At 43.9% G+C, this 217,784-nt stretch overlaps 97 protein-coding genes and 2 non-coding genes across 99 annotated transcripts; 56 read left to right on the plus strand and 43 right to left on the minus strand.

The window, feature by feature from the left end:
- Positions 1 to 992: 992 nt before the first annotated feature.
- On the plus strand, positions 993 to 1,812 carry K450DRAFT_248687 (uncharacterized protein). The gene is made up of 5 exons (XM_051590267.1): positions 993 to 1,041; positions 1,124 to 1,164; positions 1,238 to 1,315; positions 1,390 to 1,584; positions 1,651 to 1,812. The coding sequence occupies exons 1-5, from the start codon at positions 1,009 to 1,011 to the stop codon at positions 1,676 to 1,678; spliced, it is 375 nt and encodes a 124-aa protein (XP_051443030.1). The 5' UTR covers positions 993 to 1,008; the 3' UTR covers positions 1,679 to 1,812.
- A 154-nt stretch (positions 1,813 to 1,966) lies between these two features.
- Positions 1,967 to 2,910, plus strand: K450DRAFT_248692 (uncharacterized protein). The gene is made up of 3 exons (XM_051590268.1): positions 1,967 to 2,240; positions 2,358 to 2,425; positions 2,502 to 2,910. The coding sequence occupies exons 1-3, from the start codon at positions 2,083 to 2,085 to the stop codon at positions 2,684 to 2,686; spliced, it is 411 nt and encodes a 136-aa protein (XP_051443031.1). The 5' UTR covers positions 1,967 to 2,082; the 3' UTR covers positions 2,687 to 2,910.
- A 566-nt stretch (positions 2,911 to 3,476) lies between these two features.
- On the plus strand, positions 3,477 to 4,515 carry K450DRAFT_176897 (uncharacterized protein; the record flags this gene model as incomplete). Its single annotated transcript, XM_051584251.1, has 2 exons — positions 3,477 to 4,370; positions 4,459 to 4,515. Coding segments are annotated over 2 exons (951 nt in total), but the record flags the coding sequence as incomplete, so codon positions are not given.
- Positions 4,516 to 6,198: 1,683 nt separating this feature from the next.
- On the plus strand, positions 6,199 to 8,765 carry K450DRAFT_248695 (uncharacterized protein). The gene is made up of 9 exons (XM_051590269.1): positions 6,199 to 6,244; positions 6,312 to 6,466; positions 6,544 to 6,759; positions 6,827 to 6,911; positions 6,984 to 7,108; positions 7,169 to 7,379; positions 7,466 to 8,055; positions 8,124 to 8,160; positions 8,225 to 8,765. The coding sequence occupies exons 1-9, from the start codon at positions 6,238 to 6,240 to the stop codon at positions 8,575 to 8,577; spliced, it is 1,779 nt and encodes a 592-aa protein (XP_051443033.1). The 5' UTR covers positions 6,199 to 6,237; the 3' UTR covers positions 8,578 to 8,765.
- Positions 8,766 to 10,508: 1,743 nt separating this feature from the next.
- On the plus strand, positions 10,509 to 12,257 carry K450DRAFT_176855 (uncharacterized protein; the record flags this gene model as incomplete). The annotated part of the gene is made up of 2 exons (XM_051584249.1): positions 10,509 to 11,218; positions 11,303 to 12,257. 2 exons carry the CDS (start codon positions 10,509 to 10,511, stop codon positions 12,255 to 12,257), a joined length of 1,665 nt encoding a protein of 554 aa, XP_051443034.1.
- Positions 12,258 to 12,649: 392 nt separating this feature from the next.
- Positions 12,650 to 13,488, plus strand: K450DRAFT_248709 (uncharacterized protein). Its single transcript, XM_051590270.1, has 3 exons — positions 12,650 to 12,825; positions 12,891 to 12,956; positions 13,022 to 13,488. The coding sequence occupies exons 1-3, from the start codon at positions 12,706 to 12,708 to the stop codon at positions 13,160 to 13,162; spliced, it is 327 nt and encodes a 108-aa protein (XP_051443035.1). The 5' UTR covers positions 12,650 to 12,705; the 3' UTR covers positions 13,163 to 13,488.
- K450DRAFT_248711 (uncharacterized protein) lies at positions 13,022 to 14,123 on the minus strand. Its single transcript, XM_051590271.1, has 4 exons — positions 14,053 to 14,123; positions 13,940 to 13,993; positions 13,550 to 13,876; positions 13,022 to 13,478 (listed from the first exon to the last, which is right to left on the minus strand). The coding sequence occupies exons 1-4, from the start codon at positions 14,099 to 14,101 to the stop codon at positions 13,336 to 13,338; spliced, it is 573 nt and encodes a 190-aa protein (XP_051443036.1). The 5' UTR covers positions 14,102 to 14,123; the 3' UTR covers positions 13,022 to 13,335.
- A 79-nt stretch (positions 14,124 to 14,202) lies between these two features.
- Positions 14,203 to 16,104, plus strand: K450DRAFT_248715 (uncharacterized protein). Its single transcript, XM_051590272.1, has 7 exons — positions 14,203 to 14,487; positions 14,555 to 14,751; positions 14,817 to 14,854; positions 14,942 to 15,052; positions 15,107 to 15,179; positions 15,261 to 15,839; positions 15,911 to 16,104. Exons 1-7 carry the CDS (start codon positions 14,235 to 14,237, stop codon positions 16,031 to 16,033), a joined length of 1,374 nt encoding a protein of 457 aa, XP_051443037.1. The 5' UTR covers positions 14,203 to 14,234; the 3' UTR covers positions 16,034 to 16,104.
- Position 16,105: 1 nt separating this feature from the next.
- K450DRAFT_248721 (uncharacterized protein) lies at positions 16,106 to 17,920 on the plus strand. Its single transcript, XM_051590273.1, has 7 exons — positions 16,106 to 16,157; positions 16,228 to 16,295; positions 16,380 to 16,487; positions 16,554 to 16,744; positions 16,853 to 17,035; positions 17,106 to 17,424; positions 17,502 to 17,920. Exons 1-7 carry the CDS (start codon positions 16,150 to 16,152, stop codon positions 17,870 to 17,872), a joined length of 1,248 nt encoding a protein of 415 aa, XP_051443038.1. The 5' UTR covers positions 16,106 to 16,149; the 3' UTR covers positions 17,873 to 17,920.
- Positions 17,921 to 18,533: 613 nt separating this feature from the next.
- K450DRAFT_248728 (uncharacterized protein) lies at positions 18,534 to 20,280 on the plus strand. The gene is made up of 2 exons (XM_051590274.1): positions 18,534 to 19,316; positions 19,412 to 20,280. The coding sequence occupies exons 1-2, from the start codon at positions 18,582 to 18,584 to the stop codon at positions 20,066 to 20,068; spliced, it is 1,392 nt and encodes a 463-aa protein (XP_051443039.1). The 5' UTR covers positions 18,534 to 18,581; the 3' UTR covers positions 20,069 to 20,280.
- A 1,472-nt stretch (positions 20,281 to 21,752) lies between these two features.
- On the plus strand, positions 21,753 to 23,471 carry K450DRAFT_248729 (uncharacterized protein). The gene is made up of 4 exons (XM_051590275.1): positions 21,753 to 22,126; positions 22,200 to 22,456; positions 22,525 to 22,637; positions 22,722 to 23,471. Exons 1-4 carry the CDS (start codon positions 21,788 to 21,790, stop codon positions 23,108 to 23,110), a joined length of 1,098 nt encoding a protein of 365 aa, XP_051443040.1. The 5' UTR covers positions 21,753 to 21,787; the 3' UTR covers positions 23,111 to 23,471.
- Positions 23,472 to 25,567, minus strand: K450DRAFT_248735 (uncharacterized protein). The gene is made up of 3 exons (XM_051590276.1): positions 25,084 to 25,567; positions 24,850 to 24,981; positions 23,472 to 24,750 (listed from the first exon to the last, which is right to left on the minus strand). The coding sequence occupies exons 1-3, from the start codon at positions 25,303 to 25,305 to the stop codon at positions 23,833 to 23,835; spliced, it is 1,272 nt and encodes a 423-aa protein (XP_051443041.1). The 5' UTR covers positions 25,306 to 25,567; the 3' UTR covers positions 23,472 to 23,832.
- Positions 25,568 to 26,212: 645 nt separating this feature from the next.
- On the minus strand, positions 26,213 to 26,691 carry K450DRAFT_248739 (uncharacterized protein). Its single transcript, XM_051590277.1, has one exon. It carries the CDS (start codon positions 26,584 to 26,586, stop codon positions 26,323 to 26,325), a length of 264 nt encoding a protein of 87 aa, XP_051443042.1. The 5' UTR covers positions 26,587 to 26,691; the 3' UTR covers positions 26,213 to 26,322.
- K450DRAFT_248741 (uncharacterized protein) lies at positions 26,692 to 27,926 on the minus strand. The gene has a single exon (XM_051590278.1). The coding sequence runs from the start codon at positions 27,787 to 27,789 to the stop codon at positions 26,797 to 26,799; it is 993 nt and encodes a 330-aa protein (XP_051443043.1). The 5' UTR covers positions 27,790 to 27,926; the 3' UTR covers positions 26,692 to 26,796.
- Positions 27,927 to 30,589: 2,663 nt separating this feature from the next.
- On the minus strand, positions 30,590 to 31,461 carry K450DRAFT_282004 (uncharacterized protein). The gene is made up of 2 exons (XM_051593415.1): positions 30,771 to 31,461; positions 30,590 to 30,706 (listed from the first exon to the last, which is right to left on the minus strand). Exons 1-2 carry the CDS (start codon positions 31,311 to 31,313, stop codon positions 30,614 to 30,616), a joined length of 636 nt encoding a protein of 211 aa, XP_051443044.1. The 5' UTR covers positions 31,314 to 31,461; the 3' UTR covers positions 30,590 to 30,613.
- A 1,860-nt stretch (positions 31,462 to 33,321) lies between these two features.
- Positions 33,322 to 34,640, plus strand: K450DRAFT_248744 (uncharacterized protein). The gene is made up of 3 exons (XM_051590279.1): positions 33,322 to 33,591; positions 33,663 to 33,926; positions 33,992 to 34,640. Exons 1-3 carry the CDS (start codon positions 33,346 to 33,348, stop codon positions 34,385 to 34,387), a joined length of 906 nt encoding a protein of 301 aa, XP_051443045.1. The 5' UTR covers positions 33,322 to 33,345; the 3' UTR covers positions 34,388 to 34,640.
- Positions 34,641 to 35,389: 749 nt separating this feature from the next.
- K450DRAFT_248750 (uncharacterized protein) lies at positions 35,390 to 38,196 on the plus strand. Its single transcript, XM_051590280.1, has 11 exons — positions 35,390 to 35,420; positions 35,519 to 35,948; positions 36,015 to 36,484; positions 36,587 to 36,683; positions 36,774 to 36,829; positions 36,892 to 37,043; positions 37,135 to 37,234; positions 37,307 to 37,506; positions 37,581 to 37,596; positions 37,675 to 37,976; positions 38,047 to 38,196. The coding sequence occupies exons 2-11, from the start codon at positions 35,545 to 35,547 to the stop codon at positions 38,134 to 38,136; spliced, it is 1,887 nt and encodes a 628-aa protein (XP_051443046.1). The 5' UTR covers positions 35,390 to 35,420; positions 35,519 to 35,544; the 3' UTR covers positions 38,137 to 38,196.
- A 376-nt stretch (positions 38,197 to 38,572) lies between these two features.
- Positions 38,573 to 41,297, plus strand: K450DRAFT_190332 (uncharacterized protein). The gene is made up of 6 exons (XM_051584449.1): positions 38,573 to 38,672; positions 38,733 to 38,924; positions 38,998 to 40,288; positions 40,361 to 40,577; positions 40,647 to 40,797; positions 40,866 to 41,297. The coding sequence occupies exons 1-6, from the start codon at positions 38,645 to 38,647 to the stop codon at positions 41,069 to 41,071; spliced, it is 2,085 nt and encodes a 694-aa protein (XP_051443047.1). The 5' UTR covers positions 38,573 to 38,644; the 3' UTR covers positions 41,072 to 41,297.
- A 291-nt stretch (positions 41,298 to 41,588) lies between these two features.
- Positions 41,589 to 42,662, plus strand: K450DRAFT_248757 (uncharacterized protein). The gene is made up of 4 exons (XM_051590281.1): positions 41,589 to 41,730; positions 41,810 to 42,001; positions 42,065 to 42,202; positions 42,272 to 42,662. The coding sequence occupies exons 1-4, from the start codon at positions 41,619 to 41,621 to the stop codon at positions 42,505 to 42,507; spliced, it is 678 nt and encodes a 225-aa protein (XP_051443048.1). The 5' UTR covers positions 41,589 to 41,618; the 3' UTR covers positions 42,508 to 42,662.
- A 413-nt stretch (positions 42,663 to 43,075) lies between these two features.
- Positions 43,076 to 44,631, plus strand: K450DRAFT_248759 (uncharacterized protein). Its single transcript, XM_051590282.1, has 2 exons — positions 43,076 to 43,309; positions 43,439 to 44,631. Exons 1-2 carry the CDS (start codon positions 43,142 to 43,144, stop codon positions 44,468 to 44,470), a joined length of 1,200 nt encoding a protein of 399 aa, XP_051443049.1. The 5' UTR covers positions 43,076 to 43,141; the 3' UTR covers positions 44,471 to 44,631.
- A 31-nt stretch (positions 44,632 to 44,662) lies between these two features.
- K450DRAFT_248762 (uncharacterized protein) lies at positions 44,663 to 45,249 on the minus strand. The gene is made up of 2 exons (XM_051590283.1): positions 44,874 to 45,249; positions 44,663 to 44,799 (listed from the first exon to the last, which is right to left on the minus strand). The coding sequence occupies exons 1-2, from the start codon at positions 45,021 to 45,023 to the stop codon at positions 44,785 to 44,787; spliced, it is 165 nt and encodes a 54-aa protein (XP_051443050.1). The 5' UTR covers positions 45,024 to 45,249; the 3' UTR covers positions 44,663 to 44,784.
- A 178-nt stretch (positions 45,250 to 45,427) lies between these two features.
- K450DRAFT_248763 (uncharacterized protein) lies at positions 45,428 to 47,104 on the plus strand. The gene is made up of 2 exons (XM_051590284.1): positions 45,428 to 45,711; positions 45,824 to 47,104. The coding sequence occupies exons 1-2, from the start codon at positions 45,493 to 45,495 to the stop codon at positions 46,772 to 46,774; spliced, it is 1,170 nt and encodes a 389-aa protein (XP_051443051.1). The 5' UTR covers positions 45,428 to 45,492; the 3' UTR covers positions 46,775 to 47,104.
- K450DRAFT_248767 (uncharacterized protein) lies at positions 46,920 to 48,632 on the plus strand. Its single transcript, XM_051590285.1, has 5 exons — positions 46,920 to 47,135; positions 47,207 to 47,280; positions 47,348 to 47,368; positions 47,460 to 47,922; positions 47,987 to 48,632. Exons 1-5 carry the CDS (start codon positions 47,064 to 47,066, stop codon positions 48,227 to 48,229), a joined length of 873 nt encoding a protein of 290 aa, XP_051443052.1. The 5' UTR covers positions 46,920 to 47,063; the 3' UTR covers positions 48,230 to 48,632.
- K450DRAFT_248775 (uncharacterized protein) lies at positions 48,633 to 50,964 on the plus strand. The gene is made up of 4 exons (XM_051590286.1): positions 48,633 to 49,202; positions 49,272 to 49,489; positions 49,585 to 49,730; positions 49,801 to 50,964. The coding sequence occupies exons 1-4, from the start codon at positions 49,035 to 49,037 to the stop codon at positions 50,916 to 50,918; spliced, it is 1,650 nt and encodes a 549-aa protein (XP_051443053.1). The 5' UTR covers positions 48,633 to 49,034; the 3' UTR covers positions 50,919 to 50,964.
- K450DRAFT_248777 (uncharacterized protein) lies at positions 50,965 to 51,373 on the minus strand. The gene has a single exon (XM_051590287.1). It carries the CDS (start codon positions 51,187 to 51,189, stop codon positions 51,010 to 51,012), a length of 180 nt encoding a protein of 59 aa, XP_051443054.1. The 5' UTR covers positions 51,190 to 51,373; the 3' UTR covers positions 50,965 to 51,009.
- K450DRAFT_248784 (uncharacterized protein) lies at positions 51,101 to 52,647 on the minus strand. The gene is made up of 3 exons (XM_051590288.1): positions 52,300 to 52,647; positions 51,439 to 52,108; positions 51,101 to 51,364 (listed from the first exon to the last, which is right to left on the minus strand). Exons 1-3 carry the CDS (start codon positions 52,548 to 52,550, stop codon positions 51,284 to 51,286), a joined length of 1,002 nt encoding a protein of 333 aa, XP_051443055.1. The 5' UTR covers positions 52,551 to 52,647; the 3' UTR covers positions 51,101 to 51,283.
- Position 52,648: 1 nt separating this feature from the next.
- On the minus strand, positions 52,649 to 53,773 carry K450DRAFT_248787 (uncharacterized protein). The gene is made up of 5 exons (XM_051590289.1): positions 53,526 to 53,773; positions 53,355 to 53,450; positions 53,180 to 53,283; positions 52,973 to 53,112; positions 52,649 to 52,883 (listed from the first exon to the last, which is right to left on the minus strand). The coding sequence occupies exons 1-5, from the start codon at positions 53,631 to 53,633 to the stop codon at positions 52,762 to 52,764; spliced, it is 570 nt and encodes a 189-aa protein (XP_051443056.1). The 5' UTR covers positions 53,634 to 53,773; the 3' UTR covers positions 52,649 to 52,761.
- Positions 53,774 to 53,917: 144 nt separating this feature from the next.
- Positions 53,918 to 54,163, minus strand: K450DRAFT_273205 (uncharacterized protein; the record flags this gene model as incomplete). Its single annotated transcript, XM_051593079.1, has 2 exons — positions 53,918 to 54,030; positions 54,103 to 54,163. The coding sequence occupies 2 exons, from the start codon at positions 54,161 to 54,163 to the stop codon at positions 53,918 to 53,920; spliced, it is 174 nt and encodes a 57-aa protein (XP_051443057.1).
- A 1,116-nt stretch (positions 54,164 to 55,279) lies between these two features.
- Positions 55,280 to 57,622, plus strand: K450DRAFT_248799 (uncharacterized protein). The gene is made up of 3 exons (XM_051590290.1): positions 55,280 to 56,710; positions 56,814 to 57,009; positions 57,102 to 57,622. Exons 1-3 carry the CDS (start codon positions 55,294 to 55,296, stop codon positions 57,493 to 57,495), a joined length of 2,007 nt encoding a protein of 668 aa, XP_051443058.1. The 5' UTR covers positions 55,280 to 55,293; the 3' UTR covers positions 57,496 to 57,622.
- Positions 57,623 to 57,749: 127 nt separating this feature from the next.
- On the minus strand, positions 57,750 to 58,350 carry K450DRAFT_200614 (uncharacterized protein; the record flags this gene model as incomplete). Its single annotated transcript, XM_051584638.1, has 2 exons — positions 57,750 to 58,205; positions 58,288 to 58,350. 2 exons carry the CDS (start codon positions 58,348 to 58,350, stop codon positions 57,750 to 57,752), a joined length of 519 nt encoding a protein of 172 aa, XP_051443059.1.
- A 377-nt stretch (positions 58,351 to 58,727) lies between these two features.
- On the plus strand, positions 58,728 to 59,936 carry K450DRAFT_248804 (uncharacterized protein). Its single transcript, XM_051590291.1, has one exon. It carries the CDS (start codon positions 58,778 to 58,780, stop codon positions 59,828 to 59,830), a length of 1,053 nt encoding a protein of 350 aa, XP_051443060.1. The 5' UTR covers positions 58,728 to 58,777; the 3' UTR covers positions 59,831 to 59,936.
- Position 59,937: 1 nt separating this feature from the next.
- Positions 59,938 to 62,707, minus strand: K450DRAFT_248809 (uncharacterized protein). Its single transcript, XM_051590292.1, has 5 exons — positions 62,351 to 62,707; positions 62,142 to 62,237; positions 61,702 to 62,067; positions 61,579 to 61,642; positions 59,938 to 61,504 (listed from the first exon to the last, which is right to left on the minus strand). Exons 1-5 carry the CDS (start codon positions 62,463 to 62,465, stop codon positions 60,130 to 60,132), a joined length of 2,016 nt encoding a protein of 671 aa, XP_051443061.1. The 5' UTR covers positions 62,466 to 62,707; the 3' UTR covers positions 59,938 to 60,129.
- Positions 62,708 to 62,812: 105 nt separating this feature from the next.
- Positions 62,813 to 65,213, plus strand: K450DRAFT_248811 (uncharacterized protein). Its single transcript, XM_051590293.1, has 2 exons — positions 62,813 to 63,049; positions 63,126 to 65,213. The coding sequence occupies exons 1-2, from the start codon at positions 62,989 to 62,991 to the stop codon at positions 65,177 to 65,179; spliced, it is 2,115 nt and encodes a 704-aa protein (XP_051443062.1). The 5' UTR covers positions 62,813 to 62,988; the 3' UTR covers positions 65,180 to 65,213.
- Positions 65,214 to 65,237: 24 nt separating this feature from the next.
- On the plus strand, positions 65,238 to 69,406 carry K450DRAFT_248817 (uncharacterized protein). The gene is made up of 12 exons (XM_051590294.1): positions 65,238 to 65,905; positions 65,980 to 66,047; positions 66,152 to 66,246; positions 66,345 to 66,401; positions 66,467 to 66,558; positions 66,631 to 66,694; positions 66,764 to 66,974; positions 67,055 to 67,626; positions 67,703 to 67,779; positions 67,905 to 68,096; positions 68,186 to 68,582; positions 68,647 to 69,406. Exons 1-12 carry the CDS (start codon positions 65,660 to 65,662, stop codon positions 69,228 to 69,230), a joined length of 2,655 nt encoding a protein of 884 aa, XP_051443063.1. The 5' UTR covers positions 65,238 to 65,659; the 3' UTR covers positions 69,231 to 69,406.
- Positions 68,974 to 69,538, plus strand: K450DRAFT_248825 (uncharacterized protein). The gene has a single exon (XM_051590295.1). It carries the CDS (start codon positions 69,249 to 69,251, stop codon positions 69,492 to 69,494), a length of 246 nt encoding a protein of 81 aa, XP_051443064.1. The 5' UTR covers positions 68,974 to 69,248; the 3' UTR covers positions 69,495 to 69,538.
- A 3,214-nt stretch (positions 69,539 to 72,752) lies between these two features.
- Positions 72,753 to 74,178, minus strand: K450DRAFT_248832 (uncharacterized protein). Its single transcript, XM_051590296.1, has 5 exons — positions 74,100 to 74,178; positions 73,968 to 74,032; positions 73,515 to 73,898; positions 73,317 to 73,455; positions 72,753 to 73,222 (listed from the first exon to the last, which is right to left on the minus strand). The coding sequence occupies exons 1-5, from the start codon at positions 74,156 to 74,158 to the stop codon at positions 73,078 to 73,080; spliced, it is 792 nt and encodes a 263-aa protein (XP_051443065.1). The 5' UTR covers positions 74,159 to 74,178; the 3' UTR covers positions 72,753 to 73,077.
- A 76-nt stretch (positions 74,179 to 74,254) lies between these two features.
- K450DRAFT_248840 (uncharacterized protein) lies at positions 74,255 to 77,906 on the plus strand. Its single transcript, XM_051590297.1, has 8 exons — positions 74,255 to 74,485; positions 74,552 to 75,712; positions 75,777 to 75,905; positions 75,974 to 76,231; positions 76,308 to 76,407; positions 76,478 to 76,871; positions 76,973 to 77,068; positions 77,143 to 77,906. Exons 1-8 carry the CDS (start codon positions 74,311 to 74,313, stop codon positions 77,713 to 77,715), a joined length of 2,886 nt encoding a protein of 961 aa, XP_051443066.1. The 5' UTR covers positions 74,255 to 74,310; the 3' UTR covers positions 77,716 to 77,906.
- A 2,083-nt stretch (positions 77,907 to 79,989) lies between these two features.
- Positions 79,990 to 80,325, plus strand: K450DRAFT_176847 (uncharacterized protein; the record flags this gene model as incomplete). Its single annotated transcript, XM_051584248.1, has 1 exon — positions 79,990 to 80,325. The coding sequence occupies one exon, from the start codon at positions 79,990 to 79,992 to the stop codon at positions 80,323 to 80,325; it is 336 nt and encodes a 111-aa protein (XP_051443067.1).
- A 567-nt stretch (positions 80,326 to 80,892) lies between these two features.
- K450DRAFT_248846 (uncharacterized protein) lies at positions 80,893 to 81,810 on the plus strand. Its single transcript, XM_051590298.1, has 4 exons — positions 80,893 to 80,940; positions 81,009 to 81,165; positions 81,330 to 81,404; positions 81,474 to 81,810. The coding sequence occupies exons 2-4, from the start codon at positions 81,111 to 81,113 to the stop codon at positions 81,758 to 81,760; spliced, it is 417 nt and encodes a 138-aa protein (XP_051443068.1). The 5' UTR covers positions 80,893 to 80,940; positions 81,009 to 81,110; the 3' UTR covers positions 81,761 to 81,810.
- A 251-nt stretch (positions 81,811 to 82,061) lies between these two features.
- Positions 82,062 to 82,899, minus strand: K450DRAFT_248854 (uncharacterized protein). Its single transcript, XM_051590299.1, has 3 exons — positions 82,846 to 82,899; positions 82,402 to 82,478; positions 82,062 to 82,338 (listed from the first exon to the last, which is right to left on the minus strand). Exons 1-3 carry the CDS (start codon positions 82,857 to 82,859, stop codon positions 82,142 to 82,144), a joined length of 288 nt encoding a protein of 95 aa, XP_051443069.1. The 5' UTR covers positions 82,860 to 82,899; the 3' UTR covers positions 82,062 to 82,141.
- A 679-nt stretch (positions 82,900 to 83,578) lies between these two features.
- On the plus strand, positions 83,579 to 86,684 carry K450DRAFT_248856 (uncharacterized protein). Its single transcript, XM_051590300.1, has 5 exons — positions 83,579 to 83,883; positions 83,958 to 84,139; positions 84,209 to 85,053; positions 85,135 to 85,374; positions 85,445 to 86,684. Exons 1-5 carry the CDS (start codon positions 83,785 to 83,787, stop codon positions 86,581 to 86,583), a joined length of 2,505 nt encoding a protein of 834 aa, XP_051443070.1. The 5' UTR covers positions 83,579 to 83,784; the 3' UTR covers positions 86,584 to 86,684.
- Positions 86,640 to 87,503, minus strand: K450DRAFT_248861 (uncharacterized protein). Its single transcript, XM_051590301.1, has 4 exons — positions 87,150 to 87,503; positions 86,951 to 87,069; positions 86,803 to 86,885; positions 86,640 to 86,733 (listed from the first exon to the last, which is right to left on the minus strand). The coding sequence occupies exons 1-4, from the start codon at positions 87,268 to 87,270 to the stop codon at positions 86,697 to 86,699; spliced, it is 360 nt and encodes a 119-aa protein (XP_051443071.1). The 5' UTR covers positions 87,271 to 87,503; the 3' UTR covers positions 86,640 to 86,696.
- Positions 87,504 to 88,183: 680 nt separating this feature from the next.
- On the plus strand, positions 88,184 to 89,952 carry K450DRAFT_248867 (uncharacterized protein). The gene has a single exon (XM_051590302.1). It carries the CDS (start codon positions 88,469 to 88,471, stop codon positions 89,684 to 89,686), a length of 1,218 nt encoding a protein of 405 aa, XP_051443072.1. The 5' UTR covers positions 88,184 to 88,468; the 3' UTR covers positions 89,687 to 89,952.
- Positions 89,953 to 89,962: 10 nt separating this feature from the next.
- K450DRAFT_248869 (uncharacterized protein) lies at positions 89,963 to 91,194 on the plus strand. Its single transcript, XM_051590303.1, has 5 exons — positions 89,963 to 90,060; positions 90,121 to 90,358; positions 90,423 to 90,463; positions 90,547 to 90,679; positions 90,739 to 91,194. Exons 1-5 carry the CDS (start codon positions 90,043 to 90,045, stop codon positions 90,984 to 90,986), a joined length of 678 nt encoding a protein of 225 aa, XP_051443073.1. The 5' UTR covers positions 89,963 to 90,042; the 3' UTR covers positions 90,987 to 91,194.
- A 685-nt stretch (positions 91,195 to 91,879) lies between these two features.
- Positions 91,880 to 94,433, plus strand: K450DRAFT_248874 (uncharacterized protein). Its single transcript, XM_051590304.1, has 3 exons — positions 91,880 to 93,579; positions 93,648 to 94,058; positions 94,132 to 94,433. The coding sequence occupies exons 1-3, from the start codon at positions 91,963 to 91,965 to the stop codon at positions 94,303 to 94,305; spliced, it is 2,202 nt and encodes a 733-aa protein (XP_051443074.1). The 5' UTR covers positions 91,880 to 91,962; the 3' UTR covers positions 94,306 to 94,433.
- A 734-nt stretch (positions 94,434 to 95,167) lies between these two features.
- On the plus strand, positions 95,168 to 97,057 carry K450DRAFT_248879 (uncharacterized protein). The gene is made up of 3 exons (XM_051590305.1): positions 95,168 to 95,918; positions 95,989 to 96,278; positions 96,342 to 97,057. Exons 1-3 carry the CDS (start codon positions 95,513 to 95,515, stop codon positions 96,735 to 96,737), a joined length of 1,092 nt encoding a protein of 363 aa, XP_051443075.1. The 5' UTR covers positions 95,168 to 95,512; the 3' UTR covers positions 96,738 to 97,057.
- An 894-nt stretch (positions 97,058 to 97,951) lies between these two features.
- K450DRAFT_248883 (uncharacterized protein) lies at positions 97,952 to 99,222 on the plus strand. Its single transcript, XM_051590306.1, has 2 exons — positions 97,952 to 98,418; positions 98,612 to 99,222. Exons 1-2 carry the CDS (start codon positions 98,161 to 98,163, stop codon positions 99,053 to 99,055), a joined length of 702 nt encoding a protein of 233 aa, XP_051443076.1. The 5' UTR covers positions 97,952 to 98,160; the 3' UTR covers positions 99,056 to 99,222.
- K450DRAFT_282036 (uncharacterized protein) lies at positions 99,209 to 102,976 on the minus strand. Its single transcript, XM_051593416.1, has 5 exons — positions 102,838 to 102,976; positions 102,682 to 102,773; positions 102,328 to 102,622; positions 101,645 to 102,253; positions 99,209 to 101,546 (listed from the first exon to the last, which is right to left on the minus strand). Exons 1-5 carry the CDS (start codon positions 102,943 to 102,945, stop codon positions 99,390 to 99,392), a joined length of 3,261 nt encoding a protein of 1,086 aa, XP_051443077.1. The 5' UTR covers positions 102,946 to 102,976; the 3' UTR covers positions 99,209 to 99,389.
- A 124-nt stretch (positions 102,977 to 103,100) lies between these two features.
- Positions 103,101 to 104,737, minus strand: K450DRAFT_248890 (uncharacterized protein). Its single transcript, XM_051590307.1, has 6 exons — positions 104,586 to 104,737; positions 104,309 to 104,513; positions 103,909 to 104,024; positions 103,664 to 103,845; positions 103,453 to 103,603; positions 103,101 to 103,376 (listed from the first exon to the last, which is right to left on the minus strand). Exons 2-6 carry the CDS (start codon positions 104,360 to 104,362, stop codon positions 103,106 to 103,108), a joined length of 774 nt encoding a protein of 257 aa, XP_051443078.1. The 5' UTR covers positions 104,363 to 104,513; positions 104,586 to 104,737; the 3' UTR covers positions 103,101 to 103,105.
- Position 104,738: 1 nt separating this feature from the next.
- K450DRAFT_248897 (uncharacterized protein) lies at positions 104,739 to 107,691 on the minus strand. The gene is made up of 6 exons (XM_051590308.1): positions 107,406 to 107,691; positions 107,109 to 107,318; positions 106,877 to 107,026; positions 105,500 to 106,775; positions 105,074 to 105,428; positions 104,739 to 105,002 (listed from the first exon to the last, which is right to left on the minus strand). Exons 2-6 carry the CDS (start codon positions 107,271 to 107,273, stop codon positions 104,966 to 104,968), a joined length of 1,983 nt encoding a protein of 660 aa, XP_051443079.1. The 5' UTR covers positions 107,274 to 107,318; positions 107,406 to 107,691; the 3' UTR covers positions 104,739 to 104,965.
- Positions 107,692 to 107,740: 49 nt separating this feature from the next.
- On the minus strand, positions 107,741 to 110,317 carry K450DRAFT_248901 (uncharacterized protein). Its single transcript, XM_051590309.1, has 9 exons — positions 110,078 to 110,317; positions 109,788 to 109,979; positions 109,234 to 109,691; positions 108,976 to 109,146; positions 108,793 to 108,900; positions 108,620 to 108,718; positions 108,371 to 108,535; positions 108,047 to 108,260; positions 107,741 to 107,982 (listed from the first exon to the last, which is right to left on the minus strand). Exons 1-9 carry the CDS (start codon positions 110,277 to 110,279, stop codon positions 107,858 to 107,860), a joined length of 1,734 nt encoding a protein of 577 aa, XP_051443080.1. The 5' UTR covers positions 110,280 to 110,317; the 3' UTR covers positions 107,741 to 107,857.
- A 2,276-nt stretch (positions 110,318 to 112,593) lies between these two features.
- Positions 112,594 to 113,735, plus strand: K450DRAFT_248911 (uncharacterized protein). Its single transcript, XM_051590310.1, has 6 exons — positions 112,594 to 112,630; positions 112,742 to 112,804; positions 112,901 to 112,959; positions 113,040 to 113,198; positions 113,266 to 113,447; positions 113,522 to 113,735. The coding sequence occupies exons 2-6, from the start codon at positions 112,754 to 112,756 to the stop codon at positions 113,551 to 113,553; spliced, it is 483 nt and encodes a 160-aa protein (XP_051443081.1). The 5' UTR covers positions 112,594 to 112,630; positions 112,742 to 112,753; the 3' UTR covers positions 113,554 to 113,735.
- A 408-nt stretch (positions 113,736 to 114,143) lies between these two features.
- On the plus strand, positions 114,144 to 115,622 carry K450DRAFT_248917 (uncharacterized protein). The gene is made up of 5 exons (XM_051590311.1): positions 114,144 to 114,186; positions 114,253 to 114,337; positions 114,402 to 114,535; positions 114,611 to 114,843; positions 114,909 to 115,622. The coding sequence occupies exons 2-5, from the start codon at positions 114,315 to 114,317 to the stop codon at positions 115,350 to 115,352; spliced, it is 834 nt and encodes a 277-aa protein (XP_051443082.1). The 5' UTR covers positions 114,144 to 114,186; positions 114,253 to 114,314; the 3' UTR covers positions 115,353 to 115,622.
- Positions 115,623 to 116,554, plus strand: K450DRAFT_248922 (uncharacterized protein). The gene is made up of 4 exons (XM_051590312.1): positions 115,623 to 115,790; positions 115,863 to 116,106; positions 116,166 to 116,334; positions 116,402 to 116,554. Exons 2-4 carry the CDS (start codon positions 115,964 to 115,966, stop codon positions 116,510 to 116,512), a joined length of 423 nt encoding a protein of 140 aa, XP_051443083.1. The 5' UTR covers positions 115,623 to 115,790; positions 115,863 to 115,963; the 3' UTR covers positions 116,513 to 116,554.
- K450DRAFT_248926 (uncharacterized protein) lies at positions 116,536 to 118,126 on the minus strand. Its single transcript, XM_051590313.1, has 5 exons — positions 117,810 to 118,126; positions 117,443 to 117,742; positions 117,219 to 117,366; positions 117,051 to 117,159; positions 116,536 to 116,954 (listed from the first exon to the last, which is right to left on the minus strand). The coding sequence occupies exons 1-5, from the start codon at positions 118,077 to 118,079 to the stop codon at positions 116,930 to 116,932; spliced, it is 852 nt and encodes a 283-aa protein (XP_051443084.1). The 5' UTR covers positions 118,080 to 118,126; the 3' UTR covers positions 116,536 to 116,929.
- Positions 118,127 to 118,135: 9 nt separating this feature from the next.
- Positions 118,136 to 119,136, plus strand: K450DRAFT_248931 (uncharacterized protein). The gene is made up of 2 exons (XM_051590314.1): positions 118,136 to 118,361; positions 118,436 to 119,136. The coding sequence occupies exons 1-2, from the start codon at positions 118,239 to 118,241 to the stop codon at positions 118,835 to 118,837; spliced, it is 525 nt and encodes a 174-aa protein (XP_051443085.1). The 5' UTR covers positions 118,136 to 118,238; the 3' UTR covers positions 118,838 to 119,136.
- Positions 119,137 to 119,464: 328 nt separating this feature from the next.
- On the minus strand, positions 119,465 to 120,239 carry K450DRAFT_248933 (uncharacterized protein). The gene is made up of 2 exons (XM_051590315.1): positions 119,615 to 120,239; positions 119,465 to 119,552 (listed from the first exon to the last, which is right to left on the minus strand). Exons 1-2 carry the CDS (start codon positions 119,894 to 119,896, stop codon positions 119,505 to 119,507), a joined length of 330 nt encoding a protein of 109 aa, XP_051443086.1. The 5' UTR covers positions 119,897 to 120,239; the 3' UTR covers positions 119,465 to 119,504.
- Positions 119,566 to 121,011, plus strand: K450DRAFT_248935 (uncharacterized protein). Its single transcript, XM_051590316.1, has 5 exons — positions 119,566 to 119,901; positions 120,030 to 120,239; positions 120,299 to 120,424; positions 120,509 to 120,570; positions 120,632 to 121,011. The coding sequence occupies exons 2-5, from the start codon at positions 120,048 to 120,050 to the stop codon at positions 120,798 to 120,800; spliced, it is 549 nt and encodes a 182-aa protein (XP_051443087.1). The 5' UTR covers positions 119,566 to 119,901; positions 120,030 to 120,047; the 3' UTR covers positions 120,801 to 121,011.
- K450DRAFT_248939 (uncharacterized protein) lies at positions 120,924 to 122,468 on the minus strand. The gene is made up of 4 exons (XM_051590317.1): positions 122,071 to 122,468; positions 121,646 to 122,007; positions 121,354 to 121,590; positions 120,924 to 121,290 (listed from the first exon to the last, which is right to left on the minus strand). Exons 1-4 carry the CDS (start codon positions 122,336 to 122,338, stop codon positions 121,048 to 121,050), a joined length of 1,110 nt encoding a protein of 369 aa, XP_051443088.1. The 5' UTR covers positions 122,339 to 122,468; the 3' UTR covers positions 120,924 to 121,047.
- A 41-nt stretch (positions 122,469 to 122,509) lies between these two features.
- Positions 122,510 to 124,490, plus strand: K450DRAFT_248945 (uncharacterized protein). The gene is made up of 8 exons (XM_051590318.1): positions 122,510 to 122,793; positions 122,875 to 123,360; positions 123,433 to 123,497; positions 123,570 to 123,579; positions 123,663 to 123,728; positions 123,795 to 123,957; positions 124,046 to 124,191; positions 124,254 to 124,490. The coding sequence occupies exons 1-8, from the start codon at positions 122,578 to 122,580 to the stop codon at positions 124,452 to 124,454; spliced, it is 1,353 nt and encodes a 450-aa protein (XP_051443089.1). The 5' UTR covers positions 122,510 to 122,577; the 3' UTR covers positions 124,455 to 124,490.
- Positions 124,491 to 124,793: 303 nt separating this feature from the next.
- Positions 124,794 to 125,619, minus strand: K450DRAFT_248950 (uncharacterized protein). Its single transcript, XM_051590319.1, has one exon. It carries the CDS (start codon positions 125,576 to 125,578, stop codon positions 124,898 to 124,900), a length of 681 nt encoding a protein of 226 aa, XP_051443090.1. The 5' UTR covers positions 125,579 to 125,619; the 3' UTR covers positions 124,794 to 124,897.
- A 546-nt stretch (positions 125,620 to 126,165) lies between these two features.
- On the plus strand, positions 126,166 to 126,594 carry K450DRAFT_248953 (uncharacterized protein). Its single transcript, XM_051590320.1, has one exon. It carries the CDS (start codon positions 126,276 to 126,278, stop codon positions 126,441 to 126,443), a length of 168 nt encoding a protein of 55 aa, XP_051443091.1. The 5' UTR covers positions 126,166 to 126,275; the 3' UTR covers positions 126,444 to 126,594.
- Positions 126,595 to 127,109: 515 nt separating this feature from the next.
- Positions 127,110 to 129,124, minus strand: K450DRAFT_248957 (uncharacterized protein). Its single transcript, XM_051590321.1, has 8 exons — positions 128,820 to 129,124; positions 128,618 to 128,751; positions 128,364 to 128,549; positions 128,124 to 128,280; positions 127,987 to 128,049; positions 127,654 to 127,919; positions 127,404 to 127,578; positions 127,110 to 127,329 (listed from the first exon to the last, which is right to left on the minus strand). Exons 1-8 carry the CDS (start codon positions 128,950 to 128,952, stop codon positions 127,313 to 127,315), a joined length of 1,131 nt encoding a protein of 376 aa, XP_051443092.1. The 5' UTR covers positions 128,953 to 129,124; the 3' UTR covers positions 127,110 to 127,312.
- A 1,012-nt stretch (positions 129,125 to 130,136) lies between these two features.
- K450DRAFT_248967 (uncharacterized protein) lies at positions 130,137 to 131,213 on the minus strand. Its single transcript, XM_051590322.1, has 6 exons — positions 131,045 to 131,213; positions 130,956 to 130,965; positions 130,816 to 130,842; positions 130,593 to 130,687; positions 130,429 to 130,499; positions 130,137 to 130,349 (listed from the first exon to the last, which is right to left on the minus strand). The coding sequence occupies exons 1-6, from the start codon at positions 131,153 to 131,155 to the stop codon at positions 130,271 to 130,273; spliced, it is 393 nt and encodes a 130-aa protein (XP_051443093.1). The 5' UTR covers positions 131,156 to 131,213; the 3' UTR covers positions 130,137 to 130,270.
- Positions 131,214 to 131,336: 123 nt separating this feature from the next.
- Positions 131,337 to 133,283, plus strand: K450DRAFT_248974 (uncharacterized protein). Its single transcript, XM_051590323.1, has 3 exons — positions 131,337 to 131,965; positions 132,033 to 132,407; positions 132,494 to 133,283. Exons 1-3 carry the CDS (start codon positions 131,371 to 131,373, stop codon positions 133,174 to 133,176), a joined length of 1,653 nt encoding a protein of 550 aa, XP_051443094.1. The 5' UTR covers positions 131,337 to 131,370; the 3' UTR covers positions 133,177 to 133,283.
- Positions 133,284 to 134,992, minus strand: K450DRAFT_248976 (uncharacterized protein). The gene is made up of 2 exons (XM_051590324.1): positions 134,966 to 134,992; positions 133,284 to 134,905 (listed from the first exon to the last, which is right to left on the minus strand). Exon 2 carries the CDS (start codon positions 134,741 to 134,743, stop codon positions 133,391 to 133,393), a length of 1,353 nt encoding a protein of 450 aa, XP_051443095.1. The 5' UTR covers positions 134,744 to 134,905; positions 134,966 to 134,992; the 3' UTR covers positions 133,284 to 133,390.
- On the plus strand, positions 134,918 to 145,007 carry K450DRAFT_248978 (uncharacterized protein). The gene is made up of 7 exons (XM_051590325.1): positions 134,918 to 140,490; positions 140,577 to 141,444; positions 141,513 to 141,652; positions 141,719 to 143,986; positions 144,064 to 144,178; positions 144,252 to 144,591; positions 144,659 to 145,007. The coding sequence occupies exons 1-7, from the start codon at positions 135,013 to 135,015 to the stop codon at positions 144,849 to 144,851; spliced, it is 9,402 nt and encodes a 3,133-aa protein (XP_051443096.1). The 5' UTR covers positions 134,918 to 135,012; the 3' UTR covers positions 144,852 to 145,007.
- A 6-nt stretch (positions 145,008 to 145,013) lies between these two features.
- Positions 145,014 to 145,992, minus strand: K450DRAFT_248986 (uncharacterized protein). The gene is made up of 3 exons (XM_051590326.1): positions 145,871 to 145,992; positions 145,412 to 145,800; positions 145,014 to 145,346 (listed from the first exon to the last, which is right to left on the minus strand). The coding sequence occupies exons 2-3, from the start codon at positions 145,613 to 145,615 to the stop codon at positions 145,272 to 145,274; spliced, it is 279 nt and encodes a 92-aa protein (XP_051443097.1). The 5' UTR covers positions 145,616 to 145,800; positions 145,871 to 145,992; the 3' UTR covers positions 145,014 to 145,271.
- A 254-nt stretch (positions 145,993 to 146,246) lies between these two features.
- Positions 146,247 to 149,322, plus strand: K450DRAFT_248992 (uncharacterized protein). The gene has a single exon (XM_051590327.1). The coding sequence runs from the start codon at positions 146,417 to 146,419 to the stop codon at positions 149,285 to 149,287; it is 2,871 nt and encodes a 956-aa protein (XP_051443098.1). The 5' UTR covers positions 146,247 to 146,416; the 3' UTR covers positions 149,288 to 149,322.
- K450DRAFT_248993 (uncharacterized protein) lies at positions 149,323 to 152,659 on the minus strand. The gene is made up of 5 exons (XM_051590328.1): positions 152,202 to 152,659; positions 152,048 to 152,142; positions 151,233 to 151,975; positions 150,493 to 151,168; positions 149,323 to 150,419 (listed from the first exon to the last, which is right to left on the minus strand). Exons 1-5 carry the CDS (start codon positions 152,467 to 152,469, stop codon positions 149,358 to 149,360), a joined length of 2,844 nt encoding a protein of 947 aa, XP_051443099.1. The 5' UTR covers positions 152,470 to 152,659; the 3' UTR covers positions 149,323 to 149,357.
- Positions 152,588 to 153,719, minus strand: K450DRAFT_176895 (uncharacterized protein; the record flags this gene model as incomplete). Its single annotated transcript, XM_051584250.1, has 7 exons — positions 152,588 to 152,650; positions 152,722 to 152,970; positions 153,040 to 153,196; positions 153,259 to 153,341; positions 153,406 to 153,432; positions 153,515 to 153,568; positions 153,663 to 153,719. 7 exons carry the CDS (start codon positions 153,717 to 153,719, stop codon positions 152,588 to 152,590), a joined length of 690 nt encoding a protein of 229 aa, XP_051443100.1.
- A 447-nt stretch (positions 153,720 to 154,166) lies between these two features.
- On the plus strand, positions 154,167 to 155,158 carry K450DRAFT_249004 (uncharacterized protein). Its single transcript, XM_051590329.1, has one exon. It carries the CDS (start codon positions 154,358 to 154,360, stop codon positions 155,138 to 155,140), a length of 783 nt encoding a protein of 260 aa, XP_051443101.1. The 5' UTR covers positions 154,167 to 154,357; the 3' UTR covers positions 155,141 to 155,158.
- Positions 155,159 to 155,174: 16 nt separating this feature from the next.
- Positions 155,175 to 157,081, minus strand: K450DRAFT_211996 (uncharacterized protein; the record flags this gene model as incomplete). Its single annotated transcript, XM_051584802.1, has 4 exons — positions 155,175 to 155,667; positions 155,738 to 156,501; positions 156,581 to 156,931; positions 157,006 to 157,081. 4 exons carry the CDS (start codon positions 157,079 to 157,081, stop codon positions 155,239 to 155,241), a joined length of 1,620 nt encoding a protein of 539 aa, XP_051443102.1. The 3' UTR covers positions 155,175 to 155,238.
- A 121-nt stretch (positions 157,082 to 157,202) lies between these two features.
- On the minus strand, positions 157,203 to 159,291 carry K450DRAFT_249011 (uncharacterized protein). Its single transcript, XM_051590330.1, has 10 exons — positions 159,006 to 159,291; positions 158,904 to 158,935; positions 158,733 to 158,804; positions 158,520 to 158,650; positions 158,277 to 158,439; positions 158,139 to 158,213; positions 157,921 to 158,067; positions 157,757 to 157,843; positions 157,485 to 157,660; positions 157,203 to 157,415 (listed from the first exon to the last, which is right to left on the minus strand). Exons 1-10 carry the CDS (start codon positions 159,214 to 159,216, stop codon positions 157,397 to 157,399), a joined length of 1,113 nt encoding a protein of 370 aa, XP_051443103.1. The 5' UTR covers positions 159,217 to 159,291; the 3' UTR covers positions 157,203 to 157,396.
- A 130-nt stretch (positions 159,292 to 159,421) lies between these two features.
- Positions 159,422 to 161,637, minus strand: K450DRAFT_249020 (uncharacterized protein). Its single transcript, XM_051590331.1, has 9 exons — positions 161,547 to 161,637; positions 161,423 to 161,485; positions 161,294 to 161,330; positions 161,016 to 161,217; positions 160,858 to 160,950; positions 160,686 to 160,788; positions 160,338 to 160,621; positions 160,014 to 160,251; positions 159,422 to 159,940 (listed from the first exon to the last, which is right to left on the minus strand). Exons 2-9 carry the CDS (start codon positions 161,432 to 161,434, stop codon positions 159,515 to 159,517), a joined length of 1,395 nt encoding a protein of 464 aa, XP_051443104.1. The 5' UTR covers positions 161,435 to 161,485; positions 161,547 to 161,637; the 3' UTR covers positions 159,422 to 159,514.
- A 22-nt stretch (positions 161,638 to 161,659) lies between these two features.
- Positions 161,660 to 166,074, minus strand: K450DRAFT_249025 (uncharacterized protein). The gene is made up of 13 exons (XM_051590332.1): positions 165,859 to 166,074; positions 165,257 to 165,781; positions 164,638 to 164,922; positions 164,432 to 164,572; positions 164,002 to 164,306; positions 163,579 to 163,933; positions 163,403 to 163,481; positions 163,194 to 163,331; positions 162,977 to 163,129; positions 162,823 to 162,903; positions 162,329 to 162,748; positions 162,185 to 162,262; positions 161,660 to 161,828 (listed from the first exon to the last, which is right to left on the minus strand). The coding sequence occupies exons 2-13, from the start codon at positions 165,701 to 165,703 to the stop codon at positions 161,785 to 161,787; spliced, it is 2,526 nt and encodes an 841-aa protein (XP_051443105.1). The 5' UTR covers positions 165,704 to 165,781; positions 165,859 to 166,074; the 3' UTR covers positions 161,660 to 161,784.
- Positions 166,075 to 166,373: 299 nt separating this feature from the next.
- K450DRAFT_249044 (uncharacterized protein) lies at positions 166,374 to 167,126 on the plus strand. Its single transcript, XM_051590333.1, has 3 exons — positions 166,374 to 166,694; positions 166,774 to 166,791; positions 166,863 to 167,126. Exons 1-3 carry the CDS (start codon positions 166,597 to 166,599, stop codon positions 166,975 to 166,977), a joined length of 231 nt encoding a protein of 76 aa, XP_051443106.1. The 5' UTR covers positions 166,374 to 166,596; the 3' UTR covers positions 166,978 to 167,126.
- Positions 167,125 to 170,757, plus strand: K450DRAFT_249048 (uncharacterized protein). Its single transcript, XM_051590334.1, has 11 exons — positions 167,125 to 167,246; positions 167,356 to 167,468; positions 167,539 to 167,640; positions 167,708 to 167,884; positions 167,991 to 168,054; positions 168,129 to 168,591; positions 168,667 to 168,797; positions 168,862 to 169,272; positions 169,339 to 169,436; positions 169,499 to 169,825; positions 169,910 to 170,757. The coding sequence occupies exons 2-11, from the start codon at positions 167,359 to 167,361 to the stop codon at positions 170,739 to 170,741; spliced, it is 2,715 nt and encodes a 904-aa protein (XP_051443107.1). The 5' UTR covers positions 167,125 to 167,246; positions 167,356 to 167,358; the 3' UTR covers positions 170,742 to 170,757.
- A 540-nt stretch (positions 170,758 to 171,297) lies between these two features.
- On the minus strand, positions 171,298 to 172,263 carry K450DRAFT_249058 (uncharacterized protein). Its single transcript, XM_051590335.1, has one exon. The coding sequence runs from the start codon at positions 172,070 to 172,072 to the stop codon at positions 171,368 to 171,370; it is 705 nt and encodes a 234-aa protein (XP_051443108.1). The 5' UTR covers positions 172,073 to 172,263; the 3' UTR covers positions 171,298 to 171,367.
- A 647-nt stretch (positions 172,264 to 172,910) lies between these two features.
- K450DRAFT_249060 (uncharacterized protein) lies at positions 172,911 to 176,216 on the plus strand. Its single transcript, XM_051590336.1, has 11 exons — positions 172,911 to 173,092; positions 173,158 to 173,429; positions 173,495 to 173,677; positions 173,744 to 173,872; positions 173,935 to 174,079; positions 174,148 to 174,511; positions 174,581 to 174,769; positions 174,847 to 175,136; positions 175,226 to 175,458; positions 175,516 to 175,815; positions 175,890 to 176,216. Exons 1-11 carry the CDS (start codon positions 172,958 to 172,960, stop codon positions 176,125 to 176,127), a joined length of 2,478 nt encoding a protein of 825 aa, XP_051443109.1. The 5' UTR covers positions 172,911 to 172,957; the 3' UTR covers positions 176,128 to 176,216.
- On the plus strand, positions 176,217 to 177,993 carry K450DRAFT_249065 (uncharacterized protein). The gene is made up of 3 exons (XM_051590337.1): positions 176,217 to 176,482; positions 176,548 to 176,809; positions 176,893 to 177,993. Exons 1-3 carry the CDS (start codon positions 176,306 to 176,308, stop codon positions 177,897 to 177,899), a joined length of 1,446 nt encoding a protein of 481 aa, XP_051443110.1. The 5' UTR covers positions 176,217 to 176,305; the 3' UTR covers positions 177,900 to 177,993.
- Positions 177,994 to 178,030: 37 nt separating this feature from the next.
- Positions 178,031 to 180,274, minus strand: K450DRAFT_249070 (uncharacterized protein). The gene is made up of 8 exons (XM_051590338.1): positions 179,922 to 180,274; positions 179,762 to 179,857; positions 179,570 to 179,700; positions 179,160 to 179,505; positions 179,006 to 179,092; positions 178,855 to 178,938; positions 178,733 to 178,786; positions 178,031 to 178,657 (listed from the first exon to the last, which is right to left on the minus strand). Exons 1-8 carry the CDS (start codon positions 179,952 to 179,954, stop codon positions 178,133 to 178,135), a joined length of 1,356 nt encoding a protein of 451 aa, XP_051443111.1. The 5' UTR covers positions 179,955 to 180,274; the 3' UTR covers positions 178,031 to 178,132.
- Positions 180,275 to 180,304: 30 nt separating this feature from the next.
- K450DRAFT_249076 (uncharacterized protein) lies at positions 180,305 to 181,766 on the plus strand. Its single transcript, XM_051590339.1, has 4 exons — positions 180,305 to 180,670; positions 180,740 to 180,994; positions 181,072 to 181,237; positions 181,313 to 181,766. The coding sequence occupies exons 1-4, from the start codon at positions 180,506 to 180,508 to the stop codon at positions 181,594 to 181,596; spliced, it is 870 nt and encodes a 289-aa protein (XP_051443112.1). The 5' UTR covers positions 180,305 to 180,505; the 3' UTR covers positions 181,597 to 181,766.
- Positions 181,767 to 181,797: 31 nt separating this feature from the next.
- On the plus strand, positions 181,798 to 184,264 carry K450DRAFT_249078 (uncharacterized protein). The gene is made up of 7 exons (XM_051590340.1): positions 181,798 to 181,930; positions 182,006 to 182,236; positions 182,305 to 182,351; positions 182,439 to 182,547; positions 182,620 to 183,106; positions 183,168 to 183,262; positions 183,335 to 184,264. Exons 1-7 carry the CDS (start codon positions 181,826 to 181,828, stop codon positions 184,034 to 184,036), a joined length of 1,776 nt encoding a protein of 591 aa, XP_051443113.1. The 5' UTR covers positions 181,798 to 181,825; the 3' UTR covers positions 184,037 to 184,264.
- Position 184,265: 1 nt separating this feature from the next.
- Positions 184,266 to 188,933, minus strand: K450DRAFT_249085 (uncharacterized protein). The gene is made up of 6 exons (XM_051590341.1): positions 187,445 to 188,933; positions 187,213 to 187,368; positions 185,498 to 187,125; positions 185,287 to 185,426; positions 184,903 to 185,216; positions 184,266 to 184,820 (listed from the first exon to the last, which is right to left on the minus strand). The coding sequence occupies exons 1-6, from the start codon at positions 188,899 to 188,901 to the stop codon at positions 184,451 to 184,453; spliced, it is 4,065 nt and encodes a 1,354-aa protein (XP_051443114.1). The 5' UTR covers positions 188,902 to 188,933; the 3' UTR covers positions 184,266 to 184,450.
- Positions 188,934 to 189,400: 467 nt separating this feature from the next.
- K450DRAFT_t73 lies at positions 189,401 to 189,474 on the minus strand. Its single transcript has one exon. It is a non-coding gene; the product is annotated as a tRNA-Asn (tRNA).
- Positions 189,475 to 192,755: 3,281 nt separating this feature from the next.
- Positions 192,756 to 192,828, plus strand: K450DRAFT_t72. Its single transcript has one exon. It is a non-coding gene; the product is annotated as a tRNA-Ile (tRNA).
- A 548-nt stretch (positions 192,829 to 193,376) lies between these two features.
- Positions 193,377 to 195,094, minus strand: K450DRAFT_200661 (uncharacterized protein; the record flags this gene model as incomplete). Its single annotated transcript, XM_051584639.1, has 2 exons — positions 193,377 to 194,509; positions 194,578 to 195,094. 2 exons carry the CDS (start codon positions 195,092 to 195,094, stop codon positions 193,377 to 193,379), a joined length of 1,650 nt encoding a protein of 549 aa, XP_051443115.1.
- A 476-nt stretch (positions 195,095 to 195,570) lies between these two features.
- K450DRAFT_249098 (uncharacterized protein) lies at positions 195,571 to 197,622 on the minus strand. The gene is made up of 2 exons (XM_051590342.1): positions 197,001 to 197,622; positions 195,571 to 196,933 (listed from the first exon to the last, which is right to left on the minus strand). The coding sequence occupies exons 1-2, from the start codon at positions 197,518 to 197,520 to the stop codon at positions 195,804 to 195,806; spliced, it is 1,650 nt and encodes a 549-aa protein (XP_051443116.1). The 5' UTR covers positions 197,521 to 197,622; the 3' UTR covers positions 195,571 to 195,803.
- A 456-nt stretch (positions 197,623 to 198,078) lies between these two features.
- K450DRAFT_249099 (uncharacterized protein) lies at positions 198,079 to 199,220 on the plus strand. The gene is made up of 2 exons (XM_051590343.1): positions 198,079 to 198,648; positions 198,724 to 199,220. The coding sequence occupies exons 1-2, from the start codon at positions 198,469 to 198,471 to the stop codon at positions 199,111 to 199,113; spliced, it is 570 nt and encodes a 189-aa protein (XP_051443117.1). The 5' UTR covers positions 198,079 to 198,468; the 3' UTR covers positions 199,114 to 199,220.
- Positions 199,221 to 199,940: 720 nt separating this feature from the next.
- On the plus strand, positions 199,941 to 201,789 carry K450DRAFT_249103 (uncharacterized protein). Its single transcript, XM_051590344.1, has 2 exons — positions 199,941 to 200,305; positions 200,386 to 201,789. The coding sequence occupies exons 1-2, from the start codon at positions 199,978 to 199,980 to the stop codon at positions 201,687 to 201,689; spliced, it is 1,632 nt and encodes a 543-aa protein (XP_051443118.1). The 5' UTR covers positions 199,941 to 199,977; the 3' UTR covers positions 201,690 to 201,789.
- A 185-nt stretch (positions 201,790 to 201,974) lies between these two features.
- K450DRAFT_249106 (uncharacterized protein) lies at positions 201,975 to 203,012 on the plus strand. Its single transcript, XM_051590345.1, has 3 exons — positions 201,975 to 202,176; positions 202,248 to 202,342; positions 202,434 to 203,012. The coding sequence occupies exons 1-3, from the start codon at positions 202,003 to 202,005 to the stop codon at positions 202,651 to 202,653; spliced, it is 489 nt and encodes a 162-aa protein (XP_051443119.1). The 5' UTR covers positions 201,975 to 202,002; the 3' UTR covers positions 202,654 to 203,012.
- Positions 203,013 to 203,267: 255 nt separating this feature from the next.
- K450DRAFT_249110 (uncharacterized protein) lies at positions 203,268 to 204,733 on the plus strand. Its single transcript, XM_051590346.1, has 3 exons — positions 203,268 to 203,718; positions 203,810 to 203,944; positions 204,063 to 204,733. The coding sequence occupies exons 1-3, from the start codon at positions 203,515 to 203,517 to the stop codon at positions 204,555 to 204,557; spliced, it is 834 nt and encodes a 277-aa protein (XP_051443120.1). The 5' UTR covers positions 203,268 to 203,514; the 3' UTR covers positions 204,558 to 204,733.
- Positions 204,734 to 204,794: 61 nt separating this feature from the next.
- Positions 204,795 to 206,777, minus strand: K450DRAFT_249111 (uncharacterized protein). Its single transcript, XM_051590347.1, has 5 exons — positions 206,393 to 206,777; positions 206,117 to 206,330; positions 205,971 to 206,049; positions 205,763 to 205,898; positions 204,795 to 205,699 (listed from the first exon to the last, which is right to left on the minus strand). Exons 1-5 carry the CDS (start codon positions 206,729 to 206,731, stop codon positions 204,947 to 204,949), a joined length of 1,521 nt encoding a protein of 506 aa, XP_051443121.1. The 5' UTR covers positions 206,732 to 206,777; the 3' UTR covers positions 204,795 to 204,946.
- Positions 206,778 to 207,725: 948 nt separating this feature from the next.
- On the minus strand, positions 207,726 to 209,603 carry K450DRAFT_249124 (uncharacterized protein). Its single transcript, XM_051590348.1, has 7 exons — positions 209,228 to 209,603; positions 209,029 to 209,168; positions 208,954 to 208,966; positions 208,763 to 208,876; positions 208,328 to 208,675; positions 208,082 to 208,270; positions 207,726 to 208,025 (listed from the first exon to the last, which is right to left on the minus strand). Exons 1-7 carry the CDS (start codon positions 209,288 to 209,290, stop codon positions 207,894 to 207,896), a joined length of 999 nt encoding a protein of 332 aa, XP_051443122.1. The 5' UTR covers positions 209,291 to 209,603; the 3' UTR covers positions 207,726 to 207,893.
- A 6-nt stretch (positions 209,604 to 209,609) lies between these two features.
- K450DRAFT_249126 (uncharacterized protein) lies at positions 209,610 to 210,295 on the plus strand. The gene has a single exon (XM_051590349.1). The coding sequence runs from the start codon at positions 209,644 to 209,646 to the stop codon at positions 209,923 to 209,925; it is 282 nt and encodes a 93-aa protein (XP_051443123.1). The 5' UTR covers positions 209,610 to 209,643; the 3' UTR covers positions 209,926 to 210,295.
- On the minus strand, positions 210,249 to 211,097 carry K450DRAFT_249128 (uncharacterized protein). The gene is made up of 3 exons (XM_051590350.1): positions 210,886 to 211,097; positions 210,384 to 210,824; positions 210,249 to 210,322 (listed from the first exon to the last, which is right to left on the minus strand). Exons 1-2 carry the CDS (start codon positions 211,042 to 211,044, stop codon positions 210,633 to 210,635), a joined length of 351 nt encoding a protein of 116 aa, XP_051443124.1. The 5' UTR covers positions 211,045 to 211,097; the 3' UTR covers positions 210,249 to 210,322; positions 210,384 to 210,632.
- Positions 211,098 to 211,107: 10 nt separating this feature from the next.
- On the minus strand, positions 211,108 to 212,914 carry K450DRAFT_249132 (uncharacterized protein). The gene is made up of 6 exons (XM_051590351.1): positions 212,718 to 212,914; positions 212,403 to 212,651; positions 212,313 to 212,327; positions 211,801 to 212,245; positions 211,606 to 211,737; positions 211,108 to 211,527 (listed from the first exon to the last, which is right to left on the minus strand). The coding sequence occupies exons 1-6, from the start codon at positions 212,859 to 212,861 to the stop codon at positions 211,313 to 211,315; spliced, it is 1,200 nt and encodes a 399-aa protein (XP_051443125.1). The 5' UTR covers positions 212,862 to 212,914; the 3' UTR covers positions 211,108 to 211,312.
- A 1,406-nt stretch (positions 212,915 to 214,320) lies between these two features.
- K450DRAFT_266217 (uncharacterized protein) lies at positions 214,321 to 215,426 on the plus strand (the record flags this gene model as incomplete). Its single annotated transcript, XM_051592806.1, has 3 exons — positions 214,321 to 214,386; positions 214,492 to 215,104; positions 215,164 to 215,426. 3 exons carry the CDS (start codon positions 214,321 to 214,323, stop codon positions 215,424 to 215,426), a joined length of 942 nt encoding a protein of 313 aa, XP_051443126.1.
- Positions 215,427 to 217,784: the final 2,358 nt, after the last annotated feature.

Consider the following 217,784-nt stretch of genomic DNA (forward strand, 5'->3'; position numbering starts at 1 on the left):
GTATCTTTCATGGTTTCCGGAATGACTAAAAGTAAGTGATTTTACGTTTGAACATCAAATATGATTGCAATGCTAAAGAATAGCTGCTGTAGGCTATAAATGCGTACGTCTCAAAACAATCCGGCGTTAATTGCACAATCCGTATCCTTGCTCGTATTTTTTTTGGAGGACTGGCACTCTGATGGTGAGTACGGCATACATATATGTTTTAATTCAACGTATCTAATCATACACAATCGTAATTAACTTGACGCTCATTATCATAGCTGCAGTTCTCCCGTAATCTGTTAAAAAAAGATGGCCAACCCTTCTTTTTTTGTCATAAACCACCGCGTTTTTTTTTTTTTCCATTTTGTTTTTGTTCCGTAATGTCACCACGTAAGTTTTAACTTCCTATCAGAAGTTCAGATATTTCACAGCACTAATCCTGTTTTCTCTCAAAGGAACTTACTCGCCCCGCCCATCCGAACACGATGCGGCGGCTGGCACCCTGGTTAGGCCAGGAATACCAATGATCCTTCGGAGGAGGGTATGTGTAGTTTCTATGTTTTGCATTTCATTCATTTTCTAACGATTGCCTTTCAAAAACACCTATATCCCCCTATCTTATCTGTGAGTATATCTGTTTGAATCTGTTTATCTTGCCATGCTTAAGTTACTAATGATTTCGAGAATAAATTTTCAGGCTCTCTGCTCTGATATCATGATCTTAATTTATTTTTGTATTGGCGCAAAATAATTGTTAATAAACAGTATCCCAAAGATGAATTGAAAGATAACGACAGTCCTAACTACCAACAAAGATCGTTATATATACTTATCCAAAATCCATATGGCTTATGTGCAGGGCAGATATGACTTTTATGTATCTGCATTTTACACGTACCACTTCTATTTCAAGTAGCATATTCAATTTCAGCGCAAGTGAATGACATCAGAGACTCCAACTGCTTTTCCTCTGCAAGTCAGACTGGCCACGATCTTTGGAGATCCAGTCAATTCGCAATCATGGCATTGGCAGGCAACAACGCAAACGCAAATGTACGTACAACAATCGATATAGTGGCATATTATATAATAACCATCAACCCATTTTGTCTAACGACTTTGATCACGCCTATAGGTACGGTTACCTCCCGAAGTCAATCGAGTCCTCTTTGTCAGGTATGATCGCACAGTCGACTTGTTGAGAAGTCCCTAAGGACCCCACACACTAACATTCACAAATTGGCTGTAGAAATCTACCCTTTAAGATAACGTCAGAAGAGATGTACGATGTATTTGGAAAATATGGTGCTATTCGCCAGATTCGAATGTAAGCTTGTCGTCGGATTGACGGTTGAACGTCCACGAAACCCCACGATCACTCACCATGATTATCATTTGCAGTGGAACGGCGAACGATACTAGAGGAACAGCATTTGTGGTATATGAGGACATTTTCGATGCAAAGACAGCTTGTGACCATTTGCAAGGTTTCAACATCCTTGGTCGATACTTGATTGTACTTTACTACCAACCAAATAAGGTCACGAAGAAAGCCAACCTGCAAAAGAGAGAAGCAGAATTGCAGGAGCTCAAAAGGTTTGTTGTGATTTGATCGCGCGATATTTGTGTCCCAAGAAAACTGAACTGATCCCTCCATTACAGCAAATACGGTGTATCAGATAATGAATGATAGATCTGTGATATTTTTTTCCCCTTCCCTTCCATAATGTAGCATCGCGCGACAAGGTGCAACCTGTAACATAACAAGTTTTTTTTTTTTTTTTCAAACTCATAAATTACTCCTTGTACACGACCCCATTTACTAAATTTAAAAAGCCGTGAAGTGACATCGTTGCGGTGTCATTAGTGCGACTAGGCGTTCGCATGTCGTCGGAGGAACGGAAGTACAGACGATCGATTCCATAGACACTCACGTCAGTGGCATATCATGAACAGTGGTGATTTCCCACACAGGGCCCACAAAATGTATAAAAAAGAAACATAAGAAGTTGGGGATTTAGAGGCCAGATATCATTGTACGCTTCTTTCCTGTTAACCAGTAAATTTTTTTTCGGTGCTGCACCTTGACACAACATGGCCACTCTAAAGACCACAGCATTCATATTTATATACGTATTCAATCTATTCGCCTTCGCCACTGCCTATTTGAATGAGGCTGCTCCGCCATTTACAATCTTGACTCCCAAATCTGGCCAATCTATCAAGAGAGGCTCTAATGTTACCGTCACCTGGTCAGTTTCAAGCTTTGGCATTACCCGTGATGGCGAACGATGCTCTATACCATCTAGCAATCTGCCGACATCAACCTCTTAACAACCTCGCTAACCCAAGTTTCTTTGTGTTTTTAGGCGTATAGAACCATACACCAGGTGGCCTATATATGGGTATGCGGCGGCAAAGTCCGCAAGAACAATAGGTAATGTGCAGCTTCCTTTCACTTGGGATTTGTTTATTTACGTGAGCAGCATCCCATTAATGGTTATGATTGATAGCCGGCTTACTCGATATCAACGCTCGTGGTACCGACCCTTATGTGCGGGAGGTGGATCACAATGTCGCACTGACAGAGGGAAATTACTCATGGGTAGTAGGAGATGATGTAATGCCTGGAGAGTATCGCTTTGGACTTGGCTTTTATCGACATGAAGCCTCGCCTATATTCACTGTCGTTGACTAAGTCCATCTTTGTTAAAAGGAAAGGAAATCTAGTTGTTCTATATAGTCATGCCATGTATGGTTGTAAATAGTAGAAAAAAAAGAAAAAGGATTACAATATATTCCCCCCTCATTCTCGATATTTTGCAACGGTGTTAATTCCTGGCACAAGGGAAATTATTTTTTTGACGTTTTCATCTCTTCCTGCTGTTACCTTTATTATAGTATTTTTTTTGCGCTAAGATGAATTACAAGTCATTAATTCGCTCTTCGACTATTGAACTGTATGAATTGATCAAAGTACAGGTAGTTGACATTGCAATTGTCCAATTTTACCGCAAATAATAATTTGTATACCGGTAGGGACAGTAATTAGCAATACAGCGCAAAATATATAACATCTACCATTGTAGATTTTTTTTCATCTGGTTTGGTGCTATATTTTTCTTTACAACAACTACTATTTTCTCTTACACACTAAGCAAATGCGTTTATTCTTCTTAGCCCTCGGTATCACATCAGCGATATCACTCAGTTATGCTTCTCCTATCATAGATCATGATTATGGCTTTGGCCATCGTTTAGGACCCAGATCAAAATCACAATTTCGAAAAATAGCTCTGAAAAGGATTCAACCGGCTGTTCAAGCGCCAGGCATCTCATCATCGGACAACGTCAATCATTTCCACAAGCTTGCTGTCATTAAACAAAAACAAAAGTCGTACATGGGAGGAACTGGTAAGTGAAGCATTGCTACTGGAAGAAATACGAGTAAAGCGTATACATCATTTTTACTAAATGATATAAAAGGTTATTATGGAGAAATAACTATCGGCGAGCCTCCACAGCCATTTAATGTTGTGTTCGACACAGGAAGTTCAGATTTATGGGTAATAGCAGAGGAATGCATAACGGAAACTGCATGCCATAACCATCGTCGATTCATTAGCAGTTCGTCTAAAACCTTGGTCACCAGTGACGACTCTTTCCAAATACAATATGGAAGTGGAGCAGTTGCAGGAGAAATCGGATACGATACAGTGACACTCTCCGGAATGCAGCTACGAAATCAAACATTTGCTATGGCATCGACTGTGTCAGAACAATTTGCGATATCCCCCTTTGATGGAATATTAGGTCTAGGATTTTCTTCCATTAGTACATCAGGAGAACAAACACCGATTCAAAACATGATTGCCAATAACCTATTGGACGAACCGTTATTTGCCATCTATGCAACCGAGAAAGGTGGAGAGATCGATTTCGGGGCCATCGATCAATCTCGACTCCAAGGTGGCGAGGTGGTGTACAGCCCGGTAATAGAGAAAGGCTACTGGACTATCGAGATGGAACAATTCGGCATCAACAACGAGAGAGTTGGAGACAGCAGACGGGTGGTGGTGGATACTGGCACAAGTCTCATCGTTGCACCAGTGGTAGACGCAGAGGCCATCCATGAGTTGATCCCTGGAGCGGTTGCCATTGGTGACTCTACTTATACCATACCCTGTTCGCTTAAAACCTCGGATATCGAGGTCCAGTTTAAGATCAGCGGAAATGTTTTCAGACTAAAAGCATCAGATTTTATAATGCGTCCTATTGATACCAAGAGGGTGATGTGCCAATCCGGTATTTCTGCTCTAGACTTCAACCAAAATGTCCCAACATGGGTTTTCGGTGATGTGTTCTTCCGCAAGTATTACACGGTAAGTAGGACTAATGCGTTCGAACGCTACCAGATCTGTGAAATTAGTAACTAATTATTATTATTTTCTTTTTTTCATGACACTCTAGATATTTGATATTGGACGCTCTCGTGTAGGATTCGCACTCGGTGGGCCGGGAAAATGAGGTTTCTTTTGGTGCGCGGTGCAATATAACGTCACACTTTGAGCAGGTCATCTATTAAAACGATATTTTTGAAGGGTAATATCTTCGTAGCATCCTTCCTGTTAAACTTATCATTATAGATTTAGCATTTAAATAGAGTAGCCTATGTACGCCAGTGGCCTTCAAAAGTTTCTAGCAAATTAAACAGTTTACGCTTGAATGAGAAATCTGATCTTTTATAGGAAGAGGAGTTTGTTTGCGCGCAAATAATGACCGAGTGTCTCCTTCGACTTTAAAGTTGCGACCTGCGGACTACATAATTGACCTGAAAAATATTTGTCCAAAAAATAAGCCATTAATATTTCAACATGCGCGTAAAAATGACACTCATTTTTTTTAGCGTGGCCTATTTTTTGAACAATGCATTATATCCCATATATTTTTACTCCCAAAATTATCTTCTTATAAATAAGCCGTTCGCCATATAACTGATACCGGTACTTTAGCGCAGTACTGTCAACCGAGCGGTGGTAGAGGGATGAATTTACGCATTGTGGGATCACGTCCCCAGCTGTCCCACGTTGATGACAGTGTCTGGTTGAGAATGATGTTACTAGTGTTGGCCTGGAGTAGTCCGAGCCAACTCGGGTATTAAATATGCGGGCACCGCCAAAGTCTAGCAATAGAGCATGGAAAACCGCAAGCATTGTTCGGCAAGCAGATGGCACGTCTAAGTGGATCGCAGTTGGAACGCCACAGTGGTCGTGGAGACTACCCCTTGTTTTGCATTTTTGAGTGTCGAAAGCAAAATGCGAGCAACTGTATAGGACTACAGCAAAGATGCCTCAGATGATTTAGGTTGTTTGCTTTTGACGCCTTCATGGCAACTTAGCTTGGTCGGGAGAAGTCACCTAATGATTGCGCGTTATGGGCTTTTTTGGAGACGGCGAAGAAAAAGATCTGATATGAAGCCTATGTTACAATGTGAAGGCACTGACTGGCATGTTGCATAGTGACCGAGAATGCTACCTCTTAATCGGTATCTATCGTGGCTACTGTTACATGGCTACCCCGGTCCTACGTATGACCGAAGCGGACATCTGCCGCAGCGTGTGTAGAGAAAGCTCATGTACGGCTTGCAAAAGGCCGCAGTAATTGAGCACAAAGTACCGTCCACCCAGTCTCTACCCGTAATTCAGCCATAAAGTTTTACAGGTGAGCTACCCGCTACATAACGACCATTCTCAGGTAAACCTATCGTCAAGCTTTTGCAAGAAAGGCAATTTCGGCTGTGATTAATCCGACCAGTGCTTTTGTTGTTAACGCCGCGCTACACATATTTCGTTTTGTCGTGCCTACAAAAAACAATCTGTCAGAAAAACTAAAGCAATTTGTTAACCTGACTAAGCTCAAGTTCGCGGTTTCATTCTAAGACTTGGTGCTGGCTGGGATATATCACCCGGTACATTCAGGTACCGTGAATTGGCGGATTTCAGAAATTAAGGTAGCCGATACAATGGATCATGCTATTCCACTACATGCAGCATATCTTTCTACACGAATGAGGTACCTTTAGCGATACGACTCTGTCTCAATCAAATGGATTTGTGGTAAAATTTGTGTATGTGTTCATGTGTTGGTGAATGACGCAATGTCTCAGAACTATAAATTTCCAGCCGAAGGGATTGCCAATCTCGAAAATTCGGGAGCTCGAGCACACTTTCTTACAGTAACCTTTTAGAAATGACAGGTAAATGGCTGTCAACATTTGTCACTTCAGGCTTTTCCCAAATAACCCATATGCGACTTTCTTCTAGAACTCTACAGAGCTCACCATGGTTACGAGGCGCAAAGAGAAGACGAACTTTCCTTCACTGAAGGCGAGGAAGTTAGAATTACCAACAGTGACGACGCCGAATGGTGGGAAGTCGAAAAAGTAGACGGCGGAAGCAAAGGATGGGTTCCCAGTAACGTAAGGATTGTGCTGTGCTGTAAACTCGTACGTGGTTGTATATATTGAACCTTCAATTCACGTTCTTTCGACTTCAGTTCTTTACAAAGGCGGATACGGCGCTTAATCCCGAGCAAGGCAAAAATAACACCGGGTCATCTACCGTTTTAGCTTCCGTTTTGGAGGATTATGAAGCTGCAAGTCACGAAGAACTGTCGCTTTGGAAGGGTGGTATAGTCTCGGTTGACGACCAGTCTGACGATGAGTGGTGGCATGGGGACTTGAACGGAAAGAAGGGCCTGTTCCCGAAAAGGGTAAATACGATTATCCGTGTCAAGATCATTTGAGCGTCCGGCAAACTGAAGCAAATTTCTTTACTAGAACGTAAAGGTGATTGAATCCAAGAATGAAGAGGAGACTGCATCAGAAGGAGAATCTGAACAAGCAGCTACCAGTAAACCGAAAAGTACGCATCAATGTAAATTTGTGTAAGACTATCTTGGTAGTGGAGAGCGTTAACAATCTATTCATTCAACAGACGCATTCAGGTTGGCTGCTTACGGCGTTAAACAAGGCGGTATTGGAGCTGTGATGGCCGGAGGATTTCCCTTGCTGAAGAAAACAGGCAAACGGCCTGATTCTGCTACTGAGCAGCAACCTCCGGTATGTATATTAGCCGTGCCCAAGCAATTTATTTCAGCTCGATAACTAATCCACTTCAAGCCACTGACTAGAGGCCAGTCAATAAGTCGGCCACCGTCCACCACTAAGCCAGATGTTGCTCTGCCACATCCCCCAACAAAAAAGCCAGCCACACCCACCAGTACGCCAAGTACGCCAAATACCACAAGCAGCGTTCCCGAAGAAGCTGGCGATGCTGTCGCTCAGCCAAAAAAAGCTATCGTAATTAATAGCTATTCCGCTACAGGAGATGGTAAAGTGAATGGCGTACTGCCTCAAGTTGTAAAGATCACAAAGGACATATTGTAACACCTGAGCTGACCCTTGTTCATTGCATAGATGAAATATCTCTGATAGCGGGAGAATATGTTAGCATTTTGGACAGAAATGTCGATGCAGGCTGGTGGAGAGGTGCAAACGAACGCGATGAAACTGGATTGTTCCCTACCAATTTCGTCAAAGAAATTGATGAAGAGCCACCGTTGCGACCAAGAAGAGCTCGACCCCCAACCGTGAAAACAACCGATAGTCCTCCCTCTGAACCGCTAGCGTCGCCTTCGCTTGCCAGACCACCACCTGTTCCAGGATCTCGCCCTCAATCTCTCTTCTCAAATAGGCAGTCTGTGGGCCAAGACACACTACCCACTGTTGGAAGTCCACAGTCTCCTGTAAAGCCTGTTCTTCCATCCGTACCCCCGCCTCGAAGACCTGTGTCCACTCCAGATACTTCGCGCTCACCGACCAAACCCAGGCCGGTATCAATGAGCATGCGATCCCCTGACCTTCCTCCTCCATCGCCGCAGCATGACAGGTCGTCTTTTATGCATCCTAGTCGCCCATCGCGACCAGTACCCACGCCAAGGATGGATTCCAGTGAAACGAGAGCGGATGCGCTTGCCAAACCACCGCTGCAAAGAAGCCCTTCAAAGGTATATCGCGTGGATAGAGCTGTTTGCTCAGTTACGTTTTTTACTAATTTTCACTACTACCAATCTAGATTGAGCCGCTACAGCGTACACCCTCTGAAATTGAAGGTATGTGGGGATAAATCTGGTTGATCTTGCGATATTCAATCATCTCACCGTTCCGTATTAATAGTCGCACCATTACCGCCTTCGCGCGCTGGACGTGCATCTATGCCACCTCTCGCTCGCCCCCCTGTCCCACCAGTTCCAACGAATGGTGATGGTCCAGTGAAAGGCTTGGGAATCAAACCTCGGTCGATGACCGCTCATCAGGATCAAGAACAACAAGATGTTTCTGTTATTTTCCCAGCTGGGAAACCCTCACCTCCAGTTGATGACGGTGTCAACGATAAAATCCACCAGCTTATAGAAGATGCAGTATCCGGTATCAGAGTCGAGTTTATGGAGGCTCTAGAGCAGGAGAGATCAGAAGTGCTACGCTTGCGTGCCGAGCTGGAGGACCTACGTAAACGACTGGACGTTTGAAGCATGTCCACTAAACAACTATTTCCCCCAATTTTGACCCTTCTGTATCAATATGTTCTTTTCACATTCCTTCTAATCTCGCATAATGCGACTTTCAACGAACGAACTAACTTCTTCATCCCAGAAAAAGAGCCTGTTAGCATATATAAATAAATAATTACGTGTATTTCTGTAGTGTCCATTGATGGCGGAGAAATCCTATACGCGTTGGGGAATTTTTTGGCTCAAAAATTATACGTTTTCCTTATTCAAGACGCGAATTAACCATTAACTTGACGAACATGCTCCAATGAAAAATAATTACGCGCAGCAATTAGCATGGTTCGAAAAAGAAGAGCAGCCTCGTTTAGTGATGGAAATACAAAAGCCTTCCAGCGCTACAGTATCTCACTATGCCTCCTTCAAACCAGCCCCCGTAGTGTCGAGGACATTGTCTAAGGATCCAGACCCGCCATCACTAAGCACCTCGAAGGACACATCAGCAGTGGACAGGGAGCCATTAGATAACATTGAGAACAGGCAGCCACTTCAACGAGTTGCTGCAATGGGTATGTGCCTTCAACATGTCATAGCATACCTTAACTGCTCAGGTGAATTGAACTAACTAAGAGAAAACAGGATCAGCAAGCAATGCCTCTATGGCAGCACACGCGGAGTCTCCTTTTGGCAGCCAACCTCTTGCTCGAAAGCGTACATATGACCGTTCTGATATGGACGAAGGTGTCATTGACCTTACCACGTCCGCATTAAAGAACAAAAAGCTAAGCTTAGCCAAGAAGAAGACGTCACCTATAAAGAAACATACCTCCAGTTATCTGCCAGGAACGCATAGCGATGATGACTTTCAAAACACTACGTTTGCAAATCATAATCGAGACACATCGTCAAATACATCTTCTTACACAGTGGCTGCCGCAGTCACAACAGCTTCACCTGGTCATCACCAGCAGGGTAGCTACAGCGATGACAGCTTTGCTGATATGTTCCCAATTGAAACAGATGCAATGGTAAGTTATTCGCCGCTAAAGCATAAGAAATTGGGATTATACTTCAACGTTCCAGCCCGTAATCAATCTGATCTATGTAGAACAATATTCAAGACGACATGTTCGACGTTGGAATATTCGATGTTACTAATGATGAACTCATGATGCTTGACGAACCACCGCCATCATTCGTCCGGAAGTCGCCAAAGGCAACCTATGTAAACCGGATTGACAAGAAGGTTAGTGATGTACTGTTTATAGACGTTCTCGTTTGCCGACCCCTCGGTGCAGAATATGTAATGTCTGATATTTTTACTACTTTTAGCCGGTAAAGGATCCTAAAGTGGAATTGGAGGAATTGGAACGAGAAAAGAACTCTATCAACGAAGAACTGGTGCAATTGATGCTGCAATCAAATGATCAATTGAACAAAGATCGTATAAATAACTTGTCGGCTAGAAGGTAGTAGCTTGTCTTTCAACGGTATCAAAAAAAACACCGAATACTTATGACTGCATTGTTTTCAGAAACCAAGTACTTGGAAGGATTGAAGAGCTATCGAATCCCAGCCCAGCTAGTTCCAACCAAGGCACACTTACTGCGGTAAATTCAACCCTATCGAATGACACAGAGCGTAAGAAAGACATCGTTGAAACGAATATCGTGTCACTACCAACCACCAATACGGAAGAGAGGATTGAAATAACTGACACGCAAGAATCACATTACGAAACAGGGAGTCTCACCCTCAGAAGCGAGTGGGATACAGATGATATTGATACCGATATGTTTATTCAATCGTTGGACGAGGTGGAGAGTGCATATACCAGTTCTAAAATCCAACAGGACAACAATATTAACCATAGTAGCTACCAGACCAGTAACTACCAGCAGAATAGTATTCATCAGCAGAGCAGCTCATCATCAAGTAGCCATCGAACCCACATGTATCCCGCAAGTCAAGAGCAAGAGACATACCAGTCGCATTCACAGGAAACGTACGAGTGGTCTACCGAGGTTCGAAAGGCATTGACACAAATCTTCAAACTTCAGGAGTTCCGATCAAATCAACTTGATGCGATTAACACGACTCTAAGCGGAAATGATGTGTTTGTGCTCATGCCCACTGGTGGCGGTAAAAGTCTCTGCTATCAGCTACCTGCCGTCATAGCGAAAGGAGTGACAAAAGGTGTCACCATTGTCGTTTCACCACTGCTCTCATTGATGAAGGACCAGGTCTCCCACTTACTTCAAAAGGGTATTGCTGCCGTATGCTTCAATGGATCAATGGAACCACAGACAAGATCATGGGCTTTTTCAGAATTGGCCAAGAACCCTCCTCCAACCAAACTAGTCTACGTGACACCTGAGCTACTTAGCAAATCTGGCCAATTCCAAAATACTGTGCGATCGCTCCATAACCGAAAATTCTTGGCGAGATTTGTCATTGATGAGGCTCATTGTGTCTCCCAATGGGGGCACGATTTTCGCCCCGATTACAAGCTTCTAGGAAACCTCAAACAGACGTATGCAAACATTCCATTCATGGCACTAACCGCAACGGCCAATGACAAGGTCAAGGAAGACGTCTTACACAATTTGAATATGCGAGGATGCAAGGTAATCAAGCAGAGTTTCAACAGGGCCAACCTAAAGTAAGATTGCCAAAATCACTCCATAGATTAAATTACAAGCAACCCATGACTATAAGAGTAACCTGACATTTCAATCAATGCTAGATACGAAATCGTACCCAAGAACCCACGAAACATGGCGCAGAGTATTCATGAATTCGTTACCAATGGCTATCGAAATGCATCTGGCATTATTTATTGCACTGCACGAAAGCAATGCGAAGACCTCGCTCTGAAGCTTCGAAAAGAGTTCAATCTACGAGCGAAACACTATCATGCGGCGCTTGATCCAGTAGATCGTGATCGAGTACAACAAGAGTGGCAAGATGGATCCGTCCAAATCATTGTAGCTACCATTGCCTTCGGTATGGGTATCGACAAAGCCGATGTTCGATTCGTCATTCATTGCTCCCTACCATCCTCTTTAGAAGGGTACTACCAAGAAACAGGTCGCGCTGGTCGTGACGGTTCGGTTGCCATGTGTAGATTATATTATTCTTATAGAGATAAGATGACGATCGAATACTTTATCGACAACGGTGATGGTGACTGGCAACAGAAGGAGCGACAACGCCATAATTTACGGATGATGATTCAGTTTTGTGAAAACCTGACAGATTGCCGACGACAGCAAGTGTTGGGCTACTTTGGCGAAAAGTTTGATGCTACAATGTGTAATAAGACTTGCGACAATTGTATGGCGAACGCAACGTTGTCCTTTGAGTACCGGGATGTCACCGAGACGACAAAGACGATATTGGCCCTGGTACGAGAGCTTCAAGTGAATAAGGTGACGTTGATTCAAGTGGTCGATATCTTTCGAGGCACCGCCACCAAATTCCTGCAGAGCCGTGGAATTAGTGACCTTGTACCTGGTATTGGTGCCGGAAAAGCATTATCGAAAACCGACTGTGAAAGAATTTTTAAGCATTTGATCCTTAAAGAAGTCCTCGCTGAGCGATGCGAAACAAATGCTCAAGGCTTCGTCATGGCCTATCTTCAGGTCAGTACCAATAGAAAGGCATTGTGTATGGAAAATCTGGCTCATTTAACATGCTGATGAGACAATTCTTGAACGTAGATTGGAAAAGAAGCTCGAGGTGTCGACATGAATACTACAAGAGTAACCATTCCCTTCAGCTTTGCAAACGTAATTCATGGTAGTGGATATTGTCTTAATTACCCAAGTCATTTAGTCTAATGCCCTTTGCTATTACCAGACCTCCACTGCTCCAAAGCGCAAACCGACTGCGGGCGTACCAGGACCCAATGCCCGAGCGACTAAACAAGGGAAGACTTCCTCTATGCCTAGATTACCAAAGCGAGGTGCATCGTCTGCTTCCATGTCCTCTGCATCCACCAATGGTCAATCGGTTTTCCAAGAAAGTGTAATGAGCCCTTCTTTGTTATCCCCCATGCCTCCAACAGCAGCACCCAGTAACAGAGGACCGTCAAGAAAAGCTACAGCAAGTGCGACTACTGTGAATTTAAGTCGTTATCAGTCGGATATGGGTTGGTCGGGTGGCTCAGCCATACAAGCTGGAAGGCAGCAGCAAAGCAATGAAAGTCAGCAAATCAAAGACATCAAGGTCAAATGCCTTCAAGAAATGAAAGAAAAACGGAGACAGGTAAAGAAGACAATGCTTTTTAATGGCCTTCGTATACGTATTGACATGTTTTGGGGATTCTTTAGCTTGTGATATCTCAACGTTTAGCTCGTCCATCGACTGTGTTCACGGACACACAACTAAAAATGATGGTATGTGCTATGTTTCCCACTCGATATTCTCCTCTTATCACTGCTAACATCTCTTAATGACACAGGCACAGCGTTTACCAACCAACATGCTCCAGTTCCTTCAAATTGATCCAGACAACATTACCGACGACAAGTTTGAACGCTATGGATCCATTTTTCTTAATATTTGTAAGGATCATGCCGCCATGGTGCAATCGTTGCAGTAATAAATATTGTAATATAGAAATTCCTTCTGTGCATATCTGTCTCATACCCTTGGTTGCTTCCATTTTCCTGGATATAAATGTTTTATTTTCATCAGTTGGGTTTGAGAACAATATTACAAATACTGTTTCAAGCCTCATCGATAATACAGCCATCTCCAAAAAGAGCTTATCCTTCATTCCTGTGTGGTCTCTTGGTTACTACCTTGAGGGTTGACCTGCCGTCCCATCACCTCTAACATAATTTGGTTGCACATCTTTGCATATGGGTTCTCATTTACTGTAATTGATTTTGCGATTGGGTTTCCGAACTTAGCGCCTGGTGTCCAAGTACAAGTTAATATTCCATCCTACCAAACCACTGATTTACATCGGCCCCTTCAAACCTACCTCGCTCGAAATCAGCTTGTGCTCCTTCTAGATTGCCTTGTTGCTTCCTGATAATGGCTCTCTGGGTATATGCTTGTCTTAGTACCTTGGGCTGACCAACGCCGTGTTTCATGGCTTGCTCAAGATCAGTCACTGCGCTTTCTAAATCGTTTTTCAGTCGATACACTTGAGCTCGGTTGTTGTAGACGGATGCGTAATAATCACATATTGTGATGGCTTGTGTGAGCTTTTCCAACGCTTCGTCGAGTTTTTCTTCCTCAGCGAGCTTGACTCCTTGGGCTTCCAGTTCCTGGACTTGTGTAAGAATATCTGTGGGTATTTCTCTAGCTAATAGTCAAAGGGTTAGTCCAAAAAATCTTTCGATGTGAGCCGGTTCGTCACACTCCTTACCACCCGTTGTGTCTACGGTATCTGATACGGCTTCTAGCGGTAACCCCTGGGCCTCTGTTTAAGTCAGTTAGCTTTCCAGCAGAGGGGTTGACTGAGATCTATTTGATATATACCTGGATTGAACACTAGTTCTAAGATAGCGTCGTCTGAAATATTTGTCATAATGCAAAGGAGAACAAAGGTGGAAAGAAGGGCACACAAAGTGCGTGAGAAATTTAAGCTGGGTGCTGTTCAAAGTTTGTCCGGCCATCGGGGTTCCATTTCCCAAGAACTCTCTTAACACCCATTTCACCCAATGGGCAATTTCACCTTCAGTGAAGGAGGCAACTGGTCTCCTGAAGGTCTTGCTCTCATCTTCCTCATTGTATATGTACTCATTGGCCGTATTGCTAAATACTATGCATTCGAGTCCAATGCACATATCTTTCGGACACGGCCCGTGGTTCAGGTCGTGGTCATGGGCGACATTGGAAGGTCCCCTCGAATGCAGTATCATGCCTTATCGCTAGTCGATGCAGGCTGTCAAGTGGACTTTATAGGATACAACGGTGAGGGTCGAATGTGGCGTTTGTCTTTACTTCCCCCACTAGACTGACAATGCTTTGCTGCCAACAGAAACATCTCCAATTGCACGCGTGCTCACTAATAGAATGATCAAAATCCGGCCTTTGAGACAGGCATGGTCGGTACCTGAAGGAAAGCCCAAGATCTTGTATTTGTTATGGGCACCGTTTAAAGCCTTGTTCGTCGCACTTCAACTGCTATGGATCATGGGCGGAGTCACTCAATACCCCGATTTCATCTTTATGCAAGTAAGTATAATCTTATCTCTAGAGGGACGCAACCTGTTTGCACTAACGATAGAAACTCTTGGTAGAACCCACCCTCCATCCCAACACTTGCTATTGCACAATTCATTTCCTGGACTCGTAATGCATGGCTTATCATTGACTGGCACAACTTTGGCTACTCAATGCTAGCCATGAAGTTTGGTAAAGACCACAAAGTCGTTCAATTTGCTAAATGGTACGAGCAAAAGTTTGGCCACAAAGCCTATGCTCACCTCACTGTCACCGACAAAATGAAGGCTGAGCTGACGAGCTGGGGCGTAAAGTAAGTCGAAAAGATTGTTTCCAAATGTTTGGCTGTCTTCTAATCTTTTCACAGAGGCAAGCTCATCACGTTCAGAGATCGGCCACCGACCCACTTTTCAAGATTGACAATAGAACGCCAACATGAGGTTAGTCATTGGTTGGTTAGTATTACAGTAAAGACCCGTATCGTTCATACTGACCTCTGCCCCGATGTTTTAACTCCATAGCTGCTGACAAGACTCAAGCTGGAAGATGTCATCAGGTCTCAATCCTTAAACGCAGACGAATTCATTGGAACCATGCCCGCCCAGTCCACTTTGATAACGCAAAAGGAAGACGGAACTGTAAGATACAGAGAGGATAGAATTCAATTGATTGTATCCTCCACGTCCTGGACAGAAGATGAAGACTTCCAGATTTTACTGGACGCCATTTTGCAATATGAAACGAACGCTCTTGACCAGCCCACTTCTCTTTATCCAAGATTATTGTTCGTCATCACTGGAAAGGGACCATTGAAATCCTACTATGAAGAAAAAATCTCTAAGCTGTCACTGAAACGAACCCGCATCATCACGGCTTGGTTGGAGGCTGTCGATTACCCTCTCTTCTTAGGAACAGCGGATCTAGGAGTGTCTCTTCATAAAAGTACCAGTGGAATGGACCTGCCTATGAAAGTGGTTGATATGTACGGATCTGGATTACCAGTTTGTGCTGTATCATTTGATTGCTTGGACGAACTTGTTCATCATGGAGTGAATGGCATGGTGTTCAAGAATAGTAGCGAGCTTGCTGATGAATTCGAGGTAAGGAATGGTTGGTGTGGCAGAATGATAGCTGAGAATTCTACTGAAATCCCCTGGCCAAACCAAATTAGGAACTCTTTGTCAAGAATAGCAGCAAGTTGCAAGAGCTTGCAAAAAACGTTCAAGACGAGTATCGCAATCAAAGCTGGGAGAATCAATGGAAAGAACATCTACCACAGTTGTTTGTGGATTGACATGGATTATTTTTTAAACTGTAATAAAGCCCTCAACCGTATTTAATTGGGATCGCGTCCACAAAAGTAGGTGACTGCCAGCGTGCGCCGTGAACCTTGTTCTTTTTACATTCAACATGAGCTGGTACAACCAACTTCCATTGACCTGATCCGTACTCTTTATCCTTCACTAATCACAATGTTCAATGTTCTAGGAAGGGTATGAGCAAAGCTATCTCGCGGTTACCGCACCAGGTAATGGCGAGCAAAAGCAAAGGCGAAGGTAAACGACCAAGCCCGCATTTTGTCACAAAAAACCACCGCCAACTCTCCTTTAATGCTTGCTTTTTTATAACTCACATTGCAGTGACAAAGGACTTGGAATTTGAAGAGTACGAAAAGAGGTTTTTAACTGTTCAGAAGCAAGCGGATACTCTCTTGGCAGACGCACAGGCGTTCCGCGACGGTGTTGCAGGTCAGTTCAACTACGCAACGGAGAACCAAAGTGAGGCTCGTACTAATATGTGAGCCATGGAAACAGCTATGCTTTCACACCAAATTATATTCTCTCAGAGTTTGACTCCCTTATATCAACCTACCATGGGAGTGCCGGAACCAGAGGATGGAATCAACAGGCGAAGACAAACCCAACTGTCGCACAGCGCAACGAAAGCTGCTGAAGATTATGAGGCTTGCATGCAAGCTTGCAAGGATGAGCTTACACCAGAAATTGTAAGAATCTCCTCCTCTATCTTTCATGTCGTGGGTGAAAAAGTGTTGAACCCTGCCGGAGTAATATTTTACTAATGAAATCCACAAACGCCTCGAATGTATTCGTAGGATAATCTGGACCATACCGTCATACAGCCAGTTGTCAATCTGCGTGAGATTATGCGACAAATCGTCAAGACCATTACCAAACGACATCACAAAATGGTAGACTATGATAGATTTCGATCTAATTTGACGAAACTGCAGAGCAAGGCGGAAAAAAGCATCAGTGATGAAAAGCAAATATTCAAGGTGGGTTTGGATCAATGCTAATGTATAGAGCCTATCTCGCTTCGCTCACTAGAACTCGTTGATGCTGCAGCTGGAAAGTCAATTGGAAACAGCTACCCAGGACTTCAATTTCTTGAACGACATGTTGAAGGAACAGCTACCGTATTTCCTCCAATTGAGATCTCATTTTATCGATCCTATATTTCAAGCGTTTTACAGTCTCCAAGTCAAGATCTATTTGTCCATGTGGCAGCGTATTCACCAAGTTGTCGAAGAAAACCCCGGACATTTTGAAACCGTTCAATACAGCATTCAGGATGGATACCAGGCAAGGCAGCAAAATTTCAATGCGCGTGAGGTGCTTGAACAAACGGAGTTGCTCGAGAAAAGCGGTAAATCGTGGAGAGGAGGTATGTGATTGATCAACATGTATCGGCAAATATAGGTATCTTTTAAAATAATACTTTTGTTCATTGTAAAAAAAAAGCAACTGGAACGTCCGGCAAAATGTCGCTACAGGAACGAGCAGCAATGAAGAAGGAGGGCAATAATGCACCAAGCATTTCTCGAACGTATTCCCAAAGCTCCAACGGTTCTCTGCCGCCGCCATCTTACGCTGCATCGCCCAACTATACCACTCAAGGTCCTCCTCCACCTCTTCCTCGAAAGCCGTCGTCACCAGCGGGCAACTATGTCACGGCATTGTACGATTACCACGCGCAAGCTGATGGTGACTTGAGTTTTGCAGCCGGAGATAGGATTCTAGTCATAGACAGAAAAGGTCCAGATGAATGGTGGACTGGAACTTTCAATGGTGCTCAAGGCGTTTTTCCTGGCAACTACGTAGAAAGTGCCTAGGTGTAACATGCTATTAATAAAGTACACTATTATCAAATTACAGATGGGTTGTATTTGTAGTGTTGAGCTGTATATCTGGCTGAGGTTGTAGAGAACGGGACACATTGAAGAAATCTCGGCCGCAACAAGTCACAGCGCTGAAGCTCAAAAAAAATTTTTTTTTTCTCTTCCAGCAGTATAAATTAATGCTTGCAGCAGACTTCTTGTCCACAACAGGTTTTTTCCACAAGGTATGTTACACTCTTTTATTTTACACACGTTGATAGTAGACGACCTCTATGATGATTGAAGATTAGTCTTTCCGAAGTGGTTTTCCAAGAGAAATACCTAATTGTAGACAGATATTTCGCCCCTATCTGATCAGTTGCTCGTTCTATCAACCTGTCTTACCATTCCCCTACCATACCGTTTACTAACGTTCACATTTCCGTATAGGTTGTTATATATCATTTCTTGTTCTATACCATTTTGTGAAGGAGTACCTTGAGCTTTTTACTATCAAAATAATAAAATAATGAATGTCATCATTGATGTTTACAAAGTGAATTACTCACCCGGAATATTTATTCAGTGAAACATAAGATTGTTTTGGATTACTCGTGAGCGAGCCGTTATGACAAGGATAAAAATGCCGGTAGCTTGCAAGCTGGATCGCGAGGGTCTTTGCAAAACTTGTTGGTCTTTTTGGTTGTCAGTCTTTTTTTTTTTCATGGCGAGCAGCGTAATCGGTGAAGATATCGTTCGGTTGATATTTGAAAGCTTGGATGATATACCACCAGCCAACAGTCCGCGACCATTGACAGTAGACGTACATGATATTCGTCGACGGAACGCTTTCTTCTTCAATTGCGCACTGACAAGTCGATTGTTCAGTCAATACAGCTTCCCATTCTTATACCGAATCATCTCTGTTGATCAACTATCCAGCCAACGAAAATTGGCGATTCTCGAGCTTTTACGAGAATCATTGAAGAAACATGGACATTATGTATGGTGGTTTACCACTGGAAGTGTCGGCCTTGGTGGATTTGACGTTGTTCGCGAACTACTACCACTCTTACCCAATGTCAAGGTGCTTAATATCTGCCGAAATCTCTCGGGTCTGCAAAGCATTTTACGCTCGGCCAAATACGTTGAGCGACTAGCGTTTGGAATTGAAAGCGATGCCGACAGGGCCAGCCTTATCAACCGCATCATGCCAAGTCGACTTATTCAACCACGCGTCGTCATGTCGACGTGCACCACACTGGAATTGGATTGGACGATCATCGACGCTGAAATTTTTAAAATCCTGGATATGTTCCCTAATATGAAATACCTAACTTTTGGAAGCAGCTGTAAATTTAGAACCGAGTTTTTACCTGTCAGTGATGCTGAACTACGAGACGAACTGGTGGTTGCAGAAAGTGTATTATGCAGATTAGACCGGATAACTTTTGGCATGGTTAGTTTTTGTGTTGGTGCAAGCAACGCATACAGGCATGAATCTTTTGAGATGCTGTGTTCAATTATCCTCTAATTATACCGTCCACGTTGCAGATCTTATCGGAAAAGCTTCATATGCTTTTACCATTATGTGGCAACCTCAAGGCAATCGATATTCGGTTTGTTCGCCTCATCTCTAAAGACTCTGTTCGTCTATTGACAACGCATTGCAAAGAACTAGTAGAGTTTTCATTTTACACCAGTAGCATCGACAAAGAAGCCATTGAAGAATTAATCCTTCGACCCCCCAAGCGTCTCAAGTCACTGAGTATGAAGTACCTGTCCTACAACGTCACCGGGACACTTCTCGAGATGGTATCGGCTCAACCATCTGTAACAAGCCATAATTTGGTCAGCATCTCCCTGTTTGGAATGGTGCCACCGTCTTTGGATGCGTTATGCGCACTTTCGAATTTGTTACCCAACATCCAGCACTTGGGGTTCATTATGAAGGTTGATTATACTGCAAGAGAACTTGGTCGAGCGCTTGCTGGTTTCAAGCACTTGGAGAGCGTACACATTCGGCGACCACTGTTTTTTGAAGCGAGCGTTCATCCTGAAAGTAATGAACGACACGAGCAACTTATAAGCGAGTTGGCGGACCTATTACCTAATATTGGCCACATCAAATGCTTCGAGCTGGCGCTCACAAGATCGTGTCACGGAGACTCAAAATCTGTGACCAAGACCCTGCAGATGGAAGCAAAGTAAGATGTTTTCCGGCAATGTCTCACAACGAAAATCCATCACTCTGAAATGCTTTCGTCGTAACCTTGTGGCTGTACCTTAAAATATTTCTCTTATTATAACACACACGCTCACATGGCTCCATTCTGCAGAGCAAGCAATTGTTCAACGCTGATTTGAACCACAACTTTTTTTTTTTTTAGCACCCAGCCAGCCTTTTAAAAATTAGTTATTGTATACATCGTAGTTCCAAAGAAGTATAAAAAAAATGTATAGCTAAAAGTCTTCCGAGTGCCGTTCAAGTGGGTAGAATGACTGGTATTGAAAACGGAAACATGGTTTATTGTGAAACCTTCAATTCGTCGTATTTAATATCAACTTGCACGGAAGGGTAGGATGTCGAAGTTGGCAACCATTCGCCAAATCAGTTTTCGGCAAACTTCATGTAAAAAGGTACGCTGTGTTTCATACTCCTCATCTCCGCCCGCCGTTCTTCACATAGACATAAAAAGTTCACTTTGACGTAAGTTCACCCAGATTTGCGCACACAGAACGCCGGAAATTCCGTCGGACCTCGATCCCAATTGCTGGGTCATCTGGAGTAAGCAATTGGTTTGGTCCGTTTTAACGATAGAGTGAGCTAATAGTTGATGTGAGCGTTCAAAACGTGTATACACCAGGGCGATAGAACATTCAGATTCGACGCCAAAAGAAGCACAAGATGTGGGCTGTTATGCAAGGTAGCATGTATCAATGTCCTGGTTGTTTCGGCGCTCATCTTCCGTTCATTTCTAAAAAAAGACTTCCTTCACCTTCTTGTTCATGACCAAAAAGCTTCCGATTCCATCTACGAACAGTTGCAGCTTTATTTTCCAAGACGTGAAATTAAGCGTGGACATAAAGAAGTTCAACTTTTTCCGAAGTACCCTTGACGTCACGTAATTACTCATCGTATACGCTTACCACATCATAATGCAGGACTTGTCCCGCACGTCCGCCCGCCCTCTGGGAGAACTGTGTATGAGTAACGTCATCTTGATTGTACAGAGTAATTGATGATGATAACGGATTTTTTTACACAGCCCTGTGTTTCCATTCTCTCTCCATGGTGAAGTGTAATGGAGTTATGCTTGTAGCATTTTTTATTTTTTTTTATTTTTATATCGCGATGCTTCAGTGCAGTGCCACGCGAGCATTCTCAGCTCATTGTTAGAATCTAGCCAGCGAGAATTATAGACGGAGTCCGTTCAAGGACGGAATCCCGGCAGCCACCCACCTTTTTGTCATGCTTATAGAAAGACTGTAATTCAAATTGGTGGAAATAAGGCTGTTACAGAAAAAAAAAACCCATTTTTTACAAGCCAGATAATTTGATCGGTCATTCTAAAAATGATGACCAATTCATTATAGAGCCTATCTTTTGAGGATTTCTATACAGCTTGGTAAAATCAGTGGGGGGTGTTCATCCTAAGATGATCCATGAAGAGGTGGAATGAACAGAACAGTTCCTTAAGACTGGGATGACGAGTACAAGTACGACACGGAGAACAACGTGGATTCGGAGTGATAAAGTGCATTATTGGAGGAACAAATCAAACGGCTCCAAAATGGAAGCCAGCCCTCTTGGATTATTTTATCAATGCCGCATTTAGTTCTTGTGCAGCTGCGCAATCACTTTAGGTTTTTATTTTTTTTATTTTCTATATTTTTCTAATTACACTTTCTTTCTTTGTTGTAAACATCATGGGCAATCAAGCAAGCAAAGTCATTGAAAAAACAAAGGAAAAGAAGGAGAAGAGAAAAGTTCGAAGACGTTCAACCATCTCAGTGAGCACCCAATCGCAGGCATCTCTCCACTTCACGCCAGCCAGTCCAACGCGCGCAAATTACGATTGGCTTGAGACATCTGCACCTCCTTCCATGTCTTCATCGGTGTCGACGTCCAATGCACCCACCGTTTCCAGCACAGGTTCCCAGCAACGTCGACGGTCTGTCAGCGACTTTTTTGCAAAGAGAAAACAAAGCTTGAAAACCACCATTTCGCAGGACGAATATAAAGAAAATGATAGATTGCAGCGTTTGGTGAGTTTTTTATTTTTATTGCATGAATGAGATGGTTGTTTTCCCAAAAAAACTTATATATTCGTGATCGTAGCATTATTTGCTCAAGAGTGCTCGCAAAGGAAATTTTTCGGCTCCCATTCAAGTCGAAGGTGACTTTACAATCTTAGACCTAGGCTGTGGAGGTGGAATATGGAGTTTGGAAATGGCGGCTCAGTACCCTTCTGCACGCGTGCTTGCCGTTGATATGAAAGCACCGCAAACACTTCACTACTCTCCCAAGAATTTGGAGTGCAGAGTCATGGACATTACTGAACCATGGCAGGGCATTCCAGACAACTCCATTGATTAGTAAGTTTTTCGGTCCTATTTATCCAACACTGGGTGTCTGAACTCAAATTGTTAACCTCCTCTTGCAGTATCTTCCAAAGAAATATGGGTCAACTCATCAATACCGACAAGTGGGAGTGTATATTTAGCGAAATGTATCGTACCTTGAAACCAGGAGGATTTATCGAACTTTTTGAACCAGGTACGCGTGGGGGTGCCCATCATTTCTCGAATTATTTTTTGTATGGGTGTAATCATTAATTCATTTCATTTCATTACAACTTAGACCTGTATCACCATAATCCTGGTCCTGTTCAACAAGCATTTGATAGTTTCCTTAAGACGCAATGTGATGATGGCGGGGTTGACTTCGCTTTGGCTGAAGCTATGCCAGAAAGAATTGAAAAGGCCGGATTTACCGAACTTACTACGCGTCTGCTCGACTTGCCAGTGGGAGAGTGGCCTTCTGACCCTGAACTCAAGCAATTTGGATTCATTAATAAGGAGGTTCAGCGCGCTCTACTCAAGAACATGAAAGCATTCTATATTTCACACTGGGGTATCTCTGGTGAGGATTATGACTTGGCATCCCAGGAAGTCATGGAGGAGTTTGAAGAATATCATGGGTTTTCTCGTTTCACCTGTTGGATCGCAACTAAACCTACAACCGCATAGAACCAATATTTCTCATAATTACGCCGCCCCCCAATTTTTTTTTTTTTTTTTATATATTATTACACCTTGACCTGTAACTTAGCTCTCATAACATAGAATATCCATAGATTGAACGTAGATACCCATTAGATACACATTACTAGTCTTCCAACTTTAAACCTACTGCAAAAACCCCCTATCCGTTCCTTTAAGTTACTAAGATCCAATTAACACACATTAAAATTTTGTTATACCTATGCTCAACTAAACCAGGAGTTTTTCTAGAACTTGTGGGGGGATTTATTGTTGAAGGTCAAAAAGACCATGAGGATGACTTAGTAATGCTTAGAAAAGTTACCATAGAGATGAGAAGGGAAGGGGAGAGGGAGGTAGATGTGGAAGAGGAGAAAAAGGGAAATGATACCGCCGTAAACGGTTGAATCAAGAGCCTTGGAGCCCAACATCACACTCAGATGTAGAGAAGAAAAAAATATGCTATTTTAAATATTACTTTTCTGTATGAATTCTGCATGAAGGGGAAATAAAATAAGAAAAAAAAAATAATTGGGAGCCATATAGAGATGTCTTGGATCACTCAGTGGGTGGTTTTATGAGTTGAGTTTAGTATTGAGGCAAGACTTGGTACAAAAATTGTGACAAGTGATGTGCTGAAGCACGTTGGAGCAATTCACTTTGGACATGTGCATCGATTTCCTGTGTGGGGGGTAGAGGGGAGATGTCAGTTAGGAGAAGGAGTGGGGAGGCAACGAAACCTGTTGTGAACAACTTACATAGAGAACATCTCTTGCAGAGGGTCTGGTTCGTGGGTCTTCTTCAAGAAGCCAAGCAACCAACCCGCGCATGTACATGGTGGGATAGCTGTAGGTGAATGTAGGAGAGGGTTCACTAAGAACAACATCGAAGAGTTCTTCTTCATCCTTGATCAGATAATGAGGAGGAACTCGATCCATCATTTCAATGATGGTGATACCAAGTGACCACATGTCAATTCTCTCGTTATAATATTGCTCACGAATCACCTCAGGGGCCATCCATTTGCTTGTGCCAAGACGATCCCGATGTCGCTTATTGGTACGGGCGGAAAGACCAAAGTCAGCCAGCTTTACTTCGCCATTCCAGCCCAGTAGCAAGTTTTCACATTTGACATCACGATGAAGGAATCCCTTGTCGTGAAGGAAAGCAAGTGCTTTGAGGGTTTCAGTTGTGATATAGACAACATAGGCTTCTGGTATGCCTCGTTGGCAAAGTACGGAAAATACTGAGCAACGCATAAGATCCATAGCCATCCAGACATCGTTCTTCCACACAGATACTTCGCGAAGACGAATCAAATTTTGATGTCCAGTAGCCATAATGCGAAGTTCACGTAAGATGGCTGCACGGTATTCTCGATCAGGGTCCAGACGACAGCGCTTGATGGCCAGTTGCAGATTATTTCGCTTGCGATGTGTGGCTCGTACAACGGATCCATTGACACCAGTTCCAATTTCGCTGAAACCTTGATACAATGAACGTGGGTCGGTTGATGCTACGGCAAATTTGGGTAATGCCTTTCGAATTCTTGCTTCGAAATCATTTTTACGAACCACAGGTTCCAGGGTTGGAATGGTGGCATGAGCGCTAGGAGGGTACCATGGACGCTATAGGGTCAGATGAGAGACAAACAATGGGGGGGGGGTTTTAAGTATAATGGCCTTGTCAGCATGAATACGCCTGTTTGAAATTCTTTTTATCTATACCTTTGATACATTTTTGCTTGGATTGTACGCTCTCAATGTAGTGGCCAATTCCGATGGCATCAAGGCAGGCTTCAAGAAAGCTTTACCAAGAATATCCGGAATTTCGCAGTTACCTGGTGGTCTCCAGATTTCCTAGAAAACATCATATTGGTTAGGGACAAACAATTCGCAACACTTGGGGTAAAAGAAAAACAAGATGATCACGGAAAGCAATCAGCTGATAAAGATATTAACCTGTTTGAGATGAGATCCGGAAGAATTCGTGCTTCTAGAAAGTGAAGCTGTGTGTTTTAATGATCCAGTAGTGCATCGACGCTGTGCCTTGGCATCTACTCCGGAGAGCTGGGATGTGGTGGACGGTTCGCTTTTTGACTGCCGCATACTTTGTCGGCCATGCTGGCTAGATTGGATATTTCCAAGAGACGACTGTTTTCTTAAGTTTGTTCCAGACAACATTGGCTATGACAGAAACACGTTTCGTCAAAAGTGAAAATTATATATAAAGAGAAAAAAACAAAAGGGCGAAGAAAAGCAAAGAGCAAAGTGATACGCAGAGAGAATATAAAAAGGAAAAAAAAAGTGTTAGATAAGGTAACGCATCATCAGGAAGGGGGTAGCATCGATCCAAAAGTGACACTCACGCTGCGAAGAATTGAGACACTCTCAGGGTCAAGGTTGATCATGAGAAGGGCAACAGTAGAAAAGGAGGGGACGAAAGGAAAGGAAAAAGATGAATAAGGAGGTTAAGGATTGTCCTGTTTGAGTAAGGGCCGGATGAAATTTGGCTGAAGGATGGGAAGGGGGGAAGCGCTGTTATTTTCTGAGTAACAGCGTGGTGATGTGCAGGAGATTGTCAGCCTTCAAAGTAGATTTTAGGTGAATGAAAGGAGGGTTAAAAAAACGCTTTGAAGGCTAGGAGGAGAGGAAAGAGTGAGAGAAAGAGAGAGAAAGGAAAAGAGAGAAAAATACTCACCTAAGCGCTTAAGCTGAGGACTTTTTTTTGGGCTGCTTCAAAAGTGGTATTTGCCCACCCTCCATTTTACCCATTTCAACCACTTTTGCTACGCTGACCCCTTCCATCCCGACCGATGATTTGTTCTCTCGGCTTGTTTTTCCAAGAGTCATAAATATTAATTGAAGTGCTCCCAGCCTTTTTGATTGTCTGGCCAATAAGTACCTGCAGTTCATATATCAAATACATGGATGCCTAACTTTCGGTAATTTGGTACCGCCTACCTTGTGCGCAGCGTCGACGTCATCAAAGTGATCGAGCTTCAGGATGGGCTTCACCCTGCAGCCCCCGCATACTGTGGAATTTTTATAAATGGTAATGCGATAGACAATATCGTCTTTTATTTTCATCGTATTTTTTAACGAAACAGATTGAGAGTCCATCAAAGGCAATATGCTTAGCTACTCTTCTGTGCCATTTGACGAAGTCTTTGATTAGAGGACATAAAAAAAAAAAGAAATCTAGTTATAGTTTTCTATCCTACGCGAGCGTGGCCGCTTGCATGACGTTATTGACATGCACACTTGGTGGATGGGGAACGGAAGCATTGAAAGGAGGATCTGGGCGATCCACTTGGTAGACCAATTGATACCCAAAAAAGCCATGTTCCTCGTAGCGTTGACATCTCGGTTCCAGATTATACGACAAATATTATTGGTACATCTGCGTACAAAATGGTGGACTCCAACGATGGCAGCTTCTTGCTGGGTTGCCACACCACACATCTTGATAGGAGCGTGACATTGGGAGCACACCTGGCTGGTGTTAAACTCCCCAATTATCAAGACGGTGGCATTATGAACGTTCCTGAGTCGATTCTCGAAATAAAACCATCGTGTAGGAGAGGGTGGGTGACCTGGTGATGAAGGGTTCGCGCATAGGTGAGCGATGGGAGATTGGATAGTTAGTAGAAGTGACAGTGACAGGTTGAGCAGCTAAGCGATTAGCTTCTCGACGTTGTCTTTGTTTGGCCAGGCTGAGCAGTTTACGTTGTTTTGTGATAGGACCAACGGTGACGGGAATGTACTTGAGTGAAGGCTGAAACTCGTCGTCCGAGAGGCTGATGCGGTCGTTTTCAATAAGGTACTGAGTGAGAGCTTCCTGGGAAGCAAGAAGAGCGGTAATTTTTTTTTGCGTTTTTGATATTTTTGCGGGGACTCTGCGTCCTCCGTTGCCATTACCGTCTGACGGGACATACGACCCATCAGAACCGGCATAGCTCGAGTCCGAGGTACTGCTATCTGTCTTGGAAGACATTTGGCAGGATCGGACAGGTAAAATAGGGTGTATTGATGATCCATCCAAGATTCCTCAGTTGGATCACTAGCGCTCAGGTTTGGGACTGAGCTAATTCCTGAGATTCGGCGACCAGAATCCAATCGTCCAGGTAAGCGGATATCCGTATGCCCTGTTGTCGTGCCTATTGAAGAATCGGTTTGGTGAGACGAGTGAATAGCCAGGGAACGACGGAGAGACCAAAGGGGGTGGTCCGAAATTGAAAGGTGTGTCCTTCCCAGCGGAAACGAGGGTACTTCCGAAACTGTTTGTGTATCAGGATGTGTAGAAACGCATCGGAAAGATCCACTGAGGTGAAAAAGTCGTCCCGATTGATCAGTTTGATTACTTGTTGGATATTTTCCATCTTGAAATGTGGGCACTCGACAAATTGGTTCAAAGATCGCAGGTTGAAGACGGAGCGGAAACCTCCACTCTTCTTGGGAAAGAGGAACATTCGGCTGAAGAAGCTGGGATATTCCGACCCCTGGACTGGTTCTATGGCACGTTTGTGGAGTAAGTCGGCGATCACTTGTCGTAATAGGCGGCGTTGTTCGACGTTGTATGGGACAGTAGGTATGGGTGTACGGGATAATGGGGGACGGCTTTGGAAATGAATTCTGAAGCCGTCGCGGATGACCGAGTGAATCCATTTGCTGTCGGTCAATCGAGCCCAAGCGAGGAAGAAGCGTTCAAGGCGACCGCCTGATGTCGGTTGTTGTTTGGATTGCTGTTGTGATTGTTGCTCGAGCTGCTGCGGAAAGGTCGCGGGTTTGTGACTGAACGAGCTTGACTGTTGCTGGTGTTGTTCCAGCGGCGTGTCTGGTTGGGAGTTGATACGTTGGAGGCAGGAGGTACGTCTAACGGAACCATGGGAGCCTTGTGCGTGGCACGGTCCCGACCAGCTGCCATTTGGCAAGGTAAACAATGCTTCGACCATTGTTCAATGTCCTTGCGCATGTTGGGCCACCAAAGCATGCAAGATCGCCAACAACTCACGCTCCTGTGCCGGATAGTTCCTTTCGGCTGACGACAACTTCTTGGACTCGAAAGCCACTGGTTGCCAACGATTTTAGGAGTCAGTTTGGGATAGGACCACACCTATTCCGAAATCTGATGCGTCCGTCTCTATTCGCCACGGCTGGTTCGGATTTGGTGTAAGTAAAACTGGAGCGCTTATTAGCTTCTGCTTCAGGGTTCGGAATGCTGCTTCACAACCGTCGTCCCAAATGACCGATCTCATCTTTGTGCCTTGGCCCCTGGTCAAATCGGTAAGCGGTGCCGCTATGCTGGCGAAATCCTTTATGAACTGGTGGTAGTAGTCAGCTACTCCTATGAATTGGCGCACCTCATGGATATTCGTAGGTTGTGGCCACCGTTGTTGACTGTCTTTACCCAAAGTTTATTCATAGGTTCGCAGTGGGTGGCGACATGCATATTTTAAATTTGTCAGATAGTTCTAAGCGAGATATGTAATGACCTGTGGTGCTGGTTGAGGGCTGGCGATAGCGTAAGAGCCTATCACCCAGCGAAACAAAGTATTGTATGTTGTCATGAGCTCATCCGGCACGTAATGGTGGTCTTGACCAGTGGGAGATCCATTTTGGACAATCAAGAAAAGACAGCGGATGAGTGTTTGGTTGATCTCAGTAAAGTCGAATTTCTCTCAACGTTTTTCTGAACATGCAGTTGAATTAGCCTCGAGATTGGTAACATGTTTTTGTGACATGAGTGACAACAACCGCGTTTTCTCCAGCGGTGGAGTGTTTAGAATTTTTCTGAAACCACATTTGTACACTTTGTGTTCTTCATCCATTTATCACGTATATGGTCATCCCCTGGTGGAGTATCCTCTGGTGGGGCTGGAGGCTCGTCCCCAGGTGCACCATCTGGTATTACGCTTTTTGCTATGGGCACACCTGGAAGTGGCCTCATTGGTGGTGGAGCTTTGCTATGTGGTGGTTTGTACAAAGGGCACGCCTTGCTGGAAGATCTCGTATGGCCATATTGATTGCAGGCTTTGTAGAACAAGCTCTCTGAACAGGAGCATTCGTGAACATGACCAAGCGGATACGGTTGGAATGACGGGTATCGTAGAGAAAAACATTGAATCGCGTTTTGTAGCAATCGCCTAGTAGGATTGCTTTCTCCTTTACAACTATACTCTTATTTTACCTCTTACTTTTGATCTTTGCAAAGTCTAAACTTCATATCTCAATCGCTATATTCTTCGTAACTGAAAGAATAGCATTCAACATAACTGTCCATCTCGTTCGCCAAAAACTTACATGTCTTCTTCGATCGTGTATAGAGTGAAGACTCCTTTACGATTCCCTTGTTATCAAGTTATGGCGTTTATAATGAGTGGTCTCAATGCTAAAACAATGGATAATGAAGATACGTGCCATGATACGGAAATTTGTCTGCCCTGACAAATCACGTCCATCATGGGTCACCTTGTGCCGTCCCAAGAGGAGAGGAGGTGCTGGCCATAGATAAATCAAGTGGGAGCTAAAAATGAGGTTTATGTACCATTCGTATTACTTTATTCAATTTAATTTTATTCAGTAAGCTAGCTGGTCTAGTAACTTATTCTTTCACTACAACTTCTCATTTAGTATTTTAAACAGTAGAATTTAGCCATGCATCATGCCCACCAAATTAATGTCTCTCTACGGAATACAGAGTCCTCTGTATCTCCACTTCTAAAGACTCTCTTCACGGCATACACTGTTTATGTCTCTATCTCCAACGCCTGAAGAGGTCACCCTCTCCGGGTGAAGAAACCTCGAAGAAAAAAAAGTAAAAAGCAAGTGATGAAGGTAAGAATTTACATCGTTCAAACCGACCAAGCTTCAGGCTGTATGAGACTTGCTGAATTAGTTTTATTGCTAAAGCTTCTGTCGTCAGGTCTATCCCACATGTCAACTAAAGGCAAACACGTCAGTTTGATGGTACGATACAAATTTTAATTCAATTAAAGTCATTGACGTTTCTTCTCCAACTAAAATCTTGTTCAACAGGACTACTGACAACTTCTACTGAAACCGCAATAACGTCTGCTTTAGCAACGTTTCAAGGTACCTTCAAGGACGATACCATTGCTTTTTGTCCTTTCATCCATTACTAAGGGTACACACCGTAGCACCAGTCTATTCTTCCTCTTCCTCCGCAGTTCCTACTGCCTCCACATCTGCACAAGGTATTTTGAAACAGGTGTCATCACGATATACGGTATTGATGAGTATCTTACTAACGGTACACACTAAAGTACCAACTTTCTCCTCTTCTTCTTCCTCCACCGCTGTTCCTACTGAATCTATATCTGCATCCTCACATCTACACAAGGAATTTCACACAAATGCTCCCTCCTGTAAAAGTGATTTTCTCTTGTAAACCTATGTATAACAATTTGTTTTTTTAAACTTAACTCATGCTATTCTTAGGAAGCTCCTGATGTTTGTAACTTTATTATGGCTATGTATTATAAAACGCACATTGTAAAGAATAAGTAAATAGCCAAAGGCACATATGGCGGTTATAGATTGAATCTAGCTTTATGTGTTTCCCCTATAAGTGCTTTCATATTAGCAGCTTATTTCTATTTCAATTTCGAATTGAGAAACAAGCTTACCAAGGCAAAGAAGATAGTGAAAGGTATCTGTCTTTGTGTCAAGATTGATTTGCAGTACTTTTCAACGCTACCGGCAAGCTCGGCAGTGGAGCCATTTACTGGGTTATGCGTGGCCTCTAGCACTAGTGGGGACATGGTCTCACGGCGAGAAGGCATGAGAGAAGAGTTATCCCGCGACAATGGGATTGCAGGACAACGGTGCTGCTGGTCAGCACCGTCATTAGCGGCAGCCAAACGAAAAGGAGAGGACGGAGCCGACGAAGCGAAAAATGCAGCAGAAGAGCGGTGGCCACGGGAAGGGCTGGAAGAAAAGCGACCACGCACAGCAGCCGCATGTATGCAGCTGAGCGCAGAAGCAGAAGACACGCAGTTACGCAAAGGAACTGGCGAAGGGACTCTGAGAAGAGTCACTGGTGACGGAGGGAAAAGTTCCATATCACTGCAGTACTCATAGCCCATGACTGGACATTGAGGCACCCCAAGCTCAATTGGATTATCAACGTCCATTGGATCGTAGTCAAGGGGGAAAAGGTCGATAGCCATCTTTCGCGGGCGCCATTGAAAGGGCTTGCGGGGTTGACGAGGGCGAGAAGGTCGGTAAAGCGGGTAAGGCTGCGATTTCTGTAGCAAATATCGCTTTAAAGCGATGATGTAGGCTCGCTGTGATTTCTTCGAAATTAGAAAAACTCGAGAGTCAAAGACAAGGAAGGAAAAAAAAAAGAATTTTGGCGGGCAGTTTATATGTAAAACCTGCTTTCAAATTTATGCATATACACTATCCTCATCATTATATACGACAGACTTATGTTACCATCCTAAAAGTTCTGATCTCTGGCAGTCATCATACATCATCCGTCAACGCCCTCCGGCAAACTCACCATTTCGGCTTTGATCTGCAAGGTTACATTATTGATGACAGAGTGGGCTATGATATAACGCAGAGCATACTTCAGTTTCATAGAAACGACCGACAACCGAATAAGAAGATCTTTTTAAAGTTGCTGTAAATGGGCAATTTACCTCAAAGAACTGCAATTAGCAGGTAAAGCTTTTTGAATACCTCAAAAAATCATTACTTGATGAGCTTTCAGATAACCTCTGCGCAACATACTCTCCATATCAATCTTGGAGAGCAGCGAAAAGAATATTCAACCTTTACTGAAATTCGCAGTTTGAACGGTATATAAAAAGCATGTCACTTCAATTGATTGATTTGTCAAACCAGTATATTACTTATTTATTGCATGCCATCGTGAAATGGATCATGTGAGTTGATGTATGTAGCTTGAGGATGATTTCCGAAGCGGCCGTTTAGCATGAGCTTGCCTTTGAAACATCGAAATAGACCGCCGCCTTAAATTATGAAGTTCTTTACTATCATTGGACGATGTGAAAAACAGGTTGAATATCTTCGGTACGACGCGTATCCCTGAGCTCTGTAAGGAACGGAAAGTTTGCACAAAAATCGGTGTATATCAACTGATCCATAAGCGGTCATCCTTTTTCTACGTTACTCGTAGAATTTAGAGTGAACTCTAGCGAAGGAAGCTTTTCACTTATGCTTATTATTGAATTTAGCATACTAGCTGTTTCAATGCTGTGTAGAAGCCGTTAATAGAGATAAACACAGAAAATTTACCAAGGTCTTGTAGTAGAGGAAGATAAAGTACGTTGAGAACAAAACCATACTTCGGGACAGAATTGGAGAAACAGAGAGAGTCATAGAGTAGAGCGTAAAAGTCAGAAGAGAAACACGTAGACTAAGAAATCTGTCAGTAGAGGTTAGGAGACAAGGATCGTCTAAGTTTAGTTTTTGCCTACTCCAGTTTAATATAGACGGACGTGGGTCTTCATATTACAATTGAGGAGAAGAAGTATTGTTCGAGTTTAACCTCAGGGAGCGGATACTGAGAGTTCTGTTCAAAAGAGCTCATGATCCTACGTGTGACTATCCATGATTTATGTTCGATTGAGCAATTATTTTACTGCAATATTCATGTTTCGAGCCTATGCATGCAAACCAGAGAGGCACTGTAGTTTTGTAACATGTAGATACTTTCTCTGCTCGTCAGGGAGTGAGGGCCCCATACCGTATAACGTATGTTAGTGCTTCAAAAGCCATGACAACAAAACATCTTTCCTGAATGGAATCGTGAGTAAACGTGATATTAACGATCCTCAAGGAAAGAGAGAGAACAGGTGCTGTGCACTGAACAAAGCGATTATTACGTGAGAATATTGGAGGAGCTGTTACTCTTGAGTACAAAAAAGTCTTATATGTTACTGGAGTAACGAGGTGGATCTCAATGTTTTGGTGATATCGAAACGCTACCATGCTCGATCTACACCAAGGGAAATTTCTTTTCAAGCCCAGAATCTAAAGCAACCTTCCTTCCACGGGTTACATCCAATCGCATGGCAAGGTTTTGTGCTTTTGGACCAATCATAGATAATTTTTATCGACAGCAGATCCAATCATACGCCAGTATGGATAATCAGTCACAACAATACTATTCCCAATTTTTTTTTTTTTTTGCGAGTTGGCACACCACTTCGACACTACCAGACATTCGACATGGCTACAACTTATACGCCTGGTCTGCTTTCACAAACGCTTCTCGGCTCCAAGACCGAGAAATTAGATACCACTGTCGACGATTTGTTTAAAAATAGTGCTGGTCCGAGTCAAGTAGCAACCACACCATTGCCGGTTGCATCAGCAAAAGCCGCCAAGGTCGATCCTGCCCAACGAGCCCGTGAAGCAGTCAAAACAGCTAAAAGTGTTAATGAGATTATAACGCAAACAAAGAAAGATAAAAAGGTCAGTTTGAGCCGTCTATTCATCTCATGAGGTGTCAACAGTAGTTGTAACCCTGAATTGATCTCATACAGGAATTGAAGAAGAGAAAGGTACAAGAAGATAAAAAGGGACAACAAGCAAAGAAAGCCAAGGTTGAAGTGGAAGATCCTCAAAAGAAGGTTGAAGAAGAGAAGGAGCGACTACTCAAGATACGAGACGAAGAGAAAGAGAAGAACGAACGAACACTGTTTGTCGGTAATCTTGCTGTGTCTACGATACAGAAGGAAGAATACAAAGAGCTTAAGAAGGCGTTTTCGGAGTATGGCAAAATTGAATCCATTCGATTTCGATCAGTGGTGAGGTTTATTTCATAGATGAGGACATTTTGTATGTGACACTTTGCTAATGTTCCCTTTGGTAGGCTTTCTCTGATCTCCTTCCCCGTAAGGCAGCTTTCATTTCTGGAAAGCTTCATCCTGAGAGAGATGTCTTGAATGCATACATAGTATATGCCGACAAGGAATCAATGGAGAAGGCACTGGAGATGAATGCCCAGGTTTTTAACGACAAGCATCTTCGTGTTGATAGCGCAGCCAATCCCAGAAACCATGACCGAAAACGCTCAGTCTTTGTTGGAGGACTTCCTTTCGATGCCCAGGAGGAACAGCTTTGGGAATTCTTCGGAGAATGCGGTGATATTGAGAACGTTCGCATCGTTCGTGACGCCAAAACCAACATTGGCAAGGGCATTGCTTATGTCCAATTCTCGGTTAGTATTCATGTGGGTTTTTTGTTAAATAGATGGCCAATTTTCTGACTTTATTATTGGCTTATAGGATCGTAACTCTGTTGATTTGGCTTTGCAACTCAAAGATAAAAAGCTCGGTGGAAAGCGTAAACTCAGATTGGATCGCTGCAAGGTATCAGTAGCCGAAGGTGGCAAGCCAAGCGTACCCTCCGCCAAGAAAGGCGCAAAGGGTGCCAAGGGAGCAAAGGGAGCAAAGGGTTCAATGGGCGTCAAGGGTGGCAAAGTTCGCAAGATTACCAACTCTAAGCAAGTCAATAGTCAGCTCAGCGCTTCTGCATTTGAGGGTACTCGTGCCACCAAAGACGACAAGACTGTGGTCAAGCCTAAGAAACATCGTATCCGAGCAAGAACCATTGCCTACAAGCAAAAGACCACCAAGGGTAAAAAATAACTATAGATTTAGGCATACTCTACGTGACATTGTTTTTGTTTCATTTCGTTTATTGCATTCAAATTGATTTCAATCAAGCACCCATCGTTTTCTTTTTTTATATATCAAAGCAAATCAACTTTAATGAACCGTGTATTAAACAAAAAAAAAAAGGAATCAGATCTTTCTCCTCGCATTGTGTGTGCTGTAGGTTTGTCTTCAGGACCCGACGATGGTCCTAGTTGGTCCTCTCGAAGGATTTCTCGGAAGTACCTGAAAGTGATCATCATATTCCATATATTATCCAATCAGTCGCAAGTCATGGATGCAACAAAGCACCTCTTTGCGAACAAGTTCTTGTCATCGCCTGGCATGAAGGCCAACGCTCAAAATATTGAGGTTATGCCAAATTCATAAACCATGTAAGCTCAAATTAAGATCACGCTTGGTAAAGAGCGTTGAGCTGGTTCGGTCTTCGCAGCTGTTGCGTTCAAAAAAGCTCGACGGGCCCAAAAAAAGCAGTCTCATGGGTGATGACATCCTCAGCCAATGAGAGTTTCACCGGTTTTTTCTCACTTGCCCTCCATTTTTGACCCTCCATATTTTTTTTTTTATTCTCTACATTGTGCACTTTCCCCCAACGCTCTTGCACTGCCGCTTCAGTGTGTACTTGTACGGGTTCTCTTGCAAACTGAAAAAAATTGGACTTTGCACAATTAATACATCTGACTAGTCTCGCAACAACGCGCTGGTTCTGACTTCAACTTTAGCACAGCTCCCTACTGCCTTCTCCGCAATGGACTGGTCACAGACCGACGCATTGGCTAGTAGCCGGCGTCGAAATAGTTCAAAGCTGTCATTAGGCTCTACTCCTTCTTCTCCCATTTCCACGGACGCTGCGGATGACGACGATGGCGATGCCCCTTTGACACCTACCGAAAGATTGGTGGACGACGAAGATGAGGATGACGCGATGTTGTCCTTGAACGGAGTCCTGTCAACCGATGAAAAAGACGACGACGATGAGCATGCTTTGCGTAATTCTTCCCCCTCTACTCTAAGCTCTGTACCTGACGATTTTCCTTTATCGCGGTCGCCTTCACCCGTATCCGATCCACACCCTGAAAATAATCCCAGCGATGTTGTAAATAACAAAAACGAATCACCAAAGCTACCGCCGGTCGAAGAAGAAGACAAATTATCACAAGATGAAGATGACGAAGAAGAAGATGAACATCAAAGGCCACAACCGTCAAGGCGAAGAACAAGAAGTCGAAGGACTGGTCGGCGGACACGAAAACGAAAAATAGTGCGTGATGAAGAAGAGGCACCAGAAGTTCCGGAAGAAAGGAAACCAAGGAACGGAAGAGTCTCTAAACCTGACAATGACGCCCCAAGTAATGATAGTGACTCAGGATCTGGACGATCTCAGCGAAAACGACCCAAGGTCAGCGCTGTGCCAGACGATAAAAAAGAAGATGACCTAGCCGTGGCTGAACTGGACGATACCTCCCACCCCATAGCCAATATCAAGGAAGAAGAGGAAGAGGCTTTACATCCAGATTCGACTATTACCAACGGTACAGCCATTATAGACGACGAACATATCGAAAAATCAGCTGAGCCTGGAGACGATGAACCGTCTCATGCTATGGAGGGTGCATCACCGGCTGTTGGACCAGAAGACCGGAACTCAGTCGCAACCGGTGCAGAAGACGAAGAAGGTGAAGATCAACGTAAGTGGTGTGCCATACATAGGATATGTGTTTTCTTACTTTCATATAGGATTCCTTCCATGAACCTAACGCCTGTTTTTTTTTCTCGTCATTCGGTAATAGCTCCACAACCAAATGATCATGAATATCAGCAGAGTCATAAGGAAGCACTCTTGGCCTTGACTCATATCGAAGTAGAATTCGCACGGTTACGAGAGACGTAAGGAGCCCTGACTTGAAATTTGACATTTTTGTATTATAAAAAGCGGAATTGCATGTGTAGTAACCTTGTTACTTTGGCTTATCATAGGATGTATCAAGAGAAAATGGCCGAGCTGAAGGAAGAAATGACTTTAATCACCGATGGTAAGTTATACGATCAGGCATCGACCGTCCCATGGCATACTTTATCAATACCGGTTACATAGGAACGCATCCCGAGTTGGTCTCATTAATGGAGGAAATAGAATCTAAGAAGCGGAAACGCATGGACACTGCAGCTGCATGGTGTCGATATCAACAGTTGAATTATCGACGGCAATATGAAGGCTTCGAATATCAAGCTAATGTGCACTTTATCGTATGTTCCCAATTCTTTCAGCAAAAAAGTGTGATTAGTATTGAGAAAGATGGTTTGACTAATGCGTATTTCTATTTGTTCCTTCTTTTAGCATAAGAAAAACGCCTTACGACGAGACATGATCAATGGCCTGAATGACAAGCGGTGGAAATTGGACGAAGAGCGTGCAAAACTCGGTGAATCATCACCATGTAAGGCTCTTTCACATTTTGCGAAATGGATATGGTTCATTGTTGGCTGATAGCATGATCACCTTTTTATAGTGACTGGTACTGTACCTGATCGAGCGGCCCTTGCACGCCACAAAAAGGTACAAAAAGCAGAAGCATTGGAACTTCGACATCTGCAATCCGCCCTTGGATTTCCATTAGCGCCTAATGTGCTTGGCATTGGAAAAAAGGATATTGATGATGATTTAGAGACGGCAAAAAAACTTATTGAAGAGGATTTAGAAGCTTTAGGTGTAAGTTTTCGTCCTATATGGGGTCTGGTGGTGATGCTTTGGTTCACTTGGACTAACCTATATGCATTTTATAGTTGACACGCGAAGCAAGTAAGGCGAATGGATTTTCACATTCAACTGATGGATCAACTATAGGGATTTACTAACAGCCCACGTTCGCATCTTCAGTGAGATCGCCCATGACAGCAACGCAAAGCGGTAGCATACATCCTACAGCAGTTGTAGGCACATCGGAGCGGCTTCAGGGGAAATCTGATAACGGCGAGCATACACTGGCGGAAGCTAAGCCTGTTGATTACCAGAACGGCTCCAATGTAATATCACCTCCACTCAATAGCAACCCCATATATATCCAACAAGGCAAATTACAATATCATAATCATACATTCAACAAAGGAGATCATTTCACGGTAGTAGATGTTAATGCAGGGCGGTACACGGCCAAGATGCTAGTTGCACACGAAACTGAGGTGAGCAAACGCGAATTTTTTTTTTTTTACTACAGCAAACAAGCGTTGGGCTCATTGTATTTCACTGTAGATTGTCATACAACGGACAGATGGATCGAAAACGAGACTGCCGTTGGCAATGATTTGCGAAGGGAAATATCAGATCTCCACCAAGTCATAGTGGTTAAAAATACCTTTGTATTGCGCGCCATGACAGCATACGCCTTCCCTTATCATCTTGTAAATTTCAGATTTATTGTCCTTTTATTCCCCCTCATTCATCTTTGCTTTTTGTTCATTTCATTCTTTTCTTGGTGGATAGACAAATCTGCTGTTTAGTTGGTTTTTACTTTCGTTTGGAGCGTTTTCTGTGAATATATGACTTGCTTGACACTTTGCAGGAGCATCGTGGTCAAGGTAACTGTTTTTTTCAAAACAAAAGTGCACGACTGCAAATGAATGAGATTTCGATACCAAGTGTCAGGAGAAATAAGGTCTGAAATAGAATTAGTAGTATGGATGGCCGTAGAGCATACCACCATGTTGGTTTTGCCATAGGAATTTCTACTTACTGCTGAAGCAGACATGTGACTTGTGCCTGTCGCCTCTGGGTGGAATTTTTTTTTTTTTCTTTCTTATAATCTGCTACACCGCTTTGGACAAATCTCAGACCGTTTAAACCATTCACCATGTCGACATTAACGTCGCTTAGTGTTAGTAAGTATTACCCACATAATATCCCATCAAACAAATTACATACTTACCTTCTCCATCTAGACAAGGGAAACACTCGATTTGCACCCAAGGTCAAACCCAGAATCAACCGTGCGTCAAATGATCCCACGAAACAAACCAGTGAAGCAGTAAAACCAACAAGTTCACAAAAACCAGCAGATAATGGAAAAGAAAAAGAGCAGTTCAGCAGTGGAAGAATTGCAAAATTACCTGTCAAGGTGACCAAACCACAAAGTAAGTAAATCGACCCCGCCCACTGCGCGACAATTTAATCACTACGTCGAGTTATTTATTCTATCATCTACAGATACCACCCCTATAATACCTCCAACATCCTCAGCACGAGAATCAGCAGGGCCACCTAGCATTGTCGCTACCCCTATACCGACTGTCCAGACCACGTCCGCTCCAAAGGTTGCACCAGCCGTTCACAAAGCAGCGCCAACGGCCATACCAACCGTGGCATCTGCGCCGCCCGTCTCGTCAGCAGCAAAGCCCAGCGTTCGAAGCAAGATTGATAAAGCAAGAGCAGCAGCTACTTTAGGAAAGCGGAAGGCGGATGAGGTAGCTAGTCAGACCAAAGAATCGGCAGTCAGAGGCACTCCAATGTCGTCGGCGAGCAAAGGCAAGGAGAAAGAGAAACTGAAAGCGAAAGCGGCTGCAGGAAAGCAAAAGGTTGCAGTCAGCCAAAGCAAAGCGGTCGAACCAAATGAAATGCTATCATCTGTATCGAAAAGTACGGCAACCCCGGATCCCATGAATAGAGCTGTAAGAGCTGGTACTCGTTTACCTATTGTTCGCAATAGAGAAATACAAACCAGAGACGCCAAGGGCAAGGAGAAAGAAGTTGACCCACTGTCAAGAGCTGTCAAATCTGTAGATGGATGGAAGCCTATCAATGCAAGGAAAAAACCTGCTGCTGTTGCTCAAGTGGAGGCAACGTCGAGCCTTGAAGCTAAAGCTAAAGCCACTAAAGCGAAAGCCACTGGTTCAACGACCAAAGCCAAAGTTACTAAAGCGAAAGTCGCTGCTTCAGCGGCTAAAAAGCTTACAGCTGCCGCCAAGGCCAAAACCTCCAGTGCTGAAAAAGCAACGGCGAAAATGACGACCAAAAAAACAGTAACCACTAAGCGAACTGTTTCACGCAAACCACGCGCTACAGCTGACGTAGCCGAAGCGTCAACCAGTGCTTCAGCGGCGGCTAAGACGGTACGGAAACCAAGAATGGCCATTAAGCGAAAGCGAGTTCCCATCATACCTTTAAAGAAACGAAAAATACCTATTCTACGTACACCAAAACCAAAACCTCTACCACCACCGCTTGTCACTCTCGACGAGTTCCAAGGCGATCCTATGGTGGATGATTTCTTGGACCGACCAATGAGCGATTTCATCAAGGATGATAAGAAGGGAATAGTGTCAAAGATGTTCAAAGAATTTGAAGAAACTCGTTTGAAAAAGCGAAAACGGGAAGAAACACCTCACCAGAATGCAGCGGCTAGTACATCTCAGACAGTTCCTGACGTGGTCATGCCTGATATCAAGAGACAGAAGGAAGAAGAAAGCAAACCGTTAGAGGACACAGCATTGGAAGAGAGGTGAGTTCAACATTTACTGGCGATATGATTTTTCCACTTATCAAATGCTGATTTCCCATTCTTTGTATGAAGCTCCTATGCTCCACAACTGCAATTCGTCAATGGTAAAATGGTTCTTGATACTGAATCGCTAGCCATCAAGCGGTCAGCTATGGCTACTGATATTCCTGCCGAGGCCATGGAGATTGTTGAAGAAACCTCGATGAGTAGGGTCGTCAACAGTCAGTCGTATGGAAAGAAGAGTAAGAGCCAGCGATGGAATGCTGAAGAAACCGAGAAATTCTACAATGTATGTACTGCTCTTTTGGGGAAATGAGCGCGATCTGCCTGTACTTAACTTTTTGCTTTGACTTGTTAGGCTCTTGCGCAATGGGGAACGGATTTCGAAATGATTACTCGATTATTCCCTGAACGAAATCGAAGGCAAATCAAACTCAAATTCGTGAGGGAAGAACGAGTCGCTCCTAAAAAGGTCACTGATTACTTGATTCGAAAGATCAAACCAGTTGGTAAGTGGCAAGGGAAGGTTTCCATTCTATCTAATCGAAAACTCATCCATCTTATTTTTATTTCCAAGATATGGAGCACTATATGAGCATCACGGGAAGAACATTTGAAAACGAAATGAAGAACATGGACGTCGACTTCAACAATTTGGTGCCAGAAAAAATGGAGACGGAAGCCAAGGGTGAGACAAGTACCGCCGGTGCTGAGGCAGAATTGGAAGCAACCGTACCAGAAACTGAACCTGAAGAGGAGGTCTTGGGTTATGTTGATGCATGAAAGAGATACTGTTTATATAAATTGTCTGTACCATACATAATAAAATGCACATTAATGGATAGTCGTGATGCACAGTGCAGCTCGTGGTTCATTGACTGTGCATCATCTTATGGCATTGTTCGTACATCTGTAGAGAGAAGGCAGCTGTAGGAAACTACACATTCATACATAATTGTGCTAGATCATATACAAAAGCATAATCACTAGCCATAAATTTCACCTATACACTACTGTTGTAAATATTCGTAATGTGGTGTTCTTGGTGATGAGCAGCAAGTGACAAAGAGAGAGCTGTCACGCTTTTTCGCCACAAGGATCGCCACATATTGTTAGGATAGAAGCGTAGTGGAACCTTATAAGCATAATGACTTGTACCAAACTAAGCGTTGACAGCGCACTATGTTCTCTATGATTTGTCCACGGTTTAAATCAAATCAATAGCTTAGCGGGATTTTCCTTTTCAGGTGCCGACCGTCGAAAAAAGTTGTTAAAAAAAATTCGGCTGCTTTCTTTTCTCATCTTACTCTCACCCCCCTCCTCTGTAAACATGGCCGTCGATCTTCAAAACTACGATGAGGAGCAAGTCCGTCTGATGGAAGAAATGTGCATTGTCATTGACAAGGATGACAAGCGCATTGGTGCCGAGAGCAAGAAGACGTGTAAGTATAGATGATCCATCTTTTTCTGCATTGGTCTAGAGGCGGACGTCTAATCTTGGAGATTTTCTTTCAAATAAAGGCCATCTTATGGATAACATCAACACCGGTTTGCTCCACCGCGCCTTCAGTGTTTTCTTGTTCGATTCTCAGAACAGACTTCTTCTCCAGCAACGCGCTAGCGAGAAGATCACCTTCCCCGATATGTGGACCAATACCTGCTGTTCTCACCCCCTTAATACAGCTTCCGAACTGGTTGAAGAGGCTCAACTGGGTAAGTCAAAATGGGTTAACACTATGACAGGCGATGGTTGCTAACGTGGGGTTGTATACGTAGGTGCACGAACAGCCGCTCAACGCAAGCTCGACCATGAACTTGGTATCAAGCCAGAACAAGTCCCTCTTGATGATTTTGAGTTCTTGACTCGAATTCATTATCTTGCACCAAGTGATGGCATGTGGGGTGAACATGAGAGTAAGTCACCCTAAAATTGTTACATTCCGTATCCATTCGGCTAACAATCCATGTATTTTTTTCTCTCAGTCGATTACATTTTCTTCATCAGAGCTGATGTGGATATGGACATGAATCTCAACGAAGTTCGTGATACTAAATATGTTACCCCTGAGGAACTTCGTGCCATGTTTGTTGACCCCAACATCAAAATGACACCTTGGTTCAAGTTAATTTGTGAGACTTTCCTGTTCAAGTGGTGGGCCAACATTGATCAGCTTGAAGGTCAGCGTGACGTTGATACGATACAAAGACTTGGATTCTAGGATGGCTTCGCCGCCGCCTGTTTGATTTTTGGTTTATAATACCTACGTGCATATTCCTTCCCCACGTTGTATTGCTTTCTTTCCCCTTCCCCCCCCTTTTTTTTTTTTATCTTACTACACACCCATAATTTTTTTTTCCTTAGCCCATGTTGAATATAGAATATAGAAGCGGCGACAGCGGCTTACAAAAAATAGCGTCCAGTCATTACCACATGTTGTATGTCCTTTCATGTTCCCTTGACACAAGTTCTTCATTGACCACTTCCGGCAAGTTGGACCAAGAAGCCAAAGCGAGTAGCATGCGCGAATCCATCGAATTTCCACGTTTTTTTCAAGTCTTTCGCGCTACACAAAACTAAATTGTGCACACTCATTTCGTTGGGAATTGTCCCAGCGTGCAATAATATTCCCAGTTTGAAAGTAGTTGTAATTTGTTGCAAATGGAAGATCCAAAAATACCCATTCCCTTTATTATGCTGACGCTTAGAACTGTGGCGGGTGCACAAGGATGATTTGGTGATCAGACGTGTAATTTTTTTATTTTCTTTTTCTACTTACATTATCCAACGTCTCGTTTCTTTCTCTTCTTCTCTTCCCTCGTTGTCCCCTTTCCCTTTCGATCATTTCAGTGTGAATGAAAGGTGTCCAACAGCACACTGTGTCTGCTGTCGACCCATCGTCAGGAAATGGATTACAACAGCTACGGCTGCCCACCAACATAGCTGAGTCGTTTGCAGATGACCTTATACGGGAATTCGATAACAGACGGTCTCAGTTACAACTTGATATGCTACGAGCGCAGGTACATCTTCTTCTCCCAAAATTTTATTGGAACACAGTCAATCGCGCGTGGGATGATACCATTAATGGAAAATGACTTTGTAACTCATTGAAAAAAATAATTATTAAACCCATCTTCCCCTCCTTTCAGCGTGCTCAATCCAGTCAGCAATCAACGAGTCAACTGTATTCATCCAGTATCATATCACCAGGATTCTTTTCACCTCCTGTATGCCCAGTGATGGAATCAACATCGCAAGACCAGCGCTCTATACGGTCCAGAGACAGAAGCTATTCAAGTGGTGACGTTAGGAGTTCAAATGCGACTCAGCCAAATGGTACAAGGACGATCATCGAAAATAGACGAAGAAAATCGGCTGGAGAATTGTTACGGCGATCTTCAGCATACTTACGGCAAAAGTTACAGTTATTTAAGACGGTGGGCCCAGGGTCAACCCGATCAGAACCTTTTCGTTATAGCCAAAGGCTCAGTAAAAGTCAGCCTGAGGGTATTCAAACAGCGGATACGACGTTAACCCAAAATATCCGACCTAAAAAGTCCATGGAGACAGTAAGATCATTATTTAACTCCTGGCGATCATACCGAAAACCGCAACATCAGCATGTTCGTGAGATATTTGAACTGAACGATGATGACTTGACCACTCCGCCCGTGCCCCCTCTACCACCATCTAAAATCGCAACCAATACTACCATTTCCATATCGCATCTCACTGCATCCGTGACCCAATTATCTAAAAAGTCAGCTACCACCACTCGCTTGCCACCGCCTATCATCCGCCAATATCCACCACGACCGCTGGTTTACTCAGCTGTGGATTTGCCTCTGAGATCCAATAGTCAGAGGGAAGAGCCAGCTCACGTACTAAAATCCAGATACCGTCAATCTATGCCAGTTCTACCGCGAGATGGGCTAGAACCCGTCGCAGATAGAACTCATCGACGTCGTCGATCATCTGATCCTGAAGTCCCTACTGCAGCTACTCCTATTGGCCACTTTGAAAAAAGTGCTCGTAGATTGTCGCGCGTATTAGGCTGTAATACCTTGGTGAAACGAGCCTCTACTTCCTTTCGTAAAAAGGTTAACAAGGTAAAACGAAGGCGCTCCATCAACGATGTCTTCCGTAGTCCTGAACAACAGGTCGAAGTGCTGGTTGCCTAAGCCCCCCCCCCATGGAAGGACTGGCATCCATCCATCCTACTCAGCTTATCTGCATAGCCGCGCTTCTGGAAGCGTTGCTCATTAATGTTAGTAAATAGAGCCTGCTTTTTCACGTCAACTCCCCGAGATACATACCCCTCTCTTCCTGTTCACCCATACCGATAATGTCCCATATCAGCGTTGTAATTTGCATCCCTCCCCCTTTTTTCTCTTGGTTCCCCATTACCCAACAGCTGGTGTTTCTACGGTAGCGATTTTTTTTTTCTTCAACATTAGAATACCCCTAGTCACTCGCATTCTCCTTTCATGAACTCTTATGCATCTACCTTCTATTAATTATGACCCATTTAAGATATTTTAACCAATGAATGAAAGAAAAAAAACAATGCAATTTTTTTTTTACCATTTTATGCTTTGACTTGGACCTGGAGGTGGATCTTGGGCGGCGCATAACAATAGCCATCCAACAAAAAAGTCTGTCTGCACCTTGAGCTATAAAGAAGACGACGAGGAAAGACAATACTTTTGATAAAGCTTTTACTTTGCGTGGCATCAGCTCCAGTATATGGATTCAAAGACGGTTGATGCCACGATTATTATTTTTTTTTATGTTCCTTAATTGCTGTAAATTAGAAAGAGCAATTTTCGAAAATCGAAAGAAATGCTCAATGGATGGTTTCCAAAAATTGACGTGTAACGTAAAGTAGACGTTTCACGTCTTTAGTTTGGTTTAGGTATTGGCAGTTGTTCCGTCAGCTGGGACTTCACTCGAAACAAGCCTACCCTCCAGTAGAAGAACAATTTGCTCGACTTTGCCAGCCGGCATCCAACTTGTAGCTGCGCTGGAACAGTGTGACGTCGTCAAAGTGGGTAACATGAATCAGATCTAGGAAACAGAAAAAAACCGAGCTGAAGGATACACGTGATACAGAAGTTTTGCGTATGTGTGCGGATCCAGGCCATTCTTGTCGCCAAATCGCTTTTTTGATCGAATTCGTTTTGTAAAGCACAGGTTGCAATCCATGGTCTCTCCTATCAATGAATACACTCTAGAAGACAATACTGTCTTCTCTATCGAAGGCAAGGGTTTAAAGCTGAACACTGCTGAAGATGTGCAGCCCTTTGTCGATACCATCCTCCAGATGGACGATCTTCAGGAAATCAGAATGAGTGGTAACACCATTGGTGTTGAGGCTGGCAAGGCTTTGGCTAGCGCTTTGCAATCACGAAAGAACATCAAGGTAAAGGCAGCCTTCTCTTCATGCCCTGGTCACCCGCCAACGATCAGGAACCGGCTGGCACAGTCAAAATAAACATCACGCCTCTAATGACCCCATTTTGATGCATTTGCAGATTGCCAACCTTTCAGATATCTTTACTGGTAGACTTCGTGAGGAAATTCCACCTACTCTCAAGGCTATTTGTGATTCTTTGGAAGACAAGGAGAGTCTGATTGAATTGAACCTCTCTGACAATGCCTTCGGCCCCGCTGGTGCTGAGCCATTGATTGATTTCTTGACCAACAACCGATCCTTGCAAATCCTTCGTTTGAACAACAATGGTCTTGGTATTGGTGGAGGTACTATGATTGCCAAGGCTCTTTTGGCATCTGCTAACAAGGCTAAGGAGGAGAACCGCACGTCATCTTTGCATACCATCGTGTGTGGCCGCAACCGTTTGGAAGATGGCTCCAGCCAAGCTTTGGCCGATGCCTTTGCTGCTCATGGAACTTTGGTAGAAGTCAGAATGCCTCAAAATGGCATTCGCCCTGATGGTATCAGTAACCTTGTCAAGGGTCTCGCTGAATGCAAGAATCTCAAGCACTTGGATCTTCAGGACAATACCTTCACTGCCAAGGGATCAGTTGCTTTGGCCAAGGTTTTGCCTACCTGGGAGCATCTTACCCATCTCAATCTCGGTGATTGTCTACTTTCTCGAAAGGGCGGTCTCGCCGTGTCCGAGTCCTTGAAGCTTGGCAAGAACAAGAAGTTGGAATGGATCAACTTGCAGTACAATGAAATCCAAAACGACGGTATTTCCGTCCTTGCTCTCGCTATTGAAGAACATCTTGATCAACTTACTGGTCTGGAACTGAACGGAAACAGAGTTGAAGCCGAAGACTCCTCCATTCAGAATATTATCAGTGCCCTCACGAAATGGGAGCATGAAGATGCTTTAGATGAACTCGATGATATGGAAGAACTCGACAGTGATGAGGAAGAAGAAGAAGAGGAAGAGGAAGATGAAGAGGCAGAAGCTGAGGCTGATGAACTCGCAGATAAACTTGGTAGTACCCATATTTGAGAAAAGCCTGTAATTTAAAAGCTACCATAGAGGATAGTGCTACTATACAACAATCCATAAGACCAATATCGATATACATTTATACATATATTTTTTTTTCTCTCCAACACCTTTATCATGCATGCTACATTACAATTTTTTGGTTGCAGGTTTCGAAATTGTCTGTGTTGCAAAAAAAAAAAAAAATACTTTAAGCGTAGATATCGGCATTTCCATCATTGCCCAGACTTTCTTCTTCTGCTCCTCCGTAGAAACTCATTAGCCGTCATCGCTTGGACTGTCTGTTGCAATGTCAAGTTTTTTCGACGTAGCTCTTTCTGCTGCCATGGTCGTTGGCCCGGTGGTCGGCTATGTTGATCAGGTAGCTTACAACATCAACCCAGAAAGCAACATGAGCCATGGCAATGCTAATCCATCCTTTCATGCTATCAGTATCTCATCGTCCGACGAACTAAATCCAGCGCCGGTTTCAATTCTATAACGTGCGCTGTACTTCTCCTATCCAGGTAAGTCAATGTGAATGAAAGCGGAAATATCCAGTGCCATTTTCTAACTATTTATTCGTCACTTCAGCATATTGAGAATTTTCTTTTGGTAAGTAAAGCTTGTGCCCTCGCGTGCCATCACTCGCATGATATGGCGCTCAAACAACAGCAAAATTTGACATCTTCCAATTATCTTCTAGGCTTGGCAAACGTTTCGATATCACACTTTTATTCCAGAGTATCTTGATGATCATCTCTCAGCTTATCTTGCTTGAATTAGTGGTCCGTCATCGTCCCATACCCAGTGCATCCACACGGTACTCTACTGTTGGGCGCGACTCGTTCTCGTCGGATGTTTCTTCAGTCGATGACCCTGATTTTGACGACGTTTTGTTTCCTCCTTCCTCGCAACGCCATTTCATCGGTCGCATGTGGAACCGCTTCTGGGCATGGGACCGCTATATCGATTTCGTTATCTTTCTTGCCGGTTTCACGGCCATCACAGCCATCCTGTATCTTATTTTTGGATCATTCAGTGTGTTTATCGAAATTCTGGGAGCCGTTAGTCTGAGCATAGAGGCCACTGTCCCAGTTCCGCAGTGTATCGCCAATTTCAAGGCTCGTTCCACACATGGATTTAGCTGGTTAATCCTTGGAACATGGGTAAGCTTCACTGGATAATAGCCCATGATGCAACGTATCCATTTATATTGATTTTATTCTTCAGTTCTTGGGCGATGGCTTCAAGTTCTTCTATTTCATTTTCACAGGCTCACCGCTGCAATTCATCATCTGCGGTGCTTTCCAGTTGACGGTCGATTGTATTGTAGTAATTCAATTCATCGTGTACTCGCCGGCCATGCGAAAGCGTTTAGGCATTCGACCTCCTCAGCATGAAATTGATCAAGCAGGCGAGCTTGCCTATCGACGAGCTTCCGCAGAGAGCCGTTCGTATGAACCTATTGCTTGAACCAGTGTGCCATCCCGCCGACTGATTTTTCCATTCGGCGCATCATGCTCTGAATAATACTTTTCAACCTCTATGGTGAGGTTCAGGAACGGATGATCAACCATGATCGATGACCCCTTGTACTTTTTTATTCCTTAAAATTCCAGTCGTGTACCATTAATGTCTTGTTATGTGATTTATACAAATCGGTGTCTGATATATCAATATGAAGCATAATAGCGTTCATGTCAGTGCAAAGTGTAGGACAAGTGGAAGACTTGCAACCCGACGGAAGGATTGAATGGCGGAGATAAAGTAAAAGTACCAGTTGACGCGTTCGATTAGTTTCTTTCCCAGAATTTACATCGTAACGACTGTGTGATCACCACAATTGAACGCAGCCATCCGTTTCATCTGATTATTATTTTTCCGTTGGAGAACTTCATTGGCTAAAACATCGTTGTCTCGCCACCTCACCTGACAATTCCTTGTTCAGCGTGGTGTGTTGATCTCAGGCTTTTGTTGAATGTTTGGCATGTAAATATCGATCCTGTCTCATGTAATTTTCTGTTCAAACCAATTAATACATAGCAGCAGGCCAGTACAACTGAAACGTACGTCCCAGTTGGAGGAAAATGAAAGTCCGATGTGACGTCTTGTTCTTCTTTGGTTGAACAGCAGCTTCAATTTTTTTCTTTCCTTCAGTTCCACAGCCTTGAACTAGGTCCAACTCTCTGCATATTTTCTGTTTATTTCATCCTATATAGGTCCCTTGCGAACCATAGCAGCAAGGTAGAAAAGATCCACACCACTTAAACAGACCGATATGAAGATACTGAGCTTAACGACCGTCACGTCAATGGCTCTGCTGTTGCTTCCAACAGCAAACTGCCAACAACAACAACAAACTTTTCTTTCACCACAAGAGCCCACTTACCAACAACCTAATGGTCTCGAATTACATGGCAACTTTCTCCATATAACCGACATGCATGTAAGCCAACCTTTCAACTTTGGTAGTGTCTCGATCGCTGAGCTTAACTGTTTTGTGCGTTTCATATAGCCTGATGCTTGGTATCGCATTGGAGGATTGGTAGACTCGGCATGTCATGACAAACCTCGGAAGAGGAAGGACAAGGGCAAGGAATTGGCAGGACCTCTTGGTGTATCTCAATCCGACTGTGATGCGCCGTTTGGATTGTTAGAAGCAACTCTGGACTGGATAGGTAGAGAATGGAAGGACAAAATTGACTTTGTAATTTGGACTGGTGATAATGCAAGGTATTGTCTTTTTCAATTGCCACTGGACATGTGCTGTTGTAGTTTGAGTCCCATTGGCCAATTTCTCCTTGAACTGACTTTTGCAACCTAACCAGACACGACTCCGATAGCAACTTACCTCGAACTCGCAAGGAGATCTACCAGCTAAATCAAAGAGTGGCGGACCTCATGGAAAAAACCTTTGGTTTCAATCCGGCTGATGGTCCTGACCAACATTACGTTCCAATTGTTCCTTCCTTTGGTAAGTGCAGAGGGCGACGAAAATGGGCTACCGTAGTGGTGTCACTAACTGGGAAAATTTTTCTCTTTAGGTAACAATGACTGTTATCCACATAACATTTTTTACGAAGGTGGGCCAACAAATCCTACCATCCGCCGATTTTTGGACATATGGAGACCGTTTATACCATATGATCAGTTGCACACATTCCAGTCAGGCGGATATTTCGCAGTAGACGTCATTCCTGGAAAAATTCGCGTACTAGCTCTCAACACGCTTTATTTCTACAATTCCAATGCCGCAGTGGATGGTTGTGATACGCGTGGTGATCCCGGCAGAGTTCATATGGTTTGGCTGGATACACAGTTGGAATTGGCACGTCAGTTGAAGCTTAAGGTACACATCACCGGTCACGTCCCACCTCGACCAAAGGCTTACTACAGCAGCTGTCTCCGAGAATATACGCGCATCGCACAAGAGTATAGCGACATTATTGTTGGTCATTGGTATGGCCATGTTAACATGGATCATTTTGTTCTCTTGGACGAGAAGGATGATGAGGAAGACTCAGACGACTTTTTGAACAGCAAAGAGGAGGATGTGAATGTTCTTAAGAACATTCCTAAATATTTAGAAGACCTACACCGTCGATACAGACGAGGAGTCAAACCCAATGCCAGCGAACAGGTAGTCATCAACATCTCACCCCCCGTGCTACCCGTATATCTTCCCACCTTCCGAATTGTTCATTACAACGTTGACGACATTGAATCACCTGCATTTGGAGATCTTCACGGGTATTCACAATACTTTTCCAATGTCACTTATTGGAATAAGCATCAACCAAAAAAGCTTCCAACTCCACTAGACGGAGAAGAAAGTGTAAAGCTTAAAAAGAGAGATGAAGATGATCTTACAGCCAATGATGAGCAAAGCCCAGATGATACGCTTGACGAAGATGCTTTCAAAAGAAAAAAGCCTGTTCACAACAAGAAAAAGCCCAAGAAGCCAAAGCAAGGTCCCATGCCTTATCTTGAATTCGCGCTCGAGTACACCACCGAGAAGGATCTCGGTATGAAGGATCTTAGCAGAGACAGCTGGGTTGATCTTGCCCGACGATTGACTCGAAAAGGCAAAGAAAGCGAAAAGTTTTGGCGATCCTACGTCGATAACATCTTTGTTCAGACTATGCGAAACAAAGAGTTATAATTGTACAGTCAGTACAAATCAATCTATCTATCTAACAAGTGTTTTTTCAACATGTATAATTTTGCAACTCTTCTCGGTCCATCCATCCCTTTCATGATTCGAGAGCCCTATATCCATCTTTCTGTCCTTTTAACATTTTAATGCAACTTATATTGTGTATTTGAGTATAAAAACAGGTTCTATGTCGCTTTGACCCTACGATAACAATGGGGAGGGGGAGAAAAAAAAAGTGATGGATGTTTGTAAACTGTTGTACTTTTACAATGTTCATAATGTTTCGCGTTGATTGGATAAAACGGAGAGTCGACTCCTCTTGGCGGGTTGGTCGGGGGGAGGGAGGGGAATAACAATGTGGGGGAGGGCAGTTATCTGCTCATCATTTCGTTGTATCGCACATAAGAATAGTAGCCAGAGCCAAACAGAGCAAGAAGAATACCAACACCGTTCTAGAAAAGTCAAAAAAACTCATGAGTTAATCTTCTGTCATCCCAAATTAAAAATTGTTTTCATTGGCACTTACCAAAACAGTAATGGTATTCTGGAAGATCATGGCAGCTAGCATAGTCTGGACACAACTCTTGGCAGTACCGGATATCGTGTTTGTAAGAGCAGAGGTGTACTTGACTTGCAAGAACATAGCAATGTTGATACCGAATCCAGTCACACCGGTCAGAGTCATAAGGGCCCAGAAGTTAACGTTGTCCAAGAAATCAACGTTCGCTAAGATTTCGTTGACTTCACCCGACAAAAGAACAAGAGGACCGAGCATAAGAATAGCAAGAGTGGTGTTGTAGTGAAGCAATCGCCATTGGTTGTTGTCGACAACACTCAAGGTTTTCTTAACGTAGATACCGTACAAGGCAACAAAGGCAGACGAACCGACACCATAGAAAATACCGGCCCATGAAAAGTTGATTTCTCCATAAGAACCAATGGCAAAGCCAAGGAACACAATGAAACAAGCCAAGAGAGCGGATGGAGACGTCTTTTGTCCAAGGATGAGATAGGTGAACAAGATGGTGAAGTTGATAGAGAGGGATCGGGCAACCTGGTAAAAGGTAACCTCAACATACTTGAGGCAAAGGTTGTTCAAGGCCAACATCATAACGTAGATAAAGGTCAAGGGAGCAATCTTCTTTGCGAGAGCAGTGTCGAATTCATAAGGAGGGATGATACTGAAGGTCTTGTAGCTAAAGAACAAATGCATCGGTGAGAACACAGCATACGAGGTGGGAGGGTTTTGGTATAAGGTTATGTGGAATGCACAAAAGCATCGCCACATCGAGACTTCCACCGAGGCGGCATATTGTAGCGAAGACCCAAAAATAAAACACACAAAAAAAATCCCTCTCTTTTTGACACCATTTGGCTGGCTACTTACGATTTTCCAAGTTCGGCCCAGATAAAAATGACGACCAGAGCGACGACAAGTTGGAACCAAGTAACGAACAGAGGATAAGGGAATTCATATTTAGATGAGCTGAGAATGTACTTGTTCAGGAACACTACCGAGAGCGAGATGACAAAGTAAAATGCAACAACGATAGCAATCAAGGAAGAAGGGTGGTTCTTTTCAGCACGATGAGCAGCCGGGGGTGGCAAGAATGCTTTCTCATCTTCTTTGTCTGACATGATGAAGGAAAGGAGGAAAGAGCTGAAGTAAAGTGGATCACTGGCCCCCAAGTCCAAAATAAATAGCCCTAAATAGAGCCAGCCCAACCAATATTCCGGATTCCGTCCGCTTGCTTTGCCAAAAGATAAGTGCCGTCGAAAAATTTTTCCTTTTTTTGTTTTTATATCTTTTTATTTTCTATGTAGTGTTTTGTACAGAATGAAGGGTTCTCTAGAAACGACGATAAGGGTTTGCAAGTTCTTTTAATAAATCAGAGGGAAGAGGTGGTGATGCTAAGCTTGGCTCAAAAGTGACTTTGAGTGCTTCATTGGCAGACGTTGACTTGAACTCGTCTGTGAAACAAGAAAAAAATGATAATAATAAATCGTCTGTCCGCTAAGTTCCGGGTGGGTCGGTGACATGCTGGGTTTTTTCCACTTACCAGATCTCACATCATCGTATCGCTTTCCAGGCTTTGGTATTTCAACGTCGGTACCATGAACAAAGCGTGTCCATTTCATGACCTTACGTCCGTCCTTGGTGTCCTTCTCCACTCTACGTCTATCGATTTTGGTGGCTCGTCTGAAAAAAATGGCGCATTAGCCATACTACAATTTGGCAAAAATAAAATTGTGAGGAGGACACGTACTGAGTTTCAGGGTCTAGGAGCATCACGTTGGATATATGCATTGCTTGTTCTTGTCTCATGATACCGTCAGGGGCGGATGGCTGCTTTGGAACATGCTTCTTTGCCTATTGAAACAAACGGGAAAACAGTGAGCTGGTAACTCGAATTTTCATCGTATTTGGGCTCGAATGCGTACCAATTTCTTTCCATCAACAACCACAAGGTTTCTCTTTCTATCGACCGATTTGATCTCGCCAATGGTATCTTTATCCTTTCCGGCAATGATGGCGACCTTCATTGGTTGGAAAAAAAAAAGTGGTCAGATTGACGTTTAATGCGATTGGGAATGGCCGGTAAAACTCGTTACCTTGTCACCAGTGACAACATTCCAAGTCTGTACTCGGTCTTTAGGCGCAACCCATGGTGAACGCTTGAACAAGCGGGTGCTCATGCCCTGTGACTTGAATCGATGCATGGTTGTGTTTGCAGGGAATGGAATGGACAAACGTATGTGACGGTCTTTCTACTCAAGTTTCTGTTGAATAAACATCCTCTCTGCATATAAGCCACCAAAATTCAATCTCCCTGGCCCACCCACCACTCTAATATCCCCTCCCATGATGTGTATATGGTATTGACAAAAAAAGTTTATATTAAAGAGTGTATCTTTTTACATTATGTTGTATGATGTGGATATGAATATACAGTTGATACAGATTCTCTGTGATAGAGAAGGAGGTCGGTTGTCAAAAGGAAATCCTAATACTTTAGAATAATATAGAAGGCGTGGATGACACCAGGAATCCATCCAAGACAGGTCAACAAGATGTTGATGCAAAGATCTTGAGTGCAACCGCGCTCGAGGAACACACCTAATTAAAAGAACATGAAAGAAGGTCAGTAACAAAGCAGCCATGCGGTAAAGTTTCATGTGAGGATCATACCAAGAGGTGGGAGGATGACAGCAGCTATGAATTTGAAGATATCGCTAAAAGTGAGAGCCATGTTTGTGAGAGTAGATGTTTTGAATAATGAAATTTTGATCTGGCTCTCTTATGCACCTTATATACCTTTCTGTTCGCCAAAGCCAGCCTTGGCTTTTCGTCACCTGGATATGACAGGATCCCGTTTTTCATCATGACGTGAGGTACATGATTGCTATAAAAGGAAAGTTGGGTAACAAATCTTCTAATATTGGGCTTTTTAGAAACTGTAGAAACGTCAAACAGAAGCCAGAAATTGCAGCTCCTGTTACTTAATAGTCGTCATCGTCATTTACTCAAAGCAAAATAAAGGTTTTGTTCAGGGTCACTTGAACTTTAGAATCATCATCTCCCTGAAACATTTACCAATGGGTTACAACCGTGTCTATTTTTCTTTCGGTTTGTTATCTTGGCAAGCTCTGTAAGACGAGGCTGATGTTCACCAATCCAATCCAGGGATCGCCTCCTAGCGCCACACGTAGTCACAGCATCGCCAAGGAAACTAAAAAAAAAAATTGCCTGAGCATATTGACAAATGCCGATTTCGATGCTGCATGAGGGTCTGCAGCGAAGGAGTAAGCGGGATTTGCAACTTTATGCTGTGACAAAATAAAAATAAATAACATGTTTTAGGGAGGTTGACTCACTTACCATGACCTTGGGATTGCGTGCCAGTCTCAAACGTTGAAGTCCCTTGGCATGAAATTTCCAATGATTGGGGGAGTTAAGTAGCGGGCGAGGAGTAAAGGCCCCCAGCCGCTGAGCTTTTTTTTGGCCAGCATTTCATTAGGTTTTAACTGCAACAGCGAAAGTTGGTATAATTTGTCCCCAACAACCAGTGCAAAAATGGCTGATATTCATGATTCTTCGGATTTTGCATGTGATGCTTTGGAGACCTGCACCTGTCAAGTTTGCCTCTACACCAGCAAACATGCCATATTCTATAGACAAAGTCTGCTCAAATACTCGATGAATGAGTAACGTTGTAGACAGTACAGTTAAGCAAACATTCAGGATAAAAGTGTTGGGAGCGGCGATCCACGGTTCGCCCAATTTGGAGCTGAGATATTACAAATGTCACATGTATGCGCTTTGACACCTAAAAAGATATATAACCTTTGTTCAAGGGAAAAGCAAGCCAGGATAATCCCAATGGCAGAAAACAATGACACGAAAAGCGACGATGAAAATCAAGTATTCGTCGTTCCAAAATCAAACAAGACATTTAATCTAGCTGACACAACCTCGTTCGGATTGGACGTAGCATCTGTGTCAACCACAGTGGGTCTCGACATAGCCAAACTTTCCACAAAAATGGGCTTTTTGATTGCAAAACGCTCCCTCGACGCAGTGTCATGGCTTGTTAATCCGCAGAGCGGCGATGAGGAGGCCGCGCAAGTCATCTCCTGGAGCAACGCTCCCATCAGCGCCTTGCTGGCCGCTGCTTCAGCAGGCGTTTCCTTCGGCGAAGCGGTTAGTATTGGGTCCATGAATGTTGCGTCTACGGTAGTAACGACATCATTGGAGACGGCAAAAGATTCCATCGAAACTCTGAACACCTTGTTCGGAAGCACTGACACCGCCCGCTGCTTGGAAGAATTTGTTCAGCTCGTGAAGCGTGAGTGGGTGGTGAAGGACGAAGATCGTCACCTCCTTCCCGATAAATTCGCAGATTTTACACTTGTCGGTACCATCAAGGCATTGACAGCTTGGGCAGCCATACAGAAAGTCACAGACGAGCATTGGAATCGGCAAGTGCTGGAAAGTTGCACTGAACTGGCGATGTTCACTCAATGGTTGGATGACGAAGATAGTAAAACGCTTTGCTCTGAAGACGAGTCTCAATCCGATCCAACCGTTCCTTTGCAAGAGCCAGAAGACAAAGAAACCATGATGGTCACGGGCAAAGAAGAAGATGAACATGGTACCGTGTTTGAAGGTACTATAGAGCCTTCAGCACCTATGCTTTCCACCGCCGACGTAGTATCTCACAATGTGGAACAAAATATTCCCGGTGGCGCTCAATATGGAAGTAGACGGAGAGGATCTTCATGCTATCCATTTATTGAAGACAATGACAACAACATTGAAGATGTCCTGCATAACCTTAAGCGGTACTCCAAGTTCTCTATGGGCGCATATGGGCGTACCTTCATGAGGATGTTTGGACTTGCACTACCGCCCATTCCTACCGATACTAGCCATATAAATCCTAATTTCATCACATTCGCCCATTATACCAGTACATCTTTGGATAATGTCATTGGATTTCCGAACCCACAAGAAGATACGGTGAAGACTGAAAAGAGTTATGCACCTTCCTACTATTTAATCAAGGACCATGACTCCAAAACCATCATCTTGTCGTTCAGAGGCACATTTTCATTAAATGATCTAGCGGTTGATCTGACATGCGAGTACGATGATTTTGTGATACCCGGAGACCAGACGCCTCGAACATATAGGGTCCATAGCGGCATGCACCGCGCTGCAAAAGCAATCTATCATGGAGGATCAGGAATACTGATGACAGCCGTTAAACAAGCATTGGTTGAAAACGAAGGCTATGGTAAGCATCCTTAAATCGAATATACCAATTGAGAAAAAAAATAGTCCTGATGCATCTGACGCGTATCTTCCATCCACAATCTTATTCGGTGTTTTATCACTAGGCTTGGTTCTGGTTGGTCATTCCTTGGGTGCTGCAATTGCCTCCATCCTGACTTTGATGCTGGCATCACCTGAATCCTGTACAACAACACTTCAATCCGGTTTACCACCGTTTCGGCCGGTTAAGACATATTGTCTGGCGTCACCATGCTGCATGGATATTCAGCTCTCTGAGCGTTCACGCAAATTGATAACAAGGTAAGCTTGGCGGCTGTAGTCATGGTGACGATCTGAGCATTTTTAAAGTTCTTTTCGTCAGTATGCTAACACTATAATTTTACTATCTATAGTATGGTGTACTCTTACGATGTGATTACGAGACTGTCACTGGGCTCAATTCGAGATTTACGAACAGTAGTAGCTTGGTTGACCCAAGACGGCGGAGAAAACGAATTATCGACTTCAATTATTAGACGTGCCTTAAATCCAGATTCCAACACCGTCAACTGGATGGTATCACTTCGCGCTGGCTTGGAAGCTAAAATGCAAGCTGAGAAATTATACCCGCCAGGCACAGTATATTGGGTACGCGACCATCCGGTCAATGAAAAATGTTTTCAGCTTTATCGAATCGACAAGGTCGAGAAAGTGCTTAACAGTCTCATCTTTGGTCGAACCATGATCAGCGATCACTGGCCTCATCGTTACGAGTTCATCCTATCTCAACTTCAGAAAGAATCGTAACTTTTTTTCAGCCAAACCCAAAGGTCCAGGAAACCAAAAGCCGGCCATTTGTCATAGAAGATTTGATTCTCCATTTGAAAATACCTGTCTCTCTCTCATTCATTCCTACATTACACTATATTTCTTTATGATATGTATAATCCATCTTTTATTTTGATTTACAAGCTTTGTAGAATCAATAGGATAATCTTACAAATGTAATTCTCAGTAATAATACAGTATACACTCGGCTAAACATATATAAATCAATCATTCTATACAACAACAGATCCAGGAGGGGGAGCATGGGGTCCTGCTACACCAGCAGAGTACGGGTAAGCTTGTGGTGGAGGCATACCTGCACCACCTATTGGGCCCATACCTGCTCCACCCATTGGGCCAGGACCACCCATAGGACCACCCATCGGGCCACCCATCGGGCCACCCATTGGGCCAGGACCGCCCATTGCACCAAGGCCACCCATAGGACCAGGACCACCAAGACCAGCTGGACCCATTCCTGCGGCAGCTGACGGGCCCATGCCAGCATAGCCTGGTGCGCCTGCCATTGACTGCTCAGCGGCAATTTCTTCATTCAATCCAACTGGCGTTCGCACTGCAAAGCGGAAAAACACCCATACTAAGAAAAAGACGATGGCCAATACCAAGAAGATGTACCCTACAGCTGGTGGATTGAGGTGTACGACGTTGGCTATACAAATGATCCAGACCTATTTTCCACGGGAACAAGAAAAAAATGAACTGGTTACCCTCGTGCGGAAGCTGGATCAGCCATTGTTTTGGCGTACTTACTATCAGAAAAATAATCGACAGCAAAAGGGAAAGGTGGAATAAGCCGGCAGTAGGAGGAAACATTATTCAAGTTGAGTAATTGGGGAATTCACCCCATCTAAATGCGACTTTATGTACATTCCTTCGGAAGGATCTAGCTGTGACGTAAAAACTACACTCATGTATGTTGACACTTAGTCAAAAAGGTATAAAAATAATAATGACGATCCATGACTTTCTCTTATCACTCACTACCAGGGGGTTAATGTACCGAGACAAAGCAGCAACAAAAGTTAAAAGACATCAAACACTGGCTGGCTTCTCGATCATGAAAGGAACGTTTTTTTTTTCGCTCAACGGTCCGGTGAGGCGCAAATCATGCCTTCTAGGCTGTAACATCACGCGGAGGAAAACAGAAAAAATAAAATCACGTCTTTTCCATTTCAGCGCTTTTAATATTTTTCTCACGTATTGTCCACTTTGTCTTATGTTTTTTTAAAAGCAATTCGCTATGTGGGATGTCTTACCAACCGAACTCTGCGGAAAGGTTCTGACCTACGTCAGCCTGCATGATCTCTTTACCGTACGAGCCGTATCTTGGCGATGGCGGAACCTAGCCGAACGACAGACGTTCCATCATATTCGTGATCAAAACATGGTCAACACGGTTGAATTCGGGAATGAGAGCAGCTACATACAAGTCAAAATGTATGCCACTCAATTCGACGCCGCCAATGGAGTCATCACCTTCGAGTGCCGTGAACAACCATCCACGGTGCTCTTGGCTACTCGTCGATCAGGGGTGATTTTACCTGTGCACCCAAAATTCATGACCATCCACTTTGATGGATGGACGTCTGGTAGCATGCCAACAACTCCCCCTGAACAACTCTCAGAGAAAGAAAAGGAACGCTATAGACTTCATTCAACGTATAATTATGCCCAAGAAAGGGCTTTGGAACTTCCCAGCTGGGATAAGGCCGGCTCACACTTGGTGGGCGATCATGATCACATTCTGTCATTTGCATACTTGCAGTCACAATCTTATCACACTATCATCTCCTCATATGCTACTTTCCACTGGCTCAAGGTGTCCCTCTCCTGGCTGGCAGCTGGCCTGGCAGGTGGCGTTTCGCAAACTCCCTTGGACCAAATTTTTGCCGCACGCTACAGTTTACTCTCCGGTCAACTGGCGAAACAAGGCTGCTTCAAGTACGATGCTACTTCCGAGCCTGTACTACGGTATATTATGAATGACGAGAAGCAGACTTTTTGTGACCTCGTAGAATATATCCGAACCCACGACATGGAAACGCGGTTGTCTCGGTTACAGCATGCTCTACCTGCTGTTGGCGTTGATTATCGCATGATCTGGAAATACCCCTTCGCTAAGGCCTTTGTGACCGGCCGCGCTCTCCTTCTAAGTGAAGACGATGTGATAAGAGGAATAGAAGGAGGAGAGCAAGAGTGTAAAGCCTTGTTGCAGAGCGTGTACAAGCGAAGAAACTGCGAAAGAGTTATTCGTGAACAACAACAACGACGTAGGAGTGTGATTCAAACTTGAATCCTTCTAAACATGATACCCCTGTTTCTGACCTTCCATTTCATTGCAAACGTACTTCGAGCTCTTAATAATACCGAATTTTCAAAACGATGGGAAAATTGTCCTTTTTTTGTTTGAGGGTGTCTGGCTATTGGCCGATATAACAAACCGCAGGTTTGTAATGCTTTTACTTTATATTTCAATACATTATTGAAGGGGTCAAGATGATGTACCAAAATATTGACTATTGCTGGTAATGCTGAGTATGATTAAACAATTGGGGGGGGGTGGGGTTTACTTCTAAATTATTGCACATAAATTCAAGTATTGAGTAATAGTAACATACAAAATGATTCGAGGGAGTATTTTCGAGTGTCTTTGCCATACCAGCCGTCAGACGCTGTTGAATCACCACTTGTCAGTGCCAGTCCACCTGAGCCTGTGCGATGACTATGTCCACTTCCTGAAGAGGCTCTGTGTTCGTCACTGCTGTTATGGTGTTCATCAGCGTCTCTTCGTCCTGATGCAGACGGTATATGTAGTGATGAGGATGCCGGAACTGATTCAGCAGCACTGGGTAGTTCCAATTGATGTTTGTCTGTATTGCCCTGAAGATGATCGCTATCTTGATGAGCTAAATCAACTTCTTGCTTAAATATCTCTTTGACTTGCTTGGAAAGTGGATCTTGGTGAGGGTGTACTTCTGTATCCTGCTCTCCCTCGTCTTGTGGTCGCAAACGCCGACTTGGGTTAATTTTATCATTCTTATTGGTGGGTGACATGTCAATAGGTGGGTTGCTTCTTTTCACATGTGGATCTTTTTCATTAAGCTTTTGTTGTATATGGGGGGCTCCCAACCTTTCTTCGGGTTTGAGATTACCTGGCGATCGAACCAGTCGCCCAGGCTCTGATAGAATAGGCAGCTGTTCAGCTTGCCCATCCACGTTCATTAGCGCTTGCGGAGTCGCTAGCGTACCGGATGTATGCATATTATTCAGCGGGTTGACTGGAACTGAGAAATATGACTCTGCTGATGGTGTGTCCAATTGTTCGGGTATGGAAACATTGCTTCCACTGGACAAAAAATCCACTTGACCGTTAGGAGTATCGAAGAGCTTTTGCTGCCCAACAACGAACACCTTCGAGGCTGAACCATTAGGAGCAATTTCAGTAGGGTATAGACCATAACTCATATCAGCTGGATAGACAGGACCAGCTTCACTAGTTGCATCAAGGCTCGTCCAATGGTTCCATTCCGGGTCAAATATGTCAACTTGGTTGATGGAGTAATCAAACAGCTCGTTATTGTCGTCGTCATCCTGTCGTAGTGTGTGGCCACCAAAAATGACTAACTTGTTACCTAGAGCGATCATAGCACATTGGAACCGATCCCGCGGATAGCTTCCAGTGGTAGATATGAGATAATCCGTGTCCATGGAAGGACTAGTGGAAATGGGTGAGCCAGGATCTACGTCCATAGCTTCATCTGTCCCGTACCGCTGCCTTGAGGCATGGCGTCGGGCATCGAACATTTCCGGATGTTCAAATTTGTACCAAGTGGACTTGTTAAAGTCGAATTTGTAGAGATCGTCATAAATTCGATTACATTCATTTTCGATCTGACATCCTCCAAATACGTATATGCAGTTATCGATAACTGTGGACGCATGTCCAAATCGAATATGAGGCGTCCGACTTGGTTTTGAAAATGAGATAGATATAAATGTGGTTGTTCTGTTGACATCAGATTATAGGAAAACCCTGCTTACCCAATAACATGAGGTTCTAGCCACTCGTTTTGGACAGTATCATAGAGGAACATATCATTCTCACCTAAAAGAAGTCGAGTTAGCACCGGATATAGCCCCAAGGGTATCGTCAGAGACACTAACCAACTGAGTGATAGCATAAACCGCCAAATATGGCAACGTAGCGGTCGTAAATGACATCGACACTATGTTCGTGTCGAGGTCGTGGTGGCGTGCCGCTGGCGTCGTCAATTAGCTTTAACTGGAAATTCCGCGTATCCAATACGTACAGAGTATTAGAAAGAGTGAATGACTGGACTTCTCTACCTCCGAACATGTAAATCAAAGGACCAATAGCAACGGCAGTGGTTACAAAAGCCTTGATTTCAGCATTGCCTTGTATGCTGATCGAATGCCGTTTCCATATCCAATTCTTGATATCCAGCTCGAAGCAGTTGGGTTCGGCGGCCATGAATGGTAAATAGAATTTACGGCCGATGAGCACGCCACCTAGAATAATGAACAGACTTTTCTTTTAATTTTGTCGATCCAGACAAGCGACTGATTGAGTTCCTGTTCCGTACCTCTTGGATTAAAGACAGGTGGAGCATGGTCGTAGTTGAAATTTACATTGTACCAAGCAGCATTTTCAAAAGATATGGTTTTATGAATTAAGCTTGCTGATCCAGTAGATAAATAGTACAAAAGGTAAACGATATTTAATAACAGGTTCATTTCGAATGGGTTTTGTAAATTTATTTTTAAAGTACAACCGTCCATGTGGCATACTTACCGAAAGGGCGACATGTCTGTGCGAGCGAAGCCAAAGTGAACTTGTCGCACATTCTGATGATCTGGCGAAGAATGTCCAAATTTAGGTCCAAGATCGTGGTCGACCTGAATGCCATTTTGAACAAAAAGTGCAAAAGCAATTAAAAAATGAGACAGTTTTTTAAAAAAAATGTGCAAGGGACTTTTAGAACCATAGCCTATTGTTCACCTTATATATTTATGATGTCATGTTAAAAGGCGCACATCAAAAGAAGTCCAGAGAAAGCCAAAGAAAATTCGAGCGACGCCATTGGCACTGAGGAGCCGCTTGGAAGGAAGGGTTTGTATCCCACAAAGTTTATTTTGTTCTGCTGCCAACTGTTCAGTGAGTTTATTTTGTTTGCTTCAGCCATCTTCCTCTTTTCCTATATATTTGAAGGCACTTTTTGACTCCTACCAAAAAACCCAAAGACTCAAATACTGGATTCAGATTTCAAATATTTTTTTTTCTTCCACATAATTTTTTTTTCCTTTTTTTTTTTTTTTTAATTTTATAGCACAAACCCTGAATGTTTTTCCAATGCCGACGGCTTTCCAGTGGTGGTGACCTCAGTCTATCCATTTGTCCCGCTGATACCCTCCTCTATCGGGTTGCCTACTATGACCAACATTCAACCTGATAATGACCTGAACTTGGAGGATAGGCGGAGGAATAAGCCATGTAAGCTATCCCTCCCACTTGTTTCTTTCTCTTTTTTCCTTCACTCAATTATTTTTTAATGTTGCGCCAATCTAAGGTGAAAATTGTCGGGCCCATCGAAGGAAATGCGTAGTTCTTTCTGGGGATCGATGTGAGCGATGTATTAAGAATAACACCTCTTGTATATTCCTTATCACCACCAAACCCAAAGTTGTGCAAAAAAAGTCGATTAGTCTGTCTAAGAAACGACGATTACTAACTCAAGTCTGGGATCTCGAAGATGTGTGCGACAATCTCGAGGACCAACTAAAATCCATGGATATCCACTTTGATGCGAAGAATTATACTCCATCAATAAAGTCTGAAGAAAGAGACGAAGACGGCGACGAAACTTCTGAGGGTACGTCCAGTCAATCAAATACGCTGGTCTCATCGGAGACGGAAATGTCCCGTTACCCAAGGTCATCTTCCTGTAATTGCACACAATCCACTCCTTGCTCACATATGCAAGCGTTGTCTCCAAACTCCTCCGAATGGAATCTTACCATCAGCCGAGAACGTCAAGGGTTGCGGTTTCAAACGAGCATAAAGACAATAGAAGACATCCTTGTCTTCACCGCCGAGTCTCTCAAATACTTCTCCATCTCAAGTGACGTGCCACGGCAACCAATGTATTATAGTGACCGACGAGAGGGCCAGCTACAAGTCACGCTTAAGAGATTAGATGGCGAAGAAATAGTAGCGCAACTTATCAAGCAATCCAGACGCCAACATACCCCACTTAACCTAGAATCTATTCGACCCATCTTAGAGAAAGCCTACTATTCCGCCATCACTCAAAAAATTCTTCGAGCTTATTTCGAGTGCGACAACCTTAGCTATGCTCTGGTTCACGAAAGACAGTTTTACCACCATATCGAAACGCATAGTGATTGTATGATGGTACCTGCCATGTGCGCATATATGATGGTCAATCACTGTCAACACGTTATGCTTGATGGCATTCCTGCAAATGCGCGGAAAAATCTGGAGCTCCATTTTGCATCAAAAGCTCGGTCGGCATTAGAAGACGTTCTGTTTGATGAAAAACCAACGGTGGAAAGTATATGGACGATGATGAATTTAGCTCGATACAACTTGACAACCTTGAATGGAAGCGAAGCTTGGATGCAAATAGGCACTGCCTGGCGCATGGCCATTGCCCTCAAACCCGATTACTTAGATGTTTTAAATAACCCTCAAGCTTACACTGAAGAGATGCAAGTGACCGCCGAGTCTTGGCGACGATTATACTACTATATCAGGTATATGGAAGTCAATCTTCACACCATCTTTCAACCTACCAGCAACTATATAAGCGTCATTGACGACTGTGACTTGGGAGAGCCGACCATGAACGATCATGACTTACAAGACGATGATCACAAAAATGCCTTTGTGGTGCTGGATAGACTGATCAAACTTAGTGTACGACATCTTGAAGATAGCAACGATAATATTCTGTACGCGCTTTTTAGAGGTACCATTGATACCGTTTCGCAATCCTCCGTGGAAAAGCTTGAGCATTTCTTGTGTTTATGGTGGAAAGATTTACCACCCCAGTTCCAACTTGGACCTTCACCCATTCAATACGTACCGCAGAGCAGCATCGACGAATGTCAAATTCCCCAAGTCCTCATGCTCAACAATCTCTATCACTTGTTTTGGATGGCTTTTCAATGTAGATTGATGCGGGATCCACGACATGCCGACTTGGCTGCCACACCACTTCATTTCAGCAACTCAGACCGAGCTTTGGCCATTGTTTCCATATGCTGTGACGCTATCGCCCGTTGCAACGAGGCTCTTCTCCGCCTTAGCCCTTGTAAAGTGGATGCTCACTATTTGATCATTGCCATGGATGTTATGTCTCGCTTACAAGCATCCACGGACAAAAAGATATCTAGCATTGCCAAGTCTAACCTGGTACTCACGATGCGGATCTTGAAAAGCATCACCCATAGCCTCGTTTTGAAAGGTGTTCATGTCTTGGGAACTTTAAGTAGTAACCCTCAGGATGACGATTCACAAACAGATAACCCAACAGTCGGTCTTGGTCAGTTCATTGGACGACTAACTAGCATATATGAGAGCACCGCTTCCTGTACATAATAAAAAGCGCTTCCTCATTCCTCCCCGCCTTTTGAGTAAACCCTAAAAAAGTTTTTATCTCCTTTATTTTAAAAAAGAAAAAATCGATGTGATAACAACGCATTGCATTTATGGTTTCCCGATTGATGTATGACCTTTCAACATCGGCTTACCTAACCATTCTCTCTCCACTTTATAGACAGAACCAAATTTTTCCATGAGGTCAACATCCTCAGGCCGCTCATTACACCGAACACTGAGTTCAGGAAATGTAAAAAAACTTTTGGTAGCAAACCATAAGCTTGAGGACATTAAATTTTTTTTAATCCCCATCTGCTTATGTGATCCGAGGAGGCCTTAGAGTCTCCGAACTCCTTTCTCCCAAATCTGGGTTACACTCGACTATTTTTTTCTCTCTCCTCCTCTCTTGCTACGCTTTGCTAGCTAGACAAAGTCTCTCGAGATCTCGACCATCGTTAACCAAAGTGTCCAGAAGACGACATGGAGACAACTACGGTATTATCAAAAGGGGTAGATTCCATTGAACTCTCGTCATATGCTGGTCCTTCATCTCCATACAATTATATTCAATCATCGGTACGACAATCGTCTGATATCAGACAAGACACCGAATTTGCTCGATTATTGGATCGCATTGAGAGAGAATATAATAGCAACCGTCTGGAAAGCGCCAGTGAGTGTATCCACCAAGCGCCTAGGTCCTTTCAATCCGCCTTCGATCTTCAGGTACTTTGGGGGGCGAAACCTTGACCCGTGAATTTGGGATGAACTATTGACTGACCTGGTGATTATCGCCTTAGCTATGGAGCTTGAAGATATACATTCAACTGGATAGAATTGAGCAAGCTGTCGCGCTATTCATCAGCCTGTAATTATCGCTTTTCTGTTGTGTTTGTTGATAGGCAGGCAGCCTATTTCCAGCTAGCCTTTTACTGAGACTGACCCTACTCCATATTTACGTAATCCATCCAGCCATGCCGAAAACATGCAAAATCGCCCATTTCTTCGATTCCTGCTGGAACTCGTCAATGTATCTGAAGATAGCCCATCGAACGAACATGCATTAGGTAAGGACAGCAGTGCCCTGCTTTTAGTTTCTATCCTTGTGACCCTCGATGACGAGGGTACAAACATAGACTAGCCATACTAATAGTCGACCCACCAGCCCTACTCGGTCATTTGCCGCCACTGTATCAGCGATCTGTGCTTGACTATGCCATAGGTATGTTGGGGGATGCTTGGTGGATATGACAGGCTGAGGTATTAACCATGAACGATCTGGTTTAGAGTATTATGTCAATAGAGATCAGACACACCACGCCAGTTACCTGATGGTGTACTACATGAAGAGATTTGGCCGATTGGAGGCAGAGTATCTGGTAAGTGCTGCTTTGAAGAAGGAGGGTTCATTTTTGACTGTCATATTAAAACCGCTTTTGGGATGCTCACAGATTCGTGCCATGGATTTAGCTGTGGAGGGCGCCATGAACACCAACCAATCACGGACGTTTCTAGGTATTTGACCGACAACCGAAAATCCCATGTTTTGACCAATATTTTTATATGAATTGTTTTTCCTTGTAGTGCGAGAAGTTGTGCCGCTATTGTTCAAACACAAGTTAGAGCTGGTTTCTGGCCATGTTAGAAGAATACGGACTGAAGATAGGCCTTTGACCATCGTCATGGGAAGAGACTACTTTTTGCAGCTACTACGAGCAGGTCAAAGCTATTTCGCAAATGAAATGGATTGGCAAGGACTTTCCTATTTCACCACCCAGATGTTAAATTTGTGCCGGTACTTTCATTTTCTTTAGCAGAGAGTAGCATGGAAGAAACTTGATAGACTAACGAAGAAATCAAATAATGTCAATTCAGGTTTCCCCTACCGGCAGACTGTCCCATAGAAAAATTTCTTTCGGAGTTGACTGGCAACAGGGACAACTTGTTGATTTCGGGTGGCCCCGCGATTTCCAAGGAAGCAATGGCTGCTCAAATAATGGAATATGAGAGCGCTGCTGTCATGGGCAAATTATTTCAGCTTAGTATGGAATATTACCATCATATATGCTCGAGTGACGATGCAAACGAAGAGAAGGCTTGCTTGATACCCATCTGTGCGCTTCGCACTAAACCGGTATCACAACTCAATAACGATTCAGAAGGGCAAGACGATGTCATGGTTACCAACAGTAATGGAAAGAGAGTGAGGAACCCCAAAGAAGATGATGCTCAAACAAGTTTTTCCATGCTCAGCACCTCTGAAGCCACCCAGCCACAATTGAAAAAGTATCGTGAGACAAACGATAACACCACCACGCTATCGAAGGATGTAGATGACGCTTTGTTCATACTCAATAGTGCTTCCTTGTGTTTCCAACATCTCTCTGAAACATCCCAGTGGGCCAAGGGGATATCGCCAGATCTTGACACCATTGATTGGGACAACTGTAAGTACTCTGATGAGTTGATGCGAATTTTTATATTGAAAAAATGTCCAAAAGAGCTCACACATACTGTTTCTAGGCATGCAACTATACCAACTTTCATTTGTTCAGTTCAATGCTGTACTCTTGTTGCGGAGTGACCTAGCGTTGGTGAATGTAAGTAATTATACCGAGTTTATCGAAAGCCCCACTTTTTGCACTTCAGAATATCTGACCTGACCTGGCTCTATTCCATCTATTCACCGCTCCTCCGATTGCGCTCCCGCTTTTCTTCTACGCAGCCAAACGAATCGGGTAATCTCTCGACCGCGCTCAAGCTCAACCAAGAACTGTGTGACCGTATAGAGGCTCAAAGAAGAAAGGAGAAACTTGGTAGTGACAAAGATTCCCTCGTCCATGAGGTTCCTTTCATGTTCGCTTTTCGAGTCCTGTACACGATCAGCATCATTTACTTGCTTGTTGGCTCCATACACGTAAGTCTTTCACATGGCATAGCCATTGATCGCTCACCGGCATGGAAAAATTTATTCCGTTTTTTTTTTTTTTTTCGTTTCTTTAATAGCAATCAACAATGGAAGTAGCTATAATACTTTCCGTGTTCCCAATTTCGCGTGGGTTGACAGAGGAAGACTTTGAAGTAGACGAAGTTGAATGTCATCGAGCGATAGAGAAATTCCAGGGCAGGGAGTTTGGGATGATGAGGATGACACAGCAAGGCTTTGTCACACGTTGCATCAAACATCTTGTAGTAGGGTTGGATATGGAAGCTGAATCAAAGGGTGGCATGGCTTCAATTGATGCCGCCATGCGATGGGACGAAAAGGCTGGTAACATCATGGTGCTTATGCAATTTGGCTGGCCATACTGGAAGCACAAGACAAAATACTGGAGCAGAATTGTACAACACATGAAAGAGAAAAAGCTCCTCAAGAACAAATCATTTTTGGAACATATACATGGTAGGTACTCCCATCGCGCTATTACGCTTGATCAATGCCCTATTGACATCGTCCATTCATGCAGTGACCGACATCTTGAGCAAGCTACTTTGGTTACAAGAAACCGATGATGTAACGTTAGATATTATTCCAACCGGCATGGTCATAAGTGGAGAGACATTTGATCAATCATCAACAGCTCCTAGCTCTCCTAGACAGCCCAATATGGTGCTGGAAAGCGTAGGATCACCCAACATATCGTCCGCCAGTCTACCGTCGCTCTCTTCTTTGCCTTTATTACATTACAATAAGGCTCCACCGCAGGCTCCAAAAGTCTATCAGCCTCCTTCCATCAATACCATTTTACCTAGCATGTCCATGTCGCCCACCTGGTACTCGGCTTCGTATCAAAAGGGCGCTAATGCTCAATGGATGTCTCCTTCTTTCTACTATAGTCGGCCTGCTACTTCGGTTTTGTTGCCTAGTCGACCGGGCATGGAACCACAACGTGCTCAATGGGATCACCCTAGTACATCCAAAGACGTGGTATCGCGTTATTTGAAGTACAAGATTCAGCGGTTATCGCCCAAGGCTACCCCTCAAAAAATGAGACATGTTTTACAGCGCTTTTTGAAGAGCATGATTGCTCGCAATGATAAGGCTGCTTAGTCATTAGATGAATCAAAAATGCCCAACCTCTTTGTACATATTCCCAAGTCTATAACCATACCATACGATATATTTTTTTCCCTTTCTTTTTCCTCTCATTTCTATCGCTGTCTTTGCTCTTTATTACCCTCCGATTTTTCTGTTTTGTTTTTGTTTCTACAACTGCTCATATATAAAAGAAGCATAGTTAGGCGCATCACTACACGGAAAAGTTTTTTTTTTCCGCAGAACAAGTCATTTGTGACAAAACGTCGATTACGATAGATATTTACAAATTAATATTATTGCAATGGTCAAAATAGATTTACAGCCTGAGTGGGGGGAGAATGCGTATAATAGGTGAGAAGGGGAATTACAAGGACTCTCGAGCGAGGGCTATTCGAGTCCGGTTACCAATATTGAAAAAGAAGCGGCGGACCTCTTCCTCAATACTGTTGAGTAGATAGCCATGTTGGAAGATGTTCATACAATCTAACAATTTCTGGCGTGCCTGCACGATGTGGCTTTTGTTTAAAATCCTATGTGGGTCATCTGCAATAGATTGTCCTAGTTGTGCGTTCCGAAGTTGGATATCCCAAGCAAGCATCAACACGGGCATATGAACATGACATACGCCAAGCTCTTCAACTTCATATTTCAATAGATCGACTATGATGTTAGCGGCTTTCGTGCACACTCGATGAGATCGGATGGCATGCTCATTTGGAGGCGTTCCTTCTACAGAGTTCGAATCGCTGGTCGACAGCGGCTCAAAAAGAGCTTCTGGATTATCCCAGTGCCAAAAACTTTCTCGCATTTGAACGTCGTACTCTGATTTTGGTAATAGCATTTCGTGTAAGGACACAAACGAGCTGTAGAACTGAAGCGCTAAATCAATCGCCATCCTGTCAGCATAAGTGTCATTCTTCAGCTTTTTACGTAGAGCGTCGTACGATAAGGTATCATCTAGAAGAGGGAGCGATAGTCGCAGTTCTGGTGGAAGCGTGTGCAGGTACCAATCGTTGAGTCGCTGTTCGTACTGGCTGATAAGGGATAGAGACACCTCATTGATTTCTGCCCATCTTAGCTTAATGCTTAGTGTACGTGCATGGTGTAGCTATGCAAGGTGAAGAAAAGTCAGTCATAAAGTTACGGCAACCTCCGCATCAAGAAGTGACTAACCATTGCTGCAAACCGATCACGAAGTATGGCCCGTTTCTCCGTAACGTTATCGTCGAGTGTAACTCTTGGTGCGTACGATCTTTCGTTCAGGCAGATGTTTGTATTAACGGGTCGCAAGTTATTGGCCAAAGGTGTACCGCGCCGGTTTTCCAAGAATCGAATGCTGCTTAAAATGCTACTTCGAGCGACTTGTAGTCGTCGCAGCATTTCTGAAACCCCTTGTGCCTTTCTATCCTTGTCTTCGGTGTCATCGTCAGAGGCAAGAAGTTTACAATGTCGCTCTGCCATCGCTATATAATGAAGTGATGTTGCTGGTTTAAGAATACCAACTTGGTATTTAGCGATCCACACCAGAGTGAAATAATTTTCCAGTGAAATTTCGTCAAAAGAGTCCTCAAAAGCCTCTCTGGCTTTAGTGAAAAAGTACTCTCCCGCCGGGAATTGTTCGGAAGGTGGGATAACAAAATCAACATGACGGCATCGCATGGTTGTTATAGCAGCGCAAAAGGCGTAAATTGGGCCACATAAAATGTCATCTCTCCCGACGATAAACATGTCGTAAAATGTCTTGCGATGAAATAAGATCTCTTTATAGTGTTGGCAATCAAAATACGCCTTGATAAGATTTTTTGCCAGTTCATTAGCCGTTTCTTCATCAACCCAATCCGCAGCACCATCTTGCAGAAGCTTGATGGTCTTCATTCTTTCCACGCTTTTCGAAGACGCTAAAAACATGGCTCTGCGGAGCGCAAATGCTGGCGACGGTCCTCGCTTGAGACTGAGTTTATAGAAGGTTTCCTGAACTTGAGCGGGTATTGGTATATCGAATCCATTCATGGCTACCGAAGCGAGCTGCGGTAAATGATGCATTAAGTCGGCAAACGTCTTGATGGTGGTATTGATCGTCATGCCTGTACTTTTCAGCGAAAGCGTCCACTCAGGTATATCGTTCGTCGGCTTACGTTCAAGGTCGATCGCCTTTTCATCTAATTCGTCCTTGAAGCTGAATTGTATTGCCTGATTGGCAGCACGTACAAAAAGACTCAGCTTGGAGTCTATGTGTGGATCATGCTTTTGCGACAGCGGTGATAAACTGATGGATGATTCGTCATCTACACTGAACGAGGGACTTGACAAATTCGCTATGCTAACCGGTGATGGCGTCGTCCATGAGTCTATCGTACCAGGCTCAATGTTTCTATTATAAGCTCGAATTTGTGATTCCATCTGCTCTATCTGCTGGTACATATCTTCCACATTTTCAAGAAGCTTTCCTTGCTCGGCAAGTCGAATGTACTCTAGATCTTCTGGTTGCAAATGCTTAACTCGAACGCAATTTATACCGAGCCCCGAACAGCTAGAAGTTGATGGTCAAATGTTAGTGATTCATTCTACCCTCCCACAATCTTAGGCAAGTGTTACCGTTCACAAGGGTTGGAGCCACTGCAGCGCCGTTTCGCTTTCCTACAGGCTGTAAAGTGTTAGTTAGCAAGCGAATTTCGGTTGAACTATAATAGTGCAGGGTACCAACCTTCACATATGTTTTTCTTGGTAGGTAGAAGTGTCCTCTCTCCGGGCATTGTGGCATGAAATTCCTTAGGTGGAAGGAATGACTGACATGAACAGCGACTTTTTTCAAACCAGAGTCTAAAATGAAAAATTTAGGCTTAAACGCCGCAGTAGTTTGACAAGGCACGTAACTCAACATGACCGCTAGACCAGTGAATTATGTGATTGTCGGTCTCGGCAATATCGGCCTCGAATATAAGGAAACGCGACATAATGCAGGGTATATATTCATCGACTACTTAAGTAATGCCTTAGAACTTGCTAATGGGTCAACCGCTGCACCCGTTTTCCAACGACTACCACACCTGCAGGCCGATGTGCTGGACACCACACTCATGGTTTCCAATCAAAATGTAACGAATTCTTTACGAGTGCTATTAGTGAAGCCTCTAACTATGATGAATGACGTCGGCTCAGCTGTGAAGAAAATCTTACAGCAGTATGGAATAACCGGCGCTGATATTAAACAGCGACTGATTGTCATCGCAGACGACCTTAATACTCTACCTGGATGTCTTTCAATACAAATAGGAGGAACTCTTAAAAGTCTTACCGGTCATAAAGGTATTGAAAGTATATGCCGGGAACTCGAAACAACAGATTATGTTAGGTACGTCTGTGGATCATTTTCACTTTCAATCTTGGGTCACATTTTAGCTGACATGAACCTTAAGATTTCGGCTAGGCATAGGGAGACCGGCACAAGGAACAACGATTCCAAACTGGGTTCTCAGTAATTTTACAAGGGAGAAGAATGAAATGGTAATATATGTCTCAATGTCGTTTTCACCTGTTGCATCAAATACATTGCTAATACATAGATCAGAATTTGTTCGGTTACGTGTTGGAGCAAACGGCAGCAGCATTACATGAGTTCGCGTTGACAAATGATTTACCCAAGGTGAAGAAGAAATACACATCATCAAAGAAAATACCAAAAAACATGACAGATATGATCAGCTTAAATTTTCCTGTACAAACAAACGGATTTTGATGGTAAAACAATGAATAAAAATAAAACAAGGGATGGATATCCCAATTACATGTAGGAAGTATCGTAGCGTCTGCAACTTTGTCGCTAATGTCTTTCCCTAATGCAAAGCTACACATCTACTACTTATTTGCAATATCGATCCGCCTTCATTTTACTTCGACGATCCAACAATGTCTCTGACAAGTTTCCTTCCTTTTTGGCTCTTTTGATTTCTCGCATGTCTTGATCAGTTCGAGAACGGTTACCTCCCCAGGATTGGAATTTCTTTCTGTAAAACGATATTGGTGATTAGATGACGATTAAAAATAAAGAGTCAAACATGAAACTTGTGAGGTACAGCTCTTTCCAGTGATCATACGTACATGTTATCGAGTTCAATTCCGGTTGCATCGACCACTTCTTTCTTTGACGTCTTCACTTTACGCTTAAACCTTGCTTGGCAATAGACACGAAATGTCTCGCAGAACCCTATACTATCGGCATCTGCACGTACTTTGTAACCTGTACGAACATGTAAGTGAACGAGACTTTGACATGAGCTAAGCAAATGTGCTACTTACCTCCACCAGCAATCTCGTCCACCATCAAAAATTTGTCATAGGCATTCTGAAATGCTACACCGCCTTCTACAAAGGTTGGTTTCCATTCTTCGATCATGCTCACGGCCTCGCGGTCAATGGATACCACACCAAATTTGTCAGCACTAAAGTATTTGCCAAGTGAAGATTTCAAAGTGAACGAGGTGGATGAGCCAACAACACGAGCACCAATAAAAACTTGATTGGTGATGGTTGGAGCTGGGCTTCCTTCTTCATATAAGTCCGGAATAGGGTATGGCACCAGTTGTTCCAAATCATTCACTGTAAAGCATATTGGCGGCTCGGATGGATGTGTTATGAAGAGTGGTCCTATAAGGTCGTCTAGCTGATCGCATAATACCCAGCCTACAATTCAATAAAGTTTTAGAAGGTTAACATACTTGCTTCATATCACTTTAATTGTGATGAAATTACCTTCTGCTGACGATCGCTCTTGATGTTCTCGATCTTCGCTATCAGCCTTTCTCTTCTTCTTTCTCCTGAAGAAGATTGGTTATTCTTCATGACTTACAACAATCATCACAGGTTTTGTTTCGTAATACTAACTTGTGATCCTTATCACCTTTGAATGTTAGCTTGCCTTTCTTTGGAATGTCGCCAGCCATTGAGCCAAAGAAACAGCGGTACCAAGAGAGAGTCGCATTGAGGCGACTGCTCAAATGAAGTCGATTTAGCCGTCACAATTTTTTGCGAGAAAGAAATTACTTTTTTACCACAGCAGCAACTTTTCTTCAGCAAGCGACAAAGCAATCCCTGAATGAAGCAGCAACAGCAGCGCGGTGGTAATATGCGAGGTCGCGGCGGCCGTGGTCGTGGGCGAGGCGGCGGTCGTGGTGGTCGTGGTGGCAGAAAATTCGATGGCAATGGCCAAAGAATCAAAACCAGCACCACGAATCTCCCTCTTGAGCTGAAAGCCCAAGTGGAGGCTGACGGTAAGTCTATGTGCTGCCATCAAGACAATGCAGCTTCGATCTCGAAATAACTCTTCTTCCAATTAGAAAAAGATACCCGAAAATTCAGCGAGCACTTTGAAAACAAGGTGAAAGCACGAAAGGACCTGCGTAAGCAGAAGAGAGCAGACAAGAAGATAAAAAAGATGCCTGTTCCAAAAGCCATGCGACCGGACCATTCATTTACTGCACCAAAGCAAGCAAACTCACAGGTGAACAAGAAGGCGGTCAACGGAAATGGATCTAATTTGAAGCGCCCAATTGAAGAGCAAAAGGAGGAGACGAAAAAGCCTTCCAAGAAGAGAAAGGAGGGCGAATCCAATTCATTAAAGAAACTGTCCGCCTCCAACCCACTGTTCTATTCTTTAATTGAGTCAGACAATCTTATTTCAAGTTACCCTGGGGGCACAGATACAAGCGATACAGCGGTACAAGAGGACGATCTGGCCATTGCCATGTATGAAAAGAAATTGGGTTTGGACAAGAAAAAGAAGAAGTCCAAGGAAGGCGTTGTCAAACTCGGCAGTGCTTTCGAAGAAGATGGTCTGATGGATATTTTAGACGGCCTCGACGAACCACAGTATGAAGCACCTCGAAAAGGCGCCGGTATATCAGTCTCCAAGAAAGCAACTAAAGCTGAAAATGAGGACAGCGATGATGGTAGCGAAGACGAAGATGAAAATAGCGAAGATTATTCTGACGACGAAGACGGAGATGTTAATGGGTACCTGGATGATTTAGAGAACGGATTTAATAGCGAAGATGAAAGCGACGATGACGAAGACGACGAAGATGTCGACTTACTGGATGACGATGACGAAGACCTGGAAGATAGCGATGTCAATGATGAATCTGACGAACATGACAAGTTTGACAGCGATGACGAGTTCTTGGAAATGCCAGACGGTGAAGAGCCCTCTGATTCGAATGAGGAAGGTGAAAGCGATGCTGCTGAGATCACATCGATTGATGGACGCAGCGAAATACCAAAGAACACACAAAGCGAGCAGGAAACTGGTGCAAAAGCGCAGACTGCAACCGCGGGTAAATACGTACCGCCACATCTGCGAGGAACTGCCACAACGAAATCTGAACAGCAAATCAGATTGCAACGTGCTCTGCAAGGATTGCTGAACAAGCTGAGTGAAAGCAACCTGGAAAGCATATTAATGGAAATCGAGAAATGCTACTCAAATTACCCGCGACACGGTAAGTTAACATGAGCTGTCAGTGGAAAAAAAAAACAAGTACTAACTGAACACTCTCATTTTAGATGTTACGTCCACACTCACAGAGTTGATTTTAATTTCTATATCTCAGAAAGCGAACTTGTTGGACTCCTTTGTCATTTTATATGCGGTAGTGGTAGGCAGTCTGTATAGACTGATTGGTGTAGATTTTGGTGAGTAGTGTTTAAAAGGGGCTTTTTATGCATGTATGCAGTCAGTTTTAAACATGTACATTTTGCAGCTGCCCATTTCGTTCAAACTCTTATCGAGTCATTCGAGAAAAACCACAAGACGCTCAAGGATGCGGCGAAAGATCCCAATGCCGCCGAAGATGATTCTGGTTTACCCGGCTCCAAAGAAGCTAAAAATTTGTTGACCCTTGTTTTGGAGTTGTACAATTTTCAAGTTATTTCGTGCATTTTGATGTATGATCTTATTAATGTTCTGATTGATGACATGGATGAGATCAACATCGAATTACTTTTGAAGATCATGAGAAGTAAGTGATCTTTTCCAAGTTGAAAATTATTAAGTATAAGTGTAATAGATTAACCGCCTATTCATTCTTTTTTTAGCATCGGGAGCACAGCTTCGTGCTGATGACCCAACCTCTCTCAAGGATATTATTAATGCCATTCAATCTGCAACTGAGAAGCGTGACACTAAGACAATGTCGTAAGTCATCGATATAGATTGTGTAGTCGTCACCAAAAGAAAGCCGCTTAACCCGTTTGCGCCTTGCTAGGTCTCGATACAAATTCATGCTTGAGACAATTGCCAATATCAAGAACAACAAGATCAAGCAGCAACATGGAAACGTTGTCGACAAAGAAATGGTTCTGAAGATGAAAAAGTTTTTATCCAGCTTGGCAAAGAAGCGGTCTCTGCACAGTACTGAAGCCCTTCGAGTTAGCTTAGAGGATATCCACAATATCGACACAAAGGGAAAATGGTGGTTGGTTGGATCATCCTGGAAAGACAACTTGGTTGGCACTGAATCAAAATATGCTTCGAAAGAGGTTGCTGATGACTTGAAGAAAGACGCATCCTTGCAGGAAGCACTAATGAAATTGGCACGCAAGCAAGGCATGAATACTGATATTCGTCGAAGCATTTTCATTGTCCTCATGAGCTCTGAGGTAAGACTTGCCCACACGGGCAAAGATGCAGCAGTCTAACCTACTCCAATGCGTATTGCAGTTTTTTAATTTTATTTTATTTTGCTTTATATCATGAATAGGATTACGTTGATGCCTACGAACGCTTGATGAAGCTTACGCTCACAGAAGTGCAACAGCGTGAAATTGCGAGAGTGCTGCTTCAGTGCAGTGGTAATGTAAGCAACGTTAAAATTTGTAAATGTGTAAGAGCCATTGGAACGTCCTTTAATCGGCTGTTTACTACCATTAGGAAAAGCATTACAATCCATATTATGCACTTGTAGCCAATCGACTTTGCGGACATGATCACTCTTTCAAAGTCACGCTTCAATACTGCCTGTGGGACTTTTTGCGAGAGTGTGGCGAACCAGATGTAGGAGGACTGGAACGGTCACGCAACGTTGAAGCATCACCATCTGAAACGGAAAAGATATCTCTACGCAGGATTGTAAATACGGCAAAGTTTTACGCCTTTTTGGTTAGCGAAAATGCGCTCACTCTTTCAATCCTCAAGTCTATCAATTTCTCCACAGTTGGACAATCTGCACGTTTGTTCTTGCAATTATTCCTCTCCAATCTCATAATCAACTCTCAGAGTCAAGGAGGAGCGGATAGGCGAGACGCACAATCTCTTGTCAGCATTTATCTGAAGGTTGTACAATTGCCAGCAGTATCACAGGGAATTCTATTCTTCCTCCATCACTTTGTTCGTAAAGCGGATTTAGGACAAACTGAAGATGAACAAGAAACCGTCCGTTGGGGATGTGGTATTTTGAAAGAAGTGGGACAGCGAGCCCGTCGATCACACGAGGAGTTGTTTTAAGTAGGATTGTATATAGCTCTCAATAGAAAAAAAAAAAGTAAAAATATTATTTAGGCTGTTTCATTGTAATAATACCGGTAATGGGCAGATCTTCCGCACAGAAATCTGAGTTTTAGCTTAACTAAAAGACTGTGCAATAACCCAGATGAAGAGAATAAAAAGGGATACATGGTTGTTATTTGGTACAAACAGCATCGAAAGGTAAGTGGCGTCAGGTTTAAACTTCTTTGATGATGATGATATCAAAGGAGAAATTGTAATTGTGTAGTTCGGCATGATTAGCCATTTGGGCTAGAAGCCACCTAGATGACATTGTCGTTAATGTCACATTCATTCAGTTGACTTTGCAACTGGTCCATGCATCCCAAACAAGTGAGAAGCTAGTGGGTTGCCACTTTAAAGAAATCGGATGGCAGCGGCTGACGCCTCAGTGGTTTGTTCCCTCTTCCCTCCCCTTTCCTTTACCTGTACCGGGTGGTTCCCTTCCCCTTTCCCTGCTGTCCCTTGAACTCCAAAATAATAACAAACTCCTACCTTCACATTCCCTTTTAACGTCTCATAGTAGCTGATTTCAGCTTTCAAGCTACCCTTTCCTTCGTTTTGAACATCAAGTTATCCCAGCCTTTCCTTCATAGCCCATACCAGCGAAAACCCCATTCATCCATTAAAACGCAGTAACATAGCCCCATCCCTCCTCACCATTCTTTAATATAACCCAAGCTCCTACCCACACCGCTCCGCACCAGATGATCTTCAAAACTGTGTTTCGCTTCAGGTACACCACAGACACACAACCTGACTAGTTCGGTATCATTTACTAACGACTGTGCGTTACGTTGCAGGGTTCGTATTCAGAACGACTCACTCAGTTTTCCGGTTCATATGGTCGTGTATCAAGACCGCTATCCTTTCTTTAAAGAGTTTGAGCAGAAGATTTCAGAAGTATCAAAGGTAATAATTACCCCCCATTGATTTCGCCACCACTTTTTTCAAGGAAAAAAGTGTCATTGTAGTATCCTATAAATTTAATGCCCTCAAATCCCCCGTTCTCTCTCCTTGTCAGGATATGCTAAATATTGAAGATTACTACATCACATACAACAACTCGAGAGATAACGCTGGTATGGAAGTCTTATGCGATGATGAGACTTTAAAAGACGCTCTCCAAAATTTAAGAGAAAACGAACGGTTGGAAATCAAGCTATGTCCTAAGCAGCTTCATAACCAACCATCCGCTGCACAGCGGTATCATAGCAGCTCCGCTCCAAGGTATTCTCCACGTAAGTTTCATGCCCTTGTTAATTTAATTAGATTATGACCCGTGTTGTGTGACAAAATGGAACCTTGCCTAACACTCAAATCTCACTTTCAAAAAACCATTCATACCTGACAGATGATGAATATAAATCGAGTTCACCTATGCCCACTCTACCGAAATCATCCTCAGTACGATGCGACGACTTGCCACACCACGAATTAAAGCATCCAACATTGCCTTCTCCAGCCATGCTTTCTTCGGTTGGTCCAACACAGCCTTTGTCGTCGGAACGTCGTCATTCCATCGTCGATCATCGAATAACACAGTTCAGTGCGTCTCCTCCAATTTCAGCCGAACGTCGACACTCGATAGCAGATACTAGCAATATACCCGTCATCAAACCAACTGTAGTGCGATGGGGTGTACGACGAGATAGTGAGCCATCATTACTGCAAACGTCAAAGAAGTACTACTCCATCGATATGACTGCTTGTGCTAAGCGTGGTATCCGACCAGAGTCCATGAACGAAGAAGCGGATCGACTTGCCTCTCGTAAAGACTCGGGTGTCGATTTAGAGCCTACACGGAAAAAGCTGAAGGTCATGGCTACGGATCAAAGTTTGGCAAGGAGTAGAAACTCTTTGCCGTCACAGCAATGCTCACCTGATTCGGAAACCGTCGTTTCACCATTGTCAGGATGTCCAACTAGCCAAGATAAGCCTCACCATCATTTTCAGCACAACGGTGGGTTCAGATGGAATCAGGAGAACGGCCAAGAAGAGGACCAACAGCGAATACCGAGACCCTCGACCACCAAATTTCCAGCAACATCCAACGTACGACCATTTACGATAACTTTGCCAGGCATTACTTCTTTAACAGAAGAAACAGATCAAACGGTATCCCCACTCCTTGCGCCCATCAATTCGTTCTCTTCCAATAGAAAAATCGGGCCACCCACCCCTTCCACATCAGGCAGCGAATCGACGTCTTCGTCCACTGTCACATCGCCCACCATGTCACTTTCGCGACATGTGTCACAGAAGCGAGCAACGCGTAGCGACAAAGGCGGTCATCATCAGCGTCGTGCCGGCAATCCTGATTATAGTGGAGATTTCTTGTGTCAGGAGATTGTTGATCCCTCAACCAGTCGAATTTGTGGTCAAACGTTCCGTCGAAGTTACGATCTAAGCCGACATCAGACCATTCACTTGAAAAATAGACCATTCTGTTACTGCTCCCATTGCGGTAAGAAATTTACAAGAATGGATGCTCTTCGTCGTCACGAGCGCGTACAAGGCCACCGCAATTCACGGACAAATAATGAAACCAAGCATATTGCGGCAAATTAAGCTTAGCCAACCCATCCCCATCAACCTTCATTACATATGATGCTATGTTACTCTATACCTTGTTTCCCCACTTCTCCTCCCTTTCTTTCTAAGTCTCATCATCCCACCAGCACTTGTGCGCAACAATATTAATTCATAGTATGCATTTTCATGTTTGAATTCCCGAAATAAGAGTTTACTTGTTTTTTTTTTTTTTGGATCGCTTTCTTTCTCTGTTTGTGTGTAATGGAGTCCTACGTTTGTTGTGTTTGCAATGCCAAAGCTCCTAGTCCCTATTTGTGACGTTTTCACTATGTGGTCGTAGGTGATCGTACATTGACAGTAGTAGAGCAACAAATTCAACAGATAAGGTAACATGGCTGTCCTGTAGCAACAGGCATGGTGCAGACGTTCGCGCAGTTGACACCTTTCAGTCATTTTTATTTACTATCATTGGCTCGTAATTGGACAAACGCCTGTTGTTCATGTCGTCGTATGTCCTAGAGAACGCAGAAGGCACACTATACGCTATTCCTTGACCCCTGGTGTATCGGTCAACCGTGCAAAGAACTCATGAACCATACTGCTGCTACTGCTGTATAAAGCCGTCGTCCAGGCAAAATTCCGCCGGGTAAAATTTTGCATTTTTTAATATAGCCATTGTCGCATCATACTTTAAAGCCTGCTAAAACCAACGTTTTGACAAACACAAGCAACAACGAGCAGCCCAAACTTCAACTAGCATTCCCAGAGACCATCCATATATAAGTTGAGTCCATTTTACCAAATGTGGATCCGTGTCCATAATGCGTTTTGTTCTATCCACCGTTTTAGCCAGTCTGTTCGCCACTTGCCTTGCCGGTAATTATCAATCTATATTGTGGGACTGACAATGAGGCTCGGTTAACCATTTCTCCCGACCGAATTTCCTTGCTGCACAATTAATGATGTCAAATATTAACACTTTCATTGCTTGTTCTATATACGTGAAAACTTCGTTTTTCTTCATTCAATTGACTGAATAGATCATATTGTGGTCAAATCACCGCAAAATGCCACAACGCAAGCTTCAGGATCTGAAATGGCCATTGCATACACAGGTAAGTCAAGCATGAGAAAAGACCAGTTGCTCCATTGAACACTTTCTGACATAAATGGGTGATGGTAAGTCTCACCTGACGAGCGTGCCCATATTGGCTCTGTAACAGTAGATATTTTCGATCACGAAGCTAAAAACGTCTTGTACCGAAACGTCAGCTATGCCCAGTGGAGCGATTGGCATGAGCATGGCGGTCGAGTCGCGGCCGCATGGACACTTCCAGAGGATATCGAAGCGGGCTGGTATTATGTGATATACCAAGGCATCACCGGTGGTCACTGCTCGACGAATGGCAAACCTATCTACCGAATATGTCCAGGAGTTGTTATGAGCAGCAGCATGATTCAAGTAGAATAGGAACATTACATATATCATCTTCATCTATAGTAAAATATTTTGGCATCCCTGTTCCTGTATGTTAGGTTGAATACCGCATACTGTCAAACCATATTGTCTATTCAATCTGAAGGCGAATCAACGGATAATGTCCATTTATATCAGCTTGCTATTTGCAAGCTGTGGGATTTTTTTTTTATTATACAAGGGCGAAAAAAGAATCACTCGTTTTGTGTAATTTAGCGACCACCACGTCCACGGCCACCTCTACCGCCACCACCACCACGTCCTCCACGCATTCCACGACCACGGCCACGGCCACCAGGAGCAGCTGAAAACAGCAAAAAAAAAAATGCATTAGAAAATGATACGGGTCAGCTTAAGTTCCCTACATGATCGTCACTAACCTGCTTCCTTCTTCTTTCCCTTTGATTTAGGTGAGTCGTCGATCAAGAGGGTATCTAGTGGCAAACTGTCTGGCAAGATGAAGTGGCGGATGTTGTTGCCTCTGATGCTCAATGATTCCAAGTTGACTGGGTCCTTATTCTTAACGGTCATCTTGACTGGCTTCAAGTGAGTGTTCATGCTCATATCAACACCTAACAGAAGGAATGAGTTGGGCATACGATGGTATGAAGGAAAGAAAAGCGAGTCTGTCATACCTGCTACGGTACCGTGGACGACAGTTCCATTTTTCAACTCTATCGTCACAGTCTCATTATTGAGTTTCATCAAAAATCTATAACAAGGTGTTTGTTAGTTCATCAGTGGTATGGATCAGAGGTTTCGCGGTAAGAAGTGCATGCGTGAATGTGCTGTGCGAATTTTGGTTGATTGTTGAATTGACGTTCCGAAGCACAGAACGCATATGGTGCTAACGCTAATGGTTATGATCAAATGTCGTTCGAATCTTGACGACTGTCAAAGCAAGTATAGACAAGTCGCTGCTTCCAATCTTGCGATCTAGCCATGCTCATAATGCGATTGATGCGCGTCGTAGTAAGCAAGATGAGATTATCGAACGTGCGAAACCCACGTCGTAATCAGTTTTGTCGTCAACAGCTACCAAACAGTAGAACAGGGTATGAATCAAATAGAAAGTTTACCTAACGAGCTTCATGATTGCTAAAGTGATCTGTTAATTGAAACTGTAGTTTTGTACCGTACTTGCCTGTCGCAAATTTGTTTTGAGGGCCTTTGAAATCACGTGGCTTTATTTTTTGGTGGCAATTGTATTGTTCAAAAATGACAGAAATCAATGGGGGAGTTTGTCGGTTGACCATGAAAATAAACCATGCACTCATAATCATGGATTGAATCGAAGATTAATTTTGCTAGAGTTATTGTTACAGATAGTGAGCAGTATATCGGGCGAGACGCATCTGTTTACATCCATCGTTTTTTTTCACTTATCAGAGCCAGCCTGACATAAGACACACATGGCTAAAATCCTCATCGCACCGCTATATATCATATCCCATTTCGTAACTACGATGCATAATGAAATCAAAAGTTTATAGGCCATGTATGCGTAGCGTAGGTGAGGGAAAGATAATGTAATATGACATATACTAACTGTTGGTAAAAAAAATTACTATGGCCAATGCTCGATCCAATATGTATATATTATATCATTTGAGCGAGACCAACTGTATCTTCACTGGTCGACAGCAACTTAATACTGTGTGGAACTGAACAACCTATGCTCTATCATAAAATTTCCAGGTTAACATTCAATCAAACAAATATTGGTATTTATCTTCAGCTACATGAGCGTGTGTCTAATCCCCGTCATGGGAGTTCAAAGGATGGCCTATGAAACTATTAGTATCGACGACCATCCGCTTGCAACAAGGAAGCGTCTCAGTAGCAAAAAGAATGATATCGTCTTGATAGCAATCTGTACGTCAAGTGGAAGTGTCAGTGCTCGTAGGGGTGTCTTACCAAAAGCTGAAGTGGCGCAAGCGAAAAACCCAGCGTGATTCGAAAAGAGGCGGGTAAACGTCGCAAGGTAGCCTTGTTCTTCTGCCTGCCATTTCTCCAACATGGGCCCTCCAACACCCTTATACGATAGCTTCACCCCCAATGGGTCGCAGCAATTCAACTCGAACGCTCAACGTAGAGTTAGCGAAACCGGGAATCAGGTACCATTGTGCCTCCTGAGTCAACATTCCAATGTAATGCTCTAGTTATCACTGACTCTTCATGTTTTACACAGACTGGCGAAATCGAACAAACAGTTACTCAGCTGCTAAGAACCACCAAGAATCTTCTGGAGACTTTGACCATGTGGTCGCAAGGTAGAGCTGGAGCCCATCATATCCATGAAATATACGGTTCACTTCGAGGACAGTTTCAAAACGCCAGTGACGCCTTCGAAGCCGAAGGAATAAACATGAGGTATGTGCGTACGTAGTAAACATGGTGAAAACTTCAATGCATTTTTAACCGCTACTTTGATTTTATCAGCGATCTTCGAAATGTTCCCATCGACCTGTATGACTGTGTCAACCGTGCCTTGCGGGAGGAACCGTCTACCTCGGTGTTGGAGCAGCATTTGCCAAGCATCCGAGATATCATTGTACATCTTCTTCATGGGTTGAGAAGCAAACAAGCTCTGTTTCGTGAAAGAGGCCCTCTCTCGCGTCAATCAAGTGGCTCTAGACGTGGCGGCCCGGCGTCACCTAGGAGAACCGAAGGCGACGGACCTATGTCGACGCAATCTTACCGACCCTCCGAAGCCAACGAACCTCCCGCACCAACAACACCTGGATTTTCTCAGGAAATACAACAACATTCGCAAACCCATTTCCTCCCTCCTTCACCGCCACCCCCACCACCGCTCCCTCCGCGACAGTCATCAGTCCCGCGATTGGATCAGTGGCAACCACCACTAGCTGTGCCTATGGGACCAGCTCCAGGTTCTGGCTTAGGACTTATCAATATGCCAGTGCCAAACCCAACCCCTAGTTTGGCTGTTCCAGGGCAGGACAATGGTTCTTTTGAATACGAAAATGGGTCGAGTGAAGCTGGCGTAATACGAAAACAGCTTGATAGTAAATCCAGTCTTCGGTCCCGATCTATCGTCAGAAGAAGAAAAAGTCAGTTTCCACCACCAAAAGATTCCCCAACGTTTGCAAAGGAACAGATGAATGCTATATCGGAAGAGCCAGATGTTTCTGTAGCGCCAGAGGTATCATCGCCCATGGAGAGCTCAACACAAGAAAGTCGAATGGAGGCACCACCCAGTGCTGATCCAGAAGTGGTGGAGCAAACCAATGAAAATGTTAACGCCGTGGAGGAAGTTCCTAGTGGTAAGACCTTGCGGTTATACAGGTTGTGGCCAAACGCTTATCTGACATTTCCCCTTTGTTTCATGCTCATTTAATATTTAGAACCAAAATCCGCGATCTTGCTTTTTTTGCAAGTCGGGAAGGAAGTAAAGAAAGTGACGTACGACGGAGAACTGACTATTCCAGCCCTACAGTTGCTATTCATGGATAAATTTAATTATACGTCTGGACAACTAAACTTTCCACACATCTATATCCGTGACTCTGCAGCTAACGTATCCTATCAACTGGAGGATGTTTCTGAAGTTCAGAACAAGTCGCTGTTAACGCTGAACTTGGATGGTATGTTACAAATTTTGGAACCCATGAAGCAGAAAAAATAAGCATCCCTGACTTTCATTTCATGGTATAGCTGCTGAAGACAGCCGCATTGTAGATCTTCAGTCACAGATTGTGAACGGGTTCGAGGCTGTCAATACCGATATGGCCCAGTTCCGTAGCGTCATTGTTGATACGCTGGAAGGCTTCCGTCAACAAATGACGGAGGCGCAAATAGCCATGGAATCACGAGAAATCATGTCACGTCAACAACCATCCAGCGACCCTAGCAAGCCGGCAACATCACCAAGCCATGTCATTGATATCAAACTCATCAATGAAATCAAGACGGAACAACAAAACCTTCATCAGCTCAAGAGAGATTTAGCAGTTGTAAGACAGATGCATGGTGAATTCCAAACCGAGTCTCGCGATATGCTGGAGAAATTGAAGAGCGCTGTCAAGGAGCGAGAAGCCATTCAACCTATTGTCGTCACCGATGGACCAAGCCGACGATCGCAGGATCAAGTCAAGGAACAGTTGCATGTGTCCTCTTCTGCTATTACTAGTCGTTTGGAAGAGCTTCAAGACGTTGTGGACGAAATTAAGCTCGATGTTACCCAGCGCAGATGCCGGCCATCCAAAGCGCAACTTACCCATTGTTCAGAAGAAGCGGACGCTCTTGATAAGGAAATTAAGGAACTTTCCAAGCTCATTACATCGGCGAAACCGGTATGGAAGAAGACTTGGGAAGAGGAGCTGCAAACCATATTGAAGGAACAGCAATTTATCAAAGACCAAGAGTCCCTTGTTGTTGATTTGGAGGAAGACCATGCGACATTAATGGAAGTGTTCAGACAACTTCAAAAGATCAATGACATTCAAGCATCTGCTGGTCCCACCAAGCGAGAATTCAATGTAGCGCCTGTTCCGGAAGGATTCGAAGGAATGAGTAGTGTCATGAAGGAAGTCAGCCTGATCGATGTGGATTCAAGTCGTCGTCTGCGGGCACTGAATCAAGCGGAAAAGATGAGACAGCGAGAACTGGACAATCGCATTGATGAATTCGAACATGAGTTGACATCGTTTGTGGATTCCAAAAAGTTGAAAAAGACCGGTGGTGCCGAGGAAGCAGAAAGAGAACGTCAACGAAAGGATCAATTAATGCTCAAGCGACTTTACAGTAATAGCAGTAACAGCGGCGGCGACACTGAGCGCCTGGATGAACTGTAAAAATGCTGCTCACGACAGCCCCCATTTTTTCGAAAAAAGAACTCTCTATTATGTAGTGCGCTCTAGGCAAATTATACAGTATAATACAAAAAGCCACCTCTCTATATGCCTAATTACTGCGTTGTAGTAGAAGTATGTTCATCTGGTATCCTATAAATTTCAGAAGTTAGCTATCCATCATATAAAACCCTCTTTTGTTCCATGGTTATAGATACCTACGCTTTTAAAGTCCACACATCCTCTGAACTCCTTACAGTTTTCTTTTCCTCTTCTGTTTTCGCTTTGTGTTCATCCAATAGTTTCTGGATGGCCAAGCTTAAGTATCATAGTGAAATAAACAACCTGGCACTAATTCGTACCACCTTACCTTGGCATGTAAAGGCGACTTCGTCTTTGTTGATATACAAAGTTTAAAGTAATCCCATTTTCCGCTGCAATCCTTCTTTTCGCCGTACCGGTAATAGTTTATTGCTTGTTCTCCGAGAGCTTTAAGGAAGAAAAAGAGATGGGAATGTTAGTTTCGGATTGAGAATCAATGGTTTCGTTCATTCATCAATGGTACGTACTATAACATTGGAAAACAGCGTCGAAGGCTTGTGTTGCATTACAAGTATATTCTTCAGGCTTCAGATCCTTTTCTTCTAGCTCAATGTCCGGGAAATCAAAATCGTCCTTTTTATCAGCCATTTCGTCCAATGTTAGCTTCAATGGTTCGAAAATATTTACAAAAGCGTGGTTCTCAAATTGCCTTGCTGCACCTTGGAGAATTCTCAGACGAAGTCACACTTCGTCAAAACATACGAGCACTCCGCGTACATTTAAGCAGTTTACCTCCACAGTACAAGCACCCAACACTTGTTTGTGGGTAGAAATACACTTTATTTTTAAATGCATGTCCCGGGTAATCTGTTCAATGCATAGCGAACAGTAGTCCACGGATTGGCCATATTTGCACCCGAGGAATACCTTAAACACAAGTCAGATAGTGGTGTCCTGGTCTGGTGACCTTCGCAACCCAAACCCTGACGGATGCCTTGTTCACCCCACGTTGCTTATCAGTAACCAACCGACCGATAAGTTTTGAGAGTCCGGGTTGCCACATCCGAAGAGATGGTTTTAGAAGGCAAACAACTTTTTTTTTTTTTTTTTTCATTTTACGCCTTTTGGGTTTGTTTTGCCCGCAATCTTGTTCTTAGCAGCAAGGCTTGATTTTGTGGTGGAGTGGCAACCTGGTGAAACTGCGAGGCGAAGCGAGGCAATAGCGAGTATCGGATGCATGTCACTACAAATGGAAAGATGTTCATCTTTGATACAATGGCATGCACTTGACAAAGCTGAAATACCTGCTCATGCTGAAAATGCAATAAGGCATTCGAGCCCAACCCCAATTTTTTTTCTGAAAAACGAGCCGTCGGTGTTCCTGGCATTACCTAATTTCTGGTATAACAGATTGGCAAGCCCATTACATCGTCGAAGCGTATTCCTTTCGATAAAGGGCGTACAAAACTATTTTTGGGGTGTGTCCGGTTGGCGAAAGGTAAACAAGTTATGGAAATAGATTTTTGTTTTTCAAGACCCCATACGGTGCTTGTTTCACTGAGAATAACATTGCGCTGCGAAAGGACGCAGTCTGTCAAAAGCATCTTTCTCGAGAGTCAAGAAGATATGTCATTTCCTTTACAAAGCGAGTAGTTAAAAGCGTGCCAAGGATAACGCTAAAGCTCGTCATCGGATACACATTTTTGGGTTTTGACGCGATTGAGTTTGTAACAGCCCATTTGACAGGAATGGCAATGGTCACAGCGTCATTCTTCTTGCAAACAACCAGAGTGGTTTTTTTTTTCTAGCTGACCTTCCATCTTCTTCTCTTTCTCTTATCGCCCTTATGAATTCACAAGCTCAACCTGGAAGACTTCGACGTCTTCTAGGTAGTGGGAGCAAAAATAAGTCCCATCGCCTGTCATTGAATACTTCCAACACTTACTTGAACGAGTCTATCAACAAGTCACCGGATGAAGCAAATCGACGCCAATCCATGCAGATACTCACATCACCGACGTCTGTTATCGATAACGAGCTCGGCTTCGCAAGCAAACCGTACGAGTCAACGGCTGCGGGAGAGAGTCCATCCCTTAGTTTGCAAGGTGTATCACCTTCGCCACAAAGAAATTTACCGGCAAGACCACAGTCCAGCATGTCATTTAGAAAACATTCCAGCCCTTCTTTTCACCAGTTTCATTCGTCTGGCTCCGCACACTCTCTCGAACTCATCCAAAGTCCCACCTCTATAGAACCGATGAACGCTATCCCTGAAAACGACACCATTCCCTTTGTGTCTAACCAAAGTAGAAAGAAAGACGGCGATCGACAATATGCATCACTCAACCTTAGTTCGCCTCATCGCATCGATAGCAGTAAAAGATCTTTGTCATCCAACAATCTCCGCTCCGATACTTCGGTCAGCTCAATGCAAGGATCGTTTACTTCAGAGAAGTCATCGACCTTGTCGGGAGCGCGCAAAAGAATTTCCGCTTTACTGCCCGAATCATGGCAAAGCGATACGGTCAGAAGCCGCAGACTCACCATGTCATCTCTGTCGCACAGCAGTGACAATGAAACGTCAGCTTCAGAGTCACCGCCCATGACGCCAGCGAACCCTGGAGCTCAGTTTATACACAACGACGAGGATGATTTCCAGTTACCTCATCACAAGCCTATCAGTCCTATCACGCCAGAATGGAACGGTCTATTGAAGAACGAACCTGGCGAGTACTTTTCGGAGAAACCAACCTCGCACTACCCATTGCTGCCCGACCAAAATGGAAATGGGCCGGCGGCTGACGAACCCGTGCCACAAACCCCTTGTGCCATGCCATTCCTTGCTCGCGCTCAAAGCACTCGCAGTCTGAAGTCCCAAGATGAACAATGGACTTACTCCAAACCTGCAAGACGATACCTTGCTGAGCAGGTTCGTATGGTGCTAGGTTCCGCCCTGACAGAAGCCGACTCCGAAATCGAGCAAGAATGGGAGGTTCATCGAGAAACTGAGAGGCAAAACTCCATGTCGTCCACTTACTCTCGAGCTGTAGGCGGTCTAGCATAAACCAAGCAAGGCCTGTCATTTTTTGTCTATACTAGTTTCCATTTTGTTCAATATTTTTTTTTTGTATATTTTTTTCTTAGTCTATCATTTTACATTTGGTTTCCACATATCATTTATGCCCCTGTATGCTTCACAGTAGCTCCTTCCCACCTCAAAATTTTTGCCCACCTCTATGTCCCAATATATAAGCATACCATGTTGTTGTAAATGTTCTTGTGGAGAAAGCCAGTAAACAAATATAATCCGTTTTGAGTGGAAAAACTCACCTTTTTATTGGGCGGGTTGGGAGATTATTTCTGCGCAGTTCAAACATTGTGGGAAAGTTTTACGGTTCAACTTTCTACTCCACAGAAATTATGGCGACGTCTGACCAGGTAACTTAAGCAACTGACAGTGTCTTGACATACCTGCAAAAACCCATAACCGCATTCTAGAAATTTGTATTGTATGGTTACTTTCGCTCATCGGCTACGTGGCGCGTCCGTATCGCATTAGCTTGGAAGGGCATCAAGTACGAGTATAAACCCATTAATCTCGTGAAAGGCGAACAAAAAACAGAAGCCCACATGGCTCTCAACTCCTTCAAGCAGGTCCCCGTGCTGGTACTTCCAGACGGTACAGTGTTGGTACAGAGTACGGCCATTTTAGAGTATCTCGAAGAAGCCTATCCAGGTATGTTGCATATCCTTCATTTGGAGGGCTAGCGGAAAGTAATGACGTGCTCCGATTATGGTAGAAAACCCCTTGTTGCCCAAGGATCTAGTGCAAAGAGCCGTTGTAAGTAACGTTTTATCATCATCAAATGCGAAAGGCACTTACATGTGAAGAGAACTAACTCCGCATGCATGCATTGGTCAAAGACTCGTTCCATCCTTAGTGAAATTGCCTGTGATATGCAACCTTTGCAGAACACAAAAGTGACTTTCTATGTATCAAATGATGCTGACAAGCGTACGGAATGGGCAAATTACTGGCTGACCAATGGCTTTGATGGTAAGGATAAGAAAATTGAGGTATGCTGATCCGACTGGATGCTTATTTTACTCCAACAGCCCTCGAAAAACATCTGGCAAAGACAGCTGGATCTTATTGTGTAGGAGACCAGGTTACCTTTGCAGACTGCTGTCTTGTGCCAATGGCCTACAATGGATTCAGGTACAAGGTGGATATGAACGCGTATCCAAATATCATTCGTGTTTTGGATAATTTGGAGAAACTGGATGCCTTCAAAGCTGCCCATGCACATGCGCAGTCCGATTGTCTACCAGAACTGGTTGGCAAGTCCATGAAGGATCAGTAAGAAAAAGGGGTGATTAGCTGCATTAGACTATGACAAAATGGTTTGGTCAATGGCGGAGAGTGTGGACGTCTTATGCAACGATGAGAAAGAGACGCCCCCCCCAGCTATAATGTTTTTTATTCTCACATTATTGTCTTAAGGTATACTGGAGCTCCTTGTTATTAGTTGGAATAAAAAGGATTGCACCTTTCCTAATAATAACTAGCGTCTTTGTCTATCATGGTGTTGTCATTATGAAGCTTTAGCAGTAGGAGTGTTATGGGATGTGCAGTGAATCCAGGGGTGAACATCGCCTCCGAGTTGGTATATCTTTTAGCTGTATGCAGATCTCGACACTGACGCTATGACAGAAAGTTCAGATAGAAACCACCATAATCGCGCTCTAGAGGAGTTATGATGGTGGCTTTTCAATTCCTGCAGGCCATTCTATGTCGGACCTAACGTAAGCTGACAGCCGCAAGGATGATATAGCTCTCCATGTTACACCTCTTGCTTCTAACAGCATGTGCCTTGTTTCACACATGGTTATTGCTCCTACAGAGTCATTTATCGTAAAGCCTGGTTTTCAGCCGACTCCTGTGTCGCCAATATGTCTTTCTCATCACGGTTACCACACATGTATTTGTGAATAGACTGGAATATGAGGTGTTGTAGCGCTCACACATATATTTTTGACCAAAAGTATTTGAGTCAAGAAAATCCTCAAACAGACGCATTATTCAAAGTTAGTGGCAAGGCATAAATGATAGTTGTGTGTTGGGTACCTTTGATCGTGAAGGTGCAAGTATACTATAGGTTTACAAGAAAGGTCAATGGAATGAGATTCCAGGCACGTGACCCTTTTAAGCGACACGGTTCAGGACGCGCCTTTCAACCACACTCCTTTGCTGCCCATTTTTTTTTCTTCCCCGACACCAGTACTTGGCCTATTCTCTAGACCCACAGCCGCTCACACAACCCTACTATACAGCCTTTAATGCTGCATGAATTACTGCTAGTGTTATCAGGATACCCGGGCGACGTCTTTTTGCCGTCACCACCGGCACCTCAGGCTCCTAACACATTTGCCATTGCTTCTGATTTCCCGTTGCTTCACGATGCAGAACGCTCAGCCCTCAATCGACTGGCCAATTTGGGCTGGCAGTATGCTAAAATTGACGAATTCGTACGAGGGATTCGCAATTCCGTGACGTCTTCCCATATAGCCGCGGACACACCGCACGGCTCTTATATACAAGCCCTGGCTGTCGCTCTGAACGATGTTCTTCGAGAATACCGCGACACCATCGTCAACTGCGAGCAACGGATCCTTGGAAAGCAGGATCATCTCAATGGAGCAGTTCCTATCATTCATATTGCCGCAGCGTTTGCGAAATGGACTATCATATTACCGGCGCTGACAAAATTGCTGAGCGAGATTGCAGAGGATCCAGCGAGCTGGCATGGGTGCCGGCTACTAGGTCTTATCATACAGAAATCACATACGGGAGTAGCGGAACTTCGAGATATCGCCAATCAAGTTCTCCACCATCTTCATGTCGTCATGTACAAGCAGATCATATCATGGATGGTGTATGGTCACCTGTTTGATCCATACCAAGAATTTTTCATCGCTAAACGACCCCCATCTTCCAATGCGTCCATGTCACCGGCTATTCCTTCATCGACCGGCGAACAGGAACCTGCTGGATCCAGTGGACAGTTTGATCATTGCCTTGAGAAAAGTTTTATACCATCCCATGTACCGCTCGAATTGGCGGAATCCATTTTATTTGTGGGAGAGATCGTCAAGACAGTACGAGATAATTCAGCAAGCTATTCCAACATGCTACCAAAGGAAATGGTAGAACAGCATTTGCAACTTTTGCTTCAATTGAGCAACACCGGTAGTGAGAGTTACGCTGCGTCTAACATCAATATTCTTCGACTACAAAAGGCTGTCTCAACCATTCGCCGTGCCACTGCAGAATGGATGTTTCATCAAGTCCTGGTCGGTGATCATGACATCTTACGGTACCTGGAGTCGTTTAAAGATTTCTATTTGCTTGGCCAAGGTGATTTCGCAAGAAACCTGATTGACGAGTGCGACCAACTTGCCACGTCTGATTCCAACACGGACCGACGACATCGGTATGGACGACGACAATTGGATGCTTTGCTCCATAAAGCTCAGTTTGGATGCTTGTGTGAAGATTCCCCTGAGCTCGCTCGATATTCGTTGCGTGTTACAAAGCAATTGGAAGCGTCGCAGGACCAACTGTTCTCCTTCTTCCTATTGAACGGCTCTCCCTGTTCTCTTAAATACCACTACCGATGGCCCTTGAATCTATTCCTCACAGCCGCCGACATGAATCACTACGATGCCATGTGGGAGTTTCTGATTAGTTTGAAGAAAGTCCAGAGCAAGCTTAATTCACTCTGGATTGTCCTTCGAGGGGGATGGTCGTCCGGTTCAACACGTCGACGGGATGGTATGGACGAACATCAGGATGGGCCGTGGTCGGTGGCCAGCATGAAGCAACGTGAACGACTTGTTTGGCGAGTTCGATCGAAGATGCTGTTTTGGATCGATGCTTTATGGTGTCATGTACAGGTAGGACTATTATTCTCTTCATAACGTCATGCCATTAGTCACGTATTCAACCCATTCCCACACGACAGAACGATATCATCAACCCCAGCTACACCTCATTTATCGACAGTATACGGCCTTCTTTAGAAAAGCGTGTAGCGGGTCACGACGATGCCATGGAAAGTGTGGAAGGGGATACGCATTCAAGCTCTGTAGAGGCGCTTGATTTTGAACAGATTCAGAAAGCTCACAAAGTATACTTGACTCGACTGTTCCGTGGTTGTCTGCTCGAGTCGTCCAGCTCTTCGGAAAGGATGAGTGCGATACTTCAAATATGCCTTGAATATTGCCAATTGATTAAAGATGTTGGAGATAAGGGGGATTGGAGTAGTCGACAACGAGCACAAACAGCGGATGAAATCGTTGCTAAATGGACGCATGGATTTGGAAAAGAACAAGATCCGCTTGCATGGGTAGATGACGTATTAGCCATGGAAAAGGTAAAAGAAAATGAATTGGGATGGGCGGTGGTGGCAATAACGGGGACATCTTCATTAACACAACATCGAATAGAAATTCGCTGTCGAGACCGCCGAGTTCTTCAAGTCATTGTCTCGCGTAGGCATGTCCCATGGCAATAGCGAAGGCTTTGACGGCCCGCCAGTGCATTTGGATCTGTTCCTGGCCCGCCTGGACTATAACAAATGGTTCTCGATTCGAAGGTTTAATGTTGAAGGTGGTCGATAGTCCTGTGAGAAACCCCATGTACCCCCCGCTGTAAACATGTTTTGTATATATTGGCACGCTTTATCTCTCATTCTAGAAAAATAATTTTATATCATTAATGAAGATGCGCTTAATACCTTTTCACACGATGTTCTTTATTATGTGTGATGCCATTAGCCTTCAAGAACAGTCGCCTTGTTCGTTATATCGTTCTTAGTGGAAACCGAAGATCTGGAGATACACACGTGATGGGAAGGCAATGTTACACGTCGAGCGAGTACTTTCTATGCAACATTGCTTCATTCCCGAATGTCGCTTTTAGTGAGATGTCGAACTCAAACGGTCGGCCCAGTCTATCGAGCATACTCAACGAGCTCTACTTTCAGCCATAGAACAGGTGGTTTAAGAGCAGGGTAAGAGCTTTCAAACATAGCCTCCGGTACCTTAAGCTGCCTTGAGTGACCGTCACGTTGTAGGTTGCTAGGAATTATAATTGGGCTAGGGCTTGCTAGCAGTGTGGCAAGTACATATGTTGTAGACAGGTACAAGTACTCACAGCAGCAGCTGTTGGTCGCCGTGCAGCAGTTACAGCTGTCCACTGATCAGGTGAGTTGGCAGTTTACAGTGATAATTTACTCTGGAGACAGTCGATTTAACGTACCATGAACTGACCGTACCTATGGTTATCCTGTACAACAGTTTAGAGTTTATGCTCAAAAAATCGACGATATTGCCAAGACCCATGCGCATTTGATGGCCAATGCTGCCACGGCGGCGGACCTGGAGGCTTTCAAGAAGGCACAGAGAGCACAGCTTGTAAGTGCATGATATTGACTGAATCCAGGGACGAAACCAACTCCACATCAGCCGTTCTTACCAATATCATGTAGGATACCCAATACAGCAACTTGCTGATTCTGAGAGCCCATGTTGCTGAGCTAGGTACAGTTTATATGTCTCACATCCCTAAGAAATAACCTGATAGTGTGCTAACATCACGGCGGTTGACACCCAGAAAACAAAAAGATATACCCTTTGCTCGTTCAATCCAACCCCTAAATTGTTTTACATCTTCTGTACCCGTTTCATCATTACAAAGTTGTATCTATGATATTTTATTTTAGTGGTGTGTCGACTGTATGCTTGTGTTTTCAATATCCGCTCTCAGCCCATTCATGGCTGTTGACCGAACGCAAAAAGCCCTTACCCCCTCCCACCTGAGCTACTTATGACTGATACCGCTGAGCCTAACTCATCCTTATCTGAAGCTGAGCAATTTCTCAAAACGTTAGATCTGCCCAACGATGAAGAGACTAATGCAGACGCTGAAGGCACCAACGGCCAGTCGGCAGCCAATGCAAGCGACATCATGTCGTTTTTAGACGAAATCACCAACACTACCAATACCTATGAGGCAAGCGAAACGGATAACAGCCAGAAGGAATCAGCCCCAATTATTTCTGATTCCTGGAGACAGTGGGGCACTTCTATCTGGAATCAAGCGAATGAGGTGGTCAAAACCACTAGCGATCATATCAATCAAGCAACTTCAAATCCAGACACAGCCAAAGCACTACAGGAACGGGTTAGTGGATGGCAGGCGTTTATCAGCAGTAATAACGTGGCGAAGCTTGGTGAGTATGAAATGCGATTTGGTACTTTGCACTGTCCACGCGCGCTGAATCGTCTCTTTCCTGCCGACAGGTAACAGCTTAAAGACGTTAACAACCGCTTCACTCACGACGATCCTGGACAACGTGGCGCCGCCCATCAGCGAACATGAAGTGGTGGAAATATGGATTTCACATGACATTGCAGGATACGTTGGCTTGGAGCCTCTTGTGTTCCAGTCATTTTCCAAAATGATGGAGCAGACAGACGGCGGCGATGTGGTTATACGGAAAGGTCGATCCACCGGGCAACGCGATGGCGAATATGGAGCTTGGGATATGAATTTCTGTGACGACGTGGTACAGGCACAGAAATTATGCAAGGTAATGAAGGGCAAGACTACCCACCCATCCATTTGCTTTTTTGGTCTAACCTGTCTTTTGTAGGCCAATATCGAATATTTGGTCAAGACACACACAAAGGCACCTGAAGTGCGAACAGGTTATAATCCTGCCTCGGGTGCCCATCCCGTCAAGATCTGTCCGGTTTACTTGGCCATCCAAGCAGTGCAGCACACAAGCACGTTTCCACTTCCTTATATGCAGTTTGTCATATTGCTCTCAGACCCCAAACACCAGTTGAACTTTTCAAGCTACTCGCAACTCATACCCATGTCTTGGCTTCAAATCCCAGACGAAGATAACTTTTGGGTACAGCATAAATTGGAGGATAGTTTGGAGATGTGTGTCTCCACCGTTGCTTTGGAATATGTGCAAACTCGCATGCAGGCAGCTGTACAAGCCATCAACTCTGCCGCTGAAAAGCAGCAACACCTTTCGTAGTCTGTGCATAGCAACCCCGTGTAAAATTTTCTACTTCTATTGTACTGTATGTCGCTGGTAAATCCATCCATTCCTAATGGCCTCTTCACGTGTGTATCTGTCATTCTATGAGTGTGTTGGAGGATTTTAGTTCTATAAGTGTGCATATTAGGGCTATAATTAGCCAGCCAGCTTGTGAAAGCATAAGCCTTTTGATAATATGAGTAACAACGACTAGCCTCGAAGGACGGTACCTAGTCATCAACCTCCCCACGAGATAAGATAAAATGAAGGGTATTCAAACCGAAGAAGGCTAAATATAATGAACTCAAATACCCCACCCTAATAAACCTTTTTTCACAACCTTCCCTCCCTCCCTAGCCTATTTCACCAATGGCACCCCATTATGCTGATGTGAAACCCTGTGTGAAAATATATGGGCCCAACGTAATTTGTGGTTCGATATTCCAGGTATCTTTATCCACCATCGGCTGCCTACACGCCTTCGGTCAAGACCGTAGGTCAACATAGTGGGTATGGCATGACAACAACACTTGGCATCGTACACATCAAGTGGCGGGTACAACTCAAAATGAGCCGCATGTTTACAGGAACGGGTCGTCCGAAGGCTTAGCGTAACAACATCTGGATCGAAGAAGTTTGAGAGTCTGTTTTGCTCATAGCGATGACATGACAGAATGACATAGGAGGATCGACAGACTGTGTGTTTTATTTCGGTTTGGAGTAATACTTTTTTTCATTTTTCTTAAAAGAAATGATGCTGGCTGTACAAAAAAAAATACTTGTCAATAACGATGTTTGGCGCACAGTGGGGGTGGTACTGACATCGTATGGGGAAATCATTGCTGGCTATTTTGTCCTAATACCGTATATGGCGAGCCGCCCACCCACCCACTTCAGCGTGTCGTACCACCCTAGTCCGCAAGGTATGGATGCCCTCCGCAAGTGTTGGAAAACATGAGAATTTCAATAAAGTGGTGTACGGAACAATGAATTTAGCCGCCAGCAAGGTGATCATGAGTTCCTGAGTCTTAAAAACGATGGTAGGGCGTGACAATGAAACCGTGTCTACCTTTTCAAACGATGGGTATCCAGAATGACCAGTCGTTTCTATTATTATGAAACGATGTATACTTAAAAACCGAGGACGTGTTGGCTTAGCGATGATCAGTGAGAACCCAATGTCACACACCCCACCTACAAATTAGGACTCAGCCTGAGGTGTCCCCCCATCCCCCCAAATGTGCCACACAAATTTTTTTGAGAAGAAATATGGACCTTGACCAACCGCGGCAAATCCTGACTAAAGGTCCGATTTCAAAGCCCAAACCCAGGTCTTCATGGTTAGCTAGCAATATAAAAAGAACCTGCTTGAGACACATGGGACTTCGTTGTCTTTTTACTTTTACCCCATCCTTACATAATGCCTGTTGACGCTACTCCCATTGATACTGTTGAGAAGGAAGAAGTTGCCTACTCTCATCCCAACAACGGTCAGTTGTCTGCTGCCACAGCTGCTCCTGCCCAACGAGTCATTGCCAACCCCGGACCTTTGGGTCTTTCCGCGTTCGCCTTGACCACCTTTGTGCTTTCCTTGCATAACGCTGGTGCTGGTCTTCCAGCTGACGGTCCTTCCGAAGTGGTTGTCGGTCTTGCCATCTTCTACGGTGGACTCACTCAGGTAAGACAGCTCAAAATTTGGAAAAAAGATTTTTTTTTTTTTGGAGCGGACGTAGAATGCAGCACCTATGGGAAAAATATTGCCTGGCTCTATGCGGGGACAGGCTTTAACCAATCCCAGACATCAACCACGTCCTCACTTTACAAACATGTGTACGAAATTGTGACACTAATAATTATGTCCTTCCTAATAGTTGCTCGCTGGTATGTGGGAGTTCGCTACCGGTAACACGTTTGGTGCTACTGCTTTCGCCAGTTATGGTGGTTTCTGGATGTCATTCGGTGCCATTTTCATTCCTGGCTTCGGTATTCTTGACGCCTACTCTACTGCCGCCGCTGGTGTCCTTGACCAGTCCCTTGGCATCTATCTTCTTGGATGGACCCTTTTCACCCTCATTATGCTTATTGCCTCCCACCGTAGCAACATGGGTCTCGTCTCTCTCTTCTTCTTCTTGTTCATCACCTTTGTCCTTTTGACCGCCGGAAAGTTCCAAGGCTCTCTCACTGTGACTAAGGCTGGTGGTGCTTTCGGAGTCATTACTGCTATCATTGCTTGGTACAATGCTCTCTGCGGTCTTTTGACCAGAGACTCTTCCTACTTTGTTCTCCCCAACCCTAGCTTGAACCGTCGCGTCTAAAGCCATCACCCATAACCTCCTCCTCATTTCATCTATTAAACCCTATAGCGGTTCCTTAATTGTACTACCCAAAGCAAATGTCATAGTAATAACTTGCCCTATTTCTATAGCCCACAATCATTTTCCCCCGATACTTTAAAATAAAAAAAAAGTAATATTTCAAAAAGTATTGTGTTTATTTTGCAAAACCCTAATTGGATGGAGTGGTTTCCTCGACTTCGATTGAAAAAGAGGATTTTGAGTGGGGGGAGAAATGGGTTTGGAAAAAAAAAAAAGAGAAAAGATTTTTTTTAAACATGCATTCGGAGTGGTTGGTAGTGGCGTGGGTTATCAATTATCCTCGTCTTGTCTTCTTTGACATTTTGTTCTTGCCAACTTTACGATTGGCCTCTTTGGCAGCCATCTCTGCAGCCGATTCTGTTTTCCGTCGTGGGTTCTTCTTGGAACTGTTCTGGTTGACGACAGACACGACGGATCGAACTTTGGTGTCGTTTTGGCTGGCTTTGATCTGATCTTCAGCGGCTTGCCAATCTTGATCTGTGCCACCGATAGCATATTTCTTCAGATCCAACGAGTTTATGAGATCTCTTTGTTTGTCTTTGAGCCCCGCAATAGCTTGTTGTCCAGCTTCCTCTAAATCTTCATCGAGATCCTCCTTGACGGGTTTCCAGGAATCCACATCTTGAATATCTCGTTTACCTTCCTCATCGTCCTCCTCGCGTGGTCGCTTGGCGGGTAATCCGGTTTCGGCTTCAATGGCCCTGGATTGCACTTCCTTGAAATAAGCACTGATTTTACGGACCGCCTTGATGAACAGCGCCAAAATTTGACTACTAGGTAAGCCCAACTCCGTTTCTAAATCATCCACGCTCTTGCGTTGCAGGCCAAGAGCCAACAAAATCGAATTTTGAACTCCCGACAACTTGACATGGCCAGCCATTTGATCCTTGAACAAGAGTTCGCTGATGGTGGGGAGCATGTCCATGATGACATGGTAGTCCAACATGTTGTTTGAGTATGATTCCAAACGCTTGAGATCGTATGCATTAAAGTACAGGTTCAACAAATCCTTGGTTAATCCTTGGGTGTTGTTATTGCTCTTGTTGGTACCAGCACTGGCTGCCTCCAAAAGGCTGAGGCCCGTAACAGACGGGAAGGTACGGAATTGGTAGGAAAGGAGGTTGATGAATCGCTTCTTGAAGTCGCGAGCAAACGCATCCAACCAATCTTCGCTGGTTTGATTGATCAAATCAGATGAGTTGAGGGTGTTGAGCATCACGCAGGTATGCTCACCCGTCAACTCATTAGCGGTTTGACGAAGGTAGAGGGGAACAAACCCAGATTTTTTCCAGAATCGGTGAAGTTGTTGAGTCAATCCGTAAGAGACACCAAGGTAATGGAGGCGAGTGGGCTTCTTTTCTGACAATCGCATGAGAAGAGGTGGCATCTTACGAGGATCACGAATACGGACATCGTCGGTCAAAAGGTCAGCCTCCTCCAATTCATCATCATCAACACGGTGAACCTCTTCATTATCCTCATCCATGGCATTTTCATCCAAGCTGGTGATTTCACCTTGGTAGAATGACTTGAGTTGCTCAAGGGCACGATGACCATAACCCATCTTGGCGTAATCAGGGTGAGTGGCGATACGGACAACACGAGCACCAGAAAGGGTAGCGAAATCATCATCTTGGAATTGTTGTGAGACGAGCCATGGAATAAGATCTCCTCCAGCACGTTGACCTCTTGACAGACTGTTGATGACAGATTGCTTGGAGATTTCACCTTCCAAGCAGACTTGAATCACCACCAATGGATCAGGAAGACCAGAGTCTCCTTCACGAATGGGAGGCAAAAGCACAAACAGGTGATGGGCAGGTGCATCACTCATAAGCTGCAAGTCATTGGGAGAGTTCTTGTAGTGACTGGCGACGTATAATGCCATCATGCGCTGCAAAAACGTTTCACTGACAGGGTGGTAGGAGAACAAGGTATCGCGGTTGACGTAGAAAAGTTCACATTCAGAAGGATGAGGGCAGCCTTGAATGTTCTTGGACACAATGGTAGCATCCAAGCAGAGCAACTTATTGAGCCATTTTTCGATAGGATCATTGACGCCATAACGAATGGGCTCCTCGAGCTTGATTTCGCGTAAACTACGTCCACCCACAGCAGCACCATTAATATCTGACGTGGCGGAATCTTTCTTGGATTTCAAATCACGACCCACAACAATATCCTCTCCAGAAGCATCCTTCAACGGACCTTCGGCCCTTCCGATAAATCCACGAGATTGTTCGCGCAGTTGCTGAATAAGCTTGAGGGAGAGGGATCGACCGGTACCTTCATAACCATTGATAGTGGAAGCCATGAACACAAGATAAGGACCCAAAAGCTTCTTAACAAGAGGCAATGGAATAGCAGCAGCTTCATCAATGACGACCAATTCAGCCTGACCCAAAACATGAGCATCTTGAGGTTGAATGTACTATAAATGAAAGGAGAGGTTAGGCATGAATGACTCTGTGGTTGTGTGCCGGTCTGCGAGATGAATGACCACGCAAAACAAAAACAAAAAATACATACTTGAATGGTCTGACGGTGTTGTCTAAAGATGTTAACTCGGACAATGGCCTTGTTGAATGCAGGGTTGGTGGATTGAACAATGTCGTAATCCAAATGTTCTTCATAGTTGAGGGCATCAAAACCCTTGAAGATGAATTCAAAAAGAGTCTTCAAGTTTTCGGGACTTGGTGAGGTGACGAAAATATTGGAGTAACCATAGGCCACTGCAGCAGAGATAGCAATACCCAGAGCTGCTGATTTACCTCTACCTCTGGAAGCCGTCAAAGTGACAGTGCTTCTTAATGACTTTTCGGAAATGGCTTCAATGAAGGTGAGTAAAGCCTTGGCTTGGTCCAAGGTTTTGGCGGGTTTGATGAGGGAACCAATGGGCTCAGTATCAGCCAAAGATTCCTTAAGTTCCTTGAGTTCAATCTGCTCAGGTGTGATGCTCTCCTCTGGAGTTTTCAAAGGTGCAGGCTTGACGCTCTTGCCCATGGAAATAGGCAACACATTCAACTCGTCGTCCACCACCAAGCAGTTTTCGCAGTTACCCAAAGACAAGATGAATCGTTCGTTGAATCGAGCTGTCACGTCGTCATGAGCTTCTGTTCGGTATCTAGAATGGACGTCCTGGAGAAAAAAAGAGAACATAGAGTTAGTGGACGGCTTGCCATTGGCATGTGTGAAAGCTGAAATACACTCACCATCGTCATTGTGTACAATTGCTTGAGAGAGCTCATGGTCTTGAGAAGCAAGACAACCACACCACCTCCTTCGACTGTCTCAATAGTTCTAGCGAGTGTGTTGGGAGTGATGGCTTCGAAATCCTGGAGAATACACATGCCGTAGGTGTTACCCAAAATCTTTTGTGTTTCCTTGTAGTAGGTATATCGGATATCGGTGACGGTAACAAAGAGCTCGAAAGGATCCTCATTGTTGGCTTCTCTAATGCCTCTCTTGATATCCTTCTTAATCTTTGCCTCTCTCTTTTTCCGATGACTGGTAAAGAAAGGTTAATTAGATTGGGTCGGAAGGGTGCGAAGGTTTAGTGTACGTACGTTGTGAATCCTAGTTCCTTCTTGTAACACCATAACACAGAAGGTCTAGCAGTAACTTGTGCTTGTGAAAGGAGCCAATGGAGATTGACAACCTGTTCGAGAAATGGGTTAGCGGTCTCGGGTTGGTTACAAATGGTGATCGTTCGCTTTGCTAACCTGATCCTTTCCCTTGTCACCAACAATGACAAAGAAAGAACGATGCTTGTTCTGCACACCGTTTTTAATGAGCGTATGAATACGAGAATCAATGACCTTTTTAACCATGATCTCGAAGTCTATGTGAACAAAAAAAAAAGGTAGGGCAATCACTTCAAAATTTCAGATGCTCCGCTCGCTAGTGGCTTGGCTGACAAGAAAACGCAGTCATGCATTCGAGTTTCTGCTCCTTTTTATTACAAGGTAAGGTTGTCGTGAACAATACTGTTTAGTTTTTGGTCCAGGCAATGTTGAATACACGCTCAAAGAACCCGTGATTGAAGTGATGTCCATTCCCTTGAGTGATCACTTGCACAACGTTGGGCTCATCGTTCCAAACACCTCCCGGCGTTTCCCAGGCACGAGGATCAATACAACTCATGCCTTTTGTATATTTACCAGCTGTCTCCACTCTCATATCATACCATTTCCATGTCCAATACTTTTCCACATCGCCATTGACGATGTCAAGGAATAGAAGCACTGCAAAAGCATCGTATCTGAAGGGAAATAACAAAAGAGATCACACGTTAGCATGTCACGATTTACTTGGACCGGCCGTCTCCATACACTTACGCAGCAATGTAATCCATATTGTACAATTCCTGGATGCTTTTGAAGGCATGGATCAGAAAGCTGTTAATAAAGGTATTGAGCGGACCTTGACCGCGGAGGGGTAAAATGTATTTCTGGTAATCCTTGTCGTCGATACACCCACATTCAGCCGCTAAGTGTTCAAAATGCGTGAGTGTGGGGTCAGAGTAGACATCCATAAACATAAACTTACGATCAATGGGTAGTACGACAATATGCATTGGCGCCACCTCGCCTTGGGAGATCAGATTGGCTCGAAGTGAGTTGTCTTCTCGATTAAATCCTTTGCTGGTGCTCATGACCAAATCAGCCGCAAGGGCATCCGCTACAAAGTTGAACTCGCCATAAGGTGTGACATTTCCTGCAACAAGCGCACTGAAAAAGCAGAGTCAGAGAGAGCTGATCAGGTTGGGTCTCAATCATGGTAATAGCACGTACCCGCCAAGGATGACGACGCTTTTGGCGCGAGAAAATGTCTTTGGGTCTCGCTGAATAGCCAAAGCCAAATTGGTCAGTGGTCCAATGGCAATGATGGTCACAGACAAGGGTTCAGCCTTAGCAAGTTGATGAATTATTTCGTCAGCCGAGTCTCTCGGTGTGGTTTGAAAAGGTATATCTTTGGCTCCTTCGGTTTCAGCGGTATGTAAAAGTTGGCTTTCCCAGTCGGTGGGTGCGACATGTAGGCCCTTTGCATAAATATCACCTAGTCCGTCTTCGCCATGAAATTCTGTAGCAAATACTTGATCGCTCTCTAGAGGAGTCTCACGGCCTAATTGCCATTCGCCATGGTTGGAAATTGTTCTGCATCGCTACCCAAAAAAGAAAAGGTTTGACTTACCGACCGCGAGCACGGGCGACTGCTTGTGACCTTGGTAACCCTCTGTTGAATCATGGCGATACTGGGCGGCTATGACATCAAGGGTGGTGACCGCATTGCGCTTCACATTTTGAAGCGTGGTGTTTCCGCGCGTCAAGGTGATAGCCAGTACGTTTAACTCAGGCGACCTTAAAGCCAAGATCAAAGCTAGAACATCATCAATGCCCTACAGGTCGGAAAACGGTCAGCGATGGGGTTTCTGTTATGGTACTGTTGTATCATAATGAAAGGGACTTGCAGGATCACAGTCTATAATGACAGGGTGCTGTGGATGCATGTTATAAAATTTAATTGATGAACCGTGAGAAGGAGCGGAACTCGAGGTTGTTTAACTCTTCGACTTAAAGCCAGTTCGGACTGCCTTCCGGACCATCGACGGCAAACCCACGGGAAGTTGTAACGAATGTGTCACATGATAGCTTTCTACATGTACTTTGGACATCTTCTTTTGCTTGTTTTTACTTGTAAAAGTTTTATTGGTATTCCATTTGGTAAACCCTGGTCTCAAAATTTTTGATAGTACAATTGCATTTTTTTTATGTGAAACACACAACTTTTAAAGATAGGGCGAACGAAGAGCAGTAAAAAATTAATGTGTGGGGATGTAGATGATTATGTTCAACCGTGAACCTTGGTGATCAAAGAGGGGATGATACTGTAAAGGTAGAAGGAAATAGGTTAGAAAAAGGACTGTAATAAATGCAGCAGCTAGCTCATTACACTTACGAAGGATCAGCAAGAGTGGAGGTGTCGCCGAGCTCATGATGCTCACTGTTGACAATCTTTCTGAGAATACGTCTCATGATCTTGCCAGAGCGAGTCTTGGGGTGGTCACTGACAAGGTAGATACGCTTGGGAGTGGCGAAAGGACCAATGATCTTGCGAACTTGCAAAGTCAACTCCTTTTCAAGACCTTCAGCTTCCTCGACATTAGGCTTGAGAGTAACGAAAGCGTGGATGCATTGACCAGTCAAGTCATCATGGCCACCAATGACGGCAGCTTCGGCAACAGAGTGGTGAAGAACCAAAGCAGACTCAATTTCAGAGGTAGAAAGACGATGGCCGGAAACATTGATAACGTCTAAAAAATTTTACACAAATGGTTTTAGTTTAATTTTCCACCACCACCATCCTTAACCAAACGTTACTTACCATCAACACGGCCACGAACCCAGTAGTAACCATCGATATCACGGGAAGCACCATCACCTGTGAAGTAGTAGCCAGGGTATGGCTTGAGGTAAGTCTCAAGGAAACGGCTGTGGTTGTTGTACACGGTACGGGCCATAGAGGGCCAGGGCTGCTTGACAGCCAAGACACCAGTGACACCATTACCCTCGATTTCCTTGCCAGTGTTGGGGTCGAGCAAGACGGGGTTGATACCGAAGAAGGGGAAAGTGGCGGAACCGGGTTTGGTAGCAATGGCACCAGGAAGGGGAGTGATGATAATGGAACCAGTCTCGGTTTGCCAGTAGGTATCGACAACGGCGCATCGGCCCTTGCCCACCTTTTCGTTATACCAATCCCAAGCTTCGGGGTTAATGGGCTCACCGACGGAACCAATCACACGAAGGCTAGACAAGTCGTGGCCATCCACCCACTTATCACCCAATCGACGCAATGCTCGGATAGCTGTAGGAGCAGTGTAGAATTGAGTGATCTTGTGTTTGGCAATCAACTCCCAGAAACGAGCAGGGGTAGGGTATGTGGGAGTGGATTCGAAAAGAACGGTGGTAGCACCCAAAGTAAGAGGACCATAAACGATGTAAGAGTGACCAGTGACCCAACCAATATCAGCCATACAGGCGAAAATATCATCTTCATGGTAATCAAAGATATACTTGACAGTAGCGGCAGCTCCCAAAAGGTAACCACCGGTGGTGTGGAGAACACCCTTGGGGGTACCAGTGGAACCAGAAGTATAGAGCAAGAACAAGGGATCTTCTGCGTTCATACGCTCAGGAGCACAGTAAGCTCTAGCCTTGTCCATCTCCTCATGCCACCACAAATCACGGCCAGCAGTCCAGGGGATCTCTGAGCCAGTGCGGCGGTAGACCAAGACACTGCTGACAGTGGAGCACTGAGCAAGGGCGTCGTCCACAATACGCTTGGTAGCAATGTTCTTACCACCACGACGACCTTCATCTGCGGTAATGACCACTTTAGCAGATGCATCAACCACACGATCGCGAAGGGATTCAGCTGAGAATCCAGCAAAGATGACAGAATGGGGGGCACCAATACGAGCACACGCCAAAAGGGCAATCATGGCTTCAGGAATCATAGGCATATAAATGGCAACGTTATCACCTTTCTTCACGCCCTGAGCCTTGAGCACATTGGCAAGCTTGCATACTTCTTGCAAAAGTTCACCATAGGTGATCTTTCTGACGTAATCTGGCTCATCTCCTTCGTGGATAATGGCGACCTAGCAAGAAGTGTCAATGATATGGATGGATGTTTACCCCCCCCTTCGAAAAAATTCAAGGGCCATCTGGGTCACACTAATACAATGGTAAATAAACTCACCTTGTTAGGGTTCTTCAGTGCATGACGGTCGACACAGTTATAACAGGCGTTCAATTCACCCTCCAAAAACCAAGCGACATCACCGCTTTCAAAGGAACCGTGACGGACTGTCTCAAATGGCTTAGACCAAGTAAGGAGTTCGTTGGCGAGCTGGAGTCCCCAAAAATCCCCAAGTTAGCTTCTTGGCCGGGAAGAGGGAATAAAATAATTAAAAAGAAAAAAAAAAACTTACGTTGCCAAAGAACTTATCAGGTTGCTCGACAGACTCCTTCCACATAGCCTTGTATTGGTCAAAGGAACTGACAAAGGGAGTAGGGCATTGGGCTGAATCGAGTAGTCTAGAAGGAACCGGGTGGATGGGATCGACTCGAGAAGTAGTATCGACTTGATCGGACATGATGGGATTTAAAAAGAAGAGAAGGGAGGAACAAGCAATCCCGTTCTACGATGCAATGTGCGTCTATTAAAAAAAATAATTGAAACGAAGCGGTCATCCATACCATCACTCACATCCAATCGCATTGCTTACCCGTGACTTTTTTAGAGATCATCTTCAGGCACCGCTTGGGATGAGTTTTTGGGGCGAAATGAGACCCTTAGCTTGGCTCGGCCCACTGCCAAATATCGAAGTCGTCCCGCGGGCTGCCTACTTTATAGAGAAGCCAGGTTGAACTAGCTAGGGTTTCCATTGTCTGTCAATTATGTTAACTATTTCCCATTGTTCTTTCTTATCCCCTTTGCTTTTCTCTCTTTCTTTCTCTCTCTAGGTTGCAACTAAGTAGAACTAAAGTTCATTGGCATTCCGACAATCTGGGGGCGCCACAAGACCCACCCCACCCAATCTCCGCAGCCTGAATCTCTCTCCCACACAGTTCATATGATGCCCGGATATACAGGTTATCCACTTGCCCGGGACGCTTGAATGTGGGGAAACATTTGGGGCGGTTTATTGTTTACAATAGTAGGAAGAATACGGGTGTTCTAACGTCTAGATAGAACGGAGCTGGCCTGAGAAATGCGGGTCATCCACTGTTTTTTCATACTGACAGTCGCTGCTTTCACCGAGATGACTAAATCCCCATACACAATCTGGAACCCAGTATCATCTGAAACGAAAACCGTCAGTACCATCCACTTCAATCGAAATGCAATGCAACGGCTATCACATACCTGCACCCAGTTTGGCTGAGCCTCGTACATGAATGCGGTCAGTCGGCATTGGTTCTTTGTACAACGTGTACAGATAACCTTGTGGGCTCAATCCTCTTATGGGTTGCGCCAGAATGAGCATATCGTTAAAGAGACAGGCGTGAAGCTTTCGTCCACTTTTGGCCTTGTACAACGGCCCTTCCATCATGAATTCACGGCCAGCCCTTTCGATGGACTACAATGGGGGGATGGGGGGTGAGTGACGCTGTGGAGACCAAAAACCAGAAAATTCTCAAGGGGGGCAGGCAATCTGACCCCACAAAGCATGTGGAATTGGATTCTTACCTCTAAGCCTTCTAGGTCCACCAATCGGCTTAATTCTGAAAGTTTTTGCTTGTTTTCATGCTTGCGGGCTGCTTCGTTGACATCCTTAAGAACTTCTTCAGCTTTCTCAATGGCATCGGCAACCATGCTGTAGTCATGATGGTACTTTGGCGTAGAGTGCAATATCTGGAGAGAATAGGAAAGAGAGGCACGTGATTAGTTTAAGGTTTTACTTGGGCGGTTAATTTGACATGTCACTCTTCAACTAACCTGCCGTAAGAGAAGTGGATATCGGGTGATACGTTGCATGGGCTCCAGTAGAAAACTGGAAAGATCTAAAGAGCGACACTCTGGACGACTCTGACATGACTAACATGTGAAGTAGGAGATGAACGGGTGAGAATCAAATGGTATGGGTCAAAGGCAGAGTGAGATACTTTTACCTTTAAGAAAGCGGCAAACACCTTGTCTTCATCCCGTTTTTTCTGTAAAAAGCGGCTGGCGGCCGACTGATTTCTACAATACGTTTGATAGCATTTGAGATTTTCAGCCTGGAGAGGGTAATGGACACGTCAGTTCACAGAAGGTAGTGCATATAATGACTTTTTCCCGTCCCTTCTACTTACGTGGGTCAAGAAAATATCGCCAACCGCACTAACGAAGTTGGCCCCTTCACGTTCACGATCCTCAAGATCGCTAAGAATTCCCGTATTACATAGCAGCAAGTCCTCTACATTTGAAAAGATAATATTCTGAGCATCCGGTGAAATATACTGGCTGGACGAGGCGTAAAATACCTAGATGGGTTTCACAAAGGCAAGCCGTTTCATGTTAATAAATTAATACTACACCCATCTTACGTTAACAAACTGTTCACCACTTACATTCACAATAAGCTGGAGATCTCGCAGATAAGTTCTCTCCGTAACGATAAGCTCGTAAATAGCCTCCTGTCGCTTACGTTCCTCAGGACTAACGTTGAGCAGTTCCTTTTCATCCATGGTATTGGCCCATGTATTAAGTACGTTTGGAGAATCAGGTCGGACGATAATAGGGCTACCGGATCGCACAGATGTCGGTGCACTGATAGGCCCGCTAACAATGACACTGGCATTACTAGCCGCCCTCCTGCGACCGATTCGGAGATTTGGTGAAGCACTGTGTATCACTGGGGATGAAGGAGCGGACCGTCCAGCCGTTTTGTTGGTAGGCGTCGAGCGAGATGAGGACATGGTGATAGGCGGTGATAATGATCGGTTATCGAGCATGGGTATATTATGTTGTGGTTTGGGTTGGTGTACAATGATATCTGGCACACTGTCTTTTCTTCGATCAGGGGAATCTGTATACACGGACAATTTGTGAGCTCAATGAAACAATGGAAACTGCAGATTCCAACCGGGTCTCTGGTTTTTTTTCTTTCTCTGGTTTTTTTTACCTTGTTTCTTTTCAATGACCTCTACATACGTGCGAGGAAAGTAACCGGCCTCGTTGGTAGCATCGGATGTACCAAACCACCACTCGCTGTCCTGATCCTGGAAAGGTTGACATGTGACAGTTTGGCCTCCTTCGAAGGACAAGTCGTCATCCCGGACGCCTTTGAACTCGTAGAGTGTTTTGACTTTAAAAGCTGTAATACATGGATGGAATTGAAAGACAAGGAGAGAATGTTGGATGAATGATGTCTTTCCATGTGACTGTTAAACTCGGTTTTCATTTTTTTTTTACCTTTCTCGACAACCTCACAATAGGTACGTGGAAAGAAGCCGCAGTTATTCGTCTTCAGCGATGTACCATACCACCAATCGCTATCAGTATCTTTGGAAGGGTGTGCTTTGACGATTTCATCTTCTGTAAATGACAAGTCATCGGGTCGAGTACCGAGATAGTCGTATAATGCCTTGACTCGATAGACTGATTTGAAGAGCATCGAACGGGGTGGAAAGGGAATGGAAATGGGTCGAATGAAAAAAAAAAAAGAGTGACGGTATTAAAGATAATCAGTAAAGAAGGAATAACCCATACTTGTTATACCACAAAACAATGAAACTCACTGGTCCTGAAATCCACTTCATCGTCCAAGTCAGTGCCAAACCCAGCCGTGCCAGCGGTGGTATTAGTGTCTGGCACCTCAGACTCCGATTCAGTTGCATATTCGGATTCGGAATCATCGTCCGATGTTTCTTTTGCAAGGGGTGATGGTCTGCTATCAAAAGAGAAAGACGTGGGGAAGTGTTTGGCTTGACTGAAGTCAGTGGAATTTCGAGTTCGTCGTTCTTCGCGGTTAAGATCGGTTGACCAGATACCCTCCTCCTTGGCCTGTTCCATCATCTGTTGTTTCTTTTCTTGTTCAGCAGCCGCCAGTTTTTGTCGTTCCTCTTCTTCAGCTGCTGCTTTGCGTTGTCGATCCAGTTCTTCTGCTTCTTGACGTCTTTTTTCGGCGGCTGCGTTCTCGGCTTCCAAGCGCTGTCGTTCTCTTTCAGCAGCTTCAAGTTCCCGTCGTCGGGCTTCTTCCGCCGCCTTGACCCGCTCAAGTTCTTCTTGCGCTCGTCGTAATCGCTCTGCTTCCTCTTCTTTAGCTTTCTCAGCAGCTCGAGTTTCCTCTTCCATTTTCTTCTGGCGTTCAAGTGCTTCTTTCTCTTCACGTTCCAATTTTTGCTTTTCTTGCTCAATTCGCTGTCGTTCCTTTTCAAGTTCTTCTTGAACGAGGCGTTGTTCTTCTTCTGCCTTTTTCTTCTTCTCCAGTTCTACTCTTTCACGCTCAAGTCGCTCTTGCTCTTCCTCAAGAGCCTTCCTTTCCGCTTCTTGTTTCAGCCGGCGTTCTTCTTCTTCCGCTGCCAATCTAGATGTTTCTGCTTCCTCCTTTCGCTTATTGAACTCAGCCAGTCGAATCTGTGCTTGTCTTTCAGCCTCGCGAAGTTTAGCTTGGGCAGCTTTTTCAGCTTCAAGGAGTTGCTGTTTGTATTGCACATCTTCAAGCTGAGATCCTTGATCGGTGTCAGCTGGCGGAGTCATAGGCTGGAAGGTTTGTAGCGACATACGCTTCTCGCCAATACGCCTGTGAGCTTCTGCCTTGATGGCTTCTGCGGAGCGTGGAGTTTCAGGCCGTAACGACGTTGGAATGGGCGGTGGTGCCGCTGATCTCGATGAAGGTGTACGCATCGCCTTGGGCGCAGGCAAGGGAGGTGGGGCCGGTGAATATTGTCTTGGGAGCGGAGGGGTGGCTGGAGGTGGACCATATCTACTAATGCCGCGTTGTTCACCCGCCTTTTTTGCGCGATCTCGGCGTAACGAATCGATAAAATCACTAAGCTCTTCGGAAACAAACAACCCATCCTCAAACATCCGCTGCTCCTTGAGATGCTTCTCATTTCGTTCAAGATCAGATGCTTCGATCGATGCATCGAGTGCTCTGCGCAAATCATTTCGCAAATCGTCGATCTTGGCTACTTCTCGTTGAAGCTGACGGTCTCGTTCCTCTATGGCCAATTCCACCTTCTTCGACTCAGCACCCGATGATTCAACATAGCTTGTTTTGTTCAGGCGAGCCGCAATCATGGCTTGAGCTTTACTACGTATTCTATCCGCTTCAGTCATGGATGGGTTGTACAAAGAAGTATTTGTGGAGCCCGAAGATTTCGAGTCTCGTATTCTTGCAAGTTCTTGCTCTTTTTCATTGAGCTTCTCGGTTTCTCGCAAAAGTTGCTTTTCAAGATCCTTGATGGTGGTATTTAGTGTAAAATCGATCTCTTTTCGCATGGACCGTTGATGATCCGCTAAATCGGATAATTGCCGCATTCTTGACGAGTATCGGCTAAGAAGCAATTCTGGTTTAGAAGCATTTAACCGTGAATCAGCACCGTGTATCTGCTTGTCAACAGTTGCTATTCTTCGCTTCAGTGACTCTATATCGTTGTCTGCGGCTACAGGGGCGGTGCCAGTCGAGTCCAGCAGCGCCGATAGTAGTATCTTTTGCTCTCGTATGGACTTTTCCAAGTTTACTACCGAGGTCTTCTTTCCAAAGCTTCGAGAGCTTTGTTGTCCGTAACTGTCATAACTGCGGGCGGACAAAGACATTCGAGATGGGGAAGGCGATGCTGAACTCTAGCGCTAGTTTCCCCAAGTTTGACTCTCAGAGAAATTGGTCGGCGAGACGAAGCAGGGCCAAAAAATCGAGTGGGTAGCTCGATATGTGTGACGTCAGCCGATTTTGTTTTGTGAGTAGGCTTGATATTGTTTGACATTGCAATTTTCATCGTGTCCAGTTCTTAACAGCAAGGTGTGTGTGTATGCGCAACCAGACCATGGCGCCAACAGCATTGTGAATGCAGCTGCATTATGTGATGTCTAGATACTAACTGTTCATTGGATCTTTTTTCGTTTTTTCAATAGCACTCTTTCAGAATGTCTTACAACACCAAACACTGGGCTTGGGTCAAGAAGCTCTTTTCAGTGGTATGCAGACACTAGATGAATAGTCCACCACCGTCCATTCAGAAAATATTCACCATTCTCATTCTTCTTTATTTTGCTATTTTTTTTTTTTTACAGAATCCTAAGAGCACTGACGGTATGCCCGCTGTTGGTGTATTCAGAACACCTGCAACAGGGTTGGTAACGATTAGCCATCAGAATAACCAGTCAGCGAATTACAACATTGACACCGACTTCTCTTTCATCTCGCATTTAGCTCAAGACCCGAGAAATACGTTTATCCCAAGTCTGATGCCTCCAAGCTTTCCGGCAACTACTATTTCCAGCGCGATACTAGACGAAACTTCCCCCGCTTAGCTGTATATACCCAGCAAGATGTTGCTGGTCTTTTGGCCGGTGCTGGCGTTGAGCCAAGGTAAGCAGACGTTTGGTCAGTGGAATGGTGTGCTTTGTTGGATTCTCACTGTTTTCATTTATGGCAGTCTTCCTGCTGCTGGAGCCGACAGCCAACCCGTCACCCCAGCTACTGTCACCGAGACCAAGTCCCTCACCGAGGTTCTTGGCTCCACCAGCTTGTACAGCCAAGGCAAGTTACCTCCTACTCCTAACTGGAATGCCACCAAGAAGTGGGAAGTTTCTACCGATTTTAAGGGTCCTGATGATGGTACGTTTTCATGTTTGTGATCCAACTGGAGTGTAATATTTCAACTGATTTGCGTCCATTTTTTCATGTAATAGGAAGCTACTTCCCTATGCGTGCTTTTGTTTAGATATATTAAAAGAAAAAATTCCAATACACCATACATTTTGAGCTTGTAGTAACAACAGGAGGATGTCGTGTGATGTCGTGTGATGATTTCGACTATGAAGGCAATGGAGGGAATTATTGACCCAGAAATGGTGCCAATCAAGCACAATGTACTGTATGGATTAAATCATTATTTGGCTGGCGTACGCGAGATTGTTTTTCCCATGAATAATTCACCAGCCCAGGAATATTGTTTTACACTGACTGGATTAGCCCAAGCCAGTTTTTGAGCGAATATGTACTTTCAACACGAATTTGAACATCGTTTCACGCCTTGTCTATACTATACAAAGACCATTGTCAAAGATTGGATTGTAACCTGGGTTCCTGACTGCCCACCATGACCAGAATTAAGTTGAATATCGGGGTTACAAAAAAGCGCACTTGATGCAGTACAAGCCAACGGCTCCTATGGAGCTGTGAATGGACACCAGACGATGTTAAAGCTGAGGCAAAAGATATTCATTCAATCCTATGCATTTTCCATAACGTACTGCCAGCTTTCTTCATAGAGAGTAAAGAAAGATATTGGCAAGCCTGGCCGACCATAAAGTCCAATTTAAAAAACACAGCGCGGTCGTCACACACACCCTAAGTCAGTTTCTAACTCTCTTCCCTTCTTTTTTTTTTTTTTTGGTCGCTCACTAGTCACAACGTTTAGCCTCTCATCATTCCACTCATTCCGATTCTCTACTCCACCTTCACATCCAGCTCTATACCGCAATGTCGACTAGTTGCTGTACTAGGTATGTGTTCTTGTTCATCCCTTCCTGCACCATGACCTGATGACCTGACTTTACCCCTGTACAGACTGAGCAAGATCTATATGGTCACCACCAATTCACTGTTCGCAGCACTTGGACTTTCCTTCTTAATATTTGGCTTACTTGGCTATACCAATCGATTTCATGGAGCCATCATTATACCTGACAATATTTTCCAATGTACGTAGCAAAAGGAGGTGTTTTTTGGGCGATTTGAGCGTCCGACTGAAGCTAAAATTTATTACCTTTTGATAGTGATCATCGTGCTTGCCATCATTATATTAGTGACTTCCATCCTTGGTCTGATCAGTGCTTATTCACGACGCCGATGCGTTATTTATGTCTACATGGTCATTGTGGCCGTCGCCCTTATCTTGCAAGTGGTGGTTGGCGTCCTTGTGTACCAGAAGGGAGCCAATTACTCCAGTTACATCAACACACTCTGGTCTTCCTCCAGCAATGCAGATAGGCTTGCTATTCAGAACGAGGTGAGTACTTGCTTTCAACGCACTGGATAAAGCGAGCGAGAACACTGAATGTTCTTTCATGGCAGTTCAACTGTTGCGGACTTACTACAGCGAGTGATAAACCAGCGGTTAGCGATACGTGCGATGCTGGCAAAGGACTTACGGCAGTGCCGTGTGCTACGGTCCTTAACCAATTTGTACACTCCAACTTTTCTACCTTGTATCTTGTGGTATTTGCAGCATTGGCATTTGAAGTGTTGGCTTTGACCAACGCCATTACATTGATTTGCGCACCTAGTAATAGCGAAGAGGAGCGTGAACGTCGTATGAGACGAAAGTCGGGCATCAAGTTGGAAGATATGTCGACCAATTCATCAACTGTGGCTGGATCCAACCGAGGTGGCGATACCTATTCGCCATACGCATACAAAGACGAAACTTCTAGTACGTACGAGGGCCATCGGTATAATAACAACAATGCCTACGACTCTTACAACAACAACCGTCAAGACAACGGACGTTACTATTAGAAATACCCGAGTATCTGTACATTTTAGTTGTCTCGCTTCGTTTCTCTTTTCAATTTTTATATATTTTATAAATGTGGATGGGTTTTTATTGAATGGGGTCACAGTGCAATATCCTTTTTTTGATATTTTTGGTTTTACCTTGCTGAACTCTTTTTTCAATCCCTCTTTTGAAAGTCAAGTTTACAAGATGGACGAACCTCGGGAGGAAGCGTCGACATCGACACCCCAGGATGTGCAACCGGAACTCACTGCAACTGATACTAGTACTGACTTGGACCAAGACAAGACCCCATTCTCATATGACACATCTCAGCTACGGCGGCGACATACGCCCGCGGTAACCATGCCGGATGAACCATCGGCCAATGCAGAGGATGTCAAAAGACGTCCATCGACTGACCTCAGCGTCGGTGGAGGCTTCTATGAATGTAACATATGGTAAGTGCATTCCGTTCGTCTGAGCATGCAATCAGCCCATCTCCGCTAAACTAATCTGTCTTCTGTCAATAGCTTTGATACCGCCACACACCCTGTGGTCACTGTCTGTGGCCATTTATTCTGGTAAGTAATGGGGTATCTATCACCGTGACCCGCACCTATATAATGACCTCATGTCTTTCCGCAGTTGGTCTTGCCTTGCTCAATGGCTTCACCAGACCTCGCGAAATCCAACTTGTCCAGTGTGCAAAGCCGGTTGTGGAAAGGATAAAGTAGTGCCTGTCTATGGTCGTGGACGGGAGCAAAAGGATCCAAGGTCAGTACCACCATGAGTCGCCGCCCAATGGTCATTCAATTTTTAACCATTTGATACAGAGAGGACCCAACGATACCAACACGTCCACCTGGGCAACGGCCGGCTCCGTTGCGTGATCCAAATTCTTCATTCTTTGGAGCTCCAATGCGAGGAGCCACCTATAGCACTGGTAACTTTGCTATCTCGGCTGGATTTGGCGTCTTTCCTGGATTGTTTGGCGTTACCATTGTAGGTTGTTTCTAGTTGTTGTTTTGTTCAATGCAATGAATGCTCATACCTATTGTCACCTTGCTAGAACCATACTCGTATGTCTCCTCACGCTCGAGCTCAACAAGATGCTTTCATGGCTAGATTGTTCTTGATGATCGGAGCCTTATTTATTATAACCATCGTATACAGTGGCTAGTTCTTTTCACTCTCAATGGAGGAAAAAAAAAAAGAAAAAAAAAAAAAAGGAAAACTACATAATTTGTTTTGACTAGTTTGCATGTCATACATGTCTTTTTGTGTTGTTTGACCATATAAAAAAAGTTTGCAGTTCTTTCTGTCAGAGGGGTAGGAAACACTTGTCCAAACCTATTACTTGGGAAAGTCCCTTATCTCAACTGACGAAAGATGTCAACGCCTAGAGGACGCTGCAACACAGCCGACCTTGGAAGATACAGAAAAGCGAAACCAAGTGAGGCGGAAACGATATGAGGAAAGACAAAACGAACACTCTTATTACATAAACCGAAAAAGAAAAAAAAAATAAAGAATGGGAAGAAGACAAAAAAGAAGTTGTTGGATATCGAATGACAAGTGTAGTGTGGAGGTTGTCAGGTTAACGCCTATCGAAGACAGAGGACCTTGTAGGTTGAAGACGATCAGAGTAAAGTCTGCGTACAGAGAATGTTAAATACATGCACTCTACCGGCATGATTGCAAAGATCAAGACACGTTACCTTTCCGATTTGACGGGTGCGATCATAGATCGAACGCTCTGCTCAAACAATCCACGCGCAGGCTTCGAAGAAGTCACCTTATCTCTCAAACTCAATCGCAAGACTCGGCCTAAACATCCAATGAGTCTCGTCACACAATTTGAACCATCGACTATAAACATCACCTACCATCTGCAAGCTCGCCATCAAGTTGCTGTACAGCTTGAACAGCGGCGCTCTTATGCGCGAATTCAACTTCTGCCTCGCCAAGAGAGCGACCTGAACGATCGACAGCGAGTTCGCAATTAAGCACCTCACCAAAACTAAGGAAGGCCATCTAATAAACACCAAAAAAAAAAAAATTAGCTCCATGTCATTGACTCCACGTATCATATGATCATTCTGGCCCTTACTCTAACATCGTCTGCATTGGCCCCAGGGTCCAAATTTCGAACCAATACAACGGTTGGGCCAGATTCACCACGAATTGACAAACCGGGGTTGACAACACCACTGCGGCCGCGAATAGTATTGGTGGGTTCGTGAGCGGGTGGTGTTGCCTTGCGGAAAGCGGTTGGTGCTTTGGCCCGGGGAGGTTGAGGTTGAGCTGGGGCTTTCGGGGTAACTTTCTTCGTAATGACAATGGAAGCTGGATCTATTGGTTGTTGCTTGCTGATACGTTGAGGTTTTTGTAAATGACTACGGAGTGCAGCCTAGAATAAGAAGAGTGTTCCGTTATTAATTCATCCAGGTAAGTGAGCATGCAGTCATTGTACATACAGTGGATAGTCCACCGCGTTTGCTGGCTGCAGAAGAGAAAAGTCCAGCTTTCGGTTTAGGGGGTGGGCCATTCTTCTTTGCTACACCTTTTCCCTGAGTATAGGATTTGCCGATCTTGCCACCTCGTTGAGTTAACTGTTTTGCCACGGGGATGGCATGTTTCGAGTGTTGTGCTGTCTTGCGTCCACTGGACTTCTCGACGACTTTACCCTTATTCTTTGACTTCTTGATGACGTCTTCTAACGGGAGATCAAGGTCCATGGCCGACATGTTTGAACGAGAATACAGTAGATCTAATGTCTCAGCCGCAAGGGGATACAATTTTGGGAAAAGATGCTCTTTCATGTGTGACGTGGTTTGCGGATATTGAAAATTTGAAGGAACCAATCCTGTTCACCAAAGGCACAGCACCTTTCTTACTTTATTCAAATGGGAAACGACGGAGGCTCCATTCCAAAACGTATCGAACTTGTCAAGGAGAAGAAGAAGGCGGCTGTTCAGAACCCTGACATTGAAAGACGAGCTGTTTGGTTCTTTTGTGCATTGTCAAAGGTAACCAACTCAGAGACATGGAACCCAACCCATTAACCTCTAGCTAACTGATTTACTTTTTCCTCCTTCTGTAGAACCCTCTTACAGCACCCATAGCGGCATGTAGATTAGGTAAACTGTACAATCAGGACTCTATCCTAGAATACCTGCTCGACAAGACGGCATATGGCGATGGAGACAAGATATGTGCTCATGTCACTTCCATGAAAGATATAACCAAACTCAACTTGACGGAAAACCCATCGTTCGACGAAAGCCGGGACAGCAATGAAAGAAGCACAGTGGGAAGCTTAGAGCAGGAGTCTACCAGTCGGTACATTTGTCCCGTATCGATGAAGGAAATGAATGGCAAGCACCGATTTGTGTATTTGGAGACCTGTGGCTGCGTCTTTTCTGAGCAGGCTCTCAAGGAAGTCCCAGGATCCGACTGTCTAACCGTAAGTAATGGTGGTATGCGTGACAAGGGCTGTAGATGAGCGATTTACTAACCTATGGGTATGCGCTTTCTGATTAGTGCGGAACGACTTATACCGCAGAAAATGTCATCACGATTAATCCTACAGATAAAAAGGAGATCGAGGCAATGAAGCTTGCTATGGAGGAAAAGAAGGCTCAAGCCAAGGCGGAACGAAAGGCCAAGAAGGCAGAAAAGAAAGCCAATGGTGTAGAGAACGGTTCAACTAAGCGCAAAGCGAAGGACACTACCATTGAATTACCACCGGCAAAAAAGATCAACTTGGCACCCTCTTCAGCAACGGCAGCAGTAGTCAACAAAGTCAAGGAGGAATTAGAAGCGCGGAATAAGCAACAAAAATCTTCGGCTATTCAGAGCATTTATCGCAAGAAAGGCGAGGAGAAGAAGCAAACCTATCTCTCCGCTGGCACTTTCAACCGATACTAAAGACGCACTTGTAAAGTATTAAACAATTCAACCCTCAATATATTGTATTCTTTTCAGAGATGATGTGCTTCAGATTGTGATTCGTATAATAGTACCATTTTTTTCTTTTGTAAGTTTTTATGTCAATGAAGTCGTTGGGATTTTGATGGCTGTTATGTTGAGCTGGGTAGGCTATGAGGTCGCTGGACTGCAGTCAAGCGCTGGGAGATATACTTGAAATGTTTCAAATCATTGGCGGTGGGTTATTCTCCAGGAAAATTTCCAGGAATACGAAACTGCCAGTACCACGCCTAAAATTGTTATTATTATTTTCGCTCGCCAAACCTCATTCGTGAAATTATAGCTTTTTTACCATGTCCCAGGCCATACCAGCCATTGTTACAGAGCAGTCTTCGTCGGAGCATGACATTCGCCCCGAAGACGATGACCTCAATGTCGATACAGAAGAAGACCGACAGGTAGAGGAAGCGGTGATTGTGGAAAAGCCAGACCCCAACCAGTTTGATTCCGAAACAGACGAAGACGAAGATGAAGTGCCACATGAAGATGACCTTGAGTATGACGCAGCCAACGACGCCAACCTTGACAAGGCGGATAAAGAACTGATGGCTATCACCGAGAGAAATCGACACATTGACTACGAGAAGCCTACGGATGAGAATAAAAAGATCAATGCAGCTGATAAATATCGACCCGACGTGCTTGTTTGCCAAAAGCCAGAGATCGTTCGCTCAGACGACCGCATTATCACTACTATTCGATATGGCTATGTCGATAAAGCCAGCATGGCTGAGATTTTACCGGGACCACAACGTCGAGTCCGCACCTACTTGATTATGTGCGATTTCAGCGACGAAAGTTATCATGCCATGGAGTGGGCTATGGGTACTATGCTTAGAAACAATGACGAACTCCATATATTGACTGTCGTTAATAAGGAAGAAGAGTTTGGTAGCGATGAAGATGTTCGTAAAGAAGTAAGTTTTATTTTTGCATGGCTAGCTGTCCCCGCACACCGACTTATCTCTATCTGCAGCTCGAAAAGGCATCAAAACAATCCACTTCCAAGGCCAAAGATACCATTGAAAAGATGCTATTGTATAATATCAGGATAACTACCCATGTCGTCTATGGCAAGATTAAGGATACGCTGCTGAATATGGTAAGACTTGAACGTCCCTATGCTCAAGTGGGAGGGTTTGCTTCGTAAAAAGATGAGCATTACTTTATTCATCATGTTCTCTAGATTGACGACTTAGATTTGACCATGGTTATCTGTGGATCACGCGGCCGAGGTCCTCTCAAAGGGTACGTACCGTTCGGTTATTTGTTTGGATCCCCGATCTCGCTGACGCTTTTTCTACCACAGCTTCATTATGGGGTCGATCAGTTCTTTCCTAGTGCACAATGCATCTGTGCCAGTTTCAGTGGTGCGTAATCATAAATTGGCCAGCCAACGCAAGAGAAGACCCTCTGCAGCTAGAAAACTGAGTCAAAGCGTGCAGAGCGGCGAGCTTAAGGTCGATGAAGCAGAGTAACTTATAGCCTACTTATTTTGTATACATTGTACTTTCGTTTTCATTTCCCTCAAACCGATTTACATATTAAATAACTTTGGAATGTATTAAATGTGGAGTGGGACTCCTCCAGAGGGAGAAGTGATAAAGACAGTATTATGTGTGCTTACAGTACAGTCTGACCATTCTGTTGATGTTAAGACGAATAGACATCCAAGGGGGTAAATAGTATGAAACGGAAAAATGGCATAGCATAATGTACACAGTATTATTGGGTGAGCCAGCGTTTGACCTCCATGCTAGAACCCAGTGTGGGGTGCAAGGAAACGTATTTGAGAAAGTATTCGAGTTCCCGACGGCGCTTTTCAATGAATGCTGGGGTGAACTTGCCAACGACCTTCTTGGGCGGTAATTTGGGCAAATTGTTCTTTAACCGAGGATAATGGACGACAAGGCTCTCGCGCAGTTGTACGAAATCAGAGTACCGTTTCCTGGCAGTGATGGAAGCACCCTAGTCACAGAAAGTTCTGGTCAGCACAAAAGCATTTATTCTCCTTGCACTGCCTCCTCTTACCTTGGTGCTGTAGACGGTACAGCTGTAGCAGACATAACTGCCATATCCGACACCGATTCGAAGCGGGTGGCTAACCACAACATCGGAAGCAAATACGTCACTGCGCCGGGCGTTTGTCTCATTATCGTCATTCAAAAAACTGATAGAGTTGTACAACGGCAAAGGTGTTGACGCCGACGCAAACGTTTTTGGGCTAGTTGAAAGCGTACGAGTTGGCACGGGAAAGTAGTCCTCGATCTGTCCAACAGCTAAGTTTAGTCATTCCAAACATCAATAACGTATGGGCACTTACAGTGAGTGATTTGGCCAATGGATCAGTATTGGCAGTGTCGTCAGATGAAGGATCCCACGTTGCATTAGGCGGTAGTGAAAACAGACTGAAATTGCTATTAGATCGCTTGAGGGGTACAGGCTCTTCAATACTGAGTCCTTGAAGGTTGTCTTCAAGTTGTGTGGTCTGTGCAGGGCTCATCGGAGTTGGCATGTCTTCTACAGCGTCGACGAACTCTTCAACATCCTCCTCACTCTTAAGGTTGTCTACTGCGTTGATCGGACGGTGTGTGGACGGGGATGAAGGGATCTCCAGCGGGTGAGACTTGGCAGCGAGTGAAGATAGCGATAAAGGTGGGGATGGTATATAGTCGTCTGCCGAAACTGTAGAAACGAGTGAGGTCAAGCCAATATATCACCGTGAAACAGGGAGGGGGACAGTGGTACCTTTCATAGCATGGTGAAGATACTTTCTCGTTCGCTCCATGGTGTCTTCGGCCGAGGCTACGTCTTCAACCCGAGGTCGACCGACTGATTCATCAAATGTGTCTTGAATTTTGACCAAGTCTTTAATGCCTGCTCGCAAGTCCCTGCCTGCCATCAATATAATGCCGAGTTGCTGAGAATCCTTTACGGTAGCGGCTTTTTGCTGCAGCACAATCGAGGCATTTTGGCAGAGTTCGAGCAGACTCTCGATACGATTCAGAACAGACATTCCATGGAAAGAACAAAGTTATTTTATGTATGGGATTGCAAAATTATTTTTTTAAAAAAGGTTCAATCGGTCCGGCTCTGATGGAGATTTAGGGCTTGGCGGGCCAGAGTGTCTTTGAGCTGGAGTGAGTCCGAATTCACGGGAAATTTTTCAGATTATTCCAATTTGCCCCACTATTATGCCAGTGCGTGGGCATAAAGTCTTCCAACCAACGACATCACTCTTTCATTTCACTTAACATGAAGTTGATTCCATGGGCTGCATTGCTCTCATTGACCACTGTTCATGCTGCTTCGTTGCATCAGCAACAGTCTGCGGACTATTCGGTTATGCAAAGCCAAGTTCCACCGCTCCCTACCAGCAGTTCAGACATAGTTCGTTATGATGATGAAAAGGTCATGGAAGCGTGCATCAACAACACTGTGGATATGCAAAATACGCTTGATTGGATTGAGGTGAGAATGGACGGACGAGGCACCACCAGATAAAATAAAAGCCCCTATCTATGTCCCGTTGCTGAATTCAATCTCTCTTAGTCCAATGGATGGGACTTGTGGAAACATCCAAGCGCCGACAACTGTTTACACGTTCGTTTGAATCAACATGACCAAGACATTTTCCTACAAAACTTGCCAGCTTCGGCTGAACACAGGGTATTTATTTCCAATATCCAATCGTTGATTGATCAACAACAGAAAATTTCCGCAGCTGGCGTAGGCAATGACACCACAGCCAACTATCATGCTCATTATCACACATATGATGAAATCATCACGTTCTTGAAAAATATATCGGATACCTACCCTGACCTTGTGCAATTGTTTTCCATTGGCAAAACTTATGAAGGCCGCGATATCTGGGGGATCACCATCAAGAGCAAAAAGGCAAGAGAACCCACCAAGCTATGGATGAAGATTAAGGATTATTTCATTACACCATCGAACAGCACCAATGGGAAGAAGAAAAAGGAGATGGAGCTTATCATGCATGGCGGACAACATGCGCGGGAGTGGATATCGGTGGTGAGTTTGGCAAAGGGTATATTGAAAAAAATTAAAATAGAGGATAACCGATCGCTCACACTCTCATGATAGGCGACCATCACGTATTTCATTGATACACTGTGTTCTAAATATGGCCAAGATAAGCATATTACCAAGTTAGTGGATACCTTCAGCTGGACTTTGATTCCCGTCATGAATGTGGACGGTTATATTTACTCGCACACAAGGGACAGAATGGTAATTATTCATGAAATTGGGCAGTGGGAAACGTTCTAATCGCTAAGTATCACGTGTAACCGACCTTCTCCACTCCACTGCAGTGGCGTAAAAATCGACAACCGACGTCGTTTCCCTTCTGCACAGGCATCGATCTGAATCGTAATTGGGTAAGCCGCCTCCTGAGTGAAAAAAATGGCCCTACCTGCATGTTTTAAATAACCCATGGGGGCTAGGGATATGAATGGAATCGAGGCGGATCATCGCCCAACCCCTGTTCAGAAGCGTACATGGGACCTGCCGCATTTGCTGCAGTTGAAACCAAACTCATGGCAGATTTTGTTGCGTCAAGACAGCACGCTATGATGTATATTGACTTTCATTCCTATTCACAACTATGTAAGCCCAAAATTTCATAATTTGTATTATGGCGTTGTCACATGCTAAATTAAGCACCCCTCCCCCAATTGTGGGTATTTTGCGACAGGGATGTCGCCTTTTGGATCAGACTGTAACGAAAGACCCAAGGACGAAGAAGATCTAACTGAATTGTCGTTAGGAGCAACGCGCGCTCTTAAGGCGGTACATGGTACTTCGTTTGCTGCGGGACCCGTTTGTAAAATTATCTACCAGGTAAGAAAAAAAAAAAAAAAAGGTCCAGAACCATGCACGCGATTGACTGAACCCCCACTTAGGCTTCTGGAGGATCATTGGATTGGACTTACGCTGTGGCCAATGTCAAATACTCATTTGCTGCTGAATTGCGTGATGTGGGTCAATATGGCTTCCTATTGCCGGAAAATCAGATTGTGCCCAGCGGAGAAGAAACGTTGGCCGCCGTGTTATTTGCTGCTCAATTCATTAACGAACGAGAGAATGGTAATAAAGGCCATTGATGGCGGGGTTAGGTTCCATCGATGTTTTGTTTCAGTGGACTAAGACTTTATCATTGCTGATCGGATAAGGGTCTATTTTTTTCGCTCAGCTCGACTTCTTTCAAAAAAAAAAAATTTATCCCGTCTTGACCCGAAACAAAGTTTCATCATCGCCCGCGTGGGTGAGCTGATTCCCACCCCACGTTTTGCGTTGGCCGGCCGGCATTCAAAAAAAATCCCCTCACAAATAAGCATATGAATTTCAATCACACATGTTAAAGGTTCAATTAATCATCTCTATATTTACAAAATGATAACGGAGGAGTTGTATACAGATGGGGGAGGGGGAAAAACCAATAGAGGGGAGGGAGGACATATTAAATTTTTAAGGGAAAAAGTGTTCAATATACATAATGCTTTGAATGCAAGGTACTACAAAATGATGGAGTGGTGGTGATAAAAGTCTAGTTGAAAGAAAGTAGGGAATGAATGGAGGGCAATGCATGTGTAGGCTTTTCAATGGAAGCAGGGACAGCAAAAGCAGAGGTTGATATAGAGAGAGGGGGGAGCACACGAGACGTGGCAGGGTTTTCAAGGATATCGGTCAGACGAGGCTCACCATGGGAATGAGGGCGAGCATACATGGGTTCAGACGACCTGCATTCAAGAATGCTCAACTTGCGAGGAGGTGTCAACATAGTACGGTGAGAAAGCACCGGTGAAGTATCTGGAGTGCGCAAATAGTCACTGTCAGAATCCGAGTTGTGTTCAAATGAACAGCTGGACAAAGCTGGGCTAGGAGGCAGCGAGTTGTTAGGAGTAGGTCGCTTGTTACTAACAGATCGCATGGCGGTTTGCTTTCTCTTCTTGGATCCATTGGCGGTATGGATACGAGCGTGGCGGGTCAACTCATCGGATCGAGAAAAACGCTTCTCACATCCAGGGAAAGTGCATGGATGGGGTTTCTCGCCGGTGTGGGTGCGAATATGACGAGTTTGATGTTCAAGACGATAAAAGCTCTTTGGGCACATTGTGCATTTGTAAGGTCTAGGCATGTTAGCCTTATCGACGGCAGGAATAGAGCGTTTAGGGATGGGTGTATTTTGAGCGAGGCTCAATAAGCCAGAAGCTGCTTGGTAGGCCATGAGGGAAATAAAAGAGATAATATGTAATGAATTGAAACAAAGGGTTTGGAGAGAAGCCAACTTATATAAAAAAAAAAAAAATTACAGTCTGAGTAAAGAAATTTCTTTGATCGATAGGGAAAAATTTTGACAAGGACAATGGAAAGATAGCTGAGCCTGACAGCCAGCACGTGAACCTCCGAGGGTTGTCCCTGTGCGTGGGGGGAGAGGCTTGGTAAGCTCATTTTCTTCACCTCTCCACACGTGGACCCGGAGATACCGTTCAGATATGGGTCACTATTATTATTTTATACACTGACTTTTGCGATCGCCGCCCAATCGTACGCTGTTGCTTTAAAATGGAGATTCCGCGCTGTCAATCGGAAACTAATTTCTTTGCCAAATCCCCCCGATTTTATCATCATACACCACTGCTCTGATATGCTACTGGCCGATAAAAAAAAAATTTTTTTTGGTCTTTCTCTCCAGAAAAACATCGAATGGAAAATGCGGGACGAGGCTTCTCCTTATTTCCCCGTAAAGGCAGTTTCGAGTTTTCTCCACTTGCACAAGAGGAAATGGGCGTGTGCTTCTTGCCTAATTCATGACGGAATAATTCTAAAATGTCACGCTGGAGACAGCTTCTGGGGTGGGAAACCCAACCACTTTTAAAAAAAAGCAGGGAATAAAGTAAAATAAAATAAAAAAAAGGAAGAAAATGGCGTGCGTGGGCCGCCAGATAGCCGCTATGCCTTTGGTTCGATGGCGCCGGTATGTTAAAACAGGGTTTGTATCACGGTGCGGTGGATGTGGGGTAAGGTTTTTTTGTCTGATAGCGTTGCCTATCGTACCATGGCCTTTCCATCTGCCCCTATCAGCCCTTTGATCCCACTCTCCCCGCGGCCTGCCTTCTCGCCTTGTTCGCCAAGAGAGACCATCTTTCTGTCACCCTGACGCTCAGGTACCGGGAGCCCAAAAAAGTGCGGTGACAATTCGGGACTTGATTCACTCCGGAAAGAAATAAAAACAGCGATTGGCTAATCGATAACCATCATAATGATGATGATGTGTCTTTGATCAAAATCATACAGAAGCCATTATAACGTTAGGTCTCAGCTTGCCACATCAATCTACCTAGAGATTTGGACGCCGTCCATTCCAACGTCGTGGCCATGGTCACGAGGCCGCATGGGGTCGTGGCAAGCGGTGTTCTCTGTATCCCACAACTCTATCAGAGCCCACGTTCCCAGCCTGGTAATTTCTCCCAATGACATCCCGTCGGGTCTTTTTTTTACACACAGATACTGTTTCTCCTTAAGGGACCCTTCGCCACACTTCCGTCGAATTTGACCGGCGTTCAGCTTGTGTTTTACAAGCTGGCGTCATTTGCCCTTAGCAAACAGTATCTACGAATAATAGAGAGTACCCATAGTTCATCAGCTCTATGAATTCTTCCACTTGCTGTTGTCTCCATTGTACCCCACATTTACATTCAATTTATATATGAAAAACCAGTCAAAGAATTACTTGGCAGATTGTCAGCTGAATGGCTTACCATAGCATAGCTTAAAAGATAAAGGGTTCCCTAATGAGCGATAGAAATTTATTGCATTTTGGCTTGCTTATCTGAAAACTTGCCATTTTGGGCATTTCATTTAATGGAACTTGATTCCCTATCTCTACGCTCGGTTCTTCAAGCTTCACCCGTCAGCCTATCTGATGAGGGTTGTATTCCCATCGGGTTGGTTAGGCAAGTCAGTTCAGCGAATGCCCTAAGAATGAATACTTTTTTATTATGTACAGTTGACAAATGGGTCTTATCGGAACACTTCCTTCTAGTGAGAACCTCCCTTTTGGCCTCTACCACCTAGTGTAAACATCAGCACACAGCCAACCACCATCACGCTTCCCCATCCTTTCCAAACTGTAAAACATTGAGCGGAATCGCTGCTGCAGTACCAAAAGTGGCTCAATCCGAACACTAGAATGGCTCTTAGACCCTGTAGAATGCCGGTGGCAACCTAAAAATGGGCAAAACAGATTAAACATTGAGCTTCCAATACTACCGGTCGTATCCCCCCCCCACATTGACTTACGTTGCCTGTTCGCCCGATTAACTCATAATAATTCCAGGCATGCGTGGCGCTAGCGAGAATAAGAAGCGCGTACATGCCAGCGACAGATTGCATGGAAACGTCGGGATGAACATGGATGAGTTCATCGAATCGAGGTACGGTGTAAACCATGATCCAGATGACGGAAAGCACGGTACAGTACGCTCCAACATAGGAACACACTCGAATGGGAGAGGGTCCAGGAACTTGCTGAGAAAGAATGTGATCGGAAAAAACGTAGACGCACGCTAAAACGATGCCATGATACTCTGTTAGTGAAGAGATCACAGCTTTTTCTACTCTAATTAAACTTACAATAGAAGAATGTGCCACTCAGAGTAACGATCATGCCAAAAATTAAGAGCGGAGCAGATGTAGCTATCAGAGGAAAAAGTTTCCGGCATAAATTTAGATAACTGTTTCCATAGCTGACCACCACTCAATGAACTTACCATCCCCCTGAGAAGTGTTACCCATAGCACTAATGGCCAATCCAACACTTGTGCCCATGATAGCCACCCATTGTGTTGGCGTCAATGTTCTTCCCATAGTAAAGTAACTGAGGATGGCACACCAAATCACAACGCTGCTATAAATAACTTGATACATCTTAAAAGAGACATGAGTTTATGTTTTGGATCTTGGCTTAGCTTAGTGCTGACACCCTTCATGCAAGAACAAAAGAATCTTACCCCACTTCCAACAAGATAAAATCCAACACTGACGGTAAAGTTGGCAACCACCTCTACGATGGCAAGCTTGAAGATAGATTTATGATGAATAGGACCTTCTTGTGATGATTTGGATTTGTGCTCTGGATCATCCTCCATCCCATTTTCAGTGATATCGGCTGTCGCTATAATCGTCATACCATGACCCTAAGGTTCTCCAAATCAGTCGACTGCATAACCATGCAAAAAGGACCATCCATCTCTTAAGAACATACCTCGATGGAATCATCCTCTGACTTGGTAGGTAGCTTGGTATAGACTTGTTTCCTTGAATTCATGATAGGTAGCAATAGACCTACCCAGATCATACCAAAATACTGAGCAACCTGAGTAAAGTAGCTGCTTCCAGCTTTAGTTGGGCAATGTTATTTTTGATCTATAGCATACGCTGGCAATTTTACAAAAGGCTGTACTCACTTGCAGCACCTGAATAAAACAACCATTGAGCACCAAGTGTCTGACACAGGCCGCTTAGAAGGAAGAACACTTGATGGCCTAGGATGTACAGTCGATCCGATAGTTCTGATGGTGGTAATGCTGCCGCCGTCATCTTGCTTGGTACAGACAAGAGAAACTAATGGTGAAAAGGGGCTAAGAAGATCTAGATGGGACAACTGCCAAGTGAGAGTTCCTTTGAATGGAAAAATTGGAAGTGGCCGACAGAAATTCCACTTTATTAAGGATGGGCTTAAAGAGTCACGTTTTACGTTCCGAAAATGGGCATTCAATATGTTGGTTACCATCAACAGGATGGCTTCAACAAAGAATCTGTAAGAACTCGCGAGCTTATGGTCAACGATATGGTAAAGCCACTGCTAGAAGCTTTGATCCTTCTCATGAAGAAAGATATTTTACTTCTCCAAGTTTATATATTAAATCCCATTATTTATTTGAAACAAGGGCTGCTGGCATTTGTTCTTTTGGTTCCTTTATTTTTATCTTGTGCAATCCTGCGGTGCAGGCGGGTATCGTCTCTTTTTAAATGCTTTTACACGGAAAAAATGATTTACCGTCAAGTTATCTTGAGTGTTCGCTCTACTGTGATTGACGATTGCTTATTTACAAATATACATTTCGAATAAAAAAAAAAATGTAATAAGCATTATATCCTTTCTATTGTTCAAGACGAAAAACCTACAGTACACATGTATTTATTTAATTTACTGAAACTTTTATTCCTTCCGTCCATAGCACAAATCATTGTCTGACAATTTTACTTTTGTAATTGCTGATGAAATTGATGCACATTTCTATATCTTTAATACCAACAGTGTATACAAGCGAAAACCATCTACTTTTCCCTTGATACCCCATATTTTTGAATAAATTCGCATTTCTTCCCATTGACGCAGTTTCTGCTCACCTTGCTTTTCAATCACCTTTTATGGCACCAAACTGATTATACAATATTGATATTGCCACAGAAAGAACAGAAATGCCATCCGGCAATACCGCATTGGCAAGGCTATTGCAAAGGTCACATTGTTAGCTTTCCTTACTCTGTACAATTGCTCGGCGTCCAATATCTGGATAAAATTTCCAAAATAAAAAAATTTACTGCAGAAAACCCAACCTAGCCTCATTATCATCACAGCCTCATCACCTTCATAATGGCTTGGTCTTTCTTTGGAGTCAATAGAACATGTCATAGGCCTTAACAAGATTGGACCATGTCAAGACGGATAAATTTTCTACGTACGTGCGGAGTCACGGACCGCCCGACCGTTGTCTGACCCCACAAAGACACACGCCAAATAAACATACGCATAAATTGAAGAAACGAGCAGGTACAAAATTTCTTGTTAATTGGATACAAACACGCTGATATCATGGTTTTCTATCTATATAAGTAGTAAGGATTTTTGGCTCTAAGCACGTTGAGCACTGGTGTACTTGTAGGCAAGATAACCAAGAACAGCCAAGATTGGAATGACGACACGCAAAGCACTGTAAGCAAGGAAAGAAGAAAACATTAATGTTTACAATTCTGCTAACGGAAAGTCAAACGTATTTGCATCGAACTTACGAGCCGGTGGAAGAAGATTCGGAAGCAGCAGGAGCACGAGCGATGGGAGTCTTCTTAACGTCCTTCTTGGACTTTTTTTGTTTTTTTGTTTTTTTGGAAAAAAAGGTGGGGTAGATAAGTCGCAGGAACTAAATATCGAGACAGGTACATTTCATTCAACTTACGGCTTCGTCCAATTCAGCAACATAGTACTTCTCAAGAATTTCACGGGCTTCATCAGAGTGGCCAATGTCCTCGAAAGCCTCGGTAGCGTCCTTGCCTAGAAAGGAGAATTTGGGTTTAGTTAATCCTTATTGTTTCGTTTTCCGCACACAATAGAAGAAAGAAATGGCGTAGAAAGGCATATAAAGCCAAAGGAAACAAAGAAAGGTCGAGACTATAACTTACCGGCTTCATCGAGAAGAACCTCTTCACCTATAGCATTAAAAGGGGTGGGGTAAAAACAAAAAAGGAGTGGGATGCTCTCGGTCAATAACTGCAAAGAAGCGCGATACGGTTTAACTGCACACAAGATCAATCAAGCCTACCTCCAGGGTGCTATTAAAAACGAGTATTCGGTTTAAAAATTGTGTATAGGCAAGATGACAAGCAACAGAACGAGAATGCCACGACTTACTTCTTCAATGAAGCTGGTCACATTGTAGACCTTGTTGTGAATAGCGACATAAATGTCCTTCTTCTGGCTGTGTTCAGCAAGTTGAGCGAGAGAGAAAGTAGTAGTAGCCATTGCAAGTAAGTTGAGATGACAAGAGTGGGGGTGAGTGGTAAAGAAGAGAAGCTAGGTGAAAACAACACAGATTGGCTGACATTTGATTTCACCAACTGCGTGCGTCGGACCCGAATTATCCGCAGCCAATCAAATTGTCCATAGACTGGCTTGAGTTTGCCTGCCTTTTGGGATTTTTTTCACTGCCTTCCTCACGCAACCGACCACTGACGATCATGCAGCCCATGTTATTGCTTGGGTTGCCCTTTCTACTTTTTTTCCCATGCATCACATCCGCGCAGAATTCTGTCACAGTAGCCTTAAATAACTCTCAAATCGTGAACAATGTCCTTCCATCCGGCGGCATTCAGCACTACTTTTTTGATTCAAACTCTCAGGTTCAACAACCTACTGTTGCTATACCATTCATAACTACAGCTGCCACTCCACATGCATCAACCTCAATAGCGTCCTCAGCTTCAGTTTTACCTACAGCCTCAGTAGCTTTGCATGCTCGACGTTTGTTGCCTCGTGCTGGCAGCATTGCCGCCATCTATCTTACCGTCACTGTTTGCTCGCAGCCACAGCCACCTTCCAGCTATGAAGGATTTGTCCCTCCTTTGCAGGTGTTTGTGTCCACTACTTCTACCAACTCTCTGCCAGGACCCAATGTACCAGAAACGTCTCCCCTCAATACCACTTATTCTGGATTTACATCCTGGAATTCAACTTTATCTCCAACCACTCAACTGTGGGTTGGTGTTTCCGCTCCCGCTCTTGCCAATGGATGGACTGGCAATTGGACCTACCAAATTGGCACTTCAACCATTGGTATGTCTTATCACACAGTGTTCATCCTCATTTTTTTTTTCACCGAAGCTAATCTGTCTGTGTCCAGCCCCTATGCACGAACTCTTGATTCCGAGCTCGGACGATTCGATAGCTTATATGACATTGGACGATTCGGATAATAATAATGCGCTTTTCCTCACCAGCTCTTATCAAGGGAGCCAGGCACCTAATTTCACTGTCTTAATCACCACCAACCCACCACAAGAGCTGGCTTATTCCATTTGTGCCGCGCAGAAATTTGTGCAATCTCATCCTGTCAACTATACCATGACCGCACGAGGTCCTTTCAACGCTACCCGACAGCAAGCTTATGTGTCTGGACTATCGCCAGCTACCCGATACACGGCTTACTTAATGCAACCTCGTTCAAATAATCTTCCCGCTGCATACGGTCCGCCTATTTCATTCAGTACTAAATCAGGTATGTATGGGCAAGCCAATTCAAAGGCGAGAGAGCAGTATAGTTCGGTTGTTTAATCAAACCATCCTATCTTTACTTCACTTTAGAGCTCAACTGTAGATTGATCTATGGTCTCTCTTTCTGCGATCAAGTAGCCTACAGCGTAGCTACTAATCCTAACGACCCCGGAGCGGATATTTGGAACTTAACCCAGAGTTATGATCAAAATGCGGTTCAGGTGTTTCAACCCTTCGCCACTGCACTATCACAGTTCAACTGCGACACGACGCAATATTCTCTTGTTCGCAATTGTACTGACTGCTACAATGATTATAAAAATTGGATGTGCTCGGTTTTGATTCCTCGCTGTACCACGCCTAGCCCTTTCAACCAAGAAAATGACATGAACGACGGCCCATCTCAGGCTCTTCATGAAGTGCCTTTCAACCAGTCTCGCAACCCGTGGATAGATTCCACCTACTCACCGAACCAATGGACTGAATTACTCCCTTGCGTTGATTTGTGCTATCGAGTGGTTCAGAGTTGTCCTCCGTTCATGCAGTTCAATTGCCCATCGGGAGACATTGCCACGTCGCAATATGGATACTGGCAAACAGGAACGGCGTCTCAAAATGGCACCAACGTAGTATTCGATATCAATAACCCAACTTGCAATAGAATGGGTCTGAATACCTCATTGTTGGTGCTCAGTGGCGCTTTGCCGTCATTATCCATTCCATCTTCATTCTATGCTTTCACTGTGCTTGCCACCATTTGCTTGTTTATTTAAACTTCATCATACCCAACCCTTTGTTTCTTCTCACTCAATTGTATATTATCGCAATCTGTCCCTTTGGAGACCTCCGTCCACTTTTTTATAATTTGATCATCAATTAAACAAAATCGTAGATTACACCGTAATTCATCCACGCCTGTTTGTCATGTATATCGACAACTCTATTGACCAAAAATTACACTACGCTTTTCTAAAAAAAAAAGAAGGTCTATTTCGTCTTTTGCTTTTTGTTGCGGTACTTTTCCTTCTTCACTTCGTCGGAATCGCAGCGCTGCATGTCCAGCACCTTGACATAGTTGGCCATCTTGTGCTCCCGTCCACCTCCAAGAACAATATCAGCTGCAGGCAATCTGGAGATTCCTTGACTCCGGAGCGTACCGACGGTTGAGGTTTGGAAAGGTATGGTATCCACATCTCGCAAGAGTGTTTGATACATCATGGCTTTGGTCATATACTCATACCACTGTTCATGCAAGTGCTTCCATAATTTGAATGGGCTCGCCACACCAGCCGTGGTATGACCGTCACTTGCATACTGCCAATCCAGACCCTTAAATTCACAGTCGTACAAGACAAGCGGTAAGTCGCTGGCCATAATGTATTCAGGTCGGGAGGGTATCTTTTGCACATCCAATAGATCTCGAACGACCTCTGGATCCTCTAATCCTTGTCCAGCAAGGAACAAAACCGACATCATACATCGAACTTGGTGCCACAAAAACGCCGTTCCTTTCAATTCCAGTTCGTACATTTGCATACTGGGCGATTGCGTGATATCTTGCACTGGGCGAATGTCGACAGAGAGGACGGTTCGTTCATAGTTTTGAATGTTTTTGGAGGGGTCAAGTTTGCAGAAGTTGCGGAAATCATGGGCTCCAATTAAGTAGGAAGCGGCTTTTCGCATACCATCGAGGTCTAAATCTCCTTTGACGAAAAAGTACTTGTAAGTGCGCGAGACACAATCAAATCGAGCATTGAAGTCTTGAGGTGCTGCACTCCAGGCCACTACCCTTATATCCTTGGGAAGGATGCGGTTCAACGTGTCGATGTAAGGGATCTCCTGATAATCCGTGCTATCCCCTTCCTTTGGTTGATTACTTCGAACATTCAATCCAATGACTTGACCAAGTCCACTGACTCCTTTGTCCGTACGACCACATCGGGAATAATTGCATTTTTCTGGACTCTCTATCAGTTTAGCTGTCATGAGGGCCTTAAACACAGCGCCTTCCACAGTAGGTACGTCTTTTTCGTTTCCTTGAGCAGCAAATCCCGAGTATGGCCAGCCGAAATAGGCTACTTTGAAAGCGACGGATCGCTGTGAGTATTTGGACATATCAAACGGCCGTGATTTTCTTTGTGACTTCTTTGACGACGGTGCATTGGCTTGATCTGCGGTGGACGACTTGACCGGACTGCTGCTAGATTCTAGGGAGAGAATGCGTTGAACCAATTGTTCATGACTCCAATCTTTGTATTTTGTTTCTGACATTAGATAGCGATTGACGTGTAGGCGAGATATGGGTGACAATGAACAAATTCGACGGACTGTCTTGAGCATTCGCTCCTCTGCTGCGTTATTCAAACTGAGGGTTCAGCCAAAAATTCAAACATTTTTCTTTCTCTGCTTGAACACTTTGGCAGTCACGCTCAAGGGCTCGCTCGCAGTGCGCGTAATTTAAAACGATGCAGGGTTCGCAAAGCGTTGAAGAGAAAGACAATGCTACTGTGGTCAGTCAATGAACTTACAGCGAACACATTTTACAAAAGGGCTGATAAATACTCTCATTGAGCACTATGTGTAAATGGCTCATGGCAGGCTAGTTAACAATGGGAAAAAGGACTTGTTGCAGTGATGAAACCAGTGTTGCAGCCACAGGTTTTTGTTGTTTAAAAGGGATGCTATCGTGGACACCTTCGCTCACAGAAGCAAAGACAATCATGCTTAACTTCTGCTTTTGGTCGCCCAACACACTCATTAAGCTCCGCGCCTGGTATCATGGTAATGAAATTTTTCCAGTGCCGATTTGGCTGGCAAAACGTATCTTGGTTCGAAGCAGCTCAATGGCAAACTGGCTGTCTCAACTTGCCATTGCCTGTATCGCGCTGATCATAGCGCGATACCTGGTTGATTTCTTTCTCTCATTAAAATATAATTTTGAATACGGCCATCTTGGCTTTCTTTCAATAAGCGGAATCAAGTACCACCTTCGAGCAAAACTACCACAAAATGCCAGTGCAAGGACGGTAACTTTCAACATTGGTAAAATCAAGCTACGACTACGACATCGATTCTTTCAATCTCGTGATGATACCGAGCAACAACTTGCTTTTTTCACATTACATATACAGGATGTCACCATCGTAGTGCACGACTTGGCCCTGCTGCGTAAGCAGGCTCAAATTCAAAAGGAACTCCGAGAGCAGCAGAAGCGTCGGGGAGGGAGTCTGGCTTCGGTCGGCGAATCGCTCACTCGAATACCTTGGTGGTACTCGTTATCCATTGTCAAATGGGTTATCCGGATCACTTCCGCCGTCCCAGCGCAGATGATCATATCCGGGTTAACTCAATATGCGGATGTGCGATTCGGGGTTGTGAAAGTGGTTGTCAAAAATGTAGCGTCTTATCGATTGGAAAACGCTACCCTTTCGTCCATGCTGTTTGCAGATGTCGAACGAAAAGCGACACCTACTCCTATGGATATGCGGGACCAGCTTAATGATGCATCTATCTTGATGCAAGAATTCTTGCTCAACGCCAAGCATCAACAACATTCATTTAAGAAGGCAAATCATTTGTGGAAGGATAAGTTTTTTCAGATCAACGCAACTCTTGGGCCAATGGAGGTCATACCTCATTCAGATAATGTGGAGACAAATATTGTAACGGCCGTTTCCTTACCAGCCCGCTCTTATTTTGCCTTATCCTGCCATCTGTCAGCTGCCTGTACAACACTCAAAAGTGTCTCTGTAGACGTCAGAGTTGGGTCCATGGACATCGATGCTGATCAGTTATTATCTTTATATCAATCCTCAGTAACAGAGAGTCCAGCTGTGTTGAATGAACCAACGTCGGGTCAACAGAGTAAACGGAATAGCGCATTGGGTGGTTTGCATCGGTCTGGAGCAATTTATACGCATAATCGAACAGCCTCTGCCGAACCCGCCATTCAGCCGGATCAGAAGCGAAGTTCGTTGTTATTGTTCAAGGAATTGACCATGTCCATGGCCAACATCGAAGTTATAAAGCGCATAACGTCAGATTCAGATGAAGAAATTCATGAGAAGCTCAACCTCTCTCTCCAGGCAATGTCCCTTTCATGCGTTAGAGATCTATGTCATCAAGATCTTGATATTCGAGAGTTCCCTCATTCCGCGAACTTCTCAACAAAATCTATGCAGGTCGCTATCCTTTCCATGACGCCTGCTCCTGAAATACAATCCTCTGTTATCCTTGCGCTTTCGGGAATAGATACTTCGCTCAAAGCGACCGAGCCTGTTCTCATTAGCAAAAAGCAGGCCCTGACGGCTCAGATTGTTGACACTTTTGCCGGCGACCTTGACCCAGCAATGGAGGATCCAAATATGCAGTTCGTGACAGGTTCAGTGAATGTAATCTCGCCGAGTTTAACCTTGGATATGGTCAAATTGTCCTCTTATCAAAACATCGTCGGTATGTTGACACAGCCGAAGCAACCTCGCAAGGCATCTACTACCCCCCCTACAACTTGGCATATCCAAAGGGTGCCGAGATTCATGTTGTCGGTCTCCATCGGTAACCCAACCTTCTACGTCTACCATTTCTCAAAGTTGGAGAGTTTCGACGAACCTGCCATGCCACACTATACAGGGTTTGATCTGCGCGACGTTCTCGTCACGTTTAGAGGCAACTATATACAATCATCGGAAGGCCCAGCATCACCTCCATTATTATCTCCTCTTGGGTCACCTACTCATACGCCCGACAATTTCTTGCATTCAACCAGTCCTCCGCTCTCACCCACCTTCGAAAAAACAACACCGGCAAGTCGATGGCAGAAGCTGTTGCGAAAAAGCTGGAGATCATACTCTAAATCTCCATCATCCCATACGTCAGCTAGACATTGGATGTTTGATGTTTTTGCCAGTGTTCGACTGTTAGAATGTAGTTCGGCATTTCCTTTCGAAACCACAACAAAGTCAGAACAACCTCCCACGCTGGATAATACCCTACTGTACATTGACGAAATCAATATCAGCGCGCGAGCATCCTTGACAGCGTCTATAATCACACAGAGAAAACGTCAATCACCGCATATGCAACTGATCATCGACCAACCCATCATAGAATTATGTTTATCCATTGATAAACCTAGCATCAACCTGTGGTCAGAATATGCCAACAGGAAGCAACTGGTTATTTTGCAGCAAGCCATGACCAGCACGATGGGGATAACCAAGGGTGGTTTCCGACAACCTAAACCGGCTACATCTGAGAAGACCGATAGCGCATATCAACCTTATTTACGAAACGTCAATATGACTTTAGCCATACATAATTTATGTGCTGGCGTGGTTGGCTTGGATGAAGGCATTCGAGGAAAGCGCAAGGTGCCTGAAGGCTATGTCGACAATGCACCGGAAAAAGATACCTGCCTTGGCCTTGCACTTTATATTGAGTCGCTCTCTATTAATTACAAGACGAGTAAAGCGAATGTCGATCGGTCCCTGGCTGAAAGCATCTTGGAGCTACCGAGTAATCAGACTCTGTTAGGCGCGGTCGACGTTTTCTTGACTGGAAGTGGACTATCGCCATGTGTGGGTCTCAGCAACGGTCAAATGTTTTATCTGTCCGGTCTTGGTGGTGAACGAGAATGCTTTGTTCATTTATTACAAGTTGATTCTCGGTCTATCCTTCGCATGAAGTCGGATGAAACTGGATTGACCTTGATCTCCAAATCTTCTGTCTCGTTTGGTCGCGTACTTGTTTATTATACTCTGCAAAACCACTATGCTACGCTGCTTGCTATTCTGGCACTGAAAAATATCGCCCCCAAGGCAAAGGAAGAAATAGCATCGTCTCCAAAGAGGTTCAAGGTGGACGTTGAGAAATGCTCGGTTGCTTTACATCATGTCGACGTACGCTGCTTATTTCCCGGCAACTTGGACTTGTTTCTACGAACCAAAGAATTGCATTTCAATTTACCCATGTCTTCATCCCGTCAAGAACTGCAAGTGCGCTCGATTAAGTTATTTGGTATTGCACCTAGTAACACTTCCTCTTGGGATGAACTTATTGGCATCGATGATCTCAAGATCATTCGTGAAACTCGAAGCAAAGCCATGAATCGTTCACAGAATCGTACGGTTATTATTTCATCATCCGGAGTACATATCATCATTCCATTTGGATACGTTGTTGCCAACATTATCGACAATGCCATCAGCGCTTCCAAGTCGTTGAGGTTGCTTAATGGGCGTTTGTTTTCTGATAAATATTTTGACTGGAATGGCCCAATGCCCAAGAACAACCCTGTTGAAATGCCCACCATCCAGCTTCGATTTGAAATATTTACCTTCACCCTTGAAGACAATCCATTTGAAGCTGATCTTCGTCTTATCTATAAGACTGGAACCATTCAGCAAAAGACGAGATTGGCAAACGAAGATGCATTTATGGCAAAAGCCCAGTCCATGGAATCTCAACGGCAACAGCAGAAGCAAGACGATGAAAACGGCCGTAGAGCGTTGGACGGTGAACAGGTTCGAGATGGCTTTTTGAAAGGATCAGAGACCCCACTGACTTTTAGAAGCACACCAAGGCCAGACCATGACGAAGCCTCATTTCGACGGGGATCTTCATCCTCCAACATATCTGTCAATGTTGCCTGGAGTCGGTTGCAGGAACACAATGCCAAGGTCTGGGTCAGGAGCATTCACGCGGCGCAAAAGGAAGAACAGCAGGGTCTGGAAGCACTTTGTGACAGTCGGCGTCAGCATCGTCACAAAATTGTTTATGATTTCGGCCAGAGAACGCTAGAATTTACTTCAAAGTACCTTGCTGATCTGTTCGATATCTCCATGGTTCCAGCACCTCGACATACATCTCTTCTGTTTGGCGCTATGCGTAACTTAGACCTTACTGTATCTATACCAACGTTTCCTCTGGATCAAACTCGTTTGTTCATTCAGAATATCGGTAATGGTGTTCCTCTCGACACGCAGTTCTCCATGCTCGCACCTTTCCATTTGAACTGGTTTGCTGATGAAACATGGATCCAACTCAGAGATTACCCGCTTCCCCTCCTGTACGTACCACCGAGTACGAAGAAAGATGTTAATACCTGGCCACAAGCTTGGTCTTTGTCTGGTGACTATGTTTTTGGAGATGAACTCGGATCAAAACTGGCAACAAGACTCGTTGATGTCGTATTGGTTGATCTTCAGAATGGTACAAACTATAATATGAAGATTCCTCGTACCTCATCTCCACCCAAGTTCTACTCCATCGTTGAAATTCGTTGCTTGGTTAGTAATCCTACTCGCATGGCTTGGTCTCAGTCTGTACAACCATCTATTCAAGATGTCTCTCGTGTATTCGAGTATTTTACTCGTCCTCCGGTTGATCCGTCTGCAAAATTGGGGTTCTGGGATAAAATCCGTCACATCATCCATACAAAGACCCGCATTCGCTTCAATGGAGACCTAGCTGTGTGCTTGAAAGGAACACGAGACCCATACAATCTTATTGGAAAAGGTGCTGGATTTGTCAAAGTATGGAGCAAGGAAGTGCAATGGCTCTTGGGTTACGATAATCCTCAAGGCGAATTTATGCAGGTATTGAGTCAAGACTACATGCTGGCTGTTCCTGATCTTGTCAATGGTACATATGTTGTGAAGCATATCTTGCCAATATCCGCGGATACCATCAAAAGTCGTCATCGGTCGGAAACAGCCAGTGTAGCGATGGCTTCCCCACCACCGGCACAAAGCGAAGCACGCAAATTCAAAACTCCTGACTCACCCACCGTCTTAAGTACCTCGTCTCCTGACATTCGATCTCCTTGGCCTACTGAGAATATGCGACGCACGAACAGCACCCCGGTTCCGGCTAAAAATTACTTTGAACGAAAGCATCTGCAGAAGATAGGTCTCAAGTTATCAGGTGGTGTTAGATGGGGTCTTGGTTGTAAATATGAACGACGTTGTGAATCAAACTGTCCAAAGTGCGAAGGAAAAGGCGAATGTCGATCGTTGGATTTCATACCGCATTATCGAATCAAATTCTGTACTCCTGCCAATGTTGCCAAACAGCCAGAGGGCGCTGAGGTCAGTATCCTCACATGTTGATGAACTTTGACAATGGTGTTACTTATGTTTCCAATTTATCTTCGCTATTATTTTGCGTTTTACAGAACTATGATGCGTTTACCGGATTCCGTTCACACTTTATACACTTTTCAGTCAGCCTTGTCCAGAATACCAATATCAATCGATCCACTGATGCTGTCAATGCGTTGCATCTCAGCCCAGGGTTTGTGGACCACTTTTTGCAATGGTTCCGGTTATTTGGAGGCGGTATGGGTCTACCTATTCGCACTGGGTCTCTCTTTCCCAGGGCAGACACTCGGGCGACTAAGAAATTTGGAAAGCATTTGAGCACCGTCAAATACAAGATTGTCACCGACAACCTTTTCATAGGCTGGTTTGAGAAAGACGAACAATCCTTGTACAGCATTAATGGTACTGGTCAGACCGTTGGTATGAAGGCGTCTGTAAGCAGTTTCAAATTCGATTTGCACCAGAGACGAATCACTACCAAGGTGGAAAGCCGAGAATTTGGACGAGAGCGTATCAAACCCCACTGGCTACTACACGAAGCCCAACTTCAACTATCTGACCTAGATCTCAGAGTAGTGCAAGCCACGTACCCTGATATTGACCCGAACGATGACCTTGACTTCGGCAGGAGTTCAGGGTTACCCTCTTTTGTTGTTGATGAGACATCAACTGTCAACTCGGAATCCAGCCAAACGTTTGAAAGTAGTAACTCTGATTTTGAGGACTCTTTTAATTTCTCGGACAGTATGCCACAAGACTGGGTGGATCTTGATGATTATGTGGAACTTGATCTTCGTACGCCTGACTTCCGGCCAGCTATCAGTGTCTTCCCCATGATGTTTTCTCCAAACATTGGCTACTTTAAGCAAACCAATCGAGATGACGCTGAACGCTTCCACTATTTACATGGAACACATGATTGCATACTTGGCTCTGCTAGGGGTGAGTTGACCCGGAACTGTTTTATGCGTTATTAAATTGTACACTTTGGCTGACCCATTTTTTCAAAGACACACGTGCTATTCAAGTCAACTTGCTGAGACAGCGCATGCAGGCCATTGATGAACAAATACACTCTCATCAAGAGAGGTTGGACGACGTTGAGAGAAGACTTCAAAAGCTGCCTTTCGAAACTGAGCTGTTGAATGAGGTCAGTAGATTGTATAATGTGCTGTTGGGTCATCCTATGCGATGCTAATATTGAACAAATGATTAGTCGCAAAACATCGTGGAGAAGACAACAGTTCTCTTTGAGAAAAAGAGTCTCTTACAACGTTACCTTAAATCTGTACTCACTCAAAATATGCCTGACCTACCACGAACGCAATCCAATGCTGCGGCAACCAAGCATTCTCTACTTGAAAATGATCCTACAGATAAATGGGAAACGCTCATGGGTTACTTTAAGCAACGGTGTATCGTTCATAATCCGCAAATCATTTGGAATAACTCTGTGCGAAATTTAGTCTATCGGCTATTGGATGTTCATGGCCAGAATCGAGCGCATTCCTATTATATGTCGATGCGAGCTGTCAAGTTTTTGCGCGACTTGACCAACGATATCGAATCGAAGATCAAGTTACAAGCAAAATCGCCTATGGGCTCACAATTGGATCAAGTCTTGGACATGGAAATGGCGAATGATATTATCGAAAAATTGTTGGCTGACCAGAAACCCAACTCGTCCGTCCCGCCGACTGTATCCGATGATACAGCCACCCCTGGTAGCAGGCAGGACGATGATGATTCGGAAGCCAACATCAATGATCCTGATTATCAGTTCAGAGGTGTGCCAAGTGGTTACGAGATGAGGAGCAGCTATATTGTTGAGTTACTCAACCCGCAGATCAGCTTACAATCGGATCGAAACCCTGATTCTGTTGTGCTGGTGTCGACTGAGCGCACTCAAATCAAAGGTTTCCATCTTTATGATTGCAGTGGAGATGACCAAGACACGGCCATTGTCAAAAGTCGAACGATCTTCAGTGTGGATAACATACAATTTTTCGTGGCCAAAAAGGAACATTTTGATACAGTGGATCTTCTGTTTGACAACCATTATGGCGCTCGTGGAAACGAGCACTGGTTAACCTGGATACCACTGGAGATGCTCATTAATTACACCAAACGGTCTGACAAGTTCCAAAGAGTAGCCGAAAGAGCTGCTGCGACCATGCAGTATGACACGTTCAACCCGTTGCGCTTGAAGACCAGCCAAGATGATTTTAATCGCTTCCATCCACTGCAAGAACGATGCGACTCCATGACAGTCAGCTTTCCTAGTCTGAAATTGACAGCAAATTCAAAACAATACAATGCCATTGTAGATGTGGTCATGGATCTTGTTTTGTACAGTGAGCCAGCTCGTAAAGAACGACTTGAACGCCTGAAAGAAATCATCCTGACAGCAGATATGGCCAATCTCTCCAATACAACGGAAACCATTGTCTATCTACAAAACAACGTTCGCCAACTTGCTACAACGCAAGAGCAGTATCGCCTCAACCTTCCGGATTTGCGAGAACAGCAACTACAGGATTACAGAATGATTCAGGGAAGATTGCAGCACTTCAAGGAAGAGTTGTATCTGGTGATGGAGGCTATCAAAAAAAATCCAAGCGGCAAACAGGATAGCATGGAAGCCGCTCAAACCAAGCTGAAAGTCAGCTTCTCCTCACAAACGATCATTTGGGAGATGATCATTGAATCAGAGCGTACACTTTGCGAATGGACCTTAAGCAATGCTCACTACGTCTGGCTCAACAAGGAAGACCACTCTAGCTCTAATACCTTGGAGTTGGATATGATTCAATGCATCAATCGTCTGCCTAACCCCACTTTTGCCGAGATCATTTCGCCTTACCTTGAAAATCGAAAGCAAGTGGATTTCTCAAAACAAAAGATGCTGCGAGGTTACCTCATGGATCTTCCTCCCGTTGGAGGCATTCCTGTCGTTCAGCACTTGGAGATCAACCTCTTCCCACTCAAATTCCAGATGACGCATGAGTTTGGAAAACTGTTGGCTACTTATGTGTTCCCTGTTGAAAAGCGGAAAGGAGCAACAGCTGCCATTCCGATATCCTCCAGTTCTTCTGCTCCAAATGTGACCAGTAGTGTGGTTTCGAGTCGTACGTCTGAAGCTAACAGTTTAATGGCGACGTCTTCTTTTGGCGATCTTCGTAGTGCTGGCAAAGACACTACATCCTTATCAACGAGTAGCGATGTTGTATCGTCTGACACCCACCTTGATACGTTTAGATCGGAAACACTACGGCCGAAGCGCTCTGAAGATTATCTACGAAGCAACTTTTCTTCTACTACCCAAACAAGCAAACGTTCTCATGGCAAAAAGCATTCGAAAAATGTCTCGTCCAATAGCGTTCCTAACGCCGACGATCTGTCCGTTATGAAAGAGAGAGCGTCTAACAATAGAACCTTTATCTACATCAAGGTGCCGGGAGCTAAGCATTGTCTCAGTTATCAGGTAAAAATATCTAACATTGGCAGGCATGGATATATGCGCTGTGTTGATTCTTATTCACTATCTTTTGTGTACCATAGGGACCCAAGGAGAAGAATATTGAAGACTTGTATGAGTTTGTGTTTTCTCAGCCAACTCTTGAGTATCGCAATCGAACGTGGAGTTGGTATGAGTTGATGAATGCCGTCAAAAAGGGTAAGAACATGTCTTGCTAGTTGACCCATCTGAATTCGCCTTGCGAGAATACTCATGCATCATACCCCTACAGATTTCCTTCGGGCTGCCCTCAAGCACAGCGGTCAATTGATTAGAGATAAGCTCAAAATACGTCGGCACCCTCGAGCTCCACGCACTACAGCATCCTCAACTTCGCTTATCAACGAACCAATCTATCAAAGGGCCATTGCTGCTGCCAATGCCACTGAACAGCAAAAACCAAGCACAAGCAGCTCTATTAGCATTGCTTCCGTGTCTTCTGACGGTTATGATAACCAGGATGATATGAGTGTTAACGACATGGATTTAATCAACGCAACTTCGGATACTGCTGATCAAGAAGGATCGACGCGCCGAAAGAAACAAACGTTGTTCTCTACATGGTCTCGCAGGTATGTTTGCATCCATACAACCCATTGTATATCTTTGACCTCTCATGCTAAACCATCTTCCCTCTAGTAAAAAAGCAGACGATAACCCACCGTCCCCTGTACTACCAAGTCCTCAGACCCAACCTAGCGAGACGCAAACCATGATCGCGGCAACAGAGATTTATCGAAAGGGCAAGTTATTGTTTGGCAAATCATACAGTGGGCCGTTTAGAACTACTTCTCCTTCAATCCATAGCCGCAGTACCACTAATTCAGATTAGCCTGTACACAGAAACTCTTTGTAAATTTGATACCTTGTACATACCTTTTCATTTCTTTTAAATTTTAATTTTGACGTCCCATACAATCGCACAAAAGATATGAATGGAAATGTGCCTGAGGCAGGGGGCATTGTACAAACTAATGCAACAGCATATAACAAAGAACATGGTGTGCCTACCAAACGTTACTCAAGAGCTCAGGGTTGGGAACACACTAATCACTCTCCTCCAGCTCATTCTTTCACATTTTCCGGTTCCCATAGTAGTCGATACATGTCATTCAAGTCGGTGTTCCCAAAAATTTCTACCACACACATGCATCCATAAATCTAGTAGAGACAGTAATCTTCAATTGATTTTATTCCACCGAAGAATTAGATTGAAATCGACCAGCATTGGACCGGCATGGTTGAACGTAATTTAGCGGGAGGTGGCGGCAGCCTTAGGGGCGAAACCCTTAGCTTGTTGCTTGCTGACCTTGGGCTGTTGGGGGTTCTGTGGTAAAGGGAAAAAGTCAGTCAAGGTGACTGTAGTCAGATAGGCTGGATGATGCTACTTACGGATGCCTTGGTGGCAGCCTTGGCCTTCTTTGCCTCCTTGCTCTTGGCAACAGCAGCCTGGCGTGCAGCGGCACGGACCTCAGGCTTCTGAGCGCGCTTGGCACGGATAGCATCCCAGGAAGCACCAACGACGGCACGGTCGTGCTTGACAGTGCGACGGGTACGCTTCTTGGCGATCTCTTCCGTGATGCCCTTCTTGTGCATACGACGGTAGACAACGGTCCAGTCAATCTTGCGAGGGTTCAAACGTTGCTTGAAGTAAGACTCGCACTTGCCGTTGACGAAACGGAAGGACTGAATGAGAATGGAGTAGTTAGTATGTAATTCGATGGCAATGCTGATGCTTTTCTCTCAATGTCGTGTCAAAACCAAAAGAATGTCTACGTACTCTGCAAAATTAAAAAAAAGTATATAAGTTTCCATTGAAAGTTCAAAATGTCCAATGTCGAAGTTTCTTACCTGTTGTCAGTGCGAACATAGATCTTACCCTTGGCAGGATAGATCTTGAAGCCGGAGAAGGCGCAGATTTCTGTTCTATAACGGATGGATGAGTCAGATGGATGATGGGTGGATGATGCAGTTGGACGATACAATACTTCATAATCGGCTATGGGAAAAGAGGAAGTTCACTATGCCTACGATGGCCATACCCTAAAAGGGCAGCCCAGCGAACTTGCCACTCGGTTTGAATGATGATGTCACCGGCCCTAAATTTCAGCTGCCCTACTAAAGTTTCAATGCTCAATTTTACTTCTCCGTGTAAAATTACTACCGTCTCTAAGACCCACTTCGCCGGTTTATATATCAATTACTCTTCATTGAGATTGGCACCATCGTCCGTACCTTGTTCGTTATCTATATGATTCTGTCTATCAGCTAATAATAAAGAATACGAATGCAATCTGTATATCTTTTGCTTTGACGGTTAGACGATCAGGTCCCAATGGCGGAGTTTGACAGATCATTCAGTCAAAGCAGCGAGGTTGCACGACGACAAGAAGGGCTATGGCCGATTTGTCCACTAATTCAGAGATCCCGGACGTGGGCTCGTTTTCAAAGCCTGACTTCGATGTCAAAAGCTGGATTAACCACACCATCAAGTCGGTGGCAAAGGACAAAGACCATCCGCTGACCAGTTCAGCTCATACTGAAGAACAAACCAATGTCATGGTCACTCGCCTTCAACTTCTTGGGTCTCAAATCTCACAGCAAGTCTCACAAACCACAGACGAAGTTATACAGAGCATACCTCTTATTTTATACGACATGCAGCTTATGAAGAACCAGGTGACGTCCATCAAATCTGGTATTGAAGCGGTCCGTCGCGACATGAACGATGACAAGAATGGCAACCGAAGTGCGATCCAAAGACTTCGACAGCTCGATTTGGTCAAGACGCGCATGGAACAATGTAGAACTGCGCTACGAGAGACAGAGAACTGGAGTAATCTTGAACAGGAGACTAGAGCAACCATTGAGACAGGGGAGTTTACAAAGGCAGCTGCTCAGTTGGCTAGTGCGCAGAAGAGCATTAGCGTTTTTCAGAATACACCAGACTTTGAGAAGAGGAAAAGTTTGTTGAATCAGTTGCAAGAAGAACTTAAAAATGCTATACGGCCGCAGTTGGATCTCGCGTTGAAGGAACATGACGCCGTCACTTGTCACAACCTGTACAATGTCTGCGCTCAAATCGCTTTGCCCGAAGCTTACCTTGACGCCTATTTCGAATACTGCCAAAAACCCATCGTACGACTCTGGGAGTCTGCTAATTTGGTTGAGGAATCTGAAAATGCAAAGGTCACGTTTGAAGAATTCCTTTCCAACTTTTTCAAAGAATCCTTCATCCTCATCAGCGAGGAGTATAACTGGTGTAGGAGTGTGTTCCCTGATCCTCGGGAAGCCATGCAAGCTTTTGTCCAATATCTCTTTTTAAATCTCTCACCTTCGTTTGGCGAGCGCATTTCGAAAGTACAAACGTATTACGGCAACAACAGTCTTGCTCATATGGCCAACTTGTTTCAAGTGACAGAAGGTTTTGGTCTATCACTTGAACGGCTATTTTCGAAATCCGTAGTGGCAGCAGCTGAAAATGATTCGCCTTCTGGCCACCGTAGATCTGGTTCAATTTCAGCACGACGCAAGAGTCAGCAGATGATGTCGCTCCCTTTGGCGCTTAGAACTTCCACAAATAGTGAGCAAGAAGGATGGTCTTATGTATTTTACGACCCTTTCTTGCAGATACAGTCTCAATTTGGCGAAATTCAAAAAAAGCAGTTGGAGGCAAAAGCAACTGTCCTTGTACACAAGTTGGAAGCAAAACGAGGAGGTCTTGACATCTCCCAGATCCTGTCATTCAAGTCATCCGATGCCTTCGACCTTGCGCGAGAAGCGATTGATGTCTGTCTCAAATTGACCCACGGCTTTGCAGCGGCTGGACTGCTGAAGGATTTGAATGACTACTTTGTGTTTCTGACAAATCAACTGTTGGCCATGATAAGTAAGCTAAATCAAGAGGAATCTGATAAACGGATCGAGCCTGTAAACGACAGCTCTCTCTCGGATGATGATGATGACCTTGCAGCTATCCAGGACCAAGGCGACTGGTCACGATTTCAAAATGGATTACGACTTTTGGCCATTTGTAAAACCATGAGCCAAGACCTTAGCTCATTTGAAGGACATGTGCAACATAGCCTGGAAACGGTCAGAGACATTGTAGAGGACAAGGAGCACGATGATAAAAGCTCAGACTTGGTTTCACCCAAGTCGACTCGACCGCCATCCACTGGACCATTCTCTGGTGGGCCTCAGTCCCGAGAGCATAAGCGATCTAGTGCTAGTTTTGATTCTGCACCAGGTAAACTCATTCGACGAGAAAGTGCATCCTTTAAGCAAGCACTCATGGCAGAACACCATAACCCGCGGTATCCAAGGGCCTCAGTGTCGTTGTTGAGGTCATCTGCTTTGAACAGTTTCGAACTTCACCGACTAATGTCCAGCATTTCCATGATAACCGAAGAGGAATCTGAACAAGCAACGACACAAATTCGCTTCCTGTCTGCTGCCCATCAAGCGATCACAGCCTTTGCCTTGGCGTGTCAGACGATTGTTTTCGACGTGGTGCTTAATCCTGTCACGGACAACTTTAACAAAATGGCTGAGATGAACGATGTTTGGACCGCCGATGCTGAAGAAGATGGTTACGAGGCTCGAGCTGCAGATGGTATAGAGCTACCTCAGTTCAGTCAGGCTCCTAGCGAATACATCACCAGAGTTGGAGAACAATTACTCGTTCTTCCTCAGCAATTTGAAGTATACGCTGACGATGAAGCTCTGGCGTTCATGATTGATAAACTTCCTCATATTCAGAAAGACCAGCCAGTGGATCAAGACACATCCTCCCAAGACGAAACGGCGGATCAAGTCAATGTAGAATTCGATAATGGCGTGAACACAGCAGAAGATATGGATGCGTCAATTTACTCCGAGCACATTACGGCATCGCCATCGCCTTTACCAGGTGTATCTGAGAGGCCGATTTCACCTCAGGAAGATTTACTGGCTGAAGTCATTTTGCAAAAGTGGACTCTCGCCATATGTCATGGCACCATGCAGTCACTCATAGATCACATCTCTGTCGACATCCGTGCTTTGTCGCCTCAAGGATCTCAGCAACTTCGTGTAGATATAGAATACCTGGTCAACGTCTTATCGGCTTTGGATGTTAGACCCTCTCCCACCATCATTCAGCTTCATATGTTATTGGGCTTGCGTGATAACGAACTCAGTGATCGACTAAAAGATGACAAAGACGATGCAGATAAACTACTACAAAGGGTAGCTAGATTAAGAGGCATTCAGCTTTTGAAATTGTAAGAATTCTCTATACCCTCTTTTATTTTTGATGGAATGCAAAAAAACGTAATAGACGATTTTATTCTTGATATTACCACATGTCGTATGCCTTTGGTCGTGCTCTACTACTGTGAGATTCGCCCATAGGTTTGGCGCTTGGTTTTTCAACCCATAAACTATCATCATACACCAGTCTTTCAGCAATCTCATCTGGGTCTATCTCATCATCGGACCGTCGTCGTTTTTTACTCTTTTTATGTTGTCGTCCTTCTCTGCTGCGACTGCGCTCCCGATCGCTTTTTCTTTTCTTCTTCTTTGAGTCCTTCCTGTGATGCCGACTTGAAGATCGCTTGCGTTCGTCGGAGTGTTGATCAGAGTCATCGTGTCTCGACCTTTTATGTTCCCGGCTCTTGCGTTCTGAGCTACTTGGGTTAAACGGTTCAACTATGTGCTCTTCGGTACTGATGAACGACATGGGCCCGGCATGTACTGGTCTTGACGAGCCGCTGTCATCCTTCTGTCGGCTTCGCTTCTTAAACATAGGTCGAAAGACTGGCTTTGCCTCTTCTTCAGGTGGTGGCGGTAAGGTTGGCCCGATCATATCATCATCTTCATCGCTTTTGGTCCTCGTTATATTGGCATCCCGAGGCTGATCAACAGCCATGGAAGTAGGTTCAATCTCACCAAGACCTTCCTCTTCGTCCTCATCATCATCACTGTCTTCGAAGATAGCTTTGAATATATCCATGGACGGTCGTTCATAATCCAGTGGAGGTTCCTCCTTCACTTCCTGAGCATTATTGGTGGCACTGACAACCGCATTCGCAATATCTGTAGTTTGAGCAGCTGGCGCTTCTTGTTGCGCACGTTCGGATGGTTTTGGTATGACTGTTTGCATAAGAGGATCATTGGCGATATCGGTGGTAAAGTCGTCAAGGGTATTATTGTTCATTATGGATTTGACGGATTCTTTGCTTAAGGGTTGTTTCCCACCAGCTTGTGTTCGTCGGCTGGAGGCTTCATCACCTTGATGATCAGGATGAGGGTTCTTTACGTTGAATCTCTTGCACACTAGGCGTGAAGGGTAAAATAGTTTGGTGGTCCGCGTAAGTTTTCCAAACATCTTCATAGCAGCTGCTTGAGCTTCTTGAGACTACATAGAAATAAACAGATAGTCAGCATAGTATGAAAACTATGTTTTGTTTAAAAATTGTACTTTCACTTACTTCTGTTTTTGGTGCATGTTCCTTTTGCTGCTGTTCCCTCTTTTCGCGTTCATCTTTTTCCTTTTTCCATTCTGATTCAGTCCTCAAGCCACCTTCGCTGCCCTGTATTTGTGTGGCATTCGCAGGGCTGGCACTGGTAAAGCGACTGCTCATCATGGCACTGATGGGACGAAAAATGCGAGCAGCCTTTACAAACTCGTCCAATTCTTTGTGGGCTTCGTCGTATGTCAGTCCTTCTGGTATGTCCATGGAGACAACAGGGGACCCATCGTCATTCAATAATCCAGCTTGGCCTTCCAAGTATGTGCGATATCGTGCTTGCTTCTTGATATTTTCGCCAAAGGGTAAAAATCCTCGAAGGGCATTCATGGCATCCTTCTTGTCAACCTTCGGTATGTTATTTAATCGACTTCTATCTTCGTTGGACACGCTTGCGGTAATGCCGGACAACAAGTTGTCGAGCCTATCCTTTGATCTTGAAGAAACGTAGTCGAAAACTGATCGGGGCTCGATGGGTTTTTCTCCCAGGAGACTTCCTCGTTCTTCAAACGACAAGTCTGGCCGATTTTGGTGACCTACCATTTCCACAGCGATGTCTTTTTTCTCAGGCTTTGGCCCTGGCTCGCTAAATACATGAACTGGCTTAAAATTAGCTGGAACTTGGGGTGGTGGAAACCTGGGATAGGAAACAAGTTAATTTAGACGAATTGGCGTGAAAAGTTGCAAGCATATATGCATACCATTTTTCCTGTAATACATCGTTCGCTCCGTGCTCGAATCCTGAGATCGGGACACGACCATCAAATCCAACACGCTTCGAGCTATGGCGACTCTCCTTGTGTCTTCTCGCCTGCGAGGTATGAGAAGCTTTTTTCAGACCTCTTCCGATCGTGATATGTTCCTCTTCGTCAAATCCAGTATCATATAACTCCGTAGTATAATTGTTCGAGGCATTATCGTACACATCGTCGTCGTCGCCATCATCATCCAAGACGCCAACGCCGAACCCGACTTTGTTGTAACCGGAATCTTTTCCACTAGACTCGTTGTTTGCTCTTTCTGCGCGTGCACGCTTGACATTAGCAATGTCAGGTACATTTTTGTAAGGGTCAAAACCTAGTCCAAAGGTATCACGTTTTTGAGCAAAAACAATGATGGCAGAATCGCGGGGGGCAAACGTAACGTCAGCATCCAGTTCTTCATCGCTCTGATCGGATTCCTCCATTACTAGTTTTCGTCGCTTTGCTGCACTGATTCTTGCTCCTACGCCTTGACCAGGTCGCCAACCCATCTTTCGCAGTAATTTGACACCGATGGGATCTTTTGAAGGAACGACAAAGTCTTGAAAAGCTTGTGCTCCAAGGATACCACCTTCTTTCTCTGCCAGCTGATCCATTTCCCGCTTTCTCGATAGCTCACGTTCAGTTCCACCCAGCAGATCGAATTCTTCGGTAGCCACCAATTTACGTGCATTAGCAATTTCCTGCAACACACTCGCGCTAGTTAGTGACGACAATGACAATGGGGTATACATCCATAGTGTAAAGAAACATACTTCCAGGTCTTCCTCATCCATAAAATCTTCTGGTCGGGCTCCTTTCTGTTCTTGTCGAGTGCTGCGGGACGAAATAAACGTCGACGGCTGCCAGCCTTTACATGGTGTGAGTGATAACTACGCAACCCCAATGACCAGTTGCAAGGTACATTACCTTCTTTAGAACCGACTGTGTTGTAATAACCTGCTGAAAAGCCACCTGTAAAGGCGCCATGGAAACGTCGGCGACCCTTCTCATCGGTGACTTCCTGATTCCATACAGGCTGGAATTTACCCGGATCTTCTATTCCCTGTCGTCGTTGCTTTTCCGTGGGTTCTGGAAATTCAGTACCAAAGAGGATGAATGATTCGTTGTATGGATCGTCTTCAGAGTCGTCTCTTCCTGCAACAGCAGGCTTTCTTGCCCGATGGGAAGTGGACATGAGAGAACAAGCAGGTAGGCTACAATGTCTTTGTGACAGCTAATTTATTGAAATGGGGGGGGTTTTGAGCAACGTCTCACTTCTACTGTAATGGTAAAGCAAAACAAAAAATGATCAATTAATTGAAGAACTTGCGGGAAGGAGAGTGGCCAAACAAAAGCACTCGCATTTGAGGAAGCATCTGTAGAGGTAGACATTCAAGGTGAGTACACGGATAATGTTGGTTGATAGTCAAAACTTGTCTGAACTTACTCCGTCTTCCAAAATGTTTAGGCGAGCTTCCAAAGTGTTGTTGACCTTTATCTTGCCGTTCAAACCAGAAAGAATAACACCGCCAGCATTTGAGGAAGGAATGTTTTCCTCATCGATAGTAGCGTTGATCTTGTCTCCCATACTCTCTTCGTAAGCGGTGACAGCTTCGGCGATAGCCTTCTCTACCAAAGAAACGTCTTCCTTACGACATTGAACCTTGATGTTGGTTTCCATCAGCGAATAGAAGCCCTAAAGTCGATATATTGGTTAGTGGGTCTACATGGCAATAGCCTACAGCTAATAACACCACAAAAGTACCTGTAGCACTAAATCCTTCAAGAGGGCGGGGTATTTGCTGCTGTCCTTTGATACGCTGGTCAACTTTGAGCGAGCTTCATCAAAAAGCTCATCAAGCATCTGCTGTCGAGCTTGAAGGACACGGAGACGTGATTTGTTGATTTGATTCGACTGAGCACTGTTAAACATGAATGGTCAGCGTTATCCAAGATGGGCAGATAAAGGAGATGAGAGGCATACATTCGCTTCTGGACTTCAGCTTGCTTGATCTTTCTTTCAAACGTGGCCTCAATGTTAAGAGACTCTTGGCGAACAATTTTTGCCTATTAAATCCATTTAGTAACGAAGTCTAGGTAGGTTCACGGGTTGAAGAAGTTCACCACATACCTTCTCAATGTTGAATTCCTCATCAGCCTTTAGTAGCAGGACATGTCAGTATACGTGTTATTCACTGGATTTGAAAGCATAATAAAAAGACAAGTAGGGATAAACAAACCTTGACTTTGATCTCTCTAGCCTTCTCAAGCGCTTCTTGCTTGATGAAAGAGACCTGTCATTTACATAGAGCATGAAGAGAATGCAAGAATGTAATTATTAGCATGTTTGCCAGGTGTTTTTGATAGACATTTAAAGCATATACAAACCATCTTCTTCATTTCGTTGAAGACTTCATCGTCGTTCAATGCTCTAACCGCTGCCATGTCTGAATGTGAGTGTGTAAGGTAGCTGGTAGTGCGGGCTGCAAAACGGGTGACCCAAGTGTCTTGAGATTGGCGGTCACATGTTTTGCCTCTCAGCCAGAATGGACAACCGCGTTTCATCCAATGATCACTGCTTAACGCTCTTCTTAACGGTGTGTAAACGACCTCTCTCATATGTGGTTGCGCTCCTGTTGGCCAAAGTTGTTTCCTTTGTTAACCGTCTTAACAGAGGTCTGACATGTTCAACTACTGCATAATAACTCAACTGGATGTAGCTGACCGTTTTCAATCCCCCTGTTCTATTGGTATGATCCTATAAATATTACATGAGATGTGATGATATTGTTTGGTTTTCTAATTGAACTATAATTCATTCTTCATCGAAGGGCCGATGAATACGCTACTTTGTTATAGATTATGTAAAGCATAATCGGAGGCGCCAGTTCGAATTCTTTCTCGCAGTATGATTAAATGGATGTGACACCCATTGCGCTATTGATAATATTCGGCTATCTGTAATCGAAAGTCTACGTTCGATCTTCCTTGTCATGAAAAATGGTTAAAGTAGAGGCTATAAAATCCCGACTGTTTCATGATTTCAGAAAGCTGCCAAAACGGCTAACAAAAATTTGAGCTTGATGACCACTTTCGCTCGCGTGCCAAGTTGCTTAAAAGCCTTGCACACCAGGAATGGAAGCACCATTCGATACTATCTGCAGCCCATCGCTGCACAGGCTCCAACAATATGCTTCATTCCAGGATTTCGGTCATTGGCTTTCCAATCGCTAAAGTCTGAGTTTCTCCTCTCCTTGAGTATGAAGCAAGGCTATTCCTTCTTGACATGGGATCACGCCTCCCAAGGTGAATCAACAGCGGCTGATGCAAGCTGCCCTTCTGTCAAACTATGGTATGAAGATTCACTTGATATTCTGGACCAAATTTCAAGCGGCAAACTTCTTCTTGTTGGCGCAAGCATGGGTGCCTGGATATCGCTACTAGTTGCGAATCGCGGGTCGGCAAGCATCAAGGACCGCCTATTAGGTATCGTAGGCATTGGCGCCGGCATCAATTTTACTGAAGACTGGCTGAACAATGAAGTTCCTGTAAAAGACCCCACCTACTTATGGAAACGACCGACTCAATACCATGCCAGTGGACACTACGAAATCCCAGTGAAGATGTTGCTGGATTCCAGAGAATGCCTGATGCTCGATGATGAGATATTGGTTCCTTGTCCAGTCACGTTTGTTCATGGACGTAATGACGCAGATAGCAAATTGGATAACGTCGTATCTTTCGCCAAAAAAATTCCTACTGCCACAGTGCAAATTATTGAGGATGGAGACCATCGATTATCAAAAGACTCTGACCTCGCATGTGTAGAACAAATTATCATCCAAATGATGGAGGCCAATAAATGATGGGATATTAAATATGCATATATTGTGATAAAATGGTGGATGGCTATTTGTACATAACGTTATTTGTAACGAATCTAATTTTCGAGCGATCAAAAATTTTAGTGGATGATGACGGGAGAGTTGCCAACAAAAGCAAACAGTAAACCAGATAAGAGACCAGCGATAGGGAGGGTGATGATCCAACTGGAGAAGACAAGTCCAAGAGTTCTCCAATTCAGAGTTTTCCAGCCATTCTTGTTCATCAAGCCAACAGCGGCAGTTGCGCCAGTGACACAATGGGTGGTGGAAACAGGAAGGCCAAGTTTAGAACAGGTAAGGACGGTAAAAGCGGTGGCCAGCTCAACAGCAAAACCTCTGGAAGGTGACAAATATGTAATTTTATGGCCAAGGGTACGCATGGTACGGTATCCGTAGAGGACAAGACCAACATCGATACCAATACCTCCGTAAAGGAGTATCCACCATGGCACGGCGGCCTTGGTGGATTCGACAGTACCGGTACTCCAGATGTTGTAGATGGTTGAGATCTAATGATATACAGTAAGAAACAAACATCTTGGGAAATTATGGTGTTAATGGTTTTATAATATAACTTACCGGTCCGACAGCGTTGGCGACATCGTTACTTCCGTGAGCAAAGGAGGCAAAGCAAGCGGTCATAACTTGTAAAACGGAGAATAGTCTCTCAGTGCGGTTTTCATACTTTTGAGCATTGTCATGGATTTGTTGCAACTTTTCGTCATGAGTGTCGTCTTCTATTCCTTTCTTCATCTTTGCCTTGAACCTATCCAAGCCCTTTTTCAAGAGTTGCTTAGGGCGGCTGTCCTTGGAATCAGCATTGTCAGTAGCATTCTCTTCTTCTGTTGCGACATAATCTTCCTGGCTTTCGTCAGTCTTTTCATTAGGAGCTTCTTGAATGGAATCAGGACCATGCTCGGTAGGAGCCTCAATAGATGGTGCTTCCACTTCAGCCTTTTCGCGCTTGGAAACAAGAGGAATGAAGAAGACGTGATACCACTTGAGGGGCTCGCCATCGCCGAGACGGCGCTTGAGGAACGGCTTGAGGAAAAACCAGCAAAAGAGGAAAATTCCCCCGCTGATGCCAAAGGTGATACCAAAGACAGATCCGAGCGGGAGCTTGGATAAGTTGAGGCCAGGGGAACCTTTGTAGACAATGTAAAATACATTGATGGCGAGAGTGACAAAGAAGTAGAAGGGTAAAGCAATGAGACCCCGTTTGAAGGAGTTGTCGCTTTTGAGCACCAGTTGCTGGGTAATGAAAAGGATGATGGCTGTGACGATACCTGCGCAGATGGGTGAAATGACCCACGAGGCAATGATAGAGCCAACGCCACTCCAACCTATTGGTGCAAAAAGACATTGCTTTAGATTATCAATTCTGCAATAGAAGCATATCAAGTGATGTTTCACACTACTTACCCCAATCAACGGCTCCAAAGCCGAAGCCAGCAACACCAACGCCAATCATGGCACCAACGACACTGTGGGTAGTGGACACAGGCCATCCCATACGGCAAGCGAAGAGAACCCATGAAGCAGCGCCAGTGATGGCGCACAGCATGGCAAGCATAAGTGTGCCTGGCTGATTAGCAAATAACTCCAAAGATATGATGTTACCGCGAATGGTATCAGCAGTGCTTGATCCCATAAGGAAGGCTCCCAGAAATTCAGTAAAGACGGCTATACAGCAGGCTTGGACAAGTGTCAATGTCTTTGATCCAACAGAAGAAGCAAAAGAATTGGCAACATCATTTGCACCGATGCCGAAAGCTGTTTGTATAAAAAAAAATAAAAAAAAAGGTCAGTTATGGCAGTAGCACAAAGTGTCCAAGCGATATGCTTACCATCCATGAAAGCTAATATCATGCCAACGGCAAAGATATAAGTGTAGCTGTGAATCGGGATAGTAACGAAATCCATGGCAGGGATTTGCAAATGTAAAGTGCGTTTGCAGATAAGGGTCCAATTGGACAAATGATGTTCACCCTTTTATACCCAACACATGTCTATCTCATCATGTATGTTTCAAATGTATTCCAAAGCACTGAGAACTCTATTCATCATAAACGCGGCAGATAGGGTTTATTAACAATGAACTTTTTCACGTTGAACACTAGAAGTCAGCTTGGAAATTCCATGGTTTCCGATTTCTGAAACATTTTCATTGGCTGGCAAGCAACGACTTTTCAACATGTGCGATCGTCTTTGGCTCACGTTCGCGCTCGCTTGTTTCTTCTAGCCCATCGTTACATATCTGTTACAGTTGTGTTAGTTTTCTCGGAAGTCTGTACTGTAGACAAATGGATATTCGGCTTTCACTTACGTTGCATCGATTTGTTTGATTTGGGGCAGCGCCAGCCGGATTTTGTTACGGTAAGTGGGACGATTGTCCTTCTGCATGGGATTGCCTTCCAAATAAACGGTTTCCAAATGAGCCTTGTCTTTAAGCTGATTCTCGAGGTCGATAAATGTTTCAGATGGCAGTAAATTACTGTTAGCCTGTGCATGGTTTCATAAAATGACGGCATTAGTGAAATGGGATGATAATTTTGAAGCGGTCGGTTCATCCAATAACGGTGGCGCTCGAGTACATACCCAAAACTCTTCTAAGAACGTGAGATGAGAAATGTTTTCGAGTTTGGTAATTCGATTTGACGCTACATCCAACGTGCGTAACTTGGTCTAAAACAATTAACATAACAAAAAACAGTTAGTTAGCCAATCACTTTTGCAGATCACACGATCTCAAATTTACTCACGTTGTTCTCCAACCCCTCGATCTTCTCAATCAGATTATGACTGACATACAGCTCTTGAAGATTATGTAGCTCTTCAAGACCCTCTAGCTTGGCTATTCGATTGCTCTGCAGGCTGAGGAGGCGGAGATTTTTCAATGATCCCAGGTTCTGCAATAAAATGTTATCAATATGATTTCCGGGAGTGGAGTGCTGTTCCAAAGATTCTTTTGCACACCAACCTCCAATTTAGTAATCTTGTTCTTTCCTAACCAGAGCTGTTCCAAATTTACAAATGTATCGAAATGCTCAATGGCCTATGACCAACGTGCCGTCAGCCCATTTGTACGACGAAAATATTACGTTCAATGGTAGCTTACCCTGAACCGATTGGCTCCCAACTCGAGATAAGTCAGCTGCGTCAGATCTTGCAAACCGTCCACTGACGAAATCTTGTTGCTCACAAGGAAGAGTTCGGTTAACTTTGTCAAGTGACTCAAGTGTGATGCATGCTTGATCTTGTTAAATGATAAATCCAAGGAACTAATAGTAAAGAAAAGTATATCAGACGGTGTGTGGACCAATGCTTAATTTTGGTTAGGCTCGTCAGTCAAAAACAGTACCTTAGTTCAGTCAAAGCATCAAGACCACGAATATGAGATATCTTGTTATCATACAAGTCTAGCTCATTCAATCCCGTCAAGCTATCAAATCCAGTGATGTCGATGATCAAGTTTTGGCGCAAGCAAATTCTCTGTAGGACAATGACACGACACAACAAACATTTGCCTATTAGTCCAAGCCATGTGGATTTACAGCCTGAGAGTGATGTATACCTTTAGGTTTTTGAAACGCGAAAATGGTAATATGGATAAATCTGATATTCGAAGATGAATGAGGTCCAGTTCCTATTAAGTAATACCAAGAATAAGCTCGCGGTCAGCATCTCTAAACAGCCATATTTTTTGGTGGTTGGCGGGGCAAATATGAACAAGCCGAGACCCTACCTCCGTATCTTCGGGCCAGTCGTCCAGTATTTCTTTTGAGAAAAAAATATAGGGAATAAGTATGCTTGAAGAATGATACATTTGCCATGTCAAAGCACGCACCTGGTCCTGGGGTTTCGATAACACTGGAGCCATGTGTGGTGGAATCGTCTTCTGGGTCTTGGGAAGATTCGGGCTGCACAACCCGAGTGACCTTTTCCACCAACCTTTCTTCAGCGCTTATCGGCATTTGATCAACTTCCTGGTCTGAAAGCTGCGAATCCGGCGTGTTGGCACCTGAATCTTTGGACCAATGTCTGCTGGAATCGTCCATTCTGATAATGAGGAAAAGTTACGCTTGCTGCTGGGTTACAGACTCCGCTGCTTAAACAATGCTGTGAAAAGCAAGTACAACCCTAATTTTTTCCGTTTGGTTCATTGTTGCTGCCGTAAAATAATATTACTGCCGACCCCCTTTTTGAAATGATTTGATACATGAGTGGCATGGAGAATAGGTCATGTACTCGGTGATGGACAGGTTCAGGCACTCAACGGTTGGTTTGACCTTTTGAGTAAAGAAATATTTTTTATTTTATTATATAAGACCATCTTGCTGCTCATTTTCAAAACGTTTAAAGGCATTTCTTGAGCAGTTTCTCTACTTCTTCCCAATCGTCTGTAGGAACGCGTTGAATTGCTCTTCCGAAATGCGTTTCTATGGCATGCATTTCCTCAAAGCTTCTTCTATCGTGAACGAAATTGATACTGACGCCGGAGCGTCCAAATCTACCAGTTCTACCAATACGATGCAAGTATGTTTCTGGATCCGGTCTACCATTGGAGTCGGTAGGTATGTCATAATTGATGACGAGGGTGACTTGGAGAATATCGATACCTCTTGCAATAACGTTGGTGGTGATGAGAACTTTGCTTTCGCCATTTCGGAATTTGTCCATGACGTTATCACGCTCAGCTGGTTCAAGTTTTCCGTGCAATGACACCACTGAGTGTCCTTCAGCAGTCATACGTCTGGCGATCTCATCGGCAGTGGCACGAGTCTGTTGTAAACAATAAAATCAGAATGAATGGAGGTACAACAAGATTGTAGCATTCGAACTGGGTGACACCTACGCGACAGAAAATGATACTTTGTCCGATGGTTAATAAATCATAAAGGTTGCAGAGAACCTCATATTTATGTTGTTCGTTCTTGCAGTCCATATAAAGTTGCTTAATGCCATCCACACTAAGTTCCTCTCTCTTGAGTGATATTTCGTTGGCTTTGGGAGCGAATCGAACGGCGAAATGTCTTACGATATCGGCAAATGTGGCCGAGAAGAGAACAATTTGACAGTCTCTTGGCATGGCACTAGAGGTTAGACGAATGAATGCTGTTTAGCCAAGAATGAAAGCTTCACCATTTAAATATCTCTACAATGTTGCGGTCATTCTTACTTTTTGATACGAATGCTCTGATCTCCCAAACCTTGCTGGTCAATCATATTATCGGCTTCATCCAAAACAAATATTTTCACAGAGCGAGTCTCAATTTGGCGCTTTTGGATAAGATCCATGACAGTACCGGGAGTTCCGACAATAATCTGGGCATTCACTTTTTGCCTCTTAGCAATGCCTTCCTTTACAGCAGCGGCTGTAGTGATCTGTGTATATTTTGCCATCTGCGTGACGACATCCAAGATTTGGCGAACCAGCTCTCTATTGGGCGCCAAACAAATAGCCTATAATATCGAAAATTAGATTACAGCCGGTATTTCATTTTGTCCCCATTATCACGGTAATTACTTGTGTAGCTGGTGAGCTTATATCAACTCTGCTAAGCATTGTCAAAACAAATGCAGCAGTTTTGCCGGTTCCGCTCTGAGATTGGGCAATCATATTTTGTGGTCTAAAATTACAGACGGGTTAGAAGTCTCGTCTCGTCTCTACCAAAAATCATTGAATTAGTACTACATACGGTGATGAAAGTAGAAGCGGTAAAGCTCTTTCTTGAATTTTAGATGGCTTGGTGAACTTCATATCGTAGAGACCTTTCAAAAGCTCAGGTGCCCTGGAGTGAAAATGGTCATCACGGTTAGTACTAATCGCGAAAATCGATCACCGCCAGCTACATACAATCCGAGTTCCTCGAAGGTTTTGGCAGAAAACAGAGGAGAGTTAGGATCAGCTTGCTGATCAGCGAGCTTAACTTGAACGACGTGAGTAGACTGGATTAAGTTATTGTCGTCGACTTCCTGACTTTCGGCTTCTTCCTTTGGCGCCTCTTCAGCATCCTTCTTCTCTACGGGTTCCTTCTTTTCTTCCGGTTCCTCCTTCGCTGCAAGGTCAAAAAGAGGTTATTACAGATGATTCAGTGCGATTTGTGCCATGTCTACAAGTCATGAACTGCTAACCTTGCTCAGTTTTCTGATCCGCAGCGACATCGTCAGGCTTGGCTGGGGCAGGTGACGAAATCGGGACATACGACGTTAATATTCAATGCATTCAGTGGATCATAAGCAATTTGTTGTTCGCGTAGTTACCGTTGCTTTCATTGGCGTCGGTGGCCAAAGAACTGATCTTCACGGTGATCTCATCAAGTGTAGCTGTGCATAATGGTTATAATCAGGCAACGTCCTTGGTGGATAAGAAGCAGCAATAGCTTACGCTGTTGATCCTTTGTCTGTTCTGAGACATCGGTGACCTTTGCAGTGGTGTCAGAATCGGCCATGGTACGCTTGAAGTGTGGGTCTCGAACAGAATGTATGGACAGGCGGGGGTAAATTCAAATTTCACGGTTGAAGCCGTCACATCAGCCACCGCATTGAGTGCCATTTTTTTATTTTTGCCAAATTTCATCAGTTTAAGACTATTGATAGCCTCCATCATCCGTCCTTCACTACATTTATACAGTTGCAATAGAGCTACGTATGCTATCTAATATTGATCGTCTCGACGTCTCTTTGCTTGTCGAGCACGGAACAGATCATATTCTGGTGGCCGATTCGGACCCATACCTAAGAAAAAATGATGTGGATTCAATTAGAAGACGCGTTATATGATTATGGCTGTAGGTCCATGTACTCACCTCTCATATGCGGTGGGTTATTATCATCAAACTCATCGCGGGGTCGTCGACCTCTGCCGCCGCCTCGTCCCATGCCGCCGCCGCCCTAGAGAGGATTGGAGAAAGAACAATAAGGATGATGTTGCAGTGATGCACACATCACATTTTTATTTACTTACCCTGAAGGAACCACTTGGGCCAGCTGGAGGTGGTGGACTTTGTCGTATCGGGCGATCATCAATAGTAACACGTGGTGGAGGAGGGATGACGGTGGTCAACATAATGTCCATGAAGCTGGATGCACTAATGATAGGACCTGTAGATTGTATGGATCAACGTCATGAGTTTGAGTTATCCACCGTTTCTCCCGGAAACAACTTACCTTCAAATGCCTCAGGAGGTGGAAGCTGAGATAAAAAGTATGCTACGGCTTCAGGCAATGCTCCTTGTTTCCATCTCGACTGGTTAACAGGTGGATCCAATTCCATTTGCGACAGCGCGCCAGCCGCAGGAGGCTGATTTGATAGAGGTGCCGAGGCACTAGCTGCTGGTCCGGAGGGTGGCTTAATGGCTTGAGCAGCGGCTGAAACTGGGGGTGCGGTTACCGCATCAGCCGATGGAGTGTGAGCTTGCCAAAGGTTGAAGTCGGGGCGGGGATATCGTTCGGGGTGATATGCGTCCAACAGTGATCTGTTGCCTTTGCGATCCTTTCCTCCTCCTCGCTTGTCAGACACAACAGGATTTTGATCCTGAATCGTGGTAGTTGGCACTTGGATCGGCGGTGCCGCCTTACCTTCACGGGCTGAGAGAAAACAAGCAAGTATGTAAGTAAGTTTTCAGCCTATGTAATATTCATTTTCATCTTGCTGCCCATACCTTGTCCACCCAATTCCAAATCCTTTATGGCCTCAATGTTTAGATAGCTGTTTCTTTCCACGAAGATGCTCAGCTTGGATTCTGTATTATCAAATGATAAGTTTTAGTTATTGTTTCTTGGCTTACTGCGGGCCCATATATGCCAATCACTTACCGCCTGGGAATGCATCTCTCCATCGCTTTTCAACTCTCTCTATGCCCGTCATATCGCCATATTTGCTCTCATACGTTGCAAACTTTCGCCATATTGACCCTGCTTTTTCATTCGGCATAACGGCGAGTGCTCGTTCAAACAAGGCTCTAGTGTCTAATAACGAGTTGCGGGTCAACAACACATCTAGAAAAAGCACTTATGGGATGCCAGAACTTACTATTATCGTCATTCAACTGGATTAAGAAATCCAGATATTGCTCCACGAAGTCGGCATCGTCACCAAATGACTTGAGACCAAGTTCGAAAATTTTACCAGCAACAATGGGTTCTTTACTATTATAGTACTCCATCAGAGCTAAAGGGAACAACAATTAGATGAAAATGGACGAAGAGCCATATTACCCTGCTTGAATGCGCAAAACATACCGGATGCCACGAAGACATGGTAAGTGACGTGTGCAAATTTACGTGCTTTGCTAAAGATGCTACGGGCACTTTTGATACCCTATTGAAGGAGATACACATGAAACATTAGGACTGAATAGAATGATGCAGCAAATCACAGACAAACCAATTCAATGATTTTCTTTTCGCAGACATACCTCTGATCTCCTCATAAACTGCATGTATATGATCCAAACCTGAGAACATGTTCTAGCCAGTACACCGACTTTTGAGTTTTTGTCGTCCTTGATCTTGTTCTTCTCTTTCTCGACCTGCTTCTCTTTAGTACGAAGTCGTTCACGAAGTTCTCCATCAATGTCATCTCCAAGATCCATTCCGGAACGTTCTTCAGCGGCGGCTCGATCAAGCTCTTCTATTTCTTCGCTGGCTGCTTTCTCAATTACTTCTATTTTTTGTTCAAGATTTTCCAAGAGAGCATCTAAAGCCTGGCGAGCCTCCGGCACCTTCTTTTGTGTTTCGCACAATTGAACATAGGCGAAGTGAAGAAGCAAGCTGTGAATCGAAAACATTAGACCATCTTGTGGTAGACTATTTGTCGGGAGAGAGAAAACATCACTCACCTTGATGGCAGGACTTCCATGCCACTCGTAAGGACGGCCATTGCTCGATCAGGCTTTTCTGTCTCTATGTAGTAGTTGGAAAATTCGTACCATATCTCAGGGTAGAATCTCTGGTATATTAAGGCTTGCTGATAGGCATATACGACTCTTTCAGAAACTTGACTGTTGTCTTCCAATTGAAGAGGATTGCCAGTCTCCCAGGCAATATATTGCTTCCAAGCGTCCAGTTGCTGAATTTCCGATTCCGTCCATTCGGTGGGTTTGGCGACCACGGATCTGTTGATAGTATCTGCAAATGCTTTCATCTCGTGAAGTGCAGTACGAGCGGTCATATAAGCTGATGATTTCTCTCTCAAAAAGTTTTTGGCCTACAAAAGTTGAAATGTCAGAATGTCATTGCAACATGTATGCCTGACATTCATATACCTACTGTCAATCGATTAAGACCATTCTCCCACTGATCGTACTCCTTCCACAGATGTTCAACGTTGTTCAAAGGGATCGCCACCGCTCGCTGGTACACTCGACGCATGCTATCCATCTTCCTCTGCTCTTCCCAGGTATTGCTAGTCTATAGAGAAAATGCATTAATGAGATCAGCCTGAACTGACACCTCTCCACCTGACTTCAATTTACCTCTGCATTTTTAAGAAAGAAGATATAGTCGCTCCAAATAGCACCAGAATCCTTGTCAATTCCTACATTTACTAATACGTAATCATAGGCTTTCTCGATGACGGTCCTTGTATCGGATTCTAGTTTTCCATCCTCCGTGTTGTTGATACGACGAATATAATTCAGATAGAATTTCCATAGATCGACGGAGAGAACAGTCTTGAGGCAACGAGTGAAAATGTTCTCAACTTCAGTAAAGTTCGCATGCTTCAGTTCAAGCTCCAAGTATCCCAACCAGTGTCTAGCCTTTATATAGAAAGTGCATCATCATAATCAAACGTAAAGGAGAGAAAAATGGATGAGAAATCGTGTGGTCTTTTTGATTGTGCATTCGACGGGAGGAGAAATAGGTATTGGGTCACACAGCTTTTTTGCAGACACTACCCTAGTTTGTTCATATCAGAACATGCCGTGAAGAGCTTCATTTGCGCACCTCCCAAGTTCAATAGGCGGGCCACCAACACTGAGATGTAAAGAGATCGTGTATAGAACTTCATACCCAAGCAATACCCATTTCCCTCCCCCATAAGTTTTATACCCTATATAAGAATAAAGGCCGCATTCAACAAATAAGACCTACCGAGGTGGGGAAAACTTTGAGTACGCGCTCATAGACATCCCGAATAGCATTAATGTCGCCATTGTTCTGAATCTCGTTAATGAGGATCGTCCATGCGTCCAAGTCATATTGATCGTCGCGTATGCGTTGTTCTACTTTTTCTATTTTTTCGGCTGCCTTGGACGAGGCAGTTGGTGGGTGGTATGAGACAGGATTCACTGGAGTTGATGTATTATTGCTGGCTGCCAACGCGCCCGGAGGAATCTGCCATGATCCTGGTGCCGAAACTATTGATTCTGGAGCCTTCTTTACGTGGTCAGTTGGGCCATTGTCTACTGGCTTGGCTGTGCGATCAGACTGATTGTTCTTATCGACCGTCTCATCTGCGGTTGGGGCATTAGGCATTTCTGTATCCGAAGTATGTTCCGGTACATTGTTTGCCTGCTCCTCAGTTTCTGCGTTCTCCATTCCAAAAGCTAGGCTGGATCTGTGAGATGGATTGGCTCAGGCGATTTCAAGCCTGAAGGATAGACCGGCCTGTGACTGCTAAAAGAAAACGACTTTGGGTCAACCTCAATCCAGGCTGCAAGATTCCAGTTGGCAAAAAAAAAAACGAGCCTCACTACAAAATACCAGCCATCGTGGTACCTTGGATCATTCTTTGAGTGCGTTCTCGTCTATTTTCTGATCTACAAAGCATCCATAACTTGCTATCTTATCCCATCAACGGCTCAGCATTTAGCCACCTCGTTAAGCTTTTGCAACAGTCCAGAGCGGCATCGCTGAGAGGCCAGACACTGTTGATGGTGTCATAGTATCATGTCATTTGTTTTATGTTGCTAACGAGTTAAATCACATTTACTGCTGTATTGACTCATGGTTAAAATAATCATACCGCAAATAGTAGATATGTCATCCTATATGGCTAGCATGCTAAATAATTCGGTAATCTTCCCTTCTGCTATGAGATCAGCGATCATTTTGGCTGCCTCGAGCAACAGACTGAGTTGTTCGTTCGTCGTCTACTCAAATTTTTATGGGATATTTGTTCAACTATTGATGACGTAACTTCACCCAGCTTGAAAGCACGGGCAACTGCCGTCTAGAAGAGAACCAACAAGCTGGTTCTATACAATGTTGTATGGTTCTATCTATGACTTGAACGTTGTAGCACTACTTGCTTACTCGTCAACGTGCCAAGATGAAAGCGCCGTGATTCGAGCCGTAAGCCATCCATTTCCTAAAATAGAATAGATGTGATGTAATAGGTACCTCAAATCATAACACGACTGTATATAAAACTAATTGGAAAAGCCAGGGAAGCCAAGACTTACTCTTTTTACTTACTCACTTATCAAAACATGGTTGGCGACTGCTGTCTTATTGTAATCATCCTACTTCTTCCACCTCTCGGTGTCTTCTTGATGAGAGGCTGTGGACCTGATTTCTGGATTAACGTGTAAGTTGATCATGCCTCTATCGATTGAGTATGTTACCGCCCTCGTATTAAGCGATATTTTCCTGAAATGATACTACAGTATTTTGACCATTCTCGGGTAAGTTCATTAAACGGCTGCAGTGCGTGTATTCCCAGCTGAAAGTAATAACGTGCGGTTTTTATTTCCAGATACATTCCCGGTCACGTCCACGCTTTCTACGTGTTGGTCAAGGAAAGAGACGAGAGAAGACTGGGAAGACCTGGTAGACAAGCCCCAGTAGGCTATGGAACGGTCCCATCTTAAACGTCGTCACTTAGTGTAGCTTGTGCCCACCCCATTCTATTTTGTATCATGAACTTACCGTATAATGTAATAATAAATTATACCAAGGGCTCGAGCATTAACAATTTGTCAGGAAGCGGGAGGGGAAAATGAGGGTGGCCGATTCAACGGGGAAGAAATTTTCAAAAGAAAGGAGACACTCCGAAGAAGCGGGGCGGCTGCTTTTGGCGACTTGTGCTGAAAAAGGCAGGCATTACTGAAATCCTCTCTTTTCTCTGAACTGCAAAAAGGTGAGAAAAAAAATCTATCTGAATATAAAATCCCCCCCAGAACACGAGAATGAAGTTGCTTTGGATTGTTTGCATCTTCTTTGCTTACCTCGTTCAATTGTATCTGAAGAATATGGCCACCTCGCGTCAAGTCCTACCTACCAACGTTAGACCAGTCCACTATGATCTGTCATTGAGACCCAATCTGACCTCCTTCCACTTTGACGGTAGAGTCATTGTCAAGTAAGTGCTGTGGCCATCGTTTAGATCATGGTGACTAGGACATTGATCAAAGCAATCTTTTGGTCATTAGGTTGGACGTGAACGAGGACACCAAGATCATCACACTGAACTCCCATGAACTCAAGCTGACCTCCGCCAAGTTGCAATCTTCTGCTCTCAAGACACAATCAAGGTAATAACCATGTCTTGGACAACATCCATCTGCTTGATGGTGTAACTCATTCTTCTCCCTTCCATAGCCAAGAAGCAACTGATATCAGTTATGACGAGCAAAAGCATATCGTCACCTTGACCTTTGCTGAGTCTGTCCCTGCTAAATCCGAGACCGTGTTGGATATTCTGTTCGAAGGCACTCTGAACGATCAGATGGCTGGCTTCTATCGTAGCTCCTACAAGGATGCTTCTGGTGAAACAAAGTAAGTGACACTCTCCCATGGTGTTAGGGCCAAGCGTGGACGTGTTCTTGCAGGTAAAGCTTTCAGCTGTTGGAGAGGATGCTTATCATTGCGCCATCCATTGTAGATATCTCGCCACGACTCAATTTGAGGCCACAGATGCCAGACGTGCATTCCCCTGTTGGGATGAGGTATGGCGCGATAACGATTTTGCATGAATAATGGCTTGCGAATTGACAAAGTGGGGTTTTTTCTTCTCTCATAGCCCTCCCTCAAGGCCACTTTCGATGTCACTCTTGTTGTGCCCTCAGAGTTGACTGCTTTGTCCAACATGAACGTCATTTCAGAAAAGCCCTTCCAAGAGTCAGGCAAGGGACCTAATGTTGGAAAGCATGAAGGCAGCCAGACCGGAAAGGATGTTGCCACATCTACCTCTCTTAAGGAAGTCAAATACGCCACTACTCCCATGATGAGCACGTACTTGCTTGCTTTTGTTGTCGGTCCTTTTGAGTATATTGAGGCTCACACCACAGGAGAACACAACGGTGAATCCGTCAAAGTTCGAGTCTACACCCTTCCTGGCTCTACTGAACAGGGCCGCCACGCTCTCAATGTCTGCACCAAGGCCTTGGAATACTTCGCCGCCGTATTCGGTGAGCCTTATCCTCTTCCCAAGATGGACATGGTGGCTATTCCTGATTTCGAAGCTGGTGCTATGGAGAATTGGGGTAAGGTTTACCAACCAACGTTGTACTCCGAATTTGCGCTATCCATTTCTAACATCGCTTCCTTGAATCATTAAGGTTTGGTCACTTATCGCACAGTTGCGTTGCTCTTCGATGAAAAGGCTTCCTCTTTGGCTGCCAAGAAGCAAACTGCCTACACTGTTTGCCACGAATTGGCTCATCAGTGGTTCGGTAATTTGGTCACCATGGTAAGCAGTCGCTGATACTGCAAACAAAAAGTTCTGTCCTTTCTAAATAGTGGAGTTATTGTAGGAATGGTGGGACCATCTTTGGTTGAATGAAGGTTTTGCCACCTGGGTAGGTTGGTTGGCCGTCGACCATGTCTTCCCTGACTGGGATGTATGGACCTCCTTTGTTAATGAGGATATGCCCCGTGCTCTCAGCTTGGATGCTCTCCGATCATCTCACCCTATCGAGGTTGCTGTGAACGACCCTGCTGAAATTCATCAGATTTTCGATGCCATTTCATACTACAAAGGAGCTAGTGTCATTCGCATGCTTAGCTCATGGCTTGGTGTTGACGTTTTCCTTGCTGGTGTTCGCCGCTATCTTCATCGTCATAAGTTCGGCAATGCTTCCACTGGCGATTTGTGGGCTGCGCTCAGCGAAGTGGCTGGTGTCGATGTGTCCAAGTTCATGCAATTGTGGACCAAGAATGTTGGCGTAAGTGATTCTCTGTGGAAATCAGGCTTTGTGGGTGGGGTTTACTGACTTAACCTTTCACTCTAGTACCCAGTCCTCCGAGTGGATACTGTTGACGATTCAAACATCCAAGTTACACAAGCTCGCTACCTCTCAACAGGCGACCTTAAGTCGGTCGAAGACACGTTAGTACTGAAAAATTAGAAAGGACCGTTTTGTCTCATGACTAACCTTAATGTTCAAATAGCACTAATTGGTGGGTCCCGCTTGGTGTCTTGACTCCCGATAAGGTTGAGTCGTACACTCTTACCGACAAGTCCCAACGTTTCGCTGTCGGCTCCCATTCTTTCAAGCTCAATGCTGGTCAAAGCGGTGTTTACCGAGTTCAATACCCTATCGATGTCATCAAGCGTCTTGCCGATGAAGTCCGCAAGCCCAACAATGGTCTTTTGAGCAACACTGCCGACCGAGTTGGTTTGGTTGCTGATGCTGGCAGTCTTTGCGTCAGTGGTGAGCAAACCACAAGCGCCTTCTTGGAACTTGCTCAGGCATTCCAGAATGAAACCGAGTACTTGTAAGTAGAAAAAGCCATAGAGGGCCGTCCATGGTGTAGGCAAACAAAACTGATATACTGAATGTCGATTTTTACTACTTCCAGCGTGTGGTCACAAATTAGCACTCACTTGAGCAACATCCTCAGCGTCTGGTACGAACAGCCCAGCGAGGTCAAGGATGGTCTCAACTTGCTTCGTCGCAACCTTTTCAGCCCTATTGCCCACAAATTGGGCTGGGAATTCAAGCCTACCGATGACTATCTTACCAACATGCTTCGTGTTCTCGTCTTGTCCAATGCTGGTCGCAGCGGCGATCAAGGCATTGTGGATGAAGCTAGAGATCGTTTCTGGCGTTTCGTCAAGGGTGACAACGAGGCCCTTCATCCTAACTTGCGCGGACCGGTTTATAACATTGTTCTCAAGAACGCCAACGACGAAACTGAAGAGACCCAAGTCTGGGAGGAAATCCTGAAAATCTATGAGAACGAGACTTTGACTTCTGATCAGCGTCTGGCTGCTCTTGCTACGCTTGGTAATGCCAAGAGTGAAGCTTTGATCAACCGATACCTCGCCATGAGCTTGGACGAAAAGCAAGTCCGTGGTCAAGACAGTGTGTATGTGTTCCGCACTTTGGGATCTAACCCTGACGCTCGTAACCACTTGTGGGAGTTCTTCAGCAACAACTATGACTTGCTTCATACCAAGTTCTCCAAATCTCTCTCTCTGTTTGGTATTGCCGTCAAGTCCTCTGTGGATGGATTCGTTGATGACCGCAGAATTGAAGAAATCGAAGCTTTCTTTGCCAACAAGGATACCAAGGAGTATGCTCGTCCTCTTCAACAGGCCATCGAAGCTGCCAAGGTGAATGCTGAGTGGTTGAAGCGTGATAGCCAGGCTGTGCAAGATTGGGTCAGAGGCTACGTTGCCCGCGATTAAATCACGTCTCTCTCCACAGCCATTCTTTTATTTTAACTATCCCCCTTCCCAAAAAAAAAAAAGTACTTCTTCATTTGCTTCGGTTCCCCCATTTTTTTATGTGTTATCTTTTTTCAAATCACTGTACATATTTTCTTTGGTCTTATACCTTTGCTGGTCATTCACTCTCGTCTTTGACCGTTTCCACCTACTAGAGGATGACGTTTTCATACTCGTCTAATGGTAGCATTTCTATGCATACAGAAATAAGAGTACCCAGAGGAAATAGGGAACAAAAAAACCAGATGTTGGTGGGCAGTGTGTACCCGAGAGAATGCTGTGTGACAAGTATCTAGGAAAATTAAGCTCCCAATCATTGAATCAATCGCACCGCACACGGTTTGAATTACTTGGCCATATTTGTCTATATCCTGCAGTTTCCAGGAAACCACAGCCAACTGGATTGTCTTAGGCTGGACAAGGTGTTTTCCTTCAAGTCAACCTCGTCGTCTGGCATTGCAGTTTTTTTTTTTTTTTTCCATCCTGCATAGAATGACTCCATTACCACACTCTGAAATTCGCAAGATAAAAAACGTACGGCATGTAAACAGTTGGGCTTTATATGACAATAGGTAGAGTGGTGGTATTTAATAATGATACGATGGTTGAGGACCTGGTGCTCTGTTAGGGAATGGACTTTGTGGTGCACCAGTTTGTTGATAAAACATGTACTGCTGTTGTGGTTGCCGGGGGCTATAGGGTTGAGAGTATGGATCGTTCCAGTTTTTAGGCAAAGGCATATTATCGGCCTCTCCGTCACGGTAAATAGGGTCAGAAGCGAGAATACTAGGATCATCCGATGTGCCATTGAATAATTCTTGCATAGCCCATGCTTTCTCCTGTTTACGTTTCTTCCAGCGCGTGTAGAATACAAATCCTGCTAACGACACTGCTACTACGAATATCACTGCACATACACCAGCGACCATCCCGGTTGGAAACGATTGGTCACCCGTATCTGGGCTAGCCGTTGCTGTTGGTGTCGCAGTTGTGAGGCTGGTTGAAGATCCACCTGTAGTTAAAACAACAGATGTGGAAGGAGCGATGGTTGGGACAGAGGAAGATGTGAGGGTTGAAGTAGGTTTTGTGGAGGTGGGAGGGACGGAGGATGAGGAAGGTTTTACAGACGATGTTGATGGTGGTAAGGTTGTAACTGGAACAGATGTGGTGGATGAAGTGCTGGCAGCGGTGGTTGGGGATGGATCACTCGTGGTGCTTGACTTCTCTGTGGTTCCAGGCGCTGGATCAGAGGACGAGGGAAATAATCCCGGAATCAACGCACGCTTGACCATGGATGTCACGAAAGTAAAGGAGTGGAAGGAAGAGACGGTGGCGATGGAAAAGGGGCGGCGAACGCAATCTATAATTTCTTCATAATGTAGCACAAAGGCTCCAAATTGGGTGAAAGCTGCCTGCGTTGAAGCAGTGAGATTGGAGCAAGACCATTCCCTTTTTACAATGGTGGAAGTCTTCTAAATAGCGCTAATTTCATGAAGCCAACATCTTTTTTTTTTTTTTCATCATTTTTCCACCTCTGCCTAGATTTTTCTTACCACTTGAGATTTTGTCATTGGTGGGCAAACGCGGATGTTCAATTCTAGGGCTTGTGACTGCCTCGTTTGTCTATAAATATTTGGCAAAAATTTTCAACCATGAGCTCTTTGCAAAAGTTAGTGCACATAATGTGCTCCCAACTATCAAATTGTGCTTAATTGGTAGCGTTCTATCCTCGGAAATGAGAATCTGTTACTACTAAGGCACAAGAGAGTAATATGCTGGAGGGAAGGGACCCTTAGATAACGACGAGTACCACTGCTCAAACTTGTTCTTCGAACATAAGGTAGCAGGACGAAAGACGTTAGATATGCGGTGGTCTCTACCTTTTGGCAGAAAATCATTCCATCTTATATTGATAAAATGAAAATAAAAACCATACAAAATACATTGATCGAATCCAAGACCATGATTCTCGGTCAGATTATAGGTGGAAGTAGTAAGTTTGCAGTGTAGTCATGGCAAACTTCAAAACGTAGTTAAGAAATAAAAAAATTTCATACCAGAAAACATAGCGCTTGGTGGGTTGGTTGCTGAGTTTGTGTCGTTCAAGCGTTGACGATTTTGCAAGTCCGGGTCAGGTTCGCCAGTGACTGTAATCGCCTCATTGACTGCCCTCTCTTATGACGGACATCACGGATGCAACCGTCATTGCCCTAAACCAGCGCATTCCGCTGAATGGTGAAGCTACCACTCTTGAACTTTTAGATACCCAGCTTCAAGAACGACAGGCAAAGCACCAAATACTATTACAAGAGGTAGTTTTAGCATCGCTTTGATAGATCCAGGCTGACTGACTCATTCATCCACTACTGCATAATAGCTTAATCAAACAACAGACAGAACACGCACCACTATTGCGACTACACTGCAACGCACTCAGCAGGCTGTTGATAAACTAAAGAACTTGCAAGCTAAACAGACCTACGACGAAACTTCATTGCAAGAGTTTTGCGCTCAGCACTCGCCAGAACAAAAGGATACCCACAAACAAGCTGAGATTGTGAGTAACCTGGTGGACCTGGAGACAAAACTAACGAGATTGGATAACACACGTCAGTATGTTAAAGTGTTGATTATAGTCGACGAGCTGAGGTAATGTTGGATTTCGTGTAGCTCACGACGGTATGTGCACATGTGCTAACCGACTACATATCAAGTTCTCGTGCAAAATCTTTAGTGAAAGATGATCCACAGGCTGCTCTTAAGCCTTATAGCCAACTCGCAAAATTGATCAAAGTAACAAAGTCGTCCAGCCCGCCCGGATGCAATGCTGAATTAACGAACTATATGACAAAACGGCAAACAACGCTATGGGAGGAGCTCAAGGATATACTGTCCAAGTTAGTATTCGCTTGAATATGTATAAGCTGTTGGACATCCTTATTTATCGAATATCCCAATTTCAGGAAATTTGAAGACACGCTAAAAGCTCTCCAATGGCCAGTACCATTAAAGCCACCGTACAACATTCAGACCAAGGAATATGTTAAGCACTTTGAACAAGCGTTTTCCGATCTCTTGCTGCTTCAGTTACCGTAAGTTGAAATCGTTGTTACGTGATTCTATGCATAATACTTTGATTAACGTATAAATCTAGACTGACTGGATTGGATGAGTCTGATGAGGTCGTTGATGAAGATTCGTACCATGCGCTTGTACCTATTCAAATCATGCTTAGCGCTCTTTCCTTGCGCTTTCGATTCCACTTTGAGGGCTCTCGGCCAACCAACCGATTGGATAAGGTAATATCGTCGGTGACTGCACCTGAGAAAAAAAAAACATATGGGTTACTGACAACCTTCTTCAATAGCCCGAATGGTATCTGAACCACACTATACAAACAATATCACAGCATCTACCTTTTATCATAGGAGTGGTACAACCAATCATTGACAAATTCAACTCACCTTCACTACGAAACTCTGCAAAGACGGACTTCATCACAGGCATTCTTAAAGACCTTCAGCGGAAATTGCAAAAATCCATACCGCAGATCTTACAGCAACCAGCTCTTCTCAGCCATACCATCCATGAAACGTTGTCCTTTGATCAGACTTTGCGAGATCGTTTTGCATACACTGCACCGAGGGGCTCAGAGTTTAATTTAGGTCTTGCTCAGGTCATAGTAGGGAACCCTGAATGGTTTGATGCCTGGCTCAAAATGGAAAAAGAATGTAAGTACAAGTCTGGAACCTTCGTTTAATCTCTATTTTGCCGTTGACCAAGACTTATTTCTTCTACAGTTGCTGTCGCACGCTTTGATGAAATTGTTCACGATCGCAGGGCTTGGGACTTCACGGGTGACGAAGATGATAATAGAGGAGCGGAATACATGCATGACGACGAGGAAGACAATTACCAGGAGGATAAAGATGCTGTTCTAGCCACCAAATCTGCATCTCGCATATTGAGTCTGGTGGAAGGCATTACAGGTATGCAGAGCTGAGCAACCTGAGTGCGTGGTATGACTCTCTTCTGGTCATTGTTAACATGTCCGTTTCAATTTCAGAATCCTATCGCTTGTTACCACTATTTGAGCAGCGATTGCGGTTTCTAATGGAAATTCAGATCGATCTCCTGGAATCGTACCATCGAAGGATAGCTTCAGCTGTTGACTCGTTCGAAGCATTGAGTCTCATTCGCTCAGTACCAGTTCCAGGAGCCTTACCAGATGCTGTAACAGGGGTAATGACGTCCACGGAAAAGTCAGGAACGACGGGTGGCTTACAGAGACTCTGCCGATGGTGGGCAAGTGCCATAACCGTTCACGATCGCATCCTTGAATGGGGAGAAGATGATGTAAGTTTTTCTTTGGCTTCAATTCGACGTTGGAAAACATGAATAGAGAGCAAGCAAGCTGATTTGTCTATACCGTTGTCTATATTCAGTTCTTTCTGGAGATGTGGAGTGACTTGAATCATAAAGCAGCCAAAGCGCAAGCGTTGGCTGAACTGAACACTCCAATGAGTGCACTTCCTGACCCAGCTAATTACGAAGATGGAACTATCTTTTCTGAAGTGGCCGACGAACTTTACGATACCCTCTGTGCGAAGATACAAAAGACGGTTGTCAAAATGGTTGCTAAAGATTGGAGTGTCGGAGCTCGATCCTATGCAAAGAGGTAAGCTACATCTTCCTCCTGTGACATATGGGAGAAACCTAACAAAATTGCTTTCAGCCGGAACTGGTCAATGCCATTTTCTGATGCCTCGCCATCCGAAATATCAGCAGAACTATACCGACCTGTGGCTGATTTGAAAAGAAATCTTACCTACTTGGCGTCAGCGCTCCCTTCATCACTATTTCACTCCGTGCTCCGAAATATACTATTGGATCTAGATGACTGGTTCTGGAAGAACATTGTTGTTGCTCACCAATTTTCACGGCAAGGAGGATATCAGTTGCAACTCGATGCTACAATTGGCATATGGCAAATTGCCAAGGCGTGGGTGAAAAAGCCAGAAAACTTTACAAAAAGGTAGACTTTTGACCCCATGAAATTCCATGTTAGCAAGATAGTGCCACTCACTCGAACTTTTTTTTCTTTGGCAGATTGAAAGAGGCACTTATCTTACTTACATTACCTAGCAGTACTACTGCTAATACCAGTCAATCCTCGGTCTCTGATCCGCGTCTGACATGCACCTTCTTCATAAACGCAATATCCAGCGGCGATCAGGAAGAGGATGTTGCGGACATTTGCAACGCTCTGTCCATGGAGAGACTCGATGTGGCACAAATAAGAGAAGTTTTGAGGCGAAGGTCTGATGTGGCAGCTGGTTGGTTCTAATCACCTATACTCACGAAATAAAAAAAGAACACGTACTGTTGGCCCTTTGTATCCCTTGTATTGAAATCAAGGGACATGTATGTCCCTGTCCAATTTAAACCTATGACATCCGAAATCGAATGCTCTCCTTTTCTTGAAACGCATCTGGTGATTTCTTCTTACAGCTCATTTATTCAAAATGGAGCAAACACCACTTTTGGCTGGGCAATACGCGAGCACCCTGGACAAGCGACATCCAGTATGGATTGTGCTGCGCGAGCTTCTCTGGCTGATAGGTAGCTCAGGTCCGACGGTCGTTGCATACTTTTTACAAGTCTCTCTTCAGATTGCACCCATCGTCTGTCTAGGCCATTTGGTAGGTCATGTTCATCCGCCTCGTGTCATTGTTGCACTCAGTCTTATACCCGTTGCTTTGACAAGGGCACTACAGAGTTGGCAGCCTATGCGCTAGGGTCAATGTTTGCAGGCGTCACCGGCTGGTCGTTGGCGGTTGGCATAGTTACTGCTATGGATGTGAACAAAGAAGAGTTTGAAGATGAAGACCTGACGTACCTTGGCGTTCAACTTCAAAAAACCCTCATGTCCCTCGCTGGTCTATTTATACCCGTTTCTTTCGTTTGGTGGCACGCAACTTCGCTTTTGACCTTCCTAGGTCAAAGTGATGAAATCACACACCTTGCTGGTAAGCGCTCATAGAGGTTTTTCACCCATCTACCCACATCATCATTCAGTACTTTGGTACTGACATGAATTCTTTTTGCCTAGGACTATACATACGATATCTTTTAATTGGTGCGCCTGCATACTTTTGCTTTGAGGCTTTGAAGAAGTTTTGTCAAACTCAGGGTATTGTCAGCGTCCCTACCAAGGTTTTGATGGTGGTTTCTCCTATCAATGCTATTTTGAACTATGTTTTGATATTCCAACGAGATCTCGGTCTTATTGGTGCTTCTGTGGCCATCTCCATCACCTATTGGCTGTTGTTCATCTCCATGGTCTTGTTCATCGTGTTTGTGCAAGGAAAGGAAGCCTGGGGAGGTTGGTCAAGACAAGCTTTTTCAGATTGTTCGACGTTCTTCATCCATGCCTTTGTCGGTATCTTCATGGTATGCTCCGAATGGTGGGCTTTTGAAATTTTGACTCTGGCTGCATCCTACATCGGTGTGGTAGACCTTGCCTCTCAGTCTATCATGATGACCATCGCTTCAACCACTTTTATCCTGCCGTTTGGAATATCTGTTTCTGGCGCCAACCGTATTGACCATTGGCTGGAATGCGCAGACACAAGGTATGCTAAATACGCAGCCAACTCTGCTGTCTTGCTATCGATCTTTTTCGGCGCTGGTATGTCGGTGTTCTATAAGTTGGCCGCCCCTAGATTGGCTGCCCTCTTTACCTCTCAATCGGATTTGGCGGAGGTCTTGGTAGCTGTACTTCCCCTTGTGGGACTCTGCCAAATGTTTGAGTCAATTTCGACTGTTGCATCTGGTATTCTACGTGGCATGAATAGACCACAGATCAGCACATATTTGACGCTGTCAACATACTATTGCCTGATTTTCCCACTCAGTTTCATATTAGCCTTTGGTTTCGACTTTGGTATCCAGGGCTTGTGGATAGGCATGATCGTAGGTTTTGCTATCAATGCCTCTATTCAGTTGTTGTACCTGTGTACGACAGTTGACTGGCAACACGAAGTGGACTTGGCTAATGGCGTAGGCGACATTGAAGCTGAGGAAGACCCATCAACTGGCAAAGTCCAAGAAGACTAACAAGCATCATCAAACCGGCATTCATTTTTTAACCCTACATTATAGTACCATTATTATTTTTTAAAGCCTATCATTTCATGATAAAATAAACCCCCCCCCTTTATTTTCTCCAGACTTCCCCATCGAAGAAATAATATACAAAGCGATTTTTTATTACGGATCTCGAATTTAATTTACAGTTGATGCAAGTTGAATAGTACTGGTATGAGTAAAGGGAATAATAAAGATGCACTCTAACTGGAAATAGAGCCTGTAAAAGTGTGTCGTTGTGAGGGTCTCCGGTTAGACTTCCGTCGCATGCGATCCAAATGTTTAGTATCTAAGAAGTAATTGGCGAGAATAAGTTCAAGCTCCTGTACACGAGCTTCTAGATCCATCGGTGAGGTTCCTGTAACCGACTGTTCGTCGCTCATCATCGTTGACACATCTGTTACAGGTGTTCTAGGTAAAGGGTGTTCTATTTCCTCCGTTTTCTCCGCCCAATGCCTGGACTCGCCGGTCGACGTCGCTCGTTCTAGCTCGACGTTGTAATACTCAGATTTGATGGACACAATCTCTTGTTGTAATAACGCTTTCTTGTCTGACTCCATAGGAGAATAGGATGGCGGAGGGTCGAAAAAAAAGGAAAAATAATGCACCACACCCCATGGCGCTAATCTTGTCATACCGAATAACATTACGTATATGATATTCAGCAATCCAAATGCACCACCCGTCAACGCAAGTAGTGATAGAATGGTATTTTGTCGCTGTTCTTGCTGTTTTTGAGGATTGTTGTCACGATAAAGTCAGTATTCATTCCGCCTGAGCGTAGTCTGGATATATTATTTTACCTGAACATTCATGGTACCACTTCCTAGCTGGATAGAAAAATGGCCAGTCATCATCTGTAGATTTTTTGAATGTTTAATTCCATAATACCATACGTTAAACAGACCGATTCTTTTGAACTTACTCCGTTCGAAAAGTTGGGGTTGAAATGCAGTGGCCATATGATACTATCAGTCGATATGGTAGGTATGTCGACATATCGCGCAGCCTGATTTGATTTTTTCATTACTCACTGCCTATTTGAATTCAGTTTAAATTGTCACATTCATGCTCACCAGCCCAAAAAGCGCTCCAAAATCAGACGGTCTAATCGCCTTGTAAGTGCTTGGAGTAAAGATCAGGTTGGTAGAATGCCGTTGGATCTAATCACATAACAACGGACGTCAGTAAGTGAATGCTGATCATCGTTATGTATGAAAGCCTGCTTACCGCAGTGGCTTTCGTTACGCCCATAGTGATGTCTCGGTAGGCTTGAAATTGGCGAGGAATCCACCCTGGCACATCATTGGTGTACCAAGGATTGAATTGTGGCGCATATAACTGTACAGAGATGGCGGGCACTGAGAGAGTTTGCGAGACAGAAGCTGTCAAATTGTCGATCTGCCAATAAAAGTCCACTCGCCGCACAACATCCTTTCCTGGCGTATCAGGCGTGTCAGCATTTAATCCAAAGGCAATGGACCCGTTCGACTGAAATATCTGACAATACATGGTGGGACTATAAGCACCCTTTTGGATTAGTCCCGTGCAATTTGGGACGCGTCGAGAAGTCCAGCTACAAAGAATGAGTCGTTCTGTTGGTTACTTGAATAGAGCAGGCGTCACTCCGAAAGACTTACTTCATAGCAACAATATCGCAATACCATAATCGCAGATTGGAGTTGGCACTGCACATCTCCACATCAGGTGACACGTAAGTATCCGTTATGTTTTGTGCCAATAGTTTGATCAGTGGCTGATCCTCATACAGCTGTATACACAGTGGTGTTTAGAGGGCTGTTCCCTTTTAGAATCAGATGATAAACACAAACCTGAATACACAAGTAAAGGAAATACGCAGCGAAGATACAAGTGAGCCCCACTGCTGTTATTCCGCGGACCCAGACCAGCGACGTTTTTTCCAGGGGCTGTCAATAACATGATTGATGAATATTTTCTTTGTAGTGGTGCAAATAAGACGTATTTATTCACCTTTCGTCGAAAAGCTTCCCTTATAAAATGCATTATACGAAGAAGAGAAGAACAGAAGAGAAGTAGCCGAGAAAAGAATGTTGGAGCTTGCTGATCTTTTATAGATTAGTTGTGGCACCTTGTGGCTGTGTCCAAAAAACAACATGCAAAATGTCCTCCTTCTGGCCACGGAGGAGGAACCAACTCCTATTTTTATACTCGCTATTGTTTCATACCAAAGGATCTCTTAAAAAGCTATTTTGATGTGAAATACATGCTGGCGTGTTTTGATCGACGTTTTGTGTAGTGGCGGGCCCAAGAGAGTGAGTATTAGCACCCTGTTTTTGGGAATATTTCGGGTTGCTGCGCCTGCTCAAGGTCTCAGCACCAAATGGGTCTTGGCACCACCAACCACTTTGACCAAGCCATAGATAGTGTGTTCTGGCCGTAGGTTAAGAGAAATATTACCTTCAAAAAAGAGAGGATGTGTGGCTTGCTTTCAATTTCCTTCACCCAGAGTGTGACTGTTGAATCGAGACAAGAACCAATTTTTTTTTTCATACTCGAATAACCTGTGTCCGTTTAATATACATTTATACCAAACAATGTCATCAGACGATAGCAATCATTCAGAAGAGGAACTCCAAATCATACAGGAGGATGAGCTGATGGAACAAGTGCCTGTGTCTCTTGAAGATCTTGACGCTAGCGATATTGACGACGAGGACGGTGATCTGATCCTCGAGCAAAAGGTCACCATTAACAATGAGGTATAATATAGGACTACTCTTTTCCAATGGATCTCGTCACCGTATATTAATTACTCAATGACTGTCTAGGCTGCGCTCAAGCGTATCACCGAAGAATTCAGGTTGAAGGATCTTCCTTGGATCGAGACCATGGCTGTGACTTCCACCGAACCTATTGAGCTTGAGGATGTACATGACGATTTGAAGAGAGAATTGGCTTTCTATCAGCAAGCTTTGGAGGCTGCCAATATTGGTCGTGAAAAGGTTAAGGCCGCCGGCCTTCCTTTTACTAGACCTGACGATTATTTTGCTGAAATGGTCAAGAGTGATGAACACATGGAAAAGGTAAGCGTCTTCGCTGATAAAATTGGGTAAACTAGGCAATACAGCTGGCTGACTTAACACTTTCTTTTTCCTACAAGATCCGACAACGCTTGCTTGATGAAACTGCTGGAGTGAAAGCTTCAGAGGATGCCAAACGTCAACGTGACCTCAAGAAGTTCGGAAAGAAGGTTCAAATTGAGAAGCTTCAAGAACGTCAAAAGAAGAAGTCCGAAGACATGGAGAAAATTAAAATGCTCAAGAGAAGTAAGTTAAAAAATACCTTTTTCAAAAAAAAATAGATAGTCTGGACAGATAATTGACAATGAATTATTTCTTTAGAGCGAAAGGGAGCTGAAGATTTCTCCACTGAAGATTTCGATATCGAGCTTGATGGGGGTGCTGATGATAAATCCAACAAGAAGTCTAAGCGTGGTCCCAGCAAACGTGATAAGAAAGATTCGAAATATGGTTTCGGTGGCAAGAAGAGATATGCCAAGTCCAACACAGCAGAGTCTTCTGCCGATGTTGGTGGATTTAACCCTAAGAAGAACAAGGCACCATTCAAGGGCCAGGCTAAGCGACCAGGCAAAGCCAAGAGAGCAAACAATCGAAATCGCAAATAGAGCCATCCTGTCCCCCAATAACACTCACTACATCTATCAACTCATATACGCACTTCACTTGTTCTTACATACTCCAAATGCTTGCAATAAATCATGCAAATGTAATTATGTTTTTTCCCCCGCCAAAGAATAGTTGCGTGATGTTTTCTGGTCCAATTTTTTGGCTCGAGGTTTTTGTATAAATTTTCTGCCTTTGGTCGTCTGAGAAGTCTGTGTTCAGCTGGCCTTCATGTCTACCGTGTCCTCAAAGAGATCCAAAATCCCATCACGAGTGGAAGCTCTTGATGCAGCGTCTTCTGCTGGAAGTAGACAACGTCAGAATAAGAGAGATGAGGTATTCAATCTTGCACACCCTGTACAGTGGAACATCCTTCATTCGTCAGAACTGACACCGTTTTTCTCCAATTAGGCCATTCGTAAGAAACTGGAACAGGAGCTTTCCAAGAAGAGAGGAGGCAGCGCTAGAGTTAGACAATCTGGCAAAAAAATTGCAGGAACTGTTTCGGCTCTTAGACCGGCCCAAGCTCTGACCGTCAAGGAGAACATGTTGGTCATTGAAGCAGCACAGCTCATGGCTGCAAAGCGGAGCGATTGCGTTCTGGTCGTCGACGAAGACGAGCACTTGAGTGGTATTTTTACGGTAAGTGGCCATACTTATTTTAGTGTTACAGTGCATTTGGCCTCAGTTTCTGACAACGATATCTATAGGCGAAAGATCTTGCTTACCGTGTTGTGGCCAACTCCTTGGATTCCAGGTACTTGAATTTTTTGAAAGTGCAAATGACCATAGTGGTTACCATAATGTTCTAACATAACGTCATTTTCCGTTTTGATTTACGTAGAGAGACCAGTGTTGCTGATATCATGACCAAAGGTCCAATGTGCGTTACCGCCGATACATCTGCAACTGACGCACTTAATTTAATGGTTTCCCGAGGTTTCCGTCATTTGGTATGCGCAAATCTGTTAATTGCTTACATGCCTGTTTAAGGTACCAAATATTAATCACGTTACAACATTTAGCCGGTATGCAACGAAGAGGGAGATATCTTTGGCCTGCTCGATATTACAAAATGCTTGTACGAAGCTTTGGATAAAATGGAGCGTGCTTACGGATCGTCCAAGAAACTATATGATGCACTCCAAGGTGTAGAACGAGAGTGGACCAATGGCGGCCCTGTTCAAATTGTTCAACATATGGAAATGCTTAGAGAGAAAATGTCTTGTCCCGACATTGCCTCCGTCTTAGATGGCCAGCCTCCCGTTGAAGTCAAACTCAGAGCAAACGTCAAGGAGATTGCCCAGCTTATGAAAGCGCACCATACCACTGCTGTCCTTGTTATGGACAAGCATTCCCTCGCTGGTATCTTCACAAGCAAGGACGTTGTTCTTCGTGTCATTGCTGCTGGTTTGAACCCTGAACAAACATCGGTTGTTCGAGTAATGACCCCACACCCAGATACCGCCACACCTGATACCACTATTCTAGAAGCCCTTCGAAAAATGCATGGTAAGTGTGACTCAGAGAGCGACCTCTCTTTGCTTTCATACTAAACCGCTTCTTCGTATAGATGGGCATTATCTCAACCTCCCAATCCGCGAAGAAAACCAGCCTATCATTGGAGTGGTTGATGTACTAAAATTGACATACGCTACCCTGGAACAGGTAAACCAAATCATTTGGTAGGAGGGGACATTGGTGTTGTTTATGGTATTTAACGGTATGTTTTTACAACAGATCAATAGTATTCAGGGCGCTGATAACGAGGGCGGCCCCATGTGGAACAAGTTTTGGAGTAGCTTTGGAGCAGACAGCGACTCTGCTGTTTCGGATTCTCATACAGCTAGTGGACGTTCAATGGCAGCGATGGAATCATCTTCGTCGCCTCTTCAAGCCTTCCCTGAAATTACTCCAAATGAGAGTGCCAGCATGGTGAACAACGACGAAATGCGATCCACTCTGTCTTCTCAATATGGAAGCCAAAATGATGATACCTTTGCCTTTAAATTTTCTTTCAATGGCAAGACCCATCGTTTCACAGCCGCCCACAACAGTTACGATGTACTCCATGAGATGATTCTTCACAAGCTTGAGGACGATCATGACTCACCAAGTCAACTTGCGATATCGTTTGAGGATGATGAAAAGGACAAGGTGTTGATTACATCGGATGCTGACTTACGGGACGCCGTTCAACTTGCTCGTAAACAAGGCCACGATCGTGTTCGATTATATGTCAGAGAAAAGGATGTAAAATCTATCAACGTACCCAAGCCCGATACCACCGATGCTGAGCGAGTAGATGTCAGCCCCCGCAAACACAACCGTGACGCGAATAAGAAAAGCCAGACCGACCTTATTCTTCCAGCTGCCATTGTTGGACTCGGTATTGTTATCATTGCTGCCTTTGCTGTCAGCCGTCTCAATCAGCGTCAATAGATGCAACTTGTCGTTATTTTTATGTTATGTTGAAACCCCCCAAAAGAAGAACCATCCATGTAAACTTCTTTGGTTTTCTGACATGCCTTCTTTTCATTTCTTTATAATCGATCCAGTCCCACATATGCTATGCTTCCTGTTTCATATCATGTACTTAGCGATTTACCCCCCAGTGAATTGTAATAAATTTCTATAAATCCCATGTTGATCACACACTTATTGTTCATGCATTTGAAAAATGAGTGACAAGTTTACGCTTGCTAAGTAGTAATTTATGGACGTAATAAATATATACAAATTGTAAAGCATTATCTCACTTTACGAGATATACGACTCAAGTGGTTTGGTTTTTTTTTTTTTTTGTGGGTCAGTTTGACTTGGTTTGATATAGGTAAATTGTACGATACTTTGAATTTAGATGCTAGGCCTCGTTGTGACTTGAAGCTTCGCTACGCAGGCTAGAAGCGCTTGAATGGCGTGGTAAGTTAGGGATGGATGGTACTTCATTGTATTGAATAGAGGATGACTCTGAGCGCATGGATGACTCTGAGCGAACAGTGCCATTGACCAAAGAGGGCGAGGGGGCAATAAAGTCTGGGTGTGCCTCGTTATCATTGTTGGATGTGATAGGGTCTGAAACTTGGTTGCCGCTGCTTGATTGGGATTCATGACGATTACTGGCACTGATGTCTCTAAAGTATTGTTGAGCCTGTGCACCGCCAATGACATGATCAGGATGCCCTTCCAGTGGCATACTGCCTGCAATACTACGTATGATTCTAGAAGATGAGGTGCCAACCGCCTTCAGTTCAGGAGACTTGGCTGCCAAATGGTGGTGGATACCATCATGTTCCTCATCATCTTCATATCGCATTTCTTCGTCGCACAAATCCAAGTAGTTCGTGATCCATGGATGTTGAAGAAGCTCTTGAGCCGAAGGACGCTTATGAGCTGATCGAATGAAGCACTGCTTCAAGAAATCGATTCCTTCTTCAGAAAGCTGCGATGCCTCAGGTAGTGGAGGACACCCAGTGGCAACATGGTACATGACAGCCCATTCATTATCCAAATTAGACCATGGTCGTCGACCCGTTGTCATTTCCACGATACAGCATCCTAGCGACCAAATATCCATAGCACCTTTACGACCCTTTTCACCACCAGTGATGACTTCAGGAGCCTTGTGAGAGTATTAGTCATGTGTGTTTAAAAAAGAACTTATGACACCCAAGCTGTAAACAAATGCTTACCATATACATGGGAGTTCCCGTCAAGCTATTAACGTTTACGTTCATAGTCGTTTTACCCATTGTCTTTTGACCCTTGGCAAGGATCTTGGCCGCACCGAAATCGGAGAACTTAAGTTTACCAAGATGGTCAATCAAAATATCTATTTGAAAAACACAAAGGTGGTTAGAATGTATCACAAGGAATGCCAAGCATTGATATATGGCTACTTACTGTCAGGCTTGATATCACGATGAACAACGTTGTTAGAGTGAAGATAGGCGAGACCTTCCAAGAGTTGATACACATAGTCGACCACATAGATTTCATCTTCAATGCTACCACCATGCTCAAGCAAGCCACCTAAACTGCCATTCTCGCAGTACTCCATAAAGATGTTGACCTTATCACGATGGACCTCCATACCGAAATACTGAACAATATTTGGATGCTGAAGCATTTCCATGACCTTCATTTCTTCCTTGATAGACTTGTGCAGTGCAGAAAGAGAGCTAGAATCTGGGAAACGGATTTCCTTGACGGCCATGACAGTAGAAGTATCCAGATTGATGGCCAAGTATACAGATCCAAAAGTACCTGCACCGATGAATTTGCCTTGTTGCCATCGGAAGGATATATCAGATGAAGAAGGTGCAAGGAACATAAGTGATTGATCCTCAGGTCGCTGCTTGTCCAGAACTTTGCCGATAAGGTTTCGTTCACGCTCAATTTCCTGTCGCTTATCTTCCAATTCAGCAATGGTACGCATCCATCGCTCGCGAATATAGGTAATAGCACTGGGATTAGCAGCAGAGTCTTTGGTGGTTCCAAATGTCGAACATGTAGTTGTCGCTGATTCATCCCGACCACCGGATATATTATAAGATCCTCTCTTGGAGATGGTGCTTCGTCTGGGGTTTTGAACCTTGACATCGTCATGTACAACCTTTGTTCCCAATACGTCAAAGTGAGAAATGAGCAATGCTATACAGCTTGCTACCTTTGATTGCAATCGAATGAATTCAGCTTCACTCAGAGCCAAGATATTGTTTCCGCGAGTCATCACCATACCAAAATCGAGAGCAAGTACAGCCCAACGGAAAGTCTTCCTATCAGTCGGAACGCATTCATCAGTGATAAAGCAGATCCAATCAATGGCTAAGCGAACGAGTTTCAAGTCAAGTTGTCGCCGACTGATTAGATCCAAAAATTTGGCTGAATAGTTTCCAAAATCACTAGCAAAGCTGAAGCATTCTTCTACAAGATCTTGGCGGTCAACATTATGGGTTTGTTCTTGGATGGTCTTTACACCAGTAATAGCGGATTCAGCTAGTTTGAAAACACTCTTCTTGATTTTGTTGAGCTCTCGGTTGATCTTTGGAATATGAGCTCGTCGTTCTTGTTTCAACTCCACACCACAGTTGAGGACGACACTCCAGAACTTGCCGCGCGCCTCCGTCAGTCGCTCAGCTGATTCAGACACAAGTCGAACTCGATCAGCCTTGATTTCCAGCTCGATATGATCGATGGGTAATTCAACAATATCACCAGTCCACAGGAAGCTTTGCCAAGGCGAGAGAATAAGTACGTATTGATCTGGGTCGCGCGAGACATAGTTTACACCTCCAGGTGTTGGTGGCGGATTTAAGTCTGACTGAGTTGTGCTAGCATGTATTATGGTCTTGATTTTATCTGGCCGACCAAACAGATCTGGAGACGCAATGACATATACTCCATCCTCTTCAAAAGTACCAGTGTACACCAAGAAATGATCTGTTTCTGCCAAAGCGTTGATAAAGTCGGTAAAGGAAGCACCATCTACGACGTATTCTGCAGCGTTTTCAAACTGTGCCTTGAACATTCTTTACAGCAATAAAAACCGTCAATACGTGATTTCGTACAAATCAAAATGAGGGCAAGCAAAAATAAAAGTAATATTGGGGACTTACTTTGCGAATCGCAAAAGCTTTCTGGCTCGCATTCTCATGCTCTGTAATACTTTGGCATATTCACTATCCATTCCAGTCGCTTTCAGGGCTTCCGGACTTTTGAGACATTTAGTATAGTGCTTCATTAGCGCGATCAACAATCGATTTGTGAGTAAGCTATGAAATCCATGTGTAAAAAAAAAAGTAAGCTCCTACTATACCATACAGGATTACTCATGTTCTGAGGACTTACCAGAATTGCTCGGCGCATTCGCGATCACCGCCCTTGATAGATCGACATATAGTTTCCTTCAAAAAGTCCCATTCTTTTTCCATGACTTCGCACTCTCTCAGACTGTTCTCACGTTCCATGTCGAGCTTGTAGCCAATAAGCCTAAAGTAGAATCTTACTGCGTCCATGACGATACTATCATAGTTGATGCATACAGCTTCACACTCTTCGAACTCCCAACCTGGAGCTGGAGTAGCTAATTCTTCATACTGTTGTCGTACATTACATGCGAGTTTTAGTAGACCACGATAATCTTCTAGTATAGCATCTATCATGGGCGATGAGGGATTATTAAGGCGATCTTGATAGTGTAACTTGTACTTGAGAGCTTCCTCGACAAGAGATATTGGGAAAGAAGCAAGGCGCTTCAACTCTACGATAAACGGAGGTAAGTTCATTTCGTCGAACAATTCAGAGTTGGAAGCCATAGTTTGCTTGGACTTGACAAGTAGGGAGTAGAGTGCAGAAAGAAGACGTCTGTCGAATGTATCTTGCAATGCAGATTCTTTCAAAATACGCTCCAAGAAAGATGGGTCGATTTCTTGGGCGGTAACGTTTGAATTACTGCCAAGGACGGCTTTGTGTCCCGCAGGGGAAAGACTTTGGACTTCAGTAGCAGGGTCTCTTGCGATTTGGAGTTCATCTGAGCCTGTCCAATCTTTGAGAATTTGGAACTGCATTCTCAAACTGTGGGTGATAGTACCCCAAGCGTTCAAAGCATCAACACGGGTTTGAACAGTTTCCGAGGCATACTTGGGGCAATGTATACTGAGCTCTGCTCGAGTAGGGTACAGTCCTTCGATGCGATCAATATCCTTGAGTAGGTCGGCAACTTGATGTAAGGCCGGTGATTCAGTATCTTGGACTTTAAATTCTAAAAGTCTATTGAGTACTTTGTCTATATCTTGGCGTAATTCTTCCAAGGTCTGCTTTTCAGTAACACTTGTACGGCCGGTTAACTTTGCTCGCAAAGCTATCCATATTTCTCTGATAATAGTGGGGTGTTGTTCTCTGATGTTGGCTGCAGTAGCTAGACGTTTGCGTTCAGACTTAATGACTTCGCCCATTAGCACAGATTGTAACATCTGCTGCCATTCCAAACGTTCATGATTAATCTCTGGTTGCTGCGACGGATCGTCTCGTAGTTTATCAGGATGTCGAGTAATGTTTCTTAGAATGTCATCTTCGTCATCAGAGTCTCTGCCTTCGGTATCTGAGTCGTAACTTGAGAGTGGTACATGGTACGATGGATTAGGTCGCTCACGGAGCATCCTGTGGTAGCCATTGGCAGATGTAATGCCAGGGTATCTTGAGCCGTCATTTGCTGACTGTCTTTCGTAACCATTAACATAATATGTATGTGTTTGATTTTCTGCCTCCTCCCATCGAACCTTTCGAGAGTTCTCTGTAGTCGCCATGACTAAAAAAAAATTGTCAAAGAAGAAGGTGGATTAATTTCGACAATTTCAACTTCGAACAACCTGAGGTCTGAGAACTGACTGTTTCCTTGTAACTCCGCTTCCGCTGATACCGATGTCCTTTTCACTTGGCGCTCCTTCCAATAGGAGGACATCGCTCATAGTGAGATCATCTTTTCACTACGAGTTTTTTAAAAAATTACATTGCTCTCAATAAAAAGAAATGTTTGCCAAGTAACAACAGGCATAAGTATTCAAAAAATCCACACCAATAGATGGCAATTGGTAGCTTCGACTATAACGGTTGAGTGTACCTTTTTTTAATTGCACTATACATTCTCCTTGCTTGCCTACACTATATAACTAAACAGTCCCATGGTGAGAAGAGCTCACGGTGAGAAAACTGTGTGTTTCATGTCAGCAAAAACCAGCAGCTGGTTGACAAGAAGTAGCACCACATTGATGCCAAAAAATGTCTGAGACGACGAAAAAAAAATTGCGCTCCCGGGAAGGCTCGAACTTCCAACCTCCTGATTAACAGTCAGACGCGCTAGCCAATTGCGCCACGGAAGCAATTTCTGAAAGTTGGACCACTATACTTAATAAGTGATCTTTACATGACATCTATCCCTTAACGTGGTCGAACAGTGTTTCTGCATTGCATTATTTGATAATTATACTTCAAAAATAGTAGGCTTATGATAGATACCTCTTTGGTAAATGTTCACGTAATTTTTTACCTTCTCAGTTTATAAAAGATTGTCAAGATTATCCCAAAGACCAGTGGAGTAGCATTTTGAGACGGACTGCAGTCCAGCTTTTCTCGCTTATATTCGGAAAAAAAAAAAGTTTTGATTTCTGTCAAGATGCATTTTTCGAAAATTTTCGAAAATTTAGAAAAGTTCAACGCCCTTCCGAAGATTAACTTAGAGGTATTGTATCCATTCCTCGTTCTTACGGGAATTTTGCTGACAACCAAAAAAAAAAAAAAAATTGTAACAAGTTTAAAAGGACTACAATTCAACCATTTATTATCTATTATTTCTGTAGCCTTTGATAAGGTGGATGGTTGCGAAAGCTTTACGTCTGTTGAAGTTTCCGGACTACTTGCCATGATAGCGCCGTGAGGTTAACATGCCAACTCTTCTCAGCCATCTCTATCACCATCGTGTTTCTTACTTCGCACCCTCCTCTGGTGACAATAACGTCTTATAAAATTTCTTGTATTGAGTGCTGGTACCTAAAATAAATATTTCTGGCGCTGACTTAAAAACTGATCTTTATCATAGAAAGAAAAAATTTTTAATCACTTGAATGCGTTGGTCAAAAAATTTTATACACTGATCTGCTTTGAAGGGGACTGCAACAAAAGCAGATGATCAATGTCGAGCCCAAACTTTCTGAATGATGACTCTTACCAGCGTTGAAATGTATCCACATGATGGACTTATCCAACTTGACATCATCATCAACAGTTTTCAACCAAAGGCCCTGCCGGTCAACGGTCAGTTCTTATCCTTCCGAGCTCAGGAAGAGGACTCGCCATACAGAAAATTTAATGGTATATCGTACAATGATATGAATATCATCTTCAGGTTCTCGGCAGAATGGGCAAAAAGCTGATGGGAATTGTTCAGAGATAGGAAGTGATTAAGCGACTGTCGACACGGCAACTTACGGTGCATCAGTCTCCACCCGTCATTTGGCTTCTCTGACATAAATACTACTTCCATTTTTCCAACGTTTAGCTTGACGCTTGAGGCAGAGCATTACAAATCTAGCAGGATTTTCAATCAGTAGCATTCCAGTGATTGTCGGATATCACCGCAATATCACCAGGACATGGCAGGACTTTGATGGTGGTTGCTTGCGACATAATTAGTGGTTTTGCTATGACCAGTCCCTTCAAATTTTATTTCGTTGTATCGTTTGTCATCAGGATATCATTGTCACTAATGTGTCTTCCTCGGATGAATCCAGTCTGACTATGATTGATGATGCGCTGTAGCAGTGGCTGCATACGGTCTGCAACTATCTTCATGAATATCTTTGCGTCCAAATTGATCAGTAACAGCGATCGCCAGTTGTTGAGTAGTCCTGAATTGCCCTTTCAAAAGCAGAATCATTCTGGTGTTTCGCCACGATGTAGGATACTTTCTAGCGACAATATCGTCATTAATGACGGTGAGAAAAACATCAGATGCTCTTCGATCATCTATCAGAATGGCGTATAGCTCGAATGGTATCCCATATTGGCCCGGGCTTTTGTCATTCGGCATCGGTATACACAGCTAGTAGCGCACATTGTCATCTATAAAACTTCCTTTCGAGTGGTAGTTGGTATAACGCTCTGATTACTGTTATAATGATTGCGTACGGCGCATGCCATGCACACCATATATGCGAAGGAGGTGGGGGAGTCGAGTTGCTTGAAGGCGGCGTCGCTGCGGTTGCACTGCAGGCGAGTATCTGGACCACCACAGATTCCGACTATAAGGCTGACCATAGCTCCCAGGACGGTTAATATGCTAGTAGGAGTTAGGTAAGTTTAGATGTGGTTTTGAGAGAGTTAACCTTCTGGCCAAAAAACGATAAAGCAAGCGTTTTTCGTTTGAAAAATGGATTGAGCGAAGAGAAAGAGCTGGCGATGACAAGTGCCGAGGATATCGCAGTCAGTAGATTTGCAATGGTGTTCATGCTGGCATATAGCTGTTTTGAGGAGAAAGGCGGCGTTTTCTGTTGAGTGAAGGGTGGGGTATCGGCGTGGTCGGGCGATTCAAAGAAATGAAGTCGCCGTTGCAGAGCGAGGATGCTTAAAAAGACATACCTTTTCCAGTACCTGTAAGTATCATGGACTGAAGGCAAGAGATTGCTTTCTTCGGCAGCTGCTCGTATGATCTCTGAGGTGATTTTGGAAAGTCTTGCTTTAAAGTGGCCCAGACATCAGATCCAGCCTTTCTTCGCAAAAGCTTGGGTTATCGCTTTGATGACAGAGGGGCATAGAAATTTTCGCAACAGCAATCGTTATTGACATTGACTGCGAAACGGGAATTTCTACTGTGCAGATCAGATTCGGAAAATGCATCAGCTATTATGCGTATCGGCTGCTTGGAATTCTGCTTGACAATGCATACGATAAAAGATGGGCCGACTTATTCAGCCGAGCATGTCGAGGATGTGTGTAGCTTTAAGACTAAGTCTACACGAAAGTTGCAATCCAACTTCCAAATGGGTCTGAAGAGGGTTTTTGAAAGTATATAAGTGGAAGGACCTAAGCCAGTGGCGACACAGTTGCGCTTATGCAAGATAAATTCTTTGTGATTTTAAATTTCGCAATGGCGCACCTATGAAGTGGGAAAATTTTTATAAAATATTACGTTGGCAGGACTTGAACCTGCAGGCTGGGGATTATTTGAATGGGAGCGGTTCTTCATTGTCTATATTAGTAGATTTGTCTTGAAGCTCCGCTAATTTTCAACTATGTTACATTACTCTTCTTTTTAATTAATAAAGATAAATAAGAGCAGTGTTTTCAGTTAGATAAAATTGGCGAGTTGTATCTCCCTGACTATTGTTAATTTAGGTGCCTTTAGCAGAGCTGAGGCACCAATATCGGCAGTTTAGTATTTCGACGATCGACAGCGGCGTCTCAAAAATTAAAAAAAGACGACTATACGGCTCGAAAAAATGCATTCTTGCCTATAACAGTATATCAACGAAGGCTATTGCTAATATAAAGCAGCTAACAAAATTTTAAATGATAAACTGCATAATCCACTGAGTAAACTGGCTTTTAAACATTTCGTAGTTGCATCTCTGAATAAAATTGCAATATAGTCAGTCCTCAACAAGAAGCTCGCTTAGCTTAGTCGGTAGAGCGTGGTGCTAATAACGCCAAGGTCACAGGTTCGATCCCTGTAGTGAGCAATTCTTTTTTGAAATGCTTGGAAAGTTTTCATGTAAAAAAATTCAGATACATGCTGAATCTTAGCTTTCTGTACTTTTTTTTTTCAAAAAGTGTCCGATAGCCTACCTCATCAAAAGTACTGATAGTTTTGTTTTTCTGCTTTTTTTGATTCTTCTGCCTACTGCAATGGCTTATATTGTGGTGGCACTGTTAAATGGGATCAGCCAAGGCCTAGCAGTGAACCCGACGTCCTGATACTCTCGAGCGATATTTGTGAGAGTAAACTTCAGAAGCATAACCACTGCCGGCAATGTGAAAGTCTACTCCATCTTTGATAAAGGGGATCCAAACGGGCCGTTCATTACGCCCAATCTCTCGCAAAGCCATAAGGTACAGAAATATCATGGGTTTTTTTATTATGTATCTCCATGTTCAGAAGTAGCAGTTTAGTCTATAAAATATATGCATACATTTCAACAAACCCCCATCAACGGTTCTATTGAGATGGTCAGGTTAATTTTAAAAACCGCCATGGTGTGGGGAAAGCGTAATATATATTATGTTTGGTTCATACTAACTTGCTGTAAAGTATGAAAAATGGATAGAAAAAATTGTATAGAGCACGGTAAAGAACACGGCAGGTAGAATATGTTAAAAACAATAAAATAGAAGCAAGACAAAGAAGTATAAATTGCAAGTCGATATTGTTTGCTTTGATGTAAGACATATTTCGTGAAGCAGGGTATAAGTGAGGGACTTCGTCTACGTTGGACGAAAAAATAACTTCTTCGATGGTGGATATTGCGTTAGGAATAGCTTCTGCTGCTTTCAGTTGGACTAAAGCCGACATTCGTCGCACATTTCTTGCAAATCGACCTTCTTCATCTTCGACTATGAGCTTAATCTTGCGAACCATATCTTTAGCATTAGAACTAAAGCGGTCGTATACGAGTCCAACTCCTGCTTTTTCCAACATTTTCACATTGGTTCCTTGATCGCCGAAATATGGGTGGAATAGCATCATTTTGCTATTGTACAGACTTTCGAAAAGCGAGTTGGCTCCCCCATGAGTAATGAAGAGAGCTGTGGATGGATGTGATAGAATGGCAAATTGTGGAGCCCATTCAGAAAATTGGTAGTGTGGATACTTCCCTCCATTATTGATTATATCAGAAACATTCACTTTGGTTCCCAGAGTGCTTGTCACTATTTCTGGGAAATTAGAGGTATCGCGAATTACCCAAAAAAATCCGTCAAAAATATTAGTTTCAATGGAATCTATCAATGCTAGCCATAAATTTTGGAGCTCATGAGGTGCGGATATAGAATGATGTCCAAATGCAATATATGCAACTCGCTCGTGTGCGTTTAGAAATTCGGCGTTGCGTTCGTCCAATGTAGGATAGCTGGACGATAAAATGGGTCCGGCAAATCTGACCAGTGGGCCCAACGGCCGTGCGGGCTCCATACCAAAAAAATTGTTGACAAGCTTAACGGAATCTTTCATTTTGTGAGGTAGCACTTGATTAGACGGGATACCAAGCTCTTGTTGTAAAGCAATTTTTTCGCTACATGTTTTTTGGATTGTCCAAAGTAGCTTTACTCCGAAAATATATTTGTTGTAAAATCTGGTCCACAAGGATTCATGCTCGGTAGTTGGATTCCCTATCAATAAATTATTGACAAATGATGCGCTTGCGTCTGAATTTTAGATCATTAGTCCTATGATTTTTAATACGTAAATTTAATCACTTGAGATTTTATCGTACCCTCAGAAACGGCCATAGTGGAGGTCACAATGACCGGGATCTTGTTTTCATCAGCGGCATAAATACAGGCGTGAATGAATGCGTCGCATAAAACCACATCAGGTTTATATTCTTGAAAATATTTCGAGTATTGCAAATAGTCTTCACGGAAAGTCTTTTGCACCAACGAGAAGAGTATTCTCATTAATTCAATGTTGTATTCCTTCTGTTGCAACACGACAGCAAATTTGTCATATTCGGCTACTGGGTCTTCGCCGATGATAGGTAGCAAATTTACCGTGGGGTAGTCACGAAGGTATCTTTCGCTGTATGACCTACAAATGAATGTGAAATTATGGCCCTTTGCAGCAAGCTCTTGTCCAATTTCCAATACCCATGTAGTGTGGGAGGAGCCATGAATAAGAGTGGAGAAAAAAATATTTTTTGGTGACCAAAAGGATGGCGTTCGAAAATGTCTCTCTGCTGAGGAAAAGATGCTCTGTAAAGTTAGGATCAAAATGAAGTAGATTTTTTTCATGGTAAACCGTAAGAGACGAAAAAAAAATTTATGTAAATATTTTTATATGAAAAAAATTTGAATTATCGGCTTGTTGAAATGGTAAATATCAAAGGATGACCGATTTTCAACAGAGGTTTGAACTTCGGTATAGACCATGGGATAGCAAAGCGGACGATACTGATATTACATCCAGTGGTTCTCATGTGCACTGTAATTTTTTTTTATGTTTTTAAACTTTCTCCCTAAATGTTGCTTAAATAGTATTCACATGTAAAATATGTAGCGACTGATATTACATAGCTTGGCAATTTATAGTCTCAAAAACAACGTTATGGCTCTGAAAATAAAGAAGATCCATAGTGGAAAATTGAAAAAAAGCTTAGTTATCCAGACTGCTGGTGTATAGCCGTGAACCGGACCAAATTCCGATAAGTTAATACCGAACAGTTTGTACCTGACCTCGTACGTCTCGATAACCCTGAATGCCCCTATAATACATGCTGAAAACACAAATGTTCAAATTTCAATACTAATGAATGATAGCTCTACGTCTTAGGTCTTGGCGTAAATGAAATGAGTATTTTCAGCTTTTTGAGAATAAACATATCATTTCCATATGACCGCTATACCCTTTTTTTTTATCCCATCATAGTTTATAACTCACAAACATTGGCAGTCTTTAATACAGTAGGGATACTGGTTGACAGCCGATAGTAATCTAAATAGTCTATTCTACTTTTGATTTTTTCGCCTTTCCAAATAATGTCAAAGCGGCTCTGATCAGCATGTAAACAAAACCTAGAGCAAGAGCAACCACGGAGACAACACAGGTAGCAAGTAAAATCTGAATATCAATGTTGTTGGCTTTCAGATAAGTCATTTTGCTGGATGGTGGGATGAGGTGAGGAAGAGAGTCGCCTTTGGACGTGAATAGTATTTCCTCGACCGCAGCTGCTGCTCTATCCACTGCATCAATAGACTGTAATTGAGCAAGTGCCGACATGCGTCTCAAATTGTCTGCAAAGAAACCATCCTTATCTTGAACAAGCGTGCGAATTTTTTCAGCAATATCCTTGGAAGCTACTTTATAGCGATTGTTGACCAGGGCCACCCCAGCATCTGCCATTATTTGTCCGTTGGCAGGTTGATCAGCGAGATAAGGGTGTATAAGCATTTTCTGCCCAGTGTAGAGACTTTCGAAAATAGAATTTGCACCACCATGTGTCATAAACAATGCTGTTGAAGAATGCGACAAAATAGCGAACTGAGGGGCCCATTTAACGAACTTGTAATGAGGATATTTCTGAGGATTCTGGAGGATTTCCGTGACGTTGAGTTGTGTGCCTTTAGAAGTGACGATCTTTTCTGGAAAGTCGGACATTTGCACAGTCGCCCATAAGAAGCCATCTACTGTGCCATCTTCGACAGAGTCAATCAAGGAAACAAGTACTTTTTCAAATTCTTGAGCCGTAGGAATAATGTGATGACCAAATGCAGCATAGACGATTTTTTGGTGTAAGGTAAGGAAGTCCGACGTAGCTGCATCCATTTCTGGGTACGAGGATGGCATGATAGGCCCGACGAACTTGATCAAAGGGCCGATAGCTCTTGCTATTTCCAAGCCGTAAAAATTATTGATCAGCTTAACAGATTCCTTAACTTTAGGAGCAAAGACTTCCTTAGCGGACGAGATCCCCAATTCCTCTCGTATGCTTGTAAATTCTTCAAAGACTGGACCCAGGTGAGGTATGAGTAACATACCAGCGACATAGGTATTATAGAATCTTGTCCAAATCGATTGACGCTCTGTAGTTGGTTCTGAGGAGAAGACAGAGTTCATAAATGGTGCAGTGGCATCTGTGGTTGAATTAAGGGTCAGTAAAGAGCGAAATTAAAAAAGCCAAGAAAACATAAATGCCCTTACCTGGAAACGCGGCAACGGTGGACGTTATCGCATAAGGTATACCACGTTCATCGGCGCTACGCATGCAGCTGTCCGTCAAAACGTCGCATATCATCAAGTCAGGTCGAGAAGCCTTGATAAGTTCACCAAACCGCAAGTAATCCTTGCGGAATCCGGCATTCAAGGCTTGGAAATATAACTTGGTGGATTCGAGAGCAGATTGCGGACGATCCGAAAATTGCCTCATGTCCTCATCGGAATGGAATTCGTTAGGTGCACCCAAAGACAGGACGTTCATGCCCCGATAACTTTGAGCAATCTTGGCACCATCGTCTTTACCAATAAAAGTGACGTTATGACCACGGGCGGCAAGTTTCTGGCCGATTTCCAGGACCCACGTTGTGTGTGAAGCACCAGGGACCAGAACGGAAATGTAAATGTTCTTTGGAGACCAAAAATGTGGCTCTCGTACCAAACTTTCTGCCACAGAAAGGCCAGCTTGAGAAGCTAGAGCCAAGAGAGATAGACCGAGAAGTTTCATCAGCAAAACGGCAACGATGCGTCGTGAACGTCGTCATGCATGGCCTGCTTTTATGGTTTCTTAATCGGAAATCTAAGTTAAGTGACTCAAATCAAAGCCTCACGTTCATGCTTTTGCACTACTGTCCCTGAGCCGTGATTTGTCCGTTTGCAATGAATGCCGTTCGGCGCAGTTGCAAATGCTATTGGTACCGCTCTACATTGACTATGCGATCTCACGTAAATTTTGTGGTCTTTTGAATCTGGATGGCATATCTTGAATGATAAAATCAAGTTATTTGAACCATAAGAACCCCATATCATTTCAATCATTTAAAATTAAATACAAAGCGAGGCACTTTAACAAAAGGCAAAACATCACTGAAGGGAAAATTTTCATCCTCTGTGATAATGACTTGCCTTGTCAGTCATTGTACTACGCAGAATTATTGCTAACCACAGCTTTTGAACCATAATGCCAATGCAATGGCTCGTTTACAAGCTAAGCTTCGTCTTTACAGTAAGCAACAACATATATGAATGATGCATTGAATAGTTTACTATAAATCTATATTGAGAGGTCAAATATGCGACGGTATAGTGTGGTTGAGGTAGAGATAAGGTAAATGAAAGAAGTGTTTATGTAAGCGAGCTAAGAGGGGCTGTGTACGTAGACCCAAAAAATTGGCAGCGACAGACTGCGGTAATATGTGTATCGTTTTTCATTCTCAACCTGAGAAGAAAAGTCTCTTTGCAACAAAGAAGTCTTCTCCAATAAATCTCGAGTGTTAATTGAGTGGCCAGCCAACCAGAATAACTGTCAGTTCCCCCCTCAACCACAATTTTTTTTTGGGACTGTTCAGGGCCACCGATCCATTGGCCCATCCAATCAGGTGGCTGTGCTGCAACCTCATCAGAAAATACTCAGCGTTGGCGGTTATTGAGCTACTGATCCCTTTCTCCACTTTCTATGACTGGTCCCAATATTCCACACGCTCAAACATCTTTGAACCATGAGCAGGTGGATGAGCTAAGAAGCCTTTTTAAATCTTTTGATCGAAATCACGACGGTACCATCAGTCGAGAGGAGCTTTATAGTGTACTTGCGTCGATGAATATGCTACCTACGAATGAACAGCTGGATGCTATGGTACATGCGATGAACTTATATTTGATACACGAATAGTGAAAAATGAATCTAATCAAATCATTCAACTTTGAATAGCTCCCTGATGGTAAGCCTGCATCATTCGACGTGTTCTGTAACATCATGTCACCGACGTTTAATGAACAAAGCTCGGAAAAAACGGCGGACCAAGAGCTTATGGAGGCATTTAAAGCGTTTGACAAGGATGGGAATGGGTATATCTCAGCTTCGGAACTGAAGAGCATGATGCGCAGCCTTGGTGATAGAGTATCGGACGAAGACGTACAGAAAATAATATCGGACGTGGATGCTAATGGCGACGGTATGGTCAGCTATGAAGAGTACCTTACCATGATGCGACTGAATAATAATGGTCCGAGTGCTGACATTAAACGTAAGAAGGAAAAGAACCGCAAGAGCCTCCTCAAGATGAAAGGATGGTTTCACAAGCTGAAGCGAGAGAGATAGAGAAAATAGCGTGCAAGAGGCTGGTCCTCATGTACCTAAGTGGACTGACTTGTAATCGGGAATTATGCTACTTTCCTATTTGCCAGATTTTTTATAGACGTCGAATAAACCCTCCTTTCTATCTGCTGAGCTTTTGCGATATGAAATAACGGTGTCATCGCCAACCTGACGATCAAGACCTTGAAATTGGAGCCAAAGAAGGACAAGCATGTCATGAAAATTTTTAGTCTTCACTTTTTTGGTTTAGGTGAGACTTTGGGCTGTAATGCACAGAGGTTCGGCAACTACTTTGTAACGAACTTGTGGGGACTAAAATACGCTAGACACTTACACTCACACAATGTAAAGGCTAGTCAAATAGACGGTTTCATAGGATTACATGTAGTAATAAATGGATCAGTCCTGAAAGTAAATCGCATAACGAATAATTTAATGATGGAAGCCGCGCCGCGCAAAATGAACATGAATATCAAGGGGCGACCCAGGAACATGACCAAATTGCGCCAGAAATATAATTGACCCCGGTGATCGGGTATTAGGATCTGATTCGCGCCTCGGCCCATCTTTTTTTAGAATCTGAATGAACTGTTGTAAGTCAGGGTTTGTGGCCGATCAGCAAAGAATGATTTACATTGCACCTTCGGATGTATGCGAAGATGTTTGACCGAAAGAACAATGGATATCATTGGCTTGGTGACAAATGGTTTGGGTGCTAGAGACAGCGTAAATGGGGGCCGTGGTCAAATTGTGGCCATACCTTACATCACTGTCGTACCAAAATTTGCATCCTCCAATTTTTTTATTTTGTAAGCCTACGCCGACGCTCACTTCTTTTGGTCTTCTTTCTTCCTCAAACCAAGAGTCATGTTGTCGCATCGAGAAGGCGAAAATGACGGGCCAAGATACTCTTTCTGGAGGCATAAACTTATCCCTATAATTCGTGTGCTCATGCTGCTACTCGCGACCATATTCATTCTGCTGTCACTTTGGCTCGAAACGAGTGGCCATTATGATTCATCTTCGTCTTTTATCAACGAGATTGCCATGTACACAGTAAAAATCAATTCGCATATGAACCTCAGCGATAGTCATGCGGCTGTGCCTGATACTGTCAGCTTCGGTTTGTGGAAGCATTGCTTTGGCTATATCGACTCCTTTCGGTGCCTTGATCAAAATTTATTTTATGCCCTGGGTAAGGCGCTAGACCATAAGTTACTATCTAAAACCGTTGTACTGACACTCCCTGGTGGTTTTTTTCTCACACCTTGTTAGACGCCAACAAAACACTGTTTGCCGCCATTGGCAATTCTACGACAAAGTTAACCGATGCAACAACTTCGGGTAGTTACGCCAATGTCGTGATTGCTCTATTGACTAGCATTGTAACTGGAATCACTTTTTGTTTCTCCCTATGGGCCAGCCAGCAGATCTCGATCAAATTCATATATATCTGTGCAGCGATTAGTCTCATCAGCTTAGCTCTTGTTACCCTACTATTTGGATGGACGTTCCATGAGTACTCTACACAGATATCACAGGCTTGCTACGAGATTGGAGCAGACAATTGTATGGGATACTCAATTAAACTGGAGATCATATTCATGATAGTGGCCATGGGATGTGCAGCCATCAGCTTCTTTTTCTGGACCTGCGTTCCAGCATATGACATTAAGAGAAAGAGGCAACAAATAGAGCTCAATCCGGAAAGAAGGGAAGCTTTGCAGTTGAAGAAGGAGAAAACTATCAAGAAAAGCTCATCCGAAAGTGCCAATAGAAATTCTGTCACGAATGAGGGGATCTACCAAGCAGACTATGGCGATGAATGGTTAATAGAGGACAAATCAAGAGCTAGCAACATCCGTGATAATGAATCCGTACATACTGCTACAACCGATGAACCTACTTTTAAACCGCATAAGACTGGCACGCGAGGCTTAGCACCAAATCAACGCAGGCCAAGACCACCAGCTCCGGCTATAAACACCAATGTTTCTGCTAGACCCCCCTCACCAGAGACGTCAGAAAAGAAAACTTCACCAGAGTACGAGCTTCAGCAACTACGGCAAAACCACAGACGCTATTCAGAACTAAGGTCAGCATTTCAACCCATCATTGAACGGGCAACTGCCGTCGGTTTACGGCCTCCTCCCGCTACTGCGCAACCCAAACAATACACTGGGCAAGCCATGATGGCTGGTGATGATGATATTCTTGCTCCTCCGGAATTACCTTTTGCGCGTGAAAGAAGGCGGATGAGCCAGGGTTCTGGAAACACATTTGGACAAGTATTGGATTCCGCTGGTGAATCATCCCCAGTGTACGACAGACGAGATAGCCACTTTTCGTATGAATTCGACAGTTCAGCACAATCTAGTCCAGGAAATTCACCTGCAAGGAATCGCCGAGATAGCGCTGGAAGCTATGGATTTGGCAGAAGTCATACCGTGACGCCGCCCATAGAGGAAAGAGGGTTTTCTTTGACTCCTCAGGCTCATACTCCAGCACCGGGGTATCATCCATTGAATAACAAGGCCATTACCGATAATAGAATTAATGCATATTTAGGTGGCCAGTGATTTATAGAATATAATCTACTCTAGTTTTTGTAAAATATGTTTAATACCAGAACAATATGTCCATAAAGCAACATGCATATCAAAAATTTTATTCTATAGACGTTTGCTACAGCCAAAGGTCGCCCTTGCCTGTAAATTCCTTTCGTCCGGTTCAAAGTGTGCGTTGCCAGGCACACGGCTTGCATTACTGCACAAAATTGTGGGCTCTCAAAAAATTTAGGACGGTGTGACTGTTTATGTGGCTTACCAACTTATACCAGCTTTTTTTTTTTTTGGCGAATCTCCAAAAAAGATCCCTTTTTGTATTCCCAACATGTCGCCAGCCAAGACACGAACTCACAACGAAGACATCGATGAAGATGTTTCCTCTGCAGACGAAGAAATGGCTTTGGAAGGAACTGAGGATATGATGGAAACTGAAGAGAATACTGAGGATGCTGACGCTGATGCCGAAGAGGCAATGGTGCCCGCTGACAAGATCGAAATTGTAAGTTGGGAACTTTCATATTAAAACTCTTCACAATCCAGAAGTCAACTAATCACGAACCAAATTTATAGGTTGCTGGAAGTTCTGATCCAACTTGCATGACATTTTGTTTCAAGGAGGAAGACCATACCTTAGGCAATTCTTTGCGACATATGGTTATGAAAAAGTAAGGAGCTGGCGGGTTTGGCGTTTTCGAATTATTGCATGGCATGAGAAAGGCCCCCGTATCAGAGAACTAACGTCTTGTGCTTTCATAGCCCTCTTGTTGATTATTGCGGTTATTCTATTCCTCACCCTTCAGAAGCAAAGATGAACGTCCATATCCAGACAACTGATGCTACAAATGCTGTTGAGGCACTCAACAAGGGTTTTGATGACCTTACCGATTTGTGCCAGCATGTTATCAGCAAATTCAAGAAGGAATTGAAAAATGGCAACTTCGAGTATTCCCCAGAGGGCAACTGGTCTCAAAATTAGAATCCATGCAAACTCGTTCAATTCATCATTGTAATATAATCTCATTTTCAGCGTGCAGCAGTTTATATATTTATTGTGGCAGGTATCTTGGTGGTCGGGAAAAAGTAAATGCAAATGTATCCAGAGACACAGCGTCGATGGTGTAGTTGCATTGGGTTTAATTAAGTATCGTAACTTATTTAGTTTCATTTTTATAAAATGGAGGCTAGCAATCATGTATACAGACGCCAGCATCGAGGTGGGAAGTAGCCATCTTTCAGCCGAGGCGTCCAAATATACAAGGCCATGCCTATTTGAATATTCAAAAATTGGCAAAGTTTGAAAATGCTACCGGGTTAACGGTAGGGCACGATTATCCTTGCTCGTTAATTTGAGGCAAAGAATTTCGGAGTTCCGAAGGGGAGCGACTTCAAGTCAATTTTATTTAAGAGGGCCGAGTTGTGGTTGGATCACAAATGAGCACGTATTTAGTTTTCCTAGTCTGATCTTTTAGACGACTATCTCCAGCATATGTAATCAAAACAAAGTTCTTGTTGGATAAATATCAATTCTAGACTACAAAATCTTATTAGCATTGAGAGTAAAGGAGTTATTTTCTCAATTCCTCTAGAGTCAGTTGAAGTCCTTGTATGGTCACATGGCCGTTAAAGCTATAAGTTGAAATTGCTGTCGACCAATAAGCAGTCAGCGCAAATTCAAAGAAATGAAATATCCCTTTGGAAAAATGGCAGCCAGGCATGTGACTGGCGCTCCTTTTGCATGTGAAATTGGCCATGAAATTCCAGTAAGCAGAAAGGCTGACTTTCCTATTAATTTTCACCTCCACAATCTCTCCAGACTCATCTCCCTTTCCTTAATCTAATGGCAACTCCAGTACGCTCAAGGCGCAGTTTAGTCATATGGCTTCTTCGCATGATTGGTTACACCTCGATCTCGGTCGCCGTTGTCGCCCTAGTCATCTCGTGGTTTCGACAGTTCCGAAGGAGAATACCCAGGGACGATGGCAGAGCAAATAATAACGGCACTTCGCTTCGCCGGACGAGCAGTGAAATGAATGAGATTAATGTAATTAACTATTCGTTTTGTGGGAGGCTTAAATTGAATGCAGCGAGATGGAAGTGTACTGACCCTTATAATACCCTTGTTTACTCCAAAGTCATCGCCATCCAATCCACAGGGAGCTACAGCCAATTCGCTAAGCTCGATAGGATCAAAGTTTCTCGGAGGTGTTATGAACGCTACTAATAACGCGCGGAGACGTAAGAGAGTGATGACCATCTCTTTGAAGAATGTAAGTGTGAAGCAGTTACACCAAACTTGACATCATCGTCAGTGTAGAGCAAAATAGTTCCACGCAGATGCCTTTTTAGATATTTGAAAATTTTGTTGACACATTGACGTCGTCGCAGACTATATTATGGAATCCATCATCTGATGTGGATAGCCCAAACCACGCATTTCAGGAAAGAGCCACACACTTACTACAGCACCTTTCCAACTACTATCATATTTACATTATCGTACATATGAATTCACCGGCGGAACGGGATCAAATTGACGAAATGCTGACCAATTCTGGCATGTTCAAGTTCATCGACCGTCGCAAATTGTTGTATTGTGAGACAGAAGAAGGCAAGATACATATGATCCGACATTTGGAACCAGCAGTGCATATAGAAGGCGGTTGGGAAAAGGACGATGGAGAAGATATTGTTCGCAAGATCAGAACGTTTGTTGGAAAGGTTGTCTGGGTTATCACTCGCCGAAGACGAAGCAGTTTTGGAAAAGAAGGAATCAAGGAAGGAGATGAAGGCATCATTGGCCCCAATGTCGAAATTACGGAAAAATTAATCGAAAGTACAGTTGCGCGCGAGGCTGGTGTTGTTTTTGAAGCGGAATCCTAGCAAACGAGATAATCCTCTTCTCATATAATGGTGCCTGTTACACGGGCAGGTCCCTAAAGTAGTGAGGAGTCACGATTTTCTTATGTATATCAGAAAATTAGCAAATTATAAATCAAAAATCTATATACCTTGAAGTTTGAGATACCTTTGAAAATGTTAAAGCTCTTGGACATCGGATAATAAGCGCTTGCTTAATATTTCTTTCACAATATAACTTGTTTCATCTTCACTTTCAAAGGGTATTACAAGCACCAATCACTTTTTAATTACAACTTTACATAATTGTTTTCTTGTTGTACTTTATAGCTTCTCTTGGGATTATCTATAAGTTGCTACCTGGTGGCGAATGTTCTAATATGTGATCTAAGTCCAAGTTCAGGCTAGGTGTATCAAACACGCCTGAACAAATTTTCTGGGTCATATTTTTTCTTGAGTTGTATAATCTTCAGATAATTAATGCCAAATTCTCTGGCACCACCTCGGAAGTCTTCATGGTTTCCATACAGTCTGTAGTCATCACCTCCTGTTGATACTAGCTTTTGAAATTCCTTCTGCCACTCGATGACCTTGCTCTCTGCTGCAGGGTCTGTCCAATTGGCTCCAATACCAACATCAAAGTTGGCATCTCGCCAACAGAATGCCATATCGGTTCGCTTCTTTTTGAGAATGCCATCAGGTTGAATGCAAAGTGTCAGGCAACCAGTTTTGGCTGCGCTGGGAACCGTCTCATACAAATGATCTAACGAGTCCAATAGCTTTCTGATGTGCTGAGGATCCAAAGGAGGTGTAAGATTGCCTGATGCAAAGCGGATGTTATCGTCAGTGTAGACATCCTTGCCTTCAGACAAGGTATTGATACGCCAGTAAGGCATTTCTGCTGTCGCATTGATAGTAGGTCTTAGTTGAAGTAACGGTGCAAAGTTGGTAAGTGCTTCCTCTTCTGTGCCGTTGTAAAAGCACATAATGGTTATGCCAGCGACACCGCCAACCCCTTTGCCAAGGACAAGCTCAGCAGCTCCCTTGAGGTCTTTCTGATTATACCAAGTGTTCAGAGCGTTGATAATGGATTCGTATTGGAATCCAGGGAAGCTCAGTGGTCCTCCCCAAATACTCTTACGTTGCTCATGCGCTCGTATGACAAACTGCAATGAAATGGAGTTGAGGGGCGTGCACACGCAACGAGGCATGATCAAAAATAAGCTTACCTTGATGGCCACACCAAGACGGCTACCAGCTCCACGAATACCAAAGAACAAGTCTGAGTTTTCTTCTTCACTAGCCCATACAATCGATCCATCAGCAAGTACAATTTGTGCTGCAATAAGATTATCAACAGCGAGTCTGAGCCGAAATGGAATAAGGTTAAGTAAATAATCCGCAGCTCTATAAGCATAGATAGAGCTTGAAACTTACCCATACTCTCCAGCTAGATACCCATATCCTCCGTGAAGGATGAGACCACCAACGCCAACATGACTAGTCGATCCACTGACTGTGATAAATACAGATATCAGTTAAAGAATCTCAACAAATGAAACGGACTAAATCGCAAAACGTACCGCAACTTAGGCCATATTCCGCTGCAACTCGGCTGACGTCCCTCCAAAGAGCTCCACCACCTGCGATGATGGTTTTTTCGTCTGCTTTGGCAGTGACTGAGTTCATGAGACCCAGGTCAATTACTATGCCACCATCAGAGCTCGAAGCACCTCCCGGAGAATGGCCACCACACTTTACAGTGAAATGGACCTTGTGAGACTTTGCAAGAAGGATCTATTAAAGAGAAAGTTTTAGCATGATATGCTGACAAATGAATGTGTTCAACAAATACTTGCGATTTTAGAAACATCCTCAGGGGTTCCAGGTTTGATAACGGCCAGAGCAGGCTTTATCGCACATTTGGACCATCTTCTGATAGCATCGGTATACAGTTTCCCGTCTGTCTCTGTTATAACCTGAGCATTTTGTGAAAGTGAATTCTGAAAACTCCTTAGTTGAGATTCTTTGAGGTCTTTCGATTCGGATGCCATATTGGACAATTTAGGTTTGAGTCGAAAAAAATTGGGTTTTGCAGGTGTAGGTTGGGTTGAGATGACAGAGGGGTCTTGAGGAACTCCTTGAGTGTTTTCGAAAAAAGCGGCGAAAGCGGGATCAACACCACAGAACTGGCACATTTCAAAGTACAGCCAAGTATTGTATCCTACAGTGCTTAAATATTATTTGCGCCTCTGATAAACATTTAAACTCCGTATCAAACGCTGATCTGAGGCTAAATGAAGTAAATCAGAGCTATCTTCGAACATTACATTGTTGTTTACCTCAGAGAGACCGACAGCTTCCAGGTTTAGTGTATCCAGTCTACTTGCTTTAGCGGCACCACAAATTACCCACTAAAGAGGTACCCAACTCATCATGGTCAGTCAATAAGGGATCTCCTGACTGTGTCAGCAAACTTACTTCGATGAAAATAGTTTGAGCACACTTCTCGATATAAACGCACAAGTAAGATAGAAAGTCAGTATAAGAGAGAATCTAATATCAACAGCAGCTCCTAAACCGACTGACTAACCAATGTAAATCAGTTGAACCTTTGAAATGTTAGGCAGGCCATTAAACCTCTATGTTGTTCGCATTAAACTCGTCAGCCAAACAGCCATATAGTGACAGGCTATGATAGCCCTTCGTGAATTTTATATGGATTTATGAAACTTTGTAAAACTCTAATTTTAGCAGTGGTATGGATTTGAGCCAGCAGGTTGCGGCAAAGAGTTACGAATGCCAGCAAAAATCTATCCTGGATGGCTCAATCGGTATAGACAGGAGACGGCCGCACAGCAAGTTTTCGACAGCCTGCGACCTCATCTAAGAACCTCAACAGCATTAATGCTACGAATACAGTTCTCTCCTACGAGAGGTTTAGATATTTTTACACTAGTCGGTAGGTCACTTCTCATTTTCAACAGTACATCAAAAAGTATATGCAATCTGACGGCAAAATAATTTCGAATTCACAGTTGAGAACGTTCAACCCTCCCAGGCAACAAAGGCGAACATGCTAGCGTGGCATGGAGATCTAGGACACAATAGATATATTTATTATTATTATTTATATTACTGAGAATAAAAGCGTGGCTATAGAGCCTATAACCACATCCCTGTCCTCTTTCCGCCATCTATCAGTATGCACGCTCGCCCTAGAAGATTGAAAAGCCGATCAAGCACTCCTCCTTTATAGCCTTATTGAAAGAATGGTAACACTATATTGGCATCTAACAATAAAAATATACAAATAACTTTGTCATCTAGTCAGCAGCGGCTTTAGATCAGTTCATCTGTCTATGAAGCTACGATGCAAGCTTTGAAACTGTTTGTAAGTTGTTCACGATCCAGCTGCTTGCCGATGAAGACTAACTTGTTTGTTCTGTCCTCGTCAGGTCTCCAAGCTCTGTCTTGCTGACCATCAAACATCTGAAAACCGGTTATTATATTTGCCAGTGATAAATCAAACTACGAATATAATTTACCATATGAACACCTTGAAACACAAATCGATCTTGCTCGCCTTTGACATTGAGAATCCCCTTCATACGATAAATGTTCTGGCCATTAGCAGCCAATAGGCTTTGTACCCAACTGTTTAAAAGATCAAAATCCAATTCTCCCGGAGCGGAAATTCCAACAGACGTTACGGAGACGTCATGTCGATTGTGGTTCTAAGGACTATATTTAGCTATTTGACCCGCAAGCTTATGTTTAAAACCTGTACTTACATGATTATGACCATCATTGTCGCAGCCTTGCTCATCACAGGGCACTGAATCGTGCATAAAGTCCGGCTCACGCTCTAACACCTTTTCGAGATCGAAACCTCGAACGTCTAGAATTTCATCTAAAGGTACTTTTCCAAACTGTGATTTAATGATTTCTGCAGATGGATTAATGGCGGATAGCTTCGCTTGTAAAGTATTCTGCTCTTGTTCATCGGGTATGAGATCCAACTTGTTGAGAACTAGACGGTCTGCGAACGCAATTTGTTTCTGCAATTCTTCTGAGTCCAGATGCATCTGAAAATGTTTCGAGTCGACCATGGTCACAATAGCGTCAATTTGAAATGCATCCTGAACAGTTTTGTCCATAAAGAATGTCTTGAATAGAAGGGTTACCTAAGTGAATAAGATATAAACATCACTGGTTCCATTCTTTACCTGAACGACGGGGCCAGGATCAGCAAGACCAGTGGTTTCTAATAAAATCATGTCGAATTTGCCTTGCTTTTTTTCCACTAATTCGTGTAGAATGCGCACAAGATCACCGCGTACCTACATTGTTAAAAAAAATTTAACATCGTCCTCTCTATACTACTGCACGATGCTAGAAAAATCAGCTGATGCTTTACCCTGCAGCAAATACTTTTTATGATGTGAGCATGGTCAGTCGAACCTTTGAGCATTTGTGGGAAAGATATACATACCAACCATTCTGCGTCTCGAATATTTCGTCTCCTGCGTCAACTATGAGGTCGCTGTCCACTGCTATCTCGCCAAACTCATTCTCTATCACTGCCACCCTTTTGCCGTGTGATGCCTTGAGGACATAATTTATAAGCGTCGTCTAAAAAGCATATGTTAGACCTCCTATCAATCTTTTAGTCGAGATGTTGAGCATATTACTTTTCCACTTCCGAGGAAGCCGGTCAAAATTGTGACAGGAATCCTCTTATTCGGTTCCTCCATTATCGTTCTTGATTCCTCTACCTTCCTTCGGTAGAAAATTAAAATGTTGAATTGCCGGTCACAAATGCTCTTTCCAGCGTGCCTGGACGTTCACAATTTCCCAACCCGGAAAACAATATCTATGAAATAGAACCACACCTGACTTCACGAATCTATTCATGACCAACGGCTATTCTTCAGCAAGTAACAGAGTTGCCTATGAGATTTTTCTTTTCAGTGAGACAATGCCTTTACGCTTATCTTTTGAGCAATTCGAGACTGCCAGTAGACGCTCTTACACTGGTCTGTATCAGCGCTTCTGCAACGACTGTCCACGCCTTCGCAAAAGAGGGAGGACTACAACAAATTTAATAATGGATACAGACACTGCGGTCTTTACGCGGTCTTTACGCGTATATTCTCATCTTGCTCTAGCTCCATCATTGCATTATGTCAAGGTATATAGATATTGCGGGCTCTCACGTTTATTTCTATCGATCATATGCAAAGTCTTGCAAGCGAGGACAAAAACTACTTTTACCGATGCTTACTTATTTCTGCCATTGTATCTAACATTTTTTTCTTATGTCTGTCGCAATGCTTATCACGCAGCCATTCAGATACCATCAGTGAAATTGAATTGGCGCTGTATATGAAAAGATAAAAAGTTCGCTTTGAAGCACTGAACCGAATTCAAAAAGCTACTACTGTTACTTGGCGGAATGGGGACGAGGATGTGGTGGCCTCCCTCCCAAGAACAGATAAAACCACAAAATTTTTAGTTGGAAACGTTCAACCCTCCCAGTCTACAAAGGCTCTAGGGCCTATAACCACATCCTCGCCCTCATTCCGTCAAGTAACAGTAGTAGCCTTTTGAATAGATGGTAATTGAGTGTTTCAAAAACTCAAATATAAGCATTGGTTGTTCTGGAGGGTCAGAGTATTTCCAAGCCTACCGGCCAGATTATTGACGTCATTCGTATTTCATTGCATTGTACATAGCACACAAGCAATTACACCGCATATTGAGAGTAGTCAAAAAGTCATGGTTTGCTTCACAAGATATGCATAAGTAACGTTTTTCTATAAGCCGGAATAGTTGCGATATACTGACTTGGTCGATACCTGAGTTTAAAAACTGAACGATATCGTCAACATTGCTTTGAATCTTCAGAATCCGTGTCATTGGACATAATTGCATATAGTCAGTCTATACTGTGAAAGGACCTCGTTCATATTAGTTCTGATAAAAAGAACTGCAAATTTTATTTAATGCATTTAACATTCGTGTTGTGCGCTTTTGAGAATATACAGGTGCTTTGTTCCAAGTTTACTAGCCAGTCTTTGACGGCGATACCATATATTAAGCTGTCGCCTCGCTCTTGAGGGCGGCCTTTGCACGTTCCTGTTCATCCCGGTCTCCGTAAATGAGATTATATCTCTGCCGAGTAGTTTCATCTAACATGGCAGCGCGGCCACGTCTCTCGAACTGGACCATGTAGCGGTCTGAAAGATGGGCACCGCCACCTAACGCAAAAGCCATACAGATATAAAACTATATACATTGAGAGATAAGTATAGTGTTGAAGCTGCCACGATACCGGCTGTAATCATACCTTGTTTTGTACTGGAGTCTTTCTAAAACCCGGGAAAAAGGCAGACGCTAGGGTAGTAGCAAACAAACCAACGCAACCCCATTGAGCGGCACCTATTGCGAAACCCTTCATGGCATATCGTCCAGCTTCTTCTTGTTGTTCTTTGCTGATGACTCTCATTGATAAAGTCGTACGTTATTTGGTATAAGAATAAGTTGCGAAAAGAGATGCATTGTTCGGAGCAACCGGCAATACATTTTTTTGAGTCGGAACAATTGGAAGCCAGCATGTACTTCCAGCCGAAGCAAGTCACGCCAGGTGAAATGCCTTCCAGCAAAACAAGGTCCGCTTTGAAACGGGAAACCAGAAACATGAAAGAAAAAAAAAACCTGCAAGACGCTTAAATGTAGGTCATTCTGCAATTCTTTGATTTATTGATTGTTGAATTTTATCCAATAACAGTAAAAGCGCGATAAATCTCCAAACCATCTCTGTCAGCTTTAAACTTGACGGGAACATTAGCACCAATGAAGTAAACATATCCGGCACGAAGAGGGAAGTCACTTTCAGTCTTGAGGCTCTCGCCTGTTAAAGATCCTTCGCCACCAGTAACAATGAAAATACTTGGGCCCTTGACACCTTGATGTACTTCAGTTTCGTCCGCTTTGAGGGAAGTCAGAACAACAGAAAATTCATCAATTGGGGGGTCATAGAGTAATGAATGAGGGCTAAAGTTTGAACCTGTCATCAATTGAGATTTTGCGGAGCCATAGCGATAGGTAAGCATATCCACTAGTACAGTAACGTCTTTGAACTTTGGCGTCAATCCAGCTCGGACCACATTGTCACTGGCAGCCATGCATTCCACACAGTCTATGTGTCAAATTTGTTAGCATAACATAATAAAATAGTGTCAATCTTCGCTTAAGAACAAACCTCCAGACAAGTAGGCGTGAGGCTCGTTGGCACCCAAGAAAATAGCCTCGCCAGGCGCAAGTTTGATATAGTTCAACATAAGAACAGAAAATACGCCAATATCACCGCCCGGGTATTGCTGATCTAGTCGTGTGATGAGTTCTGGTAAAATGCCGTCTTGACCTTTGACTCTATCGACGAGTGCGTTGAGCTGCTTGGTGATCTCCGGCTGTTCCTTGTTCATTAAGGCAGAGAAAAGAGTCTTCAATGCTGCCTTATTCTGTGTGACGCTACTTTCGTCAGTTGAATGACTTGACTGCTTTACGGTTGCAATGAATTTGGAAGCAACATCCTGTCCAACAATATTGGCAAATTCAGGAAATTGCTCTAAATGTCCTGCAATTTCTTCCAATGGACGGAATCCACACAAAGCTTCAAATGGCGTGATTGCTATAGCCATCTCAGGCTGTGATAAAACGTGTCAGCATCATTTGTTATAAAAGAAAAGAGACAACGTTATCCTTAAAGTTAACCTTATGGTTGGGATCCTGGATATAACATTGTATATATATCAGTACGCTGCATTTGTCGGACATTGGTACAAACTAATCATAACCAGTTACCTTGTAAACGTTCGGGAACTCTTTGAAAAGTTTAGCGCCAAGCGTTTTGTCGGGATGAGCCTGAATCGAAAGGGCTTTTCTTATCGACAAAATCTTAAACAAGAAGGGTAGATCACCTTCATATTGTTGGTAGACCTCTGGAGTACTTAGATTTTGATCGGCTGATATGAGGTCTTTCAACGCCTTGGATTCTTGGTTGTCCTTCGTCATTGTATAAGACGGTGCGTTTGGGTGAGTTCCCATCCACAACTGATTGATGTGATTAGAACGCTAACACAATTGACGCGGTTAGTGTACATAATCACCATGACATACCTCGGCATATGGAGTTGAGCTGTCAGTCGTAGTTCCGCTTGCTCTGGCGAATTCAGCCACTTTGGAAACATCACCTAGCTTTCCCCAATCGTAAGACTGAGTCTGTGCCTTCAGGCGGTAAATGGCGGGTTCTGCTGATGACATGTCAGGTGCAGTAGAGAAAATAAAAAATTGAGGAGTACGAAGGGAAGTGCCACGTTCTTAAATTTTTTAATTCATTTCATGCGATAAAATAAAATATAGTCATCTCATAACAGGTTGTAGTAATGAACGGTCCTAAGGGGCATACTGTACAGCTACACACAGTCAATTGTTCAATAAGCGATAAAGCATCTTTAAAAAGGAGAAATTCAGACAAAAAGCAATACGAGCTTTGTTCATTATGTCGTTTGACTTTGATCGTTATTGAGAGAGTTCCTTTACTGGAAACGACGTGCCTTCCGCGGTGAAATATTGTAGTCCGTTGCTGCGTTGTAATTAAAGATCAGCCCATGATTGCTGCTGATCATATCGCTCTAAAAAATGTATCTTCCACTAAGCCGCCAGCGACAGCACTCTGAATCTCTTTAATCGCATTGATATGAAATGTTTCAGTAATCCTCAGGCTCACCTGCCCTTAATGGATCGTCTTAGAACAACCGAAAGTAACCAAGTAAAAGCACCTTAATCCCACTTTGCACAGAAGGAAACCTTCAAAGCAAAAAAGTACTGGTAGGAAGTCTACATAGCATTCTGAAATCAGTTGCTTAAAGCATTTTCCAAAAATGGAACCCTTTCGCTCGTCGGCTGTTCAAGTGAACTTATATATCCAAGCTCCCTTGAGAATGGTCCATGGATAAGTTGATAAGATTTATCCCAAGTAATAGGATATGCTTGTTATCAGGTTCGGCGCGACATCGCCATCCATTCATCAGCTGTAACAATTCAAGCTTACCAGTTTCTTACATAAGGTATTGCGATCTCGTTTCATTCGAAGATACGACAACCTTCACAATATAATCCACCATATTAGTTATACAATGAGATGCTCAAGAAGTATCCATAAGGCCTGTACCTTATATTTCGAAAAGGGTTAGGTTAATACGTTTTTTTTCTTTGGAGTCGACACCGAGGAATCAGGTTAGTGTGATGATTTAAGATAGAGCAAAACGTATACCAGTAAAGGTAGATCGGCGGCACTGCAAGTGGCATTTAATCGGTTTGAGCTTGGAGATGAAATGAGGCAAGAGCTACTATAATGATGGTATCTGAAAAGTTCTTAGTAGAGTAAAACGATCGCAGGATATAGCATTGAGCTTGTTTTACAGGTTATCATCAACTTGTTCCAGAGCTAATATTACTAGCTTTTAAAAAATGGTCCTTTGAAAGTGGTTTCCTTTTCTTAGTTTAACAAGTTGACAGAAATATACACTAGATTGTACTGACGGTAATTATAAGACAATAGAAATTCGTTATAGGATGGTTTTGTTGCTGTCCAAAACCCTAGTCCCCGCCTTTAAAACACCGCTCTAAGCCTCAATATGACTTGTTCCAGGGACGGCAACTTTTCAATATAGTACCATCTTTTTGCTTCTCAGAAGTAACGTTTCCTCCTAGCGTTCCAATGGCCGCGGGAACTCGGCTGTTTCTATTGAGGAACAACAAATCTCTACTCGTTGCCAGTGCCACAGTACTTTCTATACTTTTGCTCTTCATCTTGACACCTCGGCGAGATTACACATGTCACACAATCATTCCAATTCATGAGACTGCCGAGCATTTTTCGACAAAGCAGCAACCTCTAACATTTTCAAATCTCAACAATATTGTGGCCACTGGAAATGCCCGTCAAAACAGAGAGCATGTGCTTATATTGACCCCTCTGAAGAATGCCGAACCGTATTTGCCACGATACTTTGAGCTCATTGGAGCTCTAACTTACCCAAAAGAGCTCATATCTATGGCATTTTTAGTATCTGATACAACAGATAAGACAATAGAAAATTTGAAGCAGTATGCGAACTCGAGCTCACAATCGGATCAACCCTATCATAGCATCAACATCTATGAAAAAGATTTTAATTTTATAATGCCAGAAGGTGATCGACATCAGTTTGAAGTTCAAGCTCAACGGCGAAAGTTCATGGCAAGATCTCGCAACTATCTTTTGACTGCCGCCCTTAAAAACGAACATGTTTGGGTCCTATGGCTGGATGTCGACGTTGTAGAGTACCCTGCTACAGTTTTGGATGATTTAACGTCTTTGGACGTTGACGTCGTAGTTCCCAATTGCCTTTTAAAGACGGATGATGGTTCTTTCTGGGGATACGACAAAAATAATTGGCAAGAAACAGAGGAGAGCATCAATATGCAGAAAAGTCTCGATGAAGATGATGTGCTTGTGGAAGGTAAGCTAATTTCTACATATGCAATTTCAAGGCATTCTCTAACTTGAGTAATCGAGCAGGATATGAAGAACTTGATACTCGTAGAATTTACCTCACTGACTTCCCTACACATGGTGATAAACTTCATACAATACCACTGGACGGTGTTGGCGCCACTTTCACGCTTGTCAAAGCCATAGTTCACCGAGCAGGTGCAAATTTTCCTGCGTTTACGTTTCAACATGAGGTTGAAACAGAAGGCTTTGCTAAGATGGCAAGAGCCGTAGGATTTAGTGTCTTTGGCCTTCCAGCTTATCTAATATACCACATAAATAATAGTTAGATTGATCTCCTCTTGCCGGTATTTCTCGGTACTACAAATATATTAAATCACTTTATGACTCCAATCCTTCATATACTTAATCAGTGAGCGAAACGGGGATAATAGAGGCTATTTTATTTACTGCCCTACGTTCGAGTCGATGCCAAATGTGTTGTACTGCTTGGTCGAATTGTTGTCTACTTCAGATTCAACGCGAGTGGCATTCAGAGCTCAGCAGAGGTAGAGACAACTGACCATAGGCAAATCAAGTGCATCCCATGAGATATCAATATCGTCTATTTTCACTATTGGACCATCAAAGGCGAATCTCACCAATGGTCGTCAACCCGATTTAAATGCCTTGAAACAATTAACAAAAGTCCATTTGCGCTTGAAATTTGCCTTCTTCAGCTCAACGGCAGACCGCCACATGTAATGCCAAAGAAGCATTTGAGAACAAAAGCGTACTACACAATTCGCTTTCCGTATAACTGAAGAAATCAAAATCGTCAACTTGTCAAGCAAAGTATTTCATGTGTTTCATTCAGCTAGGGATGTAGTCGCGGCTGTAGTAAACTACCAAGACCCATTCGATTAGAATTTTTTTATTTCTTTTCTTTCTTTCCGTGTAGTTGTTATCATCAGGAAACGCAATGGCGGTCACGGCACCATCAAGTATAAGCTGTGGTTCTACCAGAGATACGGAAATACGGAGGCGGTCAATGTGGACTATGTTTGGAAGTATTAAAAATTTGTTCGAAGTGCGTTGAAGATGGCTTCGAGGGCATCTTCAACTGAGTTGTTGGAGGTGGGCATGGTGGAAAAGTCAAAGACAATTGCACCAGGATTGACGCTTCTGTAGATAAAGCCATTTTTGGCGACCACAGTAGCCAAAGGGTTGGTTGGAGCTTTGAATAAATTCTTGGTAACAGATGAAGCATATGAGGCTCTCATTGCGAGGGCCTTAGTTGGTGAAGGGTTGGTAGTTGTTGTTGGCCGGCTTTATCCGCGCCTTGCCTGTCGAGTTCACTGTTGGGGAACAACTTTTTTGGTTGTGTTCATGGTGAAACCTTTGAAGAGGATATAAGTGGTCCCCTTGTCGAAGGCCTCTACCTTGTTCAAAAGCTTCTCCTAACCATCCATTGATGGACACGGACACTTTTGTCTCGTAGAAAAGACTGGTAATTGTACTGATCATCTGTTGTGGGAATCCAAAAGTTTGGAGAACTTTTTGGAGGTACCTAGGGTGTACTCGGTCATAGGCCTTATCTTGGTCCATGAAAGCTCCAATCACTGCGTTTTCTGGGTCATTTTCTTGCATACGACACATGGTGGCACCTATTGTCCATCCGTTGTCTGATATGAGTCGATCCTTGATGAACCCTGTCTGATATTGCGTAATCATTCTGGGTAAATGATTCCGTAGTCGGTTAGATATCATTTTAGTGAACAATTTTGCATCCGTCTCAGTTGTGATTGCCTTCAGTTCATGATTGTTGAAAGTGATGCCTTGCTCTGTCGCTGTTTTGCGAAGTGCGGAGGCAACACTGGGGTCGAAAAGGATTTCGAATGGCAGCTCCTTTGGCGCCAATCTAGCGATATCCACGTATGGTTGCAGGCGTGTATTTTTCGAAGATTGCCAATAAGGCGTCCTCTACGACATCCTGGGTGGTCGGTAGATGCGATAGGTCGAAAACAACTGCTCCGGAGTTGATGCTTCGGAACAGTGAGCCGGTGCTGGTGATAGCAGTTTTCAGTGTATTGGTGGGCGATTTGAAGAGGTTTTTGGTGACAGAGTTGGTATACGGTAGGCGCCCAGAGGGTGCCTTCTCAGGAGAGGTAGCGGGAGTGGGTAGTTGTTGTTGCTCGGGGTTGTCAGGTCCTCCAAGAGGAGACTGACTTTTCGCATGTGAACTTTTAGAAGTGGTCATGGAAGAAATCGTTTTCTGGCTTGGTGGTGTCTCTGCATGCTGTCGACCACTTTTCCGACGGCCTGCTTCATATGCACCTTGGATGTCGTAAGTGGGTATCCCAGGTACATAGGACATGAGTCCGACTTTTCATCAAACCATTTGATGGTGGGAAAGCGTTCCCGCCATGGATCACTGGATCCATACATTGATATGCCTTCTGTCTTGCTAACATTGAGTTTTGCGTTGCTTCCAGCAGCGTAATCATTGTAAACCTCTAAGAGTTTGGAAAACTCCCAAAAATCATTGATGACCACCAGAATATCATCGGCATACGCCAGGTATGAGACTTTTTCCGTCAGCGGGACTTGAAAGCCATGAAGATTGTGGAGCAGTCCACGGAGCAGTGGTTCAATCATCAGGTTGAATAGCAAAGGTGATAGGGAATCTCCTTGACGAAGTCCTCGGC

Source organism: Umbelopsis ramanniana (assembly GCF_025399195.1).
Source record: "Umbelopsis ramanniana AG unplaced genomic scaffold K450scaffold_42, whole genome shotgun sequence".
In the NCBI taxonomy this organism is placed as follows: Eukaryota; Fungi; Mucoromycota; class Umbelopsidomycetes; order Umbelopsidales; family Umbelopsidaceae; genus Umbelopsis; species Umbelopsis ramanniana.

Coding starts and splice junctions, on each gene's coding strand:
- K450DRAFT_249124 (XM_051590348.1), bottom strand. CDS start 209,290: ATGGAGGAACCGAATAAGAGGATTCCTGTCACAATTTTGACCGGCTTC. Junction 208,676..208,762: donor ATCCTGGCCCCGTCGTTCAG/GTAAAGAATGGA, acceptor AAAACTGTTCAG/GATGCATTTCAAATTGACGC. Junction 208,271..208,327: donor ACAATGATGGTCATAATCAT/GTAAGTACAGGT, acceptor TATAGTCCTTAG/AACCACAATCGACATGACGT.
- K450DRAFT_248739 (XM_051590277.1), bottom strand. CDS start 26,586: ATGTGTGGTGTGGCAACCCAGCAAGAAGCTGCCATCGTTGGAGTCCAC.
- K450DRAFT_248709 (XM_051590270.1), top strand. CDS start 12,706: ATGGGTTGGTCGGGTGGCTCAGCCATACAAGCTGGAAGGCAGCAGCAA. Junction 12,826..12,890: donor TGAAAGAAAAACGGAGACAG/GTAAAGAAGACA, acceptor GGGATTCTTTAG/CTTGTGATATCTCAACGTTT. Junction 12,957..13,021: donor ACACACAACTAAAAATGATG/GTATGTGCTATG, acceptor TTAATGACACAG/GCACAGCGTTTACCAACCAA.
- K450DRAFT_248950 (XM_051590319.1), bottom strand. CDS start 125,578: ATGGCCTACCAAGCAGCTTCTGGCTTATTGAGCCTCGCTCAAAATACA.
- K450DRAFT_248715 (XM_051590272.1), top strand. CDS start 14,235: ATGGGCAATTTCACCTTCAGTGAAGGAGGCAACTGGTCTCCTGAAGGT. Junction 14,488..14,554: donor GGACTTTATAGGATACAACG/GTGAGGGTCGAA, acceptor TGCTGCCAACAG/AAACATCTCCAATTGCACGC. Junction 15,053..15,106: donor CTGACGAGCTGGGGCGTAAA/GTAAGTCGAAAA, acceptor ATCTTTTCACAG/AGGCAAGCTCATCACGTTCA.
- K450DRAFT_249004 (XM_051590329.1), top strand. CDS start 154,358: ATGACCACTTTCGCTCGCGTGCCAAGTTGCTTAAAAGCCTTGCACACC.
- K450DRAFT_249060 (XM_051590336.1), top strand. CDS start 172,958: ATGACGGACATCACGGATGCAACCGTCATTGCCCTAAACCAGCGCATT. Junction 173,430..173,494: donor ATTATAGTCGACGAGCTGAG/GTAATGTTGGAT, acceptor CTACATATCAAG/TTCTCGTGCAAAATCTTTAG. Junction 175,137..175,225: donor TTGAATGGGGAGAAGATGAT/GTAAGTTTTTCT, acceptor GTCTATATTCAG/TTCTTTCTGGAGATGTGGAG.
- K450DRAFT_249020 (XM_051590331.1), bottom strand. Junction 160,622..160,685: donor TAAGCTCACCAGCTACACAA/GTAATTACCGTG, acceptor TCGATATTATAG/GCTATTTGTTTGGCGCCCAA. Junction 159,941..160,013: donor AAAGTATCATTTTCTGTCGC/GTAGGTGTCACC, acceptor TGTTTACAACAG/ACTCGTGCCACTGCCGATGA.
- K450DRAFT_248976 (XM_051590324.1), bottom strand. CDS start 134,743: ATGCTCAAGACAGTCCGTCGAATTTGTTCATTGTCACCCATATCTCGC.
- K450DRAFT_248762 (XM_051590283.1), bottom strand. CDS start 45,023: ATGCCACGCAAAGTAAAAGCTTTATCAAAAGTATTGTCTTTCCTCGTC.
- K450DRAFT_248777 (XM_051590287.1), bottom strand. CDS start 51,189: ATGAACATTGTAAAAGTACAACAGTTTACAAACATCCATCACTTTTTT.
- K450DRAFT_248840 (XM_051590297.1), top strand. CDS start 74,311: ATGAAGCAGCAACAGCAGCGCGGTGGTAATATGCGAGGTCGCGGCGGC. Junction 74,486..74,551: donor AGCCCAAGTGGAGGCTGACG/GTAAGTCTATGT, acceptor TCTTCCAATTAG/AAAAAGATACCCGAAAATTC. Junction 76,872..76,972: donor TTGTCCTCATGAGCTCTGAG/GTAAGACTTGCC, acceptor TATCATGAATAG/GATTACGTTGATGCCTACGA.
- K450DRAFT_248759 (XM_051590282.1), top strand. CDS start 43,142: ATGAAAGGTGTCCAACAGCACACTGTGTCTGCTGTCGACCCATCGTCA. Junction 43,310..43,438: donor TTGATATGCTACGAGCGCAG/GTACATCTTCTT, acceptor CCCTCCTTTCAG/CGTGCTCAATCCAGTCAGCA.
- K450DRAFT_248890 (XM_051590307.1), bottom strand. CDS start 104,362: ATGATTCAACAGAGGGTTACCAAGGTCACAAGCAGTCGCCCGTGCTCG. Junction 104,025..104,308: donor GTCGCCCGTGCTCGCGGTCG/GTAAGTCAAACC, acceptor CAACTTGCTAAG/GCTGAACCCTTGTCTGTGAC. Junction 103,846..103,908: donor AGCGTCGTCATCCTTGGCGG/GTACGTGCTATT, acceptor CTGCTTTTTCAG/TGCGCTTGTTGCAGGAAATG.
- K450DRAFT_249044 (XM_051590333.1), top strand. CDS start 166,597: ATGGTTGGCGACTGCTGTCTTATTGTAATCATCCTACTTCTTCCACCT.
- K450DRAFT_249076 (XM_051590339.1), top strand. CDS start 180,506: ATGTCATCAGACGATAGCAATCATTCAGAAGAGGAACTCCAAATCATA. Junction 180,995..181,071: donor GTGATGAACACATGGAAAAG/GTAAGCGTCTTC, acceptor TTTTCCTACAAG/ATCCGACAACGCTTGCTTGA. Junction 181,238..181,312: donor AATTAAAATGCTCAAGAGAA/GTAAGTTAAAAA, acceptor TTATTTCTTTAG/AGCGAAAGGGAGCTGAAGAT.
- K450DRAFT_248817 (XM_051590294.1), top strand. CDS start 65,660: ATGGAGACAACTACGGTATTATCAAAAGGGGTAGATTCCATTGAACTC. Junction 66,247..66,344: donor ATCGAACGAACATGCATTAG/GTAAGGACAGCA, acceptor TCGACCCACCAG/CCCTACTCGGTCATTTGCCG. Junction 68,097..68,185: donor TGCTTGTTGGCTCCATACAC/GTAAGTCTTTCA, acceptor TTTCTTTAATAG/CAATCAACAATGGAAGTAGC.
- K450DRAFT_248787 (XM_051590289.1), bottom strand. CDS start 53,633: ATGCATCGATTCAAGTCACAGGGCATGAGCACCCGCTTGTTCAAGCGT. Junction 53,451..53,525: donor ATGTTGTCACTGGTGACAAG/GTAACGAGTTTT, acceptor CAACCAATGAAG/GTCGCCATCATTGCCGGAAA. Junction 53,113..53,179: donor CTCCTAGACCCTGAAACTCA/GTACGTGTCCTC, acceptor CATTTTTTTCAG/ACGAGCCACCAAAATCGATA.
- K450DRAFT_248953 (XM_051590320.1), top strand. CDS start 126,276: ATGGCGTGCGTGGGCCGCCAGATAGCCGCTATGCCTTTGGTTCGATGG.
- K450DRAFT_248695 (XM_051590269.1), top strand. Junction 6,912..6,983: donor AGCTACCAGTAAACCGAAAA/GTACGCATCAAT, acceptor TTCATTCAACAG/ACGCATTCAGGTTGGCTGCT. Junction 7,109..7,168: donor CTACTGAGCAGCAACCTCCG/GTATGTATATTA, acceptor ATCCACTTCAAG/CCACTGACTAGAGGCCAGTC.
- K450DRAFT_248874 (XM_051590304.1), top strand. CDS start 91,963: ATGCTGCATGAATTACTGCTAGTGTTATCAGGATACCCGGGCGACGTC. Junction 93,580..93,647: donor CTTTATGGTGTCATGTACAG/GTAGGACTATTA, acceptor CCCACACGACAG/AACGATATCATCAACCCCAG. Junction 94,059..94,131: donor ACGTATTAGCCATGGAAAAG/GTAAAAGAAAAT, acceptor AACATCGAATAG/AAATTCGCTGTCGAGACCGC.
- K450DRAFT_248957 (XM_051590321.1), bottom strand. CDS start 128,952: ATGACGGCGGCAGCATTACCACCATCAGAACTATCGGATCGACTGTAC. Junction 128,281..128,363: donor TTTATCTTGTTGGAAGTGGG/GTAAGATTCTTT, acceptor GTCTCTTTTAAG/ATGTATCAAGTTATTTATAG. Junction 127,920..127,986: donor GAGTGGCACATTCTTCTATT/GTAAGTTTAATT, acceptor GCATCGTTTTAG/CGTGCGTCTACGTTTTTTCC.
- K450DRAFT_249126 (XM_051590349.1), top strand. CDS start 209,644: ATGGATACAGACACTGCGGTCTTTACGCGGTCTTTACGCGTATATTCT.
- K450DRAFT_248931 (XM_051590314.1), top strand. CDS start 118,239: ATGGGAAACGACGGAGGCTCCATTCCAAAACGTATCGAACTTGTCAAG. Junction 118,362..118,435: donor TCTTTTGTGCATTGTCAAAG/GTAACCAACTCA, acceptor CTCCTTCTGTAG/AACCCTCTTACAGCACCCAT.
- K450DRAFT_248967 (XM_051590322.1), bottom strand. CDS start 131,155: ATGGCTACTACTACTTTCTCTCTCGCTCAACTTGCTGAACACAGCCAG. Junction 130,688..130,815: donor GGTTCTTCTCGATGAAGCCG/GTAAGTTATAGT, acceptor TCTCCTTTCTAG/GCAAGGACGCTACCGAGGCT. Junction 130,350..130,428: donor GAATCTTCTTCCACCGGCTC/GTAAGTTCGATG, acceptor CCTTGCTTACAG/TGCTTTGCGTGTCGTCATTC.
- K450DRAFT_248986 (XM_051590326.1), bottom strand. CDS start 145,615: ATGCACAAGAAGGGCATCACGGAAGAGATCGCCAAGAAGCGTACCCGT. Junction 145,347..145,411: donor AGGCTGCCACCAAGGCATCC/GTAAGTAGCATC, acceptor CCTTTACCACAG/AACCCCCAACAGCCCAAGGT.
- K450DRAFT_248687 (XM_051590267.1), top strand. CDS start 1,009: ATGGCATTGGCAGGCAACAACGCAAACGCAAAT. Junction 1,165..1,237: donor AATCGAGTCCTCTTTGTCAG/GTATGATCGCAC, acceptor AATTGGCTGTAG/AAATCTACCCTTTAAGATAA. Junction 1,585..1,650: donor GAATTGCAGGAGCTCAAAAG/GTTTGTTGTGAT, acceptor CCTCCATTACAG/CAAATACGGTGTATCAGATA.
- K450DRAFT_249048 (XM_051590334.1), top strand. CDS start 167,359: ATGGCCACCTCGCGTCAAGTCCTACCTACCAACGTTAGACCAGTCCAC. Junction 168,592..168,666: donor TGGTGCTATGGAGAATTGGG/GTAAGGTTTACC, acceptor TGAATCATTAAG/GTTTGGTCACTTATCGCACA. Junction 169,437..169,498: donor CTTAAGTCGGTCGAAGACAC/GTTAGTACTGAA, acceptor ATGTTCAAATAG/CACTAATTGGTGGGTCCCGC.
- K450DRAFT_248767 (XM_051590285.1), top strand. CDS start 47,064: ATGTCAAGTTTTTTCGACGTAGCTCTTTCTGCTGCCATGGTCGTTGGC. Junction 47,369..47,459: donor ATATTGAGAATTTTCTTTTG/GTAAGTAAAGCT, acceptor ATTATCTTCTAG/GCTTGGCAAACGTTTCGATA. Junction 47,923..47,986: donor GGTTAATCCTTGGAACATGG/GTAAGCTTCACT, acceptor TTTATTCTTCAG/TTCTTGGGCGATGGCTTCAA.
- K450DRAFT_282004 (XM_051593415.1), bottom strand. CDS start 31,313: ATGGCTATCGACCTTTTCCCCCTTGACTACGATCCAATGGACGTTGAT. Junction 30,707..30,770: donor TCACTATCTTCTTTGCCTTG/GTAAGCTTGTTT, acceptor AAGCACTTATAG/GGGAAACACATAAAGCTAGA.
- K450DRAFT_248775 (XM_051590286.1), top strand. CDS start 49,035: ATGAAGATACTGAGCTTAACGACCGTCACGTCAATGGCTCTGCTGTTG. Junction 49,490..49,584: donor TGGACTGGTGATAATGCAAG/GTATTGTCTTTT, acceptor CAACCTAACCAG/ACACGACTCCGATAGCAACT. Junction 49,731..49,800: donor TCCAATTGTTCCTTCCTTTG/GTAAGTGCAGAG, acceptor TTTTCTCTTTAG/GTAACAATGACTGTTATCCA.
- K450DRAFT_249128 (XM_051590350.1), bottom strand. CDS start 211,044: ATGAGAGTCATCAGCAAAGAACAACAAGAAGAAGCTGGACGATATGCC. Junction 210,825..210,885: donor AGACTCCAGTACAAAACAAG/GTATGATTACAG, acceptor CAATGTATATAG/TTTTATATCTGTATGGCTTT.
- K450DRAFT_248926 (XM_051590313.1), bottom strand. CDS start 118,079: ATGTCGGCCATGGACCTTGATCTCCCGTTAGAAGACGTCATCAAGAAG. Junction 117,367..117,442: donor CCAATGCAGACGATGTTAGA/GTAAGGGCCAGA, acceptor GGTGTTTATTAG/ATGGCCTTCCTTAGTTTTGG. Junction 116,955..117,050: donor GCACCCGTCAAATCGGAAAG/GTAACGTGTCTT, acceptor TCAACCTACAAG/GTCCTCTGTCTTCGATAGGC.
- K450DRAFT_248917 (XM_051590311.1), top strand. CDS start 114,315: ATGTCGACTAGTTGCTGTACTAG. Junction 114,536..114,610: donor ACCTGACAATATTTTCCAAT/GTACGTAGCAAA, acceptor ACCTTTTGATAG/TGATCATCGTGCTTGCCATC. Junction 114,844..114,908: donor GGCTTGCTATTCAGAACGAG/GTGAGTACTTGC, acceptor CTTTCATGGCAG/TTCAACTGTTGCGGACTTAC.
- K450DRAFT_248992 (XM_051590327.1), top strand. CDS start 146,417: ATGGCCGATTTGTCCACTAATTCAGAGATCCCGGACGTGGGCTCGTTT.
- K450DRAFT_248861 (XM_051590301.1), bottom strand. CDS start 87,270: ATGGCTGATAAAAAGGACGATTTTGATTTCCCGGACATTGAGCTAGAA. Junction 87,070..87,149: donor CGCTGTTTTCCAATGTTATA/GTACGTACCATT, acceptor TCTTCCTTAAAG/CTCTCGGAGAACAAGCAATA. Junction 86,886..86,950: donor AGTCGCCTTTACATGCCAAG/GTAAGGTGGTAC, acceptor TTGGCCATCCAG/AAACTATTGGATGAACACAA.
- K450DRAFT_249110 (XM_051590346.1), top strand. CDS start 203,515: ATGGCAACTCCAGTACGCTCAAGGCGCAGTTTAGTCATATGGCTTCTT. Junction 203,719..203,809: donor GTGAAATGAATGAGATTAAT/GTAATTAACTAT, acceptor TTTACTCCAAAG/TCATCGCCATCCAATCCACA. Junction 203,945..204,062: donor TGACCATCTCTTTGAAGAAT/GTAAGTGTGAAG, acceptor ACGTCGTCGCAG/ACTATATTATGGAATCCATC.
- K450DRAFT_248993 (XM_051590328.1), bottom strand. CDS start 152,469: ATGTCCACTTCCCATCGGGCAAGAAAGCCTGCTGTTGCAGGAAGAGAC. Junction 151,169..151,232: donor GATGTATTACAGGAAAAATG/GTATGCATATAT, acceptor TTCCTATCCCAG/GTTTCCACCACCCCAAGTTC. Junction 150,420..150,492: donor AACATGCACCAAAAACAGAA/GTAAGTGAAAGT, acceptor ATTTCTATGTAG/TCTCAAGAAGCTCAAGCAGC.
- K450DRAFT_248939 (XM_051590317.1), bottom strand. CDS start 122,338: ATGTCTGTTCTGAATCGTATCGAGAGTCTGCTCGAACTCTGCCAAAAT. Junction 122,008..122,070: donor TCTTCACCATGCTATGAAAG/GTACCACTGTCC, acceptor TCGTTTCTACAG/TTTCGGCAGACGACTATATA. Junction 121,591..121,645: donor CATTGGCCAAATCACTCACT/GTAAGTGCCCAT, acceptor GCTGTTGGACAG/ATCGAGGACTACTTTCCCGT.
- K450DRAFT_248922 (XM_051590312.1), top strand. CDS start 115,964: ATGTCTTTCCGCAGTTGGTCTTGCCTTGCTCAATGGCTTCACCAGACC. Junction 116,107..116,165: donor CGGGAGCAAAAGGATCCAAG/GTCAGTACCACC, acceptor CATTTGATACAG/AGAGGACCCAACGATACCAA. Junction 116,335..116,401: donor GATTGTTTGGCGTTACCATT/GTAGGTTGTTTC, acceptor TCACCTTGCTAG/AACCATACTCGTATGTCTCC.
- K450DRAFT_248750 (XM_051590280.1), top strand. CDS start 35,545: ATGGACTGGTCACAGACCGACGCATTGGCTAGTAGCCGGCGTCGAAAT. Junction 37,235..37,306: donor ACTCGGTGAATCATCACCAT/GTAAGGCTCTTT, acceptor ACCTTTTTATAG/TGACTGGTACTGTACCTGAT. Junction 37,977..38,046: donor TAGTTGCACACGAAACTGAG/GTGAGCAAACGC, acceptor ATTTCACTGTAG/ATTGTCATACAACGGACAGA.
- K450DRAFT_248933 (XM_051590315.1), bottom strand. CDS start 119,896: ATGTGTCGATTTCTCTCGGTGATAGCCATCAGTTCTTTATCCGCCTTG. Junction 119,553..119,614: donor CTGGTATGGCCTGGGACATG/GTAAAAAAGCTA, acceptor TAACAATTTTAG/GCGTGGTACTGGCAGTTTCG.
- K450DRAFT_249065 (XM_051590337.1), top strand. CDS start 176,306: ATGGAGCAAACACCACTTTTGGCTGGGCAATACGCGAGCACCCTGGAC. Junction 176,483..176,547: donor TCGTCTGTCTAGGCCATTTG/GTAGGTCATGTT, acceptor TGCTTTGACAAG/GGCACTACAGAGTTGGCAGC. Junction 176,810..176,892: donor TGAAATCACACACCTTGCTG/GTAAGCGCTCAT, acceptor CTTTTTGCCTAG/GACTATACATACGATATCTT.
- K450DRAFT_248729 (XM_051590275.1), top strand. CDS start 21,788: ATGGGCAATCAAGCAAGCAAAGTCATTGAAAAAACAAAGGAAAAGAAG. Junction 22,127..22,199: donor ATGATAGATTGCAGCGTTTG/GTGAGTTTTTTA, acceptor TCGTGATCGTAG/CATTATTTGCTCAAGAGTGC. Junction 22,638..22,721: donor TATCGAACTTTTTGAACCAG/GTACGCGTGGGG, acceptor ATTACAACTTAG/ACCTGTATCACCATAATCCT.
- K450DRAFT_248744 (XM_051590279.1), top strand. CDS start 33,346: ATGGCTACAACTTATACGCCTGGTCTGCTTTCACAAACGCTTCTCGGC. Junction 33,592..33,662: donor AAACAAAGAAAGATAAAAAG/GTCAGTTTGAGC, acceptor GATCTCATACAG/GAATTGAAGAAGAGAAAGGT. Junction 33,927..33,991: donor CCATTCGATTTCGATCAGTG/GTGAGGTTTATT, acceptor TCCCTTTGGTAG/GCTTTCTCTGATCTCCTTCC.
- K450DRAFT_248763 (XM_051590284.1), top strand. CDS start 45,493: ATGGTCTCTCCTATCAATGAATACACTCTAGAAGACAATACTGTCTTC. Junction 45,712..45,823: donor AATCACGAAAGAACATCAAG/GTAAAGGCAGCC, acceptor ATGCATTTGCAG/ATTGCCAACCTTTCAGATAT.
- K450DRAFT_248728 (XM_051590274.1), top strand. CDS start 18,582: ATGGCGAGCAGCGTAATCGGTGAAGATATCGTTCGGTTGATATTTGAA. Junction 19,317..19,411: donor ACCGGATAACTTTTGGCATG/GTTAGTTTTTGT, acceptor TCCACGTTGCAG/ATCTTATCGGAAAAGCTTCA.
- K450DRAFT_249025 (XM_051590332.1), bottom strand. CDS start 165,703: ATGGAGAACGCAGAAACTGAGGAGCAGGCAAACAATGTACCGGAACAT. Junction 163,934..164,001: donor ATGGAAGTCCTGCCATCAAG/GTGAGTGATGTT, acceptor TTCGATTCACAG/CTTGCTTCTTCACTTCGCCT. Junction 162,904..162,976: donor GAGAGATGCATTCCCAGGCG/GTAAGTGATTGG, acceptor TTGATAATACAG/AATCCAAGCTGAGCATCTTC.
- K450DRAFT_249058 (XM_051590335.1), bottom strand. CDS start 172,072: ATGGTCAAGCGTGCGTTGATTCCGGGATTATTTCCCTCGTCCTCTGAT.
- K450DRAFT_248879 (XM_051590305.1), top strand. CDS start 95,513: ATGACTGATACCGCTGAGCCTAACTCATCCTTATCTGAAGCTGAGCAA. Junction 95,919..95,988: donor TAATAACGTGGCGAAGCTTG/GTGAGTATGAAA, acceptor TCCTGCCGACAG/GTAACAGCTTAAAGACGTTA. Junction 96,279..96,341: donor AGGCACAGAAATTATGCAAG/GTAATGAAGGGC, acceptor TGTCTTTTGTAG/GCCAATATCGAATATTTGGT.
- K450DRAFT_282036 (XM_051593416.1), bottom strand. CDS start 102,945: ATGGTTAAAAAGGTCATTGATTCTCGTATTCATACGCTCATTAAAAAC. Junction 102,623..102,681: donor AAGGAACTAGGATTCACAAC/GTACGTACACTA, acceptor TTTCTTTACCAG/TCATCGGAAAAAGAGAGAGG. Junction 101,547..101,644: donor AACACCGTCAGACCATTCAA/GTATGTATTTTT, acceptor TTTCATTTATAG/TACATTCAACCTCAAGATGC.
- K450DRAFT_248804 (XM_051590291.1), top strand. CDS start 58,778: ATGTGGGATGTCTTACCAACCGAACTCTGCGGAAAGGTTCTGACCTAC.
- K450DRAFT_248741 (XM_051590278.1), bottom strand. CDS start 27,789: ATGGATTCACTCGGTCATCCGCGACGGCTTCAGAATTCATTTCCAAAG.
- K450DRAFT_248799 (XM_051590290.1), top strand. CDS start 55,294: ATGGCAGAAAACAATGACACGAAAAGCGACGATGAAAATCAAGTATTC. Junction 56,711..56,813: donor GGTTGAAAACGAAGGCTATG/GTAAGCATCCTT, acceptor TTTTATCACTAG/GCTTGGTTCTGGTTGGTCAT. Junction 57,010..57,101: donor TCACGCAAATTGATAACAAG/GTAAGCTTGGCG, acceptor TACTATCTATAG/TATGGTGTACTCTTACGATG.
- K450DRAFT_248811 (XM_051590293.1), top strand. CDS start 62,989: ATGACCAACATTCAACCTGATAATGACCTGAACTTGGAGGATAGGCGG. Junction 63,050..63,125: donor TAGGCGGAGGAATAAGCCAT/GTAAGCTATCCC, acceptor CGCCAATCTAAG/GTGAAAATTGTCGGGCCCAT.
- K450DRAFT_190332 (XM_051584449.1), top strand. CDS start 38,645: ATGTCGACATTAACGTCGCTTAGTGTTA. Junction 38,673..38,732: donor ATTAACGTCGCTTAGTGTTA/GTAAGTATTACC, acceptor TTCTCCATCTAG/ACAAGGGAAACACTCGATTT. Junction 40,289..40,360: donor GACACAGCATTGGAAGAGAG/GTGAGTTCAACA, acceptor CTTTGTATGAAG/CTCCTATGCTCCACAACTGC.
- K450DRAFT_249111 (XM_051590347.1), bottom strand. CDS start 206,731: ATGTGCCAGTTCTGTGGTGTTGATCCCGCTTTCGCCGCTTTTTTCGAA. Junction 205,899..205,970: donor TATCTAGCTGGAGAGTATGG/GTAAGTTTCAAG, acceptor ATTTCGGCTCAG/ACTCGCTGTTGATAATCTTA. Junction 205,700..205,762: donor GTCTTGGTGTGGCCATCAAG/GTAAGCTTATTT, acceptor ATTTCATTGCAG/TTTGTCATACGAGCGCATGA.
- K450DRAFT_249078 (XM_051590340.1), top strand. CDS start 181,826: ATGTCTACCGTGTCCTCAAAGAGATCCAAAATCCCATCACGAGTGGAA. Junction 181,931..182,005: donor GTCAGAATAAGAGAGATGAG/GTATTCAATCTT, acceptor TTCTCCAATTAG/GCCATTCGTAAGAAACTGGA. Junction 183,107..183,167: donor AGCCCTTCGAAAAATGCATG/GTAAGTGTGACT, acceptor TTCTTCGTATAG/ATGGGCATTATCTCAACCTC.
- K450DRAFT_248974 (XM_051590323.1), top strand. CDS start 131,371: ATGCAGCCCATGTTATTGCTTGGGTTGCCCTTTCTACTTTTTTTCCCA. Junction 131,966..132,032: donor AATTGGCACTTCAACCATTG/GTATGTCTTATC, acceptor GTCTGTGTCCAG/CCCCTATGCACGAACTCTTG. Junction 132,408..132,493: donor TTCATTCAGTACTAAATCAG/GTATGTATGGGC, acceptor ACTTCACTTTAG/AGCTCAACTGTAGATTGATC.
- K450DRAFT_248856 (XM_051590300.1), top strand. CDS start 83,785: ATGGGCCCTCCAACACCCTTATACGATAGCTTCACCCCCAATGGGTCG. Junction 84,140..84,208: donor GCCGAAGGAATAAACATGAG/GTATGTGCGTAC, acceptor TGATTTTATCAG/CGATCTTCGAAATGTTCCCA. Junction 85,054..85,134: donor CGTGGAGGAAGTTCCTAGTG/GTAAGACCTTGC, acceptor TTTAATATTTAG/AACCAAAATCCGCGATCTTG.
- K450DRAFT_248832 (XM_051590296.1), bottom strand. CDS start 74,158: ATGGCTGGCGACATTCCAAAGAAAGGCAAGCTAACATTCAAAGGTGAT. Junction 73,899..73,967: donor AGAGCGATCGTCAGCAGAAG/GTAATTTCATCA, acceptor ATTGAATTGTAG/GCTGGGTATTATGCGATCAG. Junction 73,456..73,514: donor GGACGAGATTGCTGGTGGAG/GTAAGTAGCACA, acceptor ATGTTCGTACAG/GTTACAAAGTACGTGCAGAT.
- K450DRAFT_248883 (XM_051590306.1), top strand. CDS start 98,161: ATGCCTGTTGACGCTACTCCCATTGATACTGTTGAGAAGGAAGAAGTT. Junction 98,419..98,611: donor TCTACGGTGGACTCACTCAG/GTAAGACAGCTC, acceptor CCTTCCTAATAG/TTGCTCGCTGGTATGTGGGA.
- K450DRAFT_249106 (XM_051590345.1), top strand. CDS start 202,003: ATGTCGCCAGCCAAGACACGAACTCACAACGAAGACATCGATGAAGAT. Junction 202,177..202,247: donor CCGCTGACAAGATCGAAATT/GTAAGTTGGGAA, acceptor CCAAATTTATAG/GTTGCTGGAAGTTCTGATCC. Junction 202,343..202,433: donor CGACATATGGTTATGAAAAA/GTAAGGAGCTGG, acceptor GTGCTTTCATAG/CCCTCTTGTTGATTATTGCG.
- K450DRAFT_248735 (XM_051590276.1), bottom strand. CDS start 25,305: ATGTTGTCTGGAACAAACTTAAGAAAACAGTCGTCTCTTGGAAATATC. Junction 24,982..25,083: donor CCGGATCTCATCTCAAACAG/GTTAATATCTTT, acceptor GATGTTTTCTAG/GAAATCTGGAGACCACCAGG. Junction 24,751..24,849: donor CAAGCAAAAATGTATCAAAG/GTATAGATAAAA, acceptor CTGACCCTATAG/CGTCCATGGTACCCTCCTAG.
- K450DRAFT_249011 (XM_051590330.1), bottom strand. CDS start 159,216: ATGGACGATTCCAGCAGACATTGGTCCAAAGATTCAGGTGCCAACACG. Junction 158,214..158,276: donor TGGGAGCCAATCGGTTCAGG/GTAAGCTACCAT, acceptor CGTTGGTCATAG/GCCATTGAGCATTTCGATAC. Junction 158,068..158,138: donor ACAAGATTACTAAATTGGAG/GTTGGTGTGCAA, acceptor ATTTTATTGCAG/AACCTGGGATCATTGAAAAA.
- K450DRAFT_248721 (XM_051590273.1), top strand. Junction 16,488..16,553: donor GTTCCGCGACGGTGTTGCAG/GTCAGTTCAACT, acceptor CCATGGAAACAG/CTATGCTTTCACACCAAATT. Junction 17,425..17,501: donor CGGTAAATCGTGGAGAGGAG/GTATGTGATTGA, acceptor GTAAAAAAAAAG/CAACTGGAACGTCCGGCAAA.
- K450DRAFT_248692 (XM_051590268.1), top strand. CDS start 2,083: ATGGCCACTCTAAAGACCACAGCATTCATATTTATATACGTATTCAAT. Junction 2,241..2,357: donor TCTAATGTTACCGTCACCTG/GTCAGTTTCAAG, acceptor TTGTGTTTTTAG/GCGTATAGAACCATACACCA. Junction 2,426..2,501: donor AAAGTCCGCAAGAACAATAG/GTAATGTGCAGC, acceptor TATGATTGATAG/CCGGCTTACTCGATATCAAC.
- K450DRAFT_248867 (XM_051590302.1), top strand. CDS start 88,469: ATGAATTCACAAGCTCAACCTGGAAGACTTCGACGTCTTCTAGGTAGT.
- K450DRAFT_248978 (XM_051590325.1), top strand. CDS start 135,013: ATGGGAAAAAGGACTTGTTGCAGTGATGAAACCAGTGTTGCAGCCACA. Junction 144,179..144,251: donor GATGAATGCCGTCAAAAAGG/GTAAGAACATGT, acceptor ATACCCCTACAG/ATTTCCTTCGGGCTGCCCTC. Junction 144,592..144,658: donor TTCTCTACATGGTCTCGCAG/GTATGTTTGCAT, acceptor TCTTCCCTCTAG/TAAAAAAGCAGACGATAACC.
- K450DRAFT_248757 (XM_051590281.1), top strand. CDS start 41,619: ATGGCCGTCGATCTTCAAAACTACGATGAGGAGCAAGTCCGTCTGATG. Junction 42,002..42,064: donor GGTTGAAGAGGCTCAACTGG/GTAAGTCAAAAT, acceptor TTGTATACGTAG/GTGCACGAACAGCCGCTCAA. Junction 42,203..42,271: donor CATGTGGGGTGAACATGAGA/GTAAGTCACCCT, acceptor TTTTTCTCTCAG/TCGATTACATTTTCTTCATC.
- K450DRAFT_248809 (XM_051590292.1), bottom strand. CDS start 62,465: ATGGCATTCAGGTCGACCACGATCTTGGACCTAAATTTGGACATTCTT. Junction 62,068..62,141: donor ACCTGTCTTTAATCCAAGAG/GTACGGAACAGG, acceptor TCATTATTCTAG/GTGGCGTGCTCATCGGCCGT. Junction 61,643..61,701: donor TTTATGCTATCACTCAGTTG/GTTAGTGTCTCT, acceptor GACTTCTTTTAG/GTGAGAATGATATGTTCCTC.
- K450DRAFT_249085 (XM_051590341.1), bottom strand. CDS start 188,901: ATGGCGACTACAGAGAACTCTCGAAAGGTTCGATGGGAGGAGGCAGAA. Junction 187,369..187,444: donor GAATGCGCCGAGCAATTCTG/GTAAGTCCTCAG, acceptor TGGATTTCATAG/CTTACTCACAAATCGATTGT. Junction 184,821..184,902: donor TGCGACGAAGAAATGCGATA/TGAAGATGATGA, acceptor GGCACCTCATCT/TCTAGAATCATACGTAGTAT.
- K450DRAFT_248869 (XM_051590303.1), top strand. Junction 90,359..90,422: donor TCTCGAAGAAGCCTATCCAG/GTATGTTGCATA, acceptor CGATTATGGTAG/AAAACCCCTTGTTGCCCAAG. Junction 90,680..90,738: donor GCTGACCAATGGCTTTGATG/GTAAGGATAAGA, acceptor TTACTCCAACAG/CCCTCGAAAAACATCTGGCA.
- K450DRAFT_249132 (XM_051590351.1), bottom strand. CDS start 212,861: ATGTCATCAGCAGAACCCGCCATTTACCGCCTGAAGGCACAGACTCAG. Junction 212,652..212,717: donor GCTCAACTCCATATGCCGAG/GTATGTCATGGT, acceptor CACATCAATCAG/TTGTGGATGGGAACTCACCC. Junction 211,738..211,800: donor TCACGCCTACTTGTCTGGAG/GTTTGTTCTTAA, acceptor TTTGACACATAG/ACTGTGTGGAATGCATGGCT.
- K450DRAFT_248935 (XM_051590316.1), top strand. CDS start 120,048: ATGGCTGAGATTTTACCGGGACCACAACGTCGAGTCCGCACCTACTTG. Junction 120,240..120,298: donor ATGAAGATGTTCGTAAAGAA/GTAAGTTTTATT, acceptor CTCTATCTGCAG/CTCGAAAAGGCATCAAAACA. Junction 120,571..120,631: donor GGCCGAGGTCCTCTCAAAGG/GTACGTACCGTT, acceptor TTTCTACCACAG/CTTCATTATGGGGTCGATCA.
- K450DRAFT_248911 (XM_051590310.1), top strand. CDS start 112,754: ATGTCTTACAACACCAAACACTGGGCTTGGGTCAAGAAGCTCTTTTCA. Junction 112,805..112,900: donor TCAAGAAGCTCTTTTCAGTG/GTATGCAGACAC, acceptor TTTTTTTTACAG/AATCCTAAGAGCACTGACGG. Junction 113,448..113,521: donor TTTTAAGGGTCCTGATGATG/GTACGTTTTCAT, acceptor TTCATGTAATAG/GAAGCTACTTCCCTATGCGT.
- K450DRAFT_249099 (XM_051590343.1), top strand. CDS start 198,469: ATGACTGGTCCCAATATTCCACACGCTCAAACATCTTTGAACCATGAG. Junction 198,649..198,723: donor ATGAACAGCTGGATGCTATG/GTACATGCGATG, acceptor AACTTTGAATAG/CTCCCTGATGGTAAGCCTGC.
- K450DRAFT_248825 (XM_051590295.1), top strand. CDS start 69,249: ATGCCCAACCTCTTTGTACATATTCCCAAGTCTATAACCATACCATAC.
- K450DRAFT_248784 (XM_051590288.1), bottom strand. CDS start 52,550: ATGTCAGACAAAGAAGATGAGAAAGCATTCTTGCCACCCCCGGCTGCT. Junction 52,109..52,299: donor TGGGCCGAACTTGGAAAATC/GTAAGTAGCCAG, acceptor TTTGTTCTTTAG/CTACAAGACCTTCAGTATCA. Junction 51,365..51,438: donor AGAATACCATTACTGTTTTG/GTAAGTGCCAAT, acceptor TGACTTTTCTAG/AACGGTGTTGGTATTCTTCT.
- K450DRAFT_248846 (XM_051590298.1), top strand. CDS start 81,111: ATGCGTTTTGTTCTATCCACCGTTTTAGCCAGTCTGTTCGCCACTTGC. Junction 81,166..81,329: donor GTTCGCCACTTGCCTTGCCG/GTAATTATCAAT, acceptor TTGACTGAATAG/ATCATATTGTGGTCAAATCA. Junction 81,405..81,473: donor AATGGCCATTGCATACACAG/GTAAGTCAAGCA, acceptor GGTGATGGTAAG/TCTCACCTGACGAGCGTGCC.
- K450DRAFT_248945 (XM_051590318.1), top strand. CDS start 122,578: ATGAAGTTGATTCCATGGGCTGCATTGCTCTCATTGACCACTGTTCAT. Junction 122,794..122,874: donor ATACGCTTGATTGGATTGAG/GTGAGAATGGAC, acceptor AATCTCTCTTAG/TCCAATGGATGGGACTTGTG. Junction 123,729..123,794: donor TCGATCTGAATCGTAATTGG/GTAAGCCGCCTC, acceptor CATGGGGGCTAG/GGATATGAATGGAATCGAGG.
- K450DRAFT_249098 (XM_051590342.1), bottom strand. CDS start 197,520: ATGAAACTTCTCGGTCTATCTCTCTTGGCTCTAGCTTCTCAAGCTGGC. Junction 196,934..197,000: donor CACCGTTGCCGCGTTTCCAG/GTAAGGGCATTT, acceptor ATTCAACCACAG/ATGCCACTGCACCATTTATG.
- K450DRAFT_248901 (XM_051590309.1), bottom strand. CDS start 110,279: ATGCTCTTCAAATCAGTCTATCGAGTCAAGGCATTATACGACTATCTC. Junction 109,692..109,787: donor GGTCATTGAAAAGAAACAAG/GTAAAAAAAACC, acceptor CCGTGTATACAG/ATTCCCCTGATCGAAGAAAA. Junction 108,901..108,975: donor GCGATATTTTCTTGACCCAC/GTAAGTAGAAGG, acceptor TACCCTCTCCAG/GCTGAAAATCTCAAATGCTA.
- K450DRAFT_249070 (XM_051590338.1), bottom strand. CDS start 179,954: ATGCATTTTATAAGGGAAGCTTTTCGACGAAAG. Junction 179,701..179,761: donor TCCTTTACTTGTGTATTCAG/GTTTGTGTTTAT, acceptor CTGTGTATACAG/CTGTATGAGGATCAGCCACT. Junction 178,658..178,732: donor GTGGTACCATGAATGTTCAG/GTAAAATAATAT, acceptor CCTCAAAAACAG/CAAGAACAGCGACAAAATAC.
- K450DRAFT_248897 (XM_051590308.1), bottom strand. CDS start 107,273: ATGTCCGATCAAGTCGATACTACTTCTCGAGTCGATCCCATCCACCCG. Junction 107,027..107,108: donor CTGATAAGTTCTTTGGCAAC/GTAAGTTTTTTT, acceptor TGGGGACTCCAG/CTCGCCAACGAACTCCTTAC. Junction 105,003..105,073: donor TCCACTCTTGCTGATCCTTC/GTAAGTGTAATG, acceptor CTACCTTTACAG/TATCATCCCCTCTTTGATCA.
- K450DRAFT_248711 (XM_051590271.1), bottom strand. CDS start 14,101: ATGACAAATATTTCAGACGACGCTATCTTAGAACTAGTGTTCAATCCA. Junction 13,994..14,052: donor AGAACTAGTGTTCAATCCAG/GTATATATCAAA, acceptor TGACTTAAACAG/AGGCCCAGGGGTTACCGCTA. Junction 13,479..13,549: donor ACAAGCTGATTTCGAGCGAG/GTAGGTTTGAAG, acceptor CTTGGACACCAG/GCGCTAAGTTCGGAAACCCA.
- K450DRAFT_248854 (XM_051590299.1), bottom strand. Junction 82,339..82,401: donor CGTCCACGGTACCGTAGCAG/GTATGACAGACT, acceptor TCCTTCTGTTAG/GTGTTGATATGAGCATGAAC.
- K450DRAFT_249103 (XM_051590344.1), top strand. CDS start 199,978: ATGTTGTCGCATCGAGAAGGCGAAAATGACGGGCCAAGATACTCTTTC. Junction 200,306..200,385: donor AAATTTATTTTATGCCCTGG/GTAAGGCGCTAG, acceptor ACACCTTGTTAG/ACGCCAACAAAACACTGTTT.